At 33.5% G+C, this 288358-nt stretch overlaps 1 protein-coding gene across 1 annotated transcript; it reads left to right on the top strand.

Annotated features, from left to right (window-relative positions):
- Nucleotides 1-61188: 61188 nt before the first annotated feature.
- On the top strand, nucleotides 61189-278897 carry LOC118186622 (cuticlin-3-like). The gene is made up of 10 exons (XM_035356726.2): nucleotides 61189-61450; nucleotides 78725-78762; nucleotides 117258-117309; nucleotides 207725-207930; nucleotides 211402-211538; nucleotides 236944-237092; nucleotides 240914-240995; nucleotides 250254-250416; nucleotides 266471-266648; nucleotides 271676-278897. The coding sequence occupies exons 1-10, from the start codon at nucleotides 61189-61191 to the stop codon at nucleotides 271894-271896; spliced, it is 1488 nt and encodes a 495-aa protein (XP_035212617.2). The 3' UTR covers nucleotides 271897-278897.
- The last annotated feature ends 9461 nt before the right edge of the window (nucleotides 278898-288358 follow it).

Here is a 288358-nt window from a genome sequence, read left to right as displayed (position 1 = left end):
TCGCCGGGAATTGAATCACGGACCTTTGGAATACCGGCCTAGCGTGTTACCGTTACACCACGAAGGCACGCTAGGGAAGTGGGAGAAATACCTTGTATACTCCCCTTTTTAAAGGGCGACTAGGGTTTTAGGGGACCTAGTCGCCAAGTCCTGGGTGCGAAGAATCATCATCCACAACCCTTTTAGTTCGGGCGCCACTTGTAGAGTTATTAGGTTAGTTGGAAGCAGGAAAGATGAAAAATAGCAAACGCCTTCGCCGGGAATCGAACTACGGACCTCTGGAAAACCGGCCCAGCGTGCAGAACCACTACATCACGAAGGACGCTAGGAAAGTGGGAGAAATACCTTATACACTTACCATTAATTTCCATCCAAAAAATGTTTCAGAAATCTAAAGCTCAAAAATGACATAACAACAACTATCATACAGAAAAATACATAAGATATAAATATTTAAAATGCAATGAACGCATGAATATTACATTTAGTGCATTCAAAGAGGAGCCATTTTCCCTTAGAAAGTACTCCACAAAGGCATCCCTTCCATTAGGCAGATAGCCCTATTGGGCTTTGCCATAATCAACTAAACCAAAACCATTCAAAAGAGAAATAACGTTAAGAGCGTAGTTTCTTCTTCCACAATCTGTCTTCTTAAGTGACTGCCTTCTTGATTCTGAAAGTATTTATGACCTGCAGATGTTGTACGGTTCCTTGAACCGCAAAGAGAAGCAGACTTCTTAAGGCAACCCTATTACCTTCTAAGCTAAATAACCTTGAAACTCAGTTGAAGGTTTACAATAAATCGTTTTAATTAAGATATCGGCTGGACGGTTACACAAAACCTAAAAATATAACAGATCACATGTTCGGAAACTTGCGAGAGATTTAGAACAAATATTCAAGTCAAACTTATTCAATATAAGGTGAGTGTACTAAGCTTTGGCTCCACCCTCTGTATTTTCATGAAGTAATGGCGGCAGGGAAGTTAGATCCCATAAGGAAATTCAAGGGCTATGCAACAGAGTGACCCAAAAACGAAAACTACCAGAGGTTCTCTTTCTATTTATTTAAAAAAAACATGACGCTAATATATATTAACTAATTTGCCTTCTGGTTGGGATTGGACGATAGTAGAAGGCGAAGTAATAAGATAACTAGGTTAATTAACATAAATCCCTACAGAGCTGGTGTTGCTTTCCCAACGAACTTGTGGAGATTTATTTAAGTTATTTTACAGTTAATTTTATTTTGAAGCAACTTTCCTACGACTCTCGCTTTCAACCTACGCTTTCTTGCCAGAATGCAAAAGAGGTAGCATGCGTAATTCAAATCAGGTAGAAAGAAGTTAGTACTTAAGGGAAGGTTTTGGAGTTAGAGAGAAAGAGAGCGTGTTCTGCCTGCCTAAAGACCACGTTGATATGTTTGATTAGGTTTCTGTGACGCTGAGCGCTTCCAGCCATTAAGCTTGTTTACGCCGACTTTTTGACGAGTCAGACCCTGCTTGCGTGTTAAAGGATTTGTGAAAAGCCGTTATGCTAACTGAGTGTTGGCTTTTTGTAAGCAGGGATCGGTGCCATCTGTGAATATATTGAGTTAATAAAGGGTTCTTTATACCCTTTCTCTCGACTTTGTCCTACTTAAGGATAACTCCTTACTCAGTTTATTGACGTCTAGCTAGTTTAGCTCTCTAAGAATACTAGATGTTACAAATTGAGGCTGTAGCAGAGATTTTACTGTCTCCCTGGTTCTGGAAGTGACTACGATTATTTCCCCAATTATTGAAGTGATTATTACAGTCTTCCTGATTGTGTAATTGCCTATGACTGTCTCTCCAGATAACCGCTTGAGGCTGTAATTCTCTCTGCTTTGTCGACAGCAGTGGTGATGGCGACGATGGTTTACTGCAACGGCTTTATCTTTCTCATGAGATGTGTTGAAAAAGATTAGGTAAGAAAAAGAATAATTACGCTTACAAACAAGATTTTCTGCAGACACTTCTATTACCGAACGGGAGGAAATTCAAAGTTGTCCGTAGTGACGAGCCACCAGAAGGAGGCAAATTGATTGTTAGCAATATGCGTTTCTTGACACATTCCTCTTCGACTCTTTTTTATAGCCCTTATCTTCCTGCAGTGATGGACGAGAAGATAATGCCAAATGTGATTCAGATGCACAGAGATTTTATAATGCAAAGCAGAAGGAATAACAACAGGATGTATGTCTGTCCCCAATAAGAGAAAACATGTTATTAACACTATTTATTACAACAAATTATAATATCAGACACTGCCAATAGCAAAATTATATTAAGCCCAGAAATGCCATCTTTAATTCCTTTCCGGATACTTACGATGCATTATGCAGGGCTTGTATATATAGCCAGGCACGCAAAGAAACTAGCTCTACGAGAGAAGTGGAAGGTTTATATATGACCATTTTATCGAAGTTCAGATTTTTCACCAGTACATCTTTATCTGTTAATTTTAGTTCAAAAAATGGATGTTAATCCTAGTTTCAAAAATCGGCTGTCAAATGTTTCTGATGCAGCGGCTGAAATATAACTGTATTTTTTATTACAAAGAACCATTTTCTACGGTATACTTCTGAGACATTCGAAACAGCCAGCAGAGATGCTTCGAAACTTGCAATTTTTCATGACTGAAATCGTAAATTGTATCAGCTATTAAAAAGGTAAAAATAACTTTGGTGAACGTTTCTTTTGCCTTTTACGTAGAAGAGAAGATTCTTTTGAATTTCTTTCGGTTGGTAAAAACAGGTCCTAATGTAAATGTGTCGTAAAACAGAAAAGACATAAAGTTATTTTTTACGAAGGGGACAATATTTGCATTGTCTAACTATTTTTGTTACATTAGGTCAAACAATTCTAAAAGGGGACACAATTTGTTTACGATTAACCTTTAACTGCTGTGAGCGGTCTGTCAGACAGCGCGACATTTTCCATTAAATGCTTCCACCTCTTAGAATAATTAATGGGTATTGCCATTCTTAGTACCTTCCTAAAACAGTTGTCCAAGGTCACATACCAAGTTGCCTTTGGCTAGCTCTATTTCTTCTTTTATTTTTTTTTAAATTTCTCCCCCTCAGCGGTCTGTGGGACCGATCACAGCAGATACGATTCAAATTTAGGTCGATAAAGTTCACTTTTCGTTGTTGTTACATATTTCACTTTTTATAAATATTCTTGAAATTGCTTCAAATGCGTGCAGGAAACGCTCTATGTATCTTACCCAAGACCAATTTTAATAAATAGTTCGAAATTGGTCTAATTTAGAGTTCTCTGATGAAAGTTCCCATGATGAAATTATTGAGAGCGACCACGATACAAATTCAGAAATATCTGCCGATGAAAATGAAAGTCCATTTTCTCCTTCTGCAAAAGATTTTTTAATGGAAAAAATGAATTCAAATAGTCTATTCAAGTGCCCAACAAGGGTGTTCGAACTCGTAGTCACAATATTATTCTTCGTTCAATCTATACAACTGCTCGCAGAACCCGACGTTGGCTTATGGCAATATTCTTCAGAAACTTGGATATATGTGCATTAAATGCATTCGTATTATTTAAATCTTATCCCATTGGCTTCGAAAATGAAACGAAAAGATTTCATTAGCAATTCAGTTGGTGTAGTCTCATGTAAAACGGAGAATAACTTCATGGTTTTTACCTAAAGAACTCAAACTTACAATAAGAAGAGTTTTCGGAAGGATGAAGGAAACATTGCGATCGAAGACGATAAATTATATATAAAAAAAAAAAAAAAGAACTTGCTATATTTGTCTACCGAGCCAAGAAAAAAAAAAAAAAAAAAAAAAGGAAATGTATGTCTAATGTATAGCATGCATATGTATGCAATGTATGTATGCTATACAAATGTATAACAACAATGTAATGTATAGCATGCAAAGAACCAGTATGTCTACAATGTAGTAGAAAAGCATTAAATAATATAAATGTATAAAATGCAGCTCGAATTATAATTTTTAAAATAAAAATTTATTTTCTATATTCTTATTAAAGCATTCTTATCGCAAATTTTAATGTAAAATAAAAATGTTGAATTTTAAAGTTTACTTCTTCCATCCAGATACGTAAGCGAAGGAATTATTATCATAGCATATATTTTATTCTAATGAACTAATTTAAGTATAAAAATTGCTTTATATCTTCATGAAAAAGTTAAATATATGAAATTAAATAACATTTATTGAAATAAGAAAAGTAAAACAATATCTTATTTTGTTTTTAGCAGAAGCAGTCTGAGAGACCGCTCACAGTAGTTATGCGAATATTTCAGTCACAGTAGTTAAAGGTTAATCGAGTAAGTGCTAGAAACTTCTGAAGCTCTGTTAAATTCAGTGGTTAACTTCAGTGTCTAACTTCTGTACCTTGCACAACGACACAGCAGTTCTGTTCACACAACTCCGGGCTCAAATTCCGGAGAAGGAGTGGATACTTATAAATGAGTAGTGTCTTGTGCGGTGCTCAAAATACACAGCGAGTCGAAAGCCCTCTTTTGCGGTTTGGATGATCCTCGTCTTCTTCCGCGGAAATTCGTCAAAACTGGGGCAGAGATAAGCAAAGCCGTTACTATCACCTATGTGGTGCTCTATACCCATGACAATGACAGATGCAATTTTGCTTTTCTTGCGACGTGGATGTGTTCTGTTTAGGTCAGAAAAGCGACAACTAGTCATTTCTACGTTTAAGCATTGCGTTGCTAAAACAGTTGTCCATGACTCACTACATGGACAGATATTTCACTTGTAGGAGAGGCATACAAACAACTAGCTCTTACACGAGAGTTAAACACGTCTCCCTCGATATCAATCTGAGAAACGGCCTTTGCAAAATGACATATTGAAAGGGATATTTAAACCTCCTGTAACTAGTCCCTCCAACCACCGGGAACAGACACCGGCTGAATTATCATCATTAAGATTTCTTATGCATTTGACCACTGATTTGTTCCAACTGAAGAGCAACAGAGCAGCACTCACGCACATCTCAGACCACAGAATTTATGTGCTTTTTATTTGAAAAGGTAGTACAATCCCAATCATCCAACTGTTGTTATACACTCGAATCTAGACCTATTAAGGGGACTCATACACCTTAAACCCCTTATGATCTTCGAATATGTGACTGTTGCAAGAATTGGGATATTTTATTTATTTTAAAAGCAATTACTTCCAATTTTTTACATCTGAATACATAATATAGCTGCTTTGGAAGATAGTAACCAAAAAGTTTGTGTTGCCAGAAATATTTTTGTAATTTAATCCTCATTGTGACAAAATCTCTCGCCATGTTTCCACCTTGCGCGCATGATATTTTAAAAATGGCTAGTGGTACATACTTGAAATTGGATGGAATTCTTTATATGGGCACTACTTTCTAACTGAACCAACAATCTAATGAATATTTTAATATTGAAACATTTTATGGACGAAAACATTAAAAAAATTTTTAATAAAATACATTTTATAAACTTAACTCAAAATAAAATAAAAATTTAACATGAAATTTTTAGAATTTTAGGTTCACAGTAGTTTTAAAATGTTATAAAACTATATATTAAATATGGAATTAAATTATGGAACAGAATGTTTTAAACTGTGCTCGCAAGTTGGAAACATGACGAAAAATGTTGTCACAAAGGGGATTAAATTATAAAAATATTTGTGGCAACACAAACTTTCTGATTACTATTTCAGAAAGCAGCTATATTATGTAGTCAGCTGTAAAAGTTGGTAGTAATTGCTTTTAAAATAAATAAGTTATCCCAATTCTTCTTGCAACAGTCACCTATTCGAACATCTTATGGGTTTTAAGGTCTACGAGTCCCCGAAAGCAAAATACAGACTTTGCTAACCCTATAATAACGGTTGGGGGAAAAATCCTAATTTTAATGAAGTCTGGATATTTAACTGAAAAAAATTAAGAGTAAGTAGTTTTTTTTAGGGTAAGTAGGTCTGGAAAAGTATTACAGACAAATAAACAGCATTTTTTCTTTTCTTTATTTATGTCTTGAATTCTCCTTAAAAATATATATATCAGTAGTTCGAGACGAATGAGAATTATCTTCCTATCCGAACTGTTTGAATCCTTTAACTTCTACTAGACTTAATACTTTTTTTTTTTTTTTTTTGTTGTGCTCAAGTTCGGTGTTTTTTCTTTACTTAGTATGTGTCAGAAGCTTGTTCTGGCACGAAAAATAAAATAAGAAAGAAATACTTTAAATATTTTTGGAATTAAAAAAAAAAAAAAATTGGGGGGGGGGTGAGACTGTCATGCGGTTCGAGACCACCGTCTGAGAAAGCACGGGTTATTTCCGCAGCTAATGCGCCTTGACCACCCTGACTGCTGCGTAATTCTGCATCAAGTCAAAACGAATCCCAGTTCTTAAAATCCCATTCTTACACCCCCATTAAACGCCACTTATGTACATCTTATTGCTTCGCGGTAGGAGGAGGGTGAAATATATCAAATCATCTCCAAAACAATTTGAATTCTCTCTCGCAAGCGGCGTCATATCATCAACGGAGTTTCAGAAACCAGGAAAATTAAATTTTTTGGGTTTTCAGAAATCTTTTGGTTTGATTATAGTACGATATACATGATTACTGGCGCTTGATGTGCTCAAAACATCAGTTATTTTATTTTATTTCTTTTTTGGTAATCATAAATTTAACGAAAATCACAAAATTTGGAATTGCAAATGAGCAAAACTACTGTATCAGCTCCACATAATTTCCTGTTACGCTGAAAGATGTACGTAATCCATAAACTGTGCAGTAGTAATACTAGAGGACGTTAACTGTACACGAAAGGCAAAGGAATATTTTTAAATAAATTTTTCTACGAAGCAGTCATTGTTAATAACGTCGTTAACATGGCATATCCACATCATATGTCATACTGTTGAGTGTTATATAAGCAATCTAACGTTACGAGTAGTAATAATAGTAATTCGAATTTCAAATTACTAGGTAGCGAGACTGTGTGAGTTAAGCAAAATATGGCATAATCGAAAAAAGTTTAGAATCATGGACTTATATTACTAAGACTCTTTTATGGAATACACTTTAAAATATATTTAAGCCATAATCCGGGCAGTTACTCTGATGGTTCTAAAACTAGAAAAATCTGATGTGTACGCCACATACAGAATACTAAATTATACGCATGTTTTCTTACATTTCGTTAAAACTTATTGGATTCAATTAAATCTGCCTCGTCGATAGAGCATAAACAACAATAGAATAAATGCACTCTTTAAAATTCACTGTATTTGTTTACCATAGCGAAACTCTGGCGCTAGGATCTCTTAATAGCGTTACTTTTTATTCGTTTTACGACTTCAACTTATAAACATATCGCCGGAACTATTACACAAACGTGTAATTTTGCCGGCTCAGTGAGAATGAAGCCTAAAAGGCGCATGACGATAAGAGTTTCCTGGCATGGACATTTTATAACTCAGAATGCACAAAATTTATATCATCTGAAGAATTACCTAATCGTTGCCACATGTTCTACTCAAATACTCTAATAAATCTAAAACGATGTATAAAAGAAATTAAACAAACAAACAAAAAAAGGAACAGTTTTTCACAGGCGGTTCAGTATTTCTCATTCAACTAATTTAGTTCTCACTTCGCGACAAGGCAAAAATACATGAAAACTCAAAATATCTACATTAAAATTTACGAAGTAAATCACACATTTTTTCCCTCGAATAAATTTCAGACTCGATTAAGCATGATTTAATTCGCAATAATAAAAGAAGGCGTTATCTTTGTTGTTGCGAAGTTTAGTTTCTCTAGATTAGCAACAGATCCACTATTCTGCTAAGTTTCAAATGTAAACAAATATGGCCTCTATGGTAAAAATAATTAGGCTTAGCCGCACTTTTAAATTGTTAAAACAACAACAATTTAAACAACTTTTAAATTGTTGATAATTCTACAAATACTGCATGCAGATTTACTGAAGGCATAAAAACCTTAAACGGAAGGCAAGAGCAACATAATTCAATCATTTTAAAGGAAAAAATGCATAATTTACAAACATATGAGAATAAAGAAATTGAGATCACAGAGCCGAGTAATATATATATATATTTATACATATATTTATGTATTTTTGGGGCGGCCGACTGGCAAACAAAATAGGAGGTGTACATATACATGTTATAGCAGTCCCATATATACAAAATTTCAACGTTCTGAGGCTACTCGTTTTTGAGTTGTGCGAAATACATACATACATACGTACGTAAGTATGTACGCACAGACGCCACGAAAAATTCTCTTCGGAATTCATTTTAAATCAGTTTCATATTTTTTTTGGGGGGAAAAGAGTCCTTTATTCTGTCCCTACGTACAGATGTCATTCAAAAACATCGTTAAATTGCATTCGATAGAGGTCAATATGGATATTTTTGTTGAAATATGTTACCGGAAATTTTTCGCGATTACAGTACTTCCTTTTTACTTCTTACAAGGAAGTAAAAAGGATAAATGTTTCCATAATTTAATAAAAAGTAGCAGGAGTATATTATTTATAATATTTTGTAATATACGTTATATTATTATTAACCTATTATAATACGCAGTATACAATAAGACCTCCTGTAAGAGGCACCTCTATTTAAGAGACAATTTTTCGGTCCCAGTCATTTTGAATATAAATATAATTATATTTACTTCTTATTAAGGGACATTAAAAATGTTTCAAAAATAAAATAGACAAATAAATAGTAATACTCTTTATTAATAATTGTTTTTAGCTTTCAAACCATGATGTATTTATCTAAGTATGGAGTGTGCAATACGGATGGAATCATAAGACATGCCATGGAAGAAATCATTATATATACGGAAGAATCATTGTTGTAATTACCAAAAGTCAGTTACATATTATTCTAACTATCGAAGGAATATGTGTCCAAATATAAAAGGAGCCATTATGCATTGATATAACGATGGAAGGGACATCAATCTAACTATGGAATGAAATGTAAACTGACTATGAAAGGAATCATTAGACATTGATCTGGCGACGGAAGGAAGCGTTAGACATTGGACAAATGTAAGAGAAGACACACTCACTCTTGAGGAGAGACACACGCTCTCAATGAGAGACACACCTACTGACTGCAGACCAGCACGTTTTATGTAGCTTTCGGCTTGTGTTCGGGAGCTTTCTGGACTAAACCGGTAAGAATTCGTTCCAGAAAGTTCTCCAACCGTCCATGGTATATCGCGAATCTTGTCGCCAAATGGGCGATTTCTCGCCAAATGTGGCAACCCTGCTTTCCCTTGCCATTTTATGGCAACCCTAAAACTGCTTTGTGGGGAAGCCATTTCACCGCGCCTGTGCATTTCGTAACAATATTTTGGAAACACTGACAAATAAGATTATAATGCCTATAAGCAGCCTGTAACATATGCCGAAATAAAAACAATATCCCACCCATTGATTTTAAAGCAAAGCGTTTCGTTATTGACCACAGAAATCTAAACAGCATAACGAAATATCTAATTTACCCTTTCCCAATAACTGAGGAAATAATTAGTCTGATTAAGTCCACAAAATACATGCCGACGCTAAACCTCACCTCTAAGATACTTTTAGATATGTGTAAAATAAGAGCACGCGTCAAAAACAGCACTTATTACCAAATCCGGAGTTTTCGCCTTCCTTAGAATGCCGCCTATGATGAACACCCGCCACGTTTCAAAGACTATGGATATAATACGAAGATCTGTCCTTGGGAAATTTACTTTTATTTACATAGATGACATAAAAGTCACTAGCGATACATTTAATGAATACAATCGGGACTTACACGAAGTTTTTCGCTCCTAAAATAAGATGGTTTAAAAGTGAATGCGGTAAAATGTAGATTCGCAGCCAAACGAATTTCGATACCTGGGCTATAAGATATCTCAAAGGAGAACTGAAACCGAGGATTTTAACACTGTAGGCGATAAAAATTATCTACCACTTAACATGGCAAAAAAACTGGCCTCATTTGTTTTGGACTCGTGGTCATATCCTATTACAGAACTTCCATCAAAGTATTTGCTCATAATAGAAAAGCCCCTATTAACTACACTCAGGTCCATAAATTAAGGATAATTCGGAGTCACGCGGAAATCGAACTCTAAAATAAATATATCACCTGTAAAATCACTACACACATCTTCAAGAATCATATGCAAATTTCAGGAAGTAACCAGATGACACAACGCCATCTGGTTACTTCCTGAAATAAGATGATGGTACGTCACAATGACGAGAGTGTAAGAGAGTGATATATAAGGAATACAGGCAAAGAAGTAAAATTGTTCGCAGGCGCTTTATAAGCATTTCAGTGCAATAACCGAATAATTGTGATGCAAAGGACGCATTTAGATGATGTTTTACGTGGTAGAATTATCGGCCGTCTGGAATGTGGGCGTACCCAACTGGAAGTATCAGACGAACTTGGAATTGCCCAGAATGTCGTCTCCAGGGTTTGGCAACGATTCCAAGATGATGGTAATGTGAGTAGATGTTACAGCACAGGTCGCCCCAGAATTACAACGCCGAATGAGGACCGGTATTTAGCAGTTACCTCCAAAAGAAACAGGCGGAGCACAGCCTCAGACCTGTCTCGTCAGCCACTGGTACGACAATTTCAAGGCAGACCGTGTACAGACGCTTAGGGCAGATTGGTCTATATGCTCGTAGACCTGTCAGATGCGTTCCACTTACTGCAACTCACTGTCACCTGCGGTTAGCCTGGAGTAGAGAGCATGCATTGTGGACACCGCAACAGTGGGCTTGTGTGATGTTTTCCGACGAGTCCAGGTTTAGCTTGCAGTCTGATTCTCGCCGGACTTTCATATGGAGAGCTCCAGGTACCTGTTACCACCAAGAAAACATTATTGAACGACACCGTTACGATGGTGCAGGAGTGCTCGTTTGTTGTTACGATGGTGCAGGAGTGCTCGTTACGATGGTGCAGGAGTGCTCGTTTGTCGTTGCTCGTTTGTTGTTTGTTTGGGTGGAATTATTCTGAGTTCCAGAACTGACCTGCATGTTCAAATTGGAACCATGACAAGCCAAATCTATCGGGACGTCATTCTGGAACAACAGGCACGTTTGTTTCGGACGCCATGGGCGCACAATTTGTGTTTATGGATGACAACGCCCGTCCTCACCGTGCAAACATCGTAAGTGAATGCCTTCAATCGGAGGATATCACCCGTATGGACTGGCCAGCATTCTCACCGGACTTGAATCCAGTAGGGCACGTGTGGGACATGCTTGGCCGACGAGTTGCAGCCCGTCAACCTCCTTCTACATGTCTACCGGAACTTCAGAGAGCATTGCTTTTTGAGTGGTGTAATATCTCCCAAGATGAGGTCGATAATTTGATACTCAGCATGCCTAGGCGTTGTGCGGACTGTATTGCATCGTCTGGGAGACATACAATGTATTAACAATCATACCAACGATGTAATATTGGTTTTTTGTAAATAGGGATTTTTTGTACTTTGCTCCAGGGAGAAAAAATCGCTAATTTTTTTTAATAATATCAAACATATAGCATCGTTTTTGCTCTTTACCTTTTGTTTAATAAATAAGCTTTACAAATAAGTCAAATGTGTTTTGCTTCTAACTCTTTCTTTGCCTGATTTTGCATTATCCTTAATTTATGAACATGAGTGTATTTGACTAAAAGTTTAAATATTACAGCTGGGTTAACAAGTACTTAGGATATCCTGAATGTTGGGGATAGTCTTCCAATAGCTGGAAAATCAAAATGCCGCTGTGCTCGTTGCACACAAATGAACATAGAGAAAAGGACAAATATGAGTTACCCAATGTGCAATGCTGAGTTATTGTCATTGCAACGTCTGATTTGATTAATTAGTAAACGCCACCATAAGGACGCCCAAGTTTTCCTTTACGGCACGTGAGGACCGCATTCCCTGCTTACTCGGTTAGTCTATTTCTCATGAGGTCCCTGTCTCTGAAGATCTTACAGTATCATCGCTAATACATATATGTGAAAAATTTCAAAACAATAATCTCTTATATAGGACCAAAACTAATTTCAAGGTTCTATCAAAACAAACAGAGAAATAATCTAAATAACAACATTTTGAAATGACATCTTGTCCAGTCGTTCTCAAGATTTTAAAAGGATCTGCACAAAAATTATAAGAAATATGAAATCCACAGAGTAACTAAACGTGTATTAAATATTAAAAATAACATACATATCATAAGTCAGAACTAACATTCCTTAATAAATTTGCACCAAATGAAACTATAACTGAATGAAATAACCAAAGAAACGTTCCGATTTCCTACTTCTTCTCAATCCTCACAAAACAAGACCGATCAGACGGCTGCGTACTCCGCTCGAAATTTTAAATTATCATTGACGTCTACTGCACCAGGTAGATAACACAAAAACACAAATTAATAAGTCCAGGAGACGAAGAATAATTTTGCATTTGTAAGAAGAGCTTATTATCTTAACAAACCATATGTCTGGGCAATCAGCTGAAGAACAATAATTGCATAGTGAGAGTATTATTTTTGTCACAGCCTAAGCAATTATCTGAGAGTTTTATGAGGCCAAAGACCGTGCATCTGAATTCCGAGTTCCTTACTTTCTTTCGAGAGGCAAAAAATACGAGCCGAACACTTTGGATAGACGAACAGCACCACCCTGAAGCAGACGGGTTAAAAATCAAAATAGCAAGAGGATGACGTATGTGTCATAAAGTAATATTTGGTAAAATTGTCTGCACGGAACTCAGTTTATTGAAGACAATCGATACACTCAAGCAGACATTTAGCTACAAGTTTTGTTGAGCAAGATGTAAAAATAATCAAAATTAACAGTAAAACAATTTCACGTGCATTATGTCATTTTAGGATGACGTAGCAACATGAAAGATTATTTTTTTTCTGTCAATGTTATTCTCAATGTGTTGAATAACCACTCTTCCTCCAAAGCAGTTTGAAAGATATAATGGATTGTCTACGAAGGCCTTAACTGTAATCCCAACTGCCACACTACCACTGCAAATCTCGATAGTGTGTTAGTGTTGGGAATGATTGAAAAGTGACGTGGATGACATTTTTGACAAAGGAATCAAAATTTACAATAATTCCTTTAAGATTTTCTCATATATTCAAATTTTAATCTAGAAAAAGAATGAAATAATTTATTTGCTCACATAGCCTTTTTACTTCCTTGTACGAAGTAAAAAGGAAGTATTGTAATCGCGAAAAGTTTCAGGCAGCATATTTCAACGAAAATATCCATTTTGACCGCTATCGAATGCAATTTAACGATGTTTTTGCGTGATATCTGTACGTAAGGACAGAATAAGAAACTCGTTTCCTCAAAAAAAAAAAAAAAAAAAAAAAAAAAAAAAAATAATAATAATAATAATAATAATAAAACTGCTTTAAAATTAATTCTGAAGAGAATTTTTCGTGGCGTCTGTACGAACGTATGTACGTACGTGCGTACGTACGTATCTCGCATAACTCAAAAACGAGTAGCCTCAGAACGTTGAAATTTTGTATATAAGACTGCTATAACATGTAGATGTGCACCTCGTATTTTGGTTGCAATCGGCCGCACCAAACGTATATAAATATATTTATATACATATCCACTCTGTTACCCGGCTCAGTGATCTCAGTTTCTTTACTCGTATATGTTTATAAATTGTACATTTTTTGCTTTAAAAATGATTGAATTACTTTTTTTTTATCTTCCGGTTAAGGTTTGTATGCCTTTAGTAAAGCTGTATGCAATATTTTTAGAATTATCAACATTTTAAAGTTATTTAAGTGCCGCTAAGCCTCTTTTTTGATGGCGACCATTGATTGTTTACATTTGAAACAGTAGACTAGTAGATTTGTTACCAATCTACAGAAACTTCTTCGCCACAACAAAGATAACGCCTTCATTTATTATTGCGGATTAAATCATGCTTAATCCTTTCTGTAATTTTTTAGAGGATTGTTGAAGATTTACTTCGTAATTTGTAATACAGATACTTTGAGTTTTTATGTATTTTTGCCTTGTCGCGAAGGGAGAACTGAATTAATCGAATGAGAAATACTCAATCGTCCGTGAAAAACTGTTTCCTTTTTGTTTTGCTTGCTTAATTTTTTATACATCGTTCTAGCTTTATTATAGTATTTGAACAGAACATGTGGCAACGATTAGATAATTCTTTAAATGATATCAATTTTGTGCATTCTGAGTTATAATATGAACGAAATATAATAGTGTTAATTGAACCTAGCGCCAGAGTGTCGCTATGGTAAAGAAATACTAGAGTGAATTTTAAAGAATGCATTTATTCTATTGTGGCTTATGCGCTGTTGGCGAAGTAGATTTAATTCAATCCAATAAGTTTAAACGAAATGCAAGAAAAATTGCATATAATTTAATACTCCGTACAAGGAAGTCATGTGGCGTAGACATCAGATTTTTTTTATTTTACTTTGTTTTAAAACAGCTGTCCGTTCAAATTTGTTACAACGGAATTAGAAATCCAAAATAAGTATGTTACAGCATTGTCTTCATTTCTTGTTTCAGTCACGATAGGGATGGAATATTTGAAGCCACGGATATTTGAATCTCATGAAGTCTGGAAATATTCGTGTTTCAAAAATTACAATTTTCACATCTTTTTTCGCTATTCGATGCTTTCGAATTCTTCTCAGTCTTTAAAAAGAGATTAATTTTATTGAGGTCCAGGCGAAGCATTCATTAAGAAAAGTTTGTTGCAATTTCAGTGGATCTGGATCACCAATATCATTTCGTACCGGCTTTAAGTGCCACTTTCGTAACTTTCTGGAGAGAGTTTGTAGAGTGATTAGATTTACTTCGGAACAGAAAGTATAGAAAATTTGCAATGCCCTCGCTGGGACTCGAACTCTGAACGTTTTGATGCTAGCTGGACGTGCTTTCCAATTGCACCATACAAATAAGCACTTTAAAAACCTTATAAATTTCGTATTCCATGCTTAGTGTTCAAGTATTCAAGTAATACCAATTCTTGATATAATCCTCTATTTCACTGCTTGCTTTTATTAAAAAATTGCTGTTGTGACTTATCTCAATTGTCTGATAGTAATATCAGAATAAACCCACAGAATTCATCATAGCAAGGAATGCAAGATTGCGTCTGTCGTTGACAAGAGCCTTGACAAGTTTTTTGAAATTTAAAAATTCTGTGTTTTACCTTAAAGAAATATTAGGTTATTTCGAAGCAGGAGGCATGTAAAATGAGCAATGCCCTCGGCGAGACTCGAACCACCAACCTTTCGAATACGCTTCAAGCGTGCTGACCACTACACCACGAAGGCATACTAAGAAAGCTGTAAAAATACCTTATACAGTATTTCCTTTAAAGAGCGACTGGGGATTAGGGAACCCAGTCGCCAAATCCTGGTGGTGAAGAATCCTCATTCACCACATTTTTCAGTTCGGGTGCCACTGTAGAGACATTAGGTCATTTCGAAACAGGAGAGATGAAAAATGAGTAATGCCCTCGGCGGGACTCGAATCACGGACCTCTCGAATACGCGCCGAGTGTGCTGACCATTACACCACGAAGGCATGTTAAGAAGGCGGGAGATATACTTTATAACCTAAATTAAAACAAATTTAAATTTAAATTTTAACAAACACGCATAAAAATAAAAAAGCAAATTTAAAGCCAAAATTAAAAAAAAAAAAAAAAAAAAAAAAAAAGGCCAAAATAATTTTTAGAAAAATTTAAAAAAAATGTGCAAACATATAAAATATTTAATTCTCGAACTAATCTACAATATCATTTAAATTCAGAAGCATAAGCAAATCAAGTGCAAAACCAATCCATGAAGATAAATTCAATAATTTAGCAAATTAAAATTAATCCAAACAATTTTTTTAAAAATGCATAAGTGAATGACTGTTGAGTAGGCAGGAGACAGACTTATCAAGGGAAAGTTGCCTCCAAACCTAACTCTCCAATCATTCAATTCGTGTTTCGTCATTCATGCAGGCAAGGGTAAGAGTCAAAACCAAAAGTAAAAAGTGAAGAATGTCCAAAAAGAAATACCAATAATGTATTTAAATTAAATTAATTTAATTAAATTCAATTTATTCTTATAACCTAAATATGTTTTTCGAATTAGAAAATGAGCAATAATATAGAGGAGTTTTAATAATGTATTTCACTTATTTCATTTACTAGTTTTCATTTATATCTTAGTAATTATATTTAAAATCTTTTAACAGTGCATTTATAACTCTTTTGTCGGTAATAATAATTTTGTTAGTTGGAATATTCTATTATCTAAGATTAATAATATTAAAACTATGAAAGTCTGGTAGAAATTCAATAACTTTAAAAGATAAAAAACCTTGGTTTTTTTTTTTAAAATGTATTTAATATATTATAATTATATTATTGAATTCGTATTAATTAACTAATGCTTATAGTTAAATGACGACCATCAATAAAATTAAGATTTAATAACCGCAGTTACTTTGCCAAGGTTTCATCGATTGAAAAATGTGTTGTTATTAGAGCTAAAAATCGTAATTTAATTTTTATTCCTGTTCTTATTAAAATTGAATCATTTTCTCAACTTTTTCGCTTAGTTTATTTAAGAAGAAAAGGGGGAGGGAGAACTGACCCCTGAAAATTTCAGATTCCAGTATAACTTCTCAAAACTGGATCAAGAGATCCATCTCTCTCTTTCGAGTTTAGCTATGCATGTTCTTGGAAATTCTTTAACAAATTCTGATACGCCTATCATATACGTATTTTCTGCCTTCATTTCAGTTTGAGATGAAGAACAGGAAGGCTGGTATTAATATATCGCAGTGTTTTTGTTGCCTTTCAGAAAGCAAACAAATCCGTCACATATTAGGACAGGGGTAGCCATTTCAGTTAATGATCTCTTAAGACATATTTCATTTAGATGTATCTCGAAAGCAATACGTGCCTCTTGATGCAAAACTGGTTCATTTCTCAGCTGCGTTTGAAAGAACTGAGCAGACAGCTGTACAGCAACAGGATGATATTTCAGCTTATTACGCTACCAAGGTGCGTGAATTCCTGAACCTGTGAAAGCTGTCTTGGGCATGATATTGACATGGTGTGGTCTCTTCGCAATGCGAGTTTAACAATATGTGATAATTTCTTAAAGGATCTACTGAAAGAACATATTTCACAGCTGCGTTTGAGCATAATTCACGAATTGAAGCGGGCTGTTACAAACTGCTTCTTGGAAGTATAGCCATAAATATAGCAGAAAACGTACAGTAGGACTTGAATCAAAGTCAGTCTGTGCTGACGATTTCGGTTACAGCCGAAAACATCGCGGAGAAAACAGCGCAAGGCGGAAACGTCGTGCTACCAAGCATCGTGGGAGAAAACTTCGCAAAGAGAAAACATCGCAGTTCTAAAACATTGTGGTACAAAATGTCGTCGAAAATAAAGCGGTTCAAAAACTTCGCAGTTTAAAAAACATCGTCGTCGAAAATGTCGTAGTAAAAAATAAAGTATCTACAAATCATCACATGACGATAACATCGCAGACATGCTTTTTTCAGGCTATAATAACTGTAAATGGATATTCCCATAATGATTTGCGAGCGCAAGTTGGAAAGAAGGATAATTTTTACTTTCATATTTTTTATTAATTAATAAATTTTTGCTGAGAAAATAAGAAAGAAACTTAAGCATAGAAAATTAATGCAACTTATAGCACTTAATAGAATTTTAAATCGACATAGTTAACCAACAAGGGCCATTAATAAACCGTTTTTTATAAAGTTTTTACTGGTAATTTTTCATGAAAAGTATAATCTATCTATAAGTTGCATTTAATTTTCTATGCTTAAGTTTCCTTCTTACTTTTTCAGCAAAAATTTATTAATTAATAAATAAATGTGAAAGTAAAAATTATCCTTCTTTACACCTTGCGCTCACAAATTATTATGGGAATATCCATTTACAATTATTAAAACCTGAATTATTAAAACCTGCAATGATTTGTAGATACTTTCTTTTTTACCACGATATTTTCGACGACGATGTTTTTAAACTGCGAAGTTTTTGAACCGTTTTATTTTCGACGAAGATGTTTCGTACCACGATGTTTTAGAACTGTGATGTTTTCTCTTTGCGATGTTTTCTCTCACGATGTTTTGTAGCACGACGTTTTCGCCTTGCGTTGTTTTCTCCGCGACGTTTTCGTCCGCGATGTTATCGTTTTTGCCGCGATGTAATCGGCGGACACCGACGATTTCTGCACTAGGAGTTCATTAGATATTTGATGGCTAATCGTCGAGTGATGCAGAGGAACTTTGTGCCCACCGTGTAAAAAAGCGAGCCATTTTGGAAAACACGTTTTATAAAAAGGGATATCCGATAAACCACATAAGAAATAAGAAATTTCATGTAAAATTTAATTATAATGGAGAAGGGTAATTCTAAAAGAAATGCCAGACTTCTGTAGTTTGAGAGTACATTATTTTTTCCCTTTTTAACAATGAATAGGTCTCCTAAAATTATTTCCTTAACAAACTCTTAAGTCTTTTTTAGAACTAATTGTCAAAATATTTGACCTGTAGCCTCATATAAAGATACAATCAAACATCTGCATCAAAATTGCAACATCATTTAATGTTCTTTCTCGAAAACCTGCAGTGACAGTTAGACAATTAGATAAAGCATCACCTCAAGTGAAAACATCCGACATTTCCAACAAAAACAGTAAAGACCACTTCATTTGAATTACGACAAACAGCATGTTTTCTTCTTGAAGACGAGCATTTTTCATTTTCATATTGTTCACTCTTTATTAAAATCATTCACGAGAGATTGAGTGGAGAAATTTTCCATTTCAACGTATTGACAAATGGCCCGTCAGTAAGAAAAGTTATTTTCGAGTTGACGCTTCAGACGATATTACTTCAAGAAGGCCCACAGCGGGGTGGCAGGGACAATGACCTCTCAGACAATACATTACCATACATTTGTAAAACGCAATAAAATCATCTCTACCTTTTATGGAATGTAAAATTCACTTTAATCCGTTGGGGTTAAGCAACGATACACATCAATTGAACTATTTTAAATGACTGGAAGTCTGAAACATTATTTTATGTTTTTTAAAACTTCATTTTATGTCATTTTATGTTTGCTATTATAATTTCATTTTATGTTCATTAAGTTTCTAAGCAGTTATTCTGAATTATCCTGCTTCGTGAAATCAGAAGTCATAAATACTGTCCTCTTCTGATTTCATGAGTTAATAACAAACTAGCGGGCAAGCCCGCCAGCTGAGCGGGCTGAAGCCCGCTTATCATTGTTCGTTTTTAAAAGATATCCTATGTTAAATTTGGCCGGTATTGAAAAGTTGAACCGAACTACCATTTTTTAGCGGCATTCCGCGGGCTTCCCCCGCTTTTTTCACCTATGCATCCAGAAGTTACCGCATACACTATACATATGCGGAAAATCACGAAAACACCCATGCTTCCAGCCCTTTCGCGGGTATTCGAAATTTGGACCGAAATACCAGTGTTCAGCGCTTTTGGGCGGGAGCCCGCCCAAAACAGTGTTCACGTGTGCATGCAAAAGATACTGCGTACACCGTACACATGCGTAAAATCACGAAAACACCCCTCCAGCCAGCCCGCTGCCGATTCGAAAGTTGGACCGAAATACAATTTTTCAGCGATTTTGCGCGTGCTGTGCCCGCTTTATTAACGTATGCATGCTGAAGATGGTGCATAAACGATACACATGCGTAAAATCACGAAAACAAACATGGAGCCTGCCTGTTCGCCGGTATTCGAAAGTTGGACCGAATTACCAGTGTTATGTGGCTTTGCGCGGGCTCTGCCCGCTTTATTTACATATACACCCAGAAGATACTCCATACACTATACACATGCGTAAAATCACGAAAACACCCATGGAGCCAGCCAGTTCGTCGGGATTCGAAATTACCGCATTACCAGAACCGCATTACCAGTATTCTGTGCCCGCTTTCTTCACGTATGCATCCATGAGATACTTTATAAACGATACACATGCGAACAATCACGAAAACACCCATGCAGCCAGCCCGCTCGCCGAGATTCGAAAGTTTGAGCGAACTACCAGCGTTCAGCGGTTTTACCCGGTATCTGCGCGCTGTATTCACGTATGCATCCAAATTTTATATACAGTACGCCGGAATTCGAAAGTAGGACCGAAATACCAGTGTTCAGCGATTTTGTGGAGCGGGCTGCGCCCGCTTTATACACATAAGCATGGAGAGGATACTGCATAAACGATACACATGAGTTAAAGCAAGAAAACACCCGGGGAGCCAGCTCGTTCGCCGACACCGAAAGTTGGATCGAACTACCAGCGTTAAGAGGTTTTGAGCAGGCTGCGCCCACTTTTATCACATATGCATCCAGAAATCACTTTATACACTATACACATGCGGAAAATCAGGAAAACACCCATGGAGCCAGCCAGTTCGTCGGGATTCGAAATTACCGCATTACCAGTATTCTGTGCCCGCTTTCTTCACGTATGCATCCATGAGATACTTTATAAACGATACACATGCGAACAATCACGAAAACACCCATGCAGCCAGCCCGCTCGCCGAGATTCGAAAGTTTGAGCGAACTACCAGCGTTCAGCGGTTTTACCCGGTATCTGCGCGCTGTATTCACGTATGCATCCAAATTTTATATACAGTACGCCGGAATTCGAAAGTAGGACCGAAATACCAGTGTTCAGCGATTTTGTGGAGCGGGCTGCGCCCGCTTTATACACATAAGCATGGAGAGGATACTGCATAAACGATACACATGAGTTAAAGCAAGAAAACACCCGGGGAGCCAGCTCGTTCGCCGACACCGAAAGTTGGATCGAACTACCAGCGTTAAGAGGTTTTGAGCAGGCTGCGCCCACTTTTATCACATATGCATCCAGAAATCACTTTATACACTATACACATGCGGAAAATCAGGAAAACACCCATGCAGCCAGCCCGCTCGCAGAGATTCGAATGTTTGACCGAACTACCAGTGTTCAGCGGTTTTACCCGGTATCCGCGCGCTGTATTCACGTATGCGACCAAATTTTATGTACAGTACCCCGGAATTCGAAAGTTGGACCGAACTACCAGTGTTCTGTAGTTTTGCGCGGGCTGCTCCCGCTTTATTCAAGTATGCATGCAGAAGATACCGCATACACGTTACACATGCGAAAAATCCCGAAAACGCACATTGAGCCAACACGGTCGCTTGGATTCGAAAGTTGGACCGAACTACCAGTAATCAGAGGTTTTCAGCGAATTTCGGCCGCTTTATTCACTTATGCATCCAGAAGATGCTGCGTACATGAGGCACATGCGTAAAATCACGCAAACACCCATGGACCCAGCCCGTTCGCCGGGATTCGAAATTAGGACCGAACTACCAGAGTTCAGCTTTATTCATTTATGCATCCAGAAGACACTGCATACACAACAGATATGCGTAAAATCACAAAAAACATGAGTGTAGCCTGCCTGCTCACCGGGATTCGAAAGTTACCGTATACCATCTCAAAGGAGCAAAGAAAAATCTTTAATCTAAAAAAAAAAAAAAAGTGTGAATTTAATTTTTATTGGTGCGAACTTATTTAAAATATCATTTGCATTAAAAGATAATATCTAAATTAAGTGCACGTATCTAATAACATAAAAAAATATATTATTCCAAAAAATCAAATTTATTATTAAAAAAATAACAACATATTTTTAAAAAATAGCTTTTTCAGATTTTTTAATTAATATCCCAGCTGATTAAAGTTGTACAACTTCAAGAACGTCATCATTTAAATTTAATGTAATATAATAACTTTTATTCAATATCAATAAAAGAATTAACGTGACAATCATCCTAACCTGAAATTAAAAAAAAATTGTGAAAAGCAGCTGTTTATTTAAAATGCCTACATTAACGAAATATTTTTAAAATACAGTTAGGTAACATGCAATCGCGTGCTTTATTCAACTTTAGAATATAACCTTGATTTGTATCTGCGGCGATTCAAGAAACTGTTGCAATCGGAAAAATGAGCCCGAAAATTAGCGTTTTCACAGTTTTTAATTAATATCTCAGCTGATTAACATCCTACGAAGATGAGAATGGTATCATTGGATTCGTAGAATTTTTTGGAATCCGCAGACACCTGCCTCGAATTCCAACTCAGCGCCGTTCCATAGATATTTAAGAAAAAAGAAATTGACACGTGACCTTTCGCCAGCACAAATCTCGAGCGGAAGCAATTGTCATCCCCCCGGCGCTTTCGAAAAAGCAATTTTATCTCAGCTAATTCCGAGACGGTTGCCACTCCGAAAAATGAAATAACGTTTTCGCAGTTTTTAATTAATAACTCCGCCGATTATTGTCGTACGAAGATGGGACCGGTATCGATGGATTCGTTGATTTTTTTCGAATACGGGGATATGCGTTTCGAATCGCAACTCGGGGCCGTTCCGCAGATATTCGAGAAAAACGAATTTGGCACTCGGCGAAATCCCTAAAATAGGGGAAACCCGTGAAAGAAAGTGCAAAACGTAGGGATATGTAGGGAGAAAATCAGTTTTTAATTAATATCTCGGCTAATTAAAGTCGCACGAAGATGCCGATGGTCAATACGGCGAGCCACGGGCATTCTGAATCCAACGGTACCTTCCGCTAAGCTCTACACCCAGCCGTTCCCGAGGAGATGATGTTACAAACACACAAACAGACAGAGGCACACAGATTTTAATAGTATAGATGAGATAAGGATTTAAATTAGCTCACGAAAAAAAAAGAGGTTATAGGTGAATATAAGCAAGATTGACTATACCTAAGAGTTACCCTATTCAGCTCATTAACTAAAACTGAGAGCTGCACAATTCAACTTAGACTGAAACGAAATTGCTGCTTTTCCCGTACAATTCCTGCAAAGTTAGCAAACTGATACAGTTTTTCTATAAATAGGAAAATATAGGAAAATATATTTCTATAGGAAAATTGCTTAGAAACTCAGGAACTGTTCTAAACAACTGACTGTCTCAAATAGTTTGTAAATGATAACAGTTTTGGAAGATGGAAAGCGCTAATTTCCGAAATTCTAGTGGCTATTTAGCAGCCAAGTATAGAATAATTCCACATGCCTGATCAAGTGAATTCATTGTGTTAGGATGAGAGTTAAGTTAAACTGTGGTTTGCGAAGAGCAGCTGCTAAGTTCTACCGAGTTATTGCAAATTACGTTTATTTTCTGTAACTCACAAGCGGGGTAAATAATTTAAACTGATAATTCTTTTTTTTTTCTGTCAGTGCTTAATTAGCTTATTTTATCCCTCCTTTCCGCATGCCTTCGTGGTCTAATTGGAAGCATACTCGACGCGTATTCGAGAGCTCCAGGTTTCGAGTCCCGGCAAGAGCATTGCAAATTTTTCTCGTCTCCTACTTGACCAAATCTGATATGTACACCATATGATTTCCTTGTACGGAATATTAAATTATACGCATTTTTCTTTCATTTCATTTAAACTATATTGGATTGAAATAAATCTACTTCGTTGATAGCGCATAAACCACAATAGAATAAATTCACTCTTTAAAATACACCATATTTGTTTACCAAAGCGACACTCTAGTGCCAGATTCACTTAACAGCGTTACATTTCGTTCATATTATAACTCAGAATGCATATAAATTTATATCATTTGAAGAATATTCTAATCATTGCCACATGTTCTATTCAAATACTATAATAAATCTAAAACGATGTATAAAAGAAATTAAGCAAACAAAACAAAAAAAAAAAAAAAAAAAAAAAAAAAAAAAAAACAGTTTTTCACAGACGATTGAGTATTTCTCATACAATTAATTCAGTTCTCATTTCCCGACAAGGCAAAAATACGTAAAAACTCCAAATAATTCCAGAACGGATTAAACATGATTTAATTCACAATAATAAAAGAAGGCGTTATCTTTGTTGTTGCGAAGCTTAGTTTCTCTAGATTGGCAAAAAATCCTCTATTTTACCAAGTTGAAATGTACACAAACATGTCCGCCATCGCAAAAAGTTTAGGCTTAGCTTCACTTAAACAACTTTTAAATTGTTGATAACTCCACAAATATCGCATGCAAATTTACTAAAGGCATATAAACCTTAACCGGAAGATAAGAACAACATAATTCTATCATTTTTAAAGCAAAAAATGCACAATTTACAAACATATAAGAGTAAAGAAGAGATCACTGAGCCTGGTAACAGATTGGATATATAATATATTTATATACGTTTGGTGCTCCCGGTTACTACCAAAATGTGAGGTGCATATCTACATGTTATAACAATCCTACATGCAAAATTTCAACGTTCTGATACTACTCGTTTTTGAGTTATGCGAGACGTACTTACGTACAGACGCCACGAAAAATTCTCTTCAGAATTCATTTTAAATCAGTTTTATAATTTTTTTTTGGGGGGGGGGAAGAAAAGAGTCTTTTATTCTGTCCTTACGTACAGATGTCATGCAAAAACATCGTTAAACTGCATTCGATAGCGGTCATAATGCATATTTTCGTTGAAATATGATGCCTGAAAATTTTAGCGATTACAATACTTCCTTTTGACTACATACAAGGAAATAAAAATCCTGATGGCTCTACAAGCTGTCAGACGATAAATCAATGACTAGACAAACAAGCAGCTTTGAACCCATTAATGAACATAAAGCTTAGTCTAGGAGACTATACTATAATGATCAAGACGGTTTTAATAACTGCATCTGATCTATGGGCGCAACATTTAAATATTCAGTTTGCGTTTTTCAGTTTTCAAAGCCTTATTTTTGATGTACAAGGAATTAGAATTACGATTGTTTTGCCCCTAAGTAATAGATTTTATATATGCATGATAGGTAATTTCCCGCATGCTATTCATGAGTTCCTCTTCTGCGGCCCGCGGAAAGATTCTTTAAGATTCGGGCAGGTTCATAAGGATTTATTATTCATTGAATTGTTTTAATTGATTATAGACTTCTTTATGCACTTTTATGCTTTGTTATGATAGTGCTCGTGTGCTGAAAATTGATTTTGGTGAATTCGCTGCATTGCACGAGCGTCTGCAGTATTATCATCAACGTATATTATGTTCTAAGCCAATAAACAGTATTTAACCGAACTATGTGTTGTTATAAACGTTTGTAAACATTTGTGTTTATTTATCTATTTATTTATTGCAATTTAAGTTTTATATATTTTTGCAGTGTTATGTTTGTGGGCTATGATTGTTTCTGGAAACTTCTAGAATATTGCTAAATTGGTAGGAAATCTTAAAATGTCGCCAGTTTGGCCTAAAAGTGGTCAATTCGGCTCCTATCTCAAGTTTTAATACGGCAAATATATACAAGTTTTTTAAAAATTCAAAAGTCGATTGATTCAGAATTATTAACATTTGTAGCTACAAATTCGATTGCATAAAATACGCAATAAAATTATTATATAAAATGCACAAAATAAACAAATACATTTATATAAACCATGCATAGTAGTATAAAAACACAGAAAAAAACAAAACACAGTCAAATGATCAAAATTATTTACACAAATTTACAATAATATTTTAAAATTTTGTTCAAACGCAGATACGCGTTTTTAGTATTTTGATATTTTTCTTTATGAGCATGTTATACTCCAAAGGGACATAATAGACACAAAGGTAGGAGCTTATGAAAATGCTTTTTGAGTTGAGCAGTAATATTTTTCAGAGTAAAAAGAAAATTTTCGTAAAGAAAGTAATAGTAAAGATTTAGGTTTACGAGTTGCTAACAGTAAATACTATTTTCATTTAAAAACAAAGGCAAAATGTTTGTGTTTTTTTAAAAATATTTTATGTATTTTAATTTTGAAAAAAAAATCTGATGTGTACACCACATGACTTCTTTGCACGGAATATTAAATTATAAGCATTTTTTCTTGCATTTCATTTAACTTATTAGATTGAATTAAACCTACTTCGCCGACAGCGCATAAACCACAATAGAATAAATGCAATCTTTAAAATTCACTTTGTTTACCATAGCGACACTCTGGCGCTAGGTTCACTTAACAGTATTATATTTAGCTCATATTATAACTCAGAATGCAGAAAATTTATATCATTTAAAGAATTATCTAATCGTATCCACATGTTCTATTCAAATACTATAACAAAGCTAGAACGATGTATAAAAGAAATTAAACAAACAAAACGAAAAGAAACAGTTTTTCACAGATGATTGAGTATTTCTCATTCAATTAATTCATTTTTCACTTCGCGACAAAGCAAAAATACATAAAAACTCAAAATATATGTATTAAAAATTACGAAGTAAATCTTAAATACTTATTTCCTCGAAAAAATTCCAGAAAGGATTAAGCATGATTTAATTCGCGATAATAAATGAAGGCGTTATTTTTGTGTTGCGAAGTGGCAACAAATCTACATTTCTGCTATTTCAAATGTAAACAAATATGTCCGCCATATTATTTAAAACTTAACCGCACTTAAACAGCTTTTAAATTGTTGATAATTATACAAATATTGCTTCCAGAATTACGAAAGGCATAAAAACTTTAACCGGAAGATAAAAACAACATTATTCAATCATTTTTAAAGCAAAAAATGTACAATTTACGAACATATAAGAGTAAAGAAACTCAGATCACTGAGCCGGGTAACAGAGTGGATATATTTATATACGTTTGTCGCAGCCGATTGAAACCAAAATACGAGGTGCACATCTACATGTTATAATAGTCTTATATACAAAATTTCAACGTTCTGAGGCTACTCGTTTTTGAGTTATGCGAGATACGTACGTACGCACGAACGTACGTACATACGTTCGTACAGACGCCACGAAAAATTCGCTTCAGAATTCATTTTAAAGCAGTTTTTTAGTTTTTTTGGAGGAAACGAGTCTTGTATTCTGTCCTTACGTACAGATATCACGCAAAAACATCGTTAAATTGCATTCGAAAGCGGTCAAAGTGGATATTTTCGTTGAAATATGCTGCCTGAAGCTTTTCGCGATTACAATACTTCCTTTTTACTTCGTACAAGGAAGTAAAAAAGAAAAGCGAAAGGCTCCAGATTTTAAAGGTCGCCCAAAAGGATTTTTTAAGAATGGACTCGCAGTCTACCAGTCTGCTGTTACATTGCCTCCTACTAACCCATTATTTATTGTCTTTTTAGCTTTATGATTAAGCATCATTTTCTTCGCACTTACGCTATTTACAATTCAACAGCAAAATTACAAAAATTTTAAAAGCGGCATAGCAGTATACGCTTAGAATTCCCGATGAAGCACTACATGTTGGCATACATTTTTCTCTTTTTTTTTTTTTTCAGTCTTTTCTCAGTTCATCAATGATCAATTTTCTTATTAAGATAGCTTTACAAAACATTTTTTCGTCTTTTTATTGTTAACGTTTCGTGTGTTTACTTTATTAAATATCACATTCTTGGCGCTACATAAAATTCGATTCAACAGCAAAGTCACAAAATATTTAAAAACAACATTGTTCCGGTGCACCGGAACAGAACATCTCAACCTGACTCTTCCGCATTTGGAACTATGCCAAAGAACATCGAATTCAGTGGAACTGTTGGACTCAGACGAACACATTCGCAACGCAGCTGGAATGCTATTTTTCAGTATTTTTGTTCTGTTCTCGTATTTTTAAGTTTTATATGTCATTTTCTTGTTTATACTTGTATTGTGCAATTATTTAATATAAGTTTTGTGTTTAAAACAGGGACGTGTATCGAGTTCATTCACGTTACATCGCAACAAGCATTTCTTTAGAATTTTCGATAGACAGTCTTGTGAATTAGAGATAAAAATGTTTTTTCCGTACAGTGTTGCCACTGTTCGCTTTGAAAATTATTAAATTTTTTAATCAAAAATTCGTTAAAAGTTTACAAAATATGAAATATACAATAAAACAAATTCAAAATTCAAATTTCCAGGTGTCATATTCTGGTGGAGGATTACGTTATTCAAAATTTCATGACTGTAGGTAGCGTTGTCTTTTCACAATGGGAAAAACATGAATACATTCATGCAAATCCTTCATTATTTAATTTCTTTAAATATAATACAGGGCGATAATATTTGGTGGCAACAGTTTGAAAAATGATGTACCGCTTATAGTGATTCAACGCAAAATGTCGTTTTGAGACTAATATCCCTTTCGTGACTAATGTTCCTTTTGAGCTGAAAAGCATTTTAAGAGTGAGTTCTTCTTTGAGGTGTTAGATTGTGATCTAAAGTTTTTGAATTAGTATTTTTTTGTTTTCATGTTCTGCTTTCTTTCCCTCTTCCTTTTTCATTTCTTGTGTGTATGGTTTCTCTATCTCCTCGCAGTGTTTAGGGAGTTATCATGTCTGCAGTGCGAGAAACTGAAAATTTTATCCTCATGCGTGAAGTGTGCAGTCCCAAATGTGGCGTTCTAACGAATCTCAGTAGCATTTTTTAACAAAAAAATCTGATGTGTACACCACATGACTTCCTTGTATTGGAATATTAAATTAGAATATTAAATTATACGCATTTTTTCTTGCATTTCATTTAAACTTATTGGACTGAATAAAATCTACTTCGCCGACAGCGCATAAACCACAATAGAATAAATGCATTCTTTAAAATTCACTCTAGTATTTGTTTACAACAGCGACACTCTGGCGCTAGATTCACTTAACAGTATTATATTTCGTTCATATTATAACTCATAATGCACAAAATTTATATCATTTAAAGAATAGAATTATCTAATCGTTGTCACATGTTCTATTCAAATACTATAATAAAGCTAGAATGATGTATAAAAGAAATTAAGCAAACAAAACAAAAAAGAAACAGTTTTCACAGACGATTGAGTATTTCTCATTCAATTAATTCAGTTCTCACTTCGCGAGAAGGCAAAAATACATAAAAACTCAAAATATCTATATTAAAAATTACGAAGTAAATCTCAAACACTTATTTCCTCGAAACAAATTCCAGAAAGAATTAAGCATGATTTAATTGGCAATAATAAATGAATGCGTTATCTTTGTTGTTGCGAAGCTAAGTTTCTCTAGATTGGCAACAGATCCACTAGTCTGCTGTTTCAAATGTAAACATCAATGGCCGCCGTTAAAAACAGGCTTAGCGGCAATTAAACAACTTTAAAATTGCTGATAATTCTAAAAATATTGCACACAGATTTACTAAAGGCATAAAATCCTTAACCGGAAGATAAAAACAACATAATTCAATCATTTTTAAAGCAAAAAATGCACAATTTACAAACATATAAGAGTAAAGAAACTGAGATCACTGAGCCGGGTAACAGAGTGGATGATATATATATAAATATATTTATATACGTTTGGTGCGGCCGATTACAACCAAAATACGAGGTGCACATCTACATGTTATAGCAGTCCTATATACAAAATTTCAACGTTCTGAGGCTAGTCGTTTTTGAGTTGTGCGAGATACATACGTACGCACGTACGTACATACGTTCGTACAGACGCCACGAAAAATTCTCTTCAGAATTCATTTTAAAGCAGTTTTATAATTTTTTTTGAAGGAAACGAGTATTTTATTCTGTTATTACGTACAGATATCACGCAAAAAAATCGTTAAATTGCATTCGATAGCGGTCAAAATGGATATTTTCGGTGAAATATGCTGCCTGAAACTTTTCGCGATTACAATACTTCCTTTTTACTTCGTACAAGGAAGTAAAAACCATTACTTTTCCTCGAAACTGGCGATTAATGTAATTCAGTTTCTTATACGTACAATGTCTGATATGTTTATTAATATGCCATTCGTTTCGCTTGCAATTCGTTGAAAAATGGACAACCTCTGAAGAAATACTTTCCAAGAAACAACACAAATTTCAGCCAGATACTTTTAATTTCTTGACCAAAACTTGTAGTTCGAGAAAGCGCATAGAATGTGTTCACAACTTAACCTAACATAATATCAGCAAAGAAACTTAACAACAAATTATGAATTCTTTTGTAACTTTCATTTTATTTTCTCTCAAAGAAAATTCTTTGGAATCCGTATTCCGCAGTAAATCTTTTTTTCTCTTCGTATAAGATTCTTTGTTTTCCCTAACCAAATTTTCTATTTGAAGTAACTCTTTTTTAAAAATGTGAATATAAACTAGGACTAGTTGGAAAACCGAATATAAATTCTTGCTAGTGTCGTATTGTTTTGGACGAATTTTAAAGGCATTTTTATAGACATGCACGCATAATGTATTTATGTGTTTTATATGTGCCTGTATATGGTCGAAAACCGCTATAATGAATGGGCTTCCGATTTAACGAACGAAGCTTTTGGTCCTTTCCAGTGTTTTGTATCCTTATTGTTGTTTTATATTAGTATTATATAGAATCTCCAGGAGTATGAAAATTGGATTTAAGAAACCATTTGAATATCTTCCACTCAAATTGTTTGTATATTTTATATTTTATTCAGAAATCCTGCAAGTGTTTTTTAAAAAAATTAATCACCGTCAGTTAAAATCATCCACATTTATTACGTTTGGATCCACATTCCATCCGTAAAGGAGAAAACTAAAGACTATCCAATTCTATCCTCCGAATAGGGATTTTGGCTCATCTGGATCATTTGCAAGACAAAATATTCTTTATAAAAATTATTGAATCTTTGTGTTACAACAATACATATTATGGGGCAAATGACTGTGCTGTAACTGGACATTGGATAAGATACGTAGGTGATGAAAGTGAACATTAATCGAAAAAGGATATAACCAAATATAAATGAATATAACCAAATAACGTATAACCAAATGTGTTTGTAATAATAAAATTCCATAGTCAAGAATACACTTAAATTTCTAACTGTATGTTCTTTTCATTTTTAATGGCGACGTTCTCTTATTTGAAAGTACGTGGAATTAAATCCACAGCCCCGTAGTCAAGTTGTTTTTCCCGCCTTTTCTACACGTACAGTTATAGAATGTTCTGGAAATATATAAAGCGACCTGGAATGGCTGAAGAGGCTGACGTCATTTCTTGGAAGCTCCGACTTTCCAGAGGCTATAAAAGGACTCGCAAAAGGATATCGGGGGCTTTTTCTTAAATGTCACGATGCAGTAAACTTCATACAAAACGTTAATAGTAATTCTTTTTATTTACTCCGGATATCTGATTTTGTAACTGCTGTTTCTCCTGAATAATAATAAATGGATCCTGTTTTTTTTTAAACTTATCGTCTGATAACTTAAGCTGCTACTAAAGCTGGTACATCACACACACACACACACACATATATATATATACAGTTCATCTAAATCCACATCTGGTACTATATGAAGAAAACTTTAATTTCTATGCGAGGAATAAGTTGATGAAGATAGAACACGGGGGCATTGAAGAAGTATTGCTGAAATGTTTCTCCATTCAAAAGGCCGTAGTTTGCTAATATTTTGAACAAAAGCTTCAGAAAAAGACCAATGAATTTGCCAGACACTTTGGAGAGACTGAAAAAAAAAGGACAACAAATTTCGTAATTGCGTGTAGTAATAATTGCAAATAAATCTTTATATATGTATATATTAATTACATTTATTAAGCAATTCTTTTACCAGATGTGACAACGTTAGTCAGTCTTTTTACTTCCTTGTACGAAGTAAAAAGGAAGTATTGTAATCGCGAAAAGTTTCAGGCAGCATATTTCAACGAAAATATCCATTTCGACCGCTATCGAAAGCAATTTAACGATGTTTTTGCGTGATATCTGTACGTAAGGACAGAAAATACTCTTTTCCTTCAAAAAAATTATAAAACTGCTTTAAAATTAATTCTGAAGAGAACTTTTCGTGGCGTCTGTACGAACGTATGTACGTATCTCGCATAACTCAAAAACGAGTAGCATCAGAACGTTGAAATTTTGTATATAGGACTGCTATAACATGTAGATGTGCACCTCGTATTTTGGTTGCAATCGGTCGCACGAAACGTATATAAATATATTTATATATAGATAGACTCTGTTACCCGGCTCAGTGATCTCAGTTTCTTTACTCTTATATATTTGTAAACTGTACATTTTTTGCTTTAAAAATGATTGAATTACGTTGTTTTTATCTTCCGGTTAAGGTTTGTATGCCTTTAGTAAAGCTGTATGCAATATTTTTAGAATTATCAACATTTTAAAGTTATTTAAGTGCCGCTAAGCCTTTTTTTTTATGACGGCCATTGATTGTTTACATTTGAAACAGCAGACTAGTGGATTTGTTGCCAATCTAGAAAAACTTAGCTTCGCAACAACAAAGATAACGCCTTCATTTATTATTGCCAATTAAATCATGCTTAATCCTTTCTGGAATTTTTTTGAGGAAATAAGTGTTTAAGATTTACTTCGTAATTTTAATAGAGATATTTTGAGTTTTTATGTATTTTTGCCTTCTCGCGAAGTGAGAACTGAATTAATTGAATGAGAAATACTCAATCGTCTGTGAAAAACTGTTTCTTTTTTTTGTTTTGTTTGCTTAATTTCTTTTATACATCATTCTAGCTTTATTATAGTATTTGAATAGAACATGTGGCAACGATTAGATAATTCTATTCTCTAAGTGATATAAATTTTGTGCATTATGAGTTATAATATGAACGAAATATAATACTGTTAAGTGAATCTAACGCCAGAGTGTCGCTATGGTAAACAAATACTAGAGTGAATTTTAAAGAATGCATTTATTCTGTTGTGGTTTATGCGCTGTCGGCGAAGTTGATTTAATTCAATCCAATAAGTTTAAATGAAATGCAAGAAAAAATGCGTATAATTTAATATTCCGTACAAGGAAGTCATGTGGTGTACACATCAGATTTTTTTAATTCATCATTTAGTTCTTGATGTTTTCATGAAGTAATCAATACTTCTTATCGAATGTTATTTAATAAAAGTATTTGTTAATCGTAGTCCGCCAAATCAGGCATTACACGGACCAATCCCAGCTGTATGTTCCTTCATATTAGGCAGGAGGTGGGCGGCAGTCCATAAATGATTTAGAACTATGCCAATACTGCAGCCCAATGGGGATTCCTACGACGAGAGACGGCGAACTGACCATTATGGCGTTCATTACGACAGGCTAGCCCCTTACTACGGCCATAGTACGTAGTTCCTCATAGTGTATATAATGTAAATAGTATACTAAGACCATGGTCCTATTTGTATATGAATTTATAAATTTACGCGTTTGTTTGTTGGTTAGCATTTGATTTGTTTTATGTCATTTATTGAATTGCTGTGTTGGTACATTAATTTTCCGTAGTTGTAGGTATGGCTTTAGGGATTGTACCGCCCGGGACGTACAGTCCTTAGAAAGAAGGCAGTGTTACGAATTTTGTACTTAGATAATTTTAGTGAAATTGTAAGCAAAATTGATGTAGTTCTTTTGTATAATGTAACATGAAAAATCTAAAGACACGAGCTAAGCCGGGAAAATAAGAATATAAAGGCAATTCTATTTAAGATTGTTTAAGATTGAGTGAATGGGTATCTCAGTAATTTGGCGAGATATCGCCAAGCTAGCAACGGATTTTGGAGAGAAATCGCGAAAGGTCTCCAAGCTTGGCGACCATTTGCTACATTTTGGTCCGCTTCCTGTATCACCGCGATAGGTATTATAATTGAATAAATGTAATTGATCAGTATGTTAGCTGTAACCGTAATTCGACCCTCATATTGCCTTCTGGTAATTTTCAGAAACAGAGAGTACTAGAAATATCTCGGCGGCCGGATGAGAACTATATAAGGCCGGAGACGACGTAAAGTTAAATTTTCGTGTAAATTTTGGTAAAGTGTAATTAAGCAACTATGACTGTTGATGTAAAATGAATTCAAAAGTAATGTGTAAATATTTAAATGTTCATGTTCATGTAGAAATGTTTAATCTTTGTGTGGAAATATCGTAAAGATTAAAAGGACATAGAAAATAAATTTTTATTTCTGTGTATGGGAGTACGGAAGAATGCAATATTGATATATATGTGTTTAATGTTAGGCTCTCCAGTTAACACGTTTAAAAGTAAAATATAAGCTTTTGCTTACTACAATAGGAAACAGTTTTCGTGTAGGAAGTCTTGGCAGGTCTAGTGTGTCAAATTTTAACAAAGTTAGGTGTTGTGTAGCGGTAGTTTGTTCGCGGTAACACCACATAGAAGACCCTAAGTACATTTCAGTACATTTGCTGGAGAGTATGGGTGAAATAAATCTGTAGATGAATGAAAGTGCATAAGGGCCAAATAATGAATTAAAAGCGTAAAGCTAGGATTTAAAGTCAAGTTTTGTAAAAATGCATTACTAATGACATTTCCTTCCAGATATGGAAGGATCAAGACCTGAAATAAGTCTAGCTGAATAAAGAGTATGTAGGAAGAAGATTTATGTCAAGATATAATGTCCAGAAAGAATTCATTGTAAATTTTTATTTTTCCTAGCTTTAGTCTAGCTTTTAGAATTGTTGTAAAGTTGGCCCTAAAAACGAAACTTTAAAGTCATTTAGTTAATGTAAAAGTTGGAAGAGTGTACTTAATATAATTTTTCAGACTTTAAAGTCTTAAACAAGGTCGTTTTGAAACCTTATTTTTCGAGTATTTAAAGTCTGGTCGGAAGCTATGTAAGGATTATGTTAATTTTATTAACAGTTAAATTTTAAGTTAAAGTTCCTTTCCTGTCAAATTCTTAACTTCAACTTACTACTTCCGGCCAGAACGTAGTTTTGGAATTTGCTGAATATTTAATGAGAAGGAGCGGTATTTAAACCACGAAGTTACTTACTGAGACAGAGAGAAAATCAGAGTTTCTGAACTACGCGCGTCTGCCTTTTTGGCCGCTCTCTCTCTCTCAAAGCTGTTTTACGCTCGGCCGTACTCAGGCCCTTGCTAGGCTTCGTAGTAAAATAGGTTAAGGGGCCAACTCTCATTGTACCTTGGTAGCTTTGGCTATACTTAGTTAGTTAAATCTTAGTTTTAATTTAATTCTTAGTCTTTTAAGTTCAAGTCCAAACTGCGGACTTTATTTGTACACTCCCAGGCGGAGTTTTGTGAAATCTTATAGAAATAATAAAGGGTTATTTACCCTTCTCTCTTGTTGTTTCCTGTCTTCGAACTCTAGCGATTATTCGCTTATCAGTTCCTAGGTTCCTCACTTCCAATATTAACTTAGAATTTCAAGTGAGGGACCTTACAACCTATATGAAAACTTGAAAGACATAGAAAAACATAGAACAGCATATACAGTTAAAATATTTAAAAGAAATGCTTTTACAATTAGAATAACAGTTTCTACGCAAAAACAAGCAATTGGTCCAGCGGGCAAAAGGACATATTTTTCGGTGCACAAAACTGAAAGTTTACTTTTGGTTTCATTCTGCAAAAAGACAGTGAAGTAGTAGAAACTGATTTTTTTGTGGACGCTATACTGAGTCAATATATGGGATAATTTAATAACCTTATAAGGTTCTCCCGCCTTCTTGGCATGCCTTCGTGGCGTGGTGGTCTTCACGCTAGGCGCGTATTCCAGAGTTCCGTGGTTCGATTCCTGGCGATGGGGTTTCTCATTATTCACATCTCATGCTTCCAAAAATTTCCTAATGCCTCTACAACTGAAATGATAATTGCAGAATGGATTAAGCATAATTTAATTTGCAATTATAAAAGAGGACGTTACGTTGTTGTTGCAAAGCTTTGTTTCTCTAGATTGGCAACAAATCCAATATTCTCTTAAGTTTTAAATGTTAGCAAGTACACTGAAGTGACAAAAGTCATGGGATAGCAATATGAAATATACAGATGGCAGAAGTATCGCGTAGAAAATGTATAAATGCGAAGTGCTTTGGCAGGGCTTTCATTTGTGTTTAAGTAATTCCTGTGAAGAGGCTTTGACGTGATTATGGCCGCATGACGAGAATTAACAGACTTTGAACGCGGAATGGTAGTTGGAGCTAGACGCATGGGTCATTCCATTTCGGATATCGTTAGGGAATTCAACATTCCGAGATCCACAGTGTCAAGAGTGTGCCGAGAGTATCTAATTTCAGGCATAATATCCCACCATGGTCAGCGCAGTGGCCGACCACCTGTACTTAACTACCGAGACCAGCGACGTCTGCGTAGAGTTGCCAATGTTCACAGACAAGTAACACTGCGTCAAATAACCGCAGAAATCAATGTGGGACGTACGAGGGACGTGTCCGATAGGACAGTGAGGCGAAATTTGTCTTCTTTTGGCTATGCCAGCAGAAGACCGACTCGAGTGCCTTTACTGACAGCACGACATCGCCTGCAGCGACTCTCGTGGGCTCGTGAGCATATCGGTTGTTCCCTAAACGAATGGAAAACCGTGGCTTCGTCAGATGAGTCACGATTTCAGTTGGTAAGAGCTGATGGTAGGGTTCCAGTGTGGCGCAGACCCCACGAAGCCATGGACCCAAGTTGTCAACAAGGCACTGTTCAAGCTGGTGGTGGTTCCATAATGGTCTGGGCTGTTTTTACATGGCATGGACTCGGTCCTCTGGTGCAACGGACCCGATCATTGACTGGAAATGGATACCTTCATCTACTTGGAGATCACTTACAGCCATTCATGGACTTCACGTACTCAAACAAGGATGGGATTTTTATGGATGACAATGCGCCATGTCACCGGGCCACAATTGTTCGCGATTGGTTAGAAGAACATTCTGGACAATTCCAGCGAATGATCCGGCCACCTAGATCGCCCGACATGATTCCCATCGAACATTTATGGGACATCATCGAGAGGTCAGTTCCTGCCCAAAACCCTGCACCGTCAACACTTTCACAATTATGGACGTCTATAGAGGCAGCATGGCTCAATATTCCTGCACACTGTAAAAAAAATCTGTAAGGTTACTAAGAAAACTCATGGAAACTGGGATGCCATGGGTTATTTGAGTAACAGAAACAGGTGTTTTCTTTGTAACGTTACAAGAGTTTTGCCTGTAATGGTTACAGATCTTTTTCTTGTAATATCACAGCAAATAATTATGTAAAAAGAACATGTTTTTCTCATGTAAAATCCCAAACGATATATCTGTAATGGTTACAGATTATTTGCGTGTAATATTACAGCAAATAATTATGTAAAAAGAACATGTTTTTCTCATGTAAAATCTCAACAGATATATCTGTAACCGTTACAGGTTATTTGCTTGTATTATTGTAGCAAGTTATTATGTGAGTAGAAGATACTTTTCTTACGTAAAATTCCAATGGTTGTATCTGTAAAGGTTTCAGATTATTTCCTTCTAATATCCCATTAAGTAATTATGTGTGTAGAATATATTTTTCATAGATAATACTAAAGGATATGTCTATAATAGTAATAGATTTTTTTGTCTAAAATGATGCTTATTATAATAAAATATACTGAAATCAAGATGTTTTGAGTAAAACAATATCTGCATGTGTATATCATTATACAGATATATGCAAGTGAAGCATAATAGTTTGGCTTTTTAAATTAGTCAATTTGACCTCATAGCATTAATTTAAAAGATGCACTTTCAACAGCAATGTTCTTTTTTCAAAAAGTAACATTAGTCTGTTGCAGAGTATTTTTGTTTTATGAAGAGAAACTTATGTCTGATATTATTGAAAGGCCTTTCATATTATCATTTTGATTAATTTAAAAGTTCAAATTGATATGCTACTCCTTATATTTGCCCTGTAAAATAGCTGAAAAAAAAATAGTATGCTTTATTTGCATGTTTTAGTGTCAGTTAATAAGATATGTTCTAGAACTTTCTTTTTAGTAATTTTAGCTAAAATAGACACATGTTGCTTTAGATTTAACTTTAGAGTAAACGTGTTGCATGTTGATATGATCATATTATTACAGTAAAAGACATTTTGTGAAATATTTCTATGAAGAACTCAGAACAGCTGTTCTTTATATTTCAAAAATATATTCTCTCCTTCTAAAAAATGACATTTTCAGTAAATTAAAGAATTTAGCAATGAACTTCATTTTGTTACTACAAGGAATTCAAATTTTGTTCATACGCTTGAATTACAACGTCTAACTAATTTTTTTATTCTTATCTGCACTCAGTGTTTGTCAACAGTCTGCTATTGTTTGAAATAATGCATAACTTTTTTACTTACCTTCAAATAATTTCCTTTGAATTAACAGATAGAAGTCTTTCATTAAAAACCTAATGTCATGCTTTTTCAATAAGCATAAAACTTTGCCAACTGACCTTAATTTTTAAAGCCTTGTTTCCCTTAAAATTCTTAATACAACTATGCCTTTAAGAAATTTATTTCTAAAATTAATACTTCAGTTTAGCTTAAAATTTAATGCATTTTAATTTTACCTATAATTTTTTACAAACATAATATGTAATAAATCTAAGCTTAATATTTACCATTTCGAAAGTGATACTAAAAGGTATTCCTAGTTATTATAAATTTCGAGATTCGCATACAAAATTGTGAAATAAACATGTGACAACAGAAAACAAACTTTATGCTCTCTCTATATTACAGCATGTTAATTAAGAAGTTTATTGAATTTATAATTTTATTGTGAAACACTATGAAGCAAATGATATGCTAATTAAAATACAGAAGTAAAAATAATTTATTAATTCATAAACTTTACATAAAACCTGAAAAAAAGAATTAATTAAAAATAACATAATATAATTTAATAAACATTTCATAAAAATTCGTTTCGACTGCTTGGAAAAAATGAATGGTTTTTCTCCTCTTTGTAAACCATGTCTCCTAAATAAAGAAAAAAACATTTCTTTTAAAATCATAATCATGCTCTTAAAAAGCTTATAAAAATTATTTTAATAGATGTTTTAAACATGTGCTTATATAACACTTTTAATCATATTTCTTTATAATATCTTAATTAATTAAGAATAGCTTAAATTCTTTAAAAAATTGGATTACAGTGAACCGTCTCATTACGACAAGCTACCTCAGTCAATCACTTTTTAAATTTAACCAGCATTCTTCATAAAATAACTAATTAGTAAACATAACTTCTCTAGGATGCCCACTATCATTTAAAGATCAAAATTTTCAGGAATCACGTATAGCTAGCTTAGAGAAGGTTCATTGTACAAAAACAGCCAATATTCAAATATTTTCATAAATGAAGCCACCATAGTTATTAAATATAATATACAGTATACTTATATTCAGAATTCAGAACTTGAATAAATTTCTCGAACTGTTTCAGCATTCGAAAAATATTATATTTATTACCTTAAATTTCTAAAACAATATTACATATTCGTCCAAAGGAATCACTGGGACTCGGACAACATTTTCCCCCTAGCTCTCTTTTAGCACAGGATTCTGAATATGTTTTAAAGATTTAGGTAATGTTTGTCTTCCTTAAGGCGCTCACAAAACAAGTTACCCTAAATGTTTTGTCCGCATAGTGGTCATTTTCATCTTACTAACTGATATGCTAGTGGATTTTGGGTGCATGGCCTATCATTGATGAAACAATAATAGTGAACAGCTTCAAGAAAATGGGGATATCTAATGCTCTTGATGCCATATTCCCACTTATTTTTACTAATTTTATCTTCTGAAAATTAAGAGGGAAAAATTAAACGAATAATTTAATTTCCAAAGGACAGAGTCACAGTAGGAATATAACAAATGAAAAGTAATCATGGATAAACTACTACTATCACAATATTATTTATTTAAAAGAAACCTCTATTTCAATAAGAATACACATAATTGCAACATCTAATAAGTTATCTTATTTCTTCTTTATAATTTGAACTTCTGTCATTCTCATTGTTGTTCTTGCAAATCCTTAGGCCTCAGATCATACATAAATAATTAGAGAAGGTTGTGGTCCGATGCTTGCTAGGGTGAACATTCAGCTGATATGGCAAAATTGGACAGTGAATGGCAGTTGGTATTTGCTTTCACTATCATAGATCATTGTTTGTATTAGGCTGACATAATATTCAACAGTTAGAAGAGAAAGATTCAACGGGGCCGTAAGTGTGCAAAAGTTTGCCTTTGTTAGTATGACGAAAACAATCATTATGTTGATAAATCCATTTTAAAATCTTGGGATATTCATTTTCTGAATGCATTAAAAGGGGGAAAATTATGTAAATATTTTTTTAATTTTCAGAATCTGGTTCTAAAGCTCGGTTGGGTGGAATATGCAACGCAATACGGTAATTCTGAAGATCATTGCTCGGGGCAGTACAAACTAAACGGTGATATTTTGCATGCTGTAGAAGAAGACACAAATTGCAGTTCCAGATGCATTAAATGCTTTGAGGTCTAGGGAGTAGCAGTGGGCAATACTAAGAGTGAAATTCAAGGTATAGGGAAGTAGGAATGAAAATTACTTTTATCAGATAACTTAAATGGTTATGTTACTAAGCGTTCTTATTGGAATGTAGGTTTATTTTAAATAATAGGTACTTTTCCGTTTTACCGGCGCAAGCGATAAAGTCGCTAATAATGGTGCAACCGATGCCAAACGGAATATTCTCGCTGGTAACCTTTTACGCCTCATTTTCAAAACAAGTCGCAGCTTTTTCTTATCAGATTGATTGTTTCTTTCAATACTGACATATAATTACATAGAATTTTTATCAGATAGTTCACTTTTATGTCCAAGGCCATTTTCGGTAATTAAGTCAATTAGGATGCAATCACAGCGCTTACCCGAAGCCGAAAATATAGAAAAGGTAAAGTCAAGAGTTAAATTCATCAATTGTAATGAGAATGCATTAGCGAAGTAAAGTACTGCAGTTTTACATAATTTCTGAGTAAGCTATTCGTACGAATTGAAATATTTCTTGCATTTAAACTTGTGTTCCAAATTAAGATTTAACTTGAAATTAATGTAGATAATTACTGAGAGCATTAGATTTTTGTAGAGGGTAGTTTACGTGAGAAGAGATCGCTTGGGGTCACGTGATATGAACCATGAAAGCGTAGTAAATTCTTAAATTAATGTCTTTTTACAAATTTATTGTCTTTATTTATCGGTTTTTTATAAAATTTTAAGCGATATTAAAATGTTTATGCCTTTAAAAAAAGAATTCTTAAAACTAACATTTTTTTAAATATTTTTTATGTGTATACTGTATGTTGACGCCAATAAAGTCTGCTTGGCGAGATTTGCGCCGGCGAAACGGAAAAGTACCAAATAATAATACTATGATAGTTACCAGTAGTTCATTCATGAATATTTTTGATTGGTTATGATCTTATTGTAATCACATCCTTCAAAATTAAATTGATTGCTTAATTTCCCCCTTGATTTTCATACTATAATATAAAAGGAAGAAAAAAGTCTGCAAGTAAACATAACTCCTCTTTCTCTCTCTATATATAGACATGTATCTTCGTGTGCAACTAAGCAAAACAAATGTGACTTTTTCTTCTTTAAAAAAATTGTATAAATAAATAGGATGAGAATTAAGTTCATTTCAAAGACTTATGACACATGAAATATACATGATCAAAATAAATAAGAAAATAAGAAAATAAATAAGAATAAATAAGAAAGTTCAAATAAATTTTAAGCTAAATTATGTGTTGCAATGTAAGTTGCAATAATTCAATAATGTATGTAATAATTAATACTAACAAAACCAAACATCATATTCCCATTCTGCAAAGTATAAAAATTCTTCTGCAAAACTGAAAAAATGACCAACACTTTGGCTTATTTGATAACTTTCAAATTCACTCCTTTGTTTGCATTTAGAATTTATAACTTTAATTTTCCACAGAAATTTGTTTTTGATTTTAAAAAATTTCACTGGCATAATTTCATTCACTTCAGCATATATTAATAGATGCAGAAGGTTTTTGTACCTTACATAATTTTAAATCTTATGTAAACTAACGTAATTAATAACAAAATCAAAACATAGATCAGAAACTGCATAAAATTTAATAAATAATTTCTACTAGTGTCACATGAAATGCTATGAAATTAATCAATAAAATGAGATAAAATATATAGAATTAATATTCCACATGTGTGAAGTTGGAAGTTTTACGTTAAATACTTTTTTTTAATTAAGTATTTTTAAAAATGACCACTTAGAGCATGGGACCTTTCGTAATTAAAACTTGCAAATCCGCTTCGCTAGTCTTTCATAACATTGTTTTTCTTTTATTAACAAGAAATATTGCATTCAGTTATTTAATTTAAGATTTCCAAAAATAATGCTACTGAAAGGCATGAATACTTACTTAAATTTGAAATTAATTTGGTTGACTTAAAATAATATTTAAAAAAATAAATCTTCATATATACGTCTAAAAATCAGACCTTATTAATTTTCTTTTATTTGAACGATATCTGAATTCTGCCTTAGTTTGGACTAGTAAATCATTGGGCAATTAAATGCCAAGCTATAAGAAAACTAATGTAGTTTACAAATGCACTGAATTTTATTTCCGGTATTAACTTTCAAAGAAGGTAAAATTTTCTGCATATTTGCATCATTTGGATTGATAGAATATGGCAAAGCATGCAAAGGCTATCAGCCTAAAGGGAAGTATAAAAGCACTTGAAGTATATATTAATTAGCGGTTTTGTAAGGAAAAGTAGCTTGCATTTCCATTTATTCATGTGTATATATATATATATATATATATATATATATATATATTTACATTGTTAATGCTAAAATCAATGCTTCATTAAAAATTCATTATTATTTAATTTTAATACAACATACAGATACAGAATTGTTTTAAATTCCAATAAACAATAATAATTTATTTTTAAGAAAACTTATTTTATGATTTATATATTATATTACATGAATAAGAGAAATATTTGTCAAGAAATGTATTAAACTTGTATTAGCAGATTCATGCTATCCTAGTAACAAGATTATCATACTTCAAAACTGTATTAAAACTGGGCAAAATAAAATCAACATAAATTCTACATTAAATGTTTAAAAACTTATAAGTATGCAATGGTAGTTATATATACAATATAATATATGTTGTCATTTATAAAATATTAATGAAATGATATTTTTGGAAATAACGCACAAAATTTTAGTTTTGTTTTATAATTAGTTTAACGAATTGTTAGAAAAATATTTTAGGTCATTTCCATTTTTCCCTGTTGATATTGGTATATTAAAATATATGGAATAATTAAGTTGCATCTAGTTAGTACAACAAAACATTACGAAAAGTATGATACGGCATATTTTTAATCAATATAATTACTTCATTTTGGAGTTATAATATTTTCGTAAGAAATTAATACCACTGAAAAAAATATTATTACACTAAAGGAATAAACGAGATTCTCGACCGCGTTGTTCAAGTTTTTGTAATTTTACTTCATAACACACTCGTACATAAACATATTAGACTGAATTATAAACCAGGTATAACTAATCAGATAATCCTAGAAAAAGAATAAATTAAACCTTGTAAGCAAAAAAATATATACATTACATTCAGAATTCTAAATGTTTATATAAACGTTTCTCGCAAGGCCTGCCGGGAAAAAGATGTCAAATGTTCTTTGGTCAGACGATTGGAAAAGAACGCTAAAATGATTAGTTTTGTTTTCAACAACCACATTACCATTTCAATTATATACCACAAGCAGTGATTAAATTTTGGAATAATTAGTTTTAAATAATAATACGGGAAATTTAAGGCGTAATTTATCGGATGCACAATGACAAAATACTACTATTAGATCTGCATTTGGAATAAATATTTTGCACTCTTTCAACTCATTAGACATTACGAACACTGATATTAATTAATCGCCAAGCTTAAATGTTTAAATACTTACTCACTACATATAACAGTGCAAAGTGCATGAGAATAATCTGCATAAAATGAACAATAAATATTTCAAGTAGTAATTGTTAACATTTTCTTACTTACCTGCGCTATACAAACAACATGCATTCAGCCATGTTTTTTTCTGCAACTAGCTTTCAAACACTTTTCTCCTGATTGGCTAATTTCCAGTCAGTCACGTGATTCTTCCGCGCGGCTACTGAAACATATGTAATGTTACAAGCAAATCAGATGTTACCGCTACAGTTTGCTTTCAACCTGTTACCATTACAGGAAATTCTTCTGTAACTTTTTGATTTCTGTAACTTTACAAAACTTTTGCCTATAAAGAGCGAACTTTTTTTTTACAGTGCAGGGGACTTCCAACGACTTGTTGAGTCCATGCCACGTCGAGTTGCTGCACTTCGCCGGGCAAAAGGAGGACCGACAAAATATTAGGAGGTATCCCATGACATTTTTCACTTCAGTGTATGGCTACTATGGTAAAAAAAAATAGGCTTAGGCGCCCTTAAACAACTTTTAAATTATTGATTATTCTAGAACTATAAGTTACAGGTTATCTAAAGGCATAAAAACCTTAACCGGAAGGTAGGAACAACATGATTCAATTATTTTTAAAGTAGAAAATGCACAATTTACAAACATATAAGAATAAAGAAACTGAGCTCACTCAACCGAATAACAAAGTGGATATATATATTTACACACTTTGGGGCGGCTGATTGTAAGCAAGATAGGAACTGCACATCTACATGTTATAGCAGTCCTATATACAAAATTTCAACGTTCTGAGGCTACTCGTTTTTGAGTTATGCGAGATACGTACGTACGTACGTACAAACGCCTCGAAGAAATTCCCTTTGATTCCATTTTAAATTAGTTTTATAATTGTTTTGGGAGAAAAGAGTCCTTTATTCTGCCTTAATTACAGATGTCACGCAAAAGCATCGTTAAATTACATTCGATAGCGGTCAAAATGGATATTTTGGTTGAAATATGATACCTACTTCCTTTAAACTTCGTACAAGGAAGTAAAAATGCGTAGGCAAGGCTCTGTGTAGAACATATAGCTCTTCTTGTTTTGTACGGTTGTTTCACTTACACAAATGAACTTATTCATCATTTAAACTGCTTGAAAATAAATCGTTAATAGCATTTTTCTCTTAATTATAATATAGGTTAATCCTCTTTTCTGCGCATTATTTTTAATTGTCATTTTGGGATAACCTTAGAACTCGTCCACGGCATTACCCCGGTTTCGGCATTCTGTTTGGACGGCTTTTTATTATGATTACGCATTAGGCCTTTTTCTTAACGAGAAAAGAGGAAAAACCTTTATTTTCATAAAATAGGAAAATTCACTAAGTTAGAGTTCATCAAAAGGAATTCTATATTTATAACCACGAGCGAAATTCTTTTTTAATAAAATTCGACTCAAAAACTATAGTTTACGCAACTGACACCAGAGGGCATTAATAGCAGTCTTTCAATTTACCGAGTCTTTAACGCATCGTTACTCCAACTACCGCGGAAATCGAATTTATTACGTTTTCAAATAAAATTCATTCACGCGAAGCGATTTTCCATGCAACAAAATTCTGCTGAACACCTTTCATTACATCTTATGTTGATAATAATGCTGGGATGGAGAATCCTTTTCACGCAATTGTTTTATTTTGGTTTTCGTTTACATAACACTGAAATTGCTTGAAATAATTTTATGTAATATCAACTAAGCCTTTTTTTCTAAGCCTCTATTTCAAATAATTTTACGTTTGAATAAGCCTTTTGTTCTCATCCGGATTATATTTTATTATTATTAATAATTTTTCATACTGAAAAAATTACTTATGCGTTCACATAAATTCATTTATGATTTAATTCTAAAGAACTGTCAAAATAATAACAATGATTTTTTCGTGATAGAAGATTTATGAATATCGTCTTTACTAAACGTAATATTTGAGATTTTCTGACATAAATATGACATTATTTTAAACCATGTTCTGAAAAGTTAAGATATAATATTTTTGGATTTTCTCGGTTCGTTGTTAGACAAGAAACAAACATTTAATTTTCATATATATATGTGACTTATCATATTTAAATAATCTCTGTACTTCGTTGAAACATGGATCATCATCCCTTCATATTTATATAACATAGGACATTGACTGGAAGTGATGTCACATATTACGTAGAGCTCATTGTGGTAAGTTCCCGAACTTCTGTGGTTAGTCTGCGGTTGACCTCAGAAATTTAAAGTGGCGCATAGTAGAAGAATCGCTTTTGGGGAAATCTGTAAATTTCTGGCAATCTGTTTTTTAATCATAAAAAATTTCACTATTTTAATCAGGACAATATTGTTCTTAATCACAGCACTGGTTTTAGAGCTGTGATTATCTTAAATCCATTCCCACAGGTGTATATTTCTTTTTCTGTCACAGAGAATGCAGAGAATGCGTCAGCTGGTTTTGCTCAAGGAAACAATCTGCTTTCTCCAATACGCAAACTGAGATTTACTACCGTAATTTCAATTACCCGAACTATAGAAGAAATCGTTATACATTGATCTTATTGTGGAAGAAACCATTGTTCACTGAACTGACAATCGAACGTACCATTGTACAGTGATCGAACTATGAAAAACAACTGTTATATATTGCTCCAGTTCTGGAAGAAGCCGTAATTTATGGATTTAACGATGGTAGGAATCGTTATACATTGATCTTACTAAACGTCATTCGGTTAGGAACAGTTACTCTTTGAAATGACCAGGGCCGATTCAGACATAATTAGGCCCTAAGCTGTTTGAGATATGAGGCCCTTTATAAGTCCAGATACTGTATATCAAAGCCAAATATGATTTTCGGATACCTAGAGGGTTTTTTTGGGCCCCCAAGAAAGCGGGGGACCCTAATCTATAGCTTGTGTAGCTTATACGTAAATCCTGCGCTGGAAATGACTGTAGAAAATAGCAGTGTACATTGATTAAACTATGGAAAGGAAATGTTATGTATTACTCTAGTTCTAGAAGAAGCCGTAATTTATGGATTTAAATATGACAGGAATCGCAACATATTGATCTAACTATGGAAGAAACCATGATGTATTTATCTAAGTATGGAGTGTGCAATACGGATGGAATCATAAGACATGCCATGGGAGAAATCATTATATATACGGAAGAATCATTGTTGTAATTACCAAAAGTCAGTTACATATTATTCTAACTATCGAAGGAATATGGGTCCAAATATAAAAGGAGCCATTATGCATTGATCTAACTATGGAACGGACATCAATCTAACTATGGAATAAAATGTAGACTGACTATGGAAGGAATCGTTAGATATTGATCTGGCGGCGGAAGGAAGCGTTAGACATTGGACAAATGTAAGGGAAGTCTGCTAGTTTTATAGTTAACTCAAATTCAACATTTGATTGAATTTTGTTTCTTCGGTAGATCCAGAAGTCCTTGATGCAGTTGCCATTTCATCGCGAAATAAATGCATGCACATCGCAAACAAAATGTTTATAGATAGTATTAAAACAATTTTAAAAATATCTTCCGGAATTTTCTGCTACAAAATAAGTTTACTGACCTAAAATGAAAATTTTTGCCCTTCCGCATATTTTTTTTGTATTCATTTGAGCATCATCTGGCGTCTAAACGGACAAAACCTTCTTTTGTTTAATGCTGAGCTAGATTATACGAACAAGGACATTTCAGATAGATGAACTCAGGGGATGGTCTAATCTCATAACCATCTCATCCACCCGGATATTACGCTCCTTGATTTCTTCTTGTTGACTAGATCAAATTATTTGGAATGAAAAGTATAGCAGAACTCAAAATTCGAATAGTTAAGGCAACTAGAATGCAACGCAATCATTTCTGCATCGTACTTGGATTGAAATCCGAATTCATGTTAGGTACGTAGGAAAAGGTTGTGGATCGAATTCTGATAATGATGTTGGAAGGAACAGAAAAAAAAAAGAAAGAAATTCAGGAACAAAACTTGCAATCTAACATTTCAATAAAGTATTTACATAAAAGGAAAAAAAAAACAAATAAATAATAATAATAATATTAAATACATAACATTTTCACGACTTTTCTTAAATACTTGTGTCTGTATACGTAAAATTAGATATTTTACTTAGTTAAGTTAAACCGTAGGCCAAAAAGAATTTCGGTTTCAAAACCTTCATTTGCTTTTGCAACTCATTTTGGAACGTAAAATAACATAAACAGAAAAATATCAAAATCTTAAAAGTAAATATGTAAAAAAATCTGCAGTCTAGTTGTTACTACAAAACAAACCTACTTCGTTTTTACTTCCTTGTACGAAGTACAAAGGAAGTATTGTAATCGTGAAAATTTTCGGGTATCATATTTCAACGAAAATATCCATTTTGAGCTCTATCGAATGCAATTTAACGATGTTTTTGCGTGATATATGTACGTAAGGACAGAATAAAAGACTCTTTTCCTCCAAAAAAATTATAAAACTGCTTTAAAATGAATTCTGAAGAGAATTTTTCGTGGCGTCTGTACGAACGTATCTCGCATAACTCAAAAAAAGTAGCCTCAGAACGTTGAAATTTTGTATATAGGGACTGTTATAACATGTACATGTGCACCTCGTATTTTGGTTGCAATCGGCCGCACCAAACGTATATATATATATATATATATATATATCTACTCTGTTACTCGGTTCAGTGATCTCAGTTTCTTTATTCTTATCATGTTTGTAAATTGTGCATTTTTACTTCCTTGTACGAAGTAAAAAGGAAATACTGTAATCGCGAAAAGTTTCAGGCAGTATATTTCAACGAAAATATCCATTTTGACCGCTATCGAATGCAATTTAACGAAGTTTTTGCGTAACATCTGTACGTAACGAAGACTAAAGGACTCTTTCCCCCCCTAACGAATCATAAAACTGATTTAAAATGGATTCAGAAAAGATTTCTCCGTGGTACGAATATATCTATATATCTCGCATAACTCAAAAAGGAGTAGCCTCAAAACGTTGAAATTTTGTATATAGGATTGCTATAACATGTAGATGTGCACCTCCCTTTTTGGTTGCAATCGGCCGCACCAAAAGTATATAAATATGTATATATATATATATATATGTCCACTCTGTTGCTCGGCTCAGTGAGCTCAGTTTCTTTATTCTTATATGTTTGTAAAATGTGGATTTTTTGCTTTAAAAATGATTGAATTATGTTGTTCTTGTCCTCCGGTTAACGTTTTTATGCCTTTAGATAACCTGCATATTATAGTTGTATAATTATCAACAATTTAAAAGTTGTTTAAGTCCGGCTAAGCCTAATCTTTTTTTCTTATCATAGCAGCAATGTTTGTTTACATTTGAAACTTAGCAGAATAGTGGATTTTTTGACAATCTAGACAAACTAAGCTTCGTAGCAACAAAGTAACGCCTTCTTTTATTATTGAGATTTAAATAAGCTTAATCCATTCTGGAGTTATCATTTACGTTATTAAATAATCCCATATATTGACTCAGCATAGCGTCCACAACAAATTAAATCAGTTTCTACGTCTTCAGTGTCTTTCAGTTTTGTGCACCGAAAAATCTATCTTCTGGCCCGCTGGCCCAGTTGCTTGATTTTTTTTTTTTTGAAACTGTAATTTTCATTGTAAAAATTGTTTTTTTTTTTTTTTTTTTTTTTTTTTTTTTTTTTTAAATTTTGTAACTGTATTTGGTGTCTTATGTTTTTCTATATCTTTAAATTTTTAATGAAGATATTCTGTGTTTTTATTATTTTTGTCTTGCAGCGAAGTGCGAACTGAATTAATTGAAGAAAAATATCTCTAGTCAAATTCGAAGAAATAAATATTTCATATTAGCAGAAAATACTGTCGCCAGTTTGTTAGGGGCTGAGCAGAATGTTAACGAGTAGCGCATGTGCATTAGGTAAGCAGCGCTGAATCGTCTGTGAAAAACTGTTTTTTTTTTTTAGTCGTTTAATTTCTTTTATACATCGTTTTATATTTATTATAGTATTTGAATAGAACATGTGGCAACGATTAGGTAATTTTTCAAATGATATAAATTTATATGCATTCTGAGTTATAATGTGAACGAAATGTAACGCTGTTAAGCGAACCTAGCACCAGAGTGTCGCTATGGTAAACAAATATAGTGAATTTTAAAAAGATTATTTATTCTATTGTGGTTTATGTGCTACCGACGAAATAGATTTAATTCAATTCAATAAGTTTAAATGAAATGCAAAAAAAAAAAAAAAAAAAAAAAATGCGTCCGTGCAAAAAGATTCCGTGCAGGGAAGCCATGTGGTATACACATCAGATTTTTTATTATTTATCATTTATACAAAGTTCATATAAGAAATAGATTTAGGAATTTGCAGTCGGTATAAAGCCGATTTTCTCTACGATGTTCAAAGAATTAAATTACTTTTGTTCCAAAATGTTGCCAAGATGCCTACACAAAATGTCTTTCTTAAATGATTACATAAACACTGTATTCAACAACGCGTTTTAATAATGACCAAAATATACGACTTTACTGTTCAAAAACACCAAAACGCTACACAGAAAAGAAAATATATCAGTTCTAAGTGTACGTTTCTGCATTTATTTCTTGAATATGAAAGAAAATATAGAAATGTTAGAAAAATACATTAGAATTTGAGCAAAGTTATAAAAAGAAAAAATATTTAAAAAAACGTGCCGTGCCGTTTATACAGTATAACAAAACTTCATCACAGCCAATGCATTTTGTTTTTAATGTGGACGATAACCTGCGAAAGAAGTACACATAAAAATTTTCCAATGAATCTGTTACAAGAGTTAGAAATTTATTGTACTTAAGACACTTACGGTACAGAAAACATCTGTTGCAAAATGCTCTTTTATATCATAGCAGCAATGTCTAGTTGTTTTATCCAGTCTAGCTGTTGTCTAGTTGTTAAACATTAACTAGTAATGTCTAGTTGTTGTCTAGTTGTTAAACATTAACTAGTAATGTCTAGTTGTTAAATATTTTATCCAGATTTCAAAAGAAATCTGATAAAATGTTTTTTAAATGATAAAGTTTAATTCAGCAAAGAACATTTATAATATATCTTAGCTCAGATATATTATAAACTTGAATTGTTTATCAACTAAAATTTATAATTTTTGCCATTTTAATTGCTTATCATATTAATTAGGTATTAAAAATTTCAATTAGAAATTAGCTAAAATCTTAATTAGCAATTAAAAATTTCACTCATTGATGACTAACAGTATCCATTTATATTGGAGCCGATTTTATGGAAGTTGAAAACTGTAGCACATTTTTAAAGCATTAATTTCTTAAAATGCTCTAAACGAAACTGTAAATTCTATCTTACAGTTTATGTTGCATTGTTACAATTCGAAATAATTCTGAACGAAATTCTAGTGAATTATGAATTAAGTTAACAAAAAACATTTCTAACGCAATGTATTATACTAGAAATAGATCTGTGTCCATTTCTGACGCAATCCATTCCAGCCACAGAATTTTACTTCTATTTATTTACTTAATGTTCTGTGGTGAGAATTCTAATTACCTGAATTCTTTGTGGTCTTTCACCCTTTTCTCTCAAGACCTTCCAAAGGACGAAATCCGACCTTGAGAAAGGCATCAAACCAGAGACAAAACGTTTCCTCCCACCTGCGAGTATTAACTGTTTTTTTTTCTTCATGTTTATTAATGATTTTAAGAAACTTTGTTTTGGGAGAGGAGCTGACCTGATTGTTCTAGCCTCATTCTCCATTTGTTTGTACATTCACGTAAACAATAAAAAAAAAAAAAAAAAAAAAAAAAAAAAAAAAAGGAAAGAAAATCATTGGAGGAGATGAGCTATTACTAAAAATAGCAGCAATCTTGAAACCTAGAAATCGAGTCTCATGTTCGAAAGTGGTGGGGTAGAGGATGAAGAAAACAGCATTTTTTTAATATTCGAAGTATTGCTTTTTAAACCTTATTGCTTTTAAATTCTATGAAATCGTGTCCATCATAAATAAATTGACGATAAATAACATCTTTCATTTAATTTTCTAAAATATTGTTCCATAGAGAAAGAAATCATTTAAAAAGTAAATTTATCAGAACCTAATAACATTTTACAATAAATGTTCTTTTATACCATACTTCCTCAATAAAATAGGTTTCTGAAATACTATAAACAGGCCAGTTGCAAAATGGCTGTGATAACGTTTTGTAGTAACATATAGCTTATAAGTCTTTTATACATTTCTTTCTTATTTTATGCAATTAGCGATGAAAGTTTTTATTATTTGGATATTTTTCTTTTTATAATATTTTACAATCGAGGAAGAAATAAAGGAAAAAAACACGAAGCTTTCAAAATTGATCATTTTTTACTCACACGTAAAAGTTTCGTTTTATGAATTGGCAATAGCAGATATAATTTCAATTCAAGAAGAGTAGATGTAAAGGACATCAGGTTTTCGGAGCAAGAAACGTGACAAAATAAACATATGTCCTGTCAGAGATTCAAAACGCAGGTTTTTTAAGCGCTAGATTGACGCGTTAACCATTCACATCTTGACATCACATAAGGGTGTAAGATAATTTCTTTTAAAAATTCACATAAGGGTGTAAGTTTTGATTTTTTATACTTAAAATCATTTTAAAAAAGTATTCTGTCCACGATAAAAAAGACGCTGTTGTCAACCGGCGATGATTAAAACCTTTCATTTACCATTAATATTACAAAAGTGCTCGTTAAATACAATGCAAGTTAATCATTTGGAAAAACATTTTTCCTGCTCTTAAAATAATATTAAGAGTTTTATAAGTAATATACGTTTCTAACGCTCTATAACTGTTTGACAAAGATTTGACACAAAACCAACAATTTTCGAAATCTACTTCTTTGCTGTGATATTCAGAATAAAAATCTAATGATTAGGATGAAATTGTAAAAAGATGCAGATTTTTAGCTCCTCTAGTTTATAATTTTTTCAAACAATAAAATATTTTTTCAAAAAATTTGAAATTTTTCTTATTATGTAATTTTAAATGCAAACAAGAAAACAAAGGGAAAATACCGGAGCTTTTAAAATCTAAATGCTTTTTGAATTGAATTTTAATAATATTAAACAGTAAAGATTTAGTTTCATGCGTTGTCAACAACATATATTATTTTTATTCAAGAAAAGAAGAGAAATATTTATAAGATCTCTCATATTTTTTCAGTTTCTTGTATTTTGTAGTTAAGATAGATGTGTTGTGGACATCACATGACTACCTAGTACGAACTGGTGTTAAATTATACACATTTTTTGCTGCAGTACATTTAAACTTATTTTCTCGAATTATTCTAAATTAATAAAGCGATCTGTAAAGGCAAGCTGAAAATGACAAAACCTGCAAATTTTGAAATTTAATATCTCGGTCAGTTTTTGTCGTAAACGAGTCAAACTTCTTGTATTTTTACTTTTTTTCCATAATGAGTAGTATAAAATGTAGGTAATCCCAAATGTAGGTAAAAGAACCGGGAGACGGCATCAAAAGTTAGATTTCGTTATTTGTCCAAAATTAATTTTTTTTAAAATTTGACATTACCAAAACACTATTTTCGTCGTTTAAAAGATTTCTGTAATTGGAAGTATATGACTAGGACCAAATTATTAGTATATGACTAGTATGAATTATATGACTAGGACCAAATATTTTATTAACTTTCCCAAATGTAAGTAAAAGAACCGGGAGACGACATCAAAAGTTAGATTTCGTTATTTGTCCAAAATTAAATTTTTTCAAATTTGACATTACCAAAACACCATTTTCGAAATTAAGCAAACAAAACAAAAAAGAAACAGTTTTTCACAGACGATTGAGTATTTCTAATTAAATTAATTCAGTTCTCAAAATATCTGTATCAGTAAAAATAATCAGTAAATATCAGTAAATAAAATATCAGTAAAAACTCAAAATATCTGTATTAAAAATTACGAAGTAAATCTTAAACACTTATTTCCTCGAAAAAATTCCAGAAAGGATTAAGCATGATTTAATTCACAATAATAAATGAAGGCGTTATCCTCGTTGTTGCGAAGCTAAGTTTCTCTAGATTGGCAACAAATCCACTAGTCTGCTGTTTCAAATGTAAACAAATATCTCCGCCATGTTATTTAAAACTTAACCGCACTTAAACAGCTTTTAAATGGTTGATAATTGTACAAATATTGCTTCCAGAATTACGAAAGGCATAAAAACCTTAACCGGAAGATAAAAACATTCATTCAATCATTTTTAAAGCAAAAAATGCACAATTTACAAACATATAAGAGTAAAGTGTGTGTGTGTGTGTGATTATGGCAAAGCCTCGAGGGGCCTAAGAGGAGGGATGCCTTCGTGGAGGACTTTCTAAGGGAAACTGGCTCGTATACACGTTACACATGGGGAAAACCACGAAAACGCCCATGCAGCCAGCCCGTTCGCGGGATTCAAACCTCGGACTATAAGAGTAAAGAAATTGAGATCACTGAGCCGGGTAACAGAGTGGATATATATATAAATATATTTATATAAGTTTGGTGCGGCCGATTGCAACCAAAATACGAGGTGCACATCTACATGTTATAGCAGTCCTATACACAAAATTGCAACGTTCTGAGGCTACTCGTTTTTGAGTTATGCGAGATATGTACGTACGTACATACGTTCGTACAGACACCACGAAAAATTCTCTTCAAAATTAATTTTAAAGCAGTTTAATAATTTTTTTGGAGGAAAAGAGTCTTTTATTCTGTCCTTACGTACAGATATCACGCAAAAACATCGTTAAATTGCATTCGATAGCGGTCAAAATGGATATTTTCGTTGAAATATGCTGCCTGAAACTTTTAGCGATTACAATACTTCCTTTTTTCTTTGTACATGGAAGTAAAAAAATGAGACAGTTCTATATCTCTCGTTGGGCCTGTTGACGAAACTCAACTTGCATTTTTCATGTCTCTAAAGTGCGACTTAGGATATGTGTTAGATTTATACATAGCATTGATTTAATATAGGTATTTTGACACATAATCGAACGTTTTCTGAAATGGCATGCTAATTTTTTTCCATATTTCTATTCTACGACGCGAATTATGCAAACTGCCAAGTTTTGTAAAAATCCCACCATTCAGTTCTTAAAAAATTAGCTCTCAGAATTTTAGCTCCTCAGAATTTTAGTTAATTGAATTTGACGACCAAACAGAACTCGTTTTGGGCGTATTTACAATTTCTTTTTAAACTGTAATTGTAAGTTTAAAAAAATTCGAAAAGAGGTGTTTCTCTTCCCTTTTCAAGGGCATCCTGCAAAAAACAGAGCCACCGAAAAAAAAAAAAGTCATGGCTCACTAAAAAGACCGTTTTGGCTCGTGGTTAAAAAGTATTTGCGCATCCCTGCCATACAACATATTCAGAATGCTCTACGAAGAGTTATTGCACGATATCAACATATCCCGGGAGTCAAAAACACTCATTTCTAGAAGAATGGAATTTGTTTCAACAAAAAGCTATATTCAGTAACTGCATTTGTAGCATGACAGGCGGCTGTAAGGCGTGGCCATACTCATTATTATCCAAACCTTTTTGTACATATGAATTATCATATTTTAGCTGTTCTTAGTTTCATTAGCATATCGCAAAGTATTTTATTTTATTAGGTTTCAAGCTGGGGTACCCGGCTTCGCTGAGAGAGTTGATATGAGATTGTGTGGTAGTTGGAATAAAAGGATAAACTTTAAAATATAAGACGTAAATTTTTTTTTGCTGAAAACATATTCTAGCCATTTACACTACGTGTTTGTAAACAACATTTTCCATTTTATTATCCGGAGTATATATGCAAAATTTTTTTCGCATTTCCTACTCGAGAGCAGCTGAACCGTTAGAAAAGCAGGAGTCTTTGAGGTTGCTCTACGAAGAGTTATTGCACGATACCAACTTTTTTGAGGTTTTCTATCTTTTTTGAGGTTGAGCCTATAGTTTTACAGTTAACAAAGCGCAAGGTTTTCCTTGCGCTTTGTTAACTGTAAAACTGTAGGCTAATTTGACTGGAAATTGCAGTCGTTTAAATTGAAATAACAATTCATTACTATCAGTGGTATTCTGGGGATAAATACTGTGTGTCCTTTGTTCTTTCCAGTCACAAGTTCGCTTTCGATGATGTTATTCGAGAGTTGCTTGACGACCATTCTTGTTCCATTATATAGTTTTGGTGAGTTAAGATTTCTGAGTAGTATAATCGGAGATCCAATTTTCAGTCAAAAATCAACTTTTTATTAAGAAATACACTAAGTACACTTTACACACTTTATTTTCGATTTATATTAAGTCACTGTATCACTTTGGTTACTCTCACTTCATTGTTTTTATTCACGCACTGCACTTCACTGATAAGAAACTGACGTTCAATCCCACGGCGGATTTTGCTTTATATATTCCTACCAGTGGTTAGCCCCACCTATACACAAAAGGCTTCGAATGGTCCAAAATGTTCCAGAACATTCCACAACATTCGAGAGTGTTCTGGAATGTTCCACAAAGATATGGGATGTTTTCGAACGTTACAGACTATTTTCAAACATTCCAGAATGTTCCGGTATGCTCTGGAATGTTGTGGAAGGCTCTCGAATGTTTTGGACTGTTCTAGAAATTTCTAGGGCCCACCAGCGGTCGAGCGGTCCCTGAACACTGGTAGTTCGGTCCGAGGATGTTCGAATCCCGCGAACGGGCTGGCTGCATGGGTGTTTTCGCGGTTTTCCCCATGTGTAACGTGTATACGAACCAGTTTCCCTTAGAAAGTCCTCCACGAAGGCATCCCTCCCCTTAGGAAGATAGCCCTAGTGTGCTTTGTCATAATTAAATACACCAACTAGAAATTTCGAGAGGGTGAAACTTCCAGCCCTTATGTCTTCAAAAGCACGCCCTTTAGGTAAAAATGGAAACCTTCTTTATGGATGGGACACAGAGGCTTGATCGTACCGGTACTTGTTTGTGAGTTTTAGCGTCACGCACACTGTACACTTACTTTTATAATCTATCTTGATTTTTGGCTGTCTCAAAGTACTGGGCATATGCTTTCAAAATTTCGTTACGATAAACTGATTATTTTTTTGAGATATTACAGGTTTTGTGCTTGTAACGTTAATTTGGAGCAAATATTGAACGTTCGAATGTACAGAGATGTTAATAAAGCATTAAAAACTGCATTTTAAAATGTTTATTTCTGAAGGATATTTATTATATATACACATAATTAAGTTAACGAGGGATGTTTAAGCGCTTTCAGATGTATTCTTTATAAACTTGTCAAGAATGAGTAGAATACTACCCTTTTATTGTTTGGTAAAGAGTTCTATAACATGGTATGTCTATCTGAATCGCCCTATCTACTTGAGATATAAGTTCTACGTTGAGATTACACTCTTTCATGATGGTAAAAATTTGTCAAAATGCATGGAGGTTTCCTTCGAATACTGGCACTTTTATCGTCTGAACATTCATCGGAGTCCTGGCTATTCTATCAGCTTCTTTCTTTCGTCCATCGTGTATTTCATTTAGCTCTTGTAACTCAATAATTATTCATTTGACAGGATTAAATGAACTAATTAACGTCTTCATTCTTGACATTTAAGTTCACTTCGTTCACTAGTTTAACTATTTCATCTGTTAAAGTTTCCAAAGTTTCCTCACCATTTGCGGGTGTAATTGTTTCCAGGCATCATCCAATCTTGACTCTTTTATTTTGGCCCAGGAATCTCCAATAGGTTTTTTTTTTTTAATCGTGTTCAATATATCATAGCTTAGGGTTTCCTTTATTTTACATAACAGATTATTTTAGCTTTTGTACCTTTCCTGAACCTCTCATTTTCCCTTCGCATTTTCTCGCCAGGATGCAAATTTGAAGTTAAGTGAAGTGATAATTTCAACCGACAAATTTTGCAGTATATTCAGAGTGGGATTTCGCTAGCCTCGCAGGTTACTAAATGCCCTTGCTATTATGCTGAACTTCTGATACATTTCTGGCCATTTAATAAGTCCATCGCCGGGTAGGTTGTTGAGTCAGCCTAGTTAGCCTTATTTAATTGTTAGTCCTGCACTATTTTTTATCTCTGAAATTATTGTGTAATTATTCTTAAGTTCAAACGCGAGTCGTCGGTGTTATTTAAGCACTAAGTGCGTGTATTTGTGTTAAGAGTTTGACGAATAATAAACGGTTATTTCATCTTTCTTCTGTGCTGGTATTCTTTTACGCCTACTCGAGAAATCGCCAGGCTACCTCGTAAGATAATTTTAACTGTATGTTAGCTAAGAAGGTAAGATCTTACAATAGTTCTTTTACAAATCTTAATGTAGGCCCACTTTCCCTGCTAGTTAGCTATCTTATGGCCTGATTGATTATTGTCGTTATATACTATCGTTTAAACTTAACTATCAGTAATCTACGAGCTACATTGACCATGTAGTACTGGCAGCAAGAAACACAACAATGAATCATGGGTATAAATTCCGCAGAGATTTGGGGTGTCCTGGAGCATTGTATAAAATCAATAATGCTTTAAATTATAAATTTTTATCTTTGCTTAACTGCCGGCAAGAAATGAAAAGTAAACCAATCCTTAAATATTAACGTAGTTAATGCAAGATGTTTTTTAGTCCAAAGGGGCTTTGTCCCTGAAGGACTATTATTTTCGTTTCGCGATTTTGCGTCATTTCACTACAAACGGCGAATCACTTTTCAAACTGTTGCCACAAAGTATTATCACCCTGAGTTATATTTGAAGAAATTAAATAATGAAAAATCTGCATAAATGTATGTATATTTCTCGCATTGTGATGAAATAACGGTAAGTAGAACCATCGAATTTTGAATGACGTAATCCTCCTACGAATATGGGCATGTGGAAGACCAAATTTCAAATTTGGAATTTGTTTTATTATCGATTTCATATTTTGTAAAACTTTAACAAATTTTTGATTAACAAACTCAAGGATTCCAAAGCGAGCAATGGCAACGTTGTACAGAGAAACTATTTTTATCTCCCGCGCGTGAGTCTCTGTATCAGAAATTCTAAAGGATATGCTCATTTTAAAACTATTTTGCGATATTGCTGTTGAACTGAATTTTATGGTTTTTATGTGAAGAACGTGAAATTTAATAAATAAATGCAACACACAAAATGTTAAAAAAACGCCCCTTTGGACGTAATTTTAAATCTGAAACCTTTCAGATTTCCCTTTCTTTTTTGATTTTCCAAATGGCTGAAAATACTTCCTTCTCTTTCAGTGCTCTGGGATTTACCGCTTCAGCGACTGGTCAGAAGTGAACAATTTTTATAATATCGATAATTTTTTTAAAAAAAAATGGAATTTTAAAATGTGCGAAATAGCGAATTGTGAAAAAGTCGAGGACTACATGTGGAGGGGGGCACAGTTTTTTTAGTTGAAATACAAACAAATTACGTGTCTGAGAAAATAAAATATTGTAGTATCGTTAAATTTTATGATAAAAATATCTGATATAGACACCACATGATTTCCTTGGATAGCCTAATAAATTAAACACAGTTTTGTTGCATTTCATTTAAACTTACTTCCTCGAATTTCATAAAAGATATATTTTCATTCAATTAATTGAGTTTTCACTTCGCGGCAAAGCAAAAATGCATAAACACTTAAAACATCTTCATTAAAAATTGTAAAATGCCAGAAAAACATAAAACACCAGACGCAGTTGCAAAGAGTTAAAAAAAATTACAATTAAGATTAGAATTTCTACAGATAAACAAGCAAGTCGGCTAGCGAGCAGGAAGACGGATTTTGTCGGGGCACAAAATTCCAAGTTAACTTATGCCATTTGCCATTTGGTAAAAAGACACTGAAGTAGATGCATCAACTGTCCTAATTCACTATTCTACTAAGAGTTTCAAATGTAAACTAATGGCGGCCTCATTAGGGTTAGCGCTACTCAAACCTTTATACTGTTCAAAATTCTATATCTATTGCATGCAGATTAATTAAAGGCGTAAAAATCTTAACCTGAATAAAAGAACATCATTTTTAAAGCAAAAAATGCATGATTTATTAAGATATAAGATTAAAAAAAACTGAGCTCACCGAGTCTTGTAACAGAGTGGGTATATATACATATATATACACGTTTGCAACTAAAAAGGGAGGTGCACAACAACATGTTACAGCAGACCCATACATTAATATTCAACTTTCTAGGGCTAATCTTTTCTGAGTTATGCGAGATATATACAAAGTCACGAGAAATCTCTTCTGAATCCACTTTAAATCCATTTTACAATCAGTTTTGGAAAAAAAGATTCCTTTATTCTGTCCGTACGCACAGATGTCACGCAAAAGCATCGTTCAGATGGATTCGAGAGCGGTCAAAATGGATATTTTCGTTGAAATATGATACACGAAATTTTTCGTGATTACAAGATTTCCTATGCTTCGTACAAGGAAGTAAATAAGATGTTTCGTGTTTTGATTTTCATTCAAGCGTTAAATTTTATTCCGGATGCAGACATTTTTGAAGAAGAAGAAATTATAAATTCTGCAATCGACTTTTGATACAGCGTTAGGAAAATATTTTATTTATTACTTTCACTGTGTAAAATACTTTTTGTTTAAAAAAATGTTGTTAAAATATTCTGATAAAATGACTTTTTACGAGATTAACAGTGAGTGAACGTTTTCTTAACGACAACATTAAAACGGTCTTATAATACAGGACATAGAAAAAAGAGATGTGTTGCCGATTAGCAACAGAGTTTATTTACGACTGGCATGATTTTATCTCAGATTGAAAACAGAAACGCCTCTCTGAGATATTTATGTATTTTATTGAAAAGGAGATTCCACATCTAATTGGTATCGCCTAGTTCAAGTTGTTCTAGGATCAAGAGTGCAATTCATTATCATTCCTCAAATCTCAAACTAGTATCTGATAAATCACTCCTTAACAAAACTTTACTGAACTAGAATAAAAACTCTTTTACTGCCTCCCTCACGGAAAAATAAATAAATAAATAAAATAGCAAACAAAGTCGTGTTAATTGAAAAAAAAATTAAAAAATAAATTAAAAAAAATGTGTGAGAGCGCGAAGAACAATCATGGCAAAGAAGAAATCGTTTGGGGAAGGAATACATACACACAGAACAACAGGTCTTGGAAGAAGGGGTGGGATAAGGGGAGTGCAGAAAAAGAAACGAACGAGTTGAGCGGTAAGAGAGAAAAAGCTGTGGAGAAAGTTCGCACGCATCCAGTGAGAGTGGAAGGCCCAGACCTTGACAGTCAGTCTTCCTCTTCTAGTTCCACCCCGGCAAGGCCAATGTCATCGTGCGGAACAGGTGAGTTCATCGCTTGGCGCTCTGCTTTAACGCGGTCTGGAATGCATCCCTATCGTCTGCGCGAGTTTTAGTCCCAATCAATTCGAACGTTTGCTACCATCGACTGGTACTCGGGGAATTACCTCCAGTTCGGGTACCCTGCACATGTAATAGTAAATCATTCAAGAATCATTTGGGATTTGTGGGCAGAGTAGAATAATACAAATTGAGGTGCTTATATGATTTATTTGTTTTAATAGTTTCGTTATCTTCTGGAAATCAGTAAGAATTGTTTTTTTCATTAAGCGTTTTTGTACTTTGATGCGTTAGAATTTGGAGGATTTCAATAATGTTGCCACTCCGTTCATAAGAATTTATGTACTTTGGAGTTATTACATTTATTTAAATCTTTCGAATATCATCCAATAAAATTTATATAAATGTATGTGAGCTTTAATAACAGTCTTAGCTTTAGAATTCCGAATTTCGAAAATTATTGCTTCGCCAGACATAAAAAATTGTATATTTTAGAATTTCTATGGTAATTTTTCAATTAAAGAAATTTTCTGTTAGTTCCAGAAGAAGAGCAAATGCGAAAGTTAGAATTCTGAAATAAGAATAATTGAAATAACACTTGCTTCATAATGTGGATAACTTAAAAATATTTCGTATAGATAAAAAATTATTTTGTATATTTTAGAACGTGTGAGTTACATATTTACTCTAATTGTTTAAACTGACAAACTTTAATTGAGTTAGAGCTTTTAAGGAAGTGTTTGTTTTACAATGTAAAATAAGAAAACATGCTTGTTGCAGTAGGTATCATAAATTATATCTTGTACAGTTTTGTGCTCTGTGTTTATTTTAATTTCTTAAATATCTTTGATATGTTCTAATGTTAGAATTAAGTAAACTTTCCAAAACCTTCTTTAGAGCTTCAAAGCTTTTATGGCCTCTGAAGTTTTCCCCTTCCATTTTGAATTTTGTCGTGTTTGAATAATATTTTATCTTGCTAAAACTATTACAAATTTTAAATTATCAGTAACTTTTATAATAGATTTCACTTTTCTAGTTGGAAATAAAAATTTTATTTACGAATTTAAAATCACGTATGCATTCCTAAAGTCACCGTGATATAAGGGAAAAAGTTGAAATAACACAAATTCTCAGACGACTTTTATTGGTAATTTCAAGAATTTAGAAGTTGCTGATGAAACGAATAATGATATTCAAGTTTTAAAAATTAATTTCAAGATTTATACTCAAATAATGAATGGAATTAATACTCATTAATGAATTTAATGAAGACAATTTAAATTGTATTTGAAAATGATATTTCATAATACGCACATACGTTCTCTTCTTATATTGTTACTTAGTGATCTGTAAAAGTGGTATAGTAAGTTTGAAAGTTCTGAAAGCCGCTTAAAATAAAAAAATTATTTTTATATTGATCGTTTAATACAACAATTATAATGAATACAACGATGCTAATGTAAAACAGCAGTACTGATGAAAATACTCATATTATGCATGTTTTTACCATAAAGACATGAAATTAGCCTATAAATAACTCGAAGCCATTTTCTTTTTATTAATGTTGCTAAATTTAGATACGAAGTTTTTACTGGAAGTTAAATGTACTTTTCTTTTCAAGGCTTAAACACTTTTTGAGAACTTCATACCTTAAATAACTATTAAATTTTGCACCATGCATATTATTACTATTAGTATCTCATAAAGGTATTATTGCTTTTAGTTAAATCACGTTCGATATAAATATACATTATTACAAATGGTAATGAATGTGATCTTGATTTTTAAATTTTCAACTCTAGTTCTTGTATGCATTATGATGGCTCAGATTTCTAATTCTGTGTCTTGTGTAGAAAGTCGTCTGCTTCAGAAATGAAATCTAATATCTATGAGGATATTTTATAGTAATATAATGATTTAAATCTCTTTATTTATTTCTTTTCGATTTTGATTCCATTCAAACATTCAGCAGTTTTTTAATATTTTGATATTTTTATACCACTTAGCATCAAAAAAATTAATTGCAGAAGCAAACACGGAAGCTTTAAAAATCAATATCCGTTTTGAGTTCTGCTTTAATGATACTCAAAATGAAAAATTTAGTATAATTAACAATACACGTTTTCAAAGTTTATATATTTTAATGTTTTACAAATTTTGAAAGTAAACTCTTCTTTGGTGTTAGACTGTAATTCAAAATTTTCACATTACACTTTTTATAGGTATTTTTAATGTATATTTGATATTTCACGAAGCGTTTTCTATAATTTAATTATTAATGCTTATCGTCATGCTATACTTTTTCATGTACTGGAAAAATTTCAGTGTATGGAAACATATTTCATTGTATGCAACTTTATTTAAACAAATTTATCTTTTTCTCCAAGAATAGTTTCTCGGTAAATATAATAATATGCATTATATTAATAATTTTTAATTCCTTTTTTTAAATAAGCATGCATTATTTATTTAGTTACAACTTAATGATCTTCAAGTATTGTGTCCGAAGAAAAAATCCGAATAATCGTTTTTTTACTGCTTATCAACGGTCTAGTTCTAACGGAAGAATTATCACTAATTCCTTGACTTCATTTTGTAAAGCGTTTGAAATCAAGTTTTCTAGAGTTACATGCTTATGTTTTAGACTAATATACTTAATTATTCATTAGAGTTCCACACTACTATCTGCAGGCATGCTAAATTTAGTTTTTAACATTACCGAATTTTAATATAACTTGACTTCATTTAGTAATGTTTGAAGTTAACATGCTAAAAGCCTGTTTCTAAGATTGAATATTTATTGTTTTAGCTCGCTTATTTTTAAATATGCAACAAAATTAGGATTCAGAGTTACTTTAACCACACATTTTTCACAGTAAGCGATAATTTTGACTGATAGTGAGTTTAGCTGCCTGAATCATTTTTGGCATAAGGAACATTGTTTATTAATTACAGTAATACTGTAAGTGTTCACGATAATCTGTTCTATGTGTAATATTTAATAATTTGTAAATGGCAACATTTAATACTTAGTGACTTGTAATTGGCAACACTTGGGATACAAATATGAAAATAGAACTATGCTAGTATTGCAGTTTTGTGTAATAGAATACATTCTACGATTATAAATAAATAGTTCTTAGAAACTATTTTTTCATTTATTTATCATATTTATTTATCAAATAGTTTTTTCATTTATTTATCATATTTATTTATCAAATAGTTTTTAGAAACTATTTATTTATAATCATAGAATGTATTCTATTACAGAGAACTACAATACCAGCATAGTTCTATTTTCATATTTGTGTCCCACGTGCTGCCCATTACAAGTCACTAAGTATTAAATGTTGCCATTTACAAATTATTAAATCTTCCGTTTTTTTAATTCAAAGTTCCTATCTTACTATACCGAGTTCAAAATCCTATCTTACTATAACTACTTGAAATCAGCTTTCAGGTAGTTAATAGTTTACTATAATTTAATATATACTGTAAATTAATACATTTTAAATTACGCAGACTACTCGAAAAATATTAACTACGAAGTAGTGTATTTATTGTTTTTAAACGTCTCAGATTGTTATGCAGTCGCAATTTGAAATATGAATTAAATATCTTTTGCGATATTAATTGAATATTGGTTATTTGCTAGGAATATTCAATTAATATCGAAAATAACCTACCAAGTGAAAAATGTAGGTTTAAAGATATTAAACCTACATTTTTCGCTTGGTAGCTCTTGCCAAATCGAATGGATGAAATGCTTGATAACCGAAGAGCATCACATAGCGTAACTCCGGAAAGTCTTTGATAAACAGACCTCTAAGATCAAAAGACAATAAAAATACATTAAAGAAATTTTAAAAACATGAACGTTTTTTAACGTTTTATGCGTTATCTTTATTTATCAAACATCATGTTCTACGCACTCAAACTATAAAATTCAGGTAAACAGCAATATCGCAAAATAATTTTAAATTGAGCATGTCTTTAGAATTTCCGATACACAGTCTTGCGCGCTGGAGGTAATTTGCAGTGGCGCCCCCGTACAGTGCTGCCATTGCTCGCTTAGAAATCGTTGAGTTTGTTAATCAAAAATTTGTTAGTTTTACAAAATATGAAACTGATAACAAACCAAATTCCAAATTTGGGATTTCAGATGCCCATATTCGGGTGGAAATGTACGTTACTGAAAATTTAATGGCTCTAGGTACTGTTGTTTTATTACAACGGAAAAACCATACCTACATTTACGTCGATTCTTCATTATTTAATTTATTTAATATAATACATGGTTGTAATATTTGGTGGCAACAGTTTGAAAAGTAAACCGATATTTATCGCCAACCAACGCAAAATGCCAAAAAGAAATTAATAGGCTGGAATAGGCTTAATAGGAAATTAATTCTGGGCTAACGTCCTTTTGGGCTAATTATTAAAAAGCATATACAAGTACTTAATCAAGTAAACAGTTTTACTGCTTTGATTTGAGAGACATATTAAAAATCGCATGAGAATAGCAAATGGCTCAATACTTTTAAAAAATAGATCATTTTCAGACCGCATGGATTGCATACGAATGATTGAAATCTCGTGAACTGGGCAAATAACGTGGATGATGGTTGGTTAGTTGATTGATTAAATTAAACAAGCAAGGGCTGCTTTCTTAAGAGGAGTGGTACCGTCATGGAGGACTTTTTAAAGAGAATTTGGCTTGTATTGTATTTAAACGGGTAGAAAACTATGAAAGCGTCCATACCTCCACCCCTTTTGTCAAGACATGAACTGGGATCGAACTAACGGTGTTTAGCAATCTTAACCACTGGGACGTTGGTTGGCATAATATGGATGATAGATGTCTTGAAGCATAATAACGTAATGTAATAGTATAACTACCACGATAAATGTAAAGATTACGCTAAGCATTTCTTACTTTGAGGATCGTATTGCCACTTGTACAAGGAGCTCAAGGTCTATGTCCAATGACACATATCCCCTGATCCAATCATAACTATAAATAATTGATGAGGTCACCTTTAGTTCGGACATCAGTTTAGCAGCAACAGTCGCTGTAATTGATCGTGCATATTTCAGAAGAAGAGAGGGGAAAAATGCTTCTAATTTTGTTCTTCGCAAAGAATCATTTAACCAATCATCTACGCATATATAAACAAGTTTTTTAACATGAATCGTAATGAAAAACAAATATATGTTCTGGCTATGTTCTGGCTGTGTCGGCGAAATCGGCATGTGTACTAACTATCCAGTCATAAAAAGCAGAGCAGTCAGATACCCTTGACAACATGTAATTAAATACTAATTAACTTTATACTGAAACTGAGGTTACATTCATGTATCAAAAGAAATGTTCAAATATAATGAGATGAAAGATGTTAAGGTTCTTTAGGCAGGCTAATTCTTGAAGATATTGAAAACCTGTATCTTAAACCTGAGCTTAGACAGGTTGAAAATTTCTTTTTATTCATGCAGCTAACTAGTTTAACTAGAAATATGTTAGATAAATAAGTAATCGTGTTTGAAACATAATTATTTACAAGGCATAGCTATAATAAAAGAAATGTTCTTACGTCGACCAGGCTGTACGAGTTTAAGCGCTTAATTTTTATTTGTAAATATTCATCATTTGAGAAGTAATAAGTTCGAAACTTATTCAGAACTGTCTTACTATAAAGCACCTGATATATTTTGGCTATTATACTGGTGTGCCTTAAAGCCAAATGCAAAAAACCTTTTCCCAGAAATGATGCCATTTGCAATCAGAAACTGTTCTGTAAGAAAATGTTTAAATTAAATGGTAACTGAAAATTCCTGAAAAATAATTTTATAAAATATGAGCATGCAATACTCTCATTAAGTAAATAATACATACACAAAATATATATGAGGTGATTTTATTTTCACATATATTTACCATGTATACGAGTCTTATGTATTTACATATGTATACACTACTTACTGCGCTTTGTAATTTCTTGTTTCATTTCTGCTTTTTACATGCATAATATACTCACTGAAATGTATAAAAACTATTTTGTGATGGGAACGCGATATATAACGACTTGAAGCACGCATATTATTAATTATAATAGTGCCTTTGACACTCATAAAATTATCCGTGTATGTGTTGTAAGTTAAACGCATTTTAGATCATATCCGTTAGATCAATCCGTTATATAAAAAAAGAAACATTTATATTATTAAGAACTGCTTTTATTGTTTGTATATCGCTTAATGTATTAAGCAATAACGTATTTATTAAATTTAACAGACAAATTAATTGTTTTGCGCTTTTCTAAATAGCAACACGTTGAGATTTGAATATTTGAGAGGCAGCGGAGAAGATAATTTAAAGATCTTAACGTTTTACGAAATGTCATGCGCATTTAAGTACATATTAATTGCATAATGCATATTAAACGTATATTTTCCTTTTGCTGCATAAATATTCCTCAGCCCTTCAGTTTCAGTGAAGAATTGTATATTTCTGGACTTATAACCGGCTTTCAGCGGCTATAACTATAGTTTATATAAATATATAGATACGCTGATGGAAAATTAAATTTCTACACCAAGCTGGAATTATTCTAGATAAGCGAAATTTGGGAGGTGTTTTTGCATATCTGAAAGATAACGTCTATTCATATATTTGTAACTGTTCACAAAATCTGCCATTGGGCAAAAAAAACCGTCTATTCTTATTTGTGCTAAACGAATTAAGTGTGGTGCTAGTAGCGCCACTATGAACAGTCAATTCAAGTTTCCTTTAAATACGCAATGTAAACTTTGTTAGGAGCGAGATTTGAGTCACGAATGCCTTTAAGGAGACGAAGATGGCAATAATAGTAGCTTACTCAGTTTGAACGAGGTCGTGTGTAAGGGCTACGAGAAGGTGAGTTTTCCTTTCGCGATCCTGAGGAAAGACTTGGCAGGGACGAAACCACTGTGCATGCGCGTTGGCAGCAGTAGTCAAAGGCACTGTCTCAAAAGGTCTCCATTCGCTTAAGTGCCACCACTCAAAGGGAAGATCGCCGTATTTGTCGCATGTCTGTGGTGCATCGTTCTGCATCTGCAGTAGACTTTCGAGCTTTTATTCGCACCACAGTAATATAGCGAATTGTAATAAATCAATTACTCGAGGGACAGCTCAGAGCCAGACGCGCTGTTGCGGCCATACCCTTAACTCTATATCACCGGCATCTGCAACTTCGATGGTGTCAAGTTAGAACTCATTGGAGTTTTCAGCCGTTTTTGTCTTGGCCCTAGTGATGGCTGTACGTTGGTTGGTTTGAAGAAGGCCATGTGAGTGCTTGGAACCAACCTGTTTACGACGTAGACGCATTGGGTCTGGTTACAGCCGAAAACATCGCGGCAAAAACATCGCGGACGAAATCGTCGCGGAGAAAACAACGCAAGGCGAAAACGTCGTGCTACAAAACATCGTGGGAGAAAACATCGCAAAGAGAAAACATCGCAGTTCTAAAACATCGTGGTACAAAACATCGTCGTCGAAAATAAAGCGGTTCAAACACTTCGCAGTTTAAAAACATCGCCGTCGAAAATATCGTGGTAAAAAATAAAGTACCTACAAATCATCGCATGACGATAACATCGCCAACATGCTTTTTTCAGGCTTTAATAACTGTAAATGGATATTCCCATAATTATTTGTGAGCGCAAGTGATGTAAGGAAGGATAATTTTTACTTTCACATTTTTTTATTAACTAATAAATTTATGCTGAAAAAATAAGAAGGAAACTTAAGCATAGAAAATTAAATGCAACTTAATAGATTATACTTTTTATGAAAAATTATCTGTAAAATCTTTATAAAAAATGATTTATTAATTGTCTTTGTTAGTTAACTGTCGATTTAAAATTCTATTAAGTGCTATAAGTTGCATTAATTTTCTATGCTTAAGTTTTCTTCTTATTTTCTCAGCAAAAATTTAATATTTAATAAAAAATATGAAAGTAAAAATTATCCTTCTTTACATCTTGCGCTCACAAATCATTATGGGAATATCCATTTAAAGTTATTAAAGCCTGAAAAAAGCATGTCTGCGATGTTATCGTCATGCGATGATTTGTAGATACTTTATTTTTTACCACGATATTTTTGACGACGATGTTTTTAAACTGCGAAGTTTTTGGACCGCTTTATTTTCGACGACGATGTTTTGTACCACGATGTTTTAGAACTGCGATGTTTTCTCTTTGCGATGTTTTCTCCCACGATGTTTTGTAGCACGACGTTTTCGCCTTGCGTTGTTTTCTCCGCGACGTTTTCGTCCGCGATGTTTTTGCCGCGGTGTTATCGGCGGACACCATTGGGTCTATACGAGGAGTTTTGGTTTGGGGAGTACTTTTATAGTTATCCCACACACATTGATATCAAATTTTTACGTCAGACTGGTAGCTACAATTTTTGAGCAGAATTGCAAGGAGCATTTCTCAACAGAATAGCCCTCATCCCCATACTGTTGCTATCACTCAACGTGCTCTATAGAATATCGAAATTGTTGCCTGCTATAATATTACCTGTTCTTTCTAACATCAAGCACGTTATGGGACATTATTGGACGACTCATCCAGCGTCATCCACAACCAGCTCGTACTGTTGTTGATTTGATTGATTAAGTGGAACAGGTATGAAACTCCATTCTACAAAAGGATATACAGCTACTGTACGACAATATGCATGCGCGTTTTCATGTTTGTATTTAACATCGAGGAGACTTCAGCAGTTACTAATGTACCACCATTTCACTTTTTGAAATGGCTCTTCTTGCTCATACTTTAACCGGTGTCCTTAAAGCATTAATCAAATAAATAGTTTCCTAGAGAAATGCTTTGCGTACATTTTTTATTCCTCCAAACCGGCGATTCTCAACCGGTGGTATGCATACCACTGGGGGTACGCAGGAGAAAAATAGGTGGTACGCAAAGTATTTTTAACTACTAAATGCAGAAATCTTGTGAAGAAAAAGAACAACTGATAGACATTTCCTATGACGGAACTCTAACTGAAGATTTCAAAAGTAGCACACTTGTTAACTTTTGACTGAACTGAAAAAAAGAATTTAAAGGCATTTTAAATAAAGCTATTAAATTTTTATTGCCTTTTGCACAACCTATTTGTGTGAACAAGGATTTTCTTCCATGTTATATTTGAAAAATAAATACAGAACAAAATTAAAAATGGATCCTAATTTACGGTTAAAACTAAGTGAAATAACACTAGAAAGGCATAAAGAAATTGATCTCGCTTAAGCAGGCGCAAATTTCATACTAAATTTCAGAATAAAATTATTATAATTTAAATTTTTATAGTAAAAATAGTAATCAATTTTTAATCTAATATTTTTTATGTGTTCAGATTTAACATAAATAGCCAATAGGTTATTCAAATGGCAAAATACTTTTTTTAATATTTTTGTTGAGAAATTGAAAATAATCATTGCAAAATGTACTAGTGGTACTAAAGTTTTTAAATTTAGATAGTACGAGTTAGTCAAAAGGTTGAGAACCGATGTTCTAAACTGTTTTTTTTCTTTAGCGTTGAGATTTAATTTTCCTATCAGTGTACACATACATATACATCGTATTTTGCTTAACATTTTTAAAATTCGCAGAAGTGTATTCTTACGCAAAAAATGCTGCTATTACCATTTGCTGGATTTCTCAAATGGCGGTTAAAACTGTTCACATGCTTAAAATACTTTAGCTATTTTTTAACATTTTATCTGTTAACTGTCGTAATAAAAACGAGGATCATTTATAAACTTGTTAATCAGCTCGGCTAAAATATCGATATTATGAAATATTTACTATCTCCTCCAGAGAAAAAAAAGCAGTTATATAATATAACTCTAGTTTCATCTAACATATCCAAGAATCTTAAATATTTTCAAATTTTATTAGAATGTGATAGCCATTAGATTTAATTGGCAAATTGCATTTTGAGCAGACATTCCGTTAGATAATTATGTTCTGGAATTTTTTGACTCTTTTCCATATGATTTGCATAATGCAATTACCAAATTACCGAGCTTTTTCCTCTTATTCCTCTTATAAAGGTATAAATGCAGTAATCGCTGAATTAAATTTAATTGCTTAAAATCTTGGATTCTAGAGAAGAAATAAAATGAAAAATTTCATTTAAGTCGCATATTTTATTCTGAAAAAGGATTTGGATGATTCCATTTAAGCAAAACAGGCAATACATATCTATGTTTATTTTTGCTTAAAAATAAATTATTTTCACTATTTAATATAATATCAATAAAATTTAAGAAATAAAGCAATAAAAAATTTGAAAGGTTTCAGATTTCAACGGTCACCCAAAAGGGTTTATTAAGTTACCCAAAAGTTTTTTTATGCTTTCGCAGTTTATCGGTCTGTTGTTACACTCACTCCTACTAATCCCTTTTTTTTTTCCTTTTTAGCTTTGTTATTAAACATTTTCTTCGAACTTACAGCATATATATAACAAAATAAGAAAAAATTAAAAGAAGCATTACAGTATACGTTTAGAATTCCCGATGCAGCGCTAAGTATCGCCATACACTTCTTGGTTTTTTTCAGTCTCTTCTCAGTACACCACCTCAACATTCAATTTTCTTATGGCTTTCAAAAACCTTTTTTTGTCATTTTATTATTAACGTTTTGTGTGTTTGCTTTATTTATCTTGGCGCTAACGCTACACAAAATTCGACTTTACAGCAAAATCACAAAATATTTAAAAAGAGAATTTCTACCTTTAGAATTTCTGATAGACATATCTCGCGCGCTGGAGATAATTTTTTTTGTCGTACAGTGTTGCCACAGCTCGCTTTGAAAAAGTTGAGTTTATTACTCAAAAATTTGTTTTATCAAATATAAAATAGATAATAAAACAAATTCAAAATTCGGACTTCCAGATGCTCATGTTCATGTGGAGGAGTACGTTATTCAAAATTTGATGTCTCTAGGTACCGTTGTTTTTTCACAATGCAAAAAATATACATACATTCATGCCTATTCTTCATTAATTTAATTTTTTTAAGTATAATGCAGGGCTGAATATTTGGTGGCAACAATTTGAGAAGTGAAACGCCGTTATAGAGTAAACCAACGCAAAATGATAAAACGAATTAAATAGCCCTTCTGGACAAATTGCTCCTTTGTGCTAAAAAAAATAAGCCTCTCTTTATTCTTTGGACTTATAGCTTGTCGAATATATATGGGATGCACTGAAGAAAAATTCGAGAGAACATGATATTTCTTCAAATACACTGCTGCAAGTAATTCTTACGGATTTATGGAATTGTTGGATGTATATTTAATATTTGCATTTCTTTTTTTCTTTGTATATTTTATTTTCTCCTTGTTTAATTTTTATGTTGTGATTTACGATAATCTTGTTACTGGCAACATCTTTTTTTACTCTTAAGTTTGTGCGAATGGCAACAGTTGTTCATGTTTATGTTTCAGTAGAATAGCGGATTAGCCGCACTGCGCTGCAGGCAATTTTTCTCTTAAATATTTCATGTTTTAGAATATCAATAAAGTTTTCATACAAAGCTGATGCTTTTTAGTTCAAGGCAACTATTTAGTTCCCCAGTGAGGCATTTAAGGCTCTTTAATATGTTGTAATTACATGCTTTAGAACTGTGTTTAACGAACTTTTAAGTACTGGTTTTGCAAATCGTCTGCATGACGTTAGAAAGATAAGCGGAAATATTTTTTACTGCTTAAGTATCTTGTTGAAGTTATTTGTGCTTATTAATCATTATTCATGGTAATAATGACAGAATTAAGTGAAGCTAATCTTAAAAGATTAAGAGGACGAACGAAATCTACCCTAACGAGGCTTCACAATAGTTTCAGTAATCAGCTAAGTTTAACGGAATTAAAAGCGCGATTAGAAAGAATTGAACAAATATTTAGATGCTTTTTAGTTCAAGACAACTAGGAATAAAATCAAAATATTTCTAGAGAAGAAAATTAGTGAAATCTATGTCAAAGTACATGAAAAGTTTTAACTTTATCTAAAGGAAATTTAATTGAATATTAACCCTTCTGTTATTTGCTTATTTCTCATAAATATTAATTGTATGATCTAAGCATCCCAAGCCTTATATGAGCTCATTTATAGTATTTCTCGAATTATTATTATTATATTTATAAAACAGTCTGAGTGGTTACTTTACACAACAAGAAGGCTTCGAAACAAATAAATAAATGATGTATGAAAAAACGTGAAGTAAATTCTTCAATATTTATTAAATGCTTTTTGAAATAAATTTCCAAATTACAAGATTCCTAAATGATATTAAATATGAGCCTTTGTATGTATACTTTATTTTGCTACTTTAATTCCTTTTACTCCAGCTATTTAGTGTAACCTTAAAAATCAAAGAATATTACTTCACTGAATTGCGTTTTTCCACTCCAAGTAATACTATAATGGGAGTTCGATTCCCGATTGACGCGTATGCATTATGCGCTGTGTAATGATGATGCACAGATTTATTTTTCAATTTAAGCTACCTGATGGTTTCATATAGATATTATTCATTTCTCTACCCAAATCCAATTTCATGGGTGGATATATTTCTCAGAACCTAACTCCGTTGATGTCAGAGCAATAAAAACGCCTCGAAGTTTCGCGATTATTACTTAAAGCTTTAATTTACAGCAAATAAACTGCTTTTCTTCTTTCGAAAAGTCTGATCTATCCCCCCCATTGGCTATGTAAAATTCAATTTGGATATATATATATATATATATATATATATATATGCGCCTTTTCATACACACATCCTATCTAGCTTCATAGATTGCAAGGCGGAATATAAAATAAATAAATAAAAGAAATAAAATAACGCAAAGGGGTTATAATTTCATTCCCTTTCTTCATTATCTTCGAAGAACACACAAAGGGATGGTACTCTCTTTCGGAGAAAGCTACGTAGAATGCAGCTACGCACACGCCTATTCGCACGAAATTCTAGGATAGATTTTTCTGTATTATTTTTTCCACGGCATTGAATTAATAACTTTGTAAATTATGAAAAAATTAGGTAAACTTGTATTAGAAATGCTTTTATATGCGCTTGAAAAATTTTGGTTTAAAATATACTTAAAAATTTTCAATAGAAATCTGAAAAATATTTACTTTTTATCTAAATTATGTTGCCAACAGAATGAATTTATTTAAAGCTGCTCGCATGAACTATTTCAAAAAAAGTTTTTGTTAATTAATATTTTAGGGTTTGAATTAATAACTGTATAAATAACGGAACTATATGCAAATAAGAGAACAGCATTGTAAAGTATCAAAGTGTATGCTGCACAACAGATGTATTTATAATTGATATAATGTAGAAATGAAAAAAAAAAAAAAAAAAAAAAAAAAAAAAAAAAAAACCTCTTTCATAAAATTCCAAAACATATCTCTGTTTTACTTTTGTAGGCATCAGATGAATTTCGTTTCAGAGATTCGCACAAAATTTTAGAACAGACCTTTTTTTTTTTTCAGTCCAAAGGGGCAATTTTCCCAGAAATTTTAATTAAATTTAGGCCTATTAATTTCGTTTTTGCATTTTGCATCGTCCACTTTAAAACGGCGTTTCACTTTTAAAATTGTTGCCACCAAATATTAGAGCCCTCCATTATATTTAAAGAAATTAAACAATAAAGAATCTGCGCGAATGTATGCATGTTTCTTGCATTGTGAAAAAATAACGGCACGTAAAGACATCAAATTTTGAATGGCGTAGTCCTCCACTCGAATATAGACATCTGGAAGCCCAAATTTGGAATATGGAATTTATTTTATTATCTGTTTTATATTTTGTAAAACTTTAACGAATTTTTTATTAACAAACTCAACGATTTCAAAGCGAGGAAGGACAACACAGAACTGAAAAAAAATCTATTTTTATCTAAACTGCACGCGACTGTGTATCGGAAATTCTTAAGATATGCTCTTTTTAAATATTTTGAGATATTGCTGTTGAATTGAATTTTGTGGTTTAAGGGACTATTGCAAATTAACATCAGAATTTTGCTTTACATACTCGTATTTTACTTTAAAACTTACACTCATATATATATATAATTTTGCAGCATACTGCGCAAAAGATTTTGACCAAAATTAGTCTTATTAGTATTGTACTTACAACCTAGCTTATAATATTATATATATATATATATATATATATATATAATCTTACATATATATCAAATATATATATGTAAGATAAAAATATAAATCAAATTTATAATTTAAATTAACTTTAAAACTTTAATTATACTTCTCTGTTCTAAAAATCGTAATAACATCTCTCGATTGCGTCATTTCTACATCATTTCCTTTTGCAAGGCCTGCGCAGCTCTGATTAATTGGGAACTGAAACTTTTAACTCAACCCAGAAGCTTTCTCTTCGTGTTCTTCCATCTTGCGTAACTACGCACTTCAGCTTCGCTCTCTACTCTGCTAGGATGTAACTTTGCTGTCTTACTTGCTATTGCAATAATATCAAAAATGTAAATCTGTAAAAAAGCATGGCTAGAGTGTCAAGTGCTTCTGACCATAAACGTCAACTGGAAAATAAAAATGGAATTAAAAACCTCCTCGACTGGCAAATTCTTTGGATATTACTAAGTCAACATATTAGCCTACGACGCAATTAGAATTGGTCCTCTTCAATATGGATCAACGTACGTCGTACGTATTTAACATTGCTTCGTCTTTTCCTTGATTTTATTACGTCATATATATATATATATATATATATATATATATATATATTTATATATATATAAACACAATTTTTTTTATAAATATACGCAAAATAGTACATTAGTAGATGTAGATTAAACAATCCTAGGGAAATTCTAAAATTGTATTAAAAGAAACCTATTAAATTTTAAAAACATGAAGTAAAAGTTGGGACGATCCCAAACAATTTTTGACAAAAGTTGTAATTTATTTAAAGTAAACTTATCAATCATATTATAATTTTATAATGCGTTTTAGATTATTCCTATTTTCATGCTCCAGACCGACTTCTCATGGGTAATAACTGAAGCATTAAAATCTGAATAATAAAATTTTAATATGGTTGGTTAAGTTCACTTTAAATAAATCCCACCAATGAAAGTTGTGGGAATTTTTATTGCTTACTCTTCAAGTAATTCAAGAATTTTGCCTTTTTGCGCCACGATTAAATCATTGCACTTATGGTAGTATGGTGAGCATAACATAAAGTCCAAAAATTTTTATGAATCTTTGCCAGTGTCAAAATTAAAATTTTTTTCTTAATTAATTGATTAGTTGCAGAACTGCGGCTAAATTTAATTACATTTTATTATTTTTCCTTAGCTTATAACCTTCAATAATAACCATTAAATCTTACATTTAATCATTCAATCTTTTAAAATCATTAAATCTTAGTTTGGGAAGGATAAACGAATTATATCTTCCGCGAGAAAAAGAGGATTTAATATGATAATAGTTCTAAAAAGCATTATTTCAGGGATTCTTGCATCCTTTGTTGTTTTATGCTTGATAAAATAATGAAAACCAACCTTCATTTTCTGTTTTGATTACACTTCTCAAAGAAATTCTGCGATAGCCATTTTACAGTACGATGGTCTTGGAAAAACAATTATGTTTCGTGACATTTTCAAATAAAAGAAAACAGAATACATCGTAAAAAAGAAACTACATTTCAAGGGCTATTACCTCTGAAACGAATGAAGAATAGCTTGGAATGAAATAATTTACTCATAATTGGCTTTTGACTGGAAAAAAAAATGATAGCAGTTTACATGCGGTCCTTTGCAAAATGTTTTTAAGGAAAAGTAAGTAAATTTTTTTTTTTTTTTTTTTTTTTTGGGCGTAAAAGAATTATTTTGAAATTTGTACAAGATTGTAAAAGACTAAAATGTTGAAAAGATGGCATCTACTAGACCTTCCAAGACAGAATTAATTTCACACCAAACAGAGTTTATTCTAAAATTAGGAAAAGTTCAACTTTACATTAATTTTCATGTGAACTTTTTTTCCTGAGATAGCAGTGATATTGTGCCAAAATGTATCACGTTGGCAGAATGTTTTGTAATTGAATGGTATTTTAAGGAAAACCTTAAAGTTTTCGGAATGTGTTTCATTGGCTCATAGAAGAAAAATTTTAATGTAATTCATATTCTGTTAGTAGAGGATTCATTTTAAATACCATAATTATCATGCGGAACAAAATGCTTGGCAGTATTGGTTTGACGTCTTAAACGTTTACATGTAAATTTTCCCAATTCTTCTACGTTACGCTAATATGCATTTATCATCATCGCGATCTGGTTAGCATTGCCATTGCGCAAACCATCAGATCTTTAAATTCAGCTTCACAGATATATTTATCAAGAGTGTTTCCATTTTATAAAGGCTAAAACTTTTAATTTATTTCTTATATTTAAACAATGTGTAACTGTTTAACATACTGAGGACTTGATAGTAATAAATATACTTCTTAACAATTTAAGTCTTAAATAATTTTTAAATAATATGCTTAACTGATATAATTTAAAGTTAATTTATAATATATATCTGTATAGCTGATAATCACGAACATTTGTGGCATTTCTGTAATGAAGAGGAAATGTTTGATATTATCATGATATATGCAGAAACTGTCAGTTTTTTAATAAATATTTAACTGATATAATTTATAGTATATTTAATTAATGTAATTTATGTGATATCTAACTGATATTTTTTTGTAAACTTTTGCACCACACTTACTTACTTAAAAAAGATATCAGAACTATTTATAGATTTAAAATAAGAACGTCACTTTTAAAGTAATGATAAAAATAAGGAACGGTACTTAAGAATTGCAAATAAGCACAAGTGTTGTGGGTTTTTGAGATAAGTTGTATATTTCTATGCTTTTTTCTTTGTTTTAACATAGTAAATATTATTCACAAAGAAACATAGATTTAGAGCTCGTGATAAAAATTTTTGTGCGAATTCAGACGCCACACAATTCTTTAATAATACATTACTGTCAGTTGTTTCTGTATATATGCTTTCCTGAGATGGGATAAGTATTTAAACAATAACTGTTTTAAAATATATTTAAAAAAGCTAGAAAAGATGCAAGAAATATGTTCAGATTCTTCTTATATTTAATGCAATTATTAAGATTTTATGCAATAGAGCTTTAATATCGTATTTTTTTCTTTCAGTAAAAATGCAGACGCGGCAATATTTGGCCCTCTTACTGGTGAGTACAGTTTTGTGTCATTTTTTAATTATTTATTTTTGAGAATGGCAGAAACTTTGTTTTATTACTTCTGGACTATTTCGCAGTGTTTACTACATTGCAGGACGTGGATTTTACATTTATTTTTCGTACTAAAACATCTACTCCTGGGTGATCCTTATGTTTGCAACTGCCAAATTCTTTTCCCACATGAAAGCGCAAATTAAGATATTTATTCGCATAACAGAAAGAATTACTGTAAGCTACTGTTAACGCAGATCGTTCCAATGATTAACCAGATTAACAAGAAGAAACTAACACTTTATTGAAATACATAATATCTTTTGCAGTTAAGTTAAATAAAAGCCTCTTAGCACTCGAAAAATAAAAGAAAACTCAACTCTAAACTAAAAAATAACTCGAAAAATAAAAGAGAAATTATCAAGTCTATTATTGTTAACACTAAACAATCACGAAAAATCACCACAAGCCCTCAAAGAACAAAGTCAAAAACAGAAGCTCAGTACAATTGTACCACTCAGAATTGAATAACAGCCCCAGAGCCGTAAAATCACTGAACACGGGTCGTTACTACTTGGAATCGATTGCAGGTTGGTTGCATGGGCGTTTTTGTGGTTTCCTCATGTGTAACATCTATACGAGCCAGTTTTCCTTAGAATTATCTCCACGAAGGCATCCCTCCCCTTAAGCAGATAATCCTAGTGCTTTAGTATAGTCTGTCAAAACAAACCTGAACTGAATAACTTAAATGATTGACTGAAATGATCGGCTCTCTTTATGTATATATGTAATATATTCAAACTCAGAAGCAATGACCAGGAAATTGGAGGGAAGACAGATTAAATCTTCAGTTTTATTTTCAAAAGGCTTCTATTTTTGATTACTTACGTAGCTAGATCAAAGCGTGGAAAGCAAGTACATTATTTTCAGGGTGAAGTCTTATTCAGACTGAGTTAGTTTTGGTTCTCAATACATTCTGATTGGACAGTTAATATTGCTCTAAAATTACTGTTGGCTGGTTGAGTTCAATTTACATCATCATAATTACGTAAGAATCATATGATATAGAATAGTCTCGAAATGACGCAGTGCAGTGAGGGGTTACTATTTTTAGAACAGAGAAGGGAAGTTTACGTTGCTAATTTATTATTTTACATATTCTTTATTTTTCATACAGATATGTATGTAATGTGATATTTAGAGAATAGCTGCAATGGATCGGCGATATTTTTATTTTGATGTAATATTTTAAAGAGGCTTTACCGCGTAGTTACATAAGATGCATAGAGAAAAGTAGGAGTAGTGGCGGAAAATAATAACACGCAATTTATTTCTCGAAACTTAATTCTTTTCTACACTATATCACACATCATTTTGGGTGAGAAATGCACCCCATAGTTAAGTGCACTTTACATACCTTGAAAAAACGAATAAAGTACAGCGAGAAACGCACGTTGTCAGCGAGGAAGAGGAAAAAAGGGTTTTGCAATAGTAGTAGTGGTATTTACAGTAAAAGTTTCTTTAATCTGATAGGCTGAAAACTTACAGCCCTACAGTATGATAACTTAAACGGATTAATTCTGAAAGGCGCAGTCCAGAAAAAAATTTATAAACGCTTTAGAACAGAAATGAGAGATAGCCAAATTAAAATGAGGAATTACAAGGTTAAAATAAAGTTAGTAATTTTGAGCTTCGTATTTATTAGAGTTTGAATTTCTGATCAATGGAGATAATATATGAAAAACTTTTTCTAATGATAAATTATTGGTTTATTACTTAGCAGCTTTAGCCCAAGTTTTAGGCTTCTTAATTTACTCTTAATAACTTATATATATGTGTGTGTGTGTGATGTATCAGCTTTAGTCGTAGCTTAAAGTATCAGACGATAAGTTTAAAAAACAGGACTCATTTATTATTGGTCAGGAGAAATAGCAGTTACAAAATCAGATATCCGGAGTAAATAAAAAGAATTAATAATAACTTTTTGTATGAAATTTACTGCATCGTGACATTTAAGAAAAAGCCCCCCGATATTCTTTTGCGAGTCCTTTTATAGCCTCTGGAAAGGCGGAGCTTCCAAGAAATGACGTCAGCCTCGTCAGCCATTCCAGTTTGCTTGAAATATTTCCAGAACATTCTATAACTGTACGTGTAGAATAGGCGGGAAAAACAACTTGACTACGGGGCTGTAGATTTAATTCCACGTACTTTCAAATAAGAGAACGTCGCCATTAAAATTGAAAAGAACATACAGTTAGAAATTCAAGTGTATTCTTGACTATGGAATTTTATTATTACATATATATATATAATATTTTTATTTATGATTATCTGAGGAAGCTCAAAAAGTATTCTAAATTGAATATCTAAAAATTTAATTAAGGAGACTGAGATTAAGCTCTCTCTCTATATATATATGTATATATGTGTAAAATATAAAAAATACGATGGCTTTGCTCTACGCGAACAGGCAACCTCTAATTATTTTTCCGCAATTTCAGGATCTTCCGCCTAGACCAGTACTTTCGAGAACATTCTGGCATGTTATGTAATCGCTACTATAAATGCAGAGTTCGCGCCGTTGTTAATCAGATGCTTCCTGTTCTCGCTGCTATAAGAATTTGCTATGCTCTGTCTCATATTCTTCCCTTTGTTAGAATAGTTATGACGTTGAAAGGTCTAAATTTAACCTTACTTTAATTTAAATCAATATTGGATATGTAATTTTGGAGAATCTAAAAGAACAGTGATCTGCCATTTTAAGTGAATAAAGATATGGAGTTTTTTAAAGTCTTCAATTCGGTTGCCTTCCACTTCGCAACGACTACACCCGGACTCTGATGTGACCAGATTGCTAAGCTTCATAATTTCCAATGCCCATCTACTGCAAATATCACATATATATGTTTACCATATATACTGTAATATAGACCCAAGCAAAATCGTGAGAAAAATCTTTTCTAGGATCTTCTAAATTGCGTTCTCCGTAAATTTCCAGAATGTCGCTTAGGCCAAAACTTTCAAAATGTGATTAATATGGCGACAAAAATTGTCACCAATCAGGAGGATGTTTGACTATATCTGCAGTTCTAATTGAACAGTCTTTACAATTCAAACGTCGATTTCAATTCGAATGCCACCGTTAACTTAGAATTTACAGCTAATCCGAAGTAATCAAAAACAAGTAATTATGACTAACAATAAAATATATTATTAACAATTTATTTTCATTTCGTAAGAAGTTTAATGTAGAGACTAAGTTCATTTGATTACACGTTACCAAATGATGATATGTTGTAATATGTATGCTATAGTAATTATGAGCGTATGTTATTATCATGAACGTATGTTATAATTATGATAACTTAAATCAGTATTAAAGACAAAAAGAATACACTACAAGTAACGGAAGACTAAAAATTGCTAGATATGAAGACATTAATTTGTAAATAGCATTAGAAAATAGGATCAATAAGTTACCCTGAACAAATGTCAATGAATTCAAACTCTCGCAAAAAAGACAATTAAATATTTTATTTTATTTATTATCGTTTTAATTATAATATACGATGTTTCCTTGTTTCGGGTTACGTACTGATGTGATTAAAAACACCTCCCCAAAATATATCTGCTGTTACTGTTCGAATTTTTATTTTTGCATTTCCCTTAGGCAGTTTTGTTTCATGCTAATGGTTTTTAAAGCAACGTTTTTAGTAAACAATGCCCGGGTAATCTGCAACCTAATCATCCCAGTTAGTTATTTGGGAAATGAACAAGCAAGAGCAAACTGCTGCATTACATACGGAAAATAAATGCGCAAGTAGAAATCAAACCAAGGTGAAAGAATACTAATAAAATATGCTTATAAAACTTGCATAGCAGAACCTTTCAGACATCTGCAATTTTTACAGTAGAAAAGGTTTATGGGGAAACTGAGGCTACCAGGTTATAGGAAATAAGTGGAGGCGATATACAACTCCACATCGACCTGGAACGTTTTGAATCTAATGGTGCCCCGCGGCTACTTGCCTAGAATTAAAAAAAAAATTAGTGACTCCATCGTATTCGAATGTTAAACATGACCCGATAGTTTGAAACTCGGAACGTTTACACCTGCTGAGTGTGACTTGAAGATGCAGAAAGTTCGTTTTTTTACAGTTGAAAACGAGCAGCTAGTCGAAAGTTCGCAGACACTAAATGGGCCAAACAAATGATAGATAAAAATACGCTCTGTTTAAAAACGTTCGTATGATATACGAAAAGGTGAGGCGTTTGAAGACTGGAAAAAAAATAATAGAGATAATAAAAAAAAAGTGCGATCTGGAACTTTCAAATTACAATCTAACGCCTCAGACAGGAGTTTACCATTAAATAAATTTTTTAAAAAAGTGAAAATTAGGAACAAAATTTCTGCAAATATTTAACTGGATTTCTTAAACAAATGTAATATGTAAACCTCAGAAAACTAAATCTTTATTGCTGAACATAATTAAAATTCAATTTGGGAAGTATTTAAAAAGTTGCAGCGCTTGTTGAGTTTTAAACATAAAATTGTATAAACAGAAAAAATATCAGAATATTAAAAGATATACTGTCGTATGAATCAAATTAAAAAGGATACGTACAGAGACTTACAATCTAAATATATGATCCACTATAACTAATAGATTTCATTTTGGATTCCGCAAGTTATAAATAGCTCTGCATTTTTATTTTGAATGCAAATTACTGTATCCAAAATAAAATTTGCATGCATTAAGTTTGAAGTAGTAATTTACTGCATGATTAGTAAAGTAGAGTAAAAAATTTTGTAATCGACTCTTTAGGGAAAGATTTATTTCAGACAGTTTTTTCTTAAAGACAACGCTTGCAGATATGCAAGTTTTCTGAATGAAGTTTCATATTTGATCCGCATTAAGTTACACATCTGCATTCTGCAGAAATGAGCATATTTATGCAACTTGCTGCAAAATTAAGTTTAAATATTCGATCAGATGCCGTTGCTAGTTGAAATCTCTTTTCCTAAACAAAACCTTTTACAAGAGTGCCTCGACATTAAGATGTTTATATTCTTGGGAGAAGGAAAGACGAATTTTCAGTGAATCATTTTCTTTCTTTCTTTCTTTTTTAGTCCAAAGGGGCTTTGTCCCTGAAGGGCTATTGCTTTCGTTTTGCGATTTTGCGTCGATTCACTATAAACGGCGAATCACTTTTCAAACTGTTGCCACCAAATGTTAGAGACCTGCATTATATTTGAAGAAATTAAATAATAAAAAATCTTCATAAATGTATGCATATTTCTCGCATTGTAATAAAAGAACGTTACATAGAGCCATCGAATTTTGAATGATGTAATCCTCCTACGAATATGGGCATCTGGAAGACCAAATTTGAAATTTGGAATTTGTTTTATTATCAATTTCCTATTTTGTCAAACTTTAAAGAATTTTTGATTAACAAACTCAATGATTTAAAAGCGAGCAATGGCAACACTCTACGGGAGAAGGGGAACCTTTTTATCTCCAGCGCGCGAGTCTCTGTATCGGAAATTTTAAAGATATGCTCATTTTAAAACTATTTTGCGATATTGCTGTTGAACTGAGTTTTATGGTTTAAGTGCGAAAAACATGATATTTAATAAATAAATGTAACACACAAAATGTTAAAAAAAAACGCCCCTTTGGACGTAATTTAAAATCTGAAACCCTTCAGATTTTTTTTTTTTTTTTTTTTTTGAGAGAATCATTTAAAAGTTATTTTGTTTTGATTTCTTAACAAAATTTTGCAGCAGCTGTTATTTTAATGCTGCAAGTTTTGTAAAAAAAGTGCATTTGCCTCTTGACTTTCTGTTACAGGTTGATTGCAAAATTTATCATTCTGCTGATTGTATATTCTCTTATTAGCCTTAAAATAAAATATAATGGTTATGATGAAGTTTTGAAGGTACAAACAGGATGCAAAACGCCACACGCATTTCTTATTTATTTATTTTTGATTTCGTTCAAACAGTAATACATTTTTGTTTCATATTGATATTTTTCATTTTATACAATTTTATATTGTAAAAAACGAAATTAGAATCGAGTAAAGAGTTTTTGACATTCATTCTTAAAGAAATTTTAATATTACTCAGAAGTAAAAATTTACTTTAATATATTGAAACCTGCATATGTTATTTTTGAAAAATTATTTATAGAACATTTCATGCATTTTAATATTTAAAGACATGCACAATGAAATAACTCATCATCGTAATCTGTAAACTCGTCTTCGAAAAATTAGACTCTGAAGTCTTCAGTCTGCTTTTTTTTTTATTTTACGGCAAACTTCAATCTTGAAAAATATGCAATCTTTCTTGCCCTTCATCTTGACATTTGAACAATACTCTTCAACAAAGCTACACCCACACTGAACCACTTCAAGAAAATTGGATGAAAAATATATTCCGCATTCCAAATGCAGAAAAACGTGGGAGGAGTAATTCATTTCTTATTTTTTTTTCTGTCTACATTAATATGAAGGAAAACGTCTCCTCGTCCTCCGAGAACTCAGGAGCACCAAACGATCACCTGCAGACTTGTCTAACAAGGTAAAAGCAACGTTTATGAAGTTAACGGTATGTCGAGCAGGAAGAACTTTTCGAATTTCCATTAAACGTTTTTAGATTGGAAAGGTTGGGGCAAACTGGTAGAGGGGGGTTGCTTTCAGGCTTTGCGAAAGAGCCACATCTCGGTCTACAGCGATTTGCTTTCGATAAGTACCCCTAAGCTCTGTCTAAGCGAAACTTCTTTCCCAGGATTTTTTTCCTTGGGGATAGCCAGACTAAATTTTATTACTTCCAAGAACAGACTAGACGGCTAAAAAAGAAAGTCATATTTGACAGTCTTGAGGCGCGTACCATCTTGCATGGTCTGATCCTAGACGTCAGTTCATAAACATTACCTCACATTATAATGTCTGATGTATTTTGCAATCATCCAAAGTGTCCGAACCCTTGGTAGATGTTAAGTAAGTGAATTATTGCTAAGTCTAAAACAACAACAAACACTTGAGAAGGGTATAAAAGACACTTTATTTAAAACTAAGAAGAGAAGGCACACCTAGTGCTAAGAACTCAGCTAACCACACGTGGCGAGATAACTAAAAGTAACAGTAAGTTCAGATGCAAAATTTAAATACGTTAGTGGCCAAAGGCTACACAGAGCAGTTAACGCGAAGTTGGCTCAAAATTTAGCCGGGGTGGATAATCACAATCGGCAACTATAATGCAAGAACGAAGACTACAGATTTTATCTTATCTAGCAACCTAGTACCATAGCTTCGAGAGGTAGAACACTGTCTGCCTTATAATCGCAAAACTTCGCCTTAAACACACGCAAACTAAATTTGCATTCTGGCTGGAAAACAGAAGGGAGACGTGACAGTAAAGAACCAAAACATAAAAAAAATTAATAAAAAAAATCTGAAAGCCTTTAGATTTTATATTACGCCCAATGGGGAATTTTATTAAGGTTTTGTGTGTTACTTTTATTTATTAAATATCATATTCTTCGTTCTTGAATTATAAAATTAAATCCAACAGCAATATCACAAAATATTTAAAAGAGCATATCCATAGAATTGCCGATACACACAGTCTCGCGCGCTGGAGAGAAAAATGTTTCCCCCCCCGTAAGGTGCTGCCATTGCTCGCTTTGAAATCATTGAATTTTTTAATTCAAAACTCATAAAGGCTTTACAAAATATGAAACAGTTAATAAAACAAATTCCAAATTTGGACTCCAAAGGCCCATATTTGGATGGAGACGTACATTATTCAAAATTTAATGGATCTAGGTAGCGTTGTTTTATCACAATGCGAAAAACATACATATATTTATGAAGATTCTTCTTTATTTAATTTCTTTAAATATAATACTGGACGATAAAATTTGGTGGGAAAATTTCAAAAGTTATTCGCCGTTTATAATGAATCGACGCAAAATGCCAAAACGAAATTAGTATCCCTTCTGAGGTAACGCTTCTTTGGGCTAATAACTGGTTAATCAACCTCATCTGAGTTGAATGTTCTACCACGAAAGCAATTTTGCTGTTGAACTGTACATGGCATGAATGCGAAAAAAAAGGAGGCTTTATAAATAAAGCTAAAATGACAAAAAGGAATGGATTAGCAGAAGTGAGTGAAGCAGCAGAAAGGTAGAATTATGGTACAGCATTAAAAACCTTAAAAAAAATCCTTTTCGCCACTAAAATCTGAACCATTTCAGACTGTTTTCTTCCCCTTCCGTTCCAGCAACTAAATAATTATAAATCTGTCAGACAATATGTTGCGAGAAAAGTAACAAGAAATCTCACATTAAATTCTGTACCAACCTAATTCAGAATAAGTAATGAAAACGTCAGTCATGCCTGTTTACATTGAATAAATCCTTTATATGGAATACTACCTACTGATATATAATTCCTTCAGCTTCTGCGTTTCAAATTTTGCCTCCAAAATAGTCCCTTTATTCACGCATTATTTTATGTTTCATAGAAGGATGTAAAGAAATTTAGATATTTTTGAAAACTATAGCTCAAAGGAAGCCTTCTGAGCACGCAAATTATCTTCACGTGTCCATAACTAGCCATCTTTGTCAAGCATGACTGTCGATTTGGATACAAGTAGGAAGTAGAAACCATGTGATGAGCGATAATTTTCACAACTGATAAGACATTGGCAGGTGAAGTAAGTCAAGCTTGTCGAATCTGCTTGAGGCGATGATCTTTCTCGTAAAGAATGAAATAGAAAACATTCTTTAAACAGTTAAAAGGCACAAAAAATATTTTCGCTTCCAGGGTGCGGCATTCTACAAGAAATTATTAATTGCAGTTTTCTCGGAAGGGTTACGGTCAATGCTCAATAAAGAGGACATTTATCGGGAGTGTCTTAGTGAAAGGTGTGGTATATCTTTAAATGTTTCTGAATTGCTCATAGTTATGTCAGTTTCTCAATTGAAGAAAACTTGCATCAGTTTATGGAGCCACTGAGAATGACAGACCAATTACTTTTCTCTTTGCTTTATTAAGCAATATTTTAGTTACATTACGTCCACTGGAATTTTAATTTACGCATTTTTATTCCCTTGATTCTTGCTTAGACGGGATAGCTCTCAATGAACCAATGCCATTTGAGGCTTTTACAAGAGAACTACGAAATCCATTACTCTTAGTTCAACAATTTCGTATTGTTCTGTAATGGACAGATATTCCACAGATTTCGGACCTTGCTGATCTGGCACCGCTGGTAAATACATAATGTGTGAGAAAATATCGCTTGAAAAAAGAATGTTTTCTAATATTTATTGATATTTCTAGTAATATTTTATGTAGTTTAAAATTTGTTAAAGTTTTTACACGTAACCTCTAAACAAAACTAACATAATTTGATTTAGGATGCAAAAAGGCCTTTGATTTATCTAACGTATTCATTTATTTTTCTTATTTATTCTAATCTCAACTTCAGTCTGTTCGGAATATGCAAATTATTCGAATATTTAAGAAGATGCACTTGCCTAAAATGTAGAAACTTTTAAAGAAAGATTAGGTCGAAAAGGTAACTTTTATCCAGGAGTTCTGTTTGCGACACAATATACCTACTAATTATAATTAGAGTGTCTTGATTCAGAGCGTACTATGGATGATTAGAACCAAAGTATGCTGACGAAGTTTTATATATTTGAATTATGAAGAAGAGAATTCTGAAAAGTAGAGAAATATTATTTTTTCACCAAGTAGTTTCAGCAGAAACCTTATGCAAATTAGAAAACTCAAATGTCTATTGAAAATTATGAAGTAAATCTTAAACACTTATTTGCTCGAATAAATATTCCAGAATGGATCGCAATAATAAAAGAAGGTAAATTGTGTCATACCGTCTAATCTGTGTTATTGCGAAGATTACTTTCTCTAGATTGGCAACAAATCTACTATGTATTCAAATGTAAACAAGCAATGGCCGACATGGCAAAAATTATTAGGCTTAGCGGCACTTAAACAACTTTTAAATTTATGATAATTCTAAAAATATTGCATACAGGTTTACTAAAAGCATAGAAAACTTAGCCGGAAGATAAGGACAGGATAATTCAATCATTTTTAAAACAAAAAATGCACAATTTACAAACATATAAGAATAAAGAAACTGAGATCACTGAACCGAGTAACAGAGTGCATTATAACATACCGTATTTATGCGAATCTAAAGCGCCATCGAATCTAATGCGCATCCCCATTTTAAAACTTTAAATAATAAAAAAAATTGTTTGTCGGCGAATGTAATGCACATCAATGATATGAGGAATTTATTGAATCTTATTTTATACAACAATGGATTTGTATATAAACTATGAATTAATGGTATGATAATTTTATTTAAATTTAGATACCATATTTTATACAACAATGGATTTATACATAAAGTAGCAGAACATAGAATTAACCTATTAGTGGCTATTGTCATGTGAAACAATCATTGTTAATTAGCACTACCGTATATACGGTACCTATCGTAAAATATGAACATGAAATAAATCCTAACATATATATCTAGCTAACAGTTTCTACAATCAGGGATTAATAGTAAACGTCTTTATTCACTAATGTTTTCATCACTGGAATCCTCGCAGCTCTCTTCGTCAGAAGCAGATTCATTTCTTCTTTCCTCATCATCGTCATCGTCATCCTCGGCGTTCCACTGCCACGTCATTGTCACTGCTATTCAATGAATTTGAAATGCAGCATTTCTTGAAAGATTTCACAATCATTGGTGCTTCGATGCTTTTCCAGGCAGCAGAAACCCAGTGTGCAACAATGTGCGGTGCAGCACGCTTAATTTTTCCTATCGGGGTCAATACACGGTTTGGCTCACAAAACCATTTTTCGTACTCCGCCTGAACGTACCCCTTAAAAGGTTTATTTATACTAACGTCCAGGGGTTGTAACACAGACGTTATCCCTCCAGGAATTATAACAAGATCACTGCCTAGGCTGCGCATCTTCTTTTTTACGTCGTCGGTGAGATGACCACGAAATGCGTCTAGAAAAAGCATTGATGGTGGATTAGAGAGCCCACCGGGACGGCGTTTCCATACATTTCGGAGCCAATCAAGCATTAATGATTCCGTCATCCACCCCTTCTCTTGGTTTCGAATCAGGACATCATCTGGGAACAGCTTTTCACTCTTAGGCGTTTTAGGGCATGTTTTCCGTTTGAGGATTAAGAAAGGGGGAAGTTTGCACCCGTCTGCTGTTATTGCCAGCATCACTGTTACGCGTTGTTTTTCACATCCCGAAGTTTTGATGATACCTTCCTTAGTCCCCTTCTCCGTAATGGTGTAGTTACGAGGCATATCAAACCAAATTGCCGTCTCGTCAGCGTTGCCAATTTGCCCCATTGAAAAATTCTTTTCCTTCCGAAGTGTGATGACATACCGCTGAAATGTTAGTAGTTTTCCCTCAAAATCTGCAGGAAGCTTTTGGCATATTGTTGTACGGCGTCTTAGAGATAAACCCATCCGCTTCATAAACCGATCCACCCATCCACGGCTAGCCTTCAACTCTTGTTTCGGTATTCCAAGAACTTCAGCCTCCTCTTTTGCTTTATTTCTTATGGTGTCACTAGTCACAGGTTGTCCATTCTTCCTCCTTTCACGTACAAATTCCAAAACGTTTTCTTCAATTTTAGGGTGTCTTCCTTTGCGAGGGCCAGTGAATTTCTTTCTACTAGCTTTAGTTGCAAACAGTGCCAATTTCTGTTGCCGCCACAAGCGAACATTGCTGTCAGCTACGTTGAACTCTCTCCCTGCCTTTCTATTGCCATTTTTTCAGCATAAAGAATTACTTTATGTTTGAAAGTAGCGTCACATGACATTCTTCTTTGTTTGCCCTCCATTTCGTGACGACGTACTCTGCAATTTGTATCCTCTATGTAATAATGTGTCAACGATAAATGTAACGGTAAATGTAGTCGAGAAATTTGGTTGACGTCATCGGCGAACTTTGCACTCGAATCTAATGCGCACCCCAATTTTTAATACTACATTTGGCCAAAAACGATGCGCATTAGATTCGCGTAAATACGGTATATTTATATACTTATGGTGCGGCCAATTGCAACCAAAATACGAGGTGCACATCTGCATGTTATAGCAGTCCTACATACAAAATTTCAACGTTCTGAGGCTACTCGTTTTTGAGTTATGCGAGATACATACCGTACATATGTACGTACGCACAGACGCCACAAAAAATTCTCTTCAGAATACATTTTAAATTAGTTTTACAAATTTTTGAGGGAAAAAGAGTCCTTTATTCTGTCCTTACGAAGAGATGTCAAGCAAACACATCGTTAAATTGCATTCGATAGCGGTGAAAATGGATATTTTCGTTGAAATATGCTGCCTGAAACTTTTCGCGATTACAATACTTCCTTTTTACTTCGTACAAGGAAGTAAAAATGTGGCGACAAAAGAAAATCAGTTGATGCAGAAATCAGTTGCAAAGTCTTTAATTACATTTACAGCAACAATAAATAAAATAATAAATAGAAATTTATAACATAAAAAAGCTGAAAACATAATGTTCACCAGCTTTTGCCGAAGCATGTGACTCAAGGCAGAACAATTTGTAGAACCTGTGTATGAAAATGATTTAGCAGGAAATAGACGGAAATGCGTTACGACCCTTGATGAAGCATGGGTTTACTGAAACAAAAAATGGTCTATTTAAAGTATCAAAACGAAGAGGAAAAAATAAACAAACTGGGTCCGTCAATGCAAAGAAAGTTCCAGTAAGGGGTTTACGACTGCCACAGGATTTCTCTTACAAAAAGCAATTAAAAAATGAGAAAAGTGAAAAAAATGTTAAAATTTACTCAATGCACTATGAATAGAAAGGTTTACATTCGATAGTTACAGAAGAAATTCCATTTTTTTTATCCCACTGATTTTTGAAAGAGTGAAACTTCATCAAGACATAGCAACAAATCATACTTCAAAATGTTCCACTGCATTCCTTGAGAAAATAAAGGCTGATACAGTTACTGGATGCATACCTATTCAACGTATTCCTAGGACCTTCCTTGACATTTTACCTATGGACTATTGTCGACCTATGGACTGTGGTCCCTTGAAAAGAGCTCATCTTGTAAGGATCTTAAGTTTTACTAACGTTTATTTTATTTTAAATCTTTACTATCACTTCTTATTTTCTACTTCCGGCCAGAATTAAAAGCTTTAACTTATTTATGCAAATTTGTTGGCGAACGCCAAGTACTTGTGGCTTTTTGCCAAGCGAGAGAGAGGAAGGAGTTAGTAGAAGCAGGCCGCGTGCCTTAGCAGTTTTACTCGGTTGCTGGTTGCCTTCCAGGCCAGAGGTTTAATCCTCTTGATAATTTTAAACGTATTGTAGTGTTAACAGTTCTCTGTACTACATACGGCTTCCTGTTAATATACGGCCAATCTTCCATGTAGGCCCTTGTTTATTATTCCAAAGTTAAGTTAGAGTTCAGTTAATATTTTTATATTCTTACGTTCAGACCACAAGTGGTTGGTCTCTGTATTCCGAAGTCCGGAAATTATTGTAAAGAGTGAAAAATAAAGGGTTTCGTATACCCTTCCTGTGTATCTTGTCTAGTTCCCACATTTATTGAACATAGCTTTAGTAAGCTCCCTGTTCTGAGTCAGGTTCTTGAATGTTCCCCAAGCAAGTAAGGAGAAACACTGAACCTGATAATCTAAGCGAAAACCCACCAAAATTGATAAACTTTGAAAAGTTGTGAAAGAGGAATAGAATCAATACCCCTGGAAGTTTTATGAAAAACTCTTCTGTCATAGAAATCACGATGCCGAATTATAGTCCAGAAAAAAGGCTGTAACATTGACATTTAAAAACATTTAAAAACGTACCCTTTATATTTAAACATTAATTAAACAGCCCCTAAATCGTACTGAAAATGTGTAAACATCCTATCTACGGGCTACAGGAGGCTAAGCATGACTCGCCCCTTGCCATGACCGTATCTGAAGGAAGTAATATGTAGATTAGCGCTTGGCATTTGGCAGGCCAAATTTAAGTTTCTATACCAGTACAAATCTAGACAGAGATATTTGGCCTTAGACTACTCTATTCCTTTAATTTTGCTACTTGAATTTCAGCAGATCTATTTCTGAACTGCATACAATTTGATCTTGCAAACTGTAGTAGTGTCGCAAAATTCTTTTAATTAGGAAATTCTTTTAATTTAATAGAAAATTAATGCTTAATAGAATTTCAAACTGACATAGTTAACTAACAAAGGTCATTAATAAATTTTTTTATAAGTTTTGATGGTAATTTTTCATGAAACTTATTATCTAAAGAATAGAAAAAAAAAGATAATAACTGCATAACCCTATCTATAAAAAAATTTCTATTATGAGATTATTTTCTTACCTTTTGTTAATCTGATACTCTTATAGTGAAAATTACTTCTTGTTTTGCTTTTTTTAAAATTTATTAATTAATAAAAACTATGAATGGGAAAATTATCCTTCTGTCCATTTTGCGCACACAAATCATTATGCGAAAGTTCTTCAAATATTTAAATAAGATAAGGACTTTAAATAACTTAAAATCTTGAAATCTTTGTAGTATCGTATTGACAGGTATACAGAATTGAAATGTCTTCGCAGGCCACATAAAATTGCTTTGGGGACGACCAGTTTGAGAGCGCTGCCATCGTATTTCCATTCTATATGTTATTGCTTATTTTATTGGTTATCAAAGCAATGATAATTTAAAAACATAGCTGCGGGGTGATTGTAAGGTTCTGGGAAATTAAACTGAGAATTTTATTTTAGATTAATGTTTGAATCTGCTTCCTCATCAAACCGGTGTTTAGTTTCCTTCCCTTTCCTCTTGCCACGGATATAAAAGCAATCAAAATCCGGAGCACGCATCGAATTGCAGAATGATGTTTGTAAATGTCTGCTATATTATAGCCCATAAGAGAACTTGAAACTTTATTGATGGTTCTAAAATCATCGAATACTTTAACTCAATATTACATCAATCAAAGAAGCTGAACTCTTAATAAAGTGATGGTTCTGCGTAGCCTCGTATTTCCAATTTACCAGAGGAAGATGTTACTCAAAATCTGGAAAAACTGGTCCTAAATTCTTGAAATGCTTTTTTTTTTTTTTTTTTTTTTTTTTGAAGCTCTCGCCACGTTATCTAGAAATTGCCAAATGTCGCTAAAATCCAATCGACACCAGCAGCTATAACTCCGATTCTTCGTTTTATTTTCGAAACTGTAAATTCCAAATTATGTGTGCCTCATATCAATAAAGAAATTAAGGTGGTAATAAATTAAAGATTACCCAAAACACAATGCAAATAATCCTAAATAATACCATTGAAATATGTTAAACAACAAAACAGACAAATACCGTTATACAAAAGAATGCAAATAAATAAAAACATAAATATTAGCGTAAAAGTTTCCAACAGTATAGAATCAAAGTCAGTGTTTTGGTATTTGTTGTTATAGAAATTCTTGGAATGGATAATTCGGAAAACTTACGTCACATCTACTATATAATAAGTATGATATATCACATGTAGCAAATATGATTTTCGTCTTTTACTAGAAACTTACTGACTCAGTTAGATAAAAATATTTTAAAACTTAATTTTAACATATGTAGTAATTAAAAAACATTTGATGTGGATATAACATGAATTCCTTGTACGGCCTATTGAAATAGACATATCTTTTGCTATTTTTCATTTAAAATTATTTCCTCGAATTTTTCGGACTTAATTAACCGATCTTTGAAGGCAAATTGAAAATGACATCAACAATAGCAAATTCTGAGATTAAACATCCCGGTCAATTTTTCTCGTACGTGAATCAAACTTCGTAAAATGTTATATTTTCATAATGAGGGTAAAACTTTCTTAGGTATAAGTATAGAACCTGAAGACCACATTAAAAATTATATTTCTATATTCGTTCAAAATTATTTTTTTTTTACATTTGACATTACCAAAAACATGAATGTTTTCGTCATTTAAAACACTTCTGTAACTGTAAGTATGTGACTGCGAGCAACGATTGCGAAAATAACGGCCGGGTTAGGAATTTAAACCAGATAAGAGGAATAAAAAAGGGAGACACACAACCAGATATTATATAGCAGTCCCATAAATAAAATTTTTACGTTTTACGGCTAATTTGTTTTTGAGTTATGCGAGATATACATATAAGTATGTACGTACTGACGTCCTGGAAAATATCTCTTTTCAATCCATTTTACAATTTATTTTGGGGAAAAAGTCTTTTATTCTGTCCGTCCGTGTAGATGAAAGACAAAAAAATTGTCCGAATGGATTCGGGAAAGATCAAAATGGATATTTCCGTTAAAATATAATAATCAAAATTTTTTGCCATTACAGTATACTTCCTTTACACATAAGTCTCAAAAACAATCTTCATTGAATCCATTTAAATCCATGTTGAAATGTGTTTTTTAGGAAGAAAAATCCTTTATTCTGTGCATACGTACAGACGTCACGCAGAACAATTGTCCAAATGGATTTGGGAACGGTCAGAATGGATATTTCCGTTGAAGTATGATAACCGAAATTTTTCGCAATTACAGTACTTCCTTACTTCGTACAAGAAAGGTGTGGTGTGGTGTATTTAATTATGGCAAAGGACACGAGGGCTATCTGCCTAAAGGGAGGGATGCCTTTCGTGGAGGACTTTCTAAGGGAAACTGGCTCGTATACACGTTACACATGGGGAAAACCACGAAAACGCCCATGCAGCCAGCCCGTTCGCGGGATTCGAACCTCAGACCGAACTACCAGTGTTCAGCGTCTTTACCGCTCGGCCGCTGGTGGGCCGTACAAGAAAGGAAAAAATAGGTAAATTAGCAAACTAAGAAAATTGACTTGAATATTATGTTAAAATAAAATGCTTATATACGCGTTTAAATCCTGATATTCCATAACAAAAATAAACTCAAAGAATGCAGCACTGCACTTCTCGCACTCCAGACGCATCTTCCTGCTGCATTAAATTCTCCAGTCCGGCAATTTTGTCATCACTTTTATCTTCCACAATATAAGATGCAAACATAGAAGGAAAAAAAAATCATTTTCTTCTATGCAAAATTATTATTCTTATACAGAAGTCTCGACCAGGATACTATTACGAAATTCAGCCATTTTGCTGTCCTCATCTATCATTCCTTTCTGCATGGAATTCCAAATACTTATTGAATTCCCTTCCATCCTGCTAAAATACTAGATAATGATGATGTTTTCCTTCAAATTCCCCCTTCTGAAAATGAATGGAAAACACAGTATTCGAAAAGTAATGCATCGGTAATGAATTGTCAGAAAAACCCCGAACGAAATCATAAAAAAAAAGAGGGAGAAAGGGAGAAAAACTCCTTGCGAGCGGCGGCAGAGTGGGGAGTTGCAGTAGCAAAAAGCTTGAGCTTTGCGTTGTTGGGAAGACGACAATGGTCAATGACTTTTAGCGAAGAGAAAAAAGAGCAGTTGATCACGGAAGCTTCTTTCTGATGCGCTTCATTTCTTCAAACACACGCTACTAGGAGACAGACGTCCTTCCAGTAGAGGTGCGTTTGCGATGCGTAAACGACTAAAATAACGCGACGTCGCAGCACTGAATAATGACGGAATGCGTTATTGCTTTCATGAAACAATGTGTTTATTCTCTGCTGTGAATAATGCAATGACATTCCTAGAAGTCCCGGATAAGATAACACGCATTCTTTAAAATTCAGTGAATCCGATACGACTTCTCGAGAAAAAGTCGTAAATAAATAAAATAGCTTCAAACTGGTTTGTTTGGCGAATAATAAAGCCGATCCTATAAATTTCGGAAAGAATGAAAAAAAAAGTTAAAAGTGAGGGCTGAATCCCATGTAGCTGATCCCCCCCCCACACACACAAATTGTTATATAGTATGATGTTTGTTATTCGAAGATAAACCGGTGGCACAATTTCGCAGCATTTTAAAATTGGGAATGTCGCGGAGAAAAGTTGCATTGAAGAAAATGATGACGCCGTGGAGAAGCTAAATTAAAGATGTTATATTTCACCTAATGGCAATACTTACTAAGTCACATAAGTGATAAATATAAAATAACGTAAGATACTTATAAAATATATTTCTAACAGAAATAAATAAAACTATATGTCTCAAAATTTTGGAAAATACATGTTCAAGATATTATAAGGTTCTCATGCTAAAGAGAAGAAGCGGGCAAAGATGTTACAAGGTATTTTCTTCCTCCTTCCGGCATGCCTTCGTGGTGTAACAGTTAGCACACTCGACGCGTATTCGAGAGGTCTAAGTTAGAGCCCTGGTGAGAACATTTCTCATTGTTCATGTCTTCTGCTTCAAAAATAACCTAATGACTCTACAATGTTCTAAGGAAAAGAAGAGAGAAAAAGAACGTTAAAGGACATTTAAAATTATGACTTCAATCTAAAGTTGGTTTTAAATTTAGACTGCAGTAGATTTTTAAGGAAAAAATATCCCTAACGAATACAAAGGCGATCACAGCTTTTAAACTCAGGATAAGAAAAAATTACAAAATTCAGCTTTATTATACCGTATTCGCCGGCGTATAAGAAGACGCACTTTTTTTCCCTTGATAAATAGGTCCAAAAACGGGGAGCGTCTTATACGTCAACACTGCGTTTTATACGTCAATGCCTTCATTTCTGAAAATGTCCTCTATTTGGAATTACGCAATTTTTTTCATGTTTCCTAGCGGAGTGGGTGAATATTACAAATACGCAGAGTTCAGTGAATTCGCATACGCTGACATCGACGAACACTGTGAATGGTACAAAGGACAATTTGTTGTATGAGGACTCAGAGGCTGATTTAGAAGAGGATTCAAGTGACTTTTCATTTAGCTCTGGAAATGTCTGAGTTTTAACGAAGAAGAATAAAAGGTGATCTTTCTCAGATAGATTGGGTATCTGAGGAAAGTATTACAATGTATTTGTGTTAATTTATATTTAAAATACTGTAAATTTATTTTAATAATCACTAATACAGTTTTATCCTTCAAAAATGTGGATAAAATAGGGGTTGCGTCTTATACGCCGGTAAATACGGTAATTAGAATTATTATTATTTTCTCTCGAACAAAAGAGACCTATGTCAGATTGCCATGGAATTCGAACGAATTGTATTCAAAATATGAATTACTTCATACATAAGTTTGCTTTCTTGCCCTATTTTAATTTTTACATTGATGTGTTTCAAATTATATTTTCAAGAGAATTTAAAGTGATATCTATATTACCAGATGATTTGTTTTTGGTTAACCTTCATCGTTTTACTTTTTAATCGGTTTGAAAAGTCCATTTGCATTAAAATGTATTTATTGTGTATATTTCTAATCTAAAAAATATTTATATATTAAAAAGCATATTGTAAACGACGGATCATAACAGTAAGTTAAACAAGCGTTTTTATTTAGTTTTATTGTGTTTGTGTAAAAAATGTTTCGCTTCTCTTTTCGTAAAAGCAGGCAATATTTTCATTATTCCTTTTACTTGAAGTTGGAGATAAATCCATAATTAGAAGCATAAATCATTATATAGAAAATAAATATCGTAACAAAAGTAGTTGTATGATTTAACTTATTGGACAAAAGACAGCGTGTATATGTTACGGCGAAACACCGAAATCTGGAGAAGATCGACTTTCACCGGTGAATGTCAACATTCACATAGTCGCTTGATGCATGTCAAAATATTTTCCAAATACTCTCATTTCTGACTTACAACGGTCAATGTCGACATTCACCATGTGCTAATGGTAAATGTTGAACATATAACAATATTATATTTTCTTTTCCGTAATTCAGTCTCGAAAAAACGCACTTGAGACTTAAACGAGAACTTAAGTATATAAGAACTTAAAACACACAGTACATTCAAAATGAGAAAGGAAAATAATACAAGTTAAAAACTTACTAAATTATGTGATTCAAATCGTATTTACTGCAACAACTTAAACTATTAGGACACTTTGAATTGCACAAGAGGTCCTTGCTTTTACAACTGCATTTATTTGTGGAACACTTCCTTTTGCAATGACAGCGTGTACATATACTCCTCTCTTTTCGACCTACACCAGAGCATATCTGTGATTGTCGACATACACCGGTGAGGGTCCGAATGTACAAGAATATAATGCAATATTCGATCTTTCACCAACGCATTTGGTGAAAGTCGACATTCTCCAATTTCGGTCTTTCACGGTAACAAATATACGTTTTCGTTCAATAACGTTATAGAAATTTTGAAAAAGGCATTGTTACTGGGGTTCGTCATGGATTGAATGCACGCAGAACCGACAATAGTTTGATAAACTTTATTTTCCCCAAAGAAACACTTTACAGTTCTGGAACCTTTCACAAAAGTACTCGTACAGCTCTTCGAGCACAACAGTAGTTACCATTTCAAACTACTAAGAACGCTAAATACAAGACTATAAAATGCCTCAAACGCATATGCTGGCACAGTGGTTTTTTAATACTCTCAATACTCTGAACTAAACTGGTGCTATTCTAGTCTTTTTACAGTGCTATGCCCGGTCTGGACGAGGGTTCTCGTTTTCCCCATTTGTCAAAAAAATTCTGGTACCTTCGATTTCTCGAAATTGCTAGACGGCATAGACAGTTACAGTTACTTAAGGCCGATATAGTTATAGGGATTGGATCAGTTACATTTACGTAGGTTTAGGACCGAAATGTTGCCAAATAGTCACCAAGTTTGGTTACTTCTGTTCTCGCCAAATTTGGCGACGACAATTATTCACCAAACCCGTCACCAGCTTCTTGCCAATTTGGCGAAACAGCTATTTACTTCCGTGTTACATGGACTTAACGGGTAACTCTGTTTTACTCCTATGCTTCATACTCTTCATCAGGCTTTTCATGTTATGGAAGAGGTACTACAATGTGCATATAGTAATATCATTAAAATTATTTAATATATACACAATTCGTAACAGTATTTATCCAAGGGTATATAGAAGAAATGTAAAAGGAAGTTTTACATTGGTTGCATAATGATGTGAAAATCAAAAACGTGAATTAAAACTGGTTTGGAGCTTCAGTTGTCGAGAGTTTGATCTGAGAGATAAATCCGAATTTATCATATCATTGAAAGCTAACAGTGATGCTTTCAAGCAAGTGATTAAAGATACGCCATACGAATTATCGCGACAATGGAATGAAAAATAATAACACATTTGTAATGGATCATTTACGCCATTTGAACATGATTTCCAAAGTTGATGTTTAGTTATGTCTTGAACTCAACAAGAAGCATTCGATCAGTTGACCATTGAAAGGCTGTCATGGATAAAATTACGTCTAAAAAACTTTTTTCTTTCGTTCAGAGAATTTTTTCTATAGTTTTAAGTTTTCTTAGAGGAGAAAATGTTCAAAAATCAACAGACCTTTCACCCGGAATCGTAGGTATTGATTACTTTACTATAAGAAACGAGGCAGTAATGCTTTTCATTCGTTACAATTCCTCTCCCCCCCTACTACGTTACCGTAAAGTCATTAATATTGTGGACGCAACAAATCACGAGATGTCAATCACGTGCCCTCGCCGGGAATCAGTTCAAGATCTACGTTTTCAGACAAGCTAACTATAGGGGTTGGACAAAAATATGGAAACACCTTTAAAAAAAACATGTTTCTTTGCTTAATATGGTGTAGGAAACCCGTTGGCATCCAAAGCATCTTGCAGTCTTCTCGGAATGGATAAATACAGTTCCTGTATGTTTGCCAAGGGAATATTATACGATTCTTCCTGCAAAACGGTGGCAAGTTCAGATAACAATGTTGGCGGTGGATAACGATAACGCACTTTCCCTTCCAATGTAGACCACAAAGGTTCGATAATATTCAGGTCTGGTGACTGTGGTGGCCAGGGCAGATAGGACAACTCATCCACGTGCTCAGAAAACCAGTCCTGGACAATGTGAGCTGTGTGAACAGGGGCTTTGTCGTCTTGGAAGACACCATCACCATCGGGGAACAAACTTTGTACCATGGGATGAACTTGATCGGCCAAAATGTTCACATAAGTCTTGGCAGTCACGTGCCCTGACACAGTTATCATGGTTCTAGCAGAGAACCACGATATGGCTGCCCAAACCATAACAGAACCCCCGCCATGTTTCACTCTTGGCAACAAGCAGTCTGTATTATAGGCTTGAGATGGCGTTCTCCAGACGTAAACTCAGCCAGAAGTGGGAAACAATGTGAAAGAAGACTCGTCAGACCATATTACTCGCTTCCACTGCTCTATAGTCCAGGCTTTATGACTTAAACACCACCTTTTCCTATTACGGGCATTAGCATCACTGATGAGTGGCTTCTCGATTGCAGCACGGCCAGCAATTCCCTGTTTATGAAGCTCCCTTCGAATTGTTTTGGTATTCACAGGGTTAGGTAAGACAACATTCATTTCAGCAGTAACTTTTGCAGCCGTGGTCTTCTTATTTTTCGTCACAATTGCCCTTAATGATCGTCTGTCACGATCACTCAGGACACACTTTCGTCCGCGCTGTGATTTAGCAGATGATGTTTTTCCGCTTTTCAAATATACGGAATAAATCTTCGATACAGTACCTCTTGAAACACTAAACACCTCGGCTACCTTGCTTACGGAAGCACCTACCATACGTGCTCGAACAATTTGCCCACGTTCGAAGTCTGTTCTCTGACATAATGCAATGACAACCTCACATAACAGTACTCCGACAACAACTGAACTGTTTAGCACATTTACGAAGTTGTATAGGTGGCGTCAGTAGTCAAAAACGCCAGCGCCACCTACATATTTCATTAAAATCAATCTTTCGTTTCAAACATGCATTTCACAAGATGTTTCCATATTTTTGTCCATCCACTGTATTACACCATAAAGACACGCAATAGAAATGTCTCACACTCGTTACAACTTGATGAGTAATAACACTAAATTTGGGGATAGGTGTTTATTAAGTTTATTGCTTATGATAATGTTATCACAAAATAAATTAATTTTTCTCATGCTTTGCTATACAAAGGATAAATAGTTTTAACTCGATTCATCTTCTGCTGTCTTTCAAGGAATAAATCAAAGTTTAATGGGTCATATAAAATGAATTATATGCAGTAATATAATAACCAACTGAGTAAGTATTTATCTGTTCTTGCCAATGCAGAAATATAGAATCGTACAAATATGGAATATGAATATAGTACAACATGATGAGTACAGTGCAACATCGAAGAATAACCTTGTGTTTGGCGTAGATTTTAGTCAAGACTCGATCGATTTCGAGGGCAACCAGATATAGGTCTTTCTTCATCAGGAAACAATGAAGACGAACTTATACCTGTTTGTCCTCGAAATCTATAGAGTCTTAATCTACGCCAATCACAAGGTTGTTTCTTTGCTAATTATATATTATTGTATGTCATAAAAAAGTTGGGAGGGGGATGATGTTTATGCTCACACAACGTTTGATATTTGTTTTTTGAGATATAAGAAGCATAATACGTAATAGGGATTTAACGTTTCATTTTTCTTCTATTTTTCAATTAAAAATATAAAAATACCTAATTGATCTTTTATGGGAAGAAATAATGTATCATTAGATGAAGAAGTTTTGGTGTTAATACAAAAACAATACACTTATCTCCCTTTCATTTTTAATTCAACTGATTTTTATTTATAATTATTATTTTTATTTACGGTTATATTTTTAAAATGTATAAAAATTATAAACTTTCAAAAAACTGCAATCTTATTCTTGTATTCTGATTTCAGTTTCACGCCTAAAACATTTTAAATTTACAGTTAGTTTACTAATTCAAAAATTAATGCGTCTGAATATCAAAATATAAAATACATAAAAAGTTAATAACATTTTTAAAATTAGCTGTTAAAAATATCAATGCAAATTTATAGAAAAAAAGAAATCTTTCTATGATATTATTTCAGCTAAAAGTTAAAGCTACTTATGCTGTTATTCAACAAAGAAAATTTAATTATTCAACATGTTGCTGTGCGTGTATTTCACTGGATCACTGGTGTACAAGGCTTTTAACAAATATTTCTCTCAGGTGGCAATACTTTCTATTTCTTAGGGCTCCAAATCCGCGAAATGTAGGAGGAGGGAGAGAAAAAAAAACCTCGAGATTTTTTTTTGATATGTTAATACATTTTAATCTGCTTTTTGTTCCTGAAGGAAAGCGAAAAAATTCACATTCTTTGAAAAGCTGAAATGAGTGCTCTAAAATTTTAAGATGGAATTCCACTTATGCGATTATCAGTCTTTTTATTTATTTTTGTAAAACATTAGATAAGTCTCCTTCTCAGAAAGGAAATCTTTGTAGTTGAAGAGGTTATTATTTATGTAATAGGCATGCGCTTTAAGGAGCTAGAAAAGTTATGAAAGTTCCCCATTTTCTTTTCATGGTTTTCATGACATTTGATTTCACCAGGCCATTTGCTAGCTGGTAAATGGGCTGGTGAAAATCATATAGTAAGAAAAAGCTATGAGAAACAGAATGCGATGGAAACAGTGAGATATTTCACTTGGGAAACAGGGAACAAATAATACCTCTTTCAACAGTCCTTAATCGATTGAAATGCGGAATGCGATTTTTAGGATCTAAACAGATGAATACTTGGGACAAAAAAAATTTTATGGCCAACTAGTGTTTTCACAGCTTACAAAAGCGTATCTCACGAAAGATATAGTTATAAATAAATAAACAAAAGCGTTTGTAAATAATTAAAACTTGTTCTCCATTATTCTTAAGAACTTCACATAAAGTAACAATTTATTTAAATGCTTTATTTTTTTTACACTGAAGAACAAAGTACATGGTACTTACCAAAGATAAATAAAAGATTCTTAGTCATCGTCAGCTGGCAACAATATGTTATCGCATTTCTAATGTTCTGTAATAATGAAGGATCAGAAGTTATTCTTGTTAACGATTAGAATTTCATCGCTAAATAGCAGTTATAACACCTGTTCGGAATTTTAAATCAAATATCAACGATCATTGCAAATTACGGAAATAATATAATTCTATGAAGTACATATGTATATTAAGTAGACAGACGATTACGTGCATTTTAGACATATAATGTACAAAACGCACATATATGCATAAAAAGCACATAGTACGATTTTGGTTTACATACATGTGCATGCATACGACGGTATGCATTTTCTTTGTAGATATAATGTATTTTGAACTTTGCATTTTGTTTTTTGCTCTCCCTTTAAATAAACTATTGACTGAAAAATACAAAATAAATTTTTGAAGTTCGAAAGTAGATGCATATTGAAGTAATTTCTAAGCGTAATATTCAGTTATTTTCACCAGGGATTCATTCTCAACATATCAACCACACTTGTTTTTGTGTAGTAGAATATAGCACAGCAATCGAGAGCCATCTGTGTAGGGCAGGGATGCCTTCGTGGAGGACATCCTAAGGGTAATTGGCTAGTATACACGTCACAGGTGGAGAAATCCACGAAAACGCCCATGCAACCGGTATTTGAGCGCCGGAACGAACGACCAGTGTTCAACGACTTACCTACTCGGCTGCTGGTGACTTCTTCACAGTTCCGACAAACGAGAGGGGCTGACTCTATATATCATAACGTTATAAAATATAACAATAGCTTAAAGAGTATCTGACTAATTTAGGTACAGTAAAATTCCAGGTATCCAACCAAAATGAGAATGAATGGGCTTCTGGTAACCGAGAATCTCGTACAAGTGCTGAATACTTGTTATTGTAATAGATCAGCAGAACAAAAATAAAATTTTATTATGCAATGCAATATATAACTAATAACTACACATCAAAATCAGTACGAAATTCTATCTTTTGCATCTATAATGAAATAATTAATTTATTTACCATAATTAATTAGCTATTAATTTACAATAATTAATGACTAATTATTAAATAATTAAATTATTCTTTTTATTTAAATAGAGGTAAATTAATGACGAAGCCCATTCGATACGCAATGGGAAAGGAAAATGTGAGGATCGAAATAGAAAAAATGAGTGACAGATATGAAATGAAGCTATAATATGCACTAAGCTAATTAATTTTCTAGTCCGGTAATAATCAGCTAATAATAAAGGGCTTTTATTCTAAGCTCTGTGAATCACTCGCAAGCAACTGGGACTATATACCGGGTGAAGGGCAATTTTGTTCATGTTGCTCCGTGCGTACAGGTTCATAATGGATTGAATACACATAAAATTGATAATAACATTTATTTGACCAAGAGAAACATTTCACAGTTCTGAAACTTTCCACAAAAGTACTCGTACAGCTCTTCACAGTATCACAGGGTACAATCGGTAGTTACATTTCAAACTGCTAAAAATGTTAAACACAACGTAATGCAAAGCGCATCTAAAGAGCGAAGCTCACACGTAAATCTCTCAATACTCCGAATTCACGCTGAACTAAACAACTACTAAACTGATGCTTTCTTCGTTGTTACATAGGTTTGCCCGGTCGCCGAGAAATCTCTAGTACTTCTCGAAATTATTGAAAGGTATGTACGGTTACAGTTACATGTAGGGATCAATTACAGTTATACAGGGACCAGACCAAAATATTTGGCTATTTCTCGCCGACTTTGTTCACAGAAATATTCGCCAGAACCATTGCTAATTTGATGATATCTCGCCAAATTAGGGAGACAGGTCCATCTTAAGTAGACTCGCCCCTGTGATCTTCTCTTTTCAGTAGAGCTTCGCTTTTTAGAGGCACTTCATGCTACATTACGCAAGTGATACTATAATTTGAGATATAATTTCTCTAAAATTAATTGCAGATATACAAAATTCGTTACAATATTGTTACGTGGATGTAATTTTATGAATTAGAATATTACACTATATGTTAATACTATACTCTCTTCCTTGCGAATACATTAATTATTTTTATAAGTTATTTACCTGTTGCAGAACTAACCACTCACAGATAAGTTAGTACGCAATAACCCACATCTGGCAATGTTCGAATTATAACTAGGGTGGCTGAATTATAAGCTGTGGAAGTCGATTATAACGGTGTGGAGATTGGAGAAGGAGAAATATTCCAGTATTGAAATTCACTGTCGCTCCTTCTTTCAGAAGTGTGGTAGTCGCCAGAAATACTCTTAAAGACAGGGCAGACACATACTACTGTTTCTCACGTAACGTGCCGCGCAAATCTCCTTCTTCCGTGTTCAAAGAGCCCCTTTACAACGGTGGCACGTCATAAAAATGCCGGCGCCTTTATGCAAACCAACCACTTTTAGAAAAGAAGGGTTGTCTTTATGCCAGAAAGAAGGCCATAAAGACACCCCACACTTTTCTGGCATAAAGACCAAGAAGGCGCTGATGTCTTTATGCTAAAAAAAACTTTGTTTATGGCAGAAGTCTGTCTTTACGCCAGAAAACGCTTATGAAATTTTTGGGGTAAAACCAACGACGCCTTTAAAAATTAGTTTCGAGAATGAAGATAACAACCTTCATAAAAGTGTCGGTGGGCGATGCAAGTGGACTTTTCATTTGCTTTGATAATCATAGTAGAAAATTAAAATCCCATTTTTATAGGAATGCCCCAGCATAAAGGTGATCGCCACGATTATGAAGGAAGTTCTTTTCAGTTTAGAATATGATCTGCATAAAGGTGCGGAACCTTAATGCCGGAGCAATCTTAAGAACGTTTCTGTGGTTTCGAACAGTTGCCGATCAATTTTAATTAAAAAAAAAAATCTGAAATGTTTCAGATTTTAAATTACGTCCAAAGGGGCGTTTTTTAACATTTTGTGTGTTACCTTTCTTTATTAAATATCATGTTCCTCGCACTTAAACCATAAGATCCAGTGCAACAGCAATATCGCAAAATAGTTTTAAAACGAGCATATCTTTAGAATTTCCGATACAGAGACTCACGCGCTGGAGATAAAAATGTTTTTTCTGCACAACGTTGCCATTGCTCGCTTTGAAATCCTTGAGTTTGTTAATCAAAAATTCGTCAAAGTTTTAAAAAATAGGAAATCGATCATAAAACAAATTTCAAATTTCAAATTTGGTCTTCCACATGCTCATATTCGTTGGAGGATTACGTTATTCAAAATTCGATGACTCTATGTACCGTTATTTTATGACAATGTGAGAAATATACATACATTTACGCAGATTTTCATTATTTAATTTCTTCAAATATAATGCAGGACTCTAACATTTTATGGCAACAGTTTGAAAAGTGAACCGACATTTATCCGTCCGACGCAAAATGCCAAAACGAAACTAATAGTCCTTCGGGATTCAAATCCCTTTGGACTAACAATTGTTACTTGCATCTGGCCTCTGGCTTCCTCAAAAATATTTGCAAAAACTTTTCCGACAGCTGGCGCTGCAAATTCCTTCTATCGTTCTTTCCAGTTTTGATGTATGCTAGTCATCGAAATATGCATCCACAGAAGAGGTTGATGGAATGTTATCTGGAACTAGACAAACAATACAGAGCTGAACAGAAGATTCTGTAGGAAAGTGTTGAAAATGACGTATTTGTTGGAGGAAAGGTTTTTTCTTGTATTGGAATTCCAGCAACTGGAGGAGAATGTTAACAGCAAAAATAAGAAGCTTTCAGTGCAAATTCCAAGTTGTTAATGGTCCGCAGCCCGAATACAATAAAAACATTGCCAAAAAATTCAAACGAATAGGTAGTGTTGCGGATGAGAAAGTCGGAACTGTTTGAGCACACCGGTCAGCTATTATAGAAGCAAATGTATGGGTCGTTCCATAAACAACTGCACGTTCTCCTAGAAAATCAGTCCAAAAAAACTACAGCCGTCTGTCAATTGAGCTAAACGGCAGAACATAAGACAATACCTAAGTGTTTGGTCTAAGCGTCAAACCTAAGTGTAAACACAGCAACCGCTTCAGCCAGTATCTCTAGAAAAAGGAACATGTTTGCGAATGAAATGCTGAAAATTATAGATAATATCAATATAGATGTGAACTCTATATGATTTTCCGATGGAGCACATTTCCATCTCGATGGATTCGTCAACAAGGAAATTTGGCGAATTTGGGGAACTGAGAATCCTCATGTGTGTGTTCCTCTATTCTCAGAAAGTGACTGTACGAGCAGCTGTTTACAGAAGTATAACTGGATCTTTTTTACTTCCTTGTACGAAGTAAAAAGGAAGTATTGTAATCGCGAAAAGTTTCAGGCAGCATATTTCATCGAAAATATCCATTTTGACGGCTATCGAATGCAATTTAACGACGTTTTTGCGTGATATCTGTACGTAAGGAGAGAATAAAATACTCTTTTCCTTCAAAAAAATTATAAAACTGTATTAAAATTAATTCTGAAGAGAATTTTTCGTGGCGTCTGTACGAACGTATGTACGTACGTGCGTGCGTACGTACGTATTTCGCATAACTCAAAAACGAGTAGCCTCAGAACGTTGAAATTTTGTATATAGGACTTCTATAACATGTAGATGTGCACCTCGTATTTTGGTTGCAATCGGCCGCACCAAACGTATATAAATATATTTATATATATATATCCACTTTGTTACCCGGCTCAGTGATCTCAGTTTCTTTACTCTTATATGTTGGTAAATTGTACATTTTTTGCTTTAAAAATGATTGAATTATGTTGTTTTTATCTTCCGGTTAAGGATTTTATGCCTTTAGTAAATCTGTGTGCAATATTTTTAGAATTATCAGCAATTTTAAAGTTGTTTAATTGCCGCTAAGCCTTTTTTAATCGCGGCCATTGATGTTTACATTTGAAACAGGGGACTAGTGGATTTGTTGCCAATCTAGAGAAACTTAGCTTCGCAACAACAAAGATAACGCCTTCATTTATTATTTAAATCATGCTTAATCCTTTCTGGAATTTTTTCGAGGAAATAAGCGTTTAAGATTTACTTCGTAATTTTTAATATAGATATTTTGAATTTTTATGTATTTTTGCCTTCTCGCGAAGTGAGAACTGAATTAATTGAATGAGAAATACTTAATCGTCTGTGAAAAACTGTTTTTTTGTTTTGTTTGCTTAATTTCTTTTATACATCATTCTAGCTTTATTATAGTATTTGAATAGAACATGTGGCAACGATTAGATAATTCTATTCTTTAAATGATACAAATTTTGTGCATTATGAGTTATAATATGAACGAAATATGTAAGTTAACTGTTATAAAATTATTGGATTATATAACAGTTAACTTAGTTTCCGTTATAAAATTATTATATAAATTAACTGTTATATAATTATTAATACTCTTAAGTGAATCTAGCGCCAGAGTGTCGTTATGGTAAACAAATACTAGAGTGAATTTTAAAGAATGCATTTATTCTACTGTGGTTTATGCGCTGTCGGCGAAGTAGATTTAATTCAATCCAATAAGTTTGAATGAAATGCAAGAAAAAAATGCGTATAATTTAATATTCCAATTTAATATTCCAATACAAGGAAGTCATGTGGTGTACACTACATCTACTGAAAAAACTTTGGTGGAATCATCCGCGACATCCTGTTCATGCAAGATGCTGCGAGTACTCATCGGACTGGTGCAGTTGTCAGTTCCTTACAGAGGAATATTTTGATAACCGTGGAACTGCTTTAAATTATCTGTGCTTCACATGAAAGGGAATAGAGTGGCCACTGTATTCACCAGACTTGAATCCATACCGATTTCTTCATTCGTAGTCACTTGAAGTATGCAGTGCACCGGAAAAATCTCCGAATACTTGAGAAACTTAAAGAAATAATCAGTGACGAATGTGTAGCCATTCCATTATTATATATCACTCTCTTTGCACTTAACGCCAAATAAAATTCAGTTCAACAGCAAAATCTCCAAATATTTGAAAACAGCATATCTTTAGAATTCCCGATACAGTATTAGAAGCTGCCGTACATATCTTTATATTTTTTATATTATTTTTTTAAAAACAGGTCGCTCTCGCGGCCACCGCCTTGCATAGTTATCATTAAAAAGAAAAAAGTATATAATGATTTTAATAAGTCCAGCTAGTGTCATTTCATAACATTATTGATCATTTCTAAGACATATAGACTATTCAAGACGTTGCCATTATTTTAATTCATGCTTATTTAAATCAATCACATTAAAAAGTAGAAAAAATATTCTTAAGAATTGTGTTTATTGCTTTTAAATCGCTTAATTTATTACTCAGAACCTTCCAGATTAAATTGTCTGAAATTGCAACTTAGGATTTATTACACGCTGGCGCTTGAAAGATAAAAGTATTTTATTTTCGGTCACAGCAATAGATTGCTGTCATAGAGCCTAGTTTCTCAATTAAAACTGAAAGATAACTATCGTATATTTTTCCAAATGGCAACAGTCTCGCGAGCCGGAGATAAAATTGTTTTGTTTCTAAAAGTGTTACCACTGCTGGCTTTCAAATCGTAGAGCTTGTTAATCAAAAGTTCATTAAAGATTTATAAAGTGTCAAATAAATAATAAAATTAATGCCGAAATTAAAAAATCGGGCTTGCAGGTGCACATGTTCGGGTGGAGGTTTAATGTTATTCAAAATTTGATGGTACCGGCATTTTTCCACACTGGAAGGAGCATACCTACATACACGCAGATCCTTCATTATTTAATTTTTTTAAAAATAATATAGGACGATAATATTTTGTGGCAACAATTTGCCGTCTATAGCGAAACGATGCAAAATCCCATTTCGAAACTAACAGCTCCTTTTGAGCTAAAGAAAGCTTAAGAGAAAAAGACTATATTGTTGTTATTCCTTCTCAAATTTTGGTCTACTTGGTAAATATTCTCTAAAAACGTAGAAGATTTTCCTAATTTGTCTATTTTTAGTTTAAATTAAATTTTAATTAAATCAAATTAAATATTTTAGTTTAAATTAAATAATAAATAAAACATGTTAGAATTATTTGGAAGAAATATCATTCTTAAAACTTAATAATTAGCCGTCAATATATTTAGATTGCAAAGTTTTTTTTTTTCTTTTGGCATTGGCGAGCATTTAGCCGACTTAAGCTTGGCCACTACTAAAGCCGGAAGTGGTGACCACTTTATTGTGGAAGCGGTCTACTAGTAGGAGGACCGCCTTAACCTCCTATGAAGGTAGGGACAATGAAATTAAAATTAAAATTAAAATGAAATTTTAATTCGAATTTTGAGATATTATTATTACTGTTTACTTATGTTTTAATAAATGTTTATTATATGAAATTAAAAATTTCTGTGAAATATTTTTTGTAATGTGTTTTTTCCTTTTATTAAAAAGCAATTACTGGCCCATGATTTGTTTACGGATTGTGCATGTGATCTGTGCACTTATCTAAATAATACAATCCAACCAACGGTAACAGTGGTAGTGAAGTTTCAAACGAAGACCAGAACGACAATTGCTAACTTCAAATGAAGGCACTTATTACAGGTTTTGTAATCCAAAGGTGTATAAAAACACAATTAATGACATTAAAATGTTTTCATTATTTCATTATTTCGAATTCAAGTCGCACACAAATTTTGACAAAAAAAAACTGTGGTAAAAATATTTTACCACTGTGATACGATAACATTTATTAAAATATTAAAACTGATATAATCATTTCCAGTATGAATTTCTAGAATAAATTGCATAGTCACAGCATGTCGGATAAAATAAAATGTGGGATAACTGAAACTTCCGCACTTCGTGCGTTTCCAAATCTGTATTCATGCAAATTACATATACTAATTTGCAATTCCATCTTTTATATAGATAGTAGAGCATTTTAACAACATTAGCAAACAGAAATATTCTTGATATGCTCGTGTCGCTGATGATTTATTTAAGTTGAGAACTTAATTACCATATTAATTGAATGGTATGATGTCGTGATATGAAGTAAACAATGCCAGCTGTAGTGAACATTCTTGCTGGCGTTATGTGGAAACGCTGATGCACAAAGCACTCTTTACGATTCATATAACGCCGTGGTAAATGCTCATGTTATCTTTTCTCCTTTTGCTTTTGTTTGTAAAATTTCCTTATCTATGAGCATAAATACTGAAGTGAATTTTTATGACTCTCGATACCTGCAACGCGTATAAATGAGTGTTTTAACATTTTTTTCAGAAAGAATGATTTTTGGACATAATTTATGTAGTTCAGCTAAAAAGGGGCAATATATAAATTTACAGCATGAACCCTCATAGTAGGTTTATTTAGATGCTTTTCTTTGTTTTAATCTTAGTTATGTGAAGTCTTTGCTGTAATCGGCAGTCTTACTATGGCATGTATTTTAATTTAATAAATCGTATAAGCTTTGGAGTTTAACCATAAACCGGCAGTTTTAAAAGAACCTTTTGTGGCAATTACATCAGAAGGTTGCAAATGATTGCGTGTCTTTTAAATTAAATAGTGTATACTCCAATTTGTGTTAAATCTATTAATATAAGGTCTCAATAAATGTTAAGACTTCCCCCTTTCATGTTTTTCTTGATGCTGGATTTTATTCCAGATACCTGCTAGAAAAAAACTAACGTCTTCTTTAAGAAATCATTCATCACGCAGAAATAATCACAGACATGACTTAGCGTTTCTTAGTTTTATATTGACATAATATTATTTACATTTTTAGTTTTGGAGGATAATCATTTAAACAACAATATTCGATTACAGCCGTTACATAAAGTTCCCCAAAATCGAGTTCAAGTAAAGTTCTAAATAAAAATGCTAGTTTTACGGCTATCGTCTGATTTCTCTCTGTTGCCGAAACGCTCGAACCAATAACTTTTCTTCTGTTTTTTCTTTTACCGGAGTAGTTGCCAGCAAACTGAAAAATAGATGAGATGCTGCATTAAAAAATTAAATGCTGTAGCAAATGAACGTTGATTTATTTAAAATAACTTTCTTTGTAGCTTGCAACTTATTACTTTGCACGATCATTATGTGCATTCAGTTATCACGGACAAGCAGTTAAAAAATACTATTTAGAACTCTTTTTAGGTTTTCCGGAACCGAGAAACACGAGAAATCCACTCCGCCTTCCCCGAGATTCGAACCATGAATCTTTTGCATGTTAGCTGAAAACATTTATATCACATGCTAACCATTTATACCACAGCGAATGTGATATTTCCATACGAAACTTTCCAGATGATATGGATATGGTAAAGTCTGGTAGACACCCACTGTTTAACCAGAGGCAATGTGGGTATTGTCCAGCAGCAATAATTATCCATATAACTACCCTTCACAGAAGGCGCTGCTGTCGTTTATGTTGTGCTGTATAGCTCTGAGCCTCTTGTGGACATGAAGTTCATTATGTTTACTCTTTCCTTTCTGAGATGTTTGTTCTCGATAGCATATTTTACACAAGGATTTATTTCATTTTCTGCGTTCGGAAGTTTATGCACGGAAGTTTTAGAAGTTCGGAAGCTTTAGATGAACTCAGAGAAATAAATAAGATAGATTATCAAGAACAAAATCTCAGAAAGAGGATCATAAACACAGTAAACTTCCACTCCCAAAAACGCACTGAGTATGCAATGTAACACAGCATAAAACACAGCAGTGTAAAAACTGCGAATCTGGGTTTAGCTAAAGTTAAGAATCATAGCCTTCGGGGAAAAAAATGATTAATTTTACTTTTTACAATGACGCAATTATTTTCTAATGCCTCTTGACACAATTATTTCCTGATAGAGTCATTTCCAAAAATTCAAACAATATGAAAACTGTGACAGTGCTTTGAGAAGAAATGAATAAGATTTGAAATGTTTATGAGATAGGCACAAATTTTTTATTCAGAATTCATTTGTAATTGTAGATGAAAATAAGCGTTGTTTTGACTTTGATGCGCGAGTATTTCTGGTTTCCGGATATTATTGATTTCAGTTCGGAGCTACAGTGACACTGTAGTGACGGAATAACCATATTTCATTGCCTGTAACAATGGACTATTGAAAAATTATAGTGCTCACTGACTACAGTTTGATGCGGTAACAGGATGTATGTTCAGTTTGATTTACGTTAAGTGATAAAACTGTTACACAGAGATCATGAACATGGCACGAAAAAGAAACACTTTCATTTATATTTCTTACACATTTTGCCTCACATTATCATGTTCATTTCAACACTCAACTATGCAATATTCTTCAGCTGGAAATGAAATAAAAATATATTAATTAAAGGTGTATTTTTTAACGTTTTGTGTGTTATCTTTATTTATTACATATCATGGTCTTCGCACTTAAACCATAAAATTCAATTCAACTATATCGCAAAATAAAATAAGCATATGTTAAGAATATTTGATACACAGTCTCGCGCGCTGAAGATAAAAAAAGTTCCCCCCCCCCCGTACAGTGTTGCCATTGCTCGCTTTGAAATCGTTGGGTTTGTTAATAAAAAATTAGTTTAAGTGTCACAAAATATAAAATTGATAATAAGACAAATTGTAAATTAGAGCTCCCAGTTGCCCACAATATTTATGCAGATTCTTCATTATTTGATTTCTTTAAATATAACACAGGGCAATAATATTTGATGGCAACAATTCGAAAAATGAAACGGACATTAGAGTTTTCGACGCAAAATGCCAAAACGAAATTAATACCTCTTCTGGGCTAACGCCCTTTGGAATATGATGCCTCTTAGTTCATTATTTACCGATGAGCATGCTTATCAAGTGCTTACAGATATCCAAATAAATTATGTGCTGTTATAGAAGATACAAAAGGAATTGCGCATATTTAGAATTTGTGCCAAACAACAAATAATATTATTTTTTAAAATGTTTCTTAAAAGTGATATATTAATTTATATCCTTATATTATTTATTAGTCCAAAAAGTTTTTGTACCTGAAAGACTATTGTTTTCGTTTTGCGATTTTGCGTCAAATCACTATAAATGGCGTATCACTTTTCAAATGTTTGCCACCAAATATTAGAGTCCGACATTATGTTTGAAAAAATTAAATAATGAAGAATCTGCATAAATGTATATATGTTTCTCGCATTGTGATAAAATAACGGTACCTAGAGTCATCCAATTTTGAATGACATAATCTTACTGCGAATATGGGCATCTGAAAGCCCAAGTTTAAAATTTGGAATTTATTTTATTATCGATTTCATATTTTGTAATACTTTAACGAATTTTTGATTAAGGAATTCAACGATTTAAAAGCGAGCAATGGCAACATTCTACAGAGAAAAAAACCTTTTTATCTCCAGCGCGTGGAGCTGTGTATCGGAAATTCTAAAGATATGAGCATTTTGAAATTATTTTGCGACATTGCTGTTGAACTGAATTACTGAATTTTATGGTTTAAGTGAACATGATATTTAATAAATAAAGGTAAACCACAAAACGTTAAAAAAGCGTAACGTAATTTAAAATCTTTGGACGTAATTTAAAATCTCAAACCTTTCAGTTTTTTTTTTTTTTTTTAAGAATGTCTTTTTTTATTAACGAGAAAAAGGACATTGTAAGATGTGTTGCAATCGTATTCATCGATTTTTTTGTACATGTGGGAAATTTTACGAATTTCAAGATGCGTCTGATATTTATTCTGTTTCGAGCAGATAATCTATACTACTAAAAATCCTGTGCATCTGTTTGTTTGCTTTTGACATCACCTCATCCGAAACTGTGGCGAGTTGAGTTTCGAGAGAGGTATCTCCGGATTTCAAAAATTCGTGTGAAGCCATGTCGACCATTTTCATCTTCGTACGACTTTATTCAGCCGAGATATTAATTAAAAACTCTAAAAACACTAATTTTTGCTCTCATTTCTCCGAGTGGCAACAGTTTCGCTTCCTGGAGGTAAAATGTCATAATAAAAATAAGGTCACATTCTGACGTTGAAGAAAGCAGACGATTGCATGATTGCATGTGACGTCAATATATGTCAAAAACGTTTCGTTGATGTCAGCATTTTAAATAAATATCTGCTATTGGCAACTTTTTTTTGTTTCAGATTAGGAATAACTGACACGATATGTTATTGCCAAGTTTATTCTTTCAGTCATATTGAGAAAAAGTTGTTATATAACATTAAATTTTAATCATGACGTCATTCGCATACCTGAAGTGTTAAAAGTTTTTGTTTCCTGTCTTGGCAACAAAAAATTATTTGTGAATTGGTTGTTGCTTGGAAATACTTATGGAATAACAGTTTTCTTATTGTTGTTCAACGAACGAAAGCAGACTATATTTTGTTACATTGATAGTAGGAAGTAGAATAAATGATTCTCCTATAAGTGTTTGCTATGTAGTGTTTGTGTTTTCAGTTCCTTGTACGAAGTAAAGGAAGTGTTGTAATCGCGAAAACGTTAGGCTATCATATTTCAAAGAAAATTTCTATTTTGAACCTCTATTGAATCCATTTAAACGATGTTTTTGCGTGACATCTGTAGATACGGACAGAATAAAGGACTCCTTTTTCCGAAGCGTTCTGTAAAATGGATTCAGATTATTTCGTGATGTACGGACGAGTATGTATCTCGCCTAACTCAAAAATGAGTGGCCTCAGAAGGTTGAAATTTTTTATATCGACCTGCTATAACATGTATTTCTCATCCCCCTTTTTGGTCGCAAACAGCCGCACCAAGAAAAGCATATGTAAATAAAATATATATATACCTACTCTGTTACCCGGCTCGATGAGCTGTATTTTTATTCTTATACATTGCTATATTATGCAATTTTTGGCTTTAAAAGTGATTGAATTAAGTTGTTCTCATGTTTCCCTTACAGTTTTTATGACTTTATTTAACCTGCATGTAATAGTTGTATAATTATCAACAATTTGTATAATTAACAGCAAAACAACACAAGTTGCCTAAGTGTACTAAATGAAGCCGCAATTTATTTATATTTGGAACTTTTATTAGAATAATGAATTAAGTCAATTTCTGCACCAACTTCAATGTCTTTTTGTCGGGTGGGACTTAAAGTAAACTTTCAATTTTGTCCACCGAGAGATCTATTTTTCTGCAGGCTGGCTGAATTGCTTGTTGTTTAATTACTGTTTTAACTGTATTTGGTGTTTTATGTTTTTCTGGATTTTAGACTTTTTAATGAAGATGTTTTGAGATTTTATGGATTTTTGCCTTGCCGTAAAGTGAGGACTGAATTAATCGAATGAGAATCATATTTCTAATGAAATTCGAGGGATTAATTTTAAATGAAATGCAGCAAAAAATGTGTATAATTTAATAGGCCGTACAAGGAAGTCATGTGGTGTCCGCATCAGATACTTACATTGTTGAATTAGTTTAAAAACGTTTTGCATTTTATAATACGAGATTACTATAATTTATCTTATTTTATTTTGCAGGTTTCTTTACTATTAGATCTAGCAAGAGCACAGTTATTATTGAAAAGTGGTGGTAAGTATTTTATATTACAATTTCCAAAGTTTTATGCTACAATTTTAAAACATTTTTTTATCCTTGAAACATTTTCCAGTTAATGCTTTTGAATCAAGACTTACAGAAAACCTAAGAGGATACATCCTGTTTGAAAGCTCGTGAACACGCGTCGCCTTATTTTAAACAAAATGGTATGTCGTAGTAGGATTACGTTTTACAAATGAAATGAAGAAAGATGATAAAAAGGTAGAAGTTACTTATCGGAAGTTAATTTAACAAAAAAAAAAAAAAAAAAAATCTGAAATGTTTCAGATTTTAAATTACGTCCAAAGGGGCGTTTTTTAACATTTTGTGTGTTACCTTTCTTTATTAAATATCATGTTCCTCGCACTTAAACCATAAGATCCAGTGCAACAGCAATATCGCAAAATAGTTTTAAAACGAGCATATCTTTAGAATTTCCGATACAGAGACTCACGCGCTGGAGATAAAAATGTTTTTTCTGCACAACGTTGCCATTGCTCGCTTTGAAATCCTTGAGTTTGTTAATCAAAAATTCGTCAAAGTTTTAAAAAATAGGAAATCGATCATAAAACAAATTTCAAATTTCAAATTTGGTCTTCCACATGCTCATATTCGTTGGAGGATTACGTTATTCAAAATTCGATGACTCTATGTACCGTTGTTTTATCACAATACGAGAAATATACATACATTTATGCAGATTTTTCATTATTTAATTTCTTCAAATATAATGCAGGACTCTAACATTTTGTGGCAACAGTTTGAAAAGTGAACCGACATTTATGAGTCCGACGCAAAATACCAAAACGAAACTAATAGTCCTTCGGGATTCAAATCCCTTTGGACTAAAAAAAAAAGCGTCATAATTTTATGATGTAAACACATGTTTTACATTATAAGAAACAGCTCATAGTGTGCAGCCTTTTTATTTAGATAATATAAATGAATTTTACTTTGAAACCAATTTACCTGTAAAGCAGTTTTTCTTTGTTCGTCATATTAATTTAATCAATTTATTCACTTTTTAATTATTATTAAAATTCATATAAGGTAGTGTAGATGAATGAATCTTAAGCGAAACATGCGACCAAGATATTAAGATTTACTAACAATTGAATTTGAGTTAAACTGTATTCTGTATTTCTGGGCTCTTGTCACAATATTCGCTCAGACTAGAAAGTTATGCAAATTCAGTAGCATATACCATAGTTCGAAGGGGTTAATCCCCGTTGAATATTGGAGATTTCATTATGTCGCTGTTGAATCTTACTGAAAATATTTTCCTGCTGTGTTAATCAGGAACGACTGAAATTAGTTAATCGCTAAGGAGGGGTAAATATTTTATGAATTCAGAAATAGCGCATATGATCATATGTTATAGTTTGGAAGTTAGGATCTGGTTATAAATAATTTGGATCTTAGCGATCTTTTCTAACGTTATGTCGTTTTAGTGTGCAACCCAACAGGAATGGATAAATAAATCTTTGATTTTAATCTGGTTTATGTTCACCGTGAAATAATTGGTTAGGGTGATAGCTCGTTAACAAGTTAATTCGGTACTTTTCCGTTTTGTTGGCGCAAGCGATAAAGTCGCCAATAATGGTACAACTGATGTCAAGCGGTATATCCTCGATGGTAACCTTTTACGCTTCATTTTCAAAACAAGTCGCAGCCATTTCTTATAAGATTGATTGTTTCTTTCAATTGAATTTTTACCAGGTAATTCAATTTTATGCCCTAAGGCCATTAGCGGTAATTAAAGTCAAGGATGCAATCACACCGCTTATCCGAAGCCGAAGCTATAGAAAAGGCAAATTCAAGGCTTAAATTCATAAATTCTAATGAGAATGCATTAGCGAAGTAAAGCACTGCAGTTAGCATAATTTCTGAGTATGCTATTCGAACAAATTGAAATAATTCTTGCATTTAAACTTGTGTTCCAAATTAAGATGTAACTTGAAATAAATGTAGATAATTAGCAAGAGAATTAGATTTTTGTAGCATAGTTTACGTGAGATGAGATCACTTGGGGTCACGTGATACGAACCGGCGAATCAGGATGTTGAACCGTGAAAGCATAGTAAATTCTTAAATCAATGTGTTTTTACAAATTTATTGCCTTTATTTACTAGCTTTTTACGAAATTTTAAACGATATTAAAATGCATATGCCTTTAAAGTAAAAAATTCTTAGAGCTAACATTTGTTAACATTTTTTTTATGTGTATACTGTATGTTCTCGCCAATAAAGTCTACTTGGCGAGATTTGTGGCGGCGAAAAGGAAAAGTAACGATAATTCTTTGGTTAGCCGTTAGGTTGAAAATTCAGTTTAATTTCACGCCATGAGAAGTTATAAAAAAATTCACCATTTTAAGAAATGGTAACTGATGAATACAAATTGGCCTTTTAGGTAAACATCAAAAAGTTACATTCTGTACTTACTGAACCTCCTCTTTCCAGTATCGAGATGTTCTTATAAAATTTCCAACCTTATTCTGTAAAATTTTATATGTGGAAGACTGTGGGTTCAGTATTAAAGAAAATTACGCCTATAGCCACCTTTTTATAAGCACCTTGAATGTGGGAAATTTACATTTGCTGTTGAAAAACTGTCATGAAGCTTTGCTACTTATGAAGGAGATTCCGTAAGCAAAGTGCTTTCTGTTAGATACTTCATGTCTTCGATGCTTGGTGTTCGAATCTACAATGCTTTCCATTCGTGATCGATGCGCCCACTAGCGGCCGAGTGGCAAATCGCTGAACGCTGATAGTTCAGTCAGAGGTTCGAATACCGGTGAAAGGGCTGACTGCATGGACGTTTTTGTGGTTTTCCCCGTGTGTAACGTGCGTTTACATATGTGTCTCTCTTCATATTTATCTTAATATCAATGCATCCTTATGTTCGTATCTGTTAATATTTGTTTGTTTTTGCCTGTATATGTATCTATTCTTGTATTTGTTTGGTATATTTTTATGTATCTGTGTTATTCCAACAGCCATGCACACCCACAAAGTTATTGTCACGCAACCATTGTCAAACAATAATCCTCAGCCCCTGTTTGGCCATGTATTGATCTTTAGATCTGTATTATAAACTCCCGAGGCAGCCTCACGGGGCCCCAAGGAGTTGTTATTCCTAGATAGGGGAGGGCGTGGGACTCACGCCTGTTTACCTATGTTAAACACCAGGCGTCCCCGTCCTCCGTCACCTGTCACCTGTGTAACGTGCATACGAGCCAGTTTCCCTTAGAAAGTCCTTCATCAAGGCATCCTCCCCTCAGGCAGATAACTTTAGTGTGTTTTGCCATAATCTACCAAACCTAATTTATACGTGTTTATGGCATGTCTCGGTATGCAACAAATTCAGTTAAGGGGATATTAACTGTATGCGCTAACTGATGCGCATAAGATGAAAAAGCTGAATATAAACGTGTTTGTTTTATGAAAATTAAATTTAAACTATCTTTATTCCTAGGGGTAAGCTTTAAACACCATGTTGTGCACGCAGAGGTGACGCTTAACATCTATCAACTCTCGCTCGCAGTTAAGGCAATTAATGCCTCGCTCGGCTTGTCGGAAAGAATCCAAAATGCGCTCGTGGAGAGCGTTCAACCGCTAAATGTGATGCGTCCCCGCCAAACTAGGAAGAGTTCACAGACTACTTCGGTACACTTTCGCTTCTTTGAGGTGCTCGATCACTTTAATGAGGATGAATAGTACTTCCGACACTTGAATCGCGGCCTTCGATATCGATTATAAAAGTTTAAAAATAAACAGAAAGTTAAAAAAGTAATAAAGTAAATAAAATAATGTTTAAAGTAAATAGAGAAAACAAACAATAAGTAAAGTAAGCAAAAATAATAGAAATAAAGCAAATAGAATAATAGTGTTTAGAGTTAATAGAAAGTTAAAGACGTAACCGAACTGTCTTTAGGCTTAACTTCCATTTAAAAAGGAAAGCGTCTGCACTGAATGAATATAAATAACATGATTATGCTTCTTCGATTTTGCATTGATTTTTATCCTAATATTTCATCGCGAGTTATAATCGCAGCTTTAAACGGAATAATTCTCGCATCTAACACTTAATGACTTTTGCTGCTGCGAAATTATTTGTATTCGAATGATTTCAGATTAACTGAAGGCGGATTAACCGAAATGTGTTTTAACCGAATTTCATCTGAAAACGTTTATTTACTGTGGAACGATGAAAAAATTACGCTCGACATAAAAAGAAGCAACCTGTGGAAAATACAAAAAGAAATGAAAAATGGGTGTAATAACAGCAGCGATAGCAGACGATAGATATCATTCCATTTCATATAATTTAATGGTACGTGAGTTCGGTATATATAAATATTACACAATAAACACAAAACGTAAATGACTCTTTTACACGCATTTGAACTTAATGACATCGTTCAAAGTCTTTTGTAAATATTGTTAATGACATTTACAACTAAAATCTATCTTTTTATAAAGTGTTTTATTCTTCCATTATTTACTGTATTCGATGTTTAGTTTTGAATACTTGTTTAATTTATGTAACAAATAAATGCATTTATTAACTTTTTTAACCACAATTATTTGATTGGATTATTTGTTTACGGCAAAATATATGAGGGCTATATGTCTAAGGGAAAACGTCTTCATGGGAGAATAGGACTGGCGCTAGGCATTTCATCGCCCGGTGCTGTCACTGTGGGTTTTGAATCTTGATACCCGTTGCCTTCCTAAATTCTAAAGTTTTTTATCGCTCCTAAATTGTATCACCTAGTGTAATTGCACTGTCCTGTGCGCGCCGGTGCGGAGGACTGTTCAAGGCAATGTGGTTTGTATTCATGTTACATATGGAAAAGGCCCACCAGCGGCCGAGCGGTAAAGTCGCTGAACACTGGTAGTTCGGTCCGAGGTTCCAATCCCGCGAACGGGTTGGCTTCATGGGTGTTTTCGTGGTTTTCCCCATGTGTAACGTGTATACGAGCCAGTTTCCATTAGAAAGTCCTCCACGAAGGCATCCCTCCCCTTAGGCAGATAGCCCTAGCGTGCTTTGCTATAATTAAATACACCACACCACACCATATGGAAAAACCACGAAAACTCCCATGTAGCCAGCCTCCTCGCCGGGCTTCAACCCGGGTCGCATTGTTCTGTGATCTTACCGCTTGATAACTGATGGTTTTGGAAGTTCGAAATTTTATTCTCAATTTGTTCTTCCCGGTTTGATAATTTTTGTGCTGAGATGTTTCCTTCTCGCATAGTTCTTCCTCTATAATTTTGGTCGCGATGATTTCGGCCATTATATAAGACATAAACAAAAATAAGTAACAATAAAGCCTCTTTGTAATAATAAGCTTCTTCAGCAAAAGAAAAAATTGTCATTATCTTTGTGTTTCTATTTTTTCATCAATTTATGTAAATGATAGAAATAATTTTATTAAGTGTTATTATTTGGCACCCTTTGTGTGTAAAAAAAAAAAAGACGTGAAAGATTATATGATTTAATATACATTAATTTCATATAAACCTTTTCTTAGAATTGGGTATCTCTACATTTCTTATTTACGAAGAAATGTTTCTGATGGTGAAATGATAATTATGTTTTTTAGTTTACCTATCTGCACAGAGTAAACATTCACTCATTATAAAAATAATCTGTTTAAAATCTTTTATGGATTCGCGTGATTTACACTGCAAGGCTACCATTTCAAAGACAAAAGATCAGACGAGTTAAAAAAAACATTATTATAGAGTTTTTTTTTTGTGTGTGTGTAAGGTGAAAGATTAAATTAATAACTATAAAAGAAGACGAAATGGTGTAAACTGCTTTGTAACAAGATAATAATTTATCATCTTGAGCTGGAAGTTCACTTCACAATCATTTCCGCAGTTTTATTTCTTTTAAAATATCGCCGTGCGAACTATTAACTGCAATTTTGATTGCTCTTGCATGATCGCTCAGCCTTGAATATTCCTAATAGTATCATCCACTTGCTGCTTTTATTCCGTCCGATGCTAAATTTGCATCTTACGGTTTTGGCACATTTCGATTACTTAACTATGTTTTCTTCCTAGGTAAATAACTTGAAAGTTGATTATGATTATTTATTTGTTGTGTCTTCGTCTATTTATTTGCTGTGTCATCGTTATTTGTCAGCATTTCCCTTCTGATATGGCTTACATTGAAATCAGCAAGTGCTAAGTGATGTTGTCCCTGGTTTAAAATCGAGCGGAGGACTGTTCAAGGCAATGTGGTTTGTATTCATGTTACATATGGAAAAGGCCCACCAGCGGCCGAGCGGTAAAGTCGCTGAACACTGGTAGTTCGGTCCGAGGTTCCAATCCCGCGAACGGGTTGGCTTCATGGGTGTTTTCGTGGTTTTCCCCATGTGTAACGTGTATACGAGCCAGTTTCCATTAGAAAGTCCTCCACGAAGGCATCCCTCCCCTTAGGCAGATAGCCCTAGCGTGCTTTGCTATAATTAAATACACCACACCACACCATATGGAAAAACCACGAAAACTCCCATGTAGCCAGCCTCCTCGCCGGGCTTCAACCCGGGTCGCATTGTTCTGTGATCTTACCGCTTGATAACTGATGGTTTTGGAAGTTCGAAATTTTATTCTCAATTTGTTCTTCCCGGTTTGATAATTTTTGTGCTGAGATGTTTCCTTCTCGCATAGTTCTTCCTCTATAATTTTGGTCGCGATGATTTCGGCCATTATATAAGACATAAACAAAAATAAGTAACAATAAAGCCTCTTTGTAATAATAAGCTTCTTCAGCAAAAGAAAAAATTGTCATTATCTTTGTGTTTCTATTTTTTCATCAATTTATGTAAATGATAGAAATAATTTTATTAAGTGTTATTATTTGGCACCCTTTGTGTGTAAAAAAAAAAGACGTGAAAGATTATATGATTTAATATACATTAATTTCATATAAACCTTTTCTTAGAATTGGGTATCTCTACATTTCTTATTTACGAAGAAATGTTTCTGATGGTGAAATGATAATTATGTTTTTTAGTTTACCTATCTGCACAGAGTAAACATTCACTCATTATAAAAATAATCTGTTTAAAATCTTTTATGGATTCGCATGATTTACACTGCAAGGCTACCATTTCAAAGACAAAAGATCAGACGAGTTAAAAAAAACATTATTATAGAGTTTTTTTTTTTTTTTTTTTTTTTGTGTAAGGTGAAAGATTAAATTAATAACTATAAAAGAAGACGAAATGGTGTAAACTGCTTTGTAACAAGATAATAATTTATCATCTTGAGCTGGAAGTTCACTTCACAATCATTTCCGCAGTTTTATTTCTTTTAAAATATCGCCGTGCGAACTATTAACTGGAATTTTGATTGCTCTTGCATGATCGCTCAGCCTTGAATATTCCTAATAGTATCATCCACTTGCTGCTTTTATTCCGTCCGATGCTAAATTTGCATCTTACGGTTTTGGCACATTTCGATTACTTAACTATGTTTTCTTCCTAGGTAAATAACTTGAAAGTTGATTATGATTATTTATTTGTTGTGTCTTCGTCTATTTATTTGCTGTGTCATCGTTATTTGTCAGCATTTCCCTTCTGATATGGCTTACATTGAAATCAGCAAGTGCTAAGTGATGTTGTCCCTGGTTTAAAATCGAGCGAATAACACGGAAAGCCCTTCTAAGCCCAATGCTTAACAGGGCCCAATTTACAAAATTGGAGCCCGGAGGAAAATCTATTCAAAAAAAAAAAAAAAAAAAAAAAAACCTTCGTTTAATTTTTCTATCATTGTAGATGCAACAACTGTCTCAAGTACAACATTCATATTATTCTAACATTTACAGATACATGGATGATATTATTGCAATAAACAACGTCAATAAAATAGAATGCGATCACATTTATGCTTCATGTATGAAACTCAATAAAACTAACTCTCAACAATGAGATATTATTAACCTAGATTTGCAAATAATCAATTTTAAAGATATCAAAATTTTCGACAGAAGAAAAGAGTTTGATTTTCCTACTATAAAACTCATCCATTTACCCTCCAAAAACTCCAAAACATTAATACTTAATACCATACATACTCAATTGCTTAAAATAAAAAATATTTGCAACAAAGTCGAATACACTTACAAGAAGAAATCACTAACTTAGTCAAAATTCTCTTCGAGAATAAAACACCTCTATTCAGAATTTATATAACTCTAAAGAAAGCTGGTATTAACTACTTTTTTTTAAATTTCTCATCTAAAGTGATATGATAATTATTACTTAAACCTTAATCGGAGGTAATAGTTAGGTGACTACGATAAAAAATTTAATGTAAATATCTACAAGGATCTTGTTTCTTTTCTTCAATTATTATTTATACTATCTTTCTAATATTTTGAATTGAATAACTGAAAAATCTTATAACTGTTACTAAAAAAATGGGACTTCAAGTTTCTAAGACGTATTGTAGCCTGATTACGTGAAAACTTTTATATTTTGTAACATATATTTTAACATTTATTTATAACATTTATTTTTCTGTTTTTCCTCAACTTTGAGCCAGTACTGCATTCGCGTTTTAAGATTTACAGAAGACAGCATTTTTTAGAAGTTTCTTATGCCGCCATTTTGGAGTCGACATTCACCCTTCTCGTAGGTAGTAATTTTTACAGACCACACCAACATTTGGCACCCAAACGCAAAGTTTAACAGGGTAAAACATTTTGGACACATGTTATACGTAGTTCTGCTATTAGGCACTTTGAACCTTATCGCATTACTTTTTCAAAGAACTACAGTTTTTTGCTTCTATACAGAGCAGCTTTGAGTTCTACAAGAAATGCAGTTTGGTCGTCTGAAGAATTAAGTATATTTTCGTTTAGAAGATCGTCCTAAGATTTCATTAAGTTTGCAGTTTTTGCTTTTATTTCCAGTTGGTTTTTAGCTGATAAGGCTCAGATTTGAATTTATTATTTAAAGAAGGTTCATGAAAAGTTTTTCGTTTTCTTGGCATTAAAAGTTTAGTTTAGCATAATCGGGAACCATCCAATTTTTGAGTGTTGTTTATATGACAATTTGTTTTAAAGCATATTTGTTTTGCTCTTTATATTTAATTGCTTTTGAATTTCGGATTTGCATATAATGATTTTGGGTACTTTTTCGTTTCGCCGGGGCAAATCCTGCCAAGCAGACTTTATTGGCGACAACATACAGTATACGCATAAAAAACGTTAACAAATGTTAGTTCTAAGAATTTTTTATTTTGAAGGCATAGACATTTTAATATCGTTTAAAATTTTGTAAAAAGCCGATAAATAAAGACAATAAATTTGTAAAAAGACATTAATTTAAGAATTTACTATGCTTTCATGGTTCAACACCCTGATGCGCCGGTTCATATCACGTGATCCCAAGTGATCTCATCTTGCGAAAACTACGCTACAAAAATCTAATTTTCGCAGTAATTATCTACATTGATTTCAAGTTAAATCGTAATTTAGAATGCAAGTTTAAATGCAAGAACTATTTCAATTCGCACGAATAGCTTACTCAGAAATTATGTAAAACGCAGTGCTTTACTTCGCTAGTGCATTCTCATTAGAACTGATGACTCTTGACTTTGCCTTTTCTATATTTTTGCCTTCGGGTGAGGGGTGTGATTGCATCCTAATTGACTTAATTACCGCGAATGGCTTCAGGGCATAAAATTTAACTATAAATTCTATGTAATTGTATGCCAGTATTGAAAAATACAATCAATCTGATAAGAAATGGCTACCACTTGTTTTGAAAATGAGGCGTGAAAGGTTACCAGCGAGGATATTCCTTTTGGCATCAGTTGTACCATTATTGGCGACTTTATCGCCTGCGCCGGCAAAACGGAAAAGTACCTGATTTTGTACCAATTTGATTTTTTAATGGTCTTTTTTTGAGAGTCAGTTTTTTTTGAGAGAGGCACAATGTTACTTTTATTCGTTTTTCCAAGTGTTTCGAAGGCATGTAGGGAAAGTCCTGGTACATTATGAGCTTTCGGTTTTACATGAAATTTAATGTCTTAAATGAAAATTTGACAGATTCTTTTTCGACTTTTGAACTCAAATGAACCAGGACGAAACACGTTTTAGAAACATATTTTTCGACTTTTATGAAGCTTTAATTCATTTTCCCCTGATGAGTTCGAAACTGGAGTTTCAGTAAAAGAAGATTAATTTATATTTTTATATTTTTTATTACCTTGTATTTTTCCCTTTTTGCATTTTCATTTTTATTTTTAGAGTTTGTACTACTACGAATTCTTAATTTAATTTTCATTTGTTTTGGATATCGTGTTAAACCTCTTATACACGATTGCAATTACTAATATTGCTAACGAATAACCTTGCTTTGACCACAATTTACTTTTAACTTTGTATTCTTTAAGTCTCTTTTTTTCTCTCTCTCTCTATATATTATATGTGTGTGTACGTGTGTAATATCAGAAAAGTTTTTTATTTTTATTTTTTCATGTATTTGCGAATTAGGTTCTAAATTTCTTACTTTTGTGTGTCTCTCTCAATTGTATGTATTTATATATTACTGTATACCCTTTCAGTTGCTAGCATGACGTAAATCTACTTGATAAATCATTTATATCTTTATGATTTAAAATTGATTAGACTGATATCAATCTCCGCTCAAATTTTGTAGAGCGACTTTAAAATTTATCTTTTTAATTTGAGAAAAGAATGGAATGGTATGGATGTATCACAAGGCTACTTCACCTCGAGAGAATTAGAATAAGCATTTTCTAGCATCGTAGCATTAACGCCACACCTCAGCATTTTCGAACGTCAAAATAAATTCAGCTTATGCCACTTTACTATCTGTGTTGGAACTGTGCGTCTTCTCGTCGCATTCAGTCTCAATTCATCATATTTCATTCAATCTCATAATTAAGAAAAATGAATGGCGATAAAAACTGAATGAAGGAGGAAAAACTAACAAATCTTTATTTTAGTTCTTTTTACAAGCAAATTAGTCAATGGTGAAGTGCAGGTGAAGTATCTCGTGCAACATTCTTCCTACGTCTAATTACAAGACGTCTACTAGCTGACGATTCATCATCCATTTGAATTAGAGCTCGCAAATCATTATTAGCTTTCAGGTATGAATGTAATGGCTTTCTCCATTAAATTATAACAAAAACATCAAAATAACCGCACGAGGCAGATTCTGGAAGCAACCAACTCGCATCCTTTTGTATGACTTTGCCCGTTACTTTTCAGTCATCCATCAAATATGCCAAAAGGAATAGGTACAGTAAAGAACTAAAGACGGAAAAAATGTTTGTTTTTGTCTTCCCTAGCCTTGTAATTATCGTCATTTGAATTGGATAACTTTTTCAAAATAAACCAAGAAAAGTGAAATCTTTTTTTAATATGTTCAGCGCGATAAAAATACAGTTTATTTATTAGCTTTTTTTCCCTTCAGCATTTCTGAACTTGGTCTAGCTGTTAATGTGGTACTTTTTCTAGCTTATGCTAGGATTGTGGGTAAGGTTACTTAAATTTCGTTGGTAAGAAAATTCCACCAAGAGAATGGAAGTAGGGAACTAAACTTTTGGTGTCATTCTCGAGGATATTCTTAATCAAAATTGGGATTGAATGATCAAAGCTCTGTTTTCAGATCTTCGTCCTCGAAGTACCAATGATAGGCACAGCTGTTCTTGCCGAGGTTTAGCCATGCAACTAATGCCGAGACCTTGGATAATTAACAAATCTACAGCAAAATCAGTGCTTCATATTACTGAATGTTTTATATTTGCACAAACGTAATGAGATATTCCTGGGCTATGGTCTAAGGCTTAACACGAAATTCAGTTGTTTCATACAACATTTATAAACATTGTCTAAAAGTAATTTTATAAAAAGCTCAATTATTTTCAGCTCGAAATAAAATTTGAGCTTATTGCATTAATTAAAAAGCTTACTATCGTAGTCGCACGTGATCTGCGGCTATTTCTCATTATCATTTTATACATGATTCCATACATTTTTATGCCCACTTCGAAAACGAATATTTAATCCCTTTTAAGTACTTGATAGAAAACATTTATGATTGATGTGCATGGATTTAAGACCTAAGCTATATGAATTCTCCTGCGTTATATCGATTTATACTTTTCTAAATTTAAAAATATAAACTTTTTGTAGTTAAATTCAGTTTCGCACGAGTAATGCTTTTATTTCTGTGTCATTTTAATAACAATCTTAAAATGGTAGCTGAAAATTCATATCCTTGCTTTTTCAAATTTCCCGTTCATTGTTAATTCTAAATGTGAATATTGGTTTTCTGGATAAGGTAACGCATGAAGAATTAAGTAAATTATATTGAATTTTACGGGTATCGAGACAAACGAGAGTTAGGAGAAAATTAATATTTAGCAATGTAAATTAAATATCTAAAAAATAAAACACAATTTTCGAATTATTTTTAAATTCTTCATCTACAAACATCTCCTTCCCATATTATCTCTATGTCTAATTTTGGTTAGTTGAGAAACATTTTTCAATTTCTGAATTCTGTTCAAGTGTCGGAAATTAAAAGGAATTCCCGTACACGCTTTTGTGGTATATTTAATTACCACTACATAGACGCAGTAAATTGAAGTTATCTTTTTCAACTTTAGACGAGGGCATGATCAGTTTTTTAACGCTATATAACTTCTAAATTTAATCTGGAAATTAATCCACTCATTTTTTGAATGCAATAGTCAGCAAATGGATCCGCTAATTTGAAGCCTCCGATTTTGCCTCAGGGAAAGAGCTATGATGGTTTTTCAATGATTATCAGTTTGTAACTTTTCTTTTTTAATAATTAACTTTTAATATAGCATGTATATTTATATATATAGGATATTTTAAGGCGTAGTCGTGATGGTTGCGTGGGAAATGCAGGAAAAAGCTATTTTCGGCGAATCACCATCTTTATTTTTAAGCACATCAAAATCATTTCTTTACAGACAATATACGATTTGATCATAAGCAATTACAATAATTTTTATACACATGTTACATCATCTTAGATAAAGAACAAAGGAGGGCATAGCAGCGTAGAGATGTTTTCATGGCAGAAGTTAGGAAAAAGGAATGACGTAGTTGCTTGCGAAGCAGTATTTATACTAAGTAGGTGCATAAGTACAGCTAAGCTGTGATTGGTTAATTTTAGGTTTTTGTTGCCCTTTTTCAAGCAGCGTTATATAACTTGGAAAGATCTCGAATTTGGAAGAATAGATGAATTTACGGAGAGAACACCAAATTTAAAATAGTCAATTTTAAGGTTGCAAATCATTTCTTAGAGTAGATAATAGTAGTAATCATCATATTTTATTACATCTTATATATATATATTATAGAAAAAATAGTAATAAATTTAGAATCAAATCCACAACGACATGAAAGAAATGAAATTTAAAACTAGTAAAATCCCAAAATCTTTCAATAAAAATGTGAAAAAACATGAAATCAGTGTTTTTAAACCAGACGAAATCTCGAAAACAACAGAAATATATAAAAATTTATAAAATAGTGAAAGGTGTAAAATCAAATTTGATTTAACGTTTTCAAGAGGAGGTAGATCATATTCAATTGAATTCCTCTCCCAGGAAAACCATTGTGTTTCTGTTCATCCAAAATTAGCTGATGAACTATCTTAAGTTATTTAATTCCTTAAATTCTGAATTCCTTTTCGACACAGCAACCCTCCTTTCATATGAAATAAAAATGTACGAAAACAAATTTAAATGAAATAAATTCAGTGCTTAATAAAGCAAAAGTAAAATACATACTTTTTACTAACATGGAAATTCAAATTAAAATGTAATAATTTACAAAATATGTTAAAAATTAACGCAGAACAAAAATTTTGAACTTACTATTGGGAGAACAAAGGAACAAAGGATAGTAATTCAAAAGGAAAAAGTAGGTGCTAATGGTTGCCTGTCTGGCACAATTGGTGATACACATTGGCAATGGAAAGTTTGAAATATCGATGGAAAGTTCGTTATTGGATAAATTATGCATTGATAAAACACAAGTGGTGCCCAAACCAAAGAAAATTCGCCTGTGAAGTTTTTGGCCCATAGAATTATATAAGGTTGGCAAATATCCAATGTGTTGGCTTAGTATTATATTCTAGAGCAGCGATTCCCAACGTTTTCACTAACGCGTAGCATTTAAACAAAAATTGAAAACCTTTAGTACCACCACAACAAAGTACTATTACCACCACCACTCTTGAACAAAGCTCAGATCGCATAAATATACGAGTTTTAGAGAAAAATTCAACCAGGATATTGGGGTTTTAATTTTTGAATTTTATATTTAAAATATTTTGCTTCTTTGCGCACCACCTATTCTTCTCTTGTGTACCACCAGTGGTACGCATACCGCCATTGAGAACCAGTTGAGAACCCCTGCTCTACACAGTAATCTTATTCCAAAATCTAAAAGCGAAACTGAGCTTTGAATTATCTTAAGTTTTCTTGATTCCTCAAATAATCGCTTCCCGAAGCTACATAAAATCGTGCTTCCGATAGTACCGATGGTACGGCTAGGATCTGTACCTAGGCAGTCTCGGCCACGGGGGTATAAAATTTATGAACTTGGTGGTTCTGAAGGCTCTGGGAAAGGTCACTTATTGGCCGGCCTCGGAGTCTGGCACGTCCTAGCGCGGCGTGGTGCTAGTAACCCGTGGGGTTTTCCCCCGGGGTCGCTGGGTAATGTCCCGCTGCGACGGGCTCGCCCGAGCGACTGGTAGGAGCACTTGACGACCGGTGCTGCCTGGGGCCCGTCTCCAGGTGGTGCGCGGCTCTTCTGGAGGGTAATAGTGGAGGTTGAACCTCCATGATGTGCCCAAAGGGGGAGTCGACCTGCAGTGGGATTTAGTTCTCGGAGCAGGGAAGCCAAAACGCTGAAGTACCGATGGTACGCGTACCATCGGTTGAGAACCTCTAGAATCTAAAACATTTAAATCGTGAAAATCAAATATCTAACAACCAAACTGAATACTTGAAATTTTAATAGCCCTAACATACAGAACTAAAACAATCCTTCTATTTCAAACGCTCATAGCAAACAATTTAATTTTCTCATGTTTATCCAATATATCAAATTAAACTTTGCCTGACTTTTTTCACATATAACAGGTAGTTAATATAACAGAAGTTTTTTGTCACATATATAACAGTTACTGAATGTAAGATCTTTCTATCACACCATGCTCTTACATTCAGTAACTGTTATATATGTGACAAAAAACTTCTGTTATATTAACTACCTGTTATATGTGAAAAATCCTCTGTGTATTGCTGTAATCATTTACATTCATTATGTCACTATGTTCTCTATTTTTATGTTATATTGTCATTAAGTCTAATTCTACTGTCTATATTTTACTCATTGTATATTATTGGGCTGCCCAACATCAGACTGTACTTTAGCTTATGTATATTCTATATTTGTGTGTATTACACCTTTGTAAAATTTTTGTTTATTGTCAAAACTCGGCCTTTTTGGCCCCGCATGCTTTTGTTATTTTATTTAATAAATGTGGGGCCTGGGCGGTTGTTGGGACTGTCTTTCGTGGGCATTTGGTCTGTTGGACTGCCCCCGGGTTGAATTTGGCTTTGGGTTTGGGCGCCTGGTGCGTGGCGTCTTGTGATTCCTCTTTAGGCTCTAGATATAGGTGGACGTGGTGCTATACCGATTAACCTTTTGAAACGTAAAGGGACAGTGCCCACGTCCTCCGTTGCTTATCGCTTATCACACCATGCACTTCTAGTATGTAATTAAAAGAAGCAAAGGACAATGCTTTCTTCATCCGACATCCAAATTTTTCAAACATCAATCCTTGATACCCTTTTTATTGAAGTTAGATTTGTTAACGTATTGCTTTCACATCCGCCTTTGCCGTCTGACCGTGAATTCAAAATTCACATTATCACATTATGTATGTCTTCATGGCTATCATATGTGCTACGTTTCAATGTGCGTGGACTGACATAGACAACAGACTGTATGTGTTTCGCATGAAGAAAGGATCTCATATAGAACATGTGTAAGAAAGTTGGACAGGGAAAATTAATTTGATGCATCATATATCAATATGGGGCAATTAAATTATTTGCTATAACCCTTCTTAACGGGATGATTCTTTTTGGCTTGACTTGCAATAAAACGCAGCCAATGTACGACCCCATGCTTTGCATTTTCTCGCTTTTAACAAACATACTGAAGAGCCTTTTAATGATCACAAAAACTGCACGGGATCCTTAAAAGTTGACCATGCAGGTACCCGTACAACGTTTCTTATATTACACCATACGTTTTAAGACTCGAAGTTACTACAATCGAATGCAGATTTAAGGTTCAGCTATCACACCTTAGCTGATAATTTAACCTTCACAACTCTTTCAAATACCCTATACCTAGCCTGTCAGATATTATTTTTTCCACTTTTAATTTTTTCCGACAAGACGGTTTTCTTTTAAACATACAACCTCCACTCTGTTAAAAAGCCGCCACGGTGATTACACAGCGACTGCAATTTCGTGACATCAAAAAAAAAAAAAAAAAGAAGGAAAAAAAAAAAAAAAAGTGAGAGAGAAAAATTCGCGCAGAGAGAGCATGGCGGGCAATGAAGCGTTGAGTTGCGCTGCTGCTGTCACACAAAGAAGTCAACTTTCATTTGCGATCCTAGGTTCTAATGGAGGGATGAAAATAGCTTGGAGGAAATACGAGAGGAAAGTAGAGATGGGGGGCAGAGGAAACACATAATTCCGGCATTTTGTTTTCTTTCTGTTTTGATTTCCGATTGTCCAAGGAAAAGAAAAGGTTAAGGTTCAGTAGTAGATGAATGCCGAAAAAGAATTAGCATGGCTCTACTGAGGAGCAATCTGATGGCGCATTTCTTCCAACGAATTTGAGATCAACAAATTTCAAGCACCGAACGTGGTATGAAAATGTTTTGAATGTTTAATATGTTGATCATGAAACTAGTTTGAATTCAAATGAGCTCAAGGTGAAAGTAAGATTCTTCGTTAATTTAAAAAAGTATTTATTTTTGATTAACAGAAGTAAATATTTACTTTTGATTAAATATTTACTTTTAAATAATAAAAGTAAATATTAATAGATTAAATATTTACTTTTGATTAAATATTTACTAGCTGAAGCTAGTTTGAATTAAATCTAACCCCATGTCAAACAAAATAAGATTCTTAATCAACTGAAATAAATATAGAAAGACTTGGTTTAAGTCTTTAATTCGTTCCTGAAGATAGTTCGTCACCCGAAATATTCGTAACCGAAAATGAGTTTCCCATGGGAATTAATCTAAAATGGATTAACTCGTTCCTTGAATCCAAATGATTGATTAGAAAAGACTACTTTGTGCGTAAGACTGCCACAAAACCAGTGGCAGTCTAATACATATGCCGGGTGTTTCAGCGCAGCGGTTACAACCCTTCAGGAGAGATAGAGTAACCTTAGACGATGGAACATCACAGCAATGCCGGAAACGTCTTTTTGGTGCAGTAGTGACAGCACAAAATACAAGAAAGGAAGGACACGAACAGGTTGAGAGAACATGTTTATTGAAATTATTAGTAGAAAATATGGTACAGTAGAAACCAAGAAATAAAAACAAAAGAAGCAAGGGTCAAAGCAGGTAACGATCGTCATCAAAGAATGTATTCGAAATTATGTCTTCGGACCGTGATTCAGGCCTCAAATCTTCGGCGCATGCGAGATCTGATGTTCTGGAAATTACCGGGCCTATCCTGGACTTTCCCAGTAACTGCCATCATGCGTGCAGCAAGTTCCACAGAACTGTTAACGGGGGTTTCGTACATCAGTGTTTTGACGTATCCTCAGAGAAAGAAGTCAATGAAAATGATCTTGTCGGCCAATGGCGATCTTGTCGTCCAATGCTGTGGACCATCCCTACTACCGCGGCAGGAAAGCGTTTGCGACCATGAATTGCTGTGTGCTTTTTCATCGTCTATGTATACTCTAGCTCTCCTGAAAGTTCGTAACTGACGTGCTGAAATCCCCTGTATAATAACATGTGCACAATATTAAACACACAAAAAGTAGGAAAACTTGCCGTGAGAACATATTATCATATCTTTACGATCTTCACGGCTTATGCAAAGAACGTGAAGAAATTAAAGGTATAAAATTTTAGATGGAATTTTAGATTTAAAATGGAATCCTTTTCTGTAAACATAGCCAGCTGCTGTTTTGGGGATTCTTTTAAAATCTTTTTCTTAATGCTGATATATTCTGTATGAGAACCGCCGTGCCTTGGTCCCATAAAACATTTATCCAGCGCGATATATTTCTGTCTAAGTTTAAAAAGGCTCCCAAAGAACGACATGGCAGTACATTACAAATATTTATGCTACGGCTTACTATTGGTTTACCAGGTTTATTATATAACTGAGAACATCATCCCTTCATTCTTTTTCTGAAGACATTTCAACTGTCTTTTATCTTTCACCTGCCTCAGAGTTGTTTCAGTTCTTCAGTGCTATGTTCATTTTACTGGTCTTCTTGCAATTCTTTCACGTCTTCATTATTAACTTCCAAGCAAAAGTTTCCAGTTTTGCTTAAAGGTAAAATATCATCAATAAATAAACTTTCTTAGTATCTGGAGTATTCAGAGTCTTTGCCTGGAACACAATCTGGCTACCATTTCCTCCAAGCTGAATTCATGGTCCGGTAAGATACTTGCTGTCAGGCTTTGTCTATGTGATTAAACGCTGGAAAATATTAACAGGATGTTTCCAGAAGTCTTTTTTAAGGGTAAATCCTGGGTCTGGGATTATCTGAAATCACTTTTCAAAAGTGCTTTTGTGTAAAGCTACTTGAAATTTGAAGTAACCTCCTGCTGCTATCAGAGAAGTCGTGTTATGAAGCAAGAATTTCAATGTGGTGAAATCTAACTCTGCCACTAACGCATCTGCGCATATATTAATTTGCAAAGCTTGGGGGATGATTGGTTGCACTGTCTATCACGAGAAGGCACTTTAATGGCAGATGGTTTTCTCGTATTTCTCCATACTTGGGGCAAAACCTTCATGAATGTACTCAATAAAATTTGCTAAGTTACGGAAGCCTTATAATTATCTTTGCTCACAACGGGCAATATATAGTAATATCCCTTTTAACTGGCAGCAACGGGACCTCACTGATTCCTCACGATTGAATATATATTTCCAGAAATTATTTGTTCTTGCTTTGAGATGCCATCTGTGGAAACTGCAACACGAGAATTCCATTTGTTGTGATTTTTATCTATAGGCCTCAAACATGGAGGTAGGAAGTAAGATGGAGTTGCCCTAAACAAGTTTCTCCCGTACCCTCCTCTGAAGCACCGGCGATCCCTACGTGGTGACCAAAACTTTGGGTCATTTACCATTGAGTTCAATGGGATTTGATGCGTTCGGATGTAAATATTTTGTAATTACGTCGTAAATATACATATAAATGTATATATTTTCTTTTTCTACAACACTTCAGAGTCCTAAGTATATGAAAGCAACATATTTTTAAACAACATTTCATTCTGAACGGTATTAAATGCTATACTTTTCACAGGACAGTTTTCTCAGAATGGTTTAATTTGAATGAAATATTTTCGCAAGTTTTCGTTAATTACATTAGAAAAAAAATTAATGTAATTCGATTTTATTCGGTTATTACAAAAAAAATTAAGATCAAAGTTTATTGTATTATTAATATTAAAATTATGCATTATTTCTTTTCTATTTATAGAGCTTCTTCTTAAAATACTTTCTTAAATATGACATGATTTTTTGGCTTCTGAGGCATCTTTTAAATCGAAAAATGTAAGTCAATTTATAATTAATGCTCTATTCAGTTCATTTTAAATTAGAGAATTATTAGGAATTAGCGAAATACTTTAAATAGTACTTGACTTTCTCTGAACATTTCTGAAAGGGAATAAAATAAGTTTTTTTTAAAGTATTATTTAAAACTTGTAACTGAGTTATTATAAAATGTAAGCCGTGAAGATCGTACAGATATGATAATATGTTCTCACGGCAAGTTTTCCTACTTTTTGTGTGTTTAATTTTTTAAATTAAAAATAAATATTTTAATTTCTTTTAATTATACTTATCAGATTTTTTTTACCTTTCATTTCAACAATACATATTCCAAAACTCTTTATTACTTTCTTAAGTGCGCATCTCGTAGCATTTGCTTTACAATACCTTTTAACAGATTGCTTTCCAATACGAACAATTCTTGCTTAAATAGTTTTATAATGTATTTGTCAACAGGATTTCCGTTTATGTTTACAATTCAATATTAAGGTTATTATATTTAGATAACATTTATAATAATTATAAATTAGATACATTTAATCATTAGATTTCTTCACAGTACTTTCACAGTTGTTTATAAGTGAATAAATTCTTCATTTCAAATACATTTATAAGTAATTTAATGAATATTTATGTATTCTGTCAAAGGCAGATACATGCTTTTTGCAATAATATGCAACAATAATATATGGATGTGAAAAAAATTTGTTTTATTTAAAACATTTTGGCGTTTGGAAAATAAAATAAAAGTAGCGAATACTCTATCAAGGGTATCGAAAGACATATACAATTTTAAATGTACCGTAAGGTATTTTTCATTCTTTTAAGCATAACATTTTTCTTAAAATCTATATTTTTGTAGTGCAACAGCTTAGAATTTTATAAAACAAACTCATAATCAAAATCGCGCTGTTGTTAGTTATCGAAAAATAACCAAGATGTGATTTTTGCGTAAATGTCAGTAAACTATACAAATTGCTATTATCCATCCCACTATGAATGTTTCTTTCATGCGAAAGTGTCCCTTTTTCGATTTGTATGGAACTGTCTTGTGTCGAAATACTATCAGAACCGTGTCAATCGAGCTTCTGAATGTAAACAAAGAACACCCCATCTGGTGACCCAAGCTTCAAAGTAGTGCTTCACTTCTAGTGCGGACTGGCCCCTCCTTCCTTTCCTACCTCCATGGCCTCAAATAAATGATTAATATTGAAAAGCGTTAAGATTGTTTAAAATTAAAACACGAAAACAGGGCTCATATTTGTAAAAATTCAACATTTTAAAATTACCATATTTGTTATCAAGTGAAATTTATGAATTTTTTAGTGTGACGGCGAATAACTTCGAATGTCTGCTTAAAAGATTATATCGTAGTTTAAAAAAAATCGCTCTATATACAATGAAGATTCATAACATCAAGTACTGATACAAACGAACGTTTCTGAGCAAATCTTATGAAAGTCTGCAATCCTTCTTCAAAGTCCTTCTGCATAACTTTCTTGCTTTGCATGTCTTTTACTTCTTCGTCCTCCTTCTCATCTTTTTTCTGAACAGTACATAACAGGTTATTCCGTCGTCATCTTGAGAATGTGCGGTAGAAACAGAATTGTCTATATCCACCCGAACATGCACTTCTTCACTAATACTAACTGTCTCAGAACATGTAACTAAATCCAAGATGTTGAGGCCATGAACGTATTTTAAAACCAAGAGAAACTTCGTCACTCGACTCTTCTTCTATAAACATTATCATAGGATAGAACTTAAGCCAACAACGACGTAAGTTAACGCACCTTTCAAAGCAAAAGATAAATAAATTGACTTCTCAAAGGAATTTTTTTTTTTACGTCTGCATGACTAAAGTGAATAAATAATTTATTTTAATGAACGTTCACGCTATGGCATAACCTGCCAAATATGAGAGACTGCAGGGAAAGGGTGAATGATGTATACAATAATTATCATATATAAATTGTTGAATATTAATCTGTGATGATGACTTCCTTGAAACGGTACGGTCTGGATAACTGTTATGCTCTTACGAAAAAAAAAGGGCAACATTTTTCATCGCGTTTCGCAGTTTAACTTCACCCCCCCCCCCAAAATACCTCAAAAATATATTTAATTTTCATTGTGTTATAAAATAAGTCGATCTAATTTTTACTTCCTTGTACGAAGTAAAAAGGAAGTATTGTAATCGCGAAAAGTTTCAGGCAACATATTTCAACGAAAATATCCATTTTGACCGCTATCGAATGCAATTTAACGATGTTTTTGCGTGATATCTGCACGTAAGGACAGAATAAAAGACTCTTTTCCTCCAAAAAAAAAAATATAAAACTGCTTTAAAATTAATTCTGAAGAAAATTTTTCGTGGCGTCTGTACGTACGTACGTACATACGTACGAGACGCATAACTCAAAAACGAGTAGCCTCAGAATGTTGAAATTTTGTATATAGGACTGCTATAACATGTAGATGTGCACCTCGTATTTTGGTTGCAATCGGCCGCACCAAACGTATATAAATATATTTATATATACAGGGTGATTATAATTAAAGTTTAAGTTTCAAAACGCTATAAAAAAAAGAACCACTGATGAAAATGATGTGAAATTTGAAAGGAATGTTATTGAAGAAGGCGGAAAGCGTATGGCAGAAGAAAAAATTTAGTTTCAAAAGGTAACAACAGATGGCGCTGTAAGCGGCAGAATCACGACTAGAAACGAGAAATGATTCGTAAAACAACGGCTAAGGTGAAAGTTACACATTAAAACGCATTGACAAATTAGAATTGTTGAATAATTTTATTTGCATGACTGTACATATCACATCGAAAGGGACAAATCGGTTTCAAGACTTTTGCGGCGACATACCGCATAAGAACCATTCATCAAAGAAGTTCGGAACTGTCGCGAGACTGGCGCAAAACATGTTCAATATGGTGTCCACCGTTGTGTGCAACAAGTTGAAAGCGGCAAACAGCATGTTCCACAACGGATCGCAGTGTCTCCGGGGTGATGTTCAGAATGTCTTGCGAAATGCGTGCCTTTAATTCCGCTAAATTTGCAATTGGAGCACGGAACACAACATCCTTGAGATATCCCCACAGCCAGAAATCACACGGAGTAAGATCAGGCGATCGGGACGGCCAGGCTGTAGGGAAATGACGGCTGATAATTCGAGCATTTCAGAAATGGCGCCTCAGCAGCTGCTTCACGGGATGTGCAATGTGCGGAGGAGCGCCATCTTGCATAAAAATGATTTCATCCACACATCCACGCTGTTGCAGAGCTGGAATCACGTGGCTGCGCAAAAGAGACGCATACCTCTGACCAGTGACGGTTGCGGTAACAGGACCGGAAGCACCCGTCTGCTCGAAAAGATATGGTTGTAGGATGAATGATGCCGTAAAGCCACACCATACCGTGACCTTTTCAGGATGAAATGGTACGGGGTGCGTTGCCAGTGGATTTTTCTGTTGCCCATATTCGACAATTCTGGGTGTTCACGTATCCTGTCAGATGGAAATGGGCTTCATCTGTCCACAAAATTTTCCACGGCCATTCATTATCCACTTCCATGCGAGCCAGGAATACTAACGCAAACGTCTCCCTAGCTGTCAGGTCAGACGGAAGCAACTCCTGCACATGGCCAATTTTGTACGGATAGCATTGCAGGATGTTTCGTACAATTTTCAGCACCGTGCTCGTAGGCCTGTCCAATGTTCGGGCAATTCCTCGTGCACTGCACGGTTGCACACCACCGGCCGACCTCGGCTCCCTCTACCAGATTGCACATCAAACGAACCTGTCATTTCGAATTTTTGCATCATTTTCTTTAGACCTACGACACTCATTGGACCAACGCCTTCTTTTATACCCTTCAATGTCCTGAATTTTTGCAGAGCTACTCTTGAACAATCATCATTCTTGTAATACAGCTTTACCAGCAGAGCGCGGTCCTGCAGTGAAACACCCATGGCGAACGTCTGAGACGTGAAATGAGGAATAGCCTGGTACCTGGCGGCTTTATAACACTGAAATTTAACTAACATTTTAATTTACGTCTTCTTCCGCTTGCAGCGCTATCTGTTGCTAACTTTTGAAACTAAATTTTTTCTTCTACCATACGCTTTCCGCCTTCTTCAATAATGTTCCTTTCAAATTTGACATCATTTTCATGAGTGGTTCTTTTTTTATAGCGTTTTGAAACTTAAACTTTAATTATAATCACCCTGTATATCCACTTTGTTACCCGGCTCAGTGATCTCAGTTTCTTTACTCTTATATGTTTGTAAATTGTACATTTTTTGCTTTAAAAATGATTGAATTATGTTGTTTTTATCTTCCGGTTAAGGGTTTTATGCCTTTCGTAATTCTGGAAGCAATATTTGTACAATTATCAACCATTTAAATGCTGTTTAAGTGCGGTTAAGTTTTAAATAACATGGCGGACATATTTGTTTACATTTGAAACAGCAGAATTGTAGATTTGTTGCCAATCTAGAGAGACTAAGCTTCGCAACACAAAAATAACGCCTTCATTTATTATTGCGAATTAAATCATGCTTAATCCTTTATGGAATTTTTTCGAGGAAATAAGTGTTTAAGATTTACTTCGTAATTTTTAATGTAGATATTTTGAGTTTTTATGTATTTTTGCCTTGTCGCGAAGTGAGAGCTGAATTAATTGAATGAGAAATACTAAATCGTCTGTGAAAAACTGTTTCTTTTCTGTTTTGTTTGCTTAATTTCTTTCATACATCGTTTTAGCTTTATTATAGTATTTGAATAGAACATGTGGCAACGATAATTCTTCAAATGATATAAAGTTTGTGCATTCAGAGTGTCGTTATAGTAAACAAATATAGTGAATTTTAAAGAGTGCATTTATTCTATTGTGGTTTATGCGCTGTCGACGAAGTAGATTTAATTTAATCCAGTCAATTTAAATGAAATTCAAGAAAAAATGCGTATTATTTAATATTTCGTACAAGGAAGTCATGTGGTGTACACATCAGATTTTTTCTTTGGTAACAATGCATTGTTTCAGTACAAATAGGCACTAATGGTGGTTTTTCTTTAAAGAGGTCTTATTATTTTGAATTCGCCATATCCGATATCGCCGCTACTTAGAATTTGCAGAAAATTTGTGCGGGCGGGATCAAGCATACATAAGTGTACGTATCTGGGACTGGCTGTAATCCTTAGATCTTAAATCCCTGACTGCTTAGAACTTACGTCTATCCCATTGATGATATTTAAACGATACTGTGAACACTGTCTTATTGAACAAAAAGCCATGTGACATTATGTGTGATATTTGCTTTACTTTAGTGCGAAGAATATGATATTTTATGAATAAATTTAACACAAAAAAGTTAATAATAAAAAGAAAAAAAAAGAGTTTTTGCAAGCTATCTTAATAAGAAAACCGAGCAATGATGTGATGAACTGAGAAAGACTGAAAAAATAAAAAAAATTATACCAACGCTTAACACTGCGTTCCTAAACATATGCTTAAGACACGATAACACGCCGAACAAATACTAATTCAGAAGTCAAACAACAAAAATCAGCGTTATACCTACAAAATTTTCACAGGACTAGTTTCGATGGTTTTACCGAACCATCATCTTCAGCTGCAAAACCGCAAATGAACAAGATAGGAAATAATGATTAGATAAGATAAGAAAGCCTGGACAAGAATAAGCAAGTGGCGCCATTTGTTGGCGAAACCAGAACTAAAACATAATTTCTCTAAAAGCCGAAGGCAAATTTGGATTGGAATTAGGATCGTTAACTAGAACAGAAAGATTTTTATGAATGTGAAATGCCTCTAGAAAATCCAGTTCTCCAATGGAAGATGTTTTTTGAATAATTTTGGCAGCAGAAAAATTGAAAGTGTGATTTTCGGACCAACAATGTTGAGCAACAGAAGACCTCTGTGTTTCCTTTTTTCTAACATATGCCTCATGTTCTTTGACGCGGTTTTGCAGCTGAAGATGATGGTTCGGTAAAACCATCGAAACTAGTCCTGTGAAAATTTTGTAGGTATAACGCTGATTTTTGTTGTTTGACTTCTGAATTAAACATATGCTGTTATGCTGCTTTTAAAATTTTTGTAATTTTGCTATTAAATTGTATGTAGCGGAAGTGCGAAGAAAATAATCCTTAATAATAAAGTTAAAATGATAAAAAGTAATAGGTAAAATGCAACAGCAGATTGGAAGACGTCGAGCTGAGCGAGACCATGAAAGAAACCTTAAAAACCATTAAAATCTGTTAAAATAAGCGATCCTTAAAATCTGAGCCGTTTCAATTTTTTTTTAGCTCCTTGTACGAAGTAAAGGAAGTATCGTAAACCAGAAAATTTCGGATATCGTATGTCAACGAAAATATCCATTTTGATTGCTCTCCATTCTATTTTAATGATGTTTCTGCGTTACATCTGCACGTACATTTCGGAGTTACAACTGTACGTATGCACCTTTTTTCCCAAAACGGATTTTGAAATAGATTCTCTATTTAGGTTTCCTCACCTCAGACCGGGAGTCCCTGCATGCTTAGCCTTATTTAATAAATCAAAACCATATTTAAATTTTGCTTCTTTTGTTTGCTAAAACAAACTACTAACGAAATGAACACTCTGCTTGACCAGTGGTTGTTGTGTCTTATCTTACTTGTCTGAAAGTAACATTAGAACAAGTTATCAGGTTCAATGTTCCGCTTTACTTGCTTGGGGAACATTCAAGAACCTGACTCGGAACAGGGAGCTTACTAAAGCTATGTTCAATAAATGTGGGAAGTAGACAAGACAAACAGGAAGGGTATACGAAACCCTTTATTTTTCACTCTTTACAATAATTTCCGGACTTCGGAATACAGAGACCAACCACTTGTGGTCTGAACGTAAGAATATAAAAATATTAACTAAACTCTAACTTAACTTTGGAATAATAAACAAGGGCCTACGTGGAAGATTGGCCTTTTATTAACAGGAAGCCGTATGTAGTACAGAGAACTGTTAACACTACAATACGTTTAAAATTATTAAGAGGATTAAACCTCTGGCCTGGAAGGCAACCAGCAACCGAGTAAAACTGCTAAGGCAAGCGGCCTGCTTCTACTAACTCCTTCCTCTCTCTTGCTTGGCAAAAAGCCACAACTTAAGTACTTGGCGTTCGCCAGACAAATTTGCATAAAAAAAGTTAAAGCTTTTAATTCTGGCCGGAAGTAGAAAATAAGAAGTGACAGTAAAGATTTAAAATAAAATAAACGTTAGTAAAACTTAAGATCCTTACAAAGTGTCCACGAAATTCATCGAAAGCAAGATAGCGCCTGTCGTTGGCAAGAGCCTTGAGCACCATATAGGTGACAATACAACTTCGCTCAATCCCTTCCCCCCAATTTTGATGAAGAGCACCCTGAGAGGGACGGGTCCGAGTGTCTCCCACCCCTCTTCTCCAACCATCAACCTCTGGAGATTCCTTTCAGCTCAATATATATTTAGAGTACCCCCCGTGCTGCAAAGACACTATACATTTACAAACAAACATCCATGCCCTCTCCGGGATTCGAACCCAAGCCTTCGATACCGCAGTAGGCTCCTGTAACCGTTATACGGTCTGAGCAGCAGTGGGGGAGGGCCCATCTCATTCAAAATTTTGGTGCTCCAAGCCTTAAGACACGGGATATGTATATTATTTTTAATACATTTCGCTTCCTTTTTCTTCGAATTTCGAAAATGATTCGGGGCTTCTTGGAAAGCGGGCCCACTCACCGTTTCACGTCATACAGGCTATTTCGCTATGTGTAAAGATTTTTTTGCAAAGAGAACAAAAGGATACTAGGATACTACTCCATGGCTTTTATACTTGACAATATTTTAAACGTTTCCTTTTTTTTTTACTGAGTTGTGGGTTTCCAGTGCATTTTCCGCGTAAATTCAATCATCCTTGCGATGTTATCCAACTGAGTGAGCAAATTCACAGATTTCTTTTCTGAAAACTTCTCACTCTGTGTCTTTCTCTTCGCGAATTCAGTTCACCCAAGGGCCATTTAAACACACGCGCCATTAAAGAGGAATGATAACAGACATTAAGGCCCAGAATTCTTCAATTCGAGGAAGGCAAGGTCAGGGAAGGACAGTCATAACATTAAGCTTTGTTTTTCTCCATTCTAGAAAGAGGTTAATGCTATGTAAAGATTTGGATAATGCATAATCATTTCACAGCTGCTGCAAATAATACGCCCATGGAAAATCGAAATTGCAGGATATGCAAAGTGGTAAATGTGGAGCAGTTGTGCAAAGATTTGTGAAACTATACAATTCGGTACTAGGAAAATATGTGTTCTTTCCCTATGTGTTCTTTCCTTGTTTCTTTAGGACACATCATGATTTATTAGTGCAGCTTCTAATAAAGTTATCGTTAATCCAGACGATGTGATATTTTTAATTCATCTTTGAAATTATAGCAATTTAATACTTATCCATGCACCTTGCTCTGATCGGAGTGGTGGTTAGTCAGTGCCATATGGATATGGAGAAATGTGGTGGACACCCATTGTTTAACCATTGGCAATGTGGGTATTGTCCAGCCGCACTAGATATCCAGTTAAATTACACCCTACAGGATCCTGCCAGGCGTTGCTTGCAATGCTTTGTATTTTACCAGACCGCGGGCAGTGCCTTTCTTTTTCCCTTAAATATACATTGGTGTTTTTACAGTTGGTGCCTTTCGCACTTACATGCTATGAAGGGCAGCTCCAGGTCTGCTTGCATACTATGTTTTAAGTAATAGCTTTGTTATATTATTCTAGGTTGTACTGCATAGCTCAGTGCCTCTTGTGGACAGGAAGTTCATTATAATTATGATTTTTTTTCGGAGATGGATGTTCTTGATAGCGTAGCCAGTGCCATATCATTGGTCCTTGTTTCGAATCTTTGAATCTTTGAGAAAGCATCTTCCCAGTCTAATGACTTCTAATAAGTCTTTGTGGGACTGGCGCCCTTAAAATACCGTTACTCAAAAAGATCCATTCAGAGGTTGGTGTGTGAAGGTAGAGAAATAGGAGTCTTGGATTTTGTCTTCCCGTGTGTTTTCTATGAACACTGCGACGGAGCTGAACAAGCTCATACCTAGAAGGTGTGCTGTATGAATGTGCGTTTGTCTCTGTAACTGGAACAGCCACAGGCCACAGGGCCACAGCCACAGGGCCAGTTGGGGTCAAGTGCGCGGACTGCTTCCCACAAACAAACAAACTATCACCTTTAAGGTGTTCAAGGCCTTGACCAAAGAGGTGCGCAACTTCTCTACCCTTGATAAAATTTGTGGACCATATCTGTAATCTGATCCAAGATTAGGAGGCATAGAAGCAACAACATTATCTATGCAGCCATTTTTAAATAGCTTATGAGGGGGTTTATTTAAATTAACCAGGTGTTACAGTTTATGTAGCTGGCCACGAGAGGGCGCAGCGTTTTTTACTTTTAGCTTGTTATATTTTTCTTACCGCATTGCGGATTTTTGAGATAGATGTAGTGGCAACCAGAAAAACATGATGAATGTTCTAATGTAAGCATACAATTCTTGTACATAGCTGTAAATAAAGCTTCTGTGTGATAAAAATGAAAAGGAATTCCAAGCGTTCCTGTGGATATTCATTAAGAAAGGTAAGCAAAATTTCGCTTATCGATGTTGTTAAATGTAAATAATAAGAATAAGAAAAACGATCATAAGTTACAACACCAGGTATTTATAATTTCAACCTTTAGAATAATTTCTCATTTCCGTTTCCTCACTAAAAATCGAGATTGCAGGATTTGCAAAGTGGTAAATGTGGAGCAGTTGTGCAAAGATTTATGAAATTATGCAAAGATTTGTGAAAAGCTAGTATTTAAACTAACGTTTTTTTTTTTTTTTTTTTTTTTTTTTTTTTTTTGATTTTATGCTTCTCGTGGGCACGTTGCGTAGTTCCTGCCAACTCTGATAAGTTCATAATTATTCGGCTTTGCATTATGTGCTACCGACGTTTAAATTTGATACGTCGGTTAGAACATTTGTGCCAGTTTAGATTTGAATTGTGTACTCTGCGCTACTGCTAGCCTACGCTTTAAATAAAAAAAAATTCCGTTACTTTAGTTGCATCGCCCCCAGTTGTGGTTGATTTCTGTTCTGTGATTCTACGTTCTATTAAATTGTAAAGACATTAGGAGATTTTTGATGCAGAAGACATAAAAAATGAGCAATGCCCTCCCGGGACTAGAACCTTGGACCTCTCGAATATGCGCCAAGTGTGCTGATCATTACACCACGAAGGCATGCTAAGAAGGCGGGAGAAATTCCCTATATACTTCCCCTTTTAAAAGGTGAATGGGGATTAAAGTACCCAATCGCCAAAACCTAGTGATGGAGAATCATCATTCACCACCTTTTTTTAGTTCGGGCGCCACTGTAAGAAACATTAGGATATTTTTGATGCAAGAGACATGAAAAATCATCAATGCCCTCGTCAGAACTCGAACCTCGGACCTCTCGAATACGCGCCGAGTGTGTTGATCATTACACCACGAAGGCATAACGAAGAAGACGGCAGAAATACCTTACAAAAAAAAAGTTGTTTTAATACAATAACTTTTTAAAGTCGCTTTAGTTGTTTCAGATACAGCGATAATTCTCTTTGCGGCTTTCGAAGTTTGAAACTAGCTTATGCTCCCAAAGCAAGCTGAACTCTATAAGCTAAACCAACTAAGCCATTTAAAAATAATATACAGTAATAGTAAAAGGTAAGTTCTGTTTACTAGGAGCTTAATGGTTAAGACCATTGAATAATGGAAGTTTGGCTAGAATTCACTTCTCAGTTAACGAATTTGTCTCATGAAATTTTCTTATCTCCCCCATGCATAACATAAGCATGAGACCAGTTTCTCTTCGAAATTTCTCCACGAAGGCATCCTTTCCTTGAGGAAGATTGCTCTATAGTGGGCTTTGCCATAATTAAATAATCCATATTATAAGGCTTAAGAAAATATTTTATTATTTGCACAAATAAAAAAAAAATTAATAGCAGTGATGTTAAAAAGTGCAGATCACTTTCAAACTGATCTTTCTATTGCTCGCACTTATAAGAAATAAATTTCAATGCGTTTGTGCAAAGTAATTTTTCATTCTTGCCAAACGCTCCCGTATTATTCCATGCATTTTTTGTTGAGTTTCGTTCTGACTGAACGAGGCGCCAAGAAGCAAACTCGCCCCAGGTATTCATTTTTCTTAGTCCCTTGAGCACACTTAAATAGATTTTTAAATTTAAATGATGAATTTGTTGTTTAATTATTAGCATCGGATATAATAACTTAAATCTACTCAAAACCATGTGATACTGTTTCTTACTTCCTTGTAGGAAGTAAAGGAAGTACTGTAATCGTGAAAAATTTCCGATATCATATTTCAATGAATTTACAAATTTAGATCATTCTCGAATTCATCTGAGCGATGTTTATGCGTGACGTCTGTACGTACAGACAGAATAAAGGATTCATTTTTCCAAAATGGATTATAAAATGAACTTAAAATGGATTCAGAAGAGATTGTTTTCGTGACGTCTATACTAAAACGAATAGCCGTAGAACGTTGAAATTTTGTATTCGACTGCTGTGAACATGTAGTTGTTGTGTTGTAACATATAGCTAGTATATATATATATATATATATATATATATTAACAGTGTCAATATATATATATATATATATATATATATATATATATATAATCACCGGCTCCGTGAGCTCAATTTTTTTTAATTCTTATATGCTGGTAAATCGTGCGTTTTTTGCTTTGCAAGAATTATGCTGTTCTTATGTTCAATATTTTTATGCCTTTAATTAATTTTCATGCGATACTTGTAGAATTATAAACAATTTAAAAGTTCAAGTGGAGTTAAGCCTAACGAGTCCTCCATTTGTTAACATTTGAAACTCTTAGTTAAGTAGTGAAATAAGTCAGTTGGTGCGCCAATTTAAGTGTCTTTTTGCCCAAGGTTATCAGGTTCAATGTTTCTTCTAACCTTCTTCGGAAACATACAAGGACCTGACTAAGAACAGAGAGCTTACTAAAGCTATGTTCACTAATTGTAGTAAGTAGACAGGATACAGACGAAGGGTATACAAAACCCTTTATTTTTCTTTATATACAATGACTTCCGTACTTCGGAATACAATGACCCTCCACTCGGGGTCTAACGTAAAAGGTATAAAAATAAAACTAAACTCTAATTTAACTTTAGAATAACACACGTGGAAGATTGGCCTTATAATAACAGGAAGCGTATGTAGCACAGAGACTGTGAACACTACAATACGTTTAATTTATCAAGAGGATTAAAACCTCTGGCCTGGAAGGCAAATAGCAACTGCGTAACTTCTAAGGTAAGCGGCCTGCTTCGAACTCACTGCTTCCTCTCTCTTTAGCTTGGCAAAAAGGCCACACTTAAATACTTGGCGTTCGCCAGACAAACTTTGCATAAAATCCTTAACGCTTATAATTCTGGACGGAAGTAGAAAATAAGAAGTGATAGTAAAGATTTAAAATAAAATAAACGTTAGTAAAACTTAAGATCCTTACATACTTCCCGCCAGAGTTAATTAGTTTGAAACTGAGGTCTAAAACGACCTTGTTGAAAACTTTTAGCTCTAGAATCTAACGCGAGGCCAACCTTTTACAACCATAACTTAGCTAGAAACTAGAAAATTTAAAAGAAAGAAATTTGTTACAATAGCAGCTCCCAGGATATACAACAATCTTTTTTTTTTTCATCTGTGCTGCATCTAACCAGGAGCTTTATTCAATTCTGGTTCCTTCCAGAGATCTGGAAGGAAAACTAGTTTAATGAAATGTTACACAATGACATTGCAAATAACATATAGAATATACTTCTCTTAACATTCTTATTTCATTCATGACTATTTTAATTATCTCTCCCCGTGCTCTCTGACATGTGTTGTAAAAGAACACCAAACACGAATGTGTTTCTGTCTACGTGTGCCACACTTCCTCCTACAATCAAAACACTAACGTGTTAAAATTCAACATAACGAGACCTCTTAACACACCCTACTTTCAACTCTAAACCCTGAGGTACTATTCTAAAAGTGGCTAACTCTAAAGTGTAGCGTCAGAGAGCCTAACTACATCATTCAACCTTTACCACAAATTTGCCATGATTTAATCTTTACAGTCACACGAATAACAAATTTTTAACATTACTTTCACTTTTACCATATCACGGTATTTCTTAACATTTAAAATAACAGAACATATCAACATGCCGTTAATTTTACAGATTTGAAAACATACATTAGTAGTACATTGTTAACTTCTATTCTTTTCAAAGCAAGTGCCAATTCTTTCTACATCGAAATAATACTACATTTCAAAAAGTCTTTCAGACCAAAACTTCTCTCTTGCTAGAATGTTTTAAATAAAATTTATACAATAACTTTTTACAATATTTAAGTCTTTACACAACGCTATTATACGCCCACCAGCGGCCGAGCGGTAAAGTCGCTGAACACTGGTAGTTCGGTCCGAGGTTCGAATCCCGCGAACGGGCTGGCTGCATGGGTGTTTTCGTGGTTTTCCCCATGTGTAACGTGTATACGAGCCAGTTTCCCTTAGAAAGTCCTCCACGAAGGCATCCCTCCTCTTAGGCAGATAGCCCTCGAGGCTTTGCCATAATCACACACACACACACACACACAACGCTATTATACATCAACTTTAGTTTTACGCACGAGTAATTTAAAAACATAATACGAAAATCGGTCACAACTCATTTCTCGCCCTTTTGGCGATAAAGGTAGACCTCGCATGAGGTAAAACTTCTTGAAATCTGCCACTTGTAGTAAGAATGAAAGATTAACTTAAGTTTGCAAAGTAACATAAAATTTTACTTATCTTTGTAATATTCGGACATCCTTTTCTGGGCCCAGTCTTTAAAGGTGGTGCAGACAGTAGCCTGGTTTATCCTCCTTCTTGTACGAGCTCGCCCTTCAGTGCTTTCCTCTGGAAGCTTCCGTTTTTCACCAGTACGGCCACCCTTGAACACCTTCCTTTTCTCCTCTGCTTGTGGTCTTGGCGGAACCGGGAAACTTCTGTCGTGATCCTGCTTGGACCTCGTTGTTGGCCGTTCAAATTTTTCTTGTACTTTTTCCTCCGCCGCTGATGGCCCTTCCGCAGTTCGGCGACTTTTGCTGCGGAGAGTTCTGTCGGATGAGTCGATCTTCCGTTTTAAAGCCGGGTTATAGTTGCCGTCCTTTCTCCTGGTCCTCTTCACATACGTCGTCCTTCTCCCTTCTTCATTCTGGGGGTGTTCGTGAACTCTGTTTTCTGGACGGTGGAACGACTTCTTTTTCTTTTTACCTTCAATTTTTCCGCGGGGCAATTTTCTTTTCACTTGCTTCTGTCTCTCCTTGGCTTGCCCTTGTACTTGTCGTTTTCCCACCTCTGGAACTTGTACCTGCGGTGTCTGCCGTGCCGGATCCTGCAAAAGATCTGAAAAGATTTGCATTTTATTACGATCGAAGTAGGGCTTAATTTGATCAATATTTGCGGAACAGGTTTCACCATTTCTTGCCTTTAACACTACAACAGCGTGAGTTATTTTTTCTATAACATATGGTCCTTCAAATCGTGGAAAAAATTTGGCAGTTTTATCTTCTGGTGCTGAAGAAAGTGAATGCTTAATTTTTAAAACTTCATCCCCTACTTTATAAGTTACTCCCCGTCGTTTCAGATCGTAATATAACTTCTGTTTTCTTTGTGCTACTTCCGTATTCTTTTTTGCTTCTTTTATTAGTTTTTCTATATCACCCATTTTAAATTCTGGGGCTCTTAGTTGCACATAAAATAATTTATCTAACGGTGTTATAATCTTTCTGCCTAGAAATAACTCAGCAGGAGTTTTTCCCGTTGTATCATGTTCTGCGGTCCTAAGGGCGAAAGCAAATTCATTGACATAGTTATCCCAGCTTTTATGAAAATTTTTAACATAACTACGGATAATTTTCACTATATTTCTGTTGACCCGTTCCGCTATATTTGATTGCGGCCGATACGGGACCATTTTTAAATGACGTATGCCCAGTTTTTGGCACATGTCTTCAAATATATTACTTACAAATTGAGGACCATTATCCGATATAAATTTTAGGGGCGCCCCGTATTTTAAAATATATTTATTTAAAATAGAATCGGTAACTAATTTCGCGGAGGCTCGTTTTAAGGGAACAATTTCGGTCCATTTACTAAAATGATCAACCATAACAAGGAGATAGCGACTTTTATTTAACTGACTTTTTGGGAAAGGGCCCAATAAATCGATGCCGATTATTTCATTTGGAAATTCGGATTTAATACTATTTAGAAACCCGGCCGGGCGGAAATTAATATAATTAACGGCTTGACATGTTGGGCAGGACTGGACATACGCCCTTGTTAACTTTTGCAGTTCAGGAAAGTAGACTGCCTCGCGTACGCGTTGGATAGTTTTTCGAATACCAGCATGAGAAGCTAAAAAGCTGTCATGGAGCTCTTGCAGGATATTTAATCTGAGACTAGCTGGGATAACAGGTCGAAATTCGTTGTTGGAATTCGTAGTTTTTGTATAAAATAATAGACCATCTATTAGTTCGTAATGGGCCGCCCTATTTCTTATCGCCACAATATCTTGGTGGCTAAAATTTTCAGGATCCTTCAAATACTCATAAATACTTCCAAACTCAGGATCCTTACCCAGTTCGGTTATTACAGTTTCTCGGGAATTTATTGTACACGCTGTAAGCATTGCAACTTTTACGGTATTACCCTGTTCGTCTAATTTAATTCGTGACAGGGCATCTGCTACGATATTTTCCTTTCCGGGGGTATGCTTGATTACCAGATTATATTCTTGCAGCTTGAGTGCCCATCTTATTAACCTTGGGGATAAATTTTTCCCTGAGTACAATCTAGTTACCGCCGCATGATCAGAATATACTGTTATCGGCGCCTTTCCAAAATAGACTCGGAACTTTTGCACTGCTAACAGAACTGCAAGTGCCTCTCTCTCGGTCGCGGAATAGTTTCTTTGTGTTTGATTCAAAGTTCGGCTAAAAAATGCCACGGGCTGCTGATTTTGCGAAAGTACCGCTCCTACCGCATAATCCGAAGCATCCGCTGAAATTTCTAAATTTTCATCCTTTTCAGGAAATTTCAACACAGGGGCTTGAGTTAATGCTTGTTTTAATTTCTCGAAAGCACTATTGGCTTCGGCCGTCCACGAGAATCTTGCCTTTTTCCTTTTTAATTTTAACAATGGCTCAGCGATAGCCGCAAAATCTTTTATAAAGGACCTATAATATGAACAAAGTCCTAGAAAAGAAGAGAGCTTCTTTGCCGTGTTTGGAGTCGGATACTTTTGTACAGCGATTATTTTTGATTCATCTGTCTCGATCCCTTTTTGCGATATTTTGTAACCTAAATATTTTAATTCAGGGGCTGCAAATTTGCACTTTTCGACATTAACTTTTAGACCGGCCTCATTTAATAAAGAAAACACCTGTCTTAAATCCTGTATATGTTGGTCGAGATTATCACTAGTAATAATGATATCGTCTAAATAGATAAATGTGGACTTTCCAAGAACAGGTCTTAACACAATGTCCATGCATCGCTGAAATGTTGCTGGGGCCCCAGAAAGGCCAAACGGCATACGCAAAAATGCATAAGTGCCAGACTTGGTTATAAAAGCAGTCTTAGGCACGTCCTTAGGCCTGACCCCTATTTGAAAATAACCATTCGTTAAGTCTAAAGTCGTCATAAATTTGGTTGATTTTATGTTCCTTAAAATTTCTTCTATGATCGGTAACGGATATACCGGATATTTCGTTATGGAATTTAATTTACGGTAATCAATAGCGAATCTCCACCTTTTTGGATGCTCCAAAGGATAATCATTATTTTTCTTACATAAAACCACCGGGCTAGCATAACTACTTGAGATGGGCGTTATGATCTTTTTACGTAGCATATCGGTAATATGCCATTCTATAATTTTTTCCTTATTCTTATCATACCGGTATGGTTTTTGACGAACTGGCAATGCATCTCCGGTGTCAATACTATGGTTAGTAACCTGAGTAAATCCTGGAATATCACTAAATAAGGAAGCAAATTCACTTACCACTTGTCGGATTCTATCTTGCTCGTCATTAGGCAGGTGGTCAAGATTTAACCTTGGCGGTTCAACCTTTTCTACACGCACTGGTTTCATTGTCAGCCTAAGGGACGCTTCATTAAAATCCAGTGTAGCTTGTGCGTCTGAAAGAAAGTCTATTCCTAGGATTAAATGTGCTTGCAAATTCTTTACTATAAAAAACATCACCTTTACTTGTTCGTCCTTGATACGGATATATAAAGGTACTTTACCTACGCACTTACATTCTTTTCCTTGCGCCGCTAATACTGTCGTATTATCCGCATTATATATGCGGTATTTGCGAAAATACTTTCTAAAAAAGACTTCTGCCACACAGGAACACTGCGCGCCGGTATCCAGGAGTGCGGTGGCCGGGATATTATTTACCAAGACTTCAATCTTCGGAAGAGTTAAATTTTTCACCATTACTGTATTTAACTTGTAGGAAGAGGGGTTTTCGTGGCCTTCGGATTTCCGCACCCTCTCGTCAGCAGAAATCCGTTTTAGTTTAAATTATTTTTCTTTTCCGTGCTTTCCTTCTTTTTCCCCTGGCCTTGAGACTTTTTTCCTGGATTGCTATTGAACTGTCGACGTTCGCCGGCTGTTTTTGAATGCTCGGGTTTCCTTGCCCACTGATTCGCTTTTTCTCCGTAGCCGTATGCTTGAGTTTGCTGTAGTCTTGGCGTACCAAATTGGTTTCGCTGTTGATACTGGCGTCTTCTTTCGACGTCCACCGTTCTTCTACTTTCAAACTGGATTGCTAGCTCAAATAACTTTTCCAGTGTAGTCGGATTTCTCAATTCAATAAAGTCTTGCACTTGGGGTAGTAACCTCGGCAAAATCACTTGAATTATTTCAGGATCCGGACGGTTTCCATACAAGAGCTTGAAAACGTGAATTTTTCTTAAAATAAAGCTCGAGAGGTTTTCGATTCTTTGTTGATATATGCTAAAAAGTTCCGTTTCTAATTTCGCACGATCCCTTACAACAGGGAAGGCTTTTAGTAGGGCAGTCTTGAAATTTTCGTAAGTATAGGTGGGACTTCCTGCTTGACCCAAGAGACTTCTGCCGATACATTTGAACCAGTTAAGCGCTTGGCCCCTCAAAGCGCTGGTAGCTAAGGTAACTTTTTGAAACTCGTGCACGGGGTAGAGCATGAAGTGGTCATCCAATTTTTCCAAAAAAACTGGTTACCGGTGAGTTTCCATTAAACGTTGCTTCTGGTTTCATCGAAGCGCGCATATCTGGACGATGTACCCAAATCCTTCCAGGGCGGCAGCTGGCATTTCTGGATTCTGAGCCGTTTCTGCAGGCAGCACAGGTTCTTCTTGAAACTCGGCCATGGTTATTCTTCTACGTTGGGCGCCACTATCAGGTTCAATGTTTCTTCTAACCTTCTTCGGAAACATACAAGGACCTGACTAAGAACAGAGAGCTTACTAAAGCTATGTTCACTAATTGTAGTAAGTAGACAGGATACAGACGAAGGGTATACAAAACCCTTTATTTTTCTTTATATACAATGACTTCCGTACTTCGGAATACAATGACCCTCCACTCGGGGTCTAACGTAAAAGGTATAAATATAAAACTAAACTCTAATTTTACTTTAGAATAACACACGTGGAAGATTGGCCTTATAATAACAGGAAGCGTATGTAGCACAGAGACTGTGAACACTACAATACGTTTAATTTATCAAGAGGATTAAAACCTCTGGCCTGGAAGGCAAATAGCAACTGCGTAACTTCTAAGGTAAGCGGCCTGCTTCGAACTCACTGCTTCCTCTCTCTTTAGCTTGGCAAAAAGGCCACACTTAAATACTTGGCGTTCGCCAGACAAACTTTGCATAAAATCCTTAACGCTTATAATTCTGGCCGGAAGTAGAAAATAAGAAGTGATAGTAAAGATTTAAAATAAAATAAACGTTAGTAAAACTTAAGATCCTTACAAGGTGACTAAAAGTTAACTTTCAAATTGCTTGTTTTGGCGTAGAATTTCTAATTTTAATTGTAAATATTATTTTTTTAACTGTTTACAACCGTATTTGGTGTTTTAGGTTTTTTATGTTTTACAATTTTTAATGAAGATTGAGTTTTTATGTATTTCTGCCTCACGAAGTGAGAACTGAGTTCATTTAATTAGGAATATACCTCTAATGAAATTCGACGAAATAAGTTTAAATGAAGTGCAAAGTGTGTATAAATTGCAAAAGCGAAAAATGTGTATAATTTAATAGGTCATCCAAGAAGTCATGAGGTGTCAACATCAGATCGTTTTTTGAAATTAAAAATACGTTATCTTCTAACTGATCCCAAAAGTTTTCAATCCTCGGACTTGTTAGAATTTTTCAGGGTCGCAATAAAGGAGAGAATGTAAGTTATCCTGATAAACGCAGAAATAAAAACAGGCGTAAAATATATGGCTATTCTATAGCATAAAATGCAATAATTTCAGAAGCTTGATGAAATAGTTTTACAGCATTTACCGAAACATACTATATTTAAAAAAGAATTTGTGCCCCAATACTGTTCTGTTGACACACCCCTATTTCAAGAATAGCGTCTCACCTCTAAATATTATAGATTTTATCTTCAAATATTAAAAAATTATTCTCCATGATTCATAAGTTGAAATGTATGATTGATTACGCTTGTATCATAACTAACAATTAAAAAAAAATCAAAGAATCGTCTGACTTTTTTTCTTTTGAAATAGAATTTCCGAAAGAAGAAGAAAATTTTCCGAAAGTTCAAGTCATCCATTTTTGAATGTTTAAAAAAAAAAAAAAAAAAAAAGAATTTACAGGAAAGGAACATTCAATAATTTATTATTTTCTCGTTTTTTTTACACCCTATCATTTTCTACATGCACAGGGAGCAATTTCCGATTCTTACAAAATGCTCAAACGCTCCGAACTTTACTACGTGGAACGAGTGCTTATTAAGCTATGAACGGTTGGCAACGGTTGACTTAACTTCCACTTCGCGCAAATATGTATTACCCAGCCAACTGAAACGCACGGCCTTGTTAGGAACTTCCCTCCCCTCACTTTCAGAATTCTTCTTTTTTCGTATTCCCCTCTTCCTCTTTTCTTCATCTGTAAACACGGAAAAAATTTAAAGCGTGCGTTCACCTGCATGATCCTCAAAATAAACTTTACTTTAATCATTCAATATGAAGAAAATTGCTAGCATAATTGCAGACGATTACACAGTAATTTAGCCATTTACAATTTAAATCTCAGTTCTAGTCTACAGCAAATTGGGAACAATTTTATAAACTGAAAAAAGTGCTTGGTTGAAAACAAAGCTATCTGTTTTAGAAAATGTAATTAATATCCGAAGAATATTCTAGTAGATTTTGTAGGATGTAATTAAAGTAAATATATTATGAAAAAAATGGTGCAGTCACAAAACATTTGGTAGCCAGTCTGAGTTCTATTTTCTAAACACACAGTGCATCGACAAAATTTTAGGACTAATTTTTTTACAGATTCCAGAAATTATATTAAACAATAATTGGATGCATTTATTACATTTGGTAGCTAGTTTGAGTTCTATCTTCTAAAGACACACTGCATCGACGAAGTCTTAGGCAGTCTGTTAAAAATTAAGTTTTTTAACAGATTCCAGAAATACTATCAAACAATAATTGGACGCATTTTATTACTGAAACTATTCGTGAAAGATGTACTAGCAAAGAATCTGTCACAATTCTAAAGCTAAATTATTCACCACGTATAGTATTTGCAGACAACTCTCTCTTCTTTAAAGTGAAATCTCATTTCGAATGGCAGTTTTGGAAGTGAAGAAATTCAGAATCAAAGATTAAAATAGTATTCCAAAAAATGAGTTCTACAGTAAAATGAAGCCAGCTTTAAGAACGTGGCAAACATTACATAAGCCAAATAAGATTACATATAGAAAGCAAAGAAGCAAGAAAGTTATTTTCTTCAACTTCCTATTTTGTACGAGTTTATTACTGAACTTTTATAGACGAACTGTGCATAATCTGAGATATGCACAGTGATATCTGTAATGTAATCATAAAAGTCTGAATAATCAGTGCGAATTGTTTTCTTGAAAGAGAAATAATGGGCCTATTTATGTATACGCAGTCCATGAAAGAGACTATGTTCACTACCAGATGCCGCCTAGACGGGAAAGTGGTTAGTGACTTACTTACCGAAAGGCTCGGATTCGAAGCAGAAGCGAGTTCGAAACTCGTGTTCGAAGCAGAGAAGGCAGGGATGCAAACTGTATATCCCTTCATAGGAGGAAACAGCTGCCCACTTGTTAGGCTGATTCTTGTTGCTAATTAGTAGTTTTAACATTTATTTTTCGGTTTATTCATTTCGTTGTAATAAATTGCATTAATTGTAAACATTCATTTTTCTCTAAATTTGCAAGACAAAATTTCTTCTCTTGTGATAGCTGGAACATCACCAGCATAAAAACTACACAATCCAAGATAAAAGCATCATTGTTCTTTAAGCTACCACAGCAAGCTTTCTAAAATCTCTCCGCCATTTATAGATGGGGTATTTTAAAGCAAATTATAAATTCTTCACTAGCATAAAGATTGTTTGAAGTTATTATGCTTAATTGTTTTCCCCTTTGGCACAAAAAAAAAAAAAAAAAAAAAAAAAAAAAAACTAGTAAGACAGATTTGTTTGTTCCAATGCATTAAACGATTTGAGGGGAATCATTTGCATATTTTCATTTTCAATGTATCGAGTTTTTGACGTTCCTAAACAGATTATCAGTTCTTTGTTAGATAAGACGAAAATATTCCTCAAATTGAGTCAAGTAAAGCAGATAGTTTAAACGATGCCCAAAGATGCTTTTCCATGCTTGAACAACTTCCTTAAACCTATAAGATAAAAGACTTATGACTGTCGTTGAAAACATTTCTATTGATTCCGTTCAAAGCAAATTCTTTACATTTGGTTTCATTTGTTTGTTACGTGTTTAAGTTTTCGAACATTGTCTGTGCGTAACCCATGCCCGATGCAAAAAATTAGTCTTTCTACGCAATTTTTTAATGAAGAATTAGTAGCAAAAGAATGAGTGCAGAGAAGAAAGTTCGTTAACCAATCCCTGTAAGCTTTCACCATTAAATGTTTGTGAAAGAATAAGTGATGAACTTAGGACATGCCCGGGACACAGAAAAATGGACGGAGCACCAGAACTTCGCCTATGAATTTACAGGTATTTCTTCCTTGTACTACAGTACCTAAGACACCTTCATTCACAGTTAGAATTCATCTGTGCGAAAACAAAATTTATCTTGATGTTGTCTACGCCGTAAGCAAAAATTCAGAAATCAGTATAGATTAAGGTGAAACGCAGATATATCATTGCAGATTACTTTTTCCGGTTTGTCGAGTATCCCTTGTTGCCAACCGGATGGTCCAGGCGTTGGGTTTGGGCGCCTTGTGCAAGCCTCCCATGTGGCCTCTCTGGCTTTACTCTGGATAAGGCCGGACGTGGCCCTATATGCTAATTAACTTAATAGTAAGGGGGTGGTGGCCCATCCTCCGTCACTATAACTATCCCTTGCTGATACTGACAGGTCCAAACTGCGAGCTGTTTGTACATCTGGAAATCATCACTTGTGGGTAAAAAAAGAACATATACAAGGAGCATATGGTGCATGTGGAAGTAGTTCAGATTGCACCTCTTTTGTACTTATGTTGTCGGTTGTTCAAGCAGTCTGGAACAATCTGCACTGTCAAATATACACGACTGATCAGTGTGAGAGCTTTCTTCAACTAGACATGTCTTTGTAAGAAATTATTGTATTCTTGTATGCATGCTGTTGTGAGTGACGTGCTTAAAGGTTCCCGATTCGAATTCCGGCGAGGACAAATATAATTTTTCCGTTTCTAGTACTCAAAAATCAAATGATTTCAATATAAACACTTGAAATAATATGTGGTAGAAGATAACTTGTTACTTCCTAAATTTCATCAACTAGATCTAGTACTTTTCCAGTTCCGCTTCAAATTGAGGATAATGTAAGAAATTGTCACAAATGTCATACCCGCTCTCGTGATATAAATGCTTAGTATACATAGTCATTAGGGCTTTTGAAGTAGGAAACAGGAAAAATGAGCTAGCCGGGACTCGAACCTGGATCTCTCGAATACGCATCGAGTGTGCTGCTGTTACACCACGAAGGCATGCAAAAAGGAGGGAGAAAATACAGGGGTTGGACAAAAATATGGAAACACCTTTAAAAAAACATGTTTCTTTGCTTAATATGGTGTAGGAAACCCGTTGGCATCCAAAACAGCTTGCAGTCTTCTCGGAATGGATAAATACAGTTCCTGTATGTTTGCCAAGGGAATATTATACCATTCTTCCTGCAAAACGGTGGCAAGTTCAGATAACGATGTTGGCGGTGGATGACGAGAACGCACATTCCGTTCCAATGTAGACCACAAAGGTTCGATAATATTCAGGTCTGGTGACTGTGGTGGCCAGGGGAGATGGTACAACTCATCCTCGTGCTCAGAAAATCAGTCCTGGGCAATGTGAGCTGTGTGAACAGGGGCTTTGTCGTCTTGGAAGACACCATCACCATCGGGAACAAAGTTTGTACCATGGGATGAACTTGATCGGCCAAAATGTTCACATAAGTCTTGGCAGTCATGTGCATTGACACAGTTATCATGGGGCTAGCACAGAACCACGATATGGCTTCCCAAACCATAACAGAACCCCCGCCATGTTTCACTCTTGGCAACAAGCAGTCTGTATTATAGGCTTGAGAAGGCGTTCTCCAGACGTAAACTCGGCCAGAAGTGGGAAACAATGTGAAAGAAGACTCGTCAGACCATATTACTCGCTTCCACTGCTCTATAGTCCAGGCTTTATGACTTAAACACGACCTTTTCCTGTTACGGGCATTAGCATCAATGATGAGTGGCTTTTCAATTGCAGCACGGCCAGCAATTCCCTGTTTATGAAGCTCCCTTCTAATTGTTTTGGTACTCACAGGGTTCGGTAACACAACATTCATTTCAGCAGTAACTTTTGCAGCTGTGGTCTTCTTATTTTTCGTCACAATTGCCCTTAATGATCGTCTGTCACGATTACTCAGGACACACTTTCGTCCGCGCTGTGATTTAGCAGATGATGTTTTTCCGCTTTTCAAATATGCGGAATAAATCTTCGATACAGTACCTCTTGAAACACTAAACACCTCGGCTACCTTGCTTACGGAAGCACCTACCATACGGGCTCCAACAATTTGCCCACGTTCGAAGTCTGTTAACTCTGACATAATGCAATGACAACCTCACATAACAGTACTCCGACAACAACTGAACTGTTTAGCACATTTACGAAGTTGTATAGGTGGCGTCAGTAGTCAAAAACGCCAGCGCCACCTACATATTTCATTAAAATCAATCTTTCTTTCCAAACATGCATTTCACAAGGTGTTTCCATATTTTTGTCCATCCATTGTACCTAATACATTACATACTCTCCCTTTTAAATGGCGACTGGGGATTAGGGGACCCAGTCGCCACTATCATCCACCACCTTTTAGTTCGGACGCCACTGCAGAGTCATTAGGATATTTTTGAATGTAGGAAACACGAAAAGTGAGCAATGCCCTCGCTGGGAATCGAACCTGGACCTCTCGAATACTCAGCGAGTGTGCTACAGCTACCCACGAAAGCATGCAGAAAGGACGGAGAAACAAAGTTACAGTTACAAATTTAAAAATTATCAAATGGCGGCGCTGGCATACCGTACGTTTTTACATTCCTTGCATTGGAAAAACAATGATCTATATCTTGATGGTTAATCTGAAGGTGCGTTCTTAACGTAGAACAAGTGCGAATGTTTTTGAAATAACTGAACCTGCACTCCATACTCGCTCTCGAGAAATAAAAAATAAATATTCTGGTAATACACTTACGTATAACAGTTGAGCAAATTATAATTTCGTCATTTTCCCCCTTCTAATATTTTTAAAACACGCGCACTTTCATTATTAGTCTCTCAAATAAGCTTTAAATTCTCCCAGAAAGTTTTGCCGAAAAATGTGCATCGTCTGGGCGTAATACTATAAACACACCCTATTACTTTCTCCCAAGAACAAAACATATTTCAGCTTTTTCTTGATATATTTTATAAACAACGCCATATCTTGAATAAAAAGCTATGCCACCACGTAAACAATGAAAATTCCCTTTCTACTTCTGTACAAAGGCTTCTGGTTGGATAATTTACTGTCAAGTTTTCAAATAAATCGCCAAGAAAATTCGTGTTTATCAATTTTAAGTCTTCAGACGCTTTTCTTCGTAATTGCGGACTTCTGACTTTGGATCACGTAGATTTACTTATTTTAGTTTCCAACAGACGAGTATTGTTTTTTTAATATACCGTTTTTCTTACCGATGTATTCCTGAAATACTTCGAGGCTGGAATGCTTAAATCAACAACTAAAAGGCGAAAGAACAAACGATACGAATTGTGACGTCAGTCATCATGGCGGCGGCTCATGTGAGCGAGGTAAATGACCACTTATCGTTGAGTTCGTCTGCGCTTCGCCGAATTCCCATGACAAGCAGGAACCACTTCTCTAGAACATCATCGCGTAGCGTTTGAAGCTGTAGAAAAAGCAATTAATAAGGAGTTCCGAATAGTCAGATATTAATTTTGTTGCCTCATCTTTACCTTTATGTATTATTTCCGGTATATGTTTTATAAAAAGAAAAGCACCTGTTGCACCTTACCGTAATAACAAATGTCTAAATATGAAACAATAGTAATTCAAGTAATAAATCATACAAAATTTGTAAATGGCTCAAAAAACATAGCATTACGTGGATTTTAAGAAATGCTTTATCCAATCAATTTTTTAGTAAGATATATTTTTAGCAATTACGTATACTCAACGAATTAATTTTCATTTGCTTTCTTTTACCAAAGAATATCAATTTAAAGTTTTTTAACGCTTTAGAAAGGTGACGCTGTTCTTTCTTAATTTCGATAAAAACGCTTCCAACATAAAAAATAATTGCTGCCATTTGACGATGGCGTAATTCTCAATTTGGCTCTGGGATTATAAAAGAGTCAATCATTTAAGAAAATCATTTTATCTATATATCTTAATAACATCTTTCAATAACTAACTTGAAATAACTAAAAATATAATTTCTTTATTGTGAGTGTCAGTAAAAAAATAGGTTTTTAACACTCGAGAGTAAAATTTCTAAATCTAATTTTTATGCACACTGCCTCCAGTACGACATTAAAATTTAATAGTTATTATTAAGGTTTATCGTAACATATAAATTGCAAGCCTCTTGGTATATTTCTTTTTTTCTTTTTACTTCCTTGTACGAAGTAAAAAGGAAGTATTGTAATCGCGAAAAATTCCAGGCAGCATATTTCAACGAAAATATCCATTTTGACCGCTATCGAATGCAATTTAACGATGTTTTTGCGTGATATCTGTACGTAAGGACAGAATAAAAGACTCTTTTCCTTCAAAAAAATTACAAAATTGCTTTAAAATTAATTCTGAAGAGAATTTTTCGTGGAGCACCAAACATATATAAATATATTTATGTCATAATAAAAGCACAGGAAAAAGACGGAACATTGTAGTTGCGTAGTTATCCTATATTGAAGAGGAGGTAATCTGATTGCGTCGTAAGCTAATGTGTTGACTTCGTAAATAAAACTTGGCAGTAGAAGCGAGTTTTAATTCCATTTTTATTTCCAATTGATATTTGTGGCCACAATCACTTGGCACTCTAGTCGTGCCTTTCCACAGAAGATTTACATTTTTGATATAGTTGGGATAGAAAGCAAGCCAGCGAAATTACATCTTAGCAGAGCAGAGGGCAAAAGCTGAAGTGCGTAGTTATGAAAGATGGAAGCACGCGAAGAGAAAAGTTTCGGTTTACAATTTCAGTTTCAGTTCCATCAGATTACGTCATCAGAGCTGCGCCGATCATAGAGTGATCTAGAAATGACGCAATGCAAAGAAGTTATTACGATTTTAGAATAGAGAGGAAGAATTAATGTTTATAGTTTAATCTATAATTTTGATTCATATATTTTTATCTTACATTTATATATATATCCACTCTGTTACCTGAGTCAGTGATCTCAGTTTCTTTACTCTTATATGTTTGTAAATTGTACATTTTTTGCTTTAAAAATGATTGAATTATGTTGTTTTTATCTTCTGGTTAAGGATTTTATGCCTTTAGTAAATCTGTGTGCAATAGTTTTAGAATTATCATCAATTTTAAAGTTGTTTAATTGCCGCTAAGCCTGTTTTTAATGGCGGCCATTGATGTTTACATTTGAAACAGGAGACTAGTGGATTTGTTGCCAATCTAGAGAAACTGAGCTTCGCAACAACAAAGATAACGCATTCATTTATTATTGCCAATTAAATCATGCTTAATTCTTTCTGGAATTTTTTCGAGGAAATAAGCGTTTGAAATTTACTTCGTAATTTTGAATATTTATGTATTTTTGCCTTCTCGCGAAGTGAGAACTGAATTAATTGAATGAGAAATACTCAATCGTCTGTGAAAAACTGTTTCTGTTTTGTTTTGTTTGATTAATTTCTTTTATACATCATTCTAGCTTTATTATAGTATTTGAATAGAACATGTGGAAACGATTAGATAATTCTTTAAATGATATACATTTTGTGCATTCTGAGTTATAATATGAATGAAATATAATACTGTTAAGTAAACCTAGCGCCAGTCGCTATGGTAAACAAGGTGAATTTTAAAGAATGCTTTTATTCTATTGTGGTTTATGCGCTTTCGGCGAAGTAGGTTTAATTCAATCTAATCAGTTTAAATAAAATGCAAGAAAAAATGCGTATAATTTAATATTCCGTACAAGGAAGTCATGTGGTGTACACATCAGATTTTTTAAATTTGTTCAAACAATAATACACACATCTTATATATATGAGGCTTAAGTGTTTGTCGTCGATAGTTTATTGGTTACTTGCGTAACTATAAATTGTTTTATTCCCTGTGCAGTGCAGTGCGTGACGAATATTATGAGAAAGCTAAACCGGTAAAATTAAAAATACAAAAGCACGTGCATTTAACATTTAATAAATAAATTTAACATCTGTTTGTCGCCGATTTGTTCGATTCTGATAAAGTTTGTAACTTTGGAGAGAAATTACTGGAAATTATTTTATTATTCATGGTCGATGTTCATCAGTCAATCGGGTACTTTTATTATTAATTTTCAATGTGAAAAAGAAGTTGTTAGCATACAAATGTGTTCCTAAACAAAGCAATTATTCATAGCGCAAAAGTTTGTAACCAAGCTTATTTGTTTTCTGACAACTACGAATAGAAATTAATTAAATTTTTAATAAGTTTTATATCACACTATAAATTAATTAGCTCCATTTATTTATTTTTTGGTACGATGTTCTTGTTCATTTTTAATGGAAATGAGAGTATTGAAACTGGTATTACTTTTTAATGGTAATGAAACTCGGACTTTATACAGCATTTCAGATGAGCCTAGAAAACATCATGTTGCCAGTATTGACTTTATGCAGTTCTGTGCTGTTTAAACAAGCGTAAGTTAACTTCAGTATGTTAATTCCAACATTTAATTTTGCTGCTAGAATGCAGAATATATAGTACTGCGAAAGCTCAGCATTTTATAAACCAATTAATCTTATGAATTCTTTTCTTAGTCAGCTGGGTTGTTTGTAACACGGAATTCTTTTACTACTTCTTGATGGGTTGCAAAGTTCAAGGTTAATAATCATAATTTCTTTTTTAAAACAAATTCCTGAATTTTTCTCATTTGGAGCCTCATTTAGTAGTTCATGAGGCAAGAGCCTCACTTATGTCTCGTTCTGCCTAACACTTCGCAAATGCACCGTACACTCTGAAATGTATGACTAATTTTGTTTTTGGCCATTTCTTTATGTATTAAAAGTATTACGAGCAAAAGTGTTTCATGGCATAGATATTTTTAATCTTACACTGGCAAGAAAAATAATGCAATTTCAGTCGAAGCATATGCATGTGAAGTTTAAAATTAAGAGGAAGCAATGCTATATATTTCTAAATTCGAATCATACGAAAGAGAGAAAAGTTATCAGAAAAGATCCATTTGAGCTACATGGGAGTTATATACCATAAATTGTTGCCACCAAATCAAATTTGGAAAAATACTGTTCTCAAATGACAGTTTTAAAAGCAGTAATCGAAGCAAAGCGAGACTGACCCAGACTGAGCAAGATGTTTCATCTCATCATGATAATGCTCGGCTCCATATTTCGATGAATGTCATAGAACAACTTATTGATTATGGTTGAGATGTTTTGTGTACCCTCCCCCCTTATTTATTAAACCTTGCTCTCTCTGATTTTAATCTCATCCGATCACTTCAAAATTTTCTGAATGGATTGGAGTTCACTTTTTTGTAGACTTTCAAACAGCACGTTGGTAATTTCTCTACGAATGAATTCAATGAATTTTTTAACAAAGGAATTTTCCAACTTCCCAAGAGATAAATGGCAAAATGTCATAGAATAAAATAGCATTTATGTAGTTCAATGGTATTTAATTTATACCGACAGTATCTTCAATAGATACGATAACCAAATTTACGAACAATGGACCGCAAACTATAACTGTCTCTGAGGAACAAAGGCACCGTAAGAGTGTATCTTCAAGCTTTACATGATAAGCTTAACTACATGATACCCATATAATCCTTTTCTGAAGTGTATCTGATTCGTAAGTATCTTACGTCACCTAGCCCTGACCCACCAGAGGAAAGTGAATGCAAATTTTCAGAAGCTGAGTGGAGATTTCTCAGACAATCTAAATTCATTGAAGAAAAATTTAAGATTTGTATACTGGAGGAATATACTTTACTAAATTCAGAGCAAACGCAAGAGGATAGCTATTTCATTTATAAATAACCACATTAATTTTATAAAAAATAAGAAGTCCTTAATATTCACAATTATTTTATAATTTATTGAAAATAGCTAGTAGTGTCTCTTAGGAAAGCTAGTTATGGCTTTTGAAGATTTCTTAATTCTAACATGCTGCTTCTTTTGATTTGAAGTCTGGTCACCTCTGATATAAACAATGTTTGAGGGGCAGATAGAAGTAACGCAGAAGAAAAAGATATATGTTATGGAGTGATTTAGATGCGATAAAAAGATGGATAGATATACCATGCGATATATCATATACGAAAACCATTTTCTTAGCGCTGATGTTTAATGAAATGCTGGCTTGTAACTTAACTTATTATCATCCAATTCATCCTATCCTATAACAAATTTATTACATGAATTAGCTTACTTTAAAATTAATCGAATAATGAAATAATGATATTGTGTTACTAGATGTCATCATTCGGCCCTGAAATATCGATCGAAGTATCCTTCACCTTGCATAAATATGTACGATGCATCGTTAAATTACCTCATCTTAAATGTTTTCGTACTATTTGACCCAATGCACGAAGAAAGCATTGCTTTCTTAAGTTTAGGAATTTTCTTGCTTTAGATTAACATTAAACATAATTTCCCCTCTCTATTTCAAACCCAGTGCTAAAATGCACGTGTTGAAAGTCTACGGGAAAGTGTTCAAAGGAATCGGGAAAAAAATACGAACATAAACGATTACCAAGAGCATAATCTCGTTTCAAATGGCTAAACAGAACCCTATAAAATATGCTCGTAAACGGGTTGAATGAACGTCAAACTGTTGCCATTAGCGATGCAATAAAAAAGAATTTGTTTCAGTTTGCGTTAAATCCCTCAGTACTTCTTGGCCTCACATTCATGGCTCGGTTATGGTTGTGAAACATGTATTTTAAAATTTTTCCCTTTTATTTTCTCCCTTAATACACTTAAATGTTTGTAAAATGAGAGGAACAATCTTCTGACATCTTGAATTTATTTCCAAAGGTTGGATACAACTTTAAGTTTTCAGCAAGCATGAAATATGATTTCTTCCAGTGCTATTGTGCCAATAAAATTTTGGTCAACGGTTGACATAAACAGTGCAAATAATTCGAACAAAATTTTTCGTTTTGTGTTATATAATAAGGCTTGTCTAATAAATCCTATTTAAGATATTACGCTCTCTGATGCTATCGGAGATATTTTAAATTTCTTTACGCAGATACAGGAAGAAAGGAGTTATTATAGAAAATATATTATATGATTACGAAACGATTAGGATGTTGTTTCGCATTAAATACTTGAATAAAAACAAAGATATCGCTATCTGAAAGAACATCGGCAGTATACATTAGATATTGAGTGTTGTTCATTAAGTAAAATAATGTAAATAAATCGTTACCAAAATTATGTAAATAAATTCGTTACTCAGAATTACATAAAATACTACCCTCTCGTTACCTAAAATAATGCAAATAAATTCATCGAAGGAAATAAATAAAATAATGCTAATGCTTTTTCCTATATTTATTTGTTAAACAACAAAATGTTTTGTATATTGGAGAGGGAACACACCTAAAATGGGTAGGGAAGGGGAAACTACCCTAGACAGCAGAATGGTAAGCGAAGATCGATTATAGTCTGAAACCAATGGTTTAGGCTCGACTGATCGACTATAGTCTGAAACCAATGGTGTAGGCTCGACTGATCGACTGTAGTCTGAAACCAATGGTGTAGGCTCGACTGATCGACTGTAGTCTGAAACCAATGGTGCAGGCTCGACTGATCGATTATAGTCTGAAACCAATGGTGTAGGCTCGACTGATCGACTGTAGTCTGAAACCAATGGTGTAGGCTCGACTGATCGACTGTAGTCTGAAACCAATGGTGCAGGCTCGACTGATCGATTATAGTCTGAAACCAATGGTGTAAGCTCGACTGATCGACTATAGTCTGAAACCAATGGTGCAGGCTCGACTGATCGACTATAGTCTGAAACCAATGGTGCAGGCTCGACTGATCGACTATAGTCTGAAACCAATGGTGTAGGCTCGACTGATCGACTATAGTCTGAAACCAATGGTATAGGCTTGACTGCTGCATAAGGCTTTGCTGTATGTATACTGTCTTCAACTTTTTTCGCGGATGAAACATCGGTTGCCTGCTGTGGTATACCCTGAACAACGTTTTGGGTACGAGACGGCTAAATGAGAGATTTTAGGTCATTCCGGATGCTTAAGCCGAAAATATCCAGCGTATGAAAAAAAAAAAAAAAAAAAAAAAAAAAAAAGATTTCTTTATAGAAAGTAAAATAAGTTGGTACTGAAATCCTGCGTGACTGAAGTGTGCAAATAGCTGTTTGAATCAGGTCACTATAAATATAGACTGTTTTCTGTAGCACAGTCATGCGGACATGACAGCTATAAGACATTTGTAAGCAACTTCCTTACCAAGATATTGCACAGGAAGATTATCAAAAAACTTTGCTGCAAGTTAGAAAAGACGCGTGAATTATTACAAAAATGCGCGTGAGGAAAATTCACATGCATTTATTAAATGGGTAATTGCGTGTTAAATCCATTTACAGACTACTTTTTTCTCTTTTTTCAATGGCCAGATATTTGTACTGAGCCTAGAGGTAGGTGCTGAACCCATCGGTCCTTTTCGCCAGGATGTGTATCACATGGGTTAGACAGATATCATACCCGCTAGAACAATGGGAAAGGATAAGTCACACACCAACGTTCTAGCTTTACGCGGGATTCGAACCTACACCAAGGAGTTCGTGAAACGCTGTTAAATGAGATAACGAAAATTGTGATAAAATATACAAATTCGTTAATTTCGGATAAAATATTACATATATAAAATTTTCCTCCAATTATCCTAATAGCGTGATCTTTCATACTTAAGAAAATTTTATTCTCATCAGTAGACATCATAAAAGTCTTAATGCGACTTTTATATCCGCACACCTTTGTCACAGTCCATCTATCGAAATGTTTTCGATGATGTAAATATTCATGTTATGGCATTTTCAAATTTAATTTGTAGAAGTCAAGAAATATATGACTTTTAATAAGATCCCGGGTGCGTGTAGTCATATTTCTTAAAAGTTTATACTTATAGTAAAACAAAGAAGAAGTTTCATTTCCGTATGTTAAAGATTGACCAAGGTATTTCATTTCAAAGCTGTGAACTTTTTAAGATTTTCCTTTACCAAAATGCAACCATTTTCGCTTTCTTTGAAGGGTCAGTTAAAAAATAAATTAGGAAAATTCGCTGTTGATATTTTTTATTATCAGTCAAAGATATTCCTTTGCGATTTACTGGTTTGCAGTGTTCTTTAATTTTTGATTCTGCTAATCTTGGTAATCCGAAAGCATTTTCGTGCAAGTAATTTATAAATTTTCAAACATTAAAAATACGTTTATAACACTGATATGCTGTTTCATTATATTAGGAGCATAATCTAATTATCCCACACACAAAATTCATTGGACTAGAAATATTTTTCATTCTTACTTTCTTGTGCGAAGTAAGGGAAATATTGTAATCGCGAAAAACTGCTGGTATCCTATTTCAACGAAAATATCCATTTTGACGGCTCTTGAATCCGTTTAGATGATTTCTTGCTTGACATCTGTATGTATGGACAGAATAAAGAACTATATTTTCCAAAATAGATTGTAAAAATGTATTTAAAATGGTTCGGTTTCGGTTCGGCTTATTTTATTAGGGTAAAGCACGCAAGGGCTATCTGCCTAGGAGGAGGTGTGCCTTCGTGATGGACTTTATAATGGAAATTGGCTCCTATACACGTTACACACGGGAAAAACCATGAAAACGCCCACGCAGCCAGCCCGTTCGCCTTGAATCGAACCCAGATCGGAACAACTAATATTCAGCGACTTTACCGCTCGGCCGCTGGCGGAACGGATTTAAAATGGATGCAGAAGAGATTTTTTTGTGACGTCTGTACGTACGTGTGTACGTACGACAGTATGTATCTCGCATAACACAATGGTTAGCCGTAGAGCGTTAAGATTCTGTATATGAGACTGCTATAACATGTCTATCCCACTTTCTTACCCGGTCCGGCGTGCTATAATTTTTTATTCTTACATATTGGTAAATTGTGCAGTTTTTGCTTTAAAAGTGGTTGGATTACGTTGTTCTTTTGTTCCGGTTAAGGTTTTTATGCCTTTACTTAATCTGCATGCGATAATTGCAAAATTATCAACAATTTAAAAGTTTACGAGCACTAGGGGTAATGAGGTAGCTATTTGTTTACATCTGAAACTCTTGGTAGAAGTGTGAATTAAGTCAACTGATGCACCAATTTCAGTATCTTTTTGCCCAGTGGAACCGAAATCTAACATTTACTTTTGTGCACTGAAGAGTTTGTCTTCGCATACAATCACTAATTATAATTGTAAAAATTGTTCTTTTTTTAACTGTATTCGGTGTTTTATGTTTATCTGTATTTTAAAATTTTTGATGAAGATGTTTTGAGTTTTTATGTAATATTTTTGCCTTGCTGCGAATTGTGAAGTGAATTAATTGAATGAGAAATATATCTCTAATGAAATTCCAGGGAATAAATTTAACTAAAGTGCATCGAAAAATCTGTATAATTTTAATAGGCCGTACCAGGAAGTGATGTGGTGTCCACAGTAGATTTTTATTTTAGAAAAATAATGTTGCAAATTGGCCTGTGTGGCCAACATTTGAAGCCAACTTCTATTTTCTGAAACATGAATTTAAGAATATTTTGGGAATATGATCGCTCTTTTCAAAAAAAAAAAAAAAAAAAAAAAAAAAACATTTAAAACGTTTCACGAACATTTAAAGAAACTGCGAAGTATTTCACAATCTTCTCAAAAAACTTGAAAAAAATATAAATAAATGTACTAAAAAATATAAAATGAAGTCTTTTTTAAAAATGCTCTCACTTTAATATAGAATATTTTAACTAACTGATAATACCAACTAAGAAAGCTTTTTCTGCTCATTTTTAGTTACATATAGATTTAAATATTTCGCTTTTTAAATTATGTACGATACATGAATTTCTAAGAAATTTTATCTCCAGTTTTGAAATTAAATATCTCTGTCAAATTTTCTATTACGGTAGCCAAATGTTTTATATTAATTTTTGAGAATAAATAGAAACTTTTACTAAATTTAACTAGAGACCGAGGAATCTTGAGGAAAGTTAGATTTCTCAATTTTTTCCGGAATTAATTCCTTGATTTTAAAATTGCCCTTTTGTGAACATTTGCTTTATTTAAACGTATTTTGAATTGCATGTCTACAATTGAAAGTTGACAAAATAGAGACAGCAAGAGAACTTTTATGTATATATATATATAAAGAATGTCTGTATGTTTGTTCACAGTTAACTCAGTCACTACTATATAGCCTATCGTCACCAAATTTTCTCAATTCTTTTCTGCGTCCTGGAAAAGGTCGATTTCCACTTTTTTCAAAAACAACAACAAAATCTGAAATGCTTCAGATTTTAAATTACGTCCAAAGGGGCGTTTTTTTAACATTTTGTGTATTACATTTATTTATTAAATATCACATTCTTCGTACTTAAACCACACAGTTCAAGAGTAGTATGGCAAAATAGTTTTAAAATGAGCATATCTTTAGGATTTCTGATACAGAGACTCGCGCGCTGGAGATAAAAGTTTTTTTCTGTACAACGTTGCCATTGCTGGCTTTGAAATCTTTGAGTTTGTTAATCAAACATTCGTTAAAATTTTAAAAAATAGGAAATCAATAATAAAACAAATTCCAAATTTCAAATTTGGTCTTCCACATGCCCATATTCGTAGGAGGATTACGTCATTCAAAATTCGATGGCTCTACGTACCGTCGTTTTATCACTATGTGAAAAATATACATACATTTATGCAGATTTTTCATTATTTAATTTCTTTAAATAAAACATAGGGGGATAATATTTTGTGGCAACAGTTTGAAAAAGTGATTCGCCATTTGTAATGAATCAACGCAAAATCGCAGAACGGAAACAATAGTCCTTCAGGAACAATGTCCTTTGGACTAAAAACGCTAAAATCAGAGATATTAATTAAAAACGCTAATTTTCGACTTCATTTTCCGAATGGCAACAGTCTTGCACGCTGGAGATAAAAATCTGTTTTATTTCGATAAGTGTTGCCACTGCTCGCTTTCAATTTGTAGAATTTGTTAATAAAAAATTTCTAAGTTTTACAATGAAATAACAATAGCATTGCCAAACATTAAATACATTATTCCTGATTCCAAAAATTCGTCGGAAGCCATTTCGCCTATTCCCAAGTCTGCACGGTTTTAATCAGCGGAAATATTAATTAAAAACTCAAATCATTAATTTTCGCACTCATTTTTCTGAGTGGGAACAGTCTCACGTGTTGGAAATAAAAATGTTTTATTTCGAAAAGTGTTGCTATTGCTAACTTCCAAATCGTAGAGTTTTTTAATCAAAAATTTGTATGTTTTACAAAATCTATATATATTGTAGAGACATTAAGTATTTTTTGGATGCAGAAGAAATGAAAAAATTGCTTTGCCTTCACCGGAAATAGAACCGCGGACTTCTGGAATACGCGCCCAGAATGCAGAGCACCACACCACGAAGGCATGCGAAGGCTGGATATAAATATATATAATATAAAGAGGAATGCCTGTTTGTGCATTTGTTTGTTCGTGTTATTGATTTCTGATCAGTTATGATCCATTTTTGGCCCCATTGGATATAGGGAAAATATTGGATGAAACTTAAGCTTAAACGACCATTTGATTGGAAAGACGAAAATCATTAAAAACTGGGTGCAATTGTTGGTGACATAATGAGAGAGAATTAGTTTATATTTCTATCGAAATTTTTTATATGGATTCCATATCGCATCAGCATGAAAAACGTGCGAGTATGAATCGTAATTTTTGCATCGTTATTAGAGAAGGATTACAGCGGTATCGTACTCTCTGTTAATTAAGACACAATTAATCTGTTAATTAAACTTCGTTATGTCTTTTAACTCTCTGTTAATTAAGACTATTGACAGGGGCTTTTCACCCAACATTATTAATCAAGCAGTTAAAAAATTCTCATCTGAACATACTAAAAGGCACACTCTTGTTTTAGGAGATTATAAAAATTCTGTTGTCATTCCCTTCTTTCCATCAGTTAGCTCTAAAGTTGCACGTATTTTGCAGAAATTTAACTTTCGGGTTATTTATTCTCCCATCAATAAAATTCAGAGTTCCATACTCAAGGACCCCATTCCGGATATGAATTCCTGGGGTATTTATAGGATTCCTTGCCAATGTGGTTTAATTTACATTGGCCAAACTAAGAGAGCCTTAAAATTTCGCGTCAAGGAACATGAGGCATATGTTAGAAAAAAGGAAACACAGAAGTCTTCTGTTGCTCAACATTGTTGGTCCGAAAATCACACTTTCAATTTTTCTACTGCCAAAATTATTCAAAATACATCTTCCATTGGAGAACTGGATTTTCTAGAGGCATTTCACATTCAAAAAAATCTTTCTGTTCTAGTTAACGATCCTAATTCCAATCCAAATTTGCCTTCGGTCTTTAAAGAAATTATGTTTTAGTTCTGGTTTCACCAACAGATGGCGCCACTTGCTTATTCTTGTCCAGGCTTTCTTATCTTATCTAATCATTATTTCCTATCTTGTTCATTTGCGATTTTGCAGCTGAGGATGGTGGTTCGGTAAAACCATCGAAACTAGTCCTGTGAAAATTTTGTAAATATAACGCTGATTTTTGTTGTTTGACTTCTGAATTAGTACTCTCTGTCGTTAGATACATTACTATCAACTTAACTTAACTGACATAGGACAAAATTCGTAACAGTTTATTAATATTTAGATATGTAAGAATAAAAGTTATCATATTTATATCTTTAAAAATTTGGGTAATATTAATATCACAATATAAATAAATCAGCTTTATTTGTAGACTTTCTGGTATATTATTCTCGCACATAAGTTTATTCTTTTCTTGCAGTTCTTCATTTGGAATCTTTAAATGACCGGTTAAGTCAATAAGAAATGCTAAATCTGTTATCCATGCAACATTATATAGCTCATTGATGAAATCAAAATCAGTTTTAATGCCAGCTTCTCTACTTAATCTCTTTTACCTCTTTATAATGATTTATATTTCCGCACTCACTCAAGACAGTTTTTCAAGCAATGTGACAAATTCTCGATGATTCAGAGCTCGTCCATGGATAAAGAAAGTTTATTGTTTCCGTAGCATCACCCCTCTGCAAACATTTGCATGAAATAATTATTGATGAATAATGCAATGTATCGCGCAAAAACAAATCTGTCTGCTATTAACGTTAAATCGTAACTATTATTTTGAGTACGCTTTCTGTAAATAAATAAAAAGGAAAAAAAAAAATATTTTCTTTTCTGTAACCGTTAGGAATATTTTTATTGATTGTATAAATACTTAATTAAATATACCAAAACAAAACCTTTTTTCTGCGCCGATGTGTGTTATATGTGAAGTTAGAAAAAAGATTTATTAATTATAATACTAGTGGAAATGTGTATAACATTTATGAGTTGGATATGCTATAAAATCTGTCACCGTAAATTATATCAATTAGAGAGATTATTGAAAACCAAATTAAGATTTAAATTATTAAGAACTACTTTTATTACTTAAAATCCCACTTTAATAAGTCAGTTTAACAGTTTGTCATCGCATCAGTTATAATTTGAAAACTAAGTTAAAAATATTATGTCACGCAGAATGGCAACACTCTGAAAACTGATTTATTTGCGCATCAGGGCAGAAGTTCTAGTTTTTATATTTCTTAAAATGGCAACTTTTTCTAGCTGCAGGAATGATAAATGTGTGTTTAATAATTAATTTCGAAAAAAGGATTTGGATATTTTTAGCATTTCAAAAAACAAAAAGTTTTAATTTGTCTAAAGGTGCTACTTTGTTTTCCATTTGCAACATTTCTCGCCAACTAGTTGAGCAATTACAAAATATGGTAACCTGACCTAATCGGTTATCACGATCGTTTCCTACTAAAAGATTTCACCTATGAAGAAAAATGCGGATCTAGTTTTTCTTAGACGGAACATTGACCCCTAAAAAATCGAACTCGCTTTTCGCTTTTGATCCAACTTCCCTGCGGGATGCAGTTTTCCAAGAGAAATTTTTGTTTATCTTTTATCATTCACATTGTAGTTACTTTCGCTATGGCTGATTTGTTTGACCATATAACAGAATTAGTCAGTCAAACTACAGCGACTTTATGAAAAAAAATTACCAAACGTCCAAGATTGTGCGGGTCAGTCCTAGACTTTTAATGAAATATTCCGCTTCAGGATACGTCCATGAAATGTCCTGAAATATATAAATAGTGGACATAAATTGTATGATGGACATAATTTTAATCTGATGATAGTGGATGCGTATTTTAGTAATTTTAGTAAGTGTAACTCACAAGGTTCGGAGAAAGAAATGATCTGGGCCCGAATTTTGGAGTTTCTATTCAAACTGAAATTTTTACTCAATTTAATCGCCCTACAAATTTTAAGCAGAGTATCTTAAAATCTTGTAGAATGAAAATACGTGAAGGAAATTTTAACTTTTGGAAGAAAATAGTTTAACCAAAAGAATGTTATCTAAAAACAAATTACTGAATGAAGTATATTACATTTCAAACAGCGTATCTGCATAAATAAATGTATTGGAATTGCACATGTCTCCATCTCCCACAGACAACCACCTTTAGAAGCATCAATACTTCTGAGAACGAATAGCAGTACTGAATGTTACCGATAGTCATATCTTCTATGACGTCCACCTCCACAGCCGACCTTTGCCGTTAAAATCTATGGAACCCTCTTCAAAAAGCTTCAATGCAATTCGTGGTCAGTTAGAAAACCACAATTAAACTCTTGTTAATTTTTTCAAGCAATAACATTATACTTCATAAATTGTATCTCTTTCTAAAATATTTTGTCCTAGACCACCACGAAAAAAATGCGAGCATTTCGAAAGGAAATACCCCATTTACCTGTGTATGCTATGATGACATAAGTGATTAGAATATTCATCTATTAAGTGAAACGTACGTGGTGCGAATCCCGGAGAAGGCATAGCTAATTTTCTATATTTCATGCTTCGAAAAACCTAAATAACTTTATAGTATGGAAGAGACCGAGCCATTTCAAACTAGGAAACTGAGAAAATTGTGTTTTCACCAGATTGAACCACGGATCTTTCCACTTGCTAACCGCATACTCAATGAAAGCATGCCGCATAGGTGCCATAATTCCATACAACTTTATTTCAGAGCTTCTATGTATGTCCCAAAAATGTCCCGGTTTCTGCAAATAGCATCCGATGTTGCGAATAATAAGAATGAAGATATTTTTATGCCTCCAGGAAAGTAAACATGTTGAAGTATAAGTTCCTTATCGCTTCTCGGCCTTTTGGTTAAGATCAAAGTGTAATATAAGTTCCTTTTGCAATTTGAATTTATATTGGAAGCTGCGCAAGCCCTTGCTTGCTCCTTTGTTCCGAATCTTCGTTGAAGTTGCCCGGATAGACATCAGAGATCATCTTCCTTCAGCAATAACATGCTTACTTAACTTACCTAGTACTTACCACCAGCTGAGTTGTTGTACCGCCTGTTATATGACTATCAGCATTTGTACTCAGTTGTTGGAGCATTGTATTGTCGCTAGGCTTAGCCAAAAATCTCTCTAGAATATTAAAATTTGTAACGGAATTTATAAAGTTACTTCGGAAGATGGGTACTTGTGACCTGTGGTTATTAAGGAGACCCTGTCAAGACTTTGACTGTGCTGAATGAGGATTTTAGCAATGTTTTATGCATTGTGATTCTGAGTTTACAGAGAACGTTTACTTTAGAAATCAGTGGCAACTTGGATATAAGAAGTTATTCTGATGCATTATACTGAACAATATCAACCGGGTATATCAATGCACATCATATGTGCTGTTCACATATTTGCAATGTTCCTGTGTAATATTTGCTTGTCACATTCATCGCAGTCACTTGTGTTATTCACTTATTTACTGTTCGCTTACAGTTCACTTATGTATAGTCTGCTTGATAACTGAAGATGACGCTGAGAAGTACAAATCAGTGTGTAGCGTTAGAAATTTATGTGTTCAATGAAAAACATGTGCGGTTCACTTACACACAGAGCACCATTTTATACCTGCTTGGCAGTTACTGGTACAGAACACTTGAAGATGGGACTGGAAAATTATTAAGTTCATTATACCACCACTACCACCACTCAGCCGCTAGATCTGTGCTGAGAGCTTTTTCATTTTCAGCAATGGCATGCCGGAAACCCTCTCTGAAGCAACCACCCACCGCTCGAGATGATTTTGGTCTCTTGTGGAGATGCTTTTTAGACTAGAAAGACTGTTAGTCTCGAAAGGCAATTTGCGTCGAATCACTCTGAATGTCTGTTTCCCTTTTCAAATTGTTGCCACCAAATATTATCGCCCTGTATTACATTCAAATAAACTAAACAATGAAGAATCTACATGAATGTATGTATGTTTCTCGCACTGTGAAAAACAGGGGGACCTATAGTCGTCAAATTCTGAATAACGTAGTCCTCCACCCGAATATGGGAATCTGGAAGCCCGAATTTGGAATTTGGTTTACTGGGTCTATTTCATATTTTGTAAAACTTTAAACGAATTTTTGATTAAAAGACTCAATAATTTCAAAGTGAGGAGTGGCAACACTGTAGGGAATACAATGTTTTTGTCTCCAGCGCGCGAGACTGTCGATCGGAAATTCTAGAGATATGCTATTTTTAAATATTTTTAGTCGATGCTTTCGAAACGGTGACCGGAAAAATGCTCACAGGAAAAAAGCCTACGCAGAAATATGCCCACATAGAAAAAAGCTCACATGAAAAAATGCTCACTTAGAAATATGCTGACACGAAAAAAAGCTCACATAGCCACATGTGATAACTCACATAGATAAGCCTACTGATAAATAAAATACGTATAAATATCCTTAGATTAATCCTTAGATAACATGAAAATTTTTACTGAATCATAATTGGAAGACTTGACCAGCTTCCACAGCACTTAATGCTATGGCTACGATGTAAGCGATTAGATAGAAAATGGCTTTGAAGTACCAAACTTAAAATAACAGACTCTAGCTGGTCATCCTACCATTTGATAAATGCGTAATAATTCTTTATAAGTTTTCTATTGCTGATGACAGAAAGTTACTCTCACAAACCATCAATGTAAATCAAACCTGTTCGTAGGAAACACAAAAGTGAAAAGAAAAGTGTTTGGAATACCTGAAAGCTGATGATGATGATAATAAAAGAAGCTGATCCTCGTTATATTAACTCTGGAAACAAATAAAAAGTTCTAAGCAACTTGTTCTTTACGCGAGTTTGAACTGAGCATCATTATTCAAGTTTGTAGTGACATTAAGTATTTTTGGAAGCAAGAAGGACGAAAAGTGAGCAACGCCTTCGTCGGGAATCGAGCCACGGACCTCTAGAAATACGCGCCCAGCGTGCAGACCACCACACCACGAAGGCATGCTAGGAAGGCGGGAGAGAAATGCCATTGCTCTTTAGTGCCATTTATAGCTTGGTTTTTTATGATGTTTGTTTTCCCATTATTTTCAGTACTTTGAACAGTGATTTAATTTGCATAACCAAATAAATTTATTCTCCAGAATAAATTGCTTGAAAGTATTCGTAGGCAAATAAGTATAGGTAAAGATGCTAATAGTTTTTTTCTGCTAATTATAATAAGGATTATTCTTTGTCTTTTTAATAGCCCTCGGATTAGCCGTGATTGTGAGCTAAGAATGGATGTCATCCTCAATATTACTTCTATTAATCGGTAGTCGGCCATACCTTTTCGGCTGTTTGGCATTCTTGAGCAAACCGTGGATGTATGTATGGATACTAAGCTGTATCATATGCACCTTTTTAAGTTTGGCGCATGTTTCATAACATGTCAGGCAGTTTGATGCTAGGCCTTTTAGTTCTTATTAGGTTACTTAGCTATAAACCATCAATGTGAATTGATGTGCTCTTTTAGTTCCAATTTAAACACTTTGGCTGTTGATGTCAATCGAGAAACTTGATTGAATTTTAAAATAAATGCAGAAAACTGAATTTTTGAGAAATATTTTAAAACATTTGTAATGTCAGAACTCCCCATAAATATCCGCTTTCATAGAGCATTTCTCTTAAATGACGTTACTGTAATGCTTTAGTAACTTTAAAATAATTAAAAATTACAAAGATAGTTGGGAGATATTATGAATATTATATATTATTATAGATATTATGAACAATAAAATACCACATAGGGACAGAATTTTGGATTTTCCATCTTTTTGTCCACTTCATTGATATTCTACACATATCGTGCAATCCATCTTCAGCGGATGAATCAGAAGTATTCCTGTTTCCGTCTGCTGTTAAGTAATATATCAAAGAAAATAAAAATAGCCCATTAGTCACTCAAAAATGCTGATGTTAACCTCTTCACGACACTATTTTCCTCGTAACTGCTGCACGCGGTAGCTTTCATGCTTTGCTGCGTTCAATTTCCCGCCGGTTACGAGCGCAATATTCGACAGTGGAATACGAAATTTGATTATTTAGTATTGTCATAAAATTTGCTACTGTGATTGGGAAAAACTATCAATCGATTCTTAGATGCTCAGATTCTTCAACTCATTATTTCAAATAGCATTTCTGATACTTTATATGATGCATATTTTATTGACGAAGAATTTTTTCTTTTTTTCGGAGATTAGAAAAGAAAATAGCAAGTCAGGAAAGTATTTCGCTATTTTATTTGGTCATAACAATTCCAATGAATTTGTATTTGATTGTTCAATTGAAGTAACGTTAATACATTTCTAACGGTTCTAAACAAGATAAACTTTAATTTTTAAATTTTAAAAAAATTTTGAAATCAAATAACAAATTTATTTAATTAATTATAGCAGAAAAAATAATTATTTCAACTGATTTTTTTGACAGCGGTACAAAATAACTTTGTTAAAAGGCATAAAATCGAAACGATGTTCAATCATTTGCTTTCTATTAGCATAACTGGCGCTGCAAATGTTGCTCTCGTCTTGCTATATGCTGTTTTCATTTCATAAATTGAAATAATTTATTAAATAAAATGGCCGAGAATATTTTAATTTATCCAAGAAGAGAGACATGGTTCAGGTTCATTGCAACTGCGCAGAGATTTCTTGCACACTAATCTTTGATTTTTAGCTTAAAGAGGCGTTAGCCCAGAATGAGTTACTAATCTCGTAACGGCATTTTACATCGAACACTATAAACGGATGTAGCACTTTTTTATATTGTTGCCACCAAATATTATCTCCCTCTGCTATATTTAAAGAAATTAAATAATGAAGAATCTGCATGAATGCATGTATGTCTCTCGCATTGTGAGAAAACAACGATACCTAGAGTCATCAAATTTTGAATAGCGTAGTCCTAAACCCGAACGTAGGTAATTTTTGTTTTTGTTTATTATTCTTTATTTGTTTTATTATCTTATAAGGTATTCCTCCTGCCTTCCTAGTATACCTTCGTGGTTCCCACTCGGCGCGTATTCGAGAGGTCCGTGGTTCGAGTCCCGGTGAGAACACTGCTCATTTTTCATCTCTCCTGCTTTCAAAAAATATATAATGTCTCTACAATCTGCTTTGCCTTTTCTAAATTTTAACGAATTTTTGATTAAAAAAAAGCTAACAGTGGCAACACACTATGCGGATGAAGTATTTTTATCTCCAGTGCGCAAGAGTCTACCGAAAATTCTAAAGATATGTTGTTTTTAAATATTTTTAGTCTAAAAGGGTATCAGCCCAAAAATGCGTAATAATTCTTTTAATCAATTTGAAAACTCAAAATAATTTTGAAAATTATTTTGAGTTTTTTTCTCTGTCTGACAAGTGAAATATCTAAAAGAAGTAACTTCATCCCCACACCAGGCATTTTAGGCCACTTTGTGTGGCACATGTTTGCATGATTTCTGAATTTTGCAGAATTAAATAGTTGTTTGTTGTAAAGAAAATAAACAAATCATTAAAAAAAACAATGTAATGAATGCAGCAATGTATGAATGGCAACATGTCTTATGACCAGGGCTGGCACTAGTAGGAATTTATTCATTCCGTGCCTAAATATATTAAAAATGGAAGCTTATTTGAATATGACAAATCACATAATAGCTACCTGCCTAAGGGAAGGGATGCCTATGTGGAGGAATTTCTAAAGCAAATTAGATCATGTTCACACTACATACCTATGAAGAGAAAAAAGTTGATTCCCTTCCTGTCCTACTATTACTTTTTGTAATAAAATATTATAATTGTGTTGCCAGTTTTTCATAAAAATTTATGAAAAACGAGTATGTATGTGTAAATGATAAAAAACGAAACGAGTATGTATGTGTAAATGATAAAAAACGTTTTTTTGTGTGTAATATAAATATGAAAGCTTTCAGATGTTTCTTAATTTTAATTCCATTCACCGCGGGAAGAGAATTGCCTTCTATTTGTGCGCCGCGCGAGCCTAAGCTGCAGGTTAGGCGAAAACTTGAATAAATGATTTTTTTTTTTCATGATGGACAGTACTGAGGTTAGAGAAGGCTGATTGCTAGCTCGAAACTAAGAGTATGGGTCCGGTTTCCGAATAAAGCTTGGTTTTATATGTGTATCTTTTTCTCTTTTCTATCGGTCTAAATTTTATAGTGCAAGTGGGGAAATTTCCTGGTTATGAGACAGCTAGTTCAATGATCAATGGGTTTGGCCACTCCCGATAATTTGCTTTCTAGCAATCATCAGAATTTTAGTCTACTCAAATATTTAAAATGAGTTTAGAATTATAAAACTAAATGTAAAACTTGTCTATGGATATTGGGTCAATAATAATATGAAACGTCAAATTGCAATTTTTTCTTAAAAAGCGGTCTTTTCCGTTATAATTTAATGTTATTTTTCTTATTTTTTTCCATGTGATGTTCAAAGCTAACTGCTAACACAGCTAAAGCACCTATGCACTAACCTGCATAAGTGCTTTAGGCAGTAGAATTGTACACTTGTCTTGAATGCATAGTTAATACGCTACTCAAATAAGTTTTGTTCTTCGTCGTCTATCCTCCTCCTAACATGTTGTTGAGTCATTAGGTGGTTTTTGTTTTGCTGGAGACGTGAAAAGAATGTGCACTGACCTCGCCGGGATTCGAACTTCAATCCTCCGGAATATGCGTCGATGAGCTTTCAGTTATACACAAAAATGTGCGGAAAGAAGATAGAAAAATACTCTATAATTTTTTTATCTGATCCATATTTTACAGAAATTCATTGATTAGAATTTTAGAGCATTCTTTGCCTTTCATTATTCATAAATATTTTCTATAAATTCAAAATAAAGTAAATAATATTATTATTTTTACTCAATTTTGAATTAATATTTAATGTGGTTTTATTTCCATTTACTTGTTGAAAAGCAGAGAGTTTTTTTAAATTAATTTTTTGGTTTATTGCTATAACACTTTTGATTTGCGAGATGTGAGATAAGGAATTAAAAAAATAATTAAATTTAGATTAATTAGGTTTAAAATTAATTTCCGAAATCTCTGGAGTGTAATAATTTAACCAAAATTCAAATCCAAAATTTGTTTACATGGAGGCTACAGCACAAACTGCTCAATATTTTGAAGTGGATTACAGGATAATTTATTTCATAATTATATCAGCAGGAATGTTACTCTGAAAATCAAATTCGAAATAATTTCAGTTGTACGAAGTAAAAAGGAAGTACTGTAATCGCGAAAAGTTTCAGGCAGCATATTTCAACGAAAATATCCATTTTGACCGCTATCGACTGCAATTTAACGATGTTTTTGCGTGATATCTGTACGTAAGGACAGAATAAAAGATTCGTTTCCTCCAAAAAAAAATTATAAAACTGTTTTAAAATTAATTCTGAAGAGAATTTTTCGTGGCGTCCGTACGAACGTATGTACGTACGTACGTACGTATCTCGCATAACTCAAAAACGAATAGCCTCAGAACGTTGAAATTTTGTGTATAGGACTGCTATAACATGTAGATGTGCACCTCGTATTTTGGTTGCAATCGGCCGCACCAAACGTATATAAATATATTTATATATATATCCACTTTGTTACCCGGCTCAGTGATCTCAGTTTCTTTACTCTTATATGTTTGTAAATTGTACATTTTTTGCTTTAAAATGATTGAATTATGTTGTTTTTATCTTCCGGTTAAGGATTTTATGCCTTTAGTAAATCTGTGTGCAATATTTTTAGAATTATCAACATTTTAAAGTTATTTAAGTGCCGCTAAGCCTTTTTTTATGGCGGCCATTGATTGTTTACCTTTGAAACAGCAGACTAGTGGATTTGTTACCAATCTAGAGAAACTTAGTTTCGCAACAACAAAGATAACGCCTTCATTTATTATTGCCAATTAAATCATGCTTAATCCTTTCTGGAATTTTTTCGAGAAAATAAGTATTTAAGATTTACTTCGTAATTTTTAATATAGATATTTTGAGCTTTTATGTATTTTTGCCTTCTCGCGAAGTGAAAACTGAATTAATTGAATGAGAAGTACTCAATCGTCTGTGAAAAACTGTTTCTTTTCTGTTTTGTTTGCTTAATTTCTTTTATACATCGTTCTAGCTTTATTATAGTATTTGAATAGAGCATTTGGCAACGATTAGATAATTCTATTCTTTAAATGATATAAATTTTGTGCATTCTGAGTTATAATATGAACGAAATATAATACTGTTAAGTGAATCTAGCGCCAGAGTGTCGCTATGGTAAACAAATATTAGAGTGAATTTTAAAGAATGCATTTATTCTATTGTGGTTTATGTGCTGTCGGCGAAGTAGGTTTAATTCAATCCAATAAGTTTAAATGAAATGCAAGAAAAAATGCGTATAATTTAATATTCCGTACAAGGAAGTCATGTGGTGTACACATCAGATTTTTTAAAATTCCTTATAAAGAAAACTGCATGGGGAATTTTCGTCTTTAGTTGTTGGAAGGCCAAAGCCCGAAATGGTCAGTCATTCTTAGGAGCAGGTACTGGCAAATTATTTCTGTATTGTTCTGGTGAATTATATAAGATATTCAAATCTAGCTCACTAAATATGAATATTTTACATACTCACTAAATATGAATATTTTACATACTCACTAAATATGAATATTTTCTATACTCACTAACTATATGAGTATTTTACATGCTCACTAAATATGAATATTTTCAATAGCATATACACAGAGATTCTTCTTTAGATTCATAAAATGGCAAGTTGTTGGGCAGGATGATTACGAGTGATTAATCGGTTTTTAAAACGTTGTATTTCGTAAAGTATTATGAATTAAGTTTTGATTCATTGGGTTTCTTAAAATATTGCACTGAATGAAATAAAATCTTCCAAATTTTAGTCATGTTCGTTCCATGTTAGTTTCTCTTACGCTGTAACGTTTCACAGTTGATGGTCACTAACGACACTGTAATGTGATCATTGAGCTCGTCTAATATCCATGGTAAGGGACACACAAAAAGTGCCTCTAACATAACCAGCCAAAATCATTACAGCCACACAAGCAACGCTAAGTCATCTTTCTGATGTCGACGAGTCCAAAGAGTGGAAGCTCATCCTTCAAGAAGCAAAGACTCATTGTGCCAACGAGATGGAGTTCAATTTGCTGTATGAAGTTTTTTAAGTCATCATTCACATTAGGAAATAACCACAACTGCAGCATATCAAGAACGATACAACCATCCCAGAGATCTTGAAGGAAAAAATTAAGACCTATAATACCTTTGGTTATGTAATAGAGCAGAATGCAATTAGTTTTGGTGAATCTAGTTTCCTTTAAACAACAGTATGACAATTTTCCCTGTGTTGCAATGTATCTTGCATGCTAAAATTGATATTACTTAGTGTAATCACCTAGTTCTAAATGGTGCAGCACCAACAAAGGCAGTTTTAATAGCAACCTCCACTACCAAATCTTCCAAATGGTTGAATGTGGAATACCAAATTAGGCTTGAAGAATTTGTTGATTTTTGCGCGGTTCGTGCAAATTCTGATTTTCTGCACTGCTCGTTTCGAAACGCTTAGTTTCTTTTTATGTAGAAAATCAGTGTTCTTGAACTGTCGATATGGCATTAAGTATACTATGGCGACTTGGTGGATATTGGATATGTTTTTTTTTTTGGTGCTTTTGAAACGCATGTTGCACAGTAACAATGGATAAACATTTTGCATATTTAAGGTCCAAAACTTTTCTGCTGTATATTTGCCATTTTGAAACTGGAACTCATATTTGCTACACTATGTATGCACTGCAAAAAAATTCTTGCACTTTAATTAAAGGAAATTAAGATATTTTCGCATGTTTTGTAACTCTCCAGAACACGTGCGATCGATAACCTTGGAACCATAGACTAAAATCCGGTGAATCATTTACGATAATGCTGCACATTTCTGGGTTTGCATATTCCAGATCATTAACATTTGCAACACTAAAATATTTATTTATAATATTCGAAAACTGTAATAATCATTAATAACATAACCTATCGGCGACATAAATTTACAATCACATGTTATTTTCGTAGAGTAGGTTTACAAAGGTAAATATAATTGATTATCTTCCTTGTCCGAAGTTAAAGTCCTTACTAGCCTCAAGATCTTGAGAACGTTAGAGTATTCTGTGTACTTTCTTTGTTTGGTATATTTTGCAGACTGAATTAGCCACTCCTTTTTACTTTTCTATTGTATTTTATGTCCCATGATTGCCTGTGATTGAAGACGGTATCGGAGAAGTTGCAGAATTAGTGGTCGATGACCTCAATAAAATCGAGCTGTCTCAGTGGCAGACACGTTATTAAATGCTAAATTCCTCTGACACTAGTCATGAGGTCACAATTTTATAACGTCAAGCACAGAAACTACTGGATAAATGATTATTTATGCAAAGCTGGCGCTTGGAATTTTGTTACCTGTTTCGATCTCTGCAGTGTAAATTCTGTTTCCCAGTGGCCTCCTAAATTATGAACTTCTGTCCCTCAGACGGTATAGTGGGTTAGTGACCGTGCCAAAGGGCCCGAGTTCGAATCTGGAAGAAGGCATGGATGTTTTCAAATGTGTAGTGTCTGTGTGGTAAGGGAATGCTCAACACACACGGAGTGGTAGGCAACAAGAGGAGGGCGGTCCTCGGACCACTCCCCGGGGATTCTGTCTCAAACTCGAGGCAGAGCAGAACAGTTTGTGCAGTTGGACTATACCTGTACAAGCTAGGACGAAATCCTGATGTTCCCCCTACTCTTACCTGCCGCCCTAAACTTTACTGTCCAGCACCTCTTCTAAATTCTAAAAATTTTGTCATCCTTAAATTTTGCTGCAATAAATTCTACTGCCCATCTCACTGCTTCATTGGTTGCACTGTCCATGACGCAGTCCTTTGCTTCTGTGATATCAGATAATATCGTCGTTTTCACCGTCGGACTGTCTAGTGTTAGCTTTTAATGGCGACACACATTAATTTTCTAATCTTCATGTGGATCGTCGCATTTATATCCTATTTCCTTCCGTGATAAGAAGCTGAGAATTTATATCCATTTAAGGAAGAAGAATACACAATAAACGATACATAATAAATCATCTTTTAAATTCTTTATCAGCAACACGTTTTCTTTATATACCTTTTTATATTTCTTTTCCTGCAAAAAATACAGTTAACGTAATACAACAAAATAAATTGTTCCAAAAAGGTCGCGAAAAGTCAAGAAAGTACAAGAGAAGCTAATACTTATTCTTGTCCGTTCCGACAGCCATAAAGAATGGGAAAGTTATAGGAAGATAACTCGACGCTTGTTATGAAAACAGTTCACCCAGCAAATTTTATGAGTCAGAAACAAATAGCTCCACCACACCTTGCACCAGCGGCTGATTTCAACAACGATTTGAGGAGTGAGTTGTTTTAGCTTGTTGAAAAAAGAACAAAAAACTACCCCTGCCCAACCTTCAAATGTTGCCATGGAAGGGTTGAGAATAAAGTAACTTTTGACCTTTTAGAGAAATAAACCTTTTCTGCGACTTCTTGCAGTAGATCCTGACCTTTGGTCTTGGACAGTAATTTTCAGCAGGTGGGTGCTAGAAGGGGAGCACACGTCCAACTGGTTGGCTCCAAAAGCCCTTAGGGTAGAAAAACAAGAACTAGGTCCGTTTCGAAATTCCAGTATGTTACAATCAGTGGCGGAGTTCAATAGTGCCTAATCCAGAGCAAGATCTTCACTACCTAAAGAATTATTAAAAGCGATAGGAAAATAAATATTAATAGAAGCTAATTGTTGAAGCGAAAATAAATCGACTGTTTCTTTACACAGTATATATGATTACCAATTTTTAATGTAATAAACGTTTTTGTTCTGACTTTGGGATTTCTGATACACAATAAATAATACTAATAGACATCTAAGTAACGAACGCAATTGATTTTTATTGCTTAATTGTTTAAAACGAACGAGAGTAATTTTAAACATATGAGAGAACTGCGTTGTTCCAGACAGTGCTTTTCAGATTGCTCATTGAAACCATTTCCAGCTAATGAAAGTAAAAATAAATGCACACCTTTAGCAAAACTATGCACTATAATGCATTTACTTATTCTATAGTACAAAATATTTACGTATACTCCAATATATTCCTAAAAATAATGAGTGATCCTTTAAGTTTGTTTCTTTGCAATGTTTCTCAGCATGAGCAAAAGTTAACCAAGAATATATGCGTGAAATAAAACGAATTAATATATTAATTTAATAGATGAAAGGATTAATTTTTGGCTGATTATCCCAAAAATGCAAAGCATAGAAATAAGATTCATAATTCTTAATTCAAATTAAAAATATATGCGTACATGTTGTATAAAATATATATCAAATATTTATTTTTATTCATTTATTCAAATACATTTTTTAATATAACTGTTTCCTTTGATACAAATTCACGCTACATTTTCTTTGCGATAATATTAATGGAAGATAAGTTGTGTTGACGGTCCACTTCATGGTGAATTTGTGAGGGACTTTATTTTAAACGTCACCTTTTTCTAATTTTTTGTGTACTGCCATTTCTACTTCTGTCACTATTTCAACGATTTCATCTTCAGTTAACACTCCATTTCCTTATAATCCATAGAATTATCATCTGTAGGTCACTAATGGAGGTCTTTTTGACAAATTTTTAAATTGTGACAATTATTTAAAAGTTTGAGGGGAGCAACTCTTCCGTGATCTGGCATATTTCAATCCAATTTGTAATTAGGTTTTAGTTCATCAATGATATTTCGATAGGTTTTGAAACACAGACGTCAAAATATAAGTATAAATTTAATGTTACCTCTTCTGAAAAGCTTCAGCATGTTTCGATCTTCATTAGCAAATCTGTCAAGCATTTCTGAAAGAGGTTTCCTTTCCAGCTAGCTATACACAGTTTGCAATAAAGATGTTAAAAAGCATATTATTGAAGCATTGAAATATATTCAACTACAAAAAAAATCTTCAAATAAAAAACGGTTTCCTCGAAGCTGATTTGTACGCCTTAAAATTAATTCTTAAAGTTCAGAAAGTTGCTCTAAGTGCTCTAAGTTTGGCTCATCTGCTTAGAATGAAGAAGAGTACATTTAGAAACCTATTAACATTTATTCAAAGAGGGACGAATAGCTGTATTGACATTTTTTACATAATATTTAGTTTTTCGGTTCAGGAAAAATAAAAAATTGACTTATCCTTCTCCAGTAATCGTAACACTGATCTTCCAATTATTATTAAATTACTTCAAAGTTATTTTCCGTCTCCCGATTTGACTCCTACTAGAAGACAACTTATTACATGTTCCACCATCAGGCACTTCATGGAAGAGGAGGACCTTTGTTAGACGAAAGCGCCCATGTAGCTCGATCGTTCGGCGGGACTCGAAACATGTACCGAATTACTAGACTCAGTTCAGTGGCTTTTACTGCTCGCCCGCTTGTGTGCTTAGCTCATAGTTTGCAACTAAAATATAAGAAGTTAGTCACAGTTCTTTGCAGGCCTCGAAGTGCAACAACCTAAATATATGCAACGAAATAATAAGTCAAATATTTCACAATCTAGCTTCTAAAACATAAGCTTGAATCTTGAATCTTCAGTTTCATTTATAGTGTCAACTACTGAGAGTTTTTACTAATATCTCTAGTGTGCCTATGGCCTTTCATAAATTTTAGAAACATTAAAGGTGCATTATCAGGTTCAATATTTCTTCTAACCTTCTTCGGAAACATACAATGACCTGACTAGAACAGAGAGCTTACTAAAGCTATGTTCACTAATTGTAGTAAGTAGACAGGATACAGACGAAGGGTATACAAAACCCTTTATTTTTTTTCTTTATATACAATGACTTCCGTACTTCGGAATACAATGACCCTCCACTCGGGGTCTAACTTAAAAGATATCAAAATAAAACTAAACTCTAATTTAACTTTAGAATAAGATTGGCCTTATAATAACAGGAAGCGTATGTAGCACAGAGACTGTGAACACTACAATACGTTTAATTTATCAAGAGGATTAAAACCTCTGGCCTGGAAGGCAAAGTAGCAACTGCGTAACTTCTAAGGTAAGCGGCCTGCTTCGAACTCACGGCTTCCTCTCTTCTGCTTGGCAAAAAGGCCACACTTAAATACTTGGCGTTCGCCAGACAACTTTGCATAAACTCCTTCACGCTTATAATTCTGGCCGGAAGTAGAAAATAAGAAGTGATAGTAAAGATTTAAAATAAAATAAACGTTAGTAAAACTTAAGATCCTTACATACTTCCCGCCAGAGTTAATTAGTTTGAAACTGAGGTCTAAAACGACCTTGTTGAAAACTTTTAGCTCTAGAAACTAACGCGAGGCCAACCTTTTACAGTCATAACTTAGCTAGAAACTAGAAAATTTTAAAAGAAAGAAATTTGTTACAATAGCAGCTCCCGGAATATACAACAATCTTTTTTCTTTTTCATCTGTACTGCATCTAAACAGGAGCTTTATTCAATTCTGGTTCCTTCCAGAGATCTGGAAGGAAAACTAGTTTAATGAAATGTTACACAATGACATTGCAAATAACATATAGAATATACTTCTCTTAACATTCTTATTTCATTCATGACTATTTTAATTATCTCTCCCCGTGCTCTCTGACATGTGTTGTAAAAGAACACCAAACACGAATGTGTTTCTGTCTACGTGTGCCACACTTCCTCCTACAATCAAAACACTAACGTGTTAAAATTCAACATAACGAGACCTCTTAACACACCCTACTTTCAACTCTAAACCCTGAGGTACTATTCTAAAAGTGGCTAACTCTAAAGTGTAGCGTCAGAGAGCCTAACTACATCATTCAACCTTTACCACAAATTTGCCATGATTTAATCTTTACAGTCACACGAATAACAAATTTTTAACATTACTTTCACTTTTACCATATCACGGTATTTCTTAACATTTAAAATAACAGAACATATCAACATGCCGTTAATTTTACAGATTTGAAAACATACATTAGTAGTACATTGTTAACTTCTATTCTTTTCAAAGCAAGTGCCAATTCTTTCTACATTGAAATAATACTACATTTCAAAAAGTCTTTCAGACTAAAACTTCTTTCTTGTTAGAATGTTTTAAATAAAATTTATACAATAACTTTTTACAATATTTAAGTCTTTACACAACGCTATTATACATCAACTTTAGTTTTACGCGCGAGTAATTGAAAAACATAATAAGAAAATCGGTCACAACTCATTTCTCGCCCTTTTGGCGATAAAGGTAGACCTCGCATGAGGTAAAACTTCTTGAAATCTGCCACTTGCAGTAAGAATGAAAGATTAACTTAAGTTTGTAAAGTAACATAAAATTTTACTTATCTTTGTAATATTCAGACATCCTTTTCTGGGCCCAGTCTTTAAAGGTGCTGCAGACCGTAGCTTGGTTGATCCTCCTTCTTGTACGGGCTCGCCCTTCAGTGCTTTCCTCTGGAAGCTTCCGTTTTTCACCACTACGGCCACCCTTGAACATCTTCCTTCTGTCCTCTGCTTGTGGTCTTGGCCGTTTGAAGGCAGCTGGTCTTGGTGGAACCGGGAAACTTCTGTCGTGATCCTGCTTGGACCTCGTTGTTGGCCGTTCAAATTTTTCTTGTACTTTTTCCTCCGCCGCTGATGGCCCTTCCGCAGTTCGGCGACTTTTGCTGCGGAGAGTTCTGTCGGATGAGTCAATCTTCCGTTTCACAGCCGGGTTATAGTTGCCGTCCTTTCTCCCGGTCTTTTCCACATACGTCGTCCTTCTCCCTTCTTCATTCTGGGGGTGTTCGTGAACTCTGTTTTTTGGACGGTGGAACGGCTTCTTTTTCTTTGTACCTTCAATTTTTCCGCGGGGCAATTTTCTTTTCACTTGCTTCTGTCTCTCATTGGCTTGCCCTTGTACTTGTCGTTTTCCCACCTCTGGAACTTGTACCTGCGGTGTCTGCCGTACCGGATCCTGCAAAAGATCTGAAAAGATTTGCATTTTATTACGGTCATAGAATGGTTTTATCTGGTCAATGTTTGCGGAACAGGTTTCACCATTTCTTGCCTTTAACACTACAACAGCGTGAGTTATTTTTTCTATAACATATGGTCCTTCAAAGCGTGGAAAAAATTTGGCAGTTTTATCTTCTGGTGCTGAAGAAAGTGAATGCTTAATTTTTAGTACTTCATCCCCTACTTTATAAGTTACTCCCCGTCGTTTCAAGTCATAATACAATTTTTGTTTTCTTTGTGCTACTTCCGTATTCTTTTTTGCTTCTTTTATTAGTTTTTCTATATCACCCATTTTAAATTCTGGGGCTCTTTGTTGCACATAAAATAGTTTATCTAACGGTGTTATAACCTTTCTGCCTAGAAATAACTCAGCAGGAGTTTTGCCCGTTGTATCATGTTTTGCGGTCCTAAGGGCGAAAGCAAATTCATTGACATAGTTATCCCAGCTTTTATGAAAATTTTTAACATAACTACGGATAATTTTCACTATATTTCTGTTGACCCGTTCCGCTATATTTGATTGCGGCCGATACGGGACCATTTTTAAATGACGTATGCCCAGTTTTTGGCACATGTCTTCAAATATATTACTTACAAATTGAGGACCATTATCCGATATAACTTTTAGGGGCGCCCCGTATTTTAAAATATATTTATTTAAAATAGAATCGGTAACTAATTTCGCGGAGGCTCGTTTTAAGGGAACAATTTCGGTCCATTTACTAAAATGATCAACTATAACAAGGAGATAGCGACTTTGGTTTAACTGACTTTTTGGGAAAGGGCCCAATAAATCGATGCCGATTATTTCATTTGGAAATTCGGATTTAATACTATTTAGAAACCCGGCCGGGCGGAAATTAATATAATTAACGGCTTGACATGTTGGGCAGGACTGGACATACGCCCTTGTTAACTTTTGCAGTTCAGGAAAGTAGACTGCCTCGCGTACGCGTTGAGTAGTTTTTCGAATACCAGCATGAGAAGCTAAAGGGCTGTCATGGAGCTCTTGCAGGATATTTAATCTAAGACTAGCTGGGATAACAGGTCGAAATTCGTTGTTGGAATTCGTAGTTTTTGTATAAAATAATAGACCATCTATTAGTTCGTAATGGGCCGCCCTATTTCTTATCGCCACAATATCTTGGTGGCTAAAATTTTCAGGATCCTTCAAATACTCATAAATACTTCCAAACTCAGGATCCTTACCCAGTTCGGTTATTACAGTTTCTCGGGAATTTATTGTACACGCTGTCAGCATTGCAACTTTTACGGTATTACCCTGTTCGTCTAATTTAATTCGTGACAGGGCATCTGCTACGATATTTTCCTTTCCGGGGGTATGCTTGATTACCAGATTATATTCTTGCAGCTTGAGTGCCCATCTTATTAACCTTGGGGATAAATTTTTTCCAGAGTACAATCTAGTTACCGCCGCATGATCAGAATATACTGTTATCGGCGCCTTTCCAAAATAGACTCGGAACTTTTGCACTGCTAACAGAACTGCAAGTGCCTCTCTCTCGGTCGCGGAATAGTTTCTTTGTGTTTGATTTAAAGTTTGGCTAAAAAATGCCACTGGCTGCTGATTTTGCGAAAGTACCGCTCCTACCGCATAATCCGAAGCATCCGCTGAAATTTCTAAATTTTCATCCTTTTCAGGAAATTTCAACACAGGGGCTTGCGTTAATGCTTGTTTTAATTTTTCGAAAGCACTATTGGCTTCGGCCGTCCACGAGAATCTTGCCTTTTTCCTTTTTAATTTTAACAATGGCTCAGCGATAGCCGCAAAATCTTTTATAAAGGACCTATAATATGAACAAAGTCCTAGAAAAGAAGAGAGCTTCTTTGCCGTGTTTGGAGTCGGATACTTTTGTACAGCGATTATTTTTGATTCATCTGTCTCGATCCCTTTTTGCGATATTCTGTAACCTAAATATTTTAATTCAGGGGCTGCAAATTTGCACTTTTCGACATTAACTTTTAGACCGGCCTCATTTAATAAAGAAAACACCTGTCTTAAATCCTGTACATGTTGGTCTAGATTATCACTAGTAATAATGATATCGTCTAAATAGATAAATGTGGACTTTCCGAGAACAGGTCTTAACACAATGTCCATGCATCGCTGAAATGTTGCTGGGGCGCCTGAAAGGCCAAACGGCATTCGCAAAAATGCATAAGTGCCAGACTTGGTTATAAAAGCAGTCTTAGGCACGTCCTCAGGCCTGATCCCTATTTGAAAATAACCATTCGTTAAGTCTAAAGTTGTCATAAATTTGGTTGATTTTATGTTCCTTAAAATTTCTTCTATAATCGGTAACGGATATACCGGATATTTCGTTATGGAATTTAATTTACGGTAATCAATAGCGAATCTCCACCTTTTTGGATGCTCCAAAGGATAATCATTATTTTTCTTACATAAAACCACCGGACTAGCATGACTACTTGAGATAGGCGTTACGATCTTTTTACGTAGCATATCGGTAATATGCCATTCTATAATTTTTTCCTTATTCTTATCATACCGGTATGGTTTTTGACGAACCGGCAATGCATCTCCGGTGTCAATACTATGGTTAGTAACCTGGGTAAATCCTGGAATATCACTAAATAAGGAAGCAAATTCACTTACCACTTGTCGGATTCTATCTTGCTCGTCATTAGGTAGGTGGTCGAGATTTAACCTTGGCGGTTCAACCTTTTCTACACGCACTGGTTTCATCGTCAGCTTAAGAGACGCTTCATTAAAATCCAGTGTAGCTTGTGCGTCTGAAAGAAAGTCTATTCCTAGTATTAAGTGTGCTTGAAAATTCTTTACTATAAAAAACATCACCTTTACTTGTTCGTCCTTGATACGGATGTACAAAGGTACTTTACCTACGCACTTACATTGTTCTCCTTGCGCCGCTAATACTGTTGTATTATCCGCATTATATATGCGGTATTTGCGAAAATACTTTCTAAAAAAGACTTCTGCCACACAGGAACACTGCGCGCCGGTATCCAGGAGTGCGGTGGCCGGGATATTATTTACCAAGACTTCAATCTTCGGAAGAGTTAAATTTTTCACCATTACTGTATTTAACTTGTAGGAAGAGGGGTTTTCGTGGCCTTCGGATTTCCGCACCCTCTCGTCAGCAGAAATCCGTTTTAGTTTAAATTATTTTTTCTTTCGGTGCTTTCCTTCTTTCTGCACTGGCCTTGAGACTTTTTTTCTGGGTTGCTATTGAACTGTCGACGTTCGCCGGCTGTTTTTGAATGCTCGGGTTTCCTTGCCCACTGATTCGCTTTTTCTCCGTAGCCATGTGCTTGAGTTTGCTGTAGTCTTGGCGTACCAAATTGGTTTCGCTGTTGATATTGGCGTCTTCTTTCGACGTCCGCCGTTCTTCTACTTTCAAACTGGATTGCTAGCTCAAATAATTTTTCCAGTGTAGTCGGATTTCTCAATTCAATAAAGTCTTGCACTTGGGGTAGTAACCTCGGCAAAATCACTTGAATTATTTCAGGATCCGGACGGTTTCCATACAAGAGCTTGAAAACGTGAATTTTTCTTAAAATAAAACTCGAGATGTTTTCCATTCTTTGTTGATATATACTGAAAAGTTCTGTTTCTAATTTCGCACGATCCCTTACAACAGGGAAGGCTTTTAGTAGGGCAGTCTTGAAATTTTCGTAGGTATAGGTGGGACTTCCTGCTTGACCCAAGAGACTTCTGCCGATACATTTGAACCAGTTAAGCGCTTGGCCCCTCAAAGCGCTGGTAGCTAAGGTAACTTTTTGAAACTCGTGCACGGGGTAGAGCATGAAGTGGTCATCCAATTTTTTCAAAAAACTGGTTACCTGTGAGTTTCCATTAAACGTTGCTTCTGGTTTCATCGAAGCGCGCATGGTCTGGACAATATACCCAAATCCTTCCAGGGCGGCAGCTGGCATTTCTGGATTCTGAGCTGTTTCTGCAGGCAGCACAGGTTCTTCTTGAAACTCGGCCATGGTTATTCTTCGTCGGGCGCCACTATCAGGTTCAATGTTTCTTCTAACCTTCTTCGGAAACATACAATGACCTGACTAGAACAGAGAGCTTACTAAAGCTATGTTCACTAATTGTAGTAAGTAGACAGGATACAGACGAAGGGTATACAAAACCCTTTATTTTTTTTCTTTATATACAATGACTTCCGTACTTCGGAATACAATGACCCTCCACTCGGGGTCTAACTTAAAAGATATCAAAATAAAACTAAACTCTAATTTAACTTTAGAATAAGATTGGCCTTATAATAACAGGAAGCGTATGTAGCACAGAGACTGTGAACACTACAATACGTTTAATTTATCAAGAGGATTAAAACCTCTGGCGTGGAAGGCAAAGTAGCAACTGCGTAACTTCTAAGGTAAGCGGCCTGCTTCGAACTCACGGCTTCCTCTCTTCTGCTTGGCAAAAAGGCCACACTTAAATACTTGGCGTTCGCCAGACAACTTTGCATAAACTCCTTCACGCTTATAATTCTGGCCGGAAGTAGAAAATAAGAAGTGATAGTAAAGATTTAAAATAAAATAAACGTTAGTAAAACTTAAGATCCTTACAGCATGAGCACCGCGCCCGAAGGCGAAAGTGGTCTGAGTGGCAAGTCATTCAGGAAAGCAAGAGTTGGATTCAATCCAAAATCTACTAATTTTTCTTTCAAGACTTCTTTGTGGAAATTGTTTGAGTAGGTGCTGGAAGCATATCGTCTCTGGTTCCTAACTTAGCAGCAGATACGAGAGAGGAGAACAAGAATCACGTGATCTAGCATTGCTTCTTCATTGGTAGGAATTTGCATGAGCATAAAATCAATTTCTTTGATGATTAAACGAAATTTTGTAATTTAAGTTCTAATTAAATACAATGTAAGTACTGAGGCAGTGCATTTTTGGTAGGAAAATAAATTTTGGTTGAGCATATATCTTAGAATTTTCTGTATCTTCCGGTAATTGTAAAAGGGGCGGGAAATCACATGATCCAATTGAAAACTTGGAATTGAAGTTTTCCATGAAGTCGAACGATTCACAAAAACACAAGTTAAACATATTTGCACAAAGTCCATTCGTTATATAGTCCAATAACGTGCAAAAAATTTTTACAAATTCAATATGAAATAATAAAAAGAAACTAGAAAATATTCACCATTTCGAATTATGATGAATGGAGCGTGGTCGGTTTGACTTTACTTTCAATTGTAGGGTCGTAGTTAACAAGATTTTTGATGGCTTCGTTTTGAGAATTGTTTATACTATTAAAGAAGTTATGCGCCGTGATGAGAATTTGATCTTGAATTTCCGGGATTTTTAAATCTTCGTAGATGATTGTGTTTCTCACAAACCATGGAGCATTTGTTATTGACCGCAAAACTTTATTTTGCAGAATGCTGATTTTCTTCCGGCTTTTTTTACTTGCAGTAGCCCAGGTCGGGACGGCATGCAGTAAAATTGGACGTATGAGGGTCAGATAAAGTGTGCGTTTCGTGCTTAAGTTCAGTTTGGAATTTCTCCCTATTAAAGCATAAATTGCCATAAATGCGGCATTTGCTTTATTTGTGACGTAGTCAATATGTTCTTTGAACGTGAGCTGATTATCTATGTGAACGCCCAGATATTTGTATGAATTTGCAGTTGGGATGGGAATGTTGTTAATTCGAATATCAATTTCCACAGGGAAGAATTTTTTGTACCTTCTGCACAGAACTATGCAACATTTTGCAGGATTTAACTTTATTTTCCATGTCTTGTGTGATCTCTGATGACTATTGGCAGCCAAAATCTAAAAGAGGAAGTGGTGGGTAGAAACAACAGAACGGCATGGCTGAGAATGTTACCAAAATGTTTCAACTTACACTTTCGGATGCTATTTAACCCCCCCCCTTAATTTGTATTTCTGCTGCAGGTGGCCGAGGGGAGGGGAAATACTGGACACACTGAACATAAAAATAATGTATTAATTTAATAGTATTAAATAAACCCTACCAGTTAACGAAGGGCATAACATGCTGCTTATGAGGAAAATGCATAGGAAATAAGATTTAATGTGTTAGGAAAATAAGATGAAAGTATACACTTATTTTAATGCATAATTTTTATTTCTATTATATGCTCTCCAAAACGTGCAAAAGTTGTTACCGTATAAATAAGGAAATAATTTTCAAAGATGATCATTATGATGATTTATTTACATAGAAATCTAGGCAGTGAACTTCTTTATGATAATTATGCTTCTTTTGACTGTGAAGAATAATGAAATGAAATTCAAGGATGAAGCCAACAAAAGCTGAAATGTCAATGTCCTCTTTCAAAGAAATATCACAACAGGCGAGAAGCAGTGCTGGGAACAAAATGAATAAGATTCAAATTAATAATTATATTCCCTATTATTTAGTTGATCAACCGTTAATTTTACCTTTCCCTCATTTCAATCCACGTTGAATATAAAATGACCAAACCTATTATCTTCGGACTTTAATTTTTCATACTTAAGATAGTAGTTACATTTCAGTTTTGTTTCCACTTAAATTTAATGTCTGGAAAGGATTAGAAATCTACATTTATTTCCCCGCTATTTTTATATAGTAATTTATCTCTGGAAAGTACATTTTGAAATAACAAAGTTAAATTTTTAATTAAGATGAATTCTATTTTGTTGTCGATAGCGACAGTGCTTTGTAAAAAATAATTAAATATTTTAAAACTGGAAATTGCAAACAAAGCCAACCCTACTATAGCCGCCACATAAAACTGAAATTTAACTTTACATTTTTGTGCATGGAAAATTTTGTCTTCCTGCCTGTTGGCCGAATTGCTTGTTTTTGCGTAAAAACTCTACTTTTAATTGTAAAAAATTGTTTGTTTTTAACTATATTTATTGTTTTAAGTGTTTCCGCATTTTAAAATTTCTAACTAAGATATTTTGAGTCTTTGTGTATTTTTCAGAGGGAGAACTGAATTGATTAAATGAGAAATATATCTCTAATGAAATTCGAGGAAATAAGTTTAAATGAAGGGCACCAAAAATGTGTATAATTTAATAGGCCGTATAAGGCAGTTATGTGGTGCCCACATGAGATATTTTTTAAATGTAAAATAGTATCAAAAATATTACTAAATGTTAAAAATATTATATAATAATTGAATGCTATTTAAAAAATAAACACAGAAAGAGGAATTTAAGTTCTATGTTCCTACAAATTTCACCATAACTATTATGTTTGTTTTAAATGCAAACAATAATGCACACAATAAGTAAAATTACAAACACTTAATTTGACTTCTTGCAGAGCGTTAGAATCCTAATTTATTTATCGCATAGTCTAAAATAAAACTAGTCGCAAAATATTAATAAGAAGCTCATATAAAATGTCTTTCAAATGATTAACTTATCCTTATACTGACTATTGTAACTTTATATAATATTACTATTTTAACACTGAAAATAAATCTAAGATCATATGCATCGTTGATTGGCAAAAATATCTATTTATGGCAAATAGGATTTTATCACAAAATGTAAAAGATAACATCCTTTCAAATCCTAACAAAGATCTTTTTTTATTTAAAATGTTTTAAGTACTTAAAACAATATGCATTAAAAAGTCAAATTGTATGAGTTAAACAAAACGTTTATGTAATATAAATTTCTTTTCACATACAGAATTAAAATAACTCGTCCTCGATCATCTTATTACGATACTGTTGACCTTAATTAAGCTTCAAATGTAAATATTTTATTTTGGAAGACAAAAAAAATTTTTTCTCTTCTATCTCCATTCTCCTCATTGAAAGGAAAATCTCATAAAGAACATTTTATTTTGTTTTAATTTTAAAACGAATGCTTAAGTCACGAATAATTTACTTGTGCACCTTTTTGAAAATTATAAGTACTTGCACGATTAAACCATTACTAGGTTCTGTTTTGTTTCAGCATTTCAAAAGCCGGCTATTTTCACAGCAGCGTTTCATGCTTTTACTCATGTATATCCATTATTTCTGTAGTTATAATTCATCGTCCAATGACTTCGCGCAAATTTTGTGCAACCCCCGTATTATCGGATGAGAACAAGAAGGGAGAAAAAATAGTTTGAATCATTATGCCCCCCTCCGTACACACAAACTCTCATTCAAGTAAACTTAGACTTTTATGATCTGTTCAAGCGGAGACAGAAACAAAGTAACGAATATTCGGTGAAAGGTTCAAGAATGGTCACTTTGTGTTTCACTTAAAGAATTATAGAACATGAACGTACAAGATCGTTTCCGCAAAGGAGTTTACGGAAGGGTTCTTTCATTCATCTCCATCGACTGCAAAAACGAGCTTTAAAAACTGACCTTTAAATGCCTAGAATCACAGCATAAAGAAGTTGTTGCCTCATACAGGGGGCTTTGAAAAATGTGAATATTTGTCTAGATATATAGTTCTGTTTAAAGCATTCGCTTTACCTGTTGAATGACAGCAATTCATTCCGATCTTCGAGAAACGAACGTATTTATATTTAGGCAACGATTCCATGAAGTTTATAATTAATTTCTTGAATATTAGATAATTTTTCTAAGATATCACTAATATAAAATTTCTCTGAAAATGTCGAATAAATCCATAAATTGAGGATATTTTACTATTTTAAATATTCTTGTTATAATTAGTATTATAATTTTTCAATCTTTTGATGAACGTGTACCATCTAAACAAACGTTGAAAACCTTTAGTACCACCATTTACATAGTACCACTACCAACACCACTCTAGAACAAAGCTCAGATTGCATACATTTACGAGTGTTAGAGAATAAAAACTCAATCAGGGTACTGGGGTTTTAATTATTGAATTTATTAGTTAAAAATGCTTTGCTTCTTTACGTATTACCTATTCTTCTTTTCTGTACCACCAGTGGTACGCATACCACCAGTTGACAACCCCTGTTCTACACAGTAATCTTATGCCAAAATCTAAAAGAGAATCACATTAAGTTTTCCGAATTTCTCAAATAACCGCTTCCCGAAGCTACATAAAATCGTGCTTGCAGCTTCTCAGTATCTAAATTGGCTTGTCATTCAGACAGTAGCTTTTATTAAAATTTTCGCGAAAATACACTACATAGTATTCCTATTCCAAAATCTAAAAGAGAAGACTGAACTTTGAATTATCTTAAGTTTTCTGGATTTCTCAAATAGTCGCTTTCCAAAGCTACATAAAATCGTGCTTCCACCCTGTCAGGGGCTAAAAAAGCTTGTTATTGAAACAACACTCTTTATCTAAAATAACGGTATTAAATATGTTTATAAAATTAAATTGATTTGTAAATATAAATTTCAATTGAAAAATGCATGACCTAATTTTTATTTCATTAAGCAGTGTTTATTTATGTAACTACTTCCTTTCTGGTTTTACGTTTCTTTATATATTTTCCTGCCGAAATATTATCGACGGAGAAAGTTTTCCAGCCCTGTTCATGTAAAATCCAATCTGCGAAAGTTTCACAAATTTTCACTATTTGCTCCACAAAGTTTCACTTTTGTTGTAATAAAATTACTACCTTTATTGTGATCAACTGATGAATGTTACCCGATCTCCAAATATTGTATAACTGATGTCTATTTCGTAAACATACTTTTGCACATCATATATTTTAAGGTTTTTATTCATGACTTCAATCCAATGTGAAAACAGCAGATTTTTCATAAAGCGGAAATGTATAAAGGTTTTGTAAAATGCGCCAAGAAATGCTTTAGCACAAACGCGTAATTTAAATTGAGAAAAACTAGAAAGAAAGCGTCACTCACAGAAAGTAACTTAATCTAGATATTTTCTAGTAGCAAATGGTATACGTGACATGATGGATAAAGATAAGGAAAGAGAGGTCAGAAAAGTAAATGAAGAACAAAGCAGTTATAATTCCGAAGAAGCATGAATTAAGATGAAGAAGCGAAGTCTCCGACGGGTGCATCTACGACGACTTCACAGGACCGTGAAGTCAGCACAGCTGCAGTCACAAAGGCCCCCAAGTTTCAAGATGTCCCCAACTCATTTTCAGGATTCAATGCAAAGCGGAATTGTCGAAACGTTAAGTACCCTGTGCCATAAAATGAAAGGTCTCCAAAAGTTCAAGTGAGGTCAGCCTCTCACTTCATTAATCCGTTATTAAAAAACTCACAGATGTAATGAATTTCTCTTTTGTGGATTTATCATAGGAAGTGGTCAGTATTTTGGACATTTGACCCAAAACATCATATGATGCCATTCATTACTACACCTTCTGACGGTTAATCTTTATGGTAACTTGGCGATTTTTTGGCGAAAATTTGGCGACCAACACTGCTACAGCAACCTGCTAGTTTTGTTTTGGACGCCATTTTGTTTTCACGAAGTAAAGGCATGTTTTTTTTTTTTTTTTTTTTTTACTCAACATTTTTTCCAACAATCTGCTATCCGAATTACGCTTATACCAGAACTTTTATGGAACAAATATATTTAATCATGACGAAGATTAGGTGCGAAATTGGGAGAAAGTGCAGAATTGCAAACTGCTTGCTGTGTTTTTAAGAATTGCACATACACGGTATCCATGTACACGTCGACCTATTTTCACTTAAAAAACATCCCAGAATTGCACAAAAATGGCATTGTGCACACTCTTGACTTTATCTATGTACACATCGACCTATTTTCACTTAAAAAGTCAAAGAAAATTGACAAAAATCGAATTCTTCTTACTCTTGTAGAAAACGCCAAACAAATAAGTGGGCGATTTTGCACTTCAGCAGCGAAAATGTTTCTAAGTGCTTATTAGCTAAAATCACGATCGGAGTTTTCAGGAAAATGTCACATTACCTGTCTCATGATCTCTCATTTCTCTGAAACAAAATAATCTGTGATTCGAACTGTGTACTTCTCAGATTATTGCTAAAGTCCTAGCTAGTAACCTTTATCGCCTTACCAAAATGTCGCTAAACTACCTGTTACCATATTCTAAAGATTAGCCCTTGTGACTTTTTGTAAGAAACCTACGTTCTGACCCTGTTAGAGAAGACTTAATATCGGTGTTCAACTCATAAAAAAACGCCGTTATTTCTCCCGAACCCTGCATTTGCTTCGAAATGAAACGAAACAATCCATCACAAATGTTCGTCTATAAGATTATAATACATATTATTACACTGTAGACTTTTTGATGCTTTTGTTGCTGGAAACATGAAAAATGTTCAGTGCCCCCGACGGGATTCGAACCCCGCCGGGGTGTGCTTCCAGTTACACCATAAAGGCATGCAGAAGAAAATATTTTATAGCACAAGCACAACATTATTAATAACGAGGTGAAGAAATCAAACTTTCGGGAAGACTGTTTTGATACCTTTCACTTTTAATAATACAAAAAGAAATCCTTCTGGGGAATTCTTTTATAAAATAAAAAGAAAGGGAAATAAGACTTCATTCTACAAAATCCTCACTCGACTAGAGAAAAATAAGAATTTATGCTCATAAGATTTATTTGTTTCTTTCTAAGGGAAGAAAAAATTTAACTTTGTCACTTCTCATAAAAAAGATAGACAAACAGAGAAAACAAACAGATTTCTTGTTAGCGCACGTTAAGTCTTTCTGCCTGCTGGGCGAAAGAAATATCACTCCGAATTCCTAGAATACTGCGGTCACAGTAAAAGTGGTTTTAAAACCCGAAATACACGTGATCTTTCTCAGATTCGTGTTTTATTCGTTCGGTGAAGTTCGCGAATGCGATAAATACGAAAACAGACAACTTTTGTCTATACTGACAAAAGAAAAAGAAAACTGCACAGCACCTGCGCTAAAGAATTTGCATTCGGAACGAGTTAAAGCTAAAATGAAGCCATCTTAGATAATAAAGCAGCTGCAATTAGGAACTGAATAGAAATTGCGGACGTGAAAGTTCTTTACGAGCTTAACTTTTTCAACTTGCGGTCTTTCTTAACTACTTAATAAACTCAGATGGCGTGATTTGAAAAGACATAAAATGCAAATGTAGTTTATGCTTTAATTTAATATCTGAATAAAGATTACAAAAAAAAAAAAAAAAAAAAAAAAAAAACAAGAAACACAAATGAAGCTGATGAATGTATTAAGTGTAATAAATAATATTCATTAAGGCATTCGAAATCTAAATATAAAATTAAAAAGAAAATGATTATTCTTATTAGTGGAGAGTGAGCATACTTAAGAGACGGTTGTAATATATACTCTTTTTGAAAACAACTTAATTAAGAAAGAGAAATTACGAGTTACTTAAGTGGAAGAGAAATGCACTAATTTAAAACTTTTAGCTAGAAAACGTTGATTAACTTTGAGTTCAATGTTATTTAATTAGTTACAGCAAATAGTTGCATCTCTAGAGAATGGCATGGGAGCCATTTTATCAAGGAACAAAAATTAATTTTGAGGAAAATTAAATTTGAAGTCCTTTATATAGAAGAAATGACAGTAATATATAAATGCATCAAAATAATATTTAATCTTAAACAATATTATGTTATGGATTTTTATATAATATAAAGTATGTATAAATAATAAAAAATAACATGAATAATTAATATAATGTTTTTTGATTATTTTAAAAGTAACTTGTGATGGGTTAATGTTAAAAATATGCAATTTATATAAAATAAATGTGTAACAGTTATAATTTATTAATTTATTTATTAGAACAAAGAGGCAATTAGCCCAAAGGTCAATTAATTTCGTTTTGGCATTTTGCCTCGTCCACTATAAAATGGCGTTTCACTTTTCAAATTGTTGCTCCAAATATTAGAGCTCTGTATTAAAAAGAAATTAAATAATGAAGAATCTGCATGAATGTATGTATGCTTCTCGCATTGTGAAAAAACAACGATACCTAGAAATATCAAATTTTGAATAACGTAATCTTCCAATCGAATATGGGTATTTGGAATCCCAAATTTGAAATTTGTTTTATTAATCTATTTCATATTTTGTAAAACTTTATCGAAATTTTTATTAACAATCTCAACGATTTCAAAGCGAGCAATGGCAACACTATACGGGAGGGGGAAAAACTATCTCCAGCGTGGGAAACTGAGTAAACTTTCTCGGAAATTCTAAAGATATACTGTTTTTAACCATTTCGTGATATTGTTGTTGAATTGAATTTTATGGTTTAAATGCGAATATGATATTTAATAAATAAAGGTAATATACGAAACGTAAAAAAAATGCCCCTTTTGGGTGTAATATAGAATCTGAAAGCTTTCAAATTTTAATTATTTATTTGTTTTCTTCTTCTTCTTCTTTTCCCCAATTTAAAGGACGTATATAGAGGAAAACAAATGTCAGTATGAAATTGAATATTTTTCAGTGTGAAACTGAATTTTGAATTTTAAGTCTCTTGATCAAATGCGTTTTTTCAAGTCGATACTCATACTCATGCAGATTATATGCATGTGAATTTTCTTATAATTTTATAATAAAACGTGGAAAATTTTTTTTGAAACACCGCTTAAAAAATTTATTTATTTTACTGTTAAATGAAAATACTATTTTTAAAAAATAATTACAATTTTAATTTTCAAATCATAAACCTTTTTTTTCATAGCTTTGTCATAGAGAGAGACTCTTTCAATTCCTTTAACATGTTAGTGGTCGTGAATATAAACCCCTGCTTCTTTAAAATTTGGCTGCATCAGCGGCCGCGTGGTTAAGACTGCTGTAAACTTAAGGTTAAGACTGCGTGGTTAAGACTGCTGTAAACTGTCGTTAAGACGTTCGACTGGGGCTCGAACCCTGGGAAAAGGGCTGACTGCATTGTTGATTTTCTTGCTTTTTCCCATATGTAACGTGTATACTAGTCAGTTTACTTTAGAAAGTTCTCATTGATGGTATCCTTGAGGCAGATACCCTTCTGTGCTTGTTCAAAAGTCTAAACGTGGCTCATAATGTCTGTCCGCAGAGTGATGGAAGAATTCAATAAAATACATTTCGTTTCAAGGTATACCAGATATCTAGTTTATATCAAGAAATAGATTAAATTGATACACTTAAAATTTTTCGTTAAGCAACATGCACTCTTAAATATCGATTTTTAGCACAAACTTAACAAACGCTTACAATTTAAAATGAAGTAGCAACAATTTATGAGATTATGATTTTGAAACAATTTCACCTTCTTTATTGTTATATTTAAAGTGAGCTAATAAATGCAGCTTCGGGAAAAATGTCTTCCTTATTAGTTACCATTATATCTGTACGTTTCCTAAGTGCTAAAAGAATTTTCACAAATGAAGGAAATATGGAAAGATATATTTGAAATATTTCCTTCATTTGTGAAACGGATATTCAGTTATTTATTTTGAGTGGTTACATTGTAATCAATGTTTCTAGGAATAATCGAAGACGCCAAGCGAGCACCTTTTAGCATAAAATTTCATATTTCATTATGATATTTTTCAAAATTTTAAAATCTATTTCGAGGTCATATCTGAAATTTCATGACGTATTTGATAGCAAGAAACTGCTACTACAATTAATGTAAATAATAATCCTTATGGTGATTTCTTTCAATTTTTTAGGTTCCGCTCTCGTGTCCGATGTAAACATCGCCTGTAACAGCAATACTATTCTTGTGACGATATCTACAACGTCCAACTTCAACGGTATGATCTATCCTAAGGGCCTGTCCAAGAACTCCAGCTGTATGACAGAGTACAGCGAAGCAGGACCGCAAATAACGTATGCCTTGCCTCTCAGATCGTGCAATACCATGAGTGCAGACTTCGTAAGTATATCTGATTCCTGTCTTTTTATACACAAATTTCGGCCTGATTTCTAAAAATAAAGTGTTTGTGAAATTATGAATAATATGCATATTTATCAGCTGCCCATATGTTTAAATGATATATCCTCTTACATTAGTTTATGGCCAGCTGCAATTTAACTTGTACATACAACACCGCTACAGTTTTGCCACTCCCTGATTGCTCAGAGTAACTCGTGTGCTCAGGTCATCTGCAAAACAAAGTGTACTGTCATCTTTTAATACGTTCCAAGCTACATTTGGTCAGTTCATCAGGACCCATCTAACTGTTATTGTCCTAGTATCTTCCAACGAGCTGGCATCTAAACTTCGCATCCCGATCGAAGGCCAACTCGAGCGACGACCAGCCATGAATAATAGCAATAAAATACTTTACCGAAAGAAAATTGTTGTCTGATGCATAAAAATACCCACTATAGCTATTCTCCTGTAAGCATTCAGTTCTTTATTTAGATTCAGTGTCATAATTTGACGATTTAATCCATTTTACATTATCTGTTATGAGGAAAACTGTTTTACTTTGCGAGTATTTCTGTTGGCTATGATCTTTAGAGACGAATTAAATTGAGTTTTCATTGTAAGTATGCCTATTTTATTGCATATAGGAACATAAGCTGGATCCTTAATTTCCACATAATGCCCATTCAAGGTATACATTTGCACAAAATCTTTAAGTACAATAGACTACAATAGACGTCACTTAGTGTGATTGCGGTTAAAGTTATCCTTCGGATTTTGTTATCGATTTGCGGAAGTCCCGCCCTTTATGTACACGAAACCAGGGAAACCAGGGAACCTACGTCTCTTATTGTGATCAAAAATTCGGTAAATATGACCAAATTATTGTAGAATAAATTTTTTTATCTAAATCAAAGCCGCTACACGAAAGATAAATTCGTCAAACAAGATGAAAATAGATCATAAAAATTGCCAAATGACAGAGAAATATCGGCAAGCGTGTTAAGTCAGTAGATATCTTGGTTTCGATTTCAGTCAGCCATTAACAATCTTAGTTCGAAGTAGATTTTGAATAACTCTATCGATTTTGAAGGCGATCAGACCCAAGTCTTTTGCATTCAGAAGCAAAATAAAAATGTATAGAATTTCTTATTTTCTTCGGGGAAAAATTCCTCTAAAATGAAGAACTAACAAACTAAAGTTGTGTTTTTAAAATTTTGCATTGGCATGTTCTCTTCCAATGTGGGATGCCTTCCGGATACTAAGATTAGGATTATAGCATCAGTAAAATATTTTCTAGATATGTTTTGAACAGTTCATAAACAAACTTTTGCATTAAAGGTATTATGAGCAGTTCATAAACAAACACTTTAATTTTTTCTAATTAAAATACTGTGAGAATATCTATTTATATGTTACAGAGTTTGATTTAGCTTTTTAAGCATAAACTAACATCAAACTCTTAATAGACGTTAAGCGAATGATCACTATGTTTGAAATAAAGTACAAAGCCTTGAAAAAGTTAAAACAAACTTTTTTATTTAATGGAATTTAGAACATAACCATACTTCTTGTGCTCACAGAATCAGCCATCACTTGTTTCGATGAAACTTAAAGAAACAGTAATTCAAAATTTAAAACTTAACCTAGCAGTCAAGGACTACACAATTTAATTTAACCCGTAACAGGGGAGGTGAAAAAGTTGAACATAGCAGGGGACGAGCGGTCTCAGAGACCGCGCATTATAATAAATTTTTAAAAATCGTCTAATTAAAATATCATCAGGATAGTTCACTTAGATGTTCTTTGAACATTTTACTCTGAAAAGAAAATATGTTTTTACACTTTAAAGTGAAATTAAAGTTTTCCCAGAAAATTTCCCCATAGCCTCAAATTTTTCGATGAAAATCGTATGCTGCACTAAATTCTATAAAACTAAAAATAAAAATGCATTTTTTTGAATTAACTATTTTATCTATATTAGTTAATATTCAAAGCAAATTTTAACATCAGAAAATTGTATATAGCACAATACAGAAAAATTTTGACAGTACCTAAAATATCAGTATCTCACTGATTTTCTGATAGTAAACAATTTAGTTTTCGTCTTCTTTAGCATATTCATTGCATAACTTTTGCGTGCATTCCAAACAAACAGGGTCTTGGCAAGATAAACATAAATATACTGTCTTTCTTTTCCTGCTTGAGGGCACAGACAACATGTTTTCCTTGATTTTAATTTTGCTTCTTTTGTGCACTGCTCCACATCCTTAGACTCAGCTTCTTTTCCTAAAATCCGCTTTATCGTCAGGCGCAATTCTCGATTTATTCTTGGATTTTTCCCTCTCGTGTGTAGTAGTCGTTGGACTAATTCTTTCGCTAATTCTTTCGAAAACACCATTCTGGTCATAACAGGGTTTTGGTTATAACCTTGGTGCAAAATGTATTCGTTTAATGTACTCATATCTACTAATCGGTAGAAAAGAGCCATAGGCCAACGCGTTGTTCTCCTACTACAGGAATGGACAGAACATTTTTCATCTAAAGCATCAACACCACCTTTGGTTCTGTTATAAAAACCAATTATTTCAGGTTTCTGTGTTTCCGAGTCTGTTTCTATCGAATGATGTAATGATGACATCAAAACCACTGCTCGCCTTTTTTCGCAGAAATTTTCTTCACAGTCATCTTCTTCACTATAATCACTTCCAACTTCGTCTAGAATTTTTTTCAGTTCTTCTGCATAACGTGGATTAGAAGGATAAATGAATCTCCACGGACCTAACTTCAGAGCCATGTGTTCACTACTGCCGAAAATTGTAACACTGAGAGGGAGGTGAGGTCTCACAGACCGCTCTAGAAGAACTTCAACAGATACACTTGCCAAAGCATTCCGATAAAAAGGGGCCAGAAAGAAGGTCACGAAACGTGAAGCTAGGGGAAGAATCCATTCACTTGGACAAAGCATGCAATAGGGGTGATGGGAGGAACATGTGGCGCGGTCCGTCAGACCGCACGTCCCCTGTTACGGGTTAAATTCAAGTCATTTACATTTATGGTGAGGAAACGGAAAGGAGAAATTATAGAAAAGGCTGAAATTATATATAATTAGTTAATGTAAAATAATAGTAACCTTATAATGTTTCTTGATATTTGTATATTAAATTATTTAAATTCTTTTATTATTTGGAAAGATATTTTTTCTTATCATTTAATGTTATCATTCGGTTTATGTTATCAAAATAGCCGTGGATAAAGACGACCACTGGCATCACATGACATTAGATTTATGTGAAGCAGAGGGTCGATTCTAGCTCGTTCGTTGAGAGTTCCGTTAGTGTGAATCATCAGGGAATCATATGCATGATTGTAAAATGCACAGGATGTGTCACACTCTCTGTGGTTCATAAATATTCATCACCGCCTAACAGCTGCAAAATATATCTTTTTGACACACGATGCCTCTGTTTGCAGGATGAAGGGATAGAATACTTCAACACTGTGGTTATACAGCCGCATAGAAAGTTGGTGACTAGCCAAGGAAGGGGTTATCATGTGCGATGCCGCTACCAAACCAAAGATCAAACCATTACTTCCAATTTCAACGTTAGGTAAGAATTGATTTTTCTAATGTTTATTTTAAATTGTATTATATTTTTTTCTGAGCAGAAATATGAGTTTCTGCTCATCGATAATTTGAAATTTTAGAATGCGTAAAAGAGTTACGTCTTTCTCAGTTTTCTGTGTATACAGCTGAAAGATCTTTGAATCCTAGCACCTGCTCCGGATTGCTTTAAATAGTTCAAATCAGATGTTTTAAAGCAAATAGCTTAACCATTTAACTTTAATATCTGATATAATTCATGCTGCACAAAATATTTTTAGTTCAAAGGGATTTCAGTTCCGAAGGACTATTGCTTTCGTTTTGGCATTTTGCGTCGGACTCATAAACGTCGGTTCACTTTTCAAACTGTTGCCACAAAATGTTAGAGTCCTCCATTATATTTGAAGAAATTAAATAATGAAAAATCTGCATAAATGATTGTCTATTTCTCGCATTGTGATAAAACAATGGTACATAGAGCCATCGAATTTTGAATGACGAAATCCTACTGCGAATATGGGCATCTGAAATCCCAAATTTGGAATTTGTTTTATTATAGATTTTATATTTTGTAAAACTTTAACGAATTTTTGATTTACAAACTCAATGCTTTAAAAGCGAGAAATGGCAACGTTATATAGAAAAAAAAATACTTTTATCTCCAGCTCGCGAGACTGTGTATATCGGAAATTCTAAAGATATGCTTAATTTAACATTATTTTGCGATATTGCTCTTGAACTGAATTTTATGGTTTAAGTGCAAAGAACATGATATTTAATAAATAAAGGTAACACTCAAAACGTTAAAAAAACGCCCCTTTGGACGTAATTTAAAATCTGAAAAATTTCAGATTTTTTTTTTTTTTTTATTTTATTAGTAATTTGTTTTACCCAAATTATTTTCAAGATATTCTGTCACTTTGAATTCACTGCAAGTCCATCCTTTAAAATTCATAATTAGGTGACAGTTGAGATCTCAATATATAATTGTGTTCATATTGCTGTAGATAAAACAGCTTTGATATAAGCAATGCATAAAACACCATGATAGAAATATGCTTTAAACTTAGCATAAAAACTATCTATAAACTTTTTATGCACTGGCAGTGCAATAACTTCCAAATGCAGTCTTCCCGAATAAGAAGATTAATAAAGTTAATTACATTACCATCCCTTTCCACTTGCCCGTATGGTTGCCTATGTTCGTCAAAAACTGCCTTCTTCAGAAGAGCTTGTGTTGAGATCATATAATTAATTCGTAAAATCATTTATCAGTGCTGAGGTAGGTTTTCCTTTACCTGAAAAACATTTACATGTTGCATCACAAAAGATAATGTCAAGTTAAATGTAAAATAAAATGTGGGCTGTTTTGCAGTAAAATTTTAAAAGCACAGCTTTCCTTTACCTGGCATAACCTGGCATGTTAGTAACCTGGCATGTTTACCTGGCATAACTGCCAATAGAAGCTGACATCATGTTTATACTTGAAAGAATTCATTATTTTGTAGAAGGAGTTATGTATTTAATTCATTATTTCTGTAGAAGGAGGACCTGTTTCTTATACACTGCAATTAAATTTTAGTCAAGTATCATTTGAAAGGTATTAAGTCGCATAAGGATTCTGTGACTAAAAATAACTGCACATATTAGTCCGAAGAAGACAAAGAAACATCGCAGAAGAAAGACTGTAAAAAATTCACAGAGAAAAAATTATAACTGGGCTCTAAGCATGGCTTTGCAGATAATGCACAGTTATCGTTTGAATTAATACTTTACTACCTCCCGATGCAACACTGCCCGTTCATCTGTGATTGCTTTTAGCTGCATTTTTTCTGCATTTTTTATTGATCGTTTCTTCTTAATTTGCAGAGAAAGTTAGGTTGGTTGTATTAAAAATTCAACCTAAACTCTGCCAAATAATGCACATGAATTGCTGAAGGTTTAATTCTGTTCGCTGCTCTTTCTAATAAAAAAGAGTTTTAGAATAGATAATTTTTACGAAGGCAGTCAACAGCTTTATGAATAAATAGAGACGCATGATATTAAAAGGAATGTACATAGAAAACTAAACAATCAGAAAGATGTTTTTTTCAAATATGATTTTTCAAAAATTCACCCTTAATATTTTAAAAAAGATTCAATACACGCGGTGTACTAAAATTTAAATTCTGTTATATGAGCTGTTTTCTTTGAAAGTGGTGTAAGTCCATTTTATATTATAAGGAGATATTTAAGGGTTTGTATTTGAATCCATTGAAAGAGATTAGTATATGTTAATAAGCTCATTTTACGTTTCTCAAATTTTAAATTGATTTAAATTTATAATGTGAACATTTTTAAAGTATTAGTTAAAAGAAAGATTTACTTTTGATGACCTCAAATGGACTTAATTTTTATCATTATGAGAATTTTTTTGAAAATAATCATGATGTGATGGAAGAATATAACATATCCATCGGTGTCCGCCGATAACATCGCGGACGAAAACGTCGCGGAGAAAACAACGCAAGGCGAAAACGTCGTGCTACAAAACATTGTGGGAGAAAACATCGCAAAGAGAAAACATCGCAGTTTTAAAACATCGTGGTAAAAAAACATCGTCGTCGAAAATAAAGCGGTTCAAAAACTTCGCAGTTTAAACTCATCGTTGCCGAAAATATCGTGGTAAAAAATAAAGTATCTATAAATCATCGCATGACGATAACATCGCAGACATGCTTTTTTTCAGGTTTTAATAATTATAAATGGATATTCCCATAATGATTTGTGAGCACAAGGTGTAAAGAAGGATAATTTTTACTTTCACACTTTTTTTTATTAACTAATAAATTTTTGCTGAAAAAGTAAGAAGGAAACTTAAGCATAGAAAATTAAATGCAACTTATAGATTATACTTTTCATGAAAAATTACCAGTAAAAACTTTATAAAAATGATTTATTAATGGCCTTTGTTAGTTAACTATGTCGGTTTAAAATTCTATTAAGTGCTATAAGTTGCATTAATTTTCTATGCTTAAGTTTCCTTTTTATTTTCTCAGCAAAAATGTATTAATTAATAAAAAATACGAAAGTAAAAATTATCCTTCTTTCCATCTTGCGCTCACGAATCATTATGAGAATATCCATTTACAGTTATTAAAGCATGTCTGCGATGTTATCGTCATGCGATGATTTGTAGATACTTTATTTTTTATCACGATATTTTCGACGACGATGTTTTTAAATTGCGAAGTTTTTGAACCGCTTTATTTTCGACGACGATGTTTTGTACCACGATGTTTTAGAGCTGCGATGTTTTCTCCCACGATGTTTTGTAGCACGATGTTCTCGCCTTGCGTTGTTTTCTCCGCGACGTTTTCGTCTGCGATGTTTTTGCCGCGATGTTTTCGGCTGTAACCTATCCATCTAGTATAATTTTTGAATTTATGTAGTATAATTTTTGAACTAAATCTTTGAGGAAAGTGGAGTTTCATCACTTTCAAAGGAATTATATTTGCAATTTCATTAACTACGTAAATTTATATTGACAAAATAATGAAAATTTTGAAGGAGTTTTTTTAGAACTGTTTATAGATAAAGCGTTTATAGCAGAATGCATTCATTGTTATTATTAGTTAATGTTTTTGTCAAAAATATACTTAACGCTTTCGATGAAATAGGCTGGTTTGTTTCTTCAACCTACTACATGGTTGAAAGTGCTTTTTTACAAACTGCAAGGATTTTTACTAACTCCAACTACGTTTTTAAAGCAACCTGTTGCAAAACACTACTAATTTCTTAAAACGCATACTCCATAATTTAAATAAAATTAGATTTTTCTGTCATAAAAATCGTTCGAGTAGAAAACAACGCCTTTTCTCATAAATACATGATTTTTTCCTCACGATTACTTTTTTCGGGCATACATTACTCACGTTTATTGATGCTAATAATAATTTATTTTATTGCATCCTATTAAAAGAACTTATTGACTTGCAATTTGCTTTTTGGAACAATGAATATTTATTGTTTCTCAGAGTAATTTACATTGACATTTGCTGCCGTCGTCCATGATAAAAATTATAATTGCCTCTTCAGGTGATACAAGAATCACAACATTACGATTTGAAAAACGTCGTTTCGTTTCTCAAACATTCACGTTCATTTAATGGAGGAAGTTGCGGATGATTTAGAAACTTTTTCGCGCATCACATTAGAAGATATAAGCATTGTATTTGGGGAAACCTGATCTTCCACTGTCAAAAATTTGAAAATCAGCTTCTAATATATATCGAGTTCTCATTCTTCAATTGATTCTTTAATTATTTTTTCTTCCTTCTCTGAAGTAAAGGAAGTATTGTAATCACGAAAACTTTAATCATATTGGTTAAATCCTAGTATCCGGTGCACACGGGATTTGGCGACTTTATGATGAGCAGTAAAAACGGGACATATACGATGAGTAGTAAACGGATCATTCAAAAGAATATATATAGTTATACATAGTATAATACTATGTATATAGTGTATATACTATGTATATACACACAGTGTATAGTCTATATACATAGACGTTCTTTGGATAATTTTTGGTGTTGGCGATAATTTTCAAAATCGCGCCAAGGCTGCACCGTATACTAGGATTTTACCATCATATTTCAACGAAAATATCCATTTTGACCGCTCTCAAATCTATTTGAACGGTGTTTTTGCTTGAAATCCGGAAGTACGGACAGAATAAAAGTCTCTTTTTTCGGAACCGAATTGTAAAATGGATTTAAAATGAAGTCAGAAGAGATTTTTTGGGGCGTCTGTACGTATATACATATATCACGCATAGCTCTAAGACGAGTAGCCTTAGAACGTTGAAATTTTGCATATTGGGACTGCTATAATATGTAGTTGTGCACTTCCATTTTTGATTGCAATCGGCCGCACCAAATATATATATATATATATATGAATTTAACACACATTCTATTCGTAAAAAGAAAATTTAAAGTTAATTTAAATGAAATTTAATGCAAACAAATAAATGATTAATTATTGTTGCGAACTAATCTACAATATCATTTAAATTCTGAAAGCATATGCAAATCAAGTGCAAGTATCAAAATCTATGAATAATTATAAAATTCCAAAAATTATTTAATCCTAAAAAATTTATTTAGAAAATGCATAAGTGAATGATTGTTGAGCAAGCAGAAGACAGACTTACCAAGGGGTAATTGCCTCCAAACCTAACTGTTCAGTCATTCAAATTCGTGTTTCGTCATCCATGTAGACAAGGGTAAAAGTCAAAACCAAAAGTAATACCAAATGTGGTGAATTACTAAAAAGAAATTTAAGCAAGTGGAATTTTGAGAAATTAGCAATTAAAAGAGAAGAATTAAAATTTAAAAAAATTAAAAAAATAAGAGTAGAAAACTAAATTTTTAGAAAACCAAAGTAGTTTAGAAACTCTTGCCTACAGAAACTTCCCCAACACGAATTATGCGTATAAATCAAAAAGAAACTAGACATTATCTATAAAAAAATATATAAATTATACTTAAATAATACTAAAAAGGCAAGTACTAGTAAAATTTAATTTAACTTACCAACTAGTATGTTTTTGGGGAGTGGAGAAGTATTGCCAATATAAGTGATGTAAGTAGTGTGTTCTGCAAACTTTAAATAGAGGGCGCTAATGTAAGGTTAAATTGAATGTAAAGCTGCTATCTGTGATTAATTTAAAAAAAAACCTATTCTGTAAACTTTTAAATCATGTAAAATGTGTGTTCTGTTGTAAAAATGTGTAAAAAAATTATATATATATATATGTAAATATATATATATATATATATATATATATATATATATATATGTCATAATAAAAGCACAGGAAAAGACGGAACACTGTAGATGCGTGATTAGATCCATATTGAAGAACTTTGATTGCGTAGTATTTAAAGAACTTGGCAGTCGAGGCAGTTTTACTTCCATTTTTATTTCCAATTGATATTTGTGGCCACAGTCACTTGACACTCTAGTCGTGCCTTTCCACAGAGGATTTACATTTTTGATATTGCTGAGATAGAAAGCAAGCCAGCGAAATTACATCTTAACAAAGTAGAGAGCAAAAGCTGAAGTGCGTCGTTATGAAAGATGGAAGCACGCGAAGAGAAAAGTTTTGGTTTACAATTCGGTGATTGGTCGTCAAGAAGCATCTGGTATTAACGGTTACGTAAGATCGCATGATTAATTTGAATGACGAATGCAGATAAGTTATTACGATTTTAGAATAGAGAGGAAGAATTAATGTTTATAGTTATATTATAATTCTGATTCATACATTGTTATCTTACATATATATATATATACATAAAGAAAGAAATTTGGCACTAATTTTTCCCAAAAACCATAAATTTAAATTGATAATTAATAAATTTCAAAAATGTTAAAGGAAATCATTAAAATAAACCATCGCAAGAAAAACCAAAAATAAATAAAGTAAAAAACAAAAGGGGACACGAAATATATACACGTAATTATACCCACTTCTGTTACCTGACTCGGTGAGCTCAGTTTTTTATTCTTATACATTGGTATATTGTACATTTTTTGCTTTAAAATTGATTAAATTGTTGTTCTTATGGTTCAGTTAAGATATTTATGCCTTCAGTTAATCTACGTGGAATATATGTAGAATTAAAATTTATTAAATTTTAGCGGTGCTTAAGACTAACGATGACTTCATTTATTTACATTTGATTCTCTTAACAGAGTAGTGAATTAAGTCAGTGTGGAAATCAACTTCAGTGTCTTTATATCGAGTGCGATCAAAATTAACTTTCAGCTTTTTTTTTTTTTTTTTTTTCAGTTTTTTGGAAAAATCTGTCTTTCTGCCCGCTAATCGAGTTGCTTGTTCTTACCTTGAAACTCTAATTTTAATTATGAAAATTGTTGTTTAATTGTATTAAGTGATTTAAGTATTTCTTCATCTTACTGTTTTAATGAAGATGTTTTGCGTTTTCTGTACTTTTGGAGAAAAGTGAATTAATTTAATGAGAAATATATCTCTAATGAAGTTCCAGGAACCAAGTTTAAATGAAGGGCAGCAAAAAATGTGGGTAATTTATAGGCCATACAAGGAAGTCATGTGTGGTGATCACATCAGATATTTTCCCTAATCAGAAATTACATTCCAGAGAAAAAAGTCTTCTGCGTATTGGGGATTAAATTTTTGAGTTATTTTAAAGTTTTTTTAAAATGTTCGGAATTTTAGAGGTATAAAGAAGAATAAAAAAAATAAGTTTGCATTTCCAGACTGTATGTGAATCATAATTTTAAATTTTAAATAAAAGGGAAAATTTTTTCCTTACTGGTTAACTATCTGGCAACGCTGCCTTTCGACTTTTCAAATTTCAAGTGTGAAATCAAGTGTGAAACTAATTTTAGGAATTTGTAAATAAAATTTTGAAACTTGCAAGATTTCTCTACATTCACAATAACGACATATTAAATTTCTTCTTAAATATTAATATAAACTGGTACACTGTCAATTGAGGCTGACAATAGCAGCGTATAACAAACCGAAGTAGATCTGTGATAACAAAATAGACTCGTATTGTCGAGTGAAACAATTTCTTCAGAAAATGTACAAAATATTTAAGAACTTTTAAAAAATATTCTTATATTTAAAATGAGCTATTAAAACTTGCAAACTCAAATGATAGTGAAAAAATCGTTATGACATTATTTCATCATAAACTCTTACATAGACATTTATGTGATTATTTAATAAAGATAAGGCTCCATTATTCAAGACGTCTACTTGTTTCACTAGATCACTTGCGCAAGAAGTTTGCAGCAAACATTTTCCTCAAATGGCAATATTCTAAATTTTGCCAGGGCCCAAAATCTGCGAACTAAAAACAATAAATATCTGTAAGAGATTTCCTTCGAGGTGTTTGAAAAATATTATTTGATGGCAGTGATATACGTTGTACCTTCCTGTGTAATTAATGATAACTATTTGACGCACTAATAGTGCATCAAATGCGGCTAATAATTATTAGAAGCGCATAACAGTGCGTCTAATAATTAGTATTTTTTCTGCTTTAGAGCATGCATTATTGTTAGTCTACGCTCAGCTTTCGAATTCATGTTAATAGATGTTCCCCCAATGAAAGGAAACTGTATGGGAAATTCTGTTCGTAAATAGACAATATTTTAGAAAACACGCATTGAGATACTACATAAATAAATGTGACATATTTACTGAAGTTTGAAAGCATAATTAGCCTTGAAATTTTGTAGTTGCGCTATGTATAACTTTCCAAAACCAAATGCCATTTTAAAGAAAGCAAGATGTACTTGACAGTCATTGCCGTTGTTATTGCTTAACCCTTTAACTAAGTTATTTTGATGATTTGGATACACAAATTGTCAAATTTTTTTATTGCAAAAATCAAAGGTTTAGTACAAAATAAAATATACTTAAGTAGTTCAAAATTGATATTTTGAAGTACATTGGGTAAAATTTTTAAAAGTTTTGTAGCCACTGCATATTTGCTTGAGGCAGCTGCCCTCAACATGGCAGTTGTAAATTTCGCTTCTAGTGGATCATTATTTTCTAAAAATGAAAAAAATTAATTATTTTCTAAAAAATAAATAAATATAAGTGAATACCTATTAGTAGTTCAGTAATTCAGTCTTGTGTGGTACAACTGGAAACACTTTTCCAAACACAAACCAACTCCACAATCACTACACCAGAATCGTGTTTCCTTCCTTATCTTTTCCCCATTTTTATCCTTTTTCGAACAACACACTTTGCACTGTCTTGTAGGAGCACGTTTCGCAGGAGTAGGAGGAATATGGGATATAAAATGTCGTTCAGTAAGACGGGCAGGGTTATCTATTGTAGGTGGTTTGCCAACATTCTTTTGTCCAGCAGCTTCGTCATCATATTTATGTAAAAGCTCTTCTACAACTTGTATTCGAAATTCTAAAAATGTAATACGTTTCTCTACTACATTTTTATAGAGCAAATATGAGTTCTAGACTACCTTGTCTAGTAAATGTAAAAGTATCTTTTTCTAATATTTTTTCTGATGTTTCAGATTGTTGGATGAAAGGATATTTCCTGATCACAGCGATCTACACCACCCATAGTTAGACTGTAATTAGAAACAATCTTCGGCTTGAGTATATCTCTATTTTTTTATTTTTGAGGCTGACCATGGAAGTATCATGAATACTGCTCATCAAACACACATCCTTCATCTTCGGTTGAAGAATCTAAATCATCTATATAACGTTTCAAAGAATTGAACGTCATTTTACAACAAAAAGATCCCGTGCACTTTGAACCAAAGAACTTATAACCTCTAAACTTTGAAATCTTCAGTAAAGTGCTGTCATCTATTGAATTGAGCGCACATTAACTGTTCCCGAGATACAGTCGGGTTTGACAAAGAGATGAAGTCGAAATAAACGTCTCCCAAGATATATTCGGGTATAACAATGCGATGCACTCAAAAAAAAAAAAAAAAAAAAATACCCCGAGTAATACTCGGGCGTGACATTTTCGAACACCTGTGCATCTCGGGCATGACAGTTAAAAGGTTAAGGAGCTCCACTGGGATTGGTTTAAATATTATTGGCTGAAATTCTATAAACTCATTAGAAGTTCAATATATTTCTAATATACCAAGTGGAAAAAGACCTCAAGAGGAAAACCAAAACGATTCATCGAATTTATCGTCCACTAAAGCTCGAACAAAAGAATTAGAAGCTGTGATATACAACCAACGCGCATCAACATAAAACAAGTAAAAACTGCAAGAGCAAATGCATAGCAAAAAACTATTAAATGAAACAAGAAACTCTGTATGTACAATTACAGTTAATCCTCGAATTCCCATTCTTAGCTCACTAGCTGTAATTCTAGACGTCCGTGACACTCAGAGTTACAGTTAATAGAGTTTCCGTGCCACCGAAAAGCAGTGCTTCTGATTATCATTAATTTTGAAACTTAATAGTTTTATAATGTTTTACTCTCTGATGTCTTGTATACGTAGGTGTTTTACTCAGTATCACGATTATACTTCCAAATTCCGCCCTTCACCATGAACTGACATTTGACCCTTCGAAATGGAAAGGTCGAAGATGACTCTAGTGTTCGTGATCTGCATGAAAAGAACTGCGAGGTAGGAGTGGTGGAACCATATCAACGTTCTAATTGTTCAATCACCTTAAGCGGCCTTTCAACTCCTCTGTGAAAACAACAAGTTCAGTGTTAGCTCTTAGTGTCATCAAAATTTCTCTACCTTTTCATTATGTTTGCAGATTGTTTGGGGCCTAATTTCGGGTATTAATACAAAGAAAGCTTCTACACTCGCTTCAAGCTGTAGCGAAAGTTGAATCTAAGAGAGAAAAAAAACAGCCGCCATTTTGGTCATCATCTTTTTCCTTGCCGTGCGTTAAGTCTTTGCATCGGATGGGTGCGTTTTTATTTATAACTCTGCCTTTCTGTCCACTTGTAATTGTTTTATTGCATTACGAGGTAATAGGAGTGATTAAAATAAAACATGTAATCGGTTTATGAAACGCCGTAAACTGAGGTCAAAGTTCTCGTTTTACTGCAGTAATCTCGGAGAAGTCATTGTCCTGCTGGCTGCCCTAATGAAGCAATGTTCAAGTTATCGGAGCATAATTCTTATCAACTTTGAACTTTCATAGTTTTCCTGTACATTTTTATTTGCAGATAATCTGTGTATATAAAGAAAAAGGTCTGTGTGTTTACCCTATAATAACTCAGTCACTGCTATAGCTATCGTCGCTATGCTTTAATTCTTTTCTGCGTCCTGGAAAAAGTCGACATACACTCTTTTTCAAAAAAAAAAAAAAAAAAAAAAAAAAAAGGCTAAAATCAGAGATATTAATTAAAAACTCGGAAAAACGGAAATTTTCGCTCTCGTTTCTCCGAGTGGCAACAGTCTCGCCAGCTGCAGACGAAAATCTGCTTTGTTTCGAAAGTTGTTGCCTCTGCTCACTTTCAAATCCTAGAGTTTGTTAATTACAATTTCCTAAATTTTACAATGAAATAAAAAGCATTGCCAAACATTAACTACATTATTCCTGATTCGAAAAATTTGTGATAAGCCATTTCGGCTATTCCCATCTTCGTACGACTTTAATCAGCAATACATCAATTAAAAACTCTGAAAGCGCTAATTTTCGCACTCGTTTTTTCGAGTGGCAACAGTGTCGCGAGTTGGAGATAAATATGCTTTATTTCGGGAAGTATTGCTATTGCTCGCTTTCAAATCGTAGAGTTTGTTAATCAAAAATTTTGTAAATTTTACAAAATGTATACATATAAAGAAAAATGTCTGTTTGTGTGTTTGCTTGTTCGCGTTATTGATTTCTGATCAATCATGACGAATATTTTGCCACATTTAATCGACTAAAATTGAATATAGGAGAAATATTGGATGGAACTTGAGCCTTTACGACCATTTGATTCGAAAGACGAAAATCATTAAAAACTGAGTGCCATTGTTGCTGATATAATGAGTGAGAATTAGCTTATTTTTCTATCGAAATTTTTTATCTGGGTTCCCTATCACATTCGACTGAAAAATGTATGACTATGAATCGTATTTTTTGCATCGTTATTAAAGAAGGATTACGGCCGTATCGTTCTCTCTGTTGTTAGATGCATTACTTTCAATCTAACTTAACTGGCATTTGGTACTTCCTCTGGTACTAGCTAATTCAGAACTATTCTGGAATTTCATCTTCCGTTATATTGCCAAAAATAAAATTTTTTATTTTATACACTAGTGATGCAATTAATTACATACAGTTACAAGAAATTATCACCTTCCATTTACGTAAGTGTCTACCACGTTTAGCTAGCAATAAAAAATTGTTTGAATTCGGGCGAAAGCAAACCCCTTGCACTCGAGGTCGTTTTCTCTCTTGAAAACCAGCAACTTATGCATCACGTTTCCTTGTTTCGAAAAACTTAATGGTTTCTACACAGTGTCAAAAAACGTAATGGGGGAATTCTGCGCTATTGTTGATGACAGCACGTATCAAAACGTTCTTTAGCATTTTCCGTTAAATTAAGGATGCAAATAAATTCTATCTCACAATCAGCAGCTGGCAGTAACTACTATGAACTTTTCAACAGTTACAAAATAGGCAAGCATTTTTTTCGCAGAGCGGTGAATTGTTCAAAGTAGACTGATTCTTTAGTCCCACAAAAGCCCATAACTTTACCTCATTAAATTTCTTCTTTTAGTCAAATGTAAAAAATTGATACAATAATAATATTCCCAAAAATGGGCACTAAGAAGCTGCTAGCCTAGATGCGAGATAAGGAGTTAGAGGAATAGATTTAAGAAGCAGATTTAGTAGAACTTACTTTATCTTCATAGGTAGTAGGGGGGGATGTATTCCCCAAAGTACGTTTTGAATAAATACCCTAATATTTATTTGATTAGAAAAAATTACAGTTATACATCTTTGCGAGAATTATACCAAATTAATTTTTGTACCCCTTCCCCGGTTAAACAAACAAAACACAAATAACATTAATTTAGTCAAATTTATTTAAAAAAACATTCAGTCTGTATTTGCAGTGAAGCTCAGTACTCGAAGTGCTCGAAAGGTGTTTTTTTTTTTTTTTTAGTCCAAAGGGATTTCAGTCCCGAAGGACTATTGCTTTCGTTTTGGCATTTTGCGTCGGACTCATAAACGTCGGTTCACTTTTCAAACTGTTGCCACAAAATGTTAGAGTCCTCCATTATATTTGAAGAAATTAAATAATGAAAAATCTGCATAAATGATTGTCTATTTCTCGCATTGTGATAAAACAATGGTACATAGAGCCATCGAATTTTGAATGACGAAATCCTACTGCGAATATGGGCATCTGAAATCCCAAATTTGGAATTTGTTTTATTATAGATTTTATATTTTGTAAAACTTTAACGAATTTTTGATTTACAAACTCAATGCTTTAAAAGCGAGAAATGGCAACGTTATATAGAAAAAAAATACTTTTATCTCCAGCTCGCGAGACTGTGTATATCGGAAATTCTAAAGATATGCTTAATTTAACATTATTTTGCGATATTGCTCTTGAACTGAATTTTATGGTTTAAGTGCAAAGAACATGATACTTAATAAATAAAGATAACACTCAAAACGTTAAAAAAACGCCCCTTTAGACGTAATTTAAAATCTGAAAAATTTCAGATTTTTTTTTTTATTTTATTATTTTTTTTTTAATTTTGTGTGTGATGGGAATTAGCAATTTAGGTTTTAGCCACTACTAAAGCCAGAAGTTGTGGTCATTTTATTCTGAAGGCATCTAATAAGCGGTCACCGTTATCTCCTGTAAAGGCACAGACAATTTACACCTATGCCTTCTCCGGGATTTTTACCCAGGCCTTTTGGTACCGCAGAGTCACTAATCACTTTCTCGTCTGGACCGCATATAAGAAAGTAGAGCCTTATTTCAAATTACGAATGTTTTTACAAGTTCCGGACAGTGGCATAAACTGGCAGGTATTATTGCATTTTTTGTTAGGTTCGTTACAATTAAGTATAAAACCACAAAAGATGCTTTGTTTCCTCTAGCTGTGTTTTTTTTTTAAATTTCATGAAGAGTTCTAACTAATAATTCGATGTATCAAGAACTTTCGTGTATCATTAAACACATACCTCAAAGTATCAGCAAGTACGTGTGCGGTCAATGCCTGTACATCGGTGTCCGCCGAAAACATCGCGGCAAAAACATCGCGGACGAAAACGTCGCGGAGAAAACAACGCAAGGTGAAAACGTCATGGTAAAAAACACCGCGGGTGAAAATAAAGCAAAGAGACGACATCGCAGTTCTAAAACATCGTGGTACATAATATCGTCGTCGAAAATAAAGCGGTTCAAAAACTTCGCAGTTTAAAAACATCGTCGTCGAAAATATCGTGGTAAAAAATAAAGTATCTGCAAATCATCGCATGGCGCTAACATCGCAGACACGCGTTTTTAAGACATGCTTTAATAATTGTAAAAGTATACTTGCATAATGATTTGTGAGCGCAAGATGGAAAGAAGGATAATTTTTACTTTCATATTTTTTATTAACTAGTAAATATTTGCTAAAAATCTTATATGGAAACTTAATCATAGAAAATTAATGCAACTTTATAGCACTTAAAAGAATTTTAAACTGACATAGTTAACGAACAAAAGTCATTAATAATTTTTTTATAAAGTTTTCCTGGTAATTTTTCATGAAAAGTATAATCTAAAAAAGAGTAGAACAAGAAAGATTGGTAACTGCATGACCTTATCTACAAAAAAATTGCCAAGTTAATTATGAGATTATTTTCTTCATGTTTGCTAATGTGATACTCTTATAGTGAAAATTATTCCTTGTTCTGTTTTTTTTTCTTTAAATTTATTAGTTAATAAAAACTATGAAAGTAAAAATTTCCGTTCTTTCCCTCTTGCGCTCACAAATCATTATGTGAGTATCCATTTATAATTATTAAAGACTTAAAAACGCATGTGTGCGATGTTATCGTCATGTGATGATTTGTAGGTACTTTATCTTTTACCACGATATTTTCGACGACGATGTTTTTAAACTGCGAAGTTTTTGAGCCGCTTTATTTTCGACAACGATATTTTGTACCACGATAGTTTAGAATTGCGATGTTTTGTCTTTGCTTTATTTTCTTTCACGATGTTTTGTTCCCCGACGTTTTCGCCTTGCGTTGTTTTCTCCGCGACGTTTTCGTCCGCGATGTTTTTGCCGCGATGTTTTCGGCTGTAACTTGTACATCACATTCGGTTGCACGAATCTAGTGTTATTGCTGCAAAACTAGGGAGCGCTGAAGAAATCAGAAAAGGATGCTAGACAATGAATGCTTTGAAAAAGGTTTCAACTACCTCCCCCCCCTATAAAAAAAGGTTAGATGTTATCATTGAAAAGAAAGGATAAGTACGTAGATTGTAAGCATTAACTTTCCACGGTTTAGAATTTCGAGGAAAAAATACCTTTTTCTTAACTACTTTTCCAGTTCCGCTAATGGCACACATGTGAAACATGGCAAAGCTGTTCAATAATTATGCTAGATAGTAATTACAATAAAATTTTTTCAGACGATATTGAATGCTTCTTGCCACATAAAAAATACTAAATCCCTATTGCTATTTAACAGATTGCTTACATACATAAAAAATTCTACCTATCTTAGTTCAATTTCCCTCCTTTAATTTGTATATATTGATTTGGCAACTAAGTGACTGCGGATTTTGTCGACAGGTGCTTTTAGCACATTTTTTTTTTTTTTTTGTTTTATTAGCGTATTCAAAGCATCTAGCCTATATTGCTCACTTGTTGTTTGAACTTTCACATTTAATTAGTAAGAAAATTATATGGATTAGTTATGCAGTTTTGTTTTATCCCAGTTTAAAAACGGAAGTCGAAAACGCACATTTCAGGCATATATTATTGAAATAAAACACATCTGAAAAGGCAGGAAAGCATCGTAAGTATTCAAGAAGTTATGTGTCGTATATGGGAATAAAGCAGTGTCACCTTGAAAGAAAGGCAGTGTCAAAATTGCCAAATTTCGTTCTGGTGATTTTTCACTGAAAAGTGCTCAACAATCTGGCCGTCCAGTTAAAGTTGATGACCAGCCACATCAAGAACATTATCGATTCAGACCGTCATAGCACAACCCGTGAGACGGCAAGGAAGCTCAATGTATCGCATACATGCAATCAAAGAAAATTGAAACAACTTGACTATATTAAAAAATTCGATTCGTGTGTACCTCTTCAGCTTAAGGAAATTCGTTTGACATAACGCATCAGTATCTGCGATTCATTTCTGAATCGCAAAAGAAACTGATCCATTTCTCAAAGCATGGCGATGAAAACTGGAGGTTTTTGCTGACAAAATTGAGAAAGTTTATGAACATGGAACTATGACACTGTCTGCAAAATGGCAAAAGATTGTTGACAGAAACAGACAAATACCTAATTTAATATAAAGTTATATTTTCAAGTAAGAATTTTTAATTTAACTTGTAGAGTTGCGCGCCTCCAACCTGCACGCAACAAAGTGGTGACTGCTGAAACTGGGAATTAGACAGAGTCTTGAGAAGGGTTTAAGTCCCTTTTTATTCAACTTTAGAAATTACAAATGCGTGCTCTTGACGCTCACAAACTACGCCGACCCGGCGGTAAAATAAAAATAAGAAACTAAAAGAGATACTAACAAGTCACTAACTACGAGGCTCTCTAAACGTAACTAACCTCACCGCGTTTTACAATACCGCTGATACTTCAGCAAACTCTGAATATTACGTTGAAAGATTAACAATTTGCCTAGGCAAGCACACAGGCCGAAACGCGTGGTTCTTCAATTTCTGACTAACTATCTCCGTGCTCGTGAAGTAAGAAAAGCACACTTCGAACTCGTTTCCTTTCTATTTAACTCAGAATACTTCCGCTGATAATTTGAATCCTTGCGCGTTCTACTAAAATTTACATACTCTGGCATTGGCAGTTCCAGGGGAAAGTAAGGCTTGACAGGAAAGATAGTTTAAACTTAAAATAAATGTTAGTTAAAATAAATATAAACCCTACAAACTTCTTATTTAAAATCCGCTATTACTTAATTGCCAACCCAATAACTTTTCAATTCTTTTCGAAGTAAAATACTTTATCCAAGGAACTTCGAATCTTTATTTACAATTTTTATTATTACTATTGTTATTTTATTTATTGTAACTTTTTGTAATAATCAAAAATATTAATCATAATCCATCCCTTTTGATTACTACATTATATATTTTCAGTCTTTTATTATAATTATGCAATTGAAATTAAGACATTAACTATTTGGCAATATTTATCATTTATTTATCAGACTCCAGTTTGGTTTTCAGTTGCTTTCCATTCAGTTGCTTTCCATTCAGTTACTGTACTGATTACCCATGTAATAGAAAAAATAAAAAATCTTGCACTCCCATTATAGTATCGCACAGGAAGGCTGAAAAAGCACCTGCGAAGTCTCCAATTGTTTCCAGCAGCTCTAACAGTACCTTTAAGCACGTAATCACGAGATTCATTCTTGAAAAACACATGGCTATTTGTTCTTTTTCTTTCGCCTGGAAAGTGGAAGGGCTGGGCAATAAAAATATTTCAGATACAAGTCTTTAAAAGGGGCTTTTGCAAAAACGAGAAACAACGATAAAAATCCAGGTTTTAAAGGTACGGCGGGCAGTTTTAACTTCTTGTATTTTTGGAGTCCTTTCCATCCTTTCTTTGATGTGAGGCAATTTCGAACCATTGCTGATGATAAATGTTACTTTGCTGAGCTCAAAGCCTTGAAAAAAATGTGGAATGTCTCATTCTTTAACTAAATCTCAGACCTATTTTTTTTTCTTAATACACTTTGCCTTTCTTTTTATCGTTGCCTGCTTGCTGGTATTTAGCCAAGCATAAACTTCGAGACAAATTGCGATGGGAAGCCTCATAGAGAATTACGTAAATCAAAGTAAATAACGTTTAGAACACATATGGGACACTCCAGATGACCCTCAGACTCATTCCAATATTAGCCTGCATAAGCAGTGGTTTGAAATGAAAACTGTAAAGTGAAACTGAAAGGCGTAAGAATTTTATAGTTTCAAGAGCAATATTTTGATTTGGATTAATTAATTTGATATGATTCCAAGTGCTTCGTTCTTCCCCATTTTCATTTTCTTGACTGATTCGCTCACCATGCAGATTAAATACGTAAATCGAATTAGTACGAAGGAAGAGTTCTCGGGGGAGAGGAGGGTTTAGGATATAGATCATAATCCTGAATTGAGAACTGGTCAACTACAGTTTTGAGAGCTTGCGTTATTATTTTAGCCGGTTACGGTTGAAAAATCAAATTTAGAAATGAACATGAGAATGTAAAGAAATTTCGTTTGATAATTTTGATACGTGTATGTCTCGCAGGCCACAGTCGATGAAGCATAAACTTCCCGTAAGAATTGAGACTCGAAGCAACTACTATACTTGTATACAGATATTAGTCATTATAAAATTTATTCCCAGTAGTTTTATAACGGCAAGCTCCAGAATGGATTGGGTTACACAATTTTTGGCAAAGCTTACGAAGTCTAATATCCATAGGTTTCTGGTAGATTGGAATTCGAAGATCTTATATTCTTGTTCCCCTATGACCAGACTCTTGAAAAGGGCATTAGGAATCTGGTGCACAAAATTCAGTTGCAGTCATTTAGATTGAAACAATCGGTGTACTTATGTAAATAACATGTTTTTCTGATTAATAAATGTTTCAGTTACTTTTTTCGTTAGTTAGTTTAGATACATTCTGTGATTGGCGATTGAATACAGCTGGTCCGTCATAACTTAAGGAGCTATTTAGAGCAGAGCTAATAAGCGAAGTAATTTAGAATGAGGAGAAGAGTTTAGACAGCGAGAAAGAACTTTTAACTGAATTCGAACTAGTGATGATTTTGTGAGGTAACCTCTATATGGATATTTTTAACTGGGCCTTTTTAGTGTGTGTGTGTGTGATTATGGTAAAGCCTCGACGGCTATCTGCCTAAGGGAAGGGATGCCTTCGTGGAGGACTTTCTAAGGGAAACTGGCTCGTATACACGTTACACATGGGGAAAACCACGAAAACGTCCATGCAGCTAGCCCGTTCGCGGGATTCGAACCTCGGACCGAACTACCAGCGTTCAGCGACTATACCGCTCGGCCGCTGGTGGGCCCTGGGCCTTTTTAACTTTCTCCTCATGAGTCTTCTCAAGCTCATCTAATATGCCGTGATTTTTCCAGTATGAATGTCACAAGTTCTGGAAAAATATTTAAAGGTTAAATAATATAAAAGATAAAATATTTTACTTTTAATTTCTCCATAGTCTAGAACAAGGATGTCAAACTCGCGGCCCGCGGGCCGCATGCGGCCCACAACAAATATTTTTTGCGGCCCGGCCAATATATCGGCAAATAATAATATATAATAATAAAATAACATATCGAAGAAGAAAAAAATGAAATGTTTACTGCTAAGTAACATTCTTGATTCAATGCAACTCAAATTTGAAAGCAAAATTCATTGAAGTGGGCGTGCCGGAATTTTACAAATATTTACCAGCCAGGTTTGAAGATACTCGAAAATTCGCATATGAAATTATTTCCATGTTTGGTAGCACTTATCGGTGCGAGCAGTTATTTTCAGTCATGAAAGGTAATAAGTCTCCTATTAGAAACCGTATTAATGATGCTCACCTTGGGTCTGCGTTGAAAGTTATCAATGCAAACAAAATTTCTCCCGAAATAGGAAAGATAATAGCAGAGAAGAGATGTCAAGTATCAGGACGTAAACATTAAATTTTTCTTGTTCTTTTCTATATAAATATATATATATGTTTATTATTATTGTATTATTCGAAATAAATCTACGTTTCTATGAATATTGATTTTTTTTTTTTTTTTTTTTTTTTTTGCTGCCCGGCTAAAGTTAAACCTTGTTTGTTTGGCCCAAGTGTACCTATGAGTTTGACATCCCTGGTCTAGAAGGATGGATGTTTAAGGACTGAAATTTTGCGTTTTAATTAAACATACTTCTGAATTGTTAAGCAGAAGCCTTAGAGCAAAGAAAGCTGCGAGAAAAACAATTTAAAAGTAAACTTGATTAGATATAGTCTAATCATTATTTAAAGAATGTTAAAAATTTCTCCTTTCTGAAATCATCTTTGAAGTGTGTGCGGAGGAATATCCGTTTCCAAAACACGCGAGGGCTATCTGGTCTAGAAGGAATGTCTTAATAGAAGACTTCCTTGGGAAAACCAACTCATATTCTTGTTACACATGAGAGAAACTCCACATAGCCAATTTGTTCTTAAGAAACGGAGCGAGCTAGGTGAGTCGATTCATTCCAGATTAAGTTATTTTTTATTGTTTGGAAACCATTCTTAGAAGAAGCGTTAGTCGTACATTTGACGTAACAATTATGTCCAATTGCAATGGCATTTCATACATAATATGGGAATAGTTTTCTTAACAATGTCAGATGATAGTGTTCTGAAATGTTTTTCTGGTAAAAAATGACTACAACGTATGTAATTTTTGCGTTACGTTACACATAACCCCGAAGTGTTATGGAATGGCTTTTTAGTCGGCTTCACTCAAACATTTTATAAAAATATTACGTAAAATATCACATTAAAATTCATTGCTTTGAAATTACAATGATTAATTTACTTGCATATAATAAAATATAAGGCAGGTAAATTATTATCATTTTTATTTGGATGTTTCTTCTAATACCTTTAAGTAAAGTACTTAGGCTTTTACACGAATGCTCCTTTGTGAATTGTGCACAATGTTTTATGCCGTCATGCTGCTACAGTTATATTAAAAATGGCAATAATTAGTTTAATATATTAAGCAGTACGAAGTATGTTGTTGTTATGTACAAAGTATGTTGTTATATACCATTTGAGTTACGTCGTTATGTGCAAAGTATGTTGTCGTTTATGGAACAGAAGTTCTTTGAGCTACTGTTTTCCCATATCTTCAGTTAAACTGCAAATAATATAACTAAATCCTCATAACATAAAAAGAACATAACTAAAATTCCCTTTTTTATTTTGTGATGACCTTAGCTTTATTTTAATCGGATACATAACTATTTGTCAAAGCAGGCAAAAGAAATATATTTTCATAATCACAATAAAAATAATGATTTTTCTAATTCAATAACTTCAGTTGGAACAAAAAATCACATTATCATCGAGAAGTGGTCGAGTAATATCTAATAATAAACTTTAATATAAATAACCGTAAATCCATAGAGAATATGAAACAATTACTTTTTATATTTTAAACTTAACGTATTTAAAAATAATTTTCCTTATTTAAAATTTTTATTTTCAAGTTATTAAAATAACAATATGCTGCATTTTCTATTTATTTATTCAACTGATAATTTTAAAGTTAATAATATTTCAGCTTTCTCTGTTTTTATTCTTTTCGACTTATATCTTAGTAAGTTTGACTTATCTAGAAAGCATATCAGAAAGAAATGTTTGAAAAACAGTAATGATATTCTCTAACATAAATAATAATAAAAAATTTTAAATACTTATTTTTAAGAATTTTTATTTGCAAGTTTAAATATCACTTTTCTGAATCTCGTACTTATTTATAAAATTCTAAAGTATACTCTAAAGTAAAATTCTAAAGTAATTATAAATTTATAAATGTTAGAGTATTTCAGTTCTTCAGTTTTTGTTTGTTGTTGTTGTTTTATTGTCTTGGTACTGCATTTTAATAAGGTTTGTTAATGAAAAATTAACGTTAATTAGTAAAATTTAATGAAGGTTAGTAAAACTTCTTTCTCATTAGAGGAAAAATTACACAGAAAATCTGTTAATGTGAGTATAATTTGCGAATAAAAAATGAATAAAAGAGACGGATAAACATAGAATTAATTCAACGAGTTAATAATAACACAAGCAAATTAGAGAATGTCTTAATCGAAAGTAGATGACAAAGGTTACAAAAATGAGATATGAAGAAAACGAGAATTAATATCTAAATAATAAGCATGGCCTGTAGAAGAAATTGCGATCTCGGCCTTTATTTAGAACGTCAAAAGACAAGAAGACTATTTTTATAACACAGGTTTTCCAACTTTGCTTCAGGTCAGGATTAAAAAACAACATACATTAGAGAAAGGATAGATTCTTTTCAGGGATGACCCAGAGTACTTTTCTAAAGGGGATTACCTGCCTGCATTTATATTATTTCGAAATCTGAAATAAAATGAATGAGATAGTTGGCATTTTTTGAGTACACATTTTGCGGATTTTCCTAATAAAAACACAATTAAACCGTTTTCACAATGGTGTGAAAGAGTTTCATCCAAAAATATTTGCATTTTCAGGCGTAGATTTAATAATCATAATAATTTGTAGAAAAATAGTTTTAACATATTTATTATATAGCTTAGGTTAGTTATGTGAACGTAGCAAAGCACACGAGGATTATCTGCTTAAAGAGAAGGATGCATCTTTATATTTATTATAGAAGTACCTGTAGCTAGGAACATATTTGACCTTTTTTTTTTTTTTTTTTTTTTCGGTGAATTAAATCACAAAAGCCCAGATTTCTAATCCTGTCTGACGATGTTTTTCTAAGAAAGATAATTGATATACTAGCTGCTTTAAGAGCCTTGAAGCGGTTGTGAGAGTACTACATGTATACGTAAAAGAAAGGATTTGCATTTAAATCGAATTTCAAATTAAGCCTGTTAAGAATTATTTCTTTGAATCTTGCAAAAATTATTATTATTTCTGTATAACATTAATTAAAGGTTTTATTAATTAAATTTCATATAATTCTTTTTAGCTGAATGGGGCAATTTGCACAGAAGGGCTATTAATTTCGTTTTTGCATTTTACGACGTCAACTATAAAACGGCGTTTCACTTTTCAAAATGTTGCCACCAAATATTAGAGCCCTGTATTATATTTAAAGAAATTAAGTAATGAAGAATCTACACAAATATATGTATGTTTCTCGCATTGTAATAAAACGACTGTACCTAGAGCCATCCAGTTTTGAATCACGTACGTTTCCACCGGAATATGGGCATCTGGAAAATCCAAATTTGAAATCTGTTTTATTATCTATTTCATATTTTGTAAAAGTTTGACGAATTTTTACTTCCTTGGTACGAAGTAAAAAGGAAGTATTGTAATCGCGAAAAGTTTCAAGCAGCATATTTCAACGAAAATATCCATTTTGACCGCAATCGAATGCAATTTAACGATGTTTTTGCGTGATATCTGTGCGTAAGGACAGAATAAAAGACTCTTTCCTTCCAAAAAAATTATAAAACTGCTTTAAAATGAATTCTGAAGAGAATTTTTCGTGGCGTCTGTACGTACGTACATGTTTCGCATAACTCAAAAACGAGTAGCCTCAGAACGTTGAAATTTTGCATATAGGACTGCTATAACATGTAGATGAGAACCTGGTATTTTGGTTGTAATCGGCCGCACCAAACGTATATAAATATATTTATACATATATCCACTCTGTTACCCGGCTCAGTGATCTCAGTTTCTTTATTCTTATATGTTTGTAAATTGTATATTTTTTGCTTTAAAAATGATTGATTTATGTTGTTTTTATCTTCCGGTTAAAGTTCTTATGTCTTTAGTAAATCTGTATTCAATATTTTTAGAATTATCAACAATTTTAAAGTTGTTTGAGTGCCGCTAAGCCTAATAATTTTTTTGATGGCGGCCATTGCTTGTTTACATTTGAAACAGCAGAATAGCAGATTTGTTGCCAATCTAGAGAAACTTAGCTTCGCAACAACAAAGATAACGCCTTCATTTATTATTGCGAATTAAATCATGCTTAATCCTTTCTGGAATTTTTTCGAGGAAATAAGTGCTTAAGATTTACTTCGTAATTTTTAATACAGATATTTTTAGTTTATGTATTTTTTCCTTCTCGCGAAGTGAGAACTGAATTAATTGAATGAGAAATACTCAATCGTCTGTGAAAATCTGTTTCCTTTTGGTTTTGTTTGCTTAATTTCTTTTATACATCGTTCTATCTTTATTATAGTATTTGAATAGAATATGTGTCAACGATTAGATAATTCTTTAACTGATATAACTTTTGTGCATTCTGAGTTATAATATGAACGAAATATAATACTGTTAAGTGAACCTAGCGCCAGAGTGTCTCTATGGTAAACAAATAACGTGAATTTTAAAGAATGCATTTATTCTATTGTGGGTTATGCGTTGTCGGCGAAGTAGATTTAATTCAATCCAATAAGTTTAAATAAAATGCAAGAAAAATTGCGTATAATTTAATATTCCGTACAAGAAAGTCATGTGGTGTACACACCAGATTTTTTATTAACAATCTCAATGATTTTAAAGTGAATAGCGGCAACACTCTACGAGAAGAAAACATTTTTATCTCCAGCCCGCAAGATTGTGTATCTGAAATTCCAAAGATATGCTCTTTTTAAATATTTTGTTATATTGCTGTTGAACCAAATTTTATGATTTAAGTTATTTTATGATTTAAATATTATGTATTTATTTAATAAATAAAAATAACACACAAAACGTTAAAAAACGCCCCGTTGGGCGTAATTTAAAATCTGAAAGCTTTCAGTTTTTTGTTTCTAATATATTATTATCCTATTATTATATTGATGTAATAAAGCGCGATCCTATTTAGGGCACACTCAATTTGCTTCGATGCAGGAAGAACTACTTTAGCCGTTCTATGAAACTTTTCAATTTGAATAACAAATAAAAAATTCATAAATTAATCAATTGATCTATGCAGTGAAATCTTATTAGCTTTTTCGAATTTCTGCAAGATTTCGCCTGCGATGGATATATCTGCAACACATTATAATTCATAAAACTATCTATAACGCATTACAATATCAATTTAAAAAATTCGAAAAAAAATCATAAAATTAGACAGAAAACAATTCTAAGTTATCATGAATTTTAAATAATATTCGGTCTTCCGAAGAAAAATATTTTTATGGATAGAATTTTTATTCAAAATCTACGTCAATGACAGAATATTCTTTTTGAGTTACATTTTACACTGATCATCTACTTCTGTTCCATACTTATTTGCATATCAATAAATCGAAAGAAACTTTTAACACCTTCATTTTTAGGTTTTTAAAGCGACAGTTTGATTTTTGCATATTTATCAATATTAAATTTTACTTATTATTACCCATTTATTAAGCCAAAACTAGCATAAATCAGTATTCTGAGCAATTTGTAATTTAAAAGTTCCTAGAGGTCCTACGACACATATTAGCTACATTCGCTTCGGATCTGCAGTACATTTTAGTTCAAGTTCTTAAACATGATCAAGTTGATTTCGTTTACTTGCTAACTATACCCGTAGTCTTTGAAGTAAATTCCAACTCATAATATACCGCATTTTTTGATAACCTTTCAACATTAAAAAAATATACAGGCATGCATAAAAAATAAACAGTGCTGCTGTCGGATATTGGACCAGAGATCTTCCAGTTTCTAAATGTCAGACGTGTTAATCATTTACACCCCGAGAGCACTGTAATAATGTACTACTGTACTGTACTGTAATAATTCCATACAAATATAAAACAACATGTGGCCCTTTTAAAACAATCTTTTCGCAGATTTTAATTTAGGAATAACAGGTAAAAAAATGCAAAAATACAAAATGCAATAAGGAGTGTTATAAAACTACTTTACTGACAGAGAATATATATCAAAATTCCTTCCTTGTTATTGCTTTTTAAAATGGTGGCAGCACTCTTATTTTTCCACAGTATGATTGGAACGACACCTGTGCTTGCGACGGCGCCCATGCCATCTTGCACTATGAAGATTTTCGTAGGGGAGCCAGACGATGCCATCGTCGCAGAGAATGTCAAGATCGGGGACTTGCTAAGCCTCGTCATTAGCATCGACTTCCAAGGTAAACAGACTTTTCTTTTCCTCCTGGTATGCAATTGTAAACATGAAAAACAAAGCTTCAGAGCTATGTAATGAAACAGTTGTCTATCAGCTGTGTTCCGCGAAACTCTGAGTTCTTCGAGCAATTGAAAGACTTGCAGCCAGAGAGGGCTAGCTCCACTTTGGTAGATTTTGTGTTCATGGGTCTTTTCTGTTAAAACAAATCGTTCTTTGCATTCGAGTAACCGTAAAAGTTCAGTTTTACTAGCACTTTTAATGAGGACAAACGTTTAGAATATTAAGATAAAAAATTACTTTTTTAAGGGGACTCATACACCTTAAACCCCTTATGATCTTCGAATATGTGATTGTTGCAAGAATTGGGATATTTTATTTATTTTAAAAGCAATTACTTCCATCCTTTTACAGCTGACTACATAATATAGCTGCTTTGGGAACTAGTAACCAGAAAATTTGTGCTGCCACAAATATTTTTGTAAAATAATCCGCTTTGTGACAAAATTTTTCGTCATGTTTCCACCTTGCGCTCATGATATTTTAAAAAAGGCTAATGGTACATTCTTGAAATTCGATGGAATTCTTTATATGTGCACTATTTTTTAACTGAACCAAAATTCTGATGAATATTTTAATATTAAAAGATTTTATGCACGAAAATATTACAGATTTTTTTAATAAAATACATTTTATAAACTCAATTACAAATAAAATAAAAATTTAACATGAAATTCTCAGAATTTTTGGTTCACAGTAGTTCTGAAATGTTTTAAAAGCTATATATTAAATATGAAATAATATTATGCAACAGAATGTTTTAAACTGTGCGCGCAACGTGGAAACATGACGAAAAATTTTCTCACAAAACGAATTAAATTATACAAATATTTGTGGCAACACAAACTTTCTGGTTACTATTTCAGAAAGCAGCTATATTATGTAGACAGCTGTAAAAAGATGGAAGTAATTGCTTTTAGCATAAATGAGTTACCCCAATTCTTGCAACAGTCACATATTCGATGATCTTATGGGTTTTAAGGTGTATGAGTCCCCTTAATTTCCCGAAAATTTAAAAGTGTGGAACTGAGCCTCTCTTGCTGCAAGCCCTTCACAGATAAAAATTAAAATTCGAAAGAATTTTTGAAACGTCTAAAATAATGAATTAACCGCACTTCTGTTTATTTTGTTAGTGTTTGTTGTAATTCAGCTTTTATTATATAATACGGGTTCATAGAGCTCTCTTAAAAAACTGCGCAGATAAATAGGAAGGAATTGGCAATTTATGACAATAAATGACAGCTCTATAACTATGTGAACAGTTATAAATAGACGGAGTAAAAACTGAGCTGAGAAAAGGAGAATTCCCCTTTGAGATACGGCAAATATCGTACATCACCAGTAAAAATGAACGCAATACTCAATCGCTTTATCAAACAGTTTCACATTCTTTTAATAATATGATAATGCATATGGTACTAATCTGAAAAATATTACGCTTTTCATAAACTTGAAAAGTTTATGGTTTGAGCATATCTTCTGCGGAAAATGTGAGCACAGTACTTCATCTTTAACCTCCCAGCTGCAATTAATTTAACGAATATTTACGGAATAACCTGTGAAAATTTTCGAAAGTTTAGAAAGTAGAGTGGCAACACATTATACTCTTCAGCAAAATGTAATTCGGACAAGAATAGAAGTCTTATTAAAAAAAAAAGAACTCTTCTCACAAAGTAATTAAAAAGCAACTATCGAAATGTTTCTTATTCAAGAGCAGGTTTTGTTTTAATAGAGTTATTTGATTCAGTGATAAAAATTAAGCTAGTCGGTACATTTTAGCTATAGTGAAAGCTTTTAGAGGCAATTCTCTGAAAAAACATTAATAATCAAATTAAATAACATAGCTACATGTGAATAAAACTGATTAATTAGAAATGTGAAAAACAAGAGTGAATTGTAATATTACCCCATTACAGATAGAAAGCTATAATTTCAGGAATAAAATAAAAGTATCTGGATATTGTAAAATAATTTAACTTCTCTTAAAGATATTTTAAATATCTTTCATTAAATTTTCTAACAAATATTCATTATATTTTCTAGGTAGTTAATTTTCGATATCTTACGCTACTTCAACGAACAATACCGCAAATAGTTTGTTATGCGTATGAAAGAAACTTCAGAATAAAAGTAAAAATTCAATTTTTTAAGGTATCAGTCTTTTAAAACCAACAAACTACTCATTTTTTGGAACAGTATGTACGGATTATTTTAATTTTTTAATAGTCATTTATAATCTTGGTAAACCTTTCCTTTAAATTCTTGTTTTCCACCTACAACTTCCTGCCTGAATGCGATTTCAGTATCGCGTTTTATGCAAAATGAAGTATAATCAGTAATTAAAGCGACGTTCAGTCACTTCCAGAGAACAACTCAGAAGATCTCAGTAGAGCGTATTCTATCTTCGGGTCCCGAACGCGTAATGGCAAACCACACATTGAGTTGATCAATGTTAAACGAATTTCGCTTACTGCGCATGGCCAAAAGAGAATTTGGCGCAGTTACGACTGTGGCGCAATTTTAAAAGAAGATAAATATGGTATATGGTTGATATTGTGTTACCTTGGGCGTAAACAGTTCGAGGTTTTAAGTTGCTTCATTACTTGGAGTGTAAATGTCGATTGTAAACTATGCGAATTTTCTTTGAAAAAGTATTACCAAACAGGAAACATTACAAGATATATTAGCTGATTATACTTCTGAGGAATAAAAACAATTGAGTATTTACCATACGTTCTATTCATATATACTATATACTTTAACAAATTACGGATTAAATCTAGTTTAAATTAATGAATTAAAGGTCAAAGAAATTACTGTAAATAAATAATAGACTGTTGCAATTGTAAACAGTCGATAAGACCTACATGACGAACAGGCTTGTGTAGGGTTGCTTATGCTTAGTCGCCAGTATTTTCTCCCACGCCAGCGGTACATTACTGAGCATGCGCAGTAAGCGAAATTCGTTAACATTGATCAACTGAATGTGCGGTTTGCCATTAAGCGCCCCGAACGTAATAAACCTACCTTACTATGATCCGCCGTAGTCTTACGTACCTATTAGTATTCTCGGTGAGGTTTAATTACGGGCCAATTCAGTTAGCTTCGGCTAAGTTTAGCTAATTAGAATTATTTTAGTTCCTTTTTTTTCTATCCTAAGATAAAGGTCAAATGGAGGCTTTCCTGTAAGCCCGAGTTGCAAGAAGCCCAGCAAGCTAGAAGCCCATAGTTGCAAGAAGCCCAGCGAATAGTCGCTAGACACTTCACTGATGGTACGTGCCAAGGGCACGTAAATTAACTATAACTTAACTATAAATAAAGTAATCTTATGGATTCGCGGTTTTAGGAGGATGTCGATTCATTTCTAACTTTCACAAAATGAGTATTTATTATTATTATGTTTCAGAGTGTGCATCATTAACTATTTTGCAGATTCGTACTTTGACGTGGTGTCGACAGTATGTTTTGATTGCATCCTATGCGAAATGGCTATCAGCATTCAGCTTTATTTCAGAATGTATCTTGTTTAAATACAAATATTTAAATACAACTAAATCTGTATATTGTTATAAAACATAATAATTTATTGCTAAGAAAATGCGAAGATCTCCCCAACCAGCAACGTGAGTAAACAAAACTATGTGCGTAAAATATTAAAAGCGGAAGGTAAAAAGGATAAAGGACTACTACTATAAAAATGAATAATACATAATTATATAAACAAAACGATACTTCTTGAGATTAATCTTTTTTTCTATTCCCTTTCAGATGTGTATGGAATCAAAGTGACAAACTGCCTCGTGAGAGACGGTCTGAACTGGGGTGAACAACCTTTGATCAATAACGAAGGGTAATCACTTTCGATCTCATTACAATGAGTACAATGGATAACTGTTTTCAGAGCATTGTTGTGTATAATGAACGGCCATTGACAATGAATAGTTAAAACGCGATCGCGTGCAAAAAGGTTAACGCCTCTTTAATAGTCAAATGACAATATAAATCAAGCATGTGAAATTAGTTGGATTAATTTTATCCCATGCGTAAAAGACAGAAACATTAATGAATTTAGTATATCACGTAATAGTGATAATAAAGTAAATGTCATTTATAAATATGAAAAATAAGTGTAAATCTTTTAAATATAATAGTATATACAGTAAAACAATTATTTAAATAAATTTACTGAATTATAAGACTTATAAGCATACAGTTTTCCTGATAAGTGCAAAGAGACGCACACTAACGTTGTAAGATTTTCCTCCTTCTTTAGCGCGTTCTTTCGTGGTGTAATTGGAAAGCACGTCCAGCTAGCTTCGGAATTCGAATCCAGGCGAGGGCATTGGGCATTTTTCACGTCTTTACCCTCGATAAACTTAATGACTCCACAACGTAGAATACTAAAATTTGGCAGACGAACAATCTTAACTTTCGCTAACAGTTTTAACGTAAAATTTAGTCTATTTTTACTTAGTCTGTCTCTATATTTTCCACAAAATCTATGCTATTTTAAGACCATTCTGCCTGCTAATCTTTATCACTTAAGTTAGTTTCTTTATTAGTACAAAGGGATTTGAATCCCGAAGGACTATTAGTTTCGTTTTGGCATTTTGCGTCGGACGGATAAATGTCGGTTCACTTTTCAAACTGTTGCCATAAAATGTTAGAGTCCTGCATTATATTTGAAGAAATTAAATAATGAAAATCTGCGTAAATGTATGTATATTTCTCACATTGTCATAAAATAACGGTACATAGAGTCATCGAATTTTGAATAACGTAATCCTCCAACGAATATGAGCATGTGGAAGACCAAATTTGAAATTTGAAATTTGTTTTATGATCGATTTCCTATTTTTTAAAACTTTGACGAATTTTTGATTAACAAACTCAAGGATTTCAAAGCGAGCAATGGCAACGTTGTGCAGAAAAAACATTTTTATCTCCAGCGCGTGAGTCTCTGTATCGGAAATTCTAAAGATAGGCTCGTTTTAAAACTATTTTGCGATATTGCTGTTGCACTGGATCTTATGGTTTAAGTGCGAGGAACATGATATTTAATAAAGAAAGGTAACACACAAAATGTTAAAAAACGCCCCTTTGGACGTAATTTAAAATCTGAAACATTTCAGATTTTTTTTTTTTTTTTAGTTGTTATTTAATTCTTTCATTAAGTTTAAATCAGGATTAAATGCCAAATTTCTATGTTTATGGAGTAATATAAATATTTTTCGTTTATTAGTACCAAGACTGTTTTGTGAGTACGGTAATATTAAAAGGATATTTGTTCTATGTATTTTACACATACAATACCAAGCTTTTTAAATTAATTAGTGTTGGAATATTGTTATCCTCAATTACTATTAAATAACTCTGTTAATTAATTATTCAGTCCAACTTTTGTATATCTTTTATTTCAACTGGGAAACATATTAAATAACAAAGCAGTTTACCTTATTCAAAAGCAAATTATTTTTTCTTGCGCAGAATGTATGATTATTTCCTCCACCAAAGATGGCAACGTTTGTTGACGAACTGAATGCAACAAACTTGCCTGTTTTCCCATAATACATAATTTTATATACTTTCTGAAATTCATTAGATCTATGTTTGTATACTTAAATTAGAAAACACATAATAAAAAATTGAACTTTAAAGTGTATATTTACAAAGTTTCTTTGATCAAAAAAGCTTCTATTTCCGCATAAAATATTAAACACAGCTAAAGTTAAAAAACTGCATTTTCGAGGATATCAGCAAGTAACAGTAGTATTCCTGACTTCACTTCTAGGTATTTATTTGGTGAGTTCAATTCTTCTAATTCACTTTATTTTATCCATGTGAAATCGAGTCTGAACGAATGATGTATTTTGAGGGTTATATTGACGGAAGCAAATGCATCATTTGTTTAGCCTCGTGTTACTAATATAATGGGATCGAAAAGAAGAATTAAATTTGCCAAATAAATACCTAAATGTAAAGTTAGGTTGTTTTGGTTCGTTTTGTTTGATAATAGCAAAGCGCTCCAGAGCTACCTGCTGAAAGGTAGGCATGCCTTCGTGGAGAACTTTCTAAGGGAAATTGGCTAGTAGATATTCTTGAAGTTGTCCACGCAAAGTTTTACAATTAGAGCGAAGAGATTATACTTGTGTGACCAATCGTAAAGTTCTGGTGTCTTACCCACTTCTACCTTTACCTACGATACAAATCGCAATACAACCTGAAATTTGGTCCAGTAGTGAAATCCAAGGTGGGAAGCAATCTTTGTAGACTGAATGTGTTCCTACTGTTGAGGCTGATAAATTCATATACAGCTGAATAGAAATTAATAGCGAAAAATTAATGTGTAGCATGTCAGAATGATGTTGAAGGCTCTTAGAAAAAAAATCTGATGTAGATACTATATGCTTTTTTACCACGTGCAATTTAATAGGCCTTATACGGCTTATTAAATTATACATGTTTTTGCTGCACTTCACTTAAACGTGATTCCTGGAATTATTCTAACTTGAACAACAGATCTTTCAAGGCAAGCGGAAAATGGCATCAAAAATTGCAAATTGTGAAATTAAATACCCCGGTCAATTTTTGCCGTATAGAAGACAAACTTTTTATAATTTTATTTTTTTCCTCCACGAGTATAAAACTTTCCCAAATATAAGTGTAAGAACTGGGAGACCGCATCATAAGTTACATTTCGTTATTTGTCCAGAACTATTTTTTTTAATTTGGCATTGCCAAAACATGAATATTTTCGTCATTTAAAGCAGTTCTATAATTGGAAGTATGTGACTACGACCAATGATAGCGAAAATAAAGGCCTAGTAAGGGGTGGGTATATATATATATATATATATATATGTGTGTGTGTGTGTGTGTGTAAGATAAAAATCTGATGTGCACACCACATGACTTCCTTGTACGAAATATTAAATTATACGCATTTTTTCTTGCATTTTATTTAAACTTATTAGATTGAATTAAACCTACTTCGCCGACAGCGCATAAACCACAATAGAATAAATGCATTCTTTAAAATTCACTTTGTTTACCATAGCGACACTCTGGCGCTAGGTTTACTTAACAATACAACGAAATATAACAGTATTATATTTCGTTCATATTATAACTCAGAATGCACAAAATGTATATCATTTAAAGAATTATCTAATCGTTGCCACATGTTAATACTATAATAAAGCTAGAACTATGTATAAAAGAAATTAAGCAAATAAAACAAAAAGAAACAGTTTTTCACAGACGATTGAGTATTTCTCATTAAATTAATTCAGTTCTTATTTCGGGAGAAGGCAAAAATACATAAAAACTCAAAATATCTCTATTAAAAATTACGAAGTAAATCTCAAACGCTTATTTCCTCGAAAAAATTCCAGAAAGAATTAAGCATGATTTAATTGGCAATAATAAATGAATGCGTTATCTTTGTTATTGCGAAGCTAAGTTTCTCTAGATTGGCAACAAATCCACTAGTCTCCTGTTTCAAATGTAAACATCGATGGCCGCCATTAAAACAGGCTTAGCGGCAATTAAACAACTTTAAAATTGCTGATAATTCTAAAATATTGCACACAGATTTACTAAAGGCATAAAATCCTTAACCGGAAGATAAAAACAATATAATTCAATCATTTTTAAAGCACAAAATGTACAATTTACAAACATATAAGAGTAAAGAAACTGAGATCACTGAGCCGGGTAACAGAGTGGATATATATATAAATATATTTAATATACGTTTGGTGCGGCCGATTGCAACCAAAATACGAGGTGCACATCTACATGTTATAGCAGTTCTATATACAAAATTTCAATGTTCTGAGGCTACTCGTTTTTGAGTTATGCGAGATACGTACGTATGCAAGAACGTACGTACGTACTTACGCACGTACGTACATACGTTCGTACAGACGCAACGAAAAATTCTCTTCAGAATTAATTTTAAAGCAGTTTTATAATTTTTTTGGATGAAACGAGTCTTTTATTCTGTCCTTACGTACAGATATCACGCAAAAACATCGTTAAATTGCATTCGATAGCGGGCAAAATGGATATTTTCGTTGAAATATGCTGCCTGAAACTTTTCGCGATTACAATACTTCCTTTTTACTTCGTACAAGGAAGTAAAAAAATATATAAATCAACTTAATAATTTAATTTAATAATAGTTTTTTAATCTTTCATTTTTAATCTGCGTATTTCCTCTTTATTTATTGTAAAAAAATTAGTAACATTTCTGGACTGTGTTATTTCTAGAAAACTCTATTCCAGACCTTGCGTAACGCTGATGATGTAATTATTTCGAAGCCTGAACTCTGAGAACTAAAACCTTTCTAATGTAAACCAAAACCTTCCTTCTTTGGTGAGCTGCTATATTGGATAAAGGCGTACTTGGCTTCTGTTGCTGCTTCGACGTCATTTTGCTGTGTTTTGTTCCTATCGCTACAGTATTAAAAAATGTAAATGTTCTGAAAATAGGCACGATTAGAGTGCCAAGTGAATTGTGGCCTCAAATGTGAATTTAAATAAAAATGAAATTGGAACCGCCTCGACTGCCAAGTTTATTAGTCATTACGAATTCTACGTTCTAAGTATGAAGTAACAATGCCATCAGTATTTCTGCGTTTCTACGTCTCAGTTTTCTCCCTTCAGTACTTCTAAATTTTGGTTCTATATATATATATATATATATTGAATGCTTTTTAAGAAAAAAATTCATTTTGTATCCTTTTTAAATTCATTTTACTACCGTTTTCCGAAAAAGTATTCTTTATTATGTGTCCGTACGTACTGACGTCACGCAAAAAAAATCTTCTAAATGGATTCGGAAACGCTCAAAATGGATAATTCTATTGAAATATATATAAACCGAAATTTTTCGTGATTACGATGCTTCCTTTGCTTCGTATAAGGAAATAAAAAATTCAAAAATCAATACAACGATGGCAAGAAAAACACTGAAAATAATGAATACACAAGGGGGGGGGCTTAATGAATTAATGTGGAAAATAGAGGATTAAAGATACAAGTCATTGTTTCAGATCTTGATATTTGTTTGAAACAGTCCGTAAATTCATTTTCAAAGAACTGCATCTGAGTAACGCGTGCTCACTCACGGCTGTTGCCAAAATATTTGAACGAGAAACCTGAGAACTAAGTTGTCGTTTGTCAGTTTCTCTAATAATTGTCATACAATTGAATAAGAAACGAAATGCATTCCGAGAATTTCTTGTCATTGATGGATGACTTAGATGCATCATTTATCTTCCAAGATTTTAAACGTTCATCAGTACAATGTAAACATCCTTCACGGCCTTTGCTCAACTTAGGTAAAACATTACGGGAGATACCTATATTGCTAGATATGGCCACTTAAAATATTTCCTTGTTTGGGCCTGTCAAGAAACACTATGATTTGCACCGATTCTCTAATAATGTAACTCCCGTCGCACAGACGGTATAGTGGTTAAGGAAGCCTGACTGCATTACCGAAGGGCCCGGGTTCGAATCCCGGAGGAAGCATGGATGTAAAAATTGTCTGTCCTTTTCATAGGAAGCAAAGGTCGCCCACCTATTAGGTGCCTCCATAATAAAAAGACCACAACATCTGGCCGTAGGAGTGGCCGCCATTGGAAAAAATAATAATGTAACTCCTGTTGGTTTTCAAAATTTTAAATGATAATACAAACTGAAACAATTGTTTCTCGTTGTAAATTACATTCTTATGCATTTGTCCTCGTTAATAAGTTTCAGTGGTTATATAACAACAAGAAAGCCCGGCGGTTATACGAAATGACCGCTGTTCTAGATATTTATAAATTGTAATTAAAATTATTTGTGCAAAGGTGTCTGCTAATTTAAATTGCATTACCCAGGGCAGGCGGCGAGGACGCCCCTTTGCTTACTGCCCCAAGGGGTTTTCCCCTTCTACTTGTTTAATTGCTTAAAGTAGAGTGCAATGAAGGAAACCAATGGCGGTACATTTCTTAAGAGATACCGCTAGCTCAATAAATAAAGATAATTTAAATAATAAAACTTTAATTCACATGTCAAAGATCTCTTTGTACACAACATTTCTTGTGTAGATCTTTCCATCATTTTTAAGCTCGCCTTGAGGAGGACCATCCATTATTTTTAATTTTACGTCCATTCTTTCATGAACTCTTGAACAAGCAACATAAAGTTGACTGTGTCCAAATACAGGCTCAGGTAACCAAAATGCCAACACGCTTAAGCGTTTGGCCCTGAGACTTATTGATGGTCATAGCAATGGCAAGTTTTACGAGAAATTGTCTACGTCTCAATTGAAACGGCAACCCTATGCCGTGGCAACTTTACCCCATTGGCTAGCACAGTTACGCAAGCAACCAATAAACTATCGTCGACAAACAGACACTTAAGCCGTATATATATATATGGGGTGAAGTAACATCATCTTCGAAACGGCTGGCTCCTGGGCTTAGCGAAGCACACCGTTGGGTTCCGCGGGTTCGTGGCTCACCATTTTGACCATTCGCATCTTCTTGGGACTTTAATTAGCCGAGATATTAATTAAAAACTAATTTTCCCCAACGTTTTCCTATATTTTCCGCTTTCTTTCTTCGGTTTTCCCTATTAGAGGGATTTCGCTACGTGCCAAATTCTTTTTTCTCGAATATCTACGGAACGGCGCCGAGTTGAAATTCGAGAGGCGTATCCTCGGATTCCAAAAAAATTCTCCGAATCCATCGATACCATTCTTATCTTCGTATGACTTTAATCGGCCGAGATATTAATTAAAAACTGCAGAAACGTTAATTTCCGCGCTCATTTTTCCGAGTGGCAACAATAAACTATCGGCGACACACACTTAGCCGCTTATACATATAAAGATATCTGGCTTTCAAAACTATAATTCTTAAGCGGAATACACAGTGCCTAAATTCATAAAACAATTTACCAAGGTACAGGAATACCAGTAAGTCTAAGCATTCATAAGCTTACTCAAAACAGTAATCTATGTCAGTTACCTTCAAAATCAAGCGGAGTTTTATTTAAAAATGATACCACTCTAAAAGTAGTCCTCCTTAACTGTACGTGTTGTAACCAGCGTGTGTTTTGTTTACATGAAAGTAACACATACCTCCAAATGTTAAAACTTGCAGTCTGGTACTTTATTTTTCTCTTTAGCATTTGAAAGATGCTACAAACTGACAACCTTTCTGTTTGAACGTATGAATCCACCAGAAATCTATATCGATTTTTATAATGCTAAGTAGTCATCTCTAGGCCTAAAAATGTGCAAATTATAAACAGATTATAAGTATTTACAGCTTTTATAATCAGTCTTTATTGAAACGAAAATTCGGTTGCGAAAAGATCATCGGAAATTTTCCTTTCTTATTTAAGCAAGAATACCCACTACGTAAGAAAAACAGGCTACTTTTTAGTAAAATTTTCTAAAAAAGAACGAAATACACTGAAGGATGCTTTAACTATCATGCATCTATTATTTTACAATTATTATTATCAGTAGATTTTAGTTTTAATACGTTGTACCATTTTTACCTGTAATGTGCAGTTCTAAGAGCCAAGCTAAGTACACTGCGGGAAAAAAAAAAAAAAAAAAAAAAAGTCAGTTCTATATCTCCCGTTCTATTGGGCGCCGATTGACGAAATTCAAATTGCGTTTTTCATGTTTCGAAAGCGCGACTTAGGATATATATTAGATTTATATGTACCATTAATCCAACATATTTATTTTGACGCAAAATCGGACTTTTTCTGAAATGACATGCCAATTTGTGTCCATATTTCGATTCTATAACTCAAATTATGCCTAAATATTAAATTTTTTAAAATTTGGTTTGAAATTTACGGAGAAATTCAAAAATTTATCTTAGCGGATTTTTTTTCAGTTTGCGCCAGGAATAATGTACTTGGCGAACTTCTTAATTTATAGCAACCTATTTTCTATTCCTTTTTTTCGTTGTAGACGAGCGGGAAAAAAGTCATCGCTCGTACTTTTAATTAATATTAACAAAGTGGGTAAACTACATTTGGCGTTATTATCGCTCAAAAAAAAAAGAAAAAAAAAAAAAAAGATTACAAATTTCAAAACGTTCCAATGTGCAAATTCATGTATATCTTAGAAAATTTTGAATAAAAATCTCTAATTCTTTGCATGTGTGCCTAGAAATACATCTACATTAAGATGATGTTAAAAATTTTATAGGTTATAATACAAAACCTTTTTCGAAAAATTAAAAAAAATATTTAAAAATACAAATTAAAAAAATAAATCATAAAAAATGTGTGAATTATATTTGGATTAAACCTAAATTTCGAATTCTGGAAGAAGGAATCAAGTAAATTTAATAAAAAAAAGAGATAATAATAAATATATATCAAATTCAATTAATATGAGGAGCCAAAATGTTGTGAGCTAATTTTTTAAAAACTACTCTTACGATTTTTACAAATTTTGGAAGTTTGGCATAATTGAAGTCATAGAATCGAAATATCGGAAAAAAATTGGCAGGTCATTTCAGAAAAAGTCCGATTTTGTGTCAAAATACCTATATTAGAAAACGCTATATATAAATCTAACACATATCCTACGTCGCGATTTCGAGACATGAAAAATGCAATTTGAATTTCGTCAATCAGCCCAGTAGAACGGGAGATATAGAACTTTTTCCCCCGCAATGTACATATCATATGACGCTCAAAAGTTTTGTATTAATTATGTTAGTAATATATATACTTATAAAAGAACGAATCTTCTTGTAAATGTAAAATTTCGCTGATAAATCTGAACGGAAGAGTAACCAGCACAAACCGTAATTCAGTTAGCAAATATTGCCATTAAAAATATGCAAATCGCATTAAGAAATATATATTTTCTTACAAATTACCCATTTCGTTACACTGAAAAAAGAACGCATTCTCCCTGTTTAAAAAATAAATGAATCACACGGTCGAAGATTGGTCGTTACGAGGATATAGTCGTTTATTTTTGCCACAAAGATGTTATGCGTATACTGAAAACAGAAACAATTTAAAGTGTTAGACAATTAAATTTCAATCAATGTATTATTTATTCTTTCAGTTGTCCAGTGGATGAAGACATAATGGGTCCACTTGAATATGTCCATAATAAAACTCAAGCTCGAGTCGGGTTCCAGGCTCACAAATTTCCTTACACCTCTTCTGTGTATTACCAGTGCAATGTGAAGATGTGCTTGAAGAATGCAGGAGGATGTGATGACGTGGTAAGCTATCCATTTCACAGAATTTCACTGCAAGTAATGAAAGTAATAATTTCTTACAAGTTCCTGTTTCCTGCTATCCGAACTCCATAATGATTTAATCGCAGGTTAAAAGCTAAGTATAATAATCGATTCACCCAACAGAATCTAAGCCAAACACTGAAAGGATAATAATTTTTTAGCTAAGGTCTTATTCCACACTAGGTTTTTTAAAACGTAGACTCTAATACTTCCATTTTAAACATAAATAGGATGAGTTATAAAGTTTTTAAGTCTTTCTAAACTGCGACTAAATTTTTAGCGACTTATCGCTATGTCTGAAATACAACAGAAACTTGAGAAAGATGTAAAAGACCCTTTATTTCAAACTTAATCTTACAGGTCTGCTAGCATTTATGGCAAGAAACTCAAAGTAGAAATTCAAATGTGAAGGTAAGTTTAAATAATTAATGGCCAAAAGCTACACACAACCATTTAAAGCGAAATTGGCTCGAATTTCACCGGTGTAAATTTAGCTATCGGCAAGTATAATGCAAGGACGAAGACAGGAATTCTTGTCTTAAAATAGTAAACTGAGTAAGGTGGCCTTTAAGAGGCACAGCACGCTCTGACAACAATCTCAAACCCTCACTTAAATAAATGCGAATTCATTTGCATCCTGGCGGGAAAGACAGAAGTGACAGTAAAGATTCAAAGCATAAAATAACTGGTTGTTCAAATTTAAAAAATTCTCACAGAGTTAGAATAAATGAATTCATTGCATAATTAAGTTTCGATACTGAATTCATTTGTTGTTTGCTCCATTGATCAAAGCACCCTACAGCAGTTTGTTCAAGGGCAGGGATTCCTCCATGGAGAATTTTCTGAGGACAAAAGTATTTCGTACTCACGCTAAAGTATACAAAATCACGATTCACCAGATTTCGACGCTGGATCGAATTATGGGTGTTCATAGGTCTTAGCTACTCAGTCACCAGTAAACCACCAACAAAGGATTAAATTCATTTTGTTTACCAAGGCAAAGCCCATTAGGGCTATGATCTTGATTGATTGATTTAATTAATTCAAAGAATGCCAGAACTGTTTGACTAAGAAGGGAAGATGTTGTTGTTGTTTTTGTGACTAATCTCGCTTATCTGACGTCAGAACAAGACCAAGTGTAAGATTACGCTGCCGTTAGCAAAAGCCTTGGGCTCTATATAGGTGATGGTACGATTTGCCCAGTTCCACCCCAGTTTTGAGGAACAGCATCCCGGGGGGCATATTTCACAACTGTACATCAGCGTAGCCACTGAGGGAGGGGTTTCGAAAATGGATCAATGAGATTCTATTGAGCTGGTTTCTGACACTAAACCTTCGTGCATGTGAGCGTATATGTTGCCTATGTTTTAATTTGTATTTGTTCCGTAGTTATAAATATATTGCATAATAGTAGAAAATCTCGTAGAGCTTTCATTGTATGACTTTAATTAATCGCTGACATTTCACTTTCGCGATTTTTATCACGCATTAATATTTGGATTGAATTTCAAGGCATATTATCGCTCTTTACATCGAGAAAATGACTCAAGCTACAATTAGTATCGAGTATTACATATTTACTAACACCTGTGGATCAAGAGAATTCAGATATATATATTTATTACTGAGCTGAGTATTAATTGAGCTGAGAAGAACTGGAAGTGTTACAATGAATATAGTGTTTTCTTATTTCAGCGCTTGCATGCTTTTGACTTTTAAAGTGTAAGATTCAGAATACATATCTGATTATATCCATTATTAACACTAAAAGTTATATGTGAATTAATTGAATATATTCGTTGTGGATAAGATAAATTCATTCTGTTTGATAAGTATTTTTTGTTTAGACAGTGCATTTAAGATTAACGATTATTAAATGTAAAATTTAATACAATTAATATATACGAATGCAAATTAGTAATGGTCACTTTGAATAAAATTCTGCATTGGCTATTATTATAAAACATCTTTTTCATACAGAATGCAATAAAATGTGCTGACTTCTATTTACGTATGTAATGGGTGTAACTATTTTTCACATATGCATAGTTTTATCTAAAGATAGTATTTGGGCTCAGATGTTTATCACATATTTCTTTCTCCACATATTTCCTATTATTTACCACTTATTAAATAATATTTCACATGGATATATTTGAGGAGTATCCAAGAAGTGTTTGTATTAATTTCAAATTCTTTCAACCAGGTAGTGAAATAATCACAATTGCTTATATTTAATCTAACTTGGCAATTTCTTATATTTAATCTAACTTGGCAATGAACATTTTCATAATAAAATTGGCGATGCTTTAATTATTTTTCACAGAAAATTGCGTGGCAAAATATTTTCAACCATCTTGCTTAAATCATTAAGCACGCGAAAAGTCATGTTGCCATGACGGAATTCCCATTGGTCCAACCTAGAAGCCACTCCCTCAGTGGCTACACAGATGTGCACTTGTGAAATAGGCTCCCGGGGGATGGGTCCAAGGGCCTACCAGCCCTACCACTAATCCACACGGGAGTACTTTCAGCTATCCATATATCTAGAGTGCCCTCATGCCGCAAGGACACTAAACATTTACAACACCCATTCCTTCTCCGGGATTTGAATTCGGACCCTTCGGTATGGTAATCAGAGTCACTAACCACTATCCTGTTTGGATGGTAGAATGTCTTGGAAGGTTCCTTAAAGGGAACTAGCTGATCTCACATTACATACGAAGATAAGTCAGAGAACGATCGGACAGCTGAACAGCTTGCCAGTGATTCAAATTTGGATCAAACGTCTCGAGTTTAGCGGTGTTATTCACTCAACAACTAAGTCTTATTTACTCAACCAAATGATAAACCAACTAACCAACCAAATAACAATTTAAAATGATGCACCAGACCACATGACATACATTTTCGGAAAATTTGTTCGATGTTTATTTTTTGCTTTAATACTCATCATTATCATCATGATGAGTATTGTAATACTCATCATGCATGATAATAATAATAAAGTATGATCACCAAAGAAAGTACGGCTTTTTTCTTTGATGTAGACTTTTTATTTATTAACGAAATGAAAAGTATAATTAGCAGAAAAATATTTGTTTCTTTTTTTTAAGTGCACTCCATTTTTAGCTTGTCGTTTCAAATTATGTAAAAGAATAAGTAGACTTTTTCTTGTATTATGGTAATGAAGATTAGCTCCTTCTTCTATAATTAGCATGAAAATATCTTTAAAAGACCCTGCACTAATTTACATAAATGCAGTGATTTCTGTGAGAAATAAAAGAGTATTCATTTAAGGTTTAAAAAAAAAAGTCCAGACCGAAATGCAGTAATAAAAAAATGTAATAGCCAGACTTTTCTTTTGCATACCGAGTAACTGCTTAAATACGAACAATAATAATTTACTCTCTTAACTCTTCTGGAAAACCTTTGTCTAAAAATAACTTGAAATTAATGCCAATAGAGAATTTTGCATGTGTACGTCAACTCCTATTAATTAGCATCGTTAATTACTGTCATCTTCATTTAACATTTTTTCATTTTTTAAATTCTAATGAATTTTTATTGGATAATATTTTAATAGCTTTCATGGTTATTTAAATTTTCTCCAAAGTGATCATTATTCTTTCTTGTAATTTTTGCATTTTTTATTCTTTGCTTTTGTGACGCAATTGGAAATTAGTATAATTTTCTTACACGTTATTTCATCTTGTTCGGACGTTTTTATTATTATAATTATTGTAATTATTTTCTTACATTATTTTATTCTGTTCATTTCATGCACTTCCTTATTTTGTCATGCATATAGATATTTTTATTTTTATCTTTTCTTTTTCTGTTAGGTTGTTTTCCACTTAAGCAATCTTTTTATAATTCTCTTACGCTGTTCGTTTCTTCTTTAATTTTTCTTTTTTAATCGCAAAACTGAAAAATCTTTAATTTATTCAAAGAGGAGTTTACAGACAAAATAGTTCTTTTAGATGCTAATTATTTGTTATCATATATTTAGATTCAATTAATCTTTTTTAAATCGAAAAATGATCTTTGAAATTCTAGAACTGAAACAGCAGCTTTTGATATAAAACACGACATTGTGTAATTAGACAGTCAACAATCTAAGATATAAATAAAGAGAAAATATATATTGAAACCATTCATATTACGATCCCTTAGAGCTATGTAACGAGATAAATATAATATTTAAAGGAATTAACGGTTACGTTTACTTGGAAAAGGTCTTTGGAATTTCTGTTAAATATTATTTGACTGGAAAGAAAACAGGCAAGATTGGGAAGGTAGCTGGCAATTTGGTGAGTCGTTTTTGCCTCTAGGAGATCAGAAAACCACATCCTGGTCTTTGTTATTGCGTACCGGATGGATATCCCCCTGCTGTGTCTCAAAGACTATGCAAGTAGAATTCATTTCTGGGAATTCTACTTGCATTGTATCCAGAAGGGCTTCTGACATTTCCACAGAAAAATACTAGCTGCCAGAGAACAAATCGGAGATCCTGCACTCTCGTACCAGCTTTGCTAGTGTTGGCAATATATCCGATTGAGTCTTTTACTTCCCAAATAACTATCCGTTATGTATGAGATGGTCATAGATATTAGTAGATATTCAAATTTGATTTTACAAAACACAGACGTTCTGGCTATCACAACGAATAACCTTCCATCATATGTAGCGGTCGCAGAAACTCCGTTTTTGAAGAGGCGTAATTGTAAAAAAAATAAAAGTTTTGAATTCTGTCAAGGAACGGAAGTAGAGACATGGATATCTAGAAATACTATAAAGCAGCAAGTTCGGAAAGAAGGAAAAAGGAGGATGAAGTGAAGGTTGGTGCTTATTGTTGAATGCCTACTCAGTGCGGGTTAAACGAAGGCACAAGTGAAAGTAAGTCACAAAGCGACATTTAAACAGCAAGTGGTGGTTTTGTACAAGAAGAGGTAATCGAGAAATAGAAGAATTGTTTGATGTTGACGAAAAACAAAAACAAAACAACAACGGAAAAAACACGTAGCGGAGCATTTAAACAAGGAATGCTTTTCCAGAAAACATTCGAAATCGGAAACCGTTTCCTGAAGAGGCATGAAAATATCCTGACCTAGAGCTAAATTTGTTGAGATATATTCTGTGAAATTCGGAAGGATGGATTTTTTTTTATGAAGTGACATAGTTGGAAATCCGAAGGACTGCATAAAAATTTCCGATACTGATTTAAGGAAAGCTAAGACTGCGAGAAAGCTGTTTCGTGGTAAGGCATGAGTTTGGGATTCTGATTAAGATCGAACATCAGAGAAGTAAGGACTTTGTGACAGTTACTTTGTCAGGAGATGTATGTCTCTTCACTTGTTTCGCGAACATATTGTATCCTAAACTCAGTTAAGGGGACTCATACACCTTAAAACCCATAAGATGTTCGAATAGGTGACTGTTGCAAGAATTGGGATAACTTATTTATTTTAAAAGCAATTACTACCAACTTTTTACAGCTGACTACATAATATAGCTGCTTTCTGAAATAGTCATCAGAAAGTTTGTTTTGCCACAAATATTTTTATAATTTATTCCGATTTGTGACAACATTTTTCGTCATGTTTCCAACTTGCGCATTTGTTTAACACATTTTGTTTCATAATTTAATTCCATATTTAATATATAGCTTTTATAACATCTGGAAATTACTGTGAACCTAAAATTCAAAAAATTTCATGTTAAATTTTAATTTTATTTTGAGTTGAGTTTATAAAATGTATTTTATTAAAAAAAATTGTAATTTTTCCGTCCATAAAATTTTTCAATACTAAAATATTCATCAGATTGTTGGTTCAGTTAGAAAATAGTGCCCATATAAAAAATTCCATCCAATTTCAAGTATGTACCATTAGCCATTTTTAAAATATCATGCGCGCTAGGTGGAAACATGGCGAAATATTTTGTCACAAAAAGGATTAAGGTACAAAAATATTTGTGGCAACATAAATTTTCTGGTTACTAGTTTCTAAAGCAGCTATATCATGTAGTCAGCTGTAAAAAGTTGGAAGTAATTGCTTTTAAAATAAACAAAATATCCCAATTCTTGCAATAGTCACATATTCGAAGATCATGAGGGGTTTAAGGTGTATAAGTCCCCTTAACTTACTAAGGCGCTGTTCCAGATTGTGTGGAATAGATGGCACAAGCAGGAAGGGTATACGAAACCCTTTATTCTCTATTACATTACAGGTACTCCCGAACTTCGGGATACAGAGACCAACCACTTGTGGTCTGAACATAAAAAATATAAAACTATTAACTAAAAGCTAATTTAGTATACAAATGCCTAGCACAAATTTTTTAAATAAAGACTGGCCTTTATTTAAAAGTACGTATGTAGTACGCCGAGCTTCTGAAACTACAATACGTTTTCAAATATCAAGAGGGCTAAACCTCTGGCCTTAGAGGCAAACAGCAACCGAGTGAAAAACTCGTAAATCTGCAGTGGCAAGCGGCTCGCTTCCTAAATCTCCTTCTGTCTCTAGCTCTTTGCGAAAAGCTACAATTTAAATACTTGGACGTTAGCAAGACAATTTACATAAACAAGTTAAAGCATTTAATTCTGGTCGGAAGTAGAAAATAAGAAGTGATAGTAAAGTTTTAAAATAAAATAAACGTTAGTAAAACTTAGGATCCTTACAACTTTTGCCCTCATTTCCGAAGCATGGTTAAATCTTTCTAAATAAATCATTTTATGATTTTAAATTGTTTTTCAAATGCTTAATTATTTGGAACATATGACATGTTCTATTTTCGGGATAAAAAAGTTAGGTTTCTACACGTGTGAATATCACATATGTCTTACAAGATAACTTATACTGTAGAAGTATTCGGAAAATGAACAGTACTCGTTTCTTTGTCATGAAAAAAAGTCACAATCATTAGCAAGTAAAACAGGAACAGCTTCCTTTTCATTTCACATATTTCTTTTCCCTCTGTATATGGGAACTGTATATCACTTTTCCCTCTGTATATCACTTTTCCCTGTAGATGGTATACTGGTTAGAGAAGCCGACTGTGGTACCGAAGGCCCGAGTTCGAATCCCGGAGAAGACGTAGTTGTAACTGTCCGTCCCTTCATAGGAGGTAACGGAGACCGCTTATTATGTGCCTCCACAATAAAATGAGCATCATTTTCAACCTTAGGAGTAGACAATGTCGATAAAACGCAAGCGCCCGCAATTCGAGGGAAAGAAAAAAACTGTTTCGTAAATTTTAGAAATAAAATCATTTGAAACGAGATGAAACATTTTTAAAAGTGCTGAATATTACGTTTAATTTTTCTAAGATACTATGAACTATGCGCAACTTTATATGAAGGTTTATCTAATTATGGCAAAGCACTCGAGAGCTATCTGTCTAAAGGAAAGGGTGCCTTCATGGAGGACTTTCTAAAGAAAACTGGCTCGTATACGCGTTACACATCGCGAAATCCACGAAAACGCCCGTCTATCAAGCCCGTTCGCAGGGCGAACTTCGGCTTATTATAAGACATGTATTTTGTTAAAATAATGTATAAGAAATGTATGTATGGGTAAATAACATATGTATGTATATATTAGTTGGCAATAAAAATGGGATCCATTACACTCTAGTACGAGCCGCCCATTCGTTGCAGTGGTTAGGGGAGTCATCTGCGGTACCGAAGGGCATGGCATCGAATCCCGAAGAAGACGTAGATGTTTATAAATGCATAGTGTCTTTGCGGCATGGGGGCACTCTAAGTATATGACAAGCCGAATGTCCTCTCGAGAGGTTGGTGGTAGGGGAAAGTTATAGAAGACACCCGTCCCCCTATGGTGCTCTCCATCAAAATTGGGAGGGAAGAAGTGACAATATGAGCGAAGTCGCAATGTTACATGCATGGTGTTCAAGGCTCTTGCCAATGATAGGCGCAATCTTACTTTCTTTGCCACTGTGAATTTCGCGGGCTCCTTCTGATGTTACTGTTGGACAAGTGAGATAAGCGGCTTGTCATATACTTAGAGTCAGTTGAATGAAGTTGAATGAAGATGCTATCAATCAAAATATAGTCCTCTAGTTGGACAAGCGGCTAGACAAGCCATGGATTTTAGTTGGACAAGCGGCTTTTCATATACTTAGAGTGCCCCCATGCCGCAAAGACACTATGCATTTATAAACATCTACGTCTTCTCCGGGATTCGATGCCATGCCCTTCGGTACCGCAGATGACTCCCCTAACCACTGCAACGAATGGGCGGACTGCAACGAATGGCTTTTGCGGTTTTGCAGCTGAAGATAGTGGTTCGGTAAAACCATCGAAACTAGTTCTGTGAAAATTTTGTAAATATAACGCTGATTTTTGTTGATTGACTTCTGAATTAGTATTTATTCGGCGTGTTATTGTGTCTTAAGTGAGATAAGTCATAATACACACACACTAGTACGGAATTTAAGAAATCAAGTTCACTAAGGAATGTGAATGGATAGAATTGACAGTGCAAATATATTACAGGTATCGTGCAGCGAATTTACATATTTCTGAATCAAAAGCAGAGCAATATAAAGCAAAATATTTTCCAGGCAGTGTCTAAATGGTGAGAAGATTTAGTTTCTTATTGACAGCTTTGTATTTTAAAACAGAATCGCATAAAAAATTTTGTAATCCATCAGCTGGTTAGCGCAACTGAATTTTTTTTCGCCTTTCATTAATATCTTAAATTCCAGATAAACTCCCGTAAAACATGATCGTTGGATTTTCCAAAGGTATCATTTTATAAGATATCGGAGAATGAAAAAATTAATAATTTTTGTAAATTATATTATTTTTATTTTATAATTATCAAAATATGTTTATTAAAAATATCAACAATTGAAAAATTTAGGAAAGTTATTATGTCTTAATATTAAATAATAAAAATTAATTTTCCATTCTTTTTTTAGTATTAAGCAAAAGGCAGAGTCCCCCCGTTGGCAAAATATTCCCAAAACGTATATTTTGATCGACAGCGTCTTCATTCCTATGTTTCGGTTAAAAAATTAGATAAAAATTATTTTCGTTTGTGAGTGCATTCTTCGTAGATCATCATGAGTTTCTAAATATAAAGCGAATCCATTTCTGAAATGCTTTTGTGAATTTAGCTTTTCTGTTTAAGTTGTTACTTCCAGTTGATTATTTGTCTCGAAATTACCTAGTGTTTAATATTAATTTTTTTTAAATTAAAACATTTATTAGATAATTATCAAAACAATTTTACTTTTAATGCTCTACACTCGAGCAATCGTTTTTACTTGTCCCTTAAATTTCCATAAGGTAACTGAGAGTTTACCTATGAAATATAAAAGAAGCATATTTAATTTAATATGAATATTTAATTTTTAATATGTTTAAATTTACTCGGTTTTCCTCTGAGTTTTTACTTGCAGAGTTGGCCTTCAATGAAAACTTTAATCTGTTAGAGCTGTTCTTAAGCCTTTTTAGAGCCAAAACGCATTGTAAGGGTGCCCCGTTATATCGGGTTGGATTTATTATATTAGATTATGGCAAAGATTACTAAGGTTGCCTGCCTACGGTGAGGGATGCCTTCGTGAAAGATTTTGTCAGGATAGTCTTTTATTCACGTTTCTTAACAGGAAATCTTAAAACTTTCCATGCAGCCAACCCGTTCACGTAAATTCAAACCCATGTTGATTTGAATTTGAATGAAATTTGGGTGAACTGATAGTAATTAGCGATCTGTCGCTGATAGGTGCGTTATACGGGATTTGTTATTCATTATTAGGAATTGCGTATCATATGTGTGCGCGGGATATCAGAATTTTTTACCTTATTAGCTACAGATTTTGAATACACCATTGGCTATGTGGATGAGATCTCTGGGATCTCGGTATCGATTCTCCAGACACGAGTTGGTTGTACAGGATTGAATCACTTTTTCTTATGAAAAAATTCAATTTTTGTGATAAAGTCCTCCTAGAAGGCATTCCTTCGCTTAGATAGATAGTCTTCGTGTAATTTGCCATAATCAATTAACCAATCAACTAACTACCAATTTTGACGAATTTACACTTTCATTGTAACTAATTTTTGTAATTATAAGCCTTTGTCATAATTTCTTAATGCAATCTGCATATCTGTCATTCTATTGGTATTAAAATTTAATTTCGTTACAAATATTCGAAGCGAAGCGACTGCTTAAATATACGAATTTCTCAAGGGGACATTCGTCCGTATACGTGCAAATAAATTATCAAATAAAAGCTTTTAGAAGCTTAACATATTTTTCCATTAAGTCTATCGAATATGTTTAGTCTATTAAATGTGTTTAAATTTAACATTTAAAATGTCAAATCTTCATCACCGTAGGCTATAGCACGAATGGAAAACTTGAAATGAAAGTCATTTATTTCTTACCTTCTTAATGCAAACTCTTATTACAGAGAAAAAAATCTTTTGTTTGAGCTTTTCAGTCATTCAAAATTCCGAAAATTGATTATTTCTTTTTTCTCTTTTGTGTTGCGGCGAACCTCGGTAGTCTGGGATTGGATTTGAAGGGTGTAGTGATTTTAAATTTGCCATTGCTCAAAAACGAGTTCTTAAGTCCAATCCCGGATCCTCACAGGAATTGTCTCGTCTCGCTTCATTTGTATGCAGACTCTTGCCTCCATTTTAAAGAAATTGCTGCACGTAGCGCTTAAACATATTTCATTCTAAGAAGGATTTAATGGCAATGCTCTCACTCAAAGTTAGTGTCTGCGGTTGCAGGTAGGCTATACAGTGGTCGCAGACAAAAGGTATTGTAATTGCTTTATTAAAGTTTCCCCCCCCCCTTTTTTTTGTTTTGCATTACCGTACAGATTATCATCGTATAACAGAGATTATCGTGTTCAGACTCCTAAAACAAGGCGTATTATGCGCATTCTCATATAAAGCAAAGAAAATATTAAAAAATTGTGTATCTGATATTTGTAATATAAGGCTTTAGAAACATCTTTACTCGATAAAAATATTGCTGACAATATGATTCTGCGTTGGAATTTGTAGGTAATAGTAAGTATCTTGGTGTCATTCTTGATCAAAAATTAACATAGAAAACGCACATTGAATCCCTTTCTGCTAAATGTGAAAAATTTACTAATGGCTTTCACCGAATTGCCAAAAATACTTTTGGAGTAAGCTACGATGTCAAGAAACTGCTGTATAAGCAGTGTATTGTACCTTTTATTTCCTACGGCTGTCGTGTTTGGAGACATGTTCTTGCAAAGACGGTTAATAAAAGAAATTTGAGAAGGATTCGACGTAGAATTCTTCGTATTATTAGTGGTTATGGAATCTCTCTTACTTCGAAAAATCCTTTTGTCTCTACAAACTTACTTCTGTAAGCCCCGTGCTGTACATCTGTGATGCACGGGGAGTCTGTAAGTTTTCAAATAAAAAATGCGTATAAAATTATACCAGTTAGATAGATTATTGAAAAAAAAAATGATCTGAAGGTTATAAGCAATAATCTCATTCTTTCATACTGATGCGTTTTTCTTTTCTGACACCAGTTGTTACGTCATTTTCTTCCTTCACGTTCGTACGAGGTTCGTGTGGATTTGGAGTGAATAAGGACGACACTTGTGAAGTATCGAAACACACTTTATTGGCCGGTCTTAATCAGGACAACTCCAAAATCTCGTTTACAGTCGCCGAACTGTTATAAACACGCTGACACGATCAGCGATACAGCTTTCGGGTTATCAAGCTATCACGATGGAGACAGCTTCACTGCAAAGCACCAGAGTACAGCTCCCGACTCTGCTTGGTTGTTCTCGGAACTCCACGTACTCTCGAGACTCTCTACGCTACAACTCGACACACAGAGCACAGCTCCTGACTCTTCGATTCAGTCATTCCCGGAGCTTAACACACTGTCTCGACGATGTACTAACCGCGATACACTAAGAGACTCTTCGATGCACTCGACTACCAACTCGGCGCTAGACTGAGGCACTCGCTCAATGACTGACTATCAGCTCGCTAGACGAGGCACATATTAACTGACTGCGGACCAGCAGGGTTTATATAGCTTTCGGCTTGTGTTCGAGAACATTCTGGGCTAAATCGGTAAGAATTCGTTCCAGAAGGTTCTCCATCCGTCCATGGTATATCGCCAGTTTTGTCGCCAAATGGGCAATTTTTCACCAAATGAGGCAACCCTGCCTTCCCTTGCCATTTTATGACAACCCTAAAACTGCTTTGCGGGGAAGCTATCTTACCTTGCCTGTACATTTCGTAACACTATGTATTTCTGTGGTGTTAATTGGTTAACGTGTTAATTGGTAACGTGTGTAAATTAGAAGATTTGTGGTTGAATCCCATCAAAAGCACGGTTAATGTTTCATGCTGTCTGCACCGAAGTCTCTACAAGGTGACAGATAAAGTCATTTGTTACCGGTGATTTAACAAGTTGAAAGACTCTAGTGTCGAACATTGCTACAAATTTGTACTTGCTGATCAAAATTAAAAGACATTGGCAGAAATAAAACTTAACTGTTGCTTATTGAAAACTCAAAAATAATTTGTACAAAAGCATTATTTAACATAAATTATTATGTCATGTTATATGAGAATTTATCGTACTTCTCTAACCGAGTTGGAACGAAACTGCATCACAGAATAACATGTCATATGGGGGTTTTCCGAATTTTTCAGTCCAATCTCAGGAAGCTGTCAACATTTTTGCAACATGGTTAGAGAATTTTCCCACTTGCATTTTGGAAAAATGACAGTACATTTGCAAAATTAGGCATTTTTACAGCTCTCCAGTTTTTCGAACTCTGTTACGATGAGTCTTTATCATTTTACAACGAAATCTTAGTTTATTTATGACAGTTTTCAGATTTCTTTAATCGTATTAGAGCAAGATAATGGTGTAGAAATCTCGTATCATATGAAGTTGTCCATATTTAATTTATCCTCAACAGAGTTTCTCTGATTAGGTAGCAGAGTAATATACGAGTAGTATACACGGGATTCGTTCAAGCGTCTACAAATTTCAGGGAGTTACTCAAAGACGATTCAGAAATACATTGCAATGCAAAGCGCGGTATTGTGGAAAAGATAAAACCTCCGCAAGCAGAATTCGGCATTGAACAATCAAATGCAGAGGAAGTAGAATGGAAAGTTTCAGTCATTTCGAGTTAGCATATTTGCATCTAGCATATGGGCTAGCCGCTGTGCGCTAGTACGGTGAGCGGTATAGAGTAGGCGGGTTGCTAATCACCAAATGTTTGTACGGCTCAAAGATCATGTGATACGGGATTTTTCAAGACAAAAGGAATCGGGAACGAACGACATGGGCGCCTGAAGAAGAGATGGTGCGCGACTACGCAGAAAGGAATCCACTTATCAGCACACGAGAGATCACTATAAACCTTGATGTTTCCCAAACCTTCGTCTAGCGAATCCTGCACTTGAACTAGTTATATCCATACGATAAGTAGCCCATACACCAACTGCTTACTACAGATTACGCACCGCGAATCGCATTTGCTGAACGGTACAAGCAGAAGTGTGCCTCGAAACCCCATTTTCCGACTCCTATCCTGTTCACCGACAAGGCATACTTTAGAAGAGAAGGCTGCTAAAATGTACATAACATACATATATGGGCAGTGGAGTACCCAGGAGTTCCAAAGGACGTGCAGCATAACATCGGTTTTCCGTCAATGTTTGCGCGGGCGCTGTTGGCTGCCACCTCATAGGCTCGTATTTCATGCATGTTCGTCTGAACGGAAGATCTTATAGGATATTTCTTGGAGGAAGTCTTGTCCGAACTGTTGGACGAGCAAAGCATCCGGCAGCCGCGGCGCAATGATACATGGTTCCGGCATGATGGTGCAGCAGACCATTTTATTATTTTCGTTGGCCAATATTTGAATTCAACATTTGGCCAAAGGTGATTTGTCGCAATGGACCTATTAATTAGCCTGCATGCTCACCGAATCTTTCATGTCTGGAGTTTTTTCACTGGGGTTACATGAAAACCCTGGTATACGAAACACCTGTAATCAGTGAGGAGGATCTTGTCGCACGTTAGCTTAGCTAGTGCGGACTACCAGTGTATTCCAAAAGGCCCATGCTTCTGTGCTGCGCTGGTGTCACGCTTGTATTGTAGCTGTAACTTCAAATACTTACTGTGACCTCTGAATATCGTAACTGCAACAATTTGCTGATATGTTCTAGTGCGCTCTAACAAAGAATAACCATGGTATACATCCCACAGACTTTGGCACTGAATTTAAGAGAATCGCGCAACAAAAGATTCGCCAGCTCATTAAAATCATCAAGGAAGCGCTCCAACACCTAGGTCTTGAGTTGTGTCATTCTTAACACTTCTGTAACCAACATCATCTGTAGCAGCAATAATCTGAACCTCTAAGTCATACTGCAAAAATTTTGGTAAAACTCCATATATGTTATTAGCAAAGTGTAAACCGATGCTAAACTCTTGAAGCATGTTTAAGGAAGTATGTAGAAAGCACTGTAGCTTCTCCTTCTTTTTCTTTTTAAAAATTTCAATAAGTCCTGACTCAGGAGTTGCTCTAGATAATCAGTCTGCTAGAGCTATACCAATTTTGCCTACGGCGATGGGATGATGCCCTAAACACTTGTTCCTGTCCTGTCCTGATTAAAATATTATTATTCACTACTCACATCACTCTCTCTATCATTTCACGTGTTTTCTTCTTTTAATGTGTTTTCTTCTGTACACACTAGCACATGCGGATTGCGTTTTCACTCCTACCATTTGTATATAATTCGAATCGTCTTTGTGTAATCCACCACTCCCTGAAATTTGTACCTGCTACAAATCACGCTGTATAAGAGATTGTTTATGCAAATTTGTAAGCTTTATGTTTGCTTTCAAACAGACTTAAATTATTGATAAATTTGTATCTTCGCTTGTCCGCACTGTTTAACGTATAATGTCAAATACAAAAGAATTGATATTTTATAATAAGGAACAGTAGTTATTCATAGTAAAAAAAAGGAAAATAATTATGTTTGACATACGGTTAACGACTCTTGGTTTCCTAAATTTCCTTTGAGTTTCTTTTCAGTTAGATCTGTCCATAAGGGAAGATTCCCTTACAAGTTCAGTCATATTAACCCAAATCTATCAACATAAACATTAATTTTCAGCTCAATTACTATTATAAACGATAATCTCATTCTCAGTTTTTATTTTCATCATTGATATTATTAACAATCATCATTCATCGCATAATTAGCTATTATTCTCAATCGAGCCCACATTAGCAACAATGTTTGCAAGCGTGATTAAAAATCAAATTGGTTGTTATATAAGTATCGATTCATTTCAGCTTATTATTGCAAGGTTTTCATTTAAATTCTCAAATTCTCTTGAATATAAGCTTTGAAACTTTGTTCGAAGCTGTCTAACTTTCCATTTGCAATGAGCATCACTTTTTTGGTCGATCTTTTATAAGATGTAAATAATCATACTAACTAAACAAAGAACGGCATTTCAGGCTCAAACACGATTATTTCCTTTTGAGTTTAAAAAAGTTCAAAAAGGAAGAACTTCAATATTATTATAAATCTTCAAATATTTAAAAGTGACTAAAATTTAGGACTTATATTACATACAATTCTAAACACATGACATATACACATGCATATAAAATCAAGATCCGAAATGGCATAGAAATTCTCAAGAAAGTTTCAGCTAATTCCGTCTAAATATATATAATTAGGAGAAGAGTTAGACATTATAAGCCTGATTATAATTTAGAACGTTTTAGAAACCCTAAATGGCATGAAAGTTGTAGATGCGTGTTATGATATCAGATATATACGAATAGATTTCAATTTCAAATAAAATTTAATCCAAAGCTAGCAGACTCTGTAATTATTCGTAAATAATTGCGCTTATTCATAAATAATTTTTTTTCATAAACATGAATGATAAAATATCGTTTTCTTCTAGATTTCCCTTTAATCCTCAATTCTTTTTGGTTCTAGCCTCCCATCTGTGACGAGAGCGGGTACAACATCCGCCGCAGGAAGCGTCGCAGCAGCGAATTGCAAGAAAAAGGTAACCTCCAAGCCCTTCGTGGACTGGACGCTCACCTCAGAGATAGAAGTATTGAGGTTTATTCTGGGCTTTACGTCAGCGAAGTGGACGAACAAGAATCGAATGGTAATTTTTCAATCCGTTTTGATCTGTCCATCAATTGCACTGACAGTCTTTTCAATTACACTTTTCATCTCTAATGAATATTTCAAGACGAATCGCTGCACATTAAAAAGAATCGTTACTATATTGAATAGCATGTAACTTTTTAAATCGCAGTTGGTGCAAGCCATGCATACCACATTGAAATTTAATAAATTTATCCTTTGTATGGAGTCCAGTTTAACTGCTTGATAAATTTCGAAATATACGAAGATGGTATTTGTCTTTCACCATGCATCAAGCATCAATCCCCCCTTTTTATGGAAATAGAAAAGAAAGCCAGAGAATGGGTGGGTACTGCCAGTTAAGAAGAGCTCCTAAGTTATTACCAGAAAAATTCACTCTTTCGAATTACTGGGAACAAAGATGATTAAAGAATTTATTTCTCTTAATCAGAGAAATACAGCCTTTTCTGCAGCAATACGTTTGCGTTATTGGAGAGAAAATATTCAGTAATTGGCGAATTATATGAATTTGAATGAAGAGAGATGATCGAATAGTTTGTCAGAGTAACTAAATAATCATTGAATTTAAAGCAGTGCGATAAAAATATACAGAGCAGAAAGATTTTTCTCTTACTTAAAAGATTTGGAAATCACGAGAAATGATATTTGATTGTGATTACGGATAATTACTGCTTTATACCTTTTAATCAGATATAATATCCGTTCGCGTATTATTTAGCAGGAATTTAAGTGTAAAAGTGGTTAGCAGTATGCCATATTGATGTAATATTAATTTGTTTGAGTTTTAGAAGCTACTGCAATATTTTATTAAAGAGTAATAAAGGGCATATATAATTAGCTAATCTGGAAAATGGTGGTTAGAAATTAATTCTGCGAATATCGTTGACTTTTGATGGACCAATACATACAGTTGAACTCGCTTATAACGACCGTGAAGGGACCGCAATATTTTCTCGTTATAATCGAGTACTCGTAAAAACATCGCTTTTAAATTCATATATACTTTGCTATGTTATATAAACTTTATTTACCTTTTATTTCTGTACAGAGCAAAAGAAGTTGGTTAATTTGCGTTAAACTGCCTTTTGTATTTTCCTTGTGTTATTGTTCTTCAAAAAGGACTCATGGCCCCAAAAAACATCGTCATTTGCACCCCTGGCTTTGAAAAATGTTTTTATGCGCACTCAAAAGCCGTTTAGTATGTTGGAGGCAGTTCAGCTTGGAATTCTTCATATTCGTCTTTATCATCGTCGTTTTCATTATTTTTTCACCTGCTTGAATTTCAGCAACAAAATCCTCGAGAGTAGGTATCTCGGAAGTGATAACATTGGCATCAACAGATACATAATTCCTTTCCAAATTTTATAAGACGTCTACTGTGCCTCTCTTGAGAAATGTCCAATCCAGCAACTTGCAATGTACGTTGATGTAACATTTTCCCATGCATCGATCATTAAACGTATCGCTTCAAGTACGTTTACATTAGCATTTGAGATTTTTACTCTTTTAACGAGAAGTATCAAAACCAGTTGATTTAAAAGTTCTGATAATCCTTTGGTCCATAGGCTGGATAACACTTGTAGAATTCGGTAGTAAAAGTTCAATCCTGATCACTTCCCAAAATAAAATAGCCCACCGTCACCGTCAGGACTTATAACTCATCACTAACTTTCGGTTGAATTCGGAGTGTTAAAGAATTTATCCGAGAAAGCGTTAGCTGAGCTGGAGAAGTGAAAATTAATAGAAATTTTATGAATCACAAAAATATTGTTCTCTTATAACCGGAGTTTACTCCTTAACAGCGAGTTATGGTCCCATAGATTTAATATTGTACCAAACAAGTATTTTCGATTTCCTCTTTAAATCCGGGTTCTCGTTAAATCTGAATTCATTATAATTGAGTTTTACGGTGCATATGGGCAAAGGCAAATTTGTTGGAGAGTCACACTAAGGTTAAGAAATTTAACCTCTGTTCGTAATGCAATTTGTTATCTCATCTATCACGTCTGAAATTTTTAGGTAGAGATGCCATGGCTTAAATAGAACTGGCATTTCTTAGTTGCGCTATCTTTTGAACGCCATGACATCAATAGCTCGTTATTTAAGCTAATTTTCAGCTGTCAGATGGCAAGTGAACAAGCAGTGATCGGGATATCTCATTCCTATAAGTATACTAGGCGCAGTAGGGCGCTGACGTGTGTAAATATATGCTGTATATATAAGTTGTATAAATATTCTCAACATTTCTAATTTTTCCATATAGTAACCATAGGAGTGTAAAATGAGTACGTTTTAGATCATCATAACACCTTCACATACTTTCACTGGAAGTTTCCTCTTTACATACTGGGATGTGACATTAAGCAGTTGAGAGCATGTATTTAAGAGGTTAAAGGGATATTGTAACTAGTATTTCAAATCCTGATAACATCCCACACTCTGTTGGTGGGACCTAGATAGGATGTCCTAAGGATATACTGGGATGTGACATTAAGCATTCAGGAGGATGAGTTTAGGAGGAAACTGAGATATTACGGGATGTCCTGAGGATGTAATAAGTAGGCCTTTAAATCCTAACAACATCCCATACGCTGTCGATGGAACATATATAGGATGTTCTTATGGTATAATGAGATGCGTTTAGGAGGTTAGTGGGATATCCCGGGATGTCCTTAGGATGTAGTAAGTAGGAGTTCATATCCTAATAAGATCCCGTACGCTGTCGATGAGACTTAGTTAGGATGTTCTGAGGATATACTGGGATGTGACATTAAGCACTCGGGATATCCCAGGAGAGGTGTTTAGGAGGTTCGAGGGATATTCCGGGGATGTCCTGAGAATGTGCGCATATTCAGCGAGCAACATCCTCAGGATATCCCAGGATGTTTTTGTGCTGTGTGGGGTTAGGGCGATGACGTGTGTGAATATATGCAGATGATTACAGAAAAATGATAATTAAAAGGTTTTATGAAATTATTGAGCTGTTTCGTATATACATATAGATATAAATGCCTTATAAAATATGAATATACCTAGCCTATAACAATTATAGAATAAAGGTTCATGATGTGAAGTTACCTAATGAACAATAAAAACCGAAGAAGCATAGATATACAGTGGAGTTTTAGTTATACAGTTAAATTCATAATCTTAATTAAATCCTCCATTCCTTTTGTAGTTCTTAATCCGTAAGTTGGTCAAACAGTTAATATTTTAATCATTTAAAATTACTCAATGTTTCTGTAAACGTTCATAATTGTAGTATATCATCTCAAACTAGCTACTTTAGCACTTTAAAATACCCTGAAGTATCTACTTTAGGAGGGACATCTTCATAGACAGCGTTCTAAGGAAATTAGATTATATTGGCATCAAAGGATACTTCCATGCAGAATTTTCCAAGATAAATTAGTTCGTGTAAAACATAAAATCTGAAACCAGTGTGTTTGATCGCCGAGAATCGAATTCAGGGAGGAAATATTATTGTTCTATTGCAGCGATTCTCAACCTTTTGACTAACGCATACCACTAAACAAAAATTGAAAACTTTAATACCACTAGTATATTTTGCAATGATTATTTTTCAATTTCTCAATAGAAATATAAAAAATACTTTTTGCCATTTGCACAAACTATTGGCTATTTATATTAAATTTGAACACACAAAAAATATTAGATTAAAAATTTATTACCATTTTTAGTATCAAAATTTAAGTTATAATAATTTAATTCTAAATTTTGGTGTGAAATTTCGGACTGTTTACGAGAGTTCAATTTCTTTATGACCGTCTGGTCTTATTTCACTTAGTTTTAACCCTAAATTAAGATCCACTTTTAACTTTGTTCTGTATTTATTTTTCAAATACAACACGGAAGAAAATCTTTGTTTACACAAATAGGTTATGCAAAAAGGCAATAAAAATTTAGTAGCCTTATTTGAAAATGCCTTTAAATTATTTTATTTTTCGGGTCAGCCGAAAGTTACGAAGTGCACTATTTTTGAAATCGTCAGTTCGATTTTAGGGAACTATCAGTTGTTCTTTTCCTTCGCTATATTTTTGAATTTAGTAGGTAAAAATACTTTGAGTACAAGCTATTTTTCTCTTGCATACCACCGATTGAGAATCGCTGTTCTATTGTCATATCTATTCGGAAATCTAGGAGAAAACTGCCTTTTGCACATGGGGTGAAAATTCGACGATTCTACCGAAATTAGGCCTACGCTGTTAGTGTTGAATAGCTTAACCAGTGGGTCTTAATAACTTTGTAAGTTTATTTCTGTAGTCAAAAATACATTAAACTATTCTTGATATCTTAAAAATCGCACTAAATGGAGATTTAAAAAAATTATTGCTGTAAGCTAGGCATTCGGTGAAAGTGATGTATGATTCAGCTTTCAAAATTATTTTCATTGTCTTATTTTGAAATCAAATTTAGGTTAATCTTTGGATTACAGTAACTTGGCGATTTTTTGGCGAAAATTTGGCGACCAACCCTGCTACAGCAACCTGGTAGTTTTTGTTTGGACGCCATTTTGTTTTCACGAAGTGAAGGCACTTTTTTTTTTTTTTTTTTTTTTTTTTTTTTTTAACTCAACATTTTTTCTCAAAAATCTGCTAGCCGAATTATGCTTATGCTAGAACTTTTATGGAACAAAAGTACTTAATCATGACGAAGATTAGGTGCGAAATTGGGACAAAGTGCAGAATCGCCCACTGCTTGCCGCGTTTTTAAGAATTGCACTTACACGGTATCATCCATGTACACGTCGACCTATTTTCACTTAAAAAAAACATCCCAGAATTGCACAAAAATGGCATTGCGCACGCTCTTGACTTTATCCATGTACACTGCTAAAGTCCTAGCTAGTAACCTTTATCGCCTTACCAAAATGTCGCCAAACTACATGTTACCATATTCCAAAGATTATCCCAAATTTAAAAATATTATCAGTTTACTGTTCTACAGTATAATATTTCGGAGAAAAATACATATTAATTGGCCCCTTTCATTTACTTAATATAGAACTGCCACTGGAATCCAACCCCAGCTCGATGTCTGACGACTTTTGCGTGTCAACGAAAAAATTCGCAGCTGGTATCGCTGTGGCCGGAGTTCTTCTAATGATGGCCGTCATGCTGCTTGTCGTCTGCATCCTACATAAGAGAAGGAGGAGGAAAGGAGCCTCTTCTGCTTCTTCTATCTATTCTGGACCTTACTCCAATCACGCTTACTCTAGAGATTGAATCAATAAGTTGCCGACCGATGTAAAGAGTTGATGAATTTTGGATGCGATCTCGCTGGCTATTAATCTATACTTGTACTTGATTAAAAAAAAAGGTTGTTAGATTGGCCTTTCAGGTTATATTTATTGGGTTAGCTCTGGTAATATTTATTTGCATAACTTGGCATTACAAGGGACATGTTTATGCAAATGGCCAATTTATGAACCTGGCTTTTGATTATGCTATCTGCAAGTAAAATTTAAAAGAGCATTTTTCTATGAAATATCACAAAAAGGATATCAATTTGAAATGAAAACAATCAAAAAGTTTTTGTCAAAAAAAAAAAACCGTATTTGATAAAATCTGTTTTTGAGTGTGGTTTTAATTCCGAAGTATATTTTTTGAAAAAATATATTCAACAGTTTTTCTATAAATGCATTCATTCTTTTCAAACGAATGTGATATATATATATATTTTTTAATTTTAACAATCACTGTGTTTTATATTAGTTTTAAAAAGAAGCTTTAAATATTCTTTGTTAAATATGAAGCAAGTTCCTTCAATGTGATTGCTGTTTTCACACGTTTTGCATTTAAAAATAATGCTTTTTCCCATAATTTGGTTTAAGCAAAATTATTTTCACAACTTGGTGATTACCCAAAATAATTGTTTTCCCTTATATTTATATTTAGCAAACATAACTGTTTATGCACATTTTTAAATAGCAAAATTCAGAATTTTGAAATTAATCATTCTGATCATTAAAACGACTCTGCAATTTCAATTACGTTATTATCGTGAATTTTTAAAGATAATAAGTTTGTTAAAAATCTCATCTTGAAAGTTTAAAGTTTTTGTATTGTATTAACTGGGAAAAAAGTACTTTCTTGAGCTTGCCGAGATCGCTATATCGTTCCTATTTATACATAAATTTAGTAATTTTGAATTTTTATATATTTTCATGCACTAAGTTTACGCACTAAAAAATTTCATTGTGGAGTTAAAAATGAAATAGTCTGCATCTCATTAAGCTTTTATTCTTTATGTATGAAGAGCTGGTATACAATTGACAGTAGAAGAAGTATTTCGATTAAAAATAGTTTTGTGTATTTTTTAAATTAAAAGAATGTCTATCAATTGTAAGTTTATTAAGTATCAATTGTAAGTGTCAATTGTAAGTATAATTTAAGTATCAATTGTAAGTATAATTTAAGTATCAATTGTAAGTATTGTAAGTTTCTGAGGCTTTCGTTAGAAATGGTTCTAATTTCTCGTCTTCTAGTTTATTACATAGGAAAATGAAGTTTTCATATTTATCGTTTTATTCACTTTAAAAATGCCATTGAATGCGTAGAAAACTATTTCACTCTGAATTCCACAATTTGTCTTTTAGAAACTGGTGTGCCAAGAAAGATACGGAATGTTGATCTTGTAAAGTCTATTGAGGACGAATGGTTGATGTTTTAAATTCTATAGCTTTAAGAATTATAAAGTTATGGATTCAGTTACTTTCTATTAAAGTTAGTTTTCTATAGATTGATTTAAGTATGTTCTAAATATACATTTATTTAAAAAACAGGACAGCGTTTGCTTATTTGGGCGCTTGATTTGAAATTCCATGTGCATTTTACTTTTCGAATTAAAATGCTTCAAAGTGGAAATTCAAATTCATAGTTGACAATATGTTTATGTACGCACTAATATTCAGTGTTTTTCTATACCTACAGTGCATGAATTTAAAACACGTAATGCTTCTTCTTTTTTAACTTAACACGTTATTTATTGAGTAATAGACTAATAATTTAAAATTCCTAATGTACAGTGCCAAAAAATATTTTATTAAACTTTTAAATACAAATCCAAGTAACGTTCTCCTCAATGGTATTTTACACATATCTTATCAACTATTCTATAAGATCTATCTCCGAAAGTATTCAATAATATAGCAGCATTGTGAGTGATATTTTGAAGTAAAGAGAATAATGATTTCTCTTTTATATCATGGTTACAGTTATAGCTAGCTAATGTGAATGAAATAAATATCGTCTATGGACTTCGTATCAGGTGAAGGAATTTCTCATGTTCGTGATATTTTTGTATCAATGGAAGCAGGCCTTTCACAACCACTTGTTAGGATTTTTGTCATTTTTCAGTTTTATGTAATCATGTGTCCTATTTAAATGTTAATTTTACACATTTTTTATGTTTTATGTACCATTTTGTTGTTCATCAATCAACTCAGCCCGAATCGTGGCAGCTATTACACAATTGACGGTTGTTCTGAAGAATGTAAAAAAGCGCCAACTGTATGACACAACTGTATGAATGTTCTATGACAATATTTACTACACTGTCTTAATACGAAAAGTAACTGAAATTTTCACAGTAGTTGCATATTAGTCAGTTTCGAACTGTTAAAATGGAAATAATTTTAAGTAACAAGACATTTGCAAAGAACAAGAGCGTTTTATTAAGTGTTTTGAAACTGGCGAAAGTTGATAATACAGCATGCCTGGAATATATTAGTCAAATTTAAATTATCCAGAAGACTTTCATTAACCTGTAAGACTAAGCTTAATAAGTAACCTATTTGCATGAGTTTAATCTTACTCTGGGGTTACTCTTACTCTGAGATTACTTACCTTGCTCTGAAGAATTTCCATTTCCTCACTAAACAGAAATGTAACTTAACTTCAGTAATACAGTTAAGGCATAAAACTTAAACAAAAGACTTATAATGTGACGTCTTTTCTTAAGAAGCAATTAATGATTAACAAATAGTGTCTTAAGAAGCAATTAATGATTAACAAATATAACTATTTGTGGGTTCCTGTAACTCAGATATTTAAATAAGCACAATATGTAACCAAGCTTTCAACTACTAATAACTCGGCTCCAGTTGATAGGAATTTCTTCCCTACACACACTTACAAATACAAAGTGTCTCTCACGAAATATACAAGCTGACTAGGTGGGCGTTTCAGCTTGAACAGCTTTACTGGCTGGCTGCCACAATATTTTTTACAAATCTTTGATGATTAAACTCATTTGCATTCTGGTGACAGCAGACGGATAAAAAACTGTACAGAGAAGAATTAACTTAAAAATAACATGTTAACTAAAATAAGCCATATAAACAGTATGGTTTAATAGTTTAAAAAATCAAAATTATTTAATAAAAGCTTGTTTTTTAATAGAATTTTAAGTATTTCATATAATTTATTGAAGTGTAAAACAGAAGAATTTCGCAGAAGCATCCTTATGTCGCAAATCATTGCATATGCTTAACATTACATCTTCTTTCTGACAGAGGAGTCAAAAGTCTAATAAAAGTGAAGACTTTTAAATTCATAGTCAAAAAGGTTTAAATTTTTGGAAGAATATGTACAACAATAATAGCCGTCAATGTATGGATCCAAACTGACAGAAAGAAGAGATACGAGTTGATACGGAATATGTACTCTGCAGCTCATAAGAAACATTTTAAAGCATGTTTTAAAATATCAAAACAAATGATTGTACTAACTAAAAGTTTTAAATTTCAGAGAACTGCACAGTTTTGCCAAATTGTTTCCTTCTAAGTTTTGATTTCTGGCTGCTCAGTCGAGCATGCGCACTACATGTGACCTTAGGGAAATGATCCATTTGACTAAGCATACTTTCAAACAAGCATGCCGAAGAACATTCCGAAATTTCTCGAAACGGTCTAGAAAGAAGATTCTCAAAATTTAAATTTAAAAAAAATCAAGCTTTAGATTTATAGCTATAATCATTTATAGACATAACAATCCATGGCTATGCTAAAACTTTGGAGGAATATATGTTGCAATTATTTTGAAACGGTATGGGCTGACTCAGATGCATGTATGTTTTTTAAATGTTTGATGATGCCTGTTATGATGCAAAATAAATACTTGTGTTTCTTATCACAACAAAATGACCTAGTTATAATATATTTTCCGTAAGACGCACTGAAAACTACAGAACAAGTGTTAACTACGCTTAATTATTAATTTTTTTAAATTTAATAAATTTCTTTACTATGTAAGAAAAGTTATTTTATTTATATTACCTTTACGGCTTGTAGAAAATATAAATTTTACATTCCTTTTCCATAGCAAAAAGCATTACGCTGTCAGTGTAAACAACATAGTATTGTTTTTTAAAATCGCTCTCGTTTGATAATAAAAACATCAACAGCATACTTTCTGTACTTTACTGCTAACTTACTACTCTAATTTACTACTTTATACAATGCTACACTACCATACTACATTCCACTAGTTTTTGCCTTAGTGCATTCATCATCCACGTGACTTGCCAAATTCCAAATCATGCAACGTAATATTTTCGTTTAACTTAAAACGAAAGTAAAAGTTCTGTATTACGGAAAGTTCTAAACTTTAGTATTGCTGATCTATCGATGATATTAGGTTATTGTATTTAGCAATAATCCAAAAATAACGAAGCCCAAAACTATTTTCTAAACGTGATTGAACCGATTGTAAGAAGCAAAACTTTAAATGAAGTTCTGTATAGAGTAATTCAACGAAAGCATTAAATGAATTAAAATATGCTAGAAAGTAAACTTTAGAATATGCGTAATTTTATCCATTTTAACCAGCTAATATTTTCGAATCTACTCTTGCGCTAATGTATAAAAACGTTTTAGGATTCGAATACCCACTGCCTTCTTTAAATAGCATTTAGGACGGTATGAAAGTTATTTCTTTCTCAACTACTTTATACTAATTATGCTATGTAAATTTCACATATGTATTTAATACTTCTGCGGCTAAATTCCATAAGCGGGGTAAATTGGCGCCAAACTATTTTGGCCTTTAAAATTTGGCGAATTTCTTAGGCGCACTAAATGAAAGTACTAAAATGTGATTTTTAAACGTAAACTGTATAGTAACTTTTAAGTTTTGCAGTAGTGAAACGCCGTTATTTTACGTAAACAGAATAGTAAAATGAGATGATAAAATACTAGATGAGTAAAACAAAGTCCAACAGCTTTACAAGTAAAAGCATAGTCCTATATATATGTAATTCATCATAAAATAGTAGAATGAACAATTCTTGTAAATAATTATTGAGTAAATAAATGTATACGCTTATCAGATCAGAGCACTGCGAAGTCAGTTTTAAACGTAAACAGAATAGCAAATTATGCGTATTCAGCATCATAAACTAACTAAAATATTCAAGTTACTATCGTCGTGGAATTCAACACACTAAACAACTTTCGTTCAATGCTTTAAATGTTCCACATCTTTCAATTGCCACATGCAAGAAACAAAACTAAAAAAAAAATTAACTATTAAATAAAATTAAATGAAATTATTCATAAATTCTAAACTTCATGTCATATGAAATCCAACATTCGGCCCACCAACAACAACTTAACCTTCTGCAAATATTTATATAAACATAATATTAAACATATATATAACAATAATATTAAACAGTAAAACTTTTAAAAACAAACACAGTATTTCAAAATTAAATTTAAAAAAAAATCTGGCTACACTAAATTCGCGCTCTTACAGTTACCGAAATAAAGCTCTAGGTTTGCCACATGAAAACATACAGCCGGAAACCACAACCAAATTAAAATCGCGCCAAATAAAAAACTCTCGCCAAGCTTGGCGTTCACTCCGATTATGGAATTTTAACCGCTTCTGCAATGTAAAGCTTATTGAATAATACCTTATTATTCATTCTTTGGACACCAGCAATATGAATTTCATCTTCAGAAAGCTGCAGACGTGTTCGTATTCTGACTTGGATTAAGTTCAGCAGTTTAAAATTGATTGATCATTTAAGGGTATCAATAATTTTGCTTTCTTCCACACAATTTTAGTACATGATGTTAAAAAATAATCTTGCTTCTTCCGAAGTAAATGCCAAACGCTTCCATTTTTTTCCCGAACGACATGCTCGTAGCCTTCTCAGATAGCAACACTCGTATCGAATATACGCGTTGCCAGATAAACAAGTGTTCAAGTCACTGAATGCCGAATTATCGGACTTATATCTGTGCATTGCTTATCAAACAGTATTAAAGACTGAGTTGTTTATATTAAACGAAATTATTAATAATATTTTTATGCTTTTTGATAGAAAACTTTTGTTACCATATAGCATTGGTATGATTAAAAAAGACATATTTAACTATAATTTGTGCTATAATGTATCGTGATATTCCATTAACATATAATCATAACTGATAATGAGACTCAGATGGACAAACAGTTGGCGTTTTATTACATTGAATACATTACATATAAGAGTATTTTGTATATAGTACGAAGGATGTGTTTGTGGCTTATTTGGGTATTCGTCGAATGGGAAAGCTTTATTTTGTTCAGGAATTGTGAAAAATATTTTCCTACTGTCTCTTTCAAAATATAAAAATTATCAAAGCTTGGTCATCAGCGATTTTAATGACTCGCTGATATTCAAAACTAAAACTAGTTTTTTAAGGCAGGCATGTTTAAATTAAACACACTAACACAACTGTTTCACTAACACAACTTTTTTTTGCTTTTGATAATGCATAAATTATACCGAGAACTTTTTACAAGTGCCTTACATCTATGCTGTTGAGGTGAGATGTTTGATTTCATTTCATTTGGCATGCCTGCAACTGTTATTGTTTACCTTTGCAAACTGCGCAATTACTTTTTTATGCTTAATTTCTGTTTATCCGTGATAATTATTATTGCCTCAGTCAGTATTGTCCTTTTATTCTGCAATCATTTCGTCTCATTTAACAGCTATTTTTTTTAAGAGAGAGAGACAGTATAGGAAGATGTTTCTTACGAATGTTTTTTTACATTTTATAAAACTTCTGTGTTTTTATATTAGTATACAAGTATTTATTTATTTAAATTCATTTTTATTGCTTTGTAATTTCAAATGATAGGAGAAACTTTTGTATGTTTGTAATATCTTTTGAAAATAATGTTTTGATGACAGTTTTTTAATAAAAAATAAAAGAATTTTAAATAACATGTTTCAGTTTTTATAAATTTATCCTCATGTACAATTATGCTGTGTAATCACACACATAATTCAAAAAAAAAAAAAAAAAAAAAAGCTAGGAGTCAGTGTATTGAAAATAAGCATAGAATAAAAGAAATGGTACTACTCCGTTTTGAGGACCGTAAAAAATTGCAGCGAAAATATATGCACAAAAGCGCCAAATCTAGCAAACGCGCCCATTTAACAGCGCACCAAATCTAGCGTACGCGCTGATTTCAAATTGCTTAACTTTAGATAGTTCTATATTTCTTAAGACGCCATTGAAATTTTAGTTTAATTTTTAATTCCTGTTTTGATATCCCATGGATTTAACAATTCGGGAATTGCCCATGACGAAAAGTCTGCAATATAATTTTTTCAAAGAAAAGGCATCATTCATTATAGAAAATTATGTTTGAACAACCAACGAGATGAAATTATGCTTTAGCGATAACTCGTAGCGAAATAGCGATGCAGGAATCCATTCAGTTATGTTTAGCCTTTTCTTATATAAATTATAATAATAACCTGAAATATTTATTTACTCTTATGCTTCCATTCAGTTATGTTTAGCCTTTTTTATATAAATTATAATAATAAAAAAGTATAATATGAAATTAAACTTTCATATAAATTAAAACAATAATCTTTAGATAGTTATTTCGTATTATACTTCCTTTCTTGCGTTAGGGTTGCCGCAATTATTTTTGGCAGCACTAGCATCAACAATAGTTTGGCGATTTTTTACGGCCCTCAAAACGGAATAGTACCAAAGAAAAAGAAATTAGTTTAATTAAGTTTAGGAAAGACATTTAAAAATACTATAGGTTTAAGTAAGGTTATGAAAGACATTTAAAAATACTATAGGTTTACATTGCGGACGTTATATTCTTTCGTTTAGGATTGAATTTCTTATGACGTCAGCTGTTTTATATCATGTACAACAAGCTTATACGAGCTTATCAACATAAATTTACTCAGAAAGTTTAAACATTGGGAAATATTCGTGCTAATTATATATACGGATATATTCCCAAAAAATGTTTCATAAAGTGCTGCTTATCACTGTTTATTATCTACATAAATTTTTATCTCCTTTCTTCTGGAAGTAGGTAATTAATTAATTATGACAAACTATCCAAAGGCAATCTGCCTATGAAAAGACATGCTGTCGCGGAAAACTGTCTATAAATTTACGTTAAACATGACCCCCCCCCCCCACAAACAAAAACAAAACAAAAAAAAAAAAAAAAAAATATGTAACCAGTTCCCTGAGTTGCACAGAATTGAAATTGAAACAAACTATCAGCATTTTACGGCTTTAACTATTTGGCCATTGATAGATTTTTATTGAGTTATAAGGTATTTTCTCCCGCCTTCTTAGCGAGCCTACGTGGTGTAGTGGTCTGCACACTCAGCGCGTAATTGAAAGGTCCGCGGTTCGATTCCCGGTGAAGGCGTTTGCTAAATTTTCATTTCTCCTGTTTCCAAAAAAAAAAAAAAAAAAAAAAAAAAAAAAAAATGCTTATGTCTCTACAGAGATAATACCTGAAATTTTTGCAATGAGGTTGGCTGGTCAATGGTTGGCTGATTAGCTCAGCAAAGAATTTATTACAAATATTTATATTTATAGAGAAAAGAATTTATTACAACCAAGAACATGATACCTTACGAGTGAAAAAAGTCATGAAAAACCCAAGCAGCAGCCTCTTCACCAAAAGCTGAAACCTGTATAAACTACCAATATTCTGCCATTGATTGCTCTTGTATTTTAAAATTCTAGTCCAAATATTTCAAAAGAACGATCATTTAGAAACGCTTATAAGATAAATGTGTGCAACTAGCAGCTTTAGTGCTACTTTAGTTGTTCAACAATCGTGGTTGAAATTCAGAGCTTATTCAAAGCAATTTTTATTTTTAAAATATACCCTGAAAAAGCCGAAAGAAATGGTTTTTGTTACATTAACACGGCGATGTACCCAATGTACAGAATATCTTAAATATCAGTTTTTCAAAGATATGAAGGCACAGTAAACCCTTGTCGAACTCATACATGCGGAACGCATTTTTGTGTATGCGCGTTTCCTTAATTGTCTCCATTTGTCCAGGCAAGAATTTCAGTTATGCGCGGTACGGTGAAAAAAAAAAAAAAAGCACCAGTCGCGTTGCGATAGTCCTCTTTAATGACTGGTATGAAAGTTCATTCATTAAAAAAAAGTGAAATATTATTTAGAAAAACAAACCCCAGCTTTAAAAGTCTCCTAATTCCTGGTAATCCGGTACTGACTCGATCGGATTCGGTACTGAAGCCCCATACAACATAACATCCAAAACAAAAAAAACAAACATAACAAAAAGTCTTATTCCTTCGACAAATATCCACTTTAACCCAAAGAATGGATCAAGGAATCATAAAAACATTTAGAGCTGGGATGTTTACATCTCGAAAAGCATGCATATCAAACATGGGATGTACTCCAACTGCGCTAATGAAAATCCCCCCCAGGTCGAGCTATAGTCCAACTGCGCCAATAAAAATTTTTTCCCCCTACTGCCTACAGGGGGAAATAAAAATACTAACTTTTCGAAGCCAATTGTAGCCAAGAGGAAAATAAAAATAAAGAAATAGAATTACATATCACAAGAACAAGTAAAAAATATCTAACAAGCAGGCTAATTACTTGAATAACAGCAATAAATGCGAGAGCTAACAAAGAAAATAACAGGTATTGGTAAACATACATATAAGCATTATAAACATCTTTCATTTATTATAATAATATCATAAATTAAATAGTTATAAAGCATACAAATTATATTTTTAATAAATTACATCAATAATAGTCAAGATGTCTGAACTAGACTGGAAAATTTAATAGAGTTCACTAGCGTGCGAAAAATTATTCCATATCAAAGCATTTTTAAGTGTGCTAAAAATATTTTCTGTTAATTAAAATAATCATGTAAATGTTTGCAGAAATTAAATTTAGTTAAATTTTAAAAAAGCTTAGCATGAAATCTATTATAACAACATTACTGTGCATTTGGAACACTGACGTATAAATTGTAAATAAATTTATATTATTATGCTAAGAAGTTTTTTTCTAAAGTTTATCTAGAAGAAAGGAATTATAATTCCTTTCTATAGATAAACAATACTGCAAATTAATATAATCAATCAGGCCTCTCAATAAATAAAAGTTTATTTTTTAATCAAAAATTAAAAATTGGGATGCAAAAGTTTGAGTAATATACTTGGAAATATCTGAACATATAATTAATTAGAAATGTATAATTAAATTAATAACAAGCTAATTAACAGTAACATTAAGGTTAATTTCATTCAATCTAAAACAAGCAATCGACGGGGAGCTCCGCATAACTGAAGCTTTAATGCTATTTTACGTAGATTTGCGTATAAAATAAATATTTTCACTTGTGAAACAAGTGAATTATGTACTGATAGTCAACAGGAATTAAAATACAGTGGTTAAAAATATAACAACTTGTTAGAAAGGTATGCAAAGTTGCCATGGATAGAGAAATTGAATGATTATAGAAAACTCATGAAGCTAAGCGCTACAGTGTTAAAAGAAAATTCTGGAATAAACATGTTAAGAAAATTAGATGGAGAAATAATCCTTAATTTATTGATATCCATATAAACTCTATGCTTTTGGAAAAATGTTACATATAATTTACACCGAGGTATCAATCCCCGAAACGGAAAAATTTCTTTCCTTATTTTTTCTTATTAGAGGGATTTGTAAAAAGATATGCTAAGGTAAAGGTGAACATTTTTGCAATATTTTTAAAGAATAGATTAAAAAAGTATTTTTACTTCATTAACTGAAATTTTTACGCTACATTTTTACACAGTAAATAAGTACAAATAAAAGAAAGAGCTGGAGGATCACTGGAACTAGAAACTCGGATCGGACTACCAATGTTTAGTGACTTTTCCGCTTGATCATAAGACCTTTTGAAATTAGGCTGAACAATATATTAAAGAAAATAGAAGATACAACACACGTAAGAACAAAAGTGGGCTTAATTAGAGATTTATATGCTTAATGAATGAGCTAAACTTACCTGTTTAATGAATGAGTTAAAATATTAGGAATGTAGCATAAAAGCGGCAATCTAAATCATTGTAATCTAAATGTATAACATTATCGGTATCTGCTATTAATTTCAATACTGCTGAAAAATTATAAATGAATTATATTACAAATCACATGAACTCGTTGCATTATAAATTACAACAGTTAGAAATATTATTAGCATGATTTAGCGACCATCTTTGTTAACAAATAATTACAAGTAATTAATTTTACAAATAATTCAGCCTGAAATTAGGTTAGAAAATAAGCTATATGCTGAAGATTAAGCTTTGCCAAGGTGTTAGGATTATTGGATTATTCAGTTATGGCAAAGCACATGAGGGCTATCTGCCTAAAGGGAGGGATGCCTTTCGTGGAGAACTTTCTAAGGGTGTGTGTGTGTGATTATGGCAAAGCCTCGAGGGCTATCTGCCTAAGAGGAGGGATGGCCTTCCTGGAGGACTTTCTAAGGGAAACTGGCTCGTATACACGTTACACATGGGGAAAACCACGAAAACGCCCATGCAGCCAGCCCGTTCGCGGGATTCGAACCTCGGACCGAACTACCAGTGTTCAGCGTCTTTACCGCTCGGCCGCTGGTGGGCCCTAGAAATTTCTAGAACAGTCCAAAACATTCGAGAGCCTTCCACAACATTCCAGAACATACCGGAACATTCCCCCCAAGGTGTTAAAAACATCTTCTATTAACTAGAGTTGTGATGCAAGAATTTGTAAAAATTATCATTTAAATATAAATTGGTATAAATACAATACAAAGTATATAAATTCTACATACATGAAAACTTGAGTATAGTGCAACAATATGAGAAAAAGGAATGGATTAAAAGGGAACTGAAAATCCCAGGATATGAATATAAGGGAGTTTGATTTTTTTTAATTAATTATGAAAATTCTGCTGACGCTCAAAATTATTAATTTATTAATTAAATGTGTATTAGAAATTAAATGTATGCCAAAGTACATCAGGTGGAAAACTGAATAAATATTTAAACGTTTCTAGTATTAAAATATTGAACTTGTAACAAAGTTAAATAACCTTAAAATAACTTCAATGAATAAAAATAGAAAACTTAATAAGGGAATATATTGCAATAATATTTTGAACGACTTAAGAAGTCCAATTTTTAGATTTAATAAAGAGAATTTTTTTAATTAAATTAGAACGTTTTACATAAAATGGTAAATTTGAAAGTTAAAACCATTCTGCTACCTAAGAAGATTTGTTAATATTTATCTAGACAAGAAATTTATTTAAGGTGAGCTACAAATCCGATATTTGATAGGTTGATTATGTATCCGTTTTATGTATGTCATTAAGCTATCAATTTTACTATTTGAAACTGATATATATATATCAGCGACTAAAATCTACAGCTTGGAAAGTTTTTAATTCTTACAGAGAATAAAAAACTTACAGAGAATAAAAAAGATCTTTAAGCATCATAAAACTTTAAAATGAGGGTAAAAGAAATTTATTTTTACTTTAGCACACGCCAGACTTTAAATTAATATTTGCTTTGCATGCACAATTTTTACAATATTGATAAACGAAAATAAAGGCTTGCAGTCTCAATAGAATGTCTCATTAATGGCGATAAATGACTTTGGATAAGATAAGATAAATGACTTCGGATAAGATAATATAATAATGGCGATAAATGTAGCACCCAATCTTCTTGGGAAAGAAATAGGGCACAGGAAATGTCGCGCAGTTGGTTGATTAGACAATAGGGGGACGGGGATCTTCGATCAAATTTGGCGCAGTTCGTATCCTACCCAAACATGTTTACCTCTCTAAAAATAAAGCACTAAATGAAGGAAATCACGACACCCTAATGGCATTTTGGAAGCAAATCAACCTAAGACATTGCCAGAAATGATTAATGCTTGCTGACAACAACGAATGCTTGTTGACATCATTGCTGGCCAGAAGCTGTGAACAATTTTAAAGAATGATTTTCATCGACTGGAAATGAAGCAGAGGAAATCGTAAAAATTACAAAAGCAATATTCGGCGAGGAATGAAAGAGAAACTAAATTAATCTAGAATGACGAATGAAGAATTGAATGATCTTATTACACCAGCCGACGATGAAAGTAGCGGTAGTGAAGAAGATAAAATGCCTTTAAGATACAACAAGTTAAACGAATTATTAAAAAGACACAGGAACTATCTGATTTTGTAATTGATATTGACTAAAATGAAGAAATAAGCGGACGCTTTACGAAAGATAATGAGAAACGTCGCACTCCTTACAGTGAAACATTTAAGGAATGAGTCAGATAATGATTAAGTAAGGTATATTTTAATTTTATAACAGTTATTTTAAGTCTCTTTCCTATCAATTCTTATTTCCACTTACAACTCCCTACCTGACTGAGTCTTTAATAAGGCGTTGAACGCAAATGAGTTAGAAAAGGTATTTAAGGAAAGTTCAACTTACTTCGTGAGAGAGAGTTAGGAATCCTGAGTAGTGTCTTGGCGCTAAGTCTCCATTGAAGCTGTTACGCACTGCCGTATATTATGTGCCTTCTGATATTCACCGGCTAATTTAAAGTAAGGGCCAGTAAGGGCTACTTTAGATACTTGTGTTTAGCTTCGGCTAAGTCTCCTTTAGTTAATTAAGATACAATAACACACCGAAAAAATATTAATTTATAAGTCAAACAACAAAAATCAGCATTATATTTTCAAATTTTCACAGGACTAGTTTCGATGGTTTTACCTAACCATCATCCTCAGCTGAAAAAGCGCAAATGAAAAGGTAAACTTTCAGGTACTTTCGAGTCGTTTATTCTCCCATCAATAAAATTCCGAGTTCCATACTCAAGGACCCCATTCCGGGTATGAATTCTTGGGGTATTTACAGGACGCCTTGCCAGTGTGGTTTAATTTACATTGGCCAAACTAAGAGAGCCTTAAAATTTCGCGTTAAAGAACATGAGGCATATGTTAGAAAAAAGGAAACACAGAAGTCTTCAGTGGCCCAACATGGTTGGTCCAAAAATCATACTTTCAATTTTTCTGCTGCCAAAATTATTCAAAAAACACCTTCCATTGGTGAACTGGATTTTCTAGAGGCATTTCACATTCAAAAAAATCTTTCTGTTCTAGTTACCGACCCTAATTCCAATCCATCTTTGCCTTCAACCTTTAAAGAAATTATGTAATATTTTAGTTCTGGTTTCATCAACAGATGGAGCCAGTAGCTTATCTCCTGTCCAAGCTTTCTTATTATATCTTGTCTAATCATGATACCTTACCTGTTCATTTGCGCTTTTGCAACTGAGGATGATGGTTCGGTAAAACCATCGAAACTAGTCCTGTGAAAATTTGAAAATATAATGCTGATTTTTGTTGGTTGACTTCTAAATTAATTATCTCTTTTAGTTAGTTATAGTTTAGCTTCTTATTTCTTACTCTGAGTTAAAGCCCGGGTGGAGGCTTTATTGTAAGCCCGAGAAAAGGGCCGACTGTCATTCTTATTTGAATGAATAAAAGGGCGTTTTGATCCTTTTCGAGTCTACCGTTTAGTTGTTAGAACTCCCCGTTAAGTCGCTACACAGTTCATTAAACGTTCATCTTAGACAAAAAGAGCGAGGAACCCTACAATTGTTCCAAGCAAAAACCACCATCTATTAAAAAAAATAATTATATCATCTATTAAAAAAAAATATTATATATTACCTACCTTTTAAGCAGTAATAAAAATCCTTTCAATTAACATTTGTTTATTTTTTTCCTTTTAATTACAATTAACTCTTCGTACATATAGTTCCTTAATCTGAAATATACCTAACTCATATTTTGCATTAAAAGTTTAACTTTGCAGAACGCGGTTTTGGGAATGCACGAAATGTGTTAATGACATAACCCCCGCCCTTGGTAGGAATTTGTATCCTAAAAACAAAACAATGTATATTGCCCTCCTGATGTTAACGATACAAACATTTTTATCTCTATAGTATTGCAAAAATAAATGTCAAAGACATCAGTAGACGTTTATGAAAGAGGTAAATTAAAAAATAATAAAAAAGCTTTCAGATTTTACATTGCGCCCAGATTTTACATTTTTTAATCTTTCGTGTGTTACCTTTGTTTATTAAATACCATGTTCTTAGCACTTAAACGATAAACTTCAGTTCAACAGCAATATCGTAAAATAATTTTAAAATGAGCATATCTTTAGAATTTCCGATACACAGTCTCGCACGCTGGAGGTAAAAATATTTTTTTGCCGTACAGTGTTGCCATTGCTCGTTTTGAAATCGTTGAGTTTGTAAATCCAAAATTCTTTAAAGCTTTACAAAATATGAAATCGATAATAAAACAAATTTCAAATTCAAATTAGGGTTTCCACATGCCCATATTCTGTGGAAGATTAGGCTATTCAAAACTTGATGGCTCTAAGTACCGTTGTTTTATCACAATGCGAGAAACATACATACATTTACGCAGTTTTCATTATTTAATTTCTTTAAATATAATACAGGGCTCTAATATTTGGTGGCAACAACTTGAAAAGTGAAACAACGCTTATCGTGAATCGACGCAAAATGCCAAAACGAAATTAATAGTCCTTCTGGGCAAACTGCCCTTTTGGACTAAAAAGACGTCAAGAAAAAATATCACTCTTTGTTTAGGAAGCACTGGTACTTAAATCCAAAACCACGGCAGAACTATGTGACGACATTTCATGCATGTAAACATGATTTCGGAAAACAATTTGTATTCGTTAAAAATTCTCTGAAATATTTAAGCGATATGGCAGATATATCGTCTACCAGATTCTAAGATGGAAGCGATTACCTAGATGAAAGTAAACTAGTCACAGGTTGAAGAGGAAACGAGGCTGAAAATAGTCCCAGAGTGTTGCCCACGTACCATGGAATCTATTTCTCAAAACAATATACAGTGCCGAGACGATCAGTTCCAGGCTATTCCACTGGTAATAAATTATTCTGAGCGTCTTTTCCTGGTTTTTTTCCCAAAAGCAATGAAGCACGACGTTGCCTAAACTACTTTTTGCGATAATTTTATAGCCACAAGAAGATCTGCTTCTATCACATGCATGGAATGTTTATTTAATACTTCACACAGAGTATAGGGTCTGTCACACATTCAAAACATTTCGGAAGAACAGCTGCACTGCAGTTTTTTCTAGTTTGTCGCATGATAGAAAACAGCCAATCACCACGGATCACTATGGACAAAATCAAAACCCTATTTAAAGGAGAAACTAGTTATCCATTACAAATGATAGTTGATGCTGAGGGATTCGATGCTGATCTGGTTACTGAAAACAACAATATTTCTGCAAAAGGCAAG

This window comes from Stegodyphus dumicola, chromosome 5 (genome assembly GCF_044657685.1).
Source record: "Stegodyphus dumicola isolate Sdum_Otavi_A_Nest chromosome 5, ASM4465768v1".
In the NCBI taxonomy this organism is placed as follows: domain Eukaryota; kingdom Metazoa; phylum Arthropoda; class Arachnida; order Araneae; family Eresidae; genus Stegodyphus; species Stegodyphus dumicola.
The sequence above is the reverse complement of the archived record's forward strand: the minus strand, read 5'-3'. Positions and strand labels throughout refer to the sequence as shown.

Excerpts from the sequence above, each read along its gene's own strand:
- LOC118186622 (XM_035356726.2), top strand. The coding sequence starts at position 61,189 with ATGTGTGAGAGCGCGAAGAACAATCATGGCAAAGAAGAAATCGTTTGG. Across the intron at positions 207,931-211,401 it reads ATACCATGAGTGCAGACTTC|GATGAAGGGATAGAATACTT; the intron begins GTAAGTATATCT and ends CTCTGTTTGCAG. Across the intron at positions 250,417-266,470 it reads CAGGAGGATGTGATGACGTG|CCTCCCATCTGTGACGAGAG; the intron begins GTAAGCTATCCA and ends TTTTGGTTCTAG.